Source organism: Lytechinus pictus, chromosome 13 (assembly GCF_037042905.1).
Source record: "Lytechinus pictus isolate F3 Inbred chromosome 13, Lp3.0, whole genome shotgun sequence".
Classification (NCBI taxonomy): domain Eukaryota; kingdom Metazoa; phylum Echinodermata; class Echinoidea; order Temnopleuroida; family Toxopneustidae; genus Lytechinus; species Lytechinus pictus.
Window position 1 is genome coordinate 28,891,550 of NC_087257.1, and position 288,358 is coordinate 29,179,907.

The 288,358-nt window shown below is 36.2% G+C and overlaps 9 protein-coding genes, 3 long non-coding RNA genes and 1 other non-coding gene across 17 annotated transcripts; 6 read left to right on the forward strand and 7 right to left on the reverse strand.

Moving 5' to 3' along the window:
* The first annotated feature begins 7,455 nt into the window (after positions 1–7,455).
* On the forward strand, positions 7,456–11,390 carry LOC135156350 (uncharacterized). Its single transcript, XR_010295463.1, has 2 exons — positions 7,456–8,867; positions 9,509–11,390. It is a non-coding gene; the product is annotated as an uncharacterized LOC135156350 (long non-coding RNA).
* A 955-nt stretch (positions 11,391–12,345) lies between these two features.
* On the reverse strand, positions 12,346–17,614 carry LOC129261516 (trichohyalin-like). Of its 2 annotated transcripts, XM_064108546.1 has the most exons (4): positions 17,301–17,614; positions 15,138–15,630; positions 14,702–14,770; positions 12,346–14,366 (listed from the first exon to the last, which is right to left on the reverse strand). In XM_064108546.1, exons 2-4 carry the CDS (start codon positions 15,622–15,624, stop codon positions 13,969–13,971), a joined length of 954 nt encoding a protein of 317 aa, XP_063964616.1. In that variant the 5' UTR covers positions 15,625–15,630; positions 17,301–17,614; the 3' UTR covers positions 12,346–13,968. The 2 variants fall into 2 exon arrangements, with proteins under 2 accessions (XP_063964616.1, XP_063964617.1); XM_064108547.1 differs by having other exon boundaries at positions 15,138–17,576.
* A 9,388-nt stretch (positions 17,615–27,002) lies between these two features.
* On the forward strand, positions 27,003–51,093 carry LOC129275168 (breast cancer type 1 susceptibility protein-like). The gene is made up of 13 exons (XM_054911958.2): positions 27,003–27,144; positions 27,784–27,837; positions 29,102–29,182; positions 29,808–29,896; positions 30,720–30,942; positions 32,257–37,580; positions 39,350–39,450; positions 40,013–41,071; positions 41,728–41,818; positions 42,681–42,758; positions 43,500–43,679; positions 45,339–45,470; positions 46,480–51,093. The coding sequence occupies exons 1-13, from the start codon at positions 27,071–27,073 to the stop codon at positions 46,638–46,640; spliced, it is 7,647 nt and encodes a 2,548-aa protein (XP_054767933.2). The 5' UTR covers positions 27,003–27,070; the 3' UTR covers positions 46,641–51,093.
* A 4,185-nt stretch (positions 51,094–55,278) lies between these two features.
* On the reverse strand, positions 55,279–70,437 carry LOC129275167 (protein white-like). Its single transcript, XM_064108589.1, has 18 exons — positions 70,369–70,437; positions 68,929–69,115; positions 67,838–67,909; positions 67,038–67,139; positions 66,595–66,761; positions 66,170–66,241; positions 65,421–65,523; positions 64,290–64,367; positions 63,262–63,296; positions 62,921–63,026; positions 62,339–62,470; positions 61,855–61,947; positions 61,152–61,212; positions 60,626–60,703; positions 59,836–59,941; positions 58,989–59,089; positions 58,221–58,294; positions 55,279–57,605 (listed from the first exon to the last, which is right to left on the reverse strand). The coding sequence occupies exons 1-18, from the start codon at positions 70,377–70,379 to the stop codon at positions 57,504–57,506; spliced, it is 1,680 nt and encodes a 559-aa protein (XP_063964659.1). The 5' UTR covers positions 70,380–70,437; the 3' UTR covers positions 55,279–57,503.
* Positions 70,438–71,928: 1,491 nt separating this feature from the next.
* On the reverse strand, positions 71,929–77,120 carry LOC129283847 (uncharacterized). Its single transcript, XR_010295535.1, has 3 exons — positions 76,670–77,120; positions 75,707–75,797; positions 71,929–75,127 (listed from the first exon to the last, which is right to left on the reverse strand). It is a non-coding gene; the product is annotated as an uncharacterized LOC129283847 (long non-coding RNA).
* Positions 77,121–78,564: 1,444 nt separating this feature from the next.
* Positions 78,565–84,864, forward strand: LOC129283846 (BEN domain-containing protein 5-like). Its single transcript, XM_064108812.1, has 5 exons — positions 78,565–78,719; positions 79,399–79,726; positions 80,058–80,182; positions 81,123–81,336; positions 81,750–84,864. The coding sequence occupies exons 1-5, from the start codon at positions 78,642–78,644 to the stop codon at positions 81,893–81,895; spliced, it is 891 nt and encodes a 296-aa protein (XP_063964882.1). The 5' UTR covers positions 78,565–78,641; the 3' UTR covers positions 81,896–84,864.
* Positions 84,865–87,800: 2,936 nt separating this feature from the next.
* LOC135156417 (uncharacterized) lies at positions 87,801–102,148 on the reverse strand. Its single transcript, XR_010295554.1, has 3 exons — positions 101,947–102,148; positions 93,339–93,432; positions 87,801–91,112 (listed from the first exon to the last, which is right to left on the reverse strand). It is a non-coding gene; the product is annotated as an uncharacterized LOC135156417 (long non-coding RNA).
* On the reverse strand, positions 92,265–92,338 carry TRNAN-GUU (transfer RNA asparagine (anticodon GUU)). Its single transcript has one exon. It is a non-coding gene; the product is annotated as a tRNA-Asn (tRNA).
* A 3,355-nt stretch (positions 102,149–105,503) lies between the features above and the next one.
* Positions 105,504–134,968, forward strand: LOC129274208 (transcriptional repressor NF-X1-like). Of its 2 annotated transcripts, none has more exons than XM_064108581.1 (19): positions 105,504–105,658; positions 107,341–108,568; positions 109,687–109,926; positions 110,293–110,442; positions 110,785–110,884; positions 111,408–111,616; positions 112,242–112,444; positions 113,062–113,170; positions 114,210–114,409; positions 116,046–116,150; positions 116,809–116,928; positions 120,543–120,631; positions 121,299–121,403; positions 122,105–122,146; positions 123,235–123,327; positions 123,619–123,685; positions 124,789–124,934; positions 125,700–125,807; positions 131,751–134,968. In XM_064108581.1, the coding sequence occupies exons 2-19, from the start codon at positions 107,347–107,349 to the stop codon at positions 131,845–131,847; spliced, it is 3,405 nt and encodes a 1,134-aa protein (XP_063964651.1). In that variant the 5' UTR covers positions 105,504–105,658; positions 107,341–107,346; the 3' UTR covers positions 131,848–134,968. The 2 variants fall into 2 exon arrangements, with proteins under 2 accessions (XP_063964651.1, XP_063964652.1); XM_064108582.1 differs by lacking the exon at positions 105,504–105,658 and adding an exon at positions 106,064–106,084.
* On the reverse strand, positions 133,403–155,394 carry LOC129275166 (cilia- and flagella-associated protein 69-like). Its single transcript, XM_064108583.1, has 23 exons — positions 154,495–155,394; positions 153,880–153,942; positions 153,280–153,345; positions 152,335–152,521; positions 151,181–151,353; positions 150,705–150,865; positions 150,214–150,309; positions 149,300–149,365; positions 148,756–148,816; positions 148,125–148,217; positions 146,418–146,495; positions 145,765–145,984; positions 144,020–144,184; positions 142,501–142,616; positions 141,698–141,898; positions 140,962–141,154; positions 140,208–140,345; positions 139,456–139,604; positions 138,828–138,953; positions 138,483–138,569; positions 138,004–138,065; positions 137,238–137,280; positions 133,403–135,449 (listed from the first exon to the last, which is right to left on the reverse strand). The coding sequence occupies exons 1-23, from the start codon at positions 154,585–154,587 to the stop codon at positions 135,315–135,317; spliced, it is 2,772 nt and encodes a 923-aa protein (XP_063964653.1). The 5' UTR covers positions 154,588–155,394; the 3' UTR covers positions 133,403–135,314.
* A 6,263-nt stretch (positions 155,395–161,657) lies between these two features.
* On the forward strand, positions 161,658–191,406 carry LOC129275165 (lysosomal cholesterol signaling protein-like). Its single transcript, XM_064108313.1, has 16 exons — positions 161,658–162,143; positions 167,959–168,071; positions 169,314–169,622; positions 172,642–172,807; positions 174,034–174,193; positions 175,211–175,447; positions 176,168–176,336; positions 177,051–177,206; positions 178,235–178,318; positions 178,749–178,957; positions 179,381–179,471; positions 180,010–180,199; positions 180,690–181,012; positions 181,873–182,033; positions 186,410–186,550; positions 186,786–191,406. Exons 3-16 carry the CDS (start codon positions 169,353–169,355, stop codon positions 187,069–187,071), a joined length of 2,643 nt encoding a protein of 880 aa, XP_063964383.1. The 5' UTR covers positions 161,658–162,143; positions 167,959–168,071; positions 169,314–169,352; the 3' UTR covers positions 187,072–191,406.
* A 249-nt stretch (positions 191,407–191,655) lies between these two features.
* Positions 191,656–206,782, reverse strand: LOC129275163 (little elongation complex subunit 2-like). 2 transcript variants are annotated; one of them, XM_064108310.1, is made up of 13 exons: positions 206,547–206,766; positions 204,418–204,648; positions 203,485–203,800; positions 202,317–202,436; positions 201,489–201,626; positions 200,678–200,779; positions 199,915–200,053; positions 197,485–199,454; positions 196,898–197,030; positions 196,190–196,274; positions 195,116–195,259; positions 194,352–194,518; positions 191,656–194,067 (listed from the first exon to the last, which is right to left on the reverse strand). In XM_064108310.1, exons 2-13 carry the CDS (start codon positions 204,540–204,542, stop codon positions 194,012–194,014), a joined length of 3,495 nt encoding a protein of 1,164 aa, XP_063964380.1. In that variant the 5' UTR covers positions 204,543–204,648; positions 206,547–206,766; the 3' UTR covers positions 191,656–194,011. The 2 variants fall into 2 exon arrangements, with proteins under 2 accessions (XP_063964380.1, XP_063964381.1); XM_064108311.1 differs by having other exon boundaries at positions 192,197–194,067; positions 206,683–206,782.
* A 3,326-nt stretch (positions 206,783–210,108) lies between these two features.
* On the forward strand, positions 210,109–229,929 carry LOC129275162 (transformer-2 protein homolog alpha-like). Of its 2 annotated transcripts, none has more exons than XM_054911951.2 (8): positions 210,109–210,366; positions 215,567–215,811; positions 216,088–216,157; positions 216,665–216,793; positions 220,685–220,744; positions 222,083–222,198; positions 223,157–223,374; positions 224,714–229,929. In XM_054911951.2, exons 1-8 carry the CDS (start codon positions 210,337–210,339, stop codon positions 224,722–224,724), a joined length of 879 nt encoding a protein of 292 aa, XP_054767926.2. In that variant the 5' UTR covers positions 210,109–210,336; the 3' UTR covers positions 224,725–229,929. The 2 variants fall into 2 exon arrangements, with proteins under 2 accessions (XP_054767926.2, XP_054767925.2); XM_054911950.2 differs by having other exon boundaries at positions 210,229–210,366; positions 225,735–229,929.
* The last annotated feature ends 58,429 nt before the right edge of the window (positions 229,930–288,358 follow it).

The following is a 288,358-nucleotide window of genomic DNA, read 5'->3' on the forward strand; positions in this document are numbered from 1 at the left end:
CGTTTAATCTTACAAAAAATGTAATGGCCTGGTAGGTATGCAATTATGAGGAAACGATGACGTCACCAACTCACCTTATCATTTTTAATGCGAAACAAGGTTTTTGACTCCTTGATTAAGTGGATAGCCAATGTTGCAACCTATTTGTCATTAAGAAGATGTTTCCTTCTCGTCAAATCTATAAAAAGTGGAATATGATATACATGTATTTCACATTAAACAAAATACAAACGAAATAGTGAGTGACATCATCGACTATAGTCATATCTCATATCACTGTGATGTTACACAAAAACTATTGTGAAAACATGAGTGAAATTTTTCTTAACTTTCTTAAACTTAATTTTATTTTACATCCGATTTTGATGAAATATTCAGTAATTATGCTGGTTCGATTTTTCTCTTTATATTCAAAAATACTTTTTAAAGGTTGACTTGTACTTCAATATTTGGTATTTAAACGCTGTGTACCTATCTGGTCCTCAAGAAATGTGATGCAGTTATTTTGAAATGTCGATATTTTTTTCACTCAATCAATAATTTCTGGGGGATCAATTCCCTTAACTTTGAGGATACTCTTGGGGGGGGGGCTCTCTTCCCCCCCTCCATCTCTCTCTCTCTCTCTTTCTCTCCCCCCTCTGGTGGATGTAACCGGGCTTACATTTTACTGGCTAAAAAAAAGTCGCAATTTTTGGAGGCATGTTCCCGTCAAAACTTTTCTGATAAGAAATAAAATTCATCTCCATCAGGGGCAGTGGCGTCGATCTCATTTTCAGATTGTGGGGGGATCATGAATTCACATTCCAAAGGCGCGTGATCACATAAAACAAACTCTCACACACACACACATATTATATATAGAACATTCTGAGCAATGTTTGTGATCCTGAACAAGATGCGTATACTGAGAGCGCGAAGCGCGAGCTGAAAATTTTTGTCATCCCGACCTAAGAATTGGACATTCTTTAGGCACTTTTTTGTCATCATGAACAGGATAGGTATATAACTAAACAATTGATGCGAGCGCGAAGCGCAAGTGGGGATAATTAGATTTAGACATAAAAAGGGGATACTCTCTTCATGTTTTGTAAATCATGAAAAGGATGGGTAATTGGGTATCTTTCTACATCAATAATGGGAGCGCGAAAGTGGATCATTCGAGTGCGTTTTAAATAAAGAACAAGATGTTAGTTGTGTATCTCAACCATGCGTGCGTGTGTTTTAGATTTAGACCTATAATCTGAATATTCTAAATACTTTTCTTTTAGCCTATTAATATGAAAATCAATAATGCGAGCGCGAGCTGAAAAAAAATATTTCAATCTGAATAAGAGTCACTATTTGTAGGGAAATTGTGAAGTGGATATGGATCGCACTTAATAAATGGTGCGAGTGCGAAGCGGCAGCTGATTTTTATTATTATCATTATTATCATTGACCTGGGACCGGGATATTTTGCCATTATATAAAAATGATGACTATCGTAAAGGGATACTCCGAGCTGAAAATATTTATATCTGAATAAATAGAGTAAAATCAACAGAGCAAAATGCTGAAAATATCATTATTCAGGTGAAACAGTTCTAGGCATGTCTTCATGAATATTCATTAGGTGGGCTGAAGATGTCCCATCCCCACTTTCCTTTTTCTTATGCATATGAAATCATAATTGTTTCATTTTTTTTCATAAATGTGTGAATGATGTCAAGGGCGTACTGTATAGGCTGGGGGTGCACTCGCGTGCACGTACCGCTGAGGCAGAGGAGTTAATTCCGACACTGGCAAGCAAAACGAAATTTGTACTCCTTCTGCTTTCAACAGATGTTCATTTTTTCCAAACTTTATAGTTCCACCTCCCCCAGTAAGATACCCGACCCCCCCCCCCACTTTAGTTCCAATTCAACTCGATCCCCATGCATACTCAAACCAGCATACGCCCTTGTACGTGAAAAAGTTCTATAGAGCTGCGATCGAGCGAATTAAGCGATTAGCAAGCAATTAAAAACAAATCTCTTTTGAAAATCTAAGTATGCGATAGATTTTGACAATAATAGTCAGAAATTGATTTCGACAATAACAGTCAGAAATTTAGATCATATTTCACCCTCTTCATTCAGGGCCGTAGCTAGAGGGGGGGTATGGGGGGGTGTGACACCCCCCCCCCCCAACATTCGTGGCAGTCGGTAAAATCATGTACCAGTTGGCAAAATGGAGGATAGGGGAGAAACAGAAAGAAAGAAAGAGAGAGAGAGGGGGAGAGAGAGAAAGAAAGAAAGAAAGAAAGAAAGAAAGAAAGAAAGAAAGAAAGAAAGAAAGAAAGAAAGAAAGAAAGAAAGAAAGAAAGAAAGAAAGAAAGAAAGAAAGAAAGAAAGAAAGAAAGAAAGAAAGAAAGAAAGAAAGAAAGAAAGAAAGAAAGAAAGAAAGAAAGAAAGAAAGAAAGAAAGAAAGAAAGAAAGAAAGAAAGAAAGAAAGAAAGAAAGAAAAAAAGAAAAAAAGAAAAAAAGACAGAAAAGACAGAAAAGGAAAGAAAAATAGGGGTACTAACTTCGAAGAAGGTTACGACTTTTAGAGTAAAGACAACCAATTGGCAAATCCAAGTCCATGTAGCCAGGCTTAGAGCCCTACTAGTCAGCGAAATACTAAGTACAAAACAGATGGAGCTATAATAACACACAAAGTAAGCCCCCAGTCCTCCCCCAATATGAACAAGCTTGTTAGTTTGCAAATTATACCACAATTATTGACGATTTAACAAACACATTAGTTTTGCAAAATTAGAGGCAAGAATAGGTACATAAATATTGGGTGGGATGAATTTCCAAGGTTTAAGTTGAATAATCAAAGCCAAAGTATAGTTGGCAAATTATAAAGTGGGCCTATTAAAGTGGCAGAACACTATACGCTCTACCAGTCAGCAAAGTGATGTACAAGTACTGCCCCGTTTCAGATTTGAAAAGAACAGAACACAAAACTGGTAACTCTGCAGTTGGCAAATTCATGAAGACAAGTCTACAACTTGTAGACTTGTCTACAAGTTTGCAGTTGGCAAAAAACACAAAAAATGTTCTAAGTTATTTTTACTAAACTTTTTTTTTATTATTTATGGTGTCGGAAGGTGCTTATTAGGGTGGGGATGGGGGCAGGTTGGGGTTGCATCATTCCTGGTGCTCGCATTGTCTGACTAATGAGATATATAGTCCTGTTGTATTTTAAGTCCACAAAGATTATGCACCAAACTATCTTCTCGCACTTCAAGTTATCATTGTTTTATGTAGTGACATATGCTTTTTTCATGACTATATACTTAAAGTGATTGCCCCCTTTTAAGGCCTTAATAAAACATTTCCAGTATGTGCTTACGTTCGCATTGGTGTGGACCGATATAGATACCAGGCTGGTGTTAAATCAACACCGGCGTTTTTGCAGTGCACGAATTCCTAAAGACAGTCCTTAAAATGTCCCTTTTTCTGATCTAATTATAACAAATTTTCAGCTCGCGCTTCGCGCTCGCATCACTTAATTAGTGAAATAGTAAATTCCTACAAACAAGCCATATAGAATGCCCCTCTTCAGGTCTGAATTTCAAAAATTGTCAGCTCGCGCTTCTCGCCCGCAATATTTCATTAGTGAAATACGTATCATGTTCATGATTACAATGACCACAAAAAGTGCTTCATGTGCCAGTGTAATTCTAACAAAATCTGCAAGCCCTTAGCGCTCGCATTAGATGACTATGATGAGATACGTACGCACTTCATAAATTCCAAAAGATAGTCCTGAAAATGTCCCTTTTTATACAAAAAATTTCAGCTCGCGCTTCGCGCTCGCATTGTTTGTTTTGTAAGACAGGTACGTATCATGATTACAAAACTTTGCTTATAATGTCCCTTTTTAGGACTGAATATCAAACATTTTCAGCTCGCGCTTCGCGCTCGCATTATTTGATCACTAAGATACATATCCGTTTAATGGCACAGTCCTTAAAATGTCTCTATCAGGTCAGTATACCTGGCAATTGAGCGCGCTTCGCGCGCCCACTTAATGACTCTAAATTTTTGCTGGTGCCCCCCCCCCCCCAATGCCGTGACCCACGGTACGCCACTGTCAGGGCCGTAGCCAGAAGCATTTTGTTGGGGGGGGTGTACCATCTAAATTTGCCAACTAAATTTGGCGTGACAGCGCCAACGTGAGCACAGGGGGAGTCTGATGGGGGATGTGCCCCCCTACAATAATCACATGCTAAAAGATTTTGAATTTTTAAAATTGAATTAGTGGCATTTGGTGAATACTTTAAGGTAAATTATACAAAGATATACAAAGATATTGCACTTTAAAAATAAACATTTTGGATCAAAATAGAAAGGCTAGTGTGCCGTAGTTGCTAACATGCAGTATAATGATATACCTAGCTATGCATTAATAATATCAAAATCAAAGATTTGTTAATTTTTAATTGACCTTCTGTGCAAGATGTCTCAACTAAAATTTCAAGTGCTACTGCTAACAGTGGCGTACCGTGGGTCACGGCATTGGGGGGGGGCACCAGCAAAAATTTAGAGTCATTAAGTGGGCGCGCGAAGCGCGCTCAATTGCCAGGTATACTGACCTGATAGAGACATTTTAAGGACTGTGCCATTAAACGGATATGTATCTTAGTGATCAAATAATGCGAGCGCGAAGCGCGAGCTGAAAATGTTTGATATTCAGTCCTAAAAAGGGACATTATAAGCAAAGTTTTGTAATCATGATACGTACCTGTCTTACAAAACAAACAATGCGAGCGCGAAGCGCGAGCTGAAATTTTTTGTATAAAAAGGGACATTTTCAGGACTATCTTTTGGAATTTATGAAGTGCGTACGTATCTCATCATAGTCATCTAATGCGAGCGCTAAGGGCTTGCTGATTTTGTTAGAATTACACTGGCACATGAAGCACTTTTTGTGGTCATTGTAATCATGAACATGATACGTATTTCACTAATGAAATATTGCGGGCGAGAAGCGCGAGCTGACAATTTTTGAAATTCAGACCTGAAGAGGGGCATTCTATATGGCTTGTTTGTAGGAATTTACTATTTCACTAATTAAGTGATGCGAGCGCGAAGCGCGAGCTGAAAATTTGTTATAATTAGATCAGAAAAAGGGACATTTTAAGGACTGTCTTTAGGAATTCGTGCACTGCAAAAACGCCGGTGTTGATTTAACACCAGCCTGGTATCTATATCGGTCCACACCAATGCGAACGTAAGCACATACTGGAAATGTTTTATTAAGGCCTTAAAAGGGGGCAATCACTTTAAGTATATAGTCATGAAAAAAGCATATGTCACTACATAAAACAATGATAACTTGAAGTGCGAGAAGATAGTTTGGTGCATAATCTTTGTGGACTTAAAATACAACAGGACTATATATCTCATTAGTCAGACAATGCGAGCACCAGGAATGATGCAACCCCAACCTGCCCCCATCCCCACCCTAATAAGCACCTTCTGACACCATAAATAAAAAAAAAAGTTTAGTAAAAATAACTTAGAACATTTTTTGTGTTTTTTGCCAACTGCAAACTTGTAGACAAGTCTACAAGTTGTAGACTTGTCTTCATGAATTTGCCAACTGCAGAGTTACCAGTTTTGTGTTCTGTTCTTTTCAAATCTGAAACGGGGCAGTACTTGTACATCACTTTGCTGACTGGTAGAGCGTATAGTGTTCTGCCACTTTAATAGGCCCACTTTATAATTTGCCAACTATACTTTGGCTTTGATTATTCAACTTAAACCTTGGAAATTCATCCCACCCAATATTTATGTACCTAGTCTTGCCTCTAATTTTGCAAAACTAATGTGTTTGTTAAATCGTCAATAATTGTGGTATAATTTGCAAACTAACAAGCTTGTTCATATTGGGGGAGGACTGGGGGCTTACTTTGTGTGTTATTATAGCTCCATCTGTTTTGTACTTAGTATTTCGCTGACTAGTAGGGCTCTAAGCCTGGCTACATGGACTTGGATTTGCCAATTGGTTGTCTTTACTCTAAAAGTCGTAACCTTCTTCGAAGTTAGTACCCCTATTTTTCTTTCCTTTTCTGTCTTTTTTTCTTTTTTTCTTTTTTTCTTTCTTTCTTTCTTTCTTTCTTTCTTTCTTTCTTTCTTTCTTTCTTTCTTTCTTTCTTTCTTTCTTTCTTTCTTTCTTTCTTTCTTTCTTTCTTTCTTTCTTTCTTTCTTTCTTTCTTTCTTTCTTTCTTTCTTTCTTTCTTTCTTTCTTTCTTTCTTTCTTTCTTTCTTTCTTTCTTTCTTTCTTTCTTTCTCTCTCTCCCTCTCTCTCTCTCTTTCTTTCTTTCTGTTTCTCCCCTATCCTCCATTTTGCCAACTGGTACATGATTTTGCCGACTGCCACGAATGTTGGGGGGGTGTCACACCCCCCCATACCCCCCCCCCCCCCCTCTAGCTACGGCCCTGGCCACTGTTAGCAGTAGCACTTGAAATTTTAGTTGAGACATCTTGCACAGAAGGTCAATTAAAAATTAACAAATCTTTGATTTTGATATTATTAATGCATAGCTAGGTATATCATTATACTGCATGTTAGCAACTACGGCACACTAGCCTTTCTATTTTGATCCAAAATGTTAATTTTTAAAGTGCAAATATCTTTGTATATCTTTGTATAATTTACCTTAAAGTATTCACCAAATGCCACTAATTCAATTTTAAAAATTCAAAATCTTTTAGCATGTGATTATTGTAGGGGGGCACATCCCCCATCAGACTCCCCCTGTGCTCACGTTGGCGCTGTCACGCCAAATTTAGTTGGCAAATTTAGATGTTACACCCCCCAACAAAATGCTTCTGGCTACGGCCCTGTCTTCATTTCCTTTCTTTTCGCCCCTTTATTCCTTGTTCTTTTTTTTTTTTGGGGGGGGGGTCGCGGGGGTCCATGGCCTCATCAAGCCCCCCCCCCCCTCCCACGCCAGTGGGAATAAATCAAACGGGTGGATAAAATAATTTATCTACCTCTATGGAATATACGCTATATACTTTGGGGAAAATAATCAACTTTGAAGTTTGAAAAAAAGTACAACAGTGTGCAATGTTCATTGAATGAGTGGATAGAGATAGATCGAGAGCCCAGAGCCGTATAGTGCAGTGCAGTGGAATTGGACGCAGAATTACAAAACAATTTGCCAGGAATTGAGTTCATCATTCTAAGGATGTCATTTCTTGAAATGATTATCTAATAATAATTTTGAATGTCTTTCTTTTTTGCTATAATTTCATCATTGAATAATAAAATAGTTATATTTTTGTATTAAAAGGTGTATTATAATATATATAGACAGAATTTGATGAGTTCATTGACAATTTATTTTCTTAAACCTTTGAATAATTGACAGTCGTTAAAACGGCCACGAAAATACCGCGGGAAGATTTGATATTATGAAACGTAACTCAATCTGCTGTGTTCCTGACCATGGAATCGAACTCGACGCAGAAAAGCCATTGCATATTTTCATCTTACAAATTAGCCATTACGGTAAGTAAAATCATTGTAAAATAATGAAGAGTGGAAGTACTTCGTGTTACCATATCTTTGGCCGAACTCTGTGTTGGTTTGTGAAATACAAGAACTGCGCTACGAGAGTAGTTTTTACTTGGTCTTCGCCTCGGCTTCCCGATTGTTCGTCCCGTCGGAGTCGATGACCAGGCACAGGCCCAGCGCAGCCCGCCAGGCCTGGCTAGGCCAGGCCGAACAGAGGGGAGTAAAAGTAACTTAGACCCCTGTTACACATGCGTCGGCTTTCAAAGCCGGCCCCGGAGGCGGCCTCACGCCTGCAATTTGAAGCCGCCTCAAAATCATCAAACCCCTGTTACACATAGTCTCGGGCCCGCAATTTTGCGTCTACACATAGGCCGGCCTCACGTCGCCTTTTCACGAGCTGACGTTGGGGCGCACTTCATGTAAACAAACGCTTAATATTTTCGCGCGGTTTGCAGGTCTTTTTAATTGCATTGGATCTCATCGACATCGCGACCGATCCGTACACATATCTTACCTCCATATTTTGTTTATATAATTGCATTATGAAGGTTAAGAATATCGTAACTATTATTTCTGATCGAAGGAGGGAATTTCGACGTGCTCAAAAAAGGCGATTCCGGGAGTTTGAAGCACGTCGTCGGCGAGTACGGTACTATTTTTTGTTATGTGCTATAACGTTTGCCTGCACCGTGGAAAGGAGTGTGTGGATGAAGGAGCGATCTGGACATTTCTGGGAGAGGATAGTGGAAGGGAGATTCACGGCAAGAGATTTTCGTGAAAATTTCCGTGTGAACAAGTCGACATTTGATTTTCTGTGTGGTGAGCTAGCACCGGCTATTCGTCGCCAAAACACACGATGGCGTAAAGCAGTTTGTGTCAGAAAGAGAGTTGCCATAACTCTGTGGCGTTTATCCACAAACTGCGAGTATCGAACAATCGGGCATCTTTTTGGGGTAGCGAGATGTACCGCCAATGTCATCGTCAACGACACCTGCCTTGTAATTGTACAAGAACTAATGAGAAGATATATTACCTTTCCTTCTGGAGATAGATTACGGGCAACTGTTCAGGGGTTCGAGGACATGGGGTTTCCCCAAGTTGCAGGTGCCATTGATGGAACCCATATCCCTATAATTGGACCTGTTAATTACCATGCTGATTATCATAATCGAAAGGGATGGTACTCTGTCATTCTCCAGGCAGTTTGTGACCATAAGTACATGTTCACAGATATCATGGTAGGATGGCCAGGACGCTGCCACGATGCCCGGGTGCTGGCAAACTCTTCTTTTCACCGAAGAGCGGAAAATGGAGAACTGCTTCCAAATGTACGTTTACTTTTAAATCTAATTTATAAAACTTGAATTAAATTTCATTTTATTATTAAAGATTTAAGCCACAAAAGATTATGATAGACTACAATCATTTAAAATCTCATAGATCTACAAGTCAATAGTAACATGCACATTTCATTTTTTTAAAGGGATAATATAAACAAAGGATTTAAAACAATAAATAAACCTAGAGAAATCAAGCCTAGAATAAGGGTAGATCTTCTTTTAAAATTTCATAAGTAATAATAGGCTACCATTAGTTTGCTCCACCTATTCATCTAAAAACACTGAGGTTTGTGTGATTTTGATATTTCATCAGCAGGGCCATAGCCAGTGTTTGATGTTTGGGGGGCACATACATGTAATTGATCAACGTCCTGGGGAGGGGTCTATAAGGATGGGTGTGTGATCTTGGGGGGGGGGGGGGGGCACGTGCCCCCCCCCCCCCCCCCTGGCTACGGGCCTGCATGTTCATCAGCATGATCAATGTGTATTTTAATGAATTAATTTTAATATATATTTTTCTAAACATCTTCATGATATTAAAATAGACCTCTACTTAGTATTGATGTTATTAATATTATTAAATGATTATATTTCATTATTATCATTTTCAATACATTGTTTTTGACCAGATGACAAGAAACATCAATGGCCAAGATGTTCCGCTGATGATACTTGGGGACCCTGCCTACCCACTGCTGCCATGGCTAATGAAAGGTTTTGCCGATAATGGTCGTCTGACTGAAGATCAGACTAACTTTAACTACAGGCTCAGCAGGGCGAGAATGGTCATCGAAGGTAGTTTTGGTAGACTGAAGGGGCGATGGAGATGCTTATTGAAGCGCAATGACAGCGCTCTTGAGAACGTAACTAATATTGTTGGAGCGTGTTGTACCTTGCATAACCTTTGTCAGATGCAGTCCGATGAGCCAGATGACGAGTGGCTTGATGTTGCTCATGAATTACGAGAGTTTCAGCCACCTTGTCCTTTGCCAAATCAAAGGCCTGCACCATCAGCATCTGTAGTGCGTGATGCTCTTGTTCAGTATGTTAGGTAACTTTTTTTATGCATTTCTTCAACCACTGTTAATGATATTCCACAGGTGTAAACAGAGCCTCAAATGAACTCATTCATTCGGTTAGTCAATGACCCCCCCCCCCCCCCCCAACCCCCGCCCTCATGATTGAAAATGTTATGTAGCCTCTGTTTTGTAATGTAAAACAGTTATCAAGAATAGAGTTTTCTCTCTTGGACATTTCTCTTTGTTTTTCCTTTTTAATTATTAATTTATGTTAATCATTCATAATAGACTATTGAGAAAATGCAAATCTGTTATTTTTTTATAATCCATTTTAAAGTAGATGGTTGGCCTTTTTGTAATGAATAATCTTTTTTTTTTTTAATAATATGCTTTTATTTCACCAAGTCATTTGTTTCATATTTTACTATACAGAGTGATGAAAAAGTAGTAAATTTAAGGTAGGCCTATGGCAGATAAGATTATCAGGGCCAGAAGATTGTCAATTAATTAGAATGATTTTTTTTTCTTCTTTGTATCAGTCTCTTTCCCAATCCATGGATACAGTAAGACTGGGTTTATGTTATTGTCAACCATAGCTGGGGGCTTTAGGTATGCATAGCAGAGGTTAATGTATGCACTGACATAGCAATGCATCTGACCAGTAGCATAGCACACTGCAATCTTCTTTTCATCTTGTGTTTCTTCCCTGTTATGACTGACATAAGTTTAAGTGTTTTAAAACCGAATATTCAAATTCAAATTCATTTGCCTATATGATCTACAAGTGATGAACACATTTTAACCATCTTATCCTGTGCCCATTCAAAAGCCAGTTTTGTGTTATGTTATTTCATTTGAGGTAAAATGCAGTTGTATTGTTATTTTTTCAAGCAAATATAGTGCCAGAAGCATTATTTTTTTTCTTGTTGTCCATGTGACTTTCTTGCTATTTCATCAATGCGATAATTTATATCAATCATTAATCTTAAAAGATGCACTTTAAACTTGACACCAGCATGCCTCATCATGGGAAGATGAATTAATTTTGTTTAGGGTTATGTAGGTCAAAGGACACAGAGGTTAATACACATGAAACATTACCTATTTGTAGTTCTTTTATCATAATATCTTGTACTATTTGCTTCTTGTATTCAATGTGCTAACAAGTATTCATTTGGAGAGGAATTTCAAACAAAGGTTACAGAGGTAAATGTATAATGTATATAAAACAATACCAGATAAACATGATTTATCTTCAAACCCATGTGGATAAGTAGTAATTGCTTGGGGGCAGGTGCAAGTGGTCATTATCTCTTTAGCTATGTGATTATATTGGATTGTATTCAACCACTATGAAATAGCTGTTTTGTACATATATGTCGTTTTTTCTTCTCTAACCACTTTTAGTTCAAAATTGTTAGGTATTTTCTGTGTATATGTTAAATACAACATGCCTCCGATAATGAATAAAAAGAAGAAAAAACATCAAGAATTCAGCTAAGGGTCTATCCTATTATTTCTGTATTATAACACTCTAAAAGCAAACCAATCTAAATTGGAATCAAATGGGGACATATTTGTTTCTATTCTTATTTAGAATAGATTCTATTCATCTTTTTCCTTCAGATTCTCTTCAATTCTGAGAATTTGAATAGAAACTAATATGTCCCCATTTGATTCCTATTCATATTTGATTAGTTTGTTTAGAAAACACATTAAGTACATGTCAGTGGCAGACACAGAAATCTTGGGGGGGGGGGGGTACCCCAGGTGTTATAGTTTGTCTTGTTGATGTCCATTTTTTTCTGGGGGGGGGGGGCTGGAACATGTATCATTGTCCATTTAACATTGTAGAATCAAAAGGTAATATTTTTTATTTAAAAAAAATTTAAACAAATTATGAAGTATAAAGATACAGAATTTAAACAAAAAGTTTCATAGTACATGTACCAAAAAGGCAATTTAGGTCACTATATTACAACATTATTTTGACTGACATGGGGTGTAATATAGAATTTTGTTGGGCCTGTAAATGCTTAAATATTCCAAGAGGGACTATTTTTCTGCAAAGCATGTAGTGTTTGGAAAATGTGATGTTTTCCAAAGAGGAGAAATTAATACCCGAGATGCCAAGATATGTTATCTTTCAACTCTTGCAAGATGACATATGGCACCTCTATTATTATATTCTCTTAGGATTAAATCACACTTTCCTTGACTCTATAAGCTTTGCAAATACATGTATATATAAGATAGTCTTTTTTGTTAAAGAGCCGATTTGCTTTGAACGATCAAAATAACATCCATATTTTGTTTGCATTGTTTCGCAAATCCCCATGAAAAGCATGCTCAGCCAATCATTTGACTGGATCTAGGTAGACAATGTATTAACAGAGGTAAAGGTATAGGGTTAGGTCACACATGCAATCAGGCAAGAAGACTGGAAATATACCAAACAAATTATTTATTATTCAGAGAATAATGAACACGTACATAAAAAGTAAAACATAAAAGTGCAATATTTGCATAATGCATTCACAAAGTGCAATTTTCTTTACATAGTAACTGAAAAGTTATAAAATATACCACAATTATGTCCTGAGTTTAAATTAGTTGGCACTATCGAAAGGCAGACTTTGGTAACGTTTTATTGCCAATATACAGTTTCTTTCTTAATAAATACAAAGAAAAGGGGGGAAAAGTTTTTGAAAAGTACTGCAAATGCAATGATGACAAACAAAAATGTAGACATGTGTGATAAAATAGCAAATAGACTTTGAAACTTTGTGTGAATGCATATGTATATAACCCATCTTATACATGTAATTGCAAGATAACAAGTACTGACAAAAACAAACAGTTAAAAAATATAATACTTTACACTTTCAAGTTGTGACTCAACTTTCTTTGGCAATATCACATTGGTACAAAATGAGGGTTGGCAGCGTTTGATATAGATCTTATTTAAGAACAATAAAACATAGTCATTTGAAAGGTATGTATATAATAGAAGATCAAAATAAAAATGGAATGTTTATATATATATACTGTATATGTACAAAAGTTCACATGTAGAAATGTGTGCTTAAATAGCAAACAGACTTTGTAACTTTGTGTGAATGCATATACCTGTTTTATACATGTACAGAAATTGCAAGATAACAAGTACTAACAAAAAGAGCAGTTAAAAAATATAATACTTTACACTTTCAAGTTGTGACTCAACTTTCTTTGGCAATATCAAATTGGTACAAAATGAGGGCTGGCAGCATTTGATATAGATCTTATTTAAGAACAATAAAACAGTCATTCGAAAAGGTATGTATATAATAGAAGACAAAATAAAAATGGAATGTTTATATATACTGTAGATGTACAAAAGTTCACATGTAGAAATGTGTGCTTAAATAGCAAATAGACTTTGTAACTTTGTGTGAATGCATATGTATATAACCTGTTTTATACATGTACAGTAATTGCAAGATAACAGGTACTGACAAAAATGAGCAGTAAAAAGATATAATACTTTACACTTTCAAGTTGTGACTCAACTTTCTTTGGCAATATCAAATTGGTACAAAATGAGGGTTGGCAGCGGTTGATATAGATCTTATTTAAGAACAACAATAAAACATAGTCCATTCAAAAGTTATGCATAGAATAGAAGAAAAAATAAAAATGAATGTTTATATACAGATGTACAAAAGTTCCAATAGCAAGTAAATGGTTACTTGATGTAAAAAAGAACTACATAAAAACAAAGTTATATGTTTATAAAAATCTATAAGTGCTAAGAACAAAAAGTACTAACATCTACAATTTACATGTAAATTCCCTTGCCCTTGGCAATGATTCTGGCAGCACTGAGATGGATGGCTAAGTAAAAACAAGGGTTTCAGCATGGCAAGAGTACAGGTGAATGATATGCAGCAACAAGTACTGAGGAAAGAAATTGTGATGAACAAAAATCCTGAAAAGTGTCATCTCATATGACAAATACATGTTTACCACCGTGGGAATTCCAAACACACACACTCCTCCACTTGAAGAATGCATTATGTTTGTAACAATTACAGTGGAGTGTAATCGTGATTGTAGGGCCAGGAATTTGGAGACCGCTCTGGACCGGACTGGGAGTTGTTTCCCTGTTGCTGCCACATTGAAGTTGACGACTGCCGCATACCAGCCATTAAGGCCTGAAGCATTTGGAGTTGATGCTGTCTATCACGTTCTTTTTCTTGCTCTCTATGCTCCCTCTCTTCTCTTCTCCTCCTCTCCTTCTCCTCTAGTTTTTTTTCTTCAGTACGCTGTGCCTTCATTAGGAGCTCACGCTCCCACTCCATTTGGCGCTGCATGAACCGATCCTCCCTAGCATTGAAGGCATTTGTACTGTCCTCCTCCAGTGTCTTTATCTCCTTGGCTATCAGTCCGAAGGACTCCTGCAGCTTTGATTTCTTCCGCTTTTCCCCTGTTATGAAGTAGGTAGTATAAAATACATCGTAAATAAAAAAAAATCAATCAAATGTGATAGCGGTAAGAAAGGTATACAATCATTTTATTTCTTTCAACTTGTTACACACATACTTTTCTGTATTTGACATAAGGCATGCAATATCACACTTCTAATAGCTAATACAACAAATCAAGTGAGAAAACCTTGAGTTGCAAAAAAAAATCATACTGCATGAAAGCAACATCAACGGGATGTAAAAGGCCCCTTTTCTTGAAAATTTGCTGAATCGAATTCAAATATCATATGAACTATAAATAAGCAAATGTATGGAAACAATCTGTTTATATTACCAGTTGCCTTACGTCCATTAGCAGATGATGTTGAAGGTCCCTCTAGATCCTCCGGTGGAAAATTGCCAACTAAAGAAAATGAGGGATAGAAAAGCGATTACAATAAGTGACTACAATAATAAACATTTCATTTTTATGCATAAAATGAAGGGGAACTAATTTTTATGTTGTTATGTGTCACTGAAGTAAAAACATTTTAAAACAAAGGCTAACTTTCAATACATTTTTATTTTATTAAATTCAAATCAGTTCCTTTCATATTACTCAGTATAAAATGATACATCAAGACAATATAATGATACCAATAATGTTTATTTTAAATGCTCACACTGAGAGGGTAAGAGCCAAAAAGGATTAGTCTTTATAATTACACATGTATATACAAATAAACATGTATATGTGATTACAAATGAAAAAAGGAAGAGGAATCCTTTACCCAATTCTGTTGGTGCTTCCACATCATTTTCCTCCAGTTCATCATCCGTTATACTTCTATCTTCTTCGGCTCCATCCTCCTCCTCCTCTCTCGGCAGTGAATCAGAGTCCACCGAGTCTAGCGACTCAGATTGATCCTCCTCCTCTGGTTGCGACGCCAGAATGGCAACTGGTGCAGTCTCTGGTCTGCCCCCAAAGATCTCCTGCAGTTCGCTATAGAATTTACATGTAATTCTCCCCCTGCCTGATCGATTGTTATTGTCCTCCGTCTTTCGGAAGGACGCTCTTAGTTGTTTAATTTTCCGCTTGATTTGGTCCTCTGCCCTTTCGAACCCCCTTTCTTTCATCAATTGGCATATCTTACGAAATACCGTTTTGTTCCTTACTGTGCCATCCATCTGTTCTTGAATGTTTTTCTCCCGCCAAATATTCAGGAGGCACAGCGTCTCCACATCTTCCCACAGACTCCCTCTCCCTGTTGGTGCCATTTTGATCTAAAATGAGAGAACAAATACAAATACAAATTAATAATGGTAACCACAAAGATTACGATGTGGTAAAATTATTATATAAAATTATGTGTAACATCTATTAATCACCTTTTAGGATTTTTGATCTTGTCAACAACTTCTCTTGTCAGGGGACAGTTGACATGAATATCATCAAAAATTCAAATTTAATGATTCAGATTGATCGACCACCTAGATATATGAAGGCCCTTCTCCCCCTGCTATGTAACATTTGATGATCGATGGACAAATTATTCCGCTAAAGTTCCATATGTACCCATCACTAAAATTGAATAAAACAATTGAAAAATATGGGTATGACTTAGAATGACATAACTAATATAAATAAAGTATACAAAATATGGGAAATCACTTTCTAAAATAACTATCTAGAAATCCATATAGTATACAAAATATGGGAAATAATATTCTAAAAATCTATCAAGTCCATCAAGATAAACTCCTACAGCTCGGCAACTAACACGTGGCCAGCCGCTGATCTCTGAATACCGGTGGAAGAAGAACTTATTCATACTTTATTTACAAGTTTCTTTTGTTATCATATCACGTGTTAATCTGTTAATGTATACAATTTTTAATACAATTTGCTTCTAGTGATAATTTTAGAGACGGTTTAATGATCATTTAGAGATGGTAGGCCTAGAGTGTTAATTATAGAGACAGTTAATACTATAATAGTAAGGTACGCAGAGTCTGTTACAGCTAGGGTTAGGGTTCGCAGACCCCGGCGTCCATCCTAGAGTACGCGGCCTCCTGATGACTTTGGTTGGTTAGGGATAGGACTTCGAAGTTAGAGTTGTGTATATTATTGTACTGTAATCTGTATTAACATTGTTTTATGCACTCACCGCTAGAATCTACTTATTTTAGTCTACTTCTTTTTTGTGGGGATTTTACAGGCAGACACTATTTTATATGTAGATCTAGACCCTACTCATTTGTTTCAATGTCTAGCGACATATTTCATGTCCAATTTCTGACTATGTGCGACTCCGACTGAGTGGATTATTGGCATTTGAAATAATTAATGGCAATTGTCTAGTTTCATGTCTCATGGCCTGGCCTGCCCCTGGCCATGCCTTCAAAATCAAAGTTAAATACTTCATCAAGTTCATGCCTCATGATCATGATGACTTTGTTTGAGGCATAAGATGATGTATTAACTCTGACAGTCTGACTCCGAGTCTGATGATGATGAGTCATAATTTCATAATCATATGAGAAAAATTATGACGGCTCATGATGTATGGCACTCCTGTCCAGGCTATTGTTTTTAGTCTGTCTATTAGTATTGATAAATTATCATCGCCAACAAAAAAATAATGATCATTCTTCAGATGGTGCAATCACAGTAGCGATGTATTTAAAAACATCGAAATAAACAGGAAATGATCAGACGATCGAAAATCATAATTCCCAAACCCACAGAAATATAGGGATGGGACTGAATTACAAGTCACCATCACTCATCAGTTCTGTTCGGAGAAAATACCAGGAATAAACGGTTTAAACTTTTAGCCCACCAGTACAGAATATGTCGTGTCTTAGTGCAGGCTGCTGGATATGAGGAAATTAAAATTTAAAGCAATAAATGATGAAAAACAATGTAATTTTACGCTCGGGGCGAGGCTTACCTATAATATATACTGCATGCCTGGTCCAAATGGCAAAAGCGCGCCCGGCCGATGCATTGTTGATGATGACAGGTCGCGTCACTTCCGCTTATAAGCCGGCGCCGAGTCCACTTTGGTGTTACACCTACCGATTGCGGGACTGAGTCCGGACTCGGGCCGGCCTCAAACCACATCCAGAGGTGGACTGAGTCCACCTGGCCTCAGTCCGGCCTCAGTCCGGCTTTTCAAAAAAAGTTGATGTTACACATACGTCGAGCCGCCTCCGGGGCCGGCCTCAGTCCACTTGCAAACGTATGTGTAACAGGGGTCTTAGAGTTTAGACGCGCGTGGACGTGGTACGCCGGTGATGATGCACGAGCGGATCGACTGAGCTGAGCCAGGTCTTAATAACAAAAATAACAAAGAAGGCTACACAATGTGAGACTTGTGAAAAAAAAATTATTAGAGAAAACTGAAAAGATAAATCGAGAGGAGAGAAAGAAAAAATGAAGGGGAAAATGAAGTAGATCTAGATATGAAGATCTACTTTAATAGGTCTAAGACTAAGTCTTAAAGGAAAATCAAAAGAAAGAAAGTTAGATTCGAAAAGATCTAATTCTACTTCTAGAGTAGATCTAGTTTAAAACGTAACTTTAATTGTGAAAGAATGAAAAAGTTAGGGTTTCCGTCATTCTTTGAAAATGAAATGAATAAAGAGATCTGAGAAAAAAAATAAATGTGTGAAACTAAGGAGAGAAGGGAAAAAGGGGGTATAAAGAATGAAGAAAGAAAACTGTTTCCTTCATTTTTTGAAAGAAAGAAGAAAAACAGGAAGGGAAAGAAACAATAAGGGGAAAAATTAGAAGAAAAAAGGAAAAGAATGAAAGAGAGGGGGGAAAGATTGAAGGGAGGAGAAAATAATGGAAGGAGATAAAGGGAGGAGGAAGCAAAGAAAAGTTTAAAGAAAGAATGAAGGAAATAAAACAGGAAATTAAAAAAGAAGGAAAATATTGAAAAGAAAGAGAGAAAGAATCGGGAAAGTATAAAGCTAGGAAAGATTGGAAATAAAGATACATGTAGATGGAACAAAGAAAGGGCAAACAGGAAGGATAGAAGGATGAAGAAAGAAGGATAGGAATAGGGTGTCTGAAGCCACACTGGAAAGTGTCAGCATAAAACAGGCTAATTTAGGGGAAAATATGGCACATTTTTTCAGGGAAGTTCAGGCTACTAGAAAAATGTGATCTGAATTGATTATTAACTTGTGTTTGGCATGTATGGAAAGAGAAAATTCAGGGGCATCTTTTGACAGTAAGGACAAGTTTATATGATCATTTTAAATAAGGATTTAGAGATAAATTGCAAACCCTTATTTTTGTGTGTGTTGAGATTGCCATTTCTCCATGAAATTTCTGTTTTGCACAATTTTTTTCACTTTGTCGCAATTTTTTTATTGTGATCTGGTTTCCAAATCTTTATGAAAATCATACCATCAGATAGAGCATAAAAAATCCTATTGGACTCTTTATGGACAAGTTTTTGGCATTAATAATAATTTTATAACAGCTCTCGGAAGCTAAAAATTTGGATTTGTGTGTGTCCATTTCTTAACTACACAGTCTATGGCAGAGAAATGCTGAAAATTTACCTAATTTCATTCTTCTTTTTTGCAGCCAATAATTGGATTTTTTTCAAAAATTTTACATTTCTGTCAGTCTGAAGATCATTTCTCTTCAAATTCACAAAGAAAATGTGATATTTTCTTGAAATAAGAAAAATCATTTTTTTCTCCAGACACCCTAATAGGAAAGCAAAGAAAAGTTGAAAGAAAGAATGAAGGAAATAAGAAATGAAATTAAAAAAGAAGGAAAATATTAAAAAGAAAAAAGGAAAGTGAGAGAAAGGATCGGGAAAGTATAAAGCTAGGAAAGATTGGAAATAAAGATAGATGGAACAAAAACAAGAAGGATAGAAAAGAAATAAAAATGAAAGAAAGGAAAAAACTTCAAACTTGAAGCAAACAAAAAAAATTCAATCATCTAACAAAAATCTTAATGATAGGCCTATATATTTTTTTTTAATTAAAAAAAAAATTAAAAACTAAAATGTTTTAGAAATAAATGAAATTTTAAAGTAAAATATTGTCAAACTTAAAAAGTAGATGAAACATAGCGGCATCACACACAGGCATCTCTCATCCCATTACAAGTTCGCACTGATCACAACAAGATTCAAAACGGAAGCTGAAACAACGAGATCTAGTTATGGAAACTCAATAACTTGCTCCTCCGATTACATCACCAAACCAGTAATCTGAGAATCCATAATAAATCATAAAAATTATTTTGTTGGAAAAACTGTTTATCATGTGAGATTGTTTGCACCATTGAGAATATACTCCGATCGGACATGCCTATCGCTAGTAGCCTGCTACACACAGGAGGCCAGTGCAGGCCATGTGCATGCGCAGCTAGTGTATGTATTTATGCTGACTTTGCATGGGTGTGTATTTGTGTGTAGATCAAAGAAAATATATAAGAACTAGATATTTGTTTGCAATGTATTGGGTAGCAAGAAAATCACTGCAGAACCTGCAAAAGTTTACAGTTATCGATTTTATTGTTTCTGCTTCGCCATCTGTTGATTTTTTGATGAAAATTCTTCACTTTTCTATTTATTAATTATATTTTGTTCAATATTCTGAAATACGGGACAAATAGGCATCTCGGGAAGGGTTTGTCGGGACAAAGGAGCAAAATACGGGACGATCCCGGGAAATACGAGACATCTGGTCACCCTGGTATAGACTATCTCAAGTGATGTTCGTGTAGGCTCCATTCCACTTCACTACCGCTACACTTACCTGAAATTTTTTTTATTTCCAATTCGTCTAATGCCGATTCGTCCAATTGCCAACTCATCTACTGTCATTTGGTCTACCATCATTTCGTCCACTCACCACATGGTCTCCTTTCATTTAGTATAATGCCATTCTGTCTGATAACCAGTTGGTCCAATAGCAATTTAGTCCATATACCATTTGGTCTAATTAAACTAAGTATTAAATTGTGCAAAATGAATGAAAATGAAATGGATATTAGACCAACTGGTCATTAGACAAAATGGTGATTAGACAAAGTGATAATTGGACCAAATGGTTGTGTGACGGAATGTTGATGGACGGAATGGCATTAGACTAAATGAAAGTGGACCATGTGGTGAGTGGACACTGGACAAGTTGGCAGTAAACGAATTGCAATTTACCTACTCAAACATAAAGCCTTAAAACTCACTCTGATACTAGTCCAGGAAAAATAACTGATTTTGGGGGTCAACCGCAAACAAATTGCAATAGAATTTTTTTAACCACAATGCATTTCCCTGAGGTCCCCCAAATGACATACTAAAAGTCCAGAAAAATCCTAGTAGTGGAAAGACATCTAATTTGCATAAATCCAAAATGGCCGCCAAATTTTCAGAAAATTTGAATTTTCGTACATAGATTTTGACATGAACATTTAATTGCCACAAAATTGGTGTCATATGAAAGAGAAATGAATTCCCTATAATTTGGTACTATTTATAGGGGATAAAGAGATAATTTGGCTGAGATTTCTTAATAGAAAACTGCATTTTTGTCATTTTTTCCCAAAAATTGAACATTTTGGAAATACATGATTTTACATAAATCTAAGAAAAATTCAGCAATTACCTTCAAATGTTTCAGAAAACTTTATGGATATACTATTATCATGTGGATGCAATTCTAAATTGGTGTCATTCTTTTTAACAAATTTATAAGGTATCAAAGTTGAATATTCAAATTTCACAAATGTCGCATTTTGTATGCATTTTCGTAGACTAATATGTATAACGTATCTAGTGTATACAGTACAGTAGTTAAAGACACTTTTTAACCACTTAGTTAAGATTAGGCTTTTCTTTATCAGCTACATATAAAGGGCTGGCACATTGACGCCACCCCTCTCAGGGGGCTGTCAAAGTCACGCCCTCTGGCTATATCATGTTGTACAGTGTGTATCAAAATTAACCCAACCGCATTTCATTCCAAATTTGTGAAAAGTTTGTTAGCTTTATAGTCCAGGAAAAATTACTGATTTAGGGGGTCAACCTCAAACAAATTGCACAAAAAATATATTGCTGCAATGCATTTCCTTGAAGTCCCCAAAATTTCATACTAAAAGTGTTTTTAAACTCCATGTATTGGAAAGACGTCTTATTTGCATAAATCCAAAATGGCGGCCATCGCAAGAATTTTCAGTAATGATTGGTTATATAGTAGTACAAACACTTGTCTGATCATAGCACTTTAAAAAAAATATGATTAAAGCATTTACCTTTCACCAGTGTTATATCTTACCATAGGCTTCGTCTTAAAATTAGGATGCAAGTCAGATTTGGCCTCTGCTGACCTCTAGAGGTCAATGACCTTAAGATCAATGACCTCAAATATCAGAAAATTGATGTTTTGCATCATTAGCTCATGATAATAATAATGCAAACAAAATTATTATTCAATATTGACTTTCAAGGTAACCTGATATTCTAGAAAGAATTTTGTTTATTATAAATGTTGACCTTTGTCCCTGGAGCACTAGAAAAGGTCAATAACCTTAACATATTATAATATTAATACTTAGCATAAGTGGTTTATGATAAACAGGCCTCTCGTGAAAAAATTGCAATACAATTTATTTCAGCACAATGCATTTCCATAAAGTCTCCAAAATGCCATACTAAAAGTCCAGAAAAATCCATGCAGTGGAAAGACATCTAGTTTGTATAAATCCAAAATGGAGGCCATCGTGAGAATTTTTCATTTTTACAAATAATAGTAAAAACACTGGTCTGATCATAGCACTTAAAAAAATAATGATAAAAGCATTTAACTTTTACCAGTGTTATATCTTACCATAGGCTTCATTTAAAAATTCCAATGCAATTCAGATTTGACCTCTCCTGACCTCTTGAGGACAATGACCTTAAGGCCAATGACTTAAAAATATTGATGTTTTGCATCCAGAGTTCTTGATTAGCATCATGTTATATCAACTTATGTTTGACATTTGAGGATCTCTAAAGAAATTTTATCTTAAAATGTAAAAATATTGGTACTCGGCATCACTGGTTGATTATGATGTTTTGAGGTAATTGATCTTTAACTTTCCTCAGCAGTCAAATGTTGAGATCTGCAAACTTTACTCAAATGATCAGTTAAAAATAACAAAACTATATAATCTGTATAGTTGTAAGTTTGTAACTCTAGGGGCACGTTTCATAAAGAGTAACTTTGCCATTATGGCAACTTGAACTACCATGGCATTAGGGTTCAGCAGCCAATCAAAATCAAGGTTATCATGGTAGTTGTCATAATGGCAACGTTACAACATTTTGTAACTCTTTATGAAACGGGTCCCAGGTCTTTTTTGGCTGGTACATTCCTGACTGAGGTTAGAGTATTGGTAGGTTTTGAAATGATATCTGAAATGCCTCAATTAATTTTTTTGCAAATATCATCTATGTATACTTCCCGAGAGACTTGCAAGTTTTCCCATCTAGATTGTAACCTGGTGTAGTTGTTCTTTAGAAGGGAGATGCAGCTTACCACGATGCTGGTTGGCACTGCACTTCTCTTCCCATAACTTGCATAATGGTGACTTTGTCAGAGGTTGGACAGAATTAAAAATATGTTTCCTAGATTTTAGGCTTTTTCAACTAGTTTGGCATCATAGATTTGATGGACGCTATATCTTCGCTGAGAGCCTCTGTGGTATAGCTACTGATCTACGTATATTAGATGGGCAATACCTGACAGGACATACAGACTCTTCACATTGTTTGGCTTTAGATAGTTTGTGATAGTCCCACAAGTGTTGTCTAGAGGTAGACGTGTCCAAGACAGCACATGCATACTCTGTAGCAGAGTATTGGTGGAGGAGTTTGTCAGTTCCGGAGAAGGTTATTATGTCAATATCTTAGATCTCGTCATGTCTACATCCTGTGTGAGAGATGATCAGATGACATGATCTGTGATCTCATCATGTCTACATCTTTTAGAAGAGATGATCAGATCTGTGATCTCGTCATGTCTACATCCTGTAAGAGAGATGATCGATGAAAAGATCTGGGATCTCGGCATGTCTACAACTCTTAGGGAAAAGGATAAGATGACAATATCTTAGATTGATCATCCTCCCACAGGATGTAGACATGACGAGATCTAAGATATTGACATCTTATCCTTTTCCCTTTGTAGACATGACGAGATGATTAAATGAACATCTGGGCGGCAGATCAAAATGTTTCATTTACTCAGAGTGGTGTAACCGAAGCGTACTGCCTTTCCCTTATTTGTTACTTCAATTTCAATATCCAGGTGAAGTCTCCATTGGACTGGTCCCATGGAAGATATCCACCTTGGTGTATCTTGTACTAGGTTGTTCTATTCAGTATAAGCTGGATAGACTAGTTAAGTTTAATATTCTAAATAAATTGAACTTTGAAAGTTTCAGGGTTAAAGGTCGCAACTTTTAATACTCGCAAATTTTCTCATGTGTCAAGGGACCTTATAAGTTAACGAATTATTATGATGCAAAACATAATTTTTTATGATATTCCGACGTCAATAATCCTTTAGGTCAGTGCCTCTAGAGTTCAGCACAGGTCAATACTAAATTGCATCTGATTTTTAAAATGAAACCTATGATAAAATATAACAGTGATGAAAGTTTAACGCTTTAATCATATTCTTAGTGTTATGATCAGACCAGTGTATATACTACTACGATTAATCATTTTGGATCATTTTTGATGCCAATAAGACGCTTTTCCACCTCTTGGATTTTTCTGGACTTTTGTTGTATCATTTTGGAGACTTCATGGAGATGCAATGTGTTGAAAGAAATAGTATTGCAATTTTTACACCTTGAGGCCTGTTTATCATGAAACAGTGATGTTTAGCGTCAATATTCCAAAATGTTAAGGTCATTGACCCTTTCTACATGTAGCTCTCCAGTGTTCAAAGGTCAAAGTTTATAACCCACCAAATTCTTTTTAAAATTCGAGAATACCTCGGAAGTCAATATTGAATAATTTTGTATTTACTATTACTATTTTTATCATGAGCTAATGATGCAAAACATCATTTTTTTGATATTTTGAGGTCATTGACCTTAAGGTATTTGACCTCTAGAGATCAGCGGAGGTCAAATCGGATTTGCATCCTAATTTTGAAATGAAGCATAAAATTAAGATATAACACTGATGAAAGTTCAATGCTTTAATAAAAATATTTTAAAGTGCTATGATCAGACCAGTGCTTGTACTAATAATCATGACTAGTTTTCATGATGGTCACCATTTTGGATTTATGCAAATTAGACGTCTTTCCACTACATGGATTTTTCTGGACTTTTAGTATGTCATTTTGGTGACTTCATGGAAATGCATCGTGCTCAAATTAATTGAATTGCAATTTTTACACTAGAAGCCTGTTCATAAATCAGAGATGCTACGGGTCAATATTCTAAAATGTTAAGGTCATTGACCTTTTCCAGCTCTCCAGAGTCAAAGGTCAAGACTTATAACCCACCAAATTCTTTCTAAAATGTCAAGATACATTGAAAGTCAATATTGAATCATTTTGTTTTCATTATAACCATAAATTTATTATGTACTAATTAATGCAAAACATCAATTTTCTGATATTTAGAGGTCATTGACCTTAAGGTCATTGACCTCTAGAGGTCAGCGGAGGTCAAATTTGACTTGTATCTTGCTTTCAAAATGAAGTCTATGGTAATTAAGATATATACCACTGGTTAAAGTTTCATGCTTTTATCATAGTTTTTGAAAGTGCTATGATCAGAACAATGTTTGTACTACTACATGTATCAATAATCATAAAAATTCTCACGATAGTCACCATTTTGGATTTATGCAAATTAGACGTCTTTCCACTACATGGATTTTTTTGGACTTTTAGTATGTCATTTTGGTGACTTCATGGAAATGCATCGTGCTAAAAATAATTGTATTGCAATTTTTACACTAGAAGCCTGTTCATAAATCAGAGATGCTACGTGTCAATATTCTAAAATGTTAAGGTCATTGACCTTTTCCAGCTCTCCAGGGTCAAAGGTCAAGACTTAAAACCCACCAAATTCTTTCTAAAATATCAAGATACCTTGAAAGTCAATATTGAATCATTTTGTTTTCATTATAACCATATTTATTATGTACCAATGATGCAAAGCATCAATTTTCTTATATTTAGAGGTCATTGACCTTAAGGTCATTGACCTCTAGAGGTCAGCGGAGGTCAAATTTGACTTGTATTCTGATTTTAAAATGAAGCCTATAGTAAGATATAACACTGGTGAAAGTTTCATGCTTTTATCATGATTTTTGAAAGTGCTATGATCAAAACAATGTGTGTACTACTATCAATAATCATCAAAAATTCTTATGGTAGCCGCCATTTTGGATTTATGCAAATTAGACATCTTTCCACTAAATGGATTTTTCTGGACTTTTAGTATGTCATTTTGGGGACTTCATGGAAATGCATTGCGTTGAAAAAAATTCTATTGCAATTTGTTTGCGGTCAAACCTTATTTTTCCTGGACTATACTCCTGAGTGACAAAGGTGTCACTTTATGTTATTAAACTTAAAACTCATGCAACAACATGACCTTAAAAACATTAAAAAACTAATCTTACATGTCATTCTAATTTCACTCCGTGTCCATCCTCCGATCAGTCTCAAAATTGGTGATTTACAGCCAGTGACAGTTTCCTCACATTTATTAATTCACTGCCGATTCCAAAACATCGCAAACACAAATTGTGCATGTACGGGGTTGCAGCTCAAGATCATGAATATTCATGAGTATTCCTATAGATCGGGATCGTTTTGCTATTCGCATATTCATTTATCAGATCTCGATCTCTAGGAATAGGAAATTTACTAATTTTTTAATGATCTATCCAGATCTGTCAGATTATGATAGATTGGGAAAAGCGTACAAAAGGTTGAGAAGCATTGTACCAACAGTATCCAACATCTTAATTTGCCATTCCTGATTATCGTTGTAAGAACACATTAAGCATGTGTTTGTCGTAAATACAGCGTTCTAACGTCGTATTGTGCCCAGATCAATTCATCTATCAAACGATCCTTCCCGATCTGAGAAAATCGCCATATCATAGCAAGAGAGGCATAGTAATAATAATATAATAATAATATAGGGTATTTATATTGCGCACATATCCACCTTGTTAGGTGCTCAAGGCGCTGCTATATTACCCGGCTAAGCTAGGCGTTCATAGCGCACACAGCTTTTTAAGGAATTACTTCCTACCGGTACCCATTTACCTCACCTGGGTTGAGTGCAGCACTTGTAGAACTTGGGCTTTATTCCATTGTGACGTCATAAAATTTAAGCCAAATAATGCGCAATGTACGTATCCATCTGGGCGCAGAATGTATGACTGTGCATATCATGACTTGTAAACTGCACGCAAGCCAGACTTAAGTTTGGTAGGCAGCTGACCTAGATTTTAGCAAAATACAATTGAATAGAATAAAAAACTATTTCACTTAAGCAAAAAACTGATTTAAGTATGGAATTGAATACTAGCCCTAGGCTACGAAATTGAAGGTATGGATTGAGAAGTGTTATGAATATTTTCTTCTCTACAGAATTGACCGATGACGGTATAAATGGAGATAAAAGGCGTGAAGGATAAAAGATTACAGAAGAACCAACATGGACGTCGTCAGACTAAAGAAAATCACGGATAGCATAGGGTTGATGCAGAAAAACTTGGAATGTTCAATTTGGTAAGTTATTTTGCTTCCCCCACGTAGGTAAAGTTGAGGTCTCAACTTCCCCTTTTTTGGGGGGGTGGAAGCAAACTCTTGAGTGCACAATAAATTTCTTAATTGGCAGCAGCAGAGGGATAACTTTTGGCTGGGTATATTCTAGAATCCATTATTATTATTGAATCTGCATTATTGAATACCTACAATAAGTAGAACAAAATGAAAGCATAACTTAATCCTAACAGACATAGGCTGTTTAGATTCTCCCCTCTCCCCGATGTGTGCTGCCTCTGGCAATTCACAACAAAAATTGGCAAGCACTTCATCCACAAATTTGTCCTGTCGATTTCTTCAGGGTTAATCTTTGAAATCATAATAAGACTTGTCAAAATTTATTTATCAACTTTATTAATCAAATGAATTAACTTTTTTTATGCAGTGTGAATAATTTCAGGGAGAAGTTCAAACATGGTTTGAACTGAAGTTTGATATTTATTCGAGTTGTGCATAGTTTGCAAGTCTTTTTGAATTTTTTGTATCACATGACTAGTATAAATTTCATTTCATTACATCATATTTTATAATAAATATACATATCATAACTCTTATTATCTAACCTAGATTTTTTTTCTTTGTTTTCATTTTTTCAATCTGTAGTTTGGATTTGCTCCAAGATCCTGTTTCAACCAAGTGTGATCACCAGTTCTGCAAGTAAGCTCCTATATATCCTGAACAGCCCAAATAAATTTGTTCTTTACCCACAATGCAACTATTATGTTTGTAGTCTTATAATTACACCCACTACAATGAAAACAAATGTACAGACTTTAATATTACAACTTTCATACTACAAATATGAAAATGAATTACCAAATGGCTTCAGACAATCCTATTTACCGATTATGCTCCAACGGCCATTGTAGTACATTGTACATTGTAATTACTGTTGTAATAGGAACAAACGTAACTGTATTTAGAGAGGCCGCACTGCCATTCATCCATGTGATGCAGCCTCCTGTTGGGTCTCTTATGATGTAAACCAAGAGGCATTTTTTTACTTGCAAGGTGCACACTCGCTTCAAAATTCCAAATTAACTTCACCATGGCACCTTGCACTGATACACAGATTTTTTTCATCCCGGGATAGCTCTGAAGCTGCTAAAAGAGATTATTCTTCAAGGTTCAAAAAGAAAATGTATAAAGATTATGAGTAGCATATGGTACATTCGTAATTCCTCTACCTCCTCTGTCCAATTAGCCTCTTTGAATTACAGTCTCCATCAAGATGTGTGTTTGTTTGCATGTAATGATAATTATATTCCGCTCTGCAGCTTCTTATATAGCTCTTAATACAGCAAAATGACATGACGTCTCTGAGGACTCTATGTCATACATATTTTTCTTTGTCTGTTTGTATTTGTTTCGTTTCGTTTTCAAATTGGAGCCATTGAAGATACTTGCCTATTTTTTTCTTAGGGAGATGTCAAATTTGGAAAGGAAAAGAACATTTTTTTTCATCGTCACATATATCAATATCAAAAGTGTGAAATCATTTTTTATCTATTAAACTAAGTCTCTGGGAATCACACAAAATCAGAGGATTTTCTTCAGCTGAGATAATTTTTCTTTTGTACTTTTGACCTTGAACGTCTAGCTGTTGAATACTCTGCAGAGTGGATCTGGGTCATATTGGGCCATTTCATAAAGACTTGCTATGCTATCAAATTGACAATTTCGATAATGAATCAACTATTACATCATGATCACTCACCCAATCAAGTTGAATTATTTCAGTAGCTTTAAAATGTTTTTGTGAATTTGTCATAACTTTTTTAAAGAAACTGTCCTCTGGTGCTTTATAAATCACATATTTTCTTATCAGCTGGCATCATAATTACATGTACCGTATACTATTTGCTTTAGAAGAATTGCAAGTATTTGTTTCATTTTTCTCTTTCTTTAATTCTCTCTGTAGTTTCTGTGTTCTAGCGTTGCTGCAAAGTTCAAGAAAGCCATCAGCACGCTGCCCTTTATGTAAAGTCGTCATCACGAAGAGGTAAGCTCCCCAAATTTCTAATATCTATCTCCCTTTTTTGCCAAGAAATTATATATGAATTTAAGAAAATACTATCCTTTTGTTTTTGTTGATATGGGGAGCGTTTCATGAAAGACTTGTCCGATGTTTTATCTGACAAGTCCTGTTATATCCTTCAGTTTTAGTATGGTAACAAGTGCTTGTCAGCCAATCAAAATCAAATAAAGTTGTTGGATCTGACAACTTGTCAGACGGAAATGTTGATGAAGTGCTCCCCAAATGCTAACAAAGTCAGGAATGTCCCACCAAGTTTGTCATGATATTAATTGTTGAGGTTAATTAATAGGTGAATGAGAAGTAGGGGAAGGAATGTAGTCTGCAGGCACAGACCCTTGATTTTCACAATTTGCATAGTGCATAATGCAAACTTGCGGAGTCTGAATTAGTGAGACTAGATTCACTGTGTTCTGGCTTGCCTCTTATTTGGCACAGAGAGTTTGGCATCTAGTCTTAACTCTAGACATGGTACAATTGGTTAAAGTGTCAACTACGAGTCTGTGCTTGAAGATATTATTGATAGACCATTATGAGGCTATTCAAATAAATGCTAAATCTGTTCTTGTTTTTTGTTTTGTTTTTCAATCAGGAGTCTGACCAAGAATGAACAGTTGGATAAGATTGTCAAAGCTGTACGTTCTGTTATTACTGCTGTGGAGGAAGACTCGGGATTACAATGTAAGTTATATATCAGGCAGCTTAATCCATCCTTATTACACTTGAGTGCTTCTTCTAGGTGTTGAAGATAATTGTATTTAGGACAACCGAACACAATTTATGGTTTTGGCACAATAACTTTTCAAGTATGAACCTTTGAAAAAAACAAAAACATAATACAAGTCTTAAGAAAGAGGGGAACAAATGTATATACTGAGCCAGTGAGCCTACTATTATTTTGTCAGTAATTTTGTTCTCAAAGCTTTAAAGTCGACAATAAATTGCACTTTAATTCTCAGTTGCACATGGTTTATAATGGATCTCCTCATTGATCAGATCATGCTCATGGGACAGATGCTACCAAGCAATCTTCAATATCATATTCCTGTTTGCACTTCAGCATGACTTTTGGCCAGACTTGATTCATTGTAAAACTTAGCGATTGATCATGGGGCTGATTTCTGCAATTGATTCCATTGATTTTTGTGTATGATCAATCATAGAAATCATCTCTACGATCGATTGCTAAGCTTTATGTTATGTGCCCCAGATGTATTTTGCACAATTCTTAGGATTCTGCTGATTTTGCTCTTGATATACTTTGAGATGGGCACTTGAGTTCAAGGTGGCTGGGGTGACCAAAAAAGATGGGAGAAGCAAGTGGTAGAGGAGAGTGGGAGGGTTGTGTTGAGGGAGGAGGATGCACTGAATAGAGTTACGCAGAAGGAGGGGGCGAGGGTGATTTCTTTGAATCGAGGGGAATCTGCCCCCCCCCCCCCCCCCCCCCGTCGGATTCAAAACCTGGATTATTACTACTTCTCTGTATCTTCCAATCACATCCTAGGTTCCCCACCTCGAGGTCCAGTTTTCATCTCCCAGCCTGATCCTAAGACCAGAGAGCCGACACCTAAGAAGAAGGCCAAGGTCAAAGGTCAAGTGAGATCAAGCAACATGCGGAAGACCAAACGCAAAGCTGCTGAGACCGTGAGCGTGTATCGAGATCATGATAGTGATTCCAGTGAAAGTGATGCCTTTGAGCTGCCTCTAGTTGGTCATACTAATATCAGGTTAGATACCGATTGTATCCATTTGGTATACTTACAGATGGTCTAATTCTCAAATCAAAAATCATCATGCTTAAACCCACTTTTGGTCCAAGCATCATATGGGCCCCGTCTTACAAAGAGTTGCGATTGATCCGATCAATCTCAACTATGGACGACCAGCAATGTCAACATCTATAATGCATGTTTGTTCAAAATATTTTCTAACTATGATGTATATTCCTATTCATGCATTCATTATTTTCTTGAATATTCACTGTTTTTTATGTTTACAAAGGACATTGTTTAAATTTCCTGTAGAAAAAAATATGACACTGATGGATTTCCATAGAGTTACGATTGATTGGATCAATCATAACTCTTTGTAAGACGGGGCCCAGGTCTAACTCGCATTTATTCTTATGCACAGATAGTTGAATTCCCATTTCGTCTGACTAATTATTTTGCACTTTGTCGTATGAAAATGTGGTTCATGATCAATTCATCACATCATATAATATGTGGGTTAAGACCAAGTAAATATTAGGCAAAATGGGTATAGCCTATAAACTGGAAATTAGACAAACTCATAAGAAGTCAAAAATGCAATTAGACCAAATGTTTAGGAGACTAACTGGTATAGACAAACAAGGATTAGATCATTGGGGATGAAACCAAACGGAAGTAGGCAGTTGTTGACCAAGTAAAGCAATTTACCCAGTGATGAGCCCCTAAGAAACAAAATTGTGCGTATCCCTGCTGCAACACCAAAACATTTTTTAAATGAACTGCTCCCTTTTGACAGGACACGGTGGCTTCATTTTGGGGTACAGAGAGCAGAATTGACGCAGCATAATACATTATCAATAGTAGTCATCGTAACAAAATGGGATTTTCCCCAAAATTTGTATGACTACAGGGCCCCAGTGATGATTGTGCTATGGATCTATATTATGGGCTACGTTCTACTATTTGAGAAAATATAATTACAGGTGGAGCTATCATGCACATTGTGTGCCATGAAACTGTACGATAATCATACACTTTAAAGTGAAAAAGCTTTCTTTTTTTATATTCAAGTTTTGTTAGTTTTAGGCTTTATTTTATTTATCTTTTGAATCAGTTTGTTTGTGGACATGGCCCTAAATGCACGGACTTTCTTTAAATATATCTAGTAAAATGGAACTGTAAGCAGTTGTCAATTTCAAGGGGTAGTAAATTGGTATTTCTTACATCACACCAGCATGCACACAAAGTACATGAAATGCTTTTTCCATAAATGTTCTGTATATTTCTACAATCTTTCATTGAACCCAATATTCTCTTTTCAAATCACAGTTCATCATTCCCGAGACTGAAGACCAGTGGGAAGAAGGGCTCCAAAGATGAGGATCGGAAAAATGAAGAAATGGAGAAAGAGGCTGAGGACTTTCTGACCTCCCTTAACGCTGCTCCCCTATCTAGCCATGGGGACATCATCTCCGGGCACAGCAATGAGTTGGAAAGAATCAATAATGAAATCAATCTTCTTCCCATCAATTCTGGACATCACAAGGAGAACAAGAATCCTGACCATGACAGTCTACCACATATACCCCAGGATCCGACTCCTACAGATTCAGAAATCTTTTCAGTCCCTGCTCCTAAAGGACCTAGCAAAGTGAACAATCTTAAAGAAGTGGATCAAGATCCCTATGAGTTTATACCGAGTCAGCGCACACCACGGAAGGTGAAACGGAAGGCTGGAAGAAAGAAAAATCAGAATGGGAAGAAGGAGTTCCCAATCCTGAAAGGCAGGTATCTAAAGCCAAAGAGAGACAACAAGAGTGCAAGTAGCTGTTCTGAAAGTGATCAAGAGAATTCCATGACTCAAAGCAAAGCTGCAGATAAGCTTGCTGCTTCAGTTCAAGAAAGCAATTCAACTGCCCACTCAAAAGGACAAATCAGAGATCCATTATGCAGCAATCGTAATGATGGTAGTAAAAAAGTATCGCCTTCTAATCACCCAAAGGAAGCTGGAACTGTCACAACCCTTGTTGAAGAAGGTGATCTAGTTGATAGCGCAAATGTTGTCATAGAAGATAATGTCAGCGGTCTTGACAATGAAGGTGGTGATGATCTCAATGAAGATGGTAATGCTCAGGAGGATAAAGCTCAGCCTGTGAAATTGAACTTGGTGAAACATCCTTTGCCTATTACTCCAGTTGTGGTTATCAGGGCAAAGAATGTTGGTGGCAATATCCAAGGAAGTCAGCAGTCATCAGAAGGAGGGGGGATCACTGACTCCCAGCCAGTAGTGATCAACAGGAATCATGGACGAAGGGTCTTTGCCACCACATACGGCAAGGCAAAGAATGGAGTTGACAAGAGTCCTCCCCTTGATCCTCAGGAGAGGATCTTGGACTGGCTGGTCAGTAAGAATGCTGGAAGTGATGAGTCTGACGATGATGATGATGCCGATGATGGAGATGCAGAGAAAAAAGAGGAGGTTGGAAAGACAGAGAATCTTCAAGGCACTGGAAATGATCAAGAAACTGATGATGTAATTGCTGGGATATTGCCCTTGGAAGAGGCCTTAGAATCTACACCTAAAGAAGTCATTATATGGGATCAACCAGAACCTTCAGAAGAATCAAAATCCCCCAAGACAATAATTACTCCCCCAAAGAAAGTTCAAGGAGAGGTTAAAAATGGCAGACGTCGTTCAGGTAGACATACAGAAACAAGAATAGAAAATATTACACTTGATCATGAAGAAAGTGAAAAGGGAATTAATGACAAAGATTCAACTTTGAATAAATCATTAGGGGATGTGGAAAAGGAATCTTTACCTAGCCGTAGGACCATGAAGCAGCGCATGAAAGAAAACCTGAAGGAACAAACAGAAGCTGCAAAGAAAGAATCAGAGGATGTGGAAAAGGAATCTTTACCTAGCCGTAGGACCATGAAGCAGCGCATGAAAGAAAGCCTGAAGGAACAAACAGAAGCTGCTGCTATCAAGAGTGACTGGGAACTTGCCTTAGAACTTGCTCGTCAGTTTGGCACTGAGCCAGAGCATCTGAAGGCTGAGCCAACTGAACTTGGTGGACGATCATCTCGAAGGAGGAAAGGCAAACTCACTATTGAAAAGGTACCAGAGAGTAGATCTGTCAGAAAAACTGGACGCCATGCCCAAGAAAATCAGGAGAAAGGGAAAAGAGAGTCTACTGAATCATTTGACATTGATTCATTTGAAACTCAATCTCCCAGTAATGTTGCAGTCAAAACAAATATGAAAGACAAAAGTAGGGCTGCATCAGAAAAGAGAAAATCTAACTCTGACAAAATGAAAGCTTCTCCAGAAAGTCAAACGAATATCCAGACTGGTAAAGTTCTACAAAATGACACCCCTGTGAATAATATTCTCAAAATTCTTGAGACTCCTTGTATTTCAGATCCACCCAAAGGAAAGAAGAGTCTTGAGAGAGAACTCCCTTCCAAACCAGACGTATTTGAACAACCCGAAACAAAGGCCTCAAGACAAAACAGGTCAAAGGATAGCAAGAGCTCATCAAATAAAAAAGGAGAATCCATTCCTGAAAGCAAATTATCCAGTCAGTTGACCCCACCTTTGAGGAGGTCTAAACGAGGCTCTCTTCCTGAAACTCTTAACAGCTGTCATGTTCCTGAGCAAGTGCTGTCTCTACCTGCAGAGAAGAAGGAGGTTGAAGGAATGGGAGAGGAGAAAAGCGATGGAAGAACGAGAGAAAGTAGGAAAATACTATCAGGGGCTAGTGATCTAGGCATTGAAGCAGAATCAAGTGTATCAGCCATTGAGGGAACAGAGTCAGAATCGAGAGAGAAGGTTATTGATGTTGCAGAACCTCCTATGTCATCACTGCCTCTTTATACTGAAGACATTCCCAAAGAAGACAAGGGCAGTGTCTGCAATTCTCAAAGGTGTAAAGGGTCAGATACCACAGAGTCCATTGACTTAGAGATTGATAGTGATGTGTATGAAGACCCGGATGAAGCTTTGAAGCCTGAACTGCCAGAATCCTTGGGATTAGAGAAGAATGATGTTTGCAGTTCCGTGAAACAGAAATCTTCTCTCGATGATGAGATGTCCATTATGGATTGTATTCTTCCATCATTATCCAGTCAACCACATCCTTCTGTGGGAATTTCTCCTGGCCCAAGTGGGAACAGCAGTGGCACAGCATCTGATATTGGTCAAGCAAAAGCAGACGTTTCCTTGCATAAGAAATCGGATGAGGTAATTACAGTACTGTCTGGTTCTAGTTGTTCAGTCCAGCAGATGAGTCAAGCAAGTGTAACAGTCATCTCACAGGCTAAAGCCTCGGGTTCATTTCCAATGTCTCTTGATGTGAACTCCCAGCCGAGTGAATCTCTGCTACAGCCTCTGAGGAAATCTAAGAGAAAAGTGTCCCAAGATGGACATCAAGGAAGCAAACTTCAGACATCAGAAAATGATGTCACCAAGAACTCTTCCATTATGACTTCATCCGGATATAAACAACAGGTTGATAGCCCAAAGGAATCCGGTGTTAGTAATGATTTGCAAGAGGTTCAGACTTCTTCAGGATCAGCTAATAGCAGACCAACAAGGAGGATATCCCGTAGGAAGAGAAAGACATTCACTATTGATGCAAGTCCAGCTGTAAAAGAAATGCTAACCCCACCAAGTCAGAAAGTGCAACAAGTTTCTGATAGTCTGGATCAACCGATTCCAGACAGAACAACTCCAACGAAAGATGCCAACCTATCTGAAATGGAACCAGAAGACTCTAGTCATAAAGAATTAAGCAAGGCATCTAAGTCGCCTCAGGATAGGGTCTCTTTGGAAGTAACAGATGAAAAGTTACAATGTCCACAGCCTGTCATTTCAGTGACCAGAAAGAAGAGTAAATCCTTACCTTTGTCTGACAGCCAGAAGAATATTAACATTAACCTTGAAGATTCTTTAAACCCATCCTTGTCTCCTGGTAATACCTCTCAGGTGTTAGATGTGAGTGGATCATCACTCAAATTGAAAAGGAAAAGTCGGAGTGGTAGACGGCACACTCAAAGTCCTGTTACCTGTAGGGATGTGGAAGAGCCAGTTAAGCTGCTTAGTCCATCCAGTGGAGGTAATACGTTTGATGAGAAATGCAACAAGGATGCAGGTGGTAGCAGTGGAAGACGTTCTTCTGGTAGAATAAGTAAAGTTTTATCAAAATCCGGTTCATTACCTGATGGCAGTGCCATCCCAACAACACCAGGTGCATCTGAAATGAATGAGATCTCATCAAATGTCATCATACCTGCCAGAACTCTCCAACAGTCAAGGGGCAGCTTGCATGAAGGGGCACAGCATCGTCAGCACACACCAGGGACGTCTCCTCTGGGGCTGCGAAGAAGCGCCAGGCAATCAAGAGATATTGCTCAAAATCAAAGTGAGGCTGCTCCGAGCAATACAGTAAAGGAGGATCAGAAAATTAGCAGCCAACCTGTAGAATGTGTCTCTGTTGTGGATGACCTTGGGTTGACCTTGGCTGAGAAGGAAGAGTCTCAGGAAACCAACGTGTCTTGCCATTCTGTTGAAGATATCTTTAATCTATATGAAGAATCAAGGGATATGTTTGAAGAAGAAGATGTGGCTAGTCATCAACAGGAAGAAGAATCTGAGAGTATGAATGCAGATATAGTGTTTATATCACAGGGAGATAATGCTCATGGCTCAAGTGGTCAAGTGAATGCAAAGAAGTCATCTGGTGATCCATCACAACTGAAGCATGAAATGAAGAAGGGAACACCAAGAACTCTCAAGAAACATCCTGATGAATCTCTTGACATTGAAGTAACAAAGGATGCAGTGGTATCACAAAGGAGCTGTCAATATGAAGACACCGAAGCACCTATACCTCCCACTCCGCCCTGTCCTGATATGTCAAAATCATGCACATTGTCCTTTATTCACACAAGTGGACTATCAAAAGCAATAGCGAAGAAAAAGAAGGTGCAACAAGAGATGGAACCTGATATTAGTTCTCTCCTGTGCCCTGAACAAGACCCCATCTCAAAGCAACAGGACATAGCTCAGTCTAAGAGTCTTGTCATGGAGACACCGAGAGTGGTGTCTAGGAAGCGAAAAAAGGTACCTGAGACCGAAGACAAAAGCATAGCTGACACGCCTATAAAACCCAAACGTCGGTCAGTGGATCAAAGAGAGAAAGTTGCTGTTGAGGATGCCTCTAATGATCAAGGCAGTGTCCAGGACAATGTCTTTGCACTTGATGAACCACAAAGAAAGACCTCAAGGAAGGTGACATCTCAGGTCATCGGAGACACACAGTCAGAACCTACAATCAAGTCCTCAAATGAGAGCGATGAAGTGATTAAAACTAGAACAAGGCGGAGAAAACAGGTGATCGCAGACGATGTCAGTGATGATGATGATGACGAGGAGGAAGGTACTATTGGGAGGCTGAGACAAAGGAAGGCTAAGAGAATGGTTCAAGTCGCAAGAGATGAAGAAGATGAAAGTGATGATGAATTGATACCATGTTCCTTCCTCCAACCCTTGGCAAATGACGATGATGAGGAGGAAGAGGAAGAAGAGGAGGTGAATGATCCCAAGATGCTCTTTAGTGACCACACAGATCCGCACCATGTGACAGATGGTAAATATTCTTTCTTTTTCTGTAAGACGTTTGAAAATTGTTTGTTTGCCATAACAAAGGAAAAAGATTAGGTCAGGATTTTTTTTTTTAATGATATGAAAGATCTTTTTAAACAAGGAGATCAACGCTATTCAGGACAATGTTCTATCGCAACATTTAGCAAATTTTACCAACTTTATTTGTTAAAGGATAAGTAGAAAATGCATGAAAATTTGGGTCAGTTGACCACCTTTTTTTTGGGGGGGAGGGCAGGTAAATTTTGAAGAAAAAAGTTGGCAGGTTTTCTAGGGTAGGTCAGGTTACTGCAAACAAAGGGGCAGGGGAAAAATTGCATAGGGGCCCGGACGATTTTGCCCTCTAAATGAATGCTAAAAAAGAGACCTGGAAGAAAATAAAATAGCCTTGGAAAATCCCCATTTATTGCTATGTTTATGTTTCTTTATACAAATTGGAATTTGGAAAAAGCAGCCCAAAACATTTTAAAGAAAAAATTTGCCTGCAAAGAGGGTTTTGCGTAATTCAAGCGCATCATAATATACAGGTATGCAGTTTGAAGCTTAAAAAATACATGAATGTGACTAACTTTTTTACATGCCTCTTTCAAAATTTGAGGAAAAAAAGCAATGGAGGATACTGATTGAAATTGCTTCAAACTGTCTGATTTGCATATTGAAATACATTTTTTTAAGGAAATTGATCCAGTATTCAGAAAAAAATATGCCAATTTTAATTTCCATTTGGTGATTGAAAGTGAAAAAAAAAATAGATTTTATAGATAAATTGGTATTATCAGCACAATTTAGAAAACAGCATTGTTTTGTAAAAAAAAAAAAAGATTCAGTTTTGGAAAATACATGACAGTGCACCAATGTGCGCAATTAACAGCCTCAATCTTAGATCATAGATCGTTAGGTCACAAGAGTGAGACGATAGGCGCCGCTTTTTCGACGGCGGCAGCGTCATCATCATTGACATCTTAACCAAGGTTAAGTTTTTGGAATGTCATCATAACTTAAAAAGTATATGGACATAGTTTATGAAACTTGGACGTAAGGGTAATCAAGTATTACTGAACGTTATGCATGAGTTTGAGGTCACATGACTAAGGTCAAAGGTCATTTAGGGTCAATGAACTTAGACCATGTTGAGGAATCAATATAGAAATCTTAACCAAGGTTAAGTTTTGGAAATGTCATCATAACTTGAAAGTATATGGATCAAGTTCATGAAACTTACACAAGAGCAATTAAGTATCCCTAAACATCCTGCCTGAGTTTCAGGTCACATGACCAATGTCAGAGGTCACTTCAGGTCAAAGAACTTTAACCATGTTGGGGGTATTTGTGGCATTGTCATCATAACTAAGAGTTAATGGATCTAGTTTATGAAACTTGGACATAAGAGTAACCATGTTCCCTGGGTATCAAATGTCATTTAAGGTCAATGAACTTTGGCTGTGTTAGGGGTCTTTGTTGAATTGGCATAACTTTAAGGATCTACACATGTAATTCATGAAACATAGACAAAGGGTTTGTTTTGCACATGTCTTTAGTCACATGATCATGGTCAAATGTCATGTCGGGTCAATGGACATAGTAATTTATTATGATATGAGTGTTTTCTTTTGTGAATAATTATTCAATAGCTGTTTTCAAAGTCGGCACTGCTGCTATATCGAAAAGTATAATGCAGGCAAGACTGCCAGAGGCGTTCCACTTTTTAAAAATACTGGCCATATGTTTTACCGTAACAATCATGCTTGATTTCAGGTGGATCAGCAAGTTCAGAAGATAGTTGTGCCAGTCATCATATGAATCTCACCAACGCTTCATCAATTCTCTCCAGTCAGAGTGAAATCATGAACACACAGGTATATTGAGTGATGTAGAACCCCCCCCCCCCCCCCCACCGTGCTAAAGAAAAGGAAATCATAGGGTAAAAAAAGAGGCAATTGCTGCAAAATGCTCTTTTTAAGTATCAAGATGACCCTCGGAAAATGGTGAACATCTCTATGAATGGCTTTGTAGTTTGACATAAAAGATAGTTTGGGGATGAATGGAAGTAGGAAATGGCCTCCATACTGAAAATCATATTTTGTCCCTGATACATTGGTTATCCCCCATACCAGTAATGAAAGGGGGGGTTGGGCAGTTTGCTTTGTACATAACTAGAAATAACAAAAGTAGCCACCATACAATTATTATGAATGTCATATTCTGTGGCCATTGCAGCGCAATTCAAGATGGAAAGGGACATAAACTTTTTTGAACTTTTAAGATTTTTTTTTTGGGGGGGTTTCAAAATTTTAAAGAAAAGTAGGATTTTAGGTTTGAGAATAGGATAAAAGGAAATTATGAAAAAGATTTTTCATAATTGAGGTTGGCAGCTCTGTGTAGTAGTCAAGGATCTGTTTGTTCTCCATTTTCTTTCAGCAACAAGAGAAGACTCGTGAAGACATGCAGGCCCTTGAGGCACAGATGGCTGAGCTTCAGGAAGCACTGGCCAAAGAGAGAGGGAGCAGGAGCAATGATGATACCAATGATGAAGAGGAGAATGGTTTACTTGTTGAAGATACAGAAGGTGCATCAATCCCAGATTCAAAGAAAAAAAAGCACTCTGGAAGAACTCAACACAGTAGTCCAAGGAGGACTGAGGATAGGAGAGTAGGTTCAGAATCTTCCTCTGATGAAGAAGATGAGATGGATAAAGTGGAAAAGATGATGGAACCGAGATCTCCATCTCCTCCTCCACCCTTGTCACCACGGTCCTTGAAGAAGGCATCATCGTCCTCGTCAATGACCGACAGCATGCGCTCTGTCAATAGTCTAGTGGAACAGTTCCGTAAGAGTAGCTCCAAGAAGGTGACCACAAAGAAGAGAAGGGTCGAGGATGAATCGAATAATAGCTCTGGAGTTGACAGTGATGATGGTGCTGTCATGGTTTCAGCCAAATCATCTAGGTGTTCTTTATCACCTAGGACAGGGTCGGCAAGAAGGAGATCCAAGAAGAGAAGAATAGGTAGTGTGGACAGTGAGGACGACCTGCTTCAAGATGAAGCAAACTCACCACGAAACTCAAGAAACATTTCTGTTGATAGGACAAACGAACATCATGACGCAGTACATCGTGTTACACCTCCTTCACGAACAACTCCAACAGTCAGTTCCAGCAGATTCTCAACAGTTGGAAGACCATCAAGGTCACCACATAGAGGGGGTCACAAAGCTCCAGAAAGCATCACTCCTCGAGGTCAACAAACTCCCAGAATCCACACCCCAGTGGATAGAGCAGCTAGAAGAACCCCTGAGACTTCCTCCATACCAAGCCCAGTAGATGCTTCCATGAGGACCCAGAGGACAGGCAGTATTCAGTCTGGTAGAAGGTCTGGAGAACAGTCTGTGAGAACTCCTGAAGCAGGTCTGGGTCCAAGTCCTAGACCTTCCTCCCGACCAATGTCATTAATTGCTACTGGCCTGAATAGATTAGAATTGGTGAGTGCTATAAGTAATAGGTTTCATTTGAAGTACAGATAGATTTTGGAGATCAGACTTCCTGGATCCCCTGTTGAATAATAAAAATCAATCAACGTAATTTAACAACCGTACATATGATTTTCTTTCTGCAAGACAGTAGAAACCAAGATTTACAAGTGATTTTTGGGCTCATTGAAACTGAATTGCCATCAAACTTAATTTAAAAAAAAATCACTATTTGATTTTCAACTAATCAGAAGTTTGCAGGTATGATCTGCATTTGATTTTTTTCTTCAGATATGTTTGAACATAATTCTTTCTGCAACAGGTAACCAATGAAGTAATTTCACTTTGATAGGTAATTGATGTATGGGCACTTAGGCAGTATGGTATATCTCTATCAAAGCTAGTTCATGTTTTTTGTACCATGTTGTCAAAATGCCCCCTTCAATCTTAAGTACTTATTTCAATTCTTTCATAAAACTGTGGCAAGCTGATATTGGATTTTGAAAATTTTAAATGGCTGAGAGTTAATTTGAATTGCTAACATTTGTAATCGAGAACCTCCTTTGGCATTTTGGGGGAAAATCATAAAATACTTAGTGTTCAGACATTTTGTAACTGCACTGAAATAAGATCTTTAATCATTTGTCCATTCATGTCCTCTTTTATAGCGTCAAGTTGAACAGCTGACAAGCCGACTGGCCAATTGTCGTTTTGCTAGTGCCTTCAATGCAAATACCACTCATGTCATTGTCAAGACAGGTTTGTACTGATTATTGTTATTGCTGATCTTCATCAACAACCATTCATCTCCAACATCATCATCATTATCATCATCATTATCTCCATCATCATTATTATCATCATCATCACCACCATCATCTCCATTATAATCATCATCTCCATTATCATCATTATCTTCAACATCATCATCTCCAATTTTGTTGTCATCATGAGTCATGACCCTCATCTGCATTATCATCATCTTCATCATCATTTTCCCTAAGTTTATGGATCTAGTTCATCAAATTTAGACATAAAAGCAATCAAGTATCACTGAAGATCCTGTTTGAGTTTCAGGTCTTACGACCAAGGTCAAAGCTCATTTAGGGTCAACAAACTTTAGCGATGTTATGGGTATTTGTTGCATTGCTGTCATAACTGAAATTTTATAGATCTAATTCATGAAACTTAGACATTAAGAGCAATTAAGTATCAGTGAACATCCTGCATGAGTTTCAGGTCACATGATCAAGTTCAAAGGTCATGGATATCAATGAACATAGTATTTTATTATCATAGAATGGTGTTTTATTTGTGAGCAATTATTCAATAGTTGTCTTTAAAGTCAACTCTGCTGTTATATTGAGCCGTGGAATGCAGGCGAGACTGCAGAGAAATTCAATTTGTTTGTAATGCTCTTGCTATCACTATATGTCTGTGTAGTTCATCTTGGATTTATCAATTTATCTTAATGATTGATTTAAACCCCTTTTGAAGATTACACAAAAGAAGAAAAACAAAAAAAATCATTCATAAAACCAAAGGCAAGAGCATAAATTGCATTAAAACCACACAGATCTTTTCACATTGTTTCCTAAACCATGCTTTTTTATCTTCACAGATTCATCGCTGGTTTGTGAACGAACTTTGAAATATTTCCAAGGCATCGCAGCAAGGGCATGGATCGTCAGCTTTCAATGTAATTCCACATTTATTTTTCTAATTCAGTTTTCTCTTCCTGTACACTGCACATAATTTATGTCAAATTAAAATTGGATTATATTAATTGTGATTAGTAAATCATTGCCTTCAAGAAGTGGAGCATATCTGGGTCCTGTTTCATAAAGACTTTTTATTATAACAAATGCAAGATTTCTATAACAAATTATTTATAAGCCAATCAGTTTGAAGGATTTCAGTAGCTTATAATTGTTATTGTAAATTTGTTATTGAAACTAGTTTTATGAAACGGACCCCTGTACACTGTCATACATGCTGCAATGGTAAATTTAGAGCGAGAAGCATTGAAAAGGTACAGGACAGTCTACATTTTAAGTTGACATTCCTTGTCTTGATTCTGGCATCGTCGGGCAAGGGAGAGTGAAGTAATGTCTTTACCAAGTGGCGGACCGTGACCCGGAGGAGACAATTGATTGGATGGGCACTGTATTGTTTGTCAACAATGCTGTGCCCCTCCAGTGTTTTGTGTCCTCCGGGTCACGGTCCGCCACTGTCTTTACCGATGAGCTGATAGTTGGATTATATAGTTATATGATTTCACTTTTATTTGTTATAAAACTGAAATCCAGTCTGAGTGATGGAACAACACCTGGGGGAATAATTACGTAAAGTGTCAAACCTCCCTTGTGCCAATAATCCCTGTTGGAAGTTGTACTACCTAGAAATCTGTAATCAATTGATTTTTTATTGTCTCAATCAGGGGTTCATGACAGCCTGAAAGCAAGAAAACTCCTGGCCGAGGAAGACTATGAGGTCAAAGGTGATGTCGTGAATGGCCTTGACCATCATGGACCAAAGAGAGCCAGGACAATAGATGGACCAGGTTTCATGGATAAGTTTGACCTATGCTGTATTGGACCTTTCACTGGTTTGAATAAAGGTAAGAGAAAGAGGGCTCTTACAGATGCTAACATCATAATAATTATCCTTGCTTGTATTGCGCTAAACACTCTTGCAGAAGTCTCTAAGCACTCTACATAAATGCAGCATATTTACCCTTACTTTTAATAGCAGAGCAGCTGTTACGTGCACTGTGTTTCAAGGTATAAATTCCATAGGGTTCCCAGCCCATCAGGGAAAATCATTTTACTTTTTTCCAGTCAGGGAAAAATCACTCGTATGAGGTAGAAATCAGGGAGTTTTGATCAGCCCAAAAGTCGAAAGCACAGTAGTCAGTCAGACTGTTATATTTTGTTGCGTATCAAAACAACATCCATTGAATGACTGGTTATGGTGGTACTAATTACTTTAACATTGTTTTTATACTGAAAATAAATGTAATTCACTGCAACAAATTAGACAACATGCAAAATTGGAATGGGATTAAATAATTATCAGGGAATTTTTAAACTTCATCAGGGAAAAATCAGGGAATTTTGTTGTCTTGAAAAGCTGGGAGCCCTGTACCAGCTAGGTGCCTTTTTACCTAACCTGGGTTGAGCACAGCACAATATGGATCAATTTCTTGCTTACGAGCTATCCAAGCAAATTTTATTTGTTTGAAAAGCTTGATCATATAATATAATGTGTCAGTTACGCAAAGCTTTATGATTTGTCTAACTTCATCGATTTAACACTAATTCAAAACTTCAGACATGCCTCACTGTATATATATCCTTCATGTTGTACAACGTTGCAGACCCACAGCATTATAATGCTTTCATTGTGATGCTCTTAATTATTCAAATTATGATTTTCATTCAATTGCTGATGCTTTTGAATTACATTTAATTACTGTATAGCCTTTAATCCACTGACATTTAGCCTGATTATTCAATATATATTTCTCCTTTTGTTAATAATTTTGAAAATAATGTTATAACTTTTATCACTCTACCGTCTGTAAATTCATTGACATTTAGCCTATTATTTTTTATATTTTTTTCATTTGTTTTGTTGATAATTTTAAATACAATGTCATAACTTTCATCACGGTACCGTCTGTAAATTCATCGACATTTAGCCTATTTATATTTTTTCCCATTTGTTTTGTTGATAATTTTAAATACAATGTCATAACTGTGCAGCCTGTGAATTGATGGCAATCCTGCCTTTGCTGCAATGTTTGATTTTTTATTTATAATCTAGCCATGTCAATGTGTGCATTTTTTTTTTTGGGGGGGTAATTAAGTTTCTATGTAAAGCCAGCTGGGGAAACAGTATATATTATAGACTAATGAATTTAAATTGGATTGAATTTTCTGTTTTCTGTTTATGGTAAACTCCCATAGGAACTCAGCAGGACAGCATTTTTGTTGGTAAACACCAAGCTGGTATATAACCAATTACCTAGGAAACATTTTATGTCGAGGCTAATCAGTCATAGCGGCTGACCTTATATGAATGATTGAATGATGATATAATTTTTATAAATAAGCCATTTATGTATCAATCTATCTCGCAGATCAACCGGTCTGGCTTTGTGAGATGTGTGGAGCCTCTACAGTCCAGCATCCGTCTCTCTTCCCATACAACCCTGGTAGGAAGGCATTCATCATCGTAGAACCTAACCATTTATCTATTTCTATCTATGTCACAGATCAACTGGTTGGGCTGTGTGAGATGTGTGGAGCCTCTACAGTCCAGCATCCGTCTCTCTTCCCATACAACCCTGGTAGGAAGGCATATATCATCGTAGAACCTAACCTAGATACAGATAGAGACTACCAAGGTAAAGTTGTTCTCCTGTAGTCATTCACACGCCCAAAAAAATTGTGATTGTGTAAGGTTTGTGTTTAACTGAGTGTGTACACATGTGTATCAGTGGACATATCCAACGGCGTATGGCAAACTTATGGCGGGCCGTCACCAATGTCCACATACACGCTATATATATATAACCTTCGCACTACCCTGAGTCTCCATCACTTGAAAAGGCTGAGCAGTAGCCAACAAAACGTTGTAACTTTTTCTCCAAGTTTCAACCACTTCACGAGAGAACCAAATAATCTGAATTGTTTACTCTATTAATTCAGATATGTTTTACATCTAGACAGATCTTGAATGTCACCATCCAAAAGATGTGACCAGGGCTCCAACTTGTGTATCAATTTTGTAACTTGGAGTACAGGCGCTCACCACAACAACGCCCAGTTATATTAGAATTGGATGAATGTTACATGATAATATATAAGAGAGACAAGCTCAAAGCCTGCAATAAGTCTGTAAAAAAGAAAATTTCTGTAATGCTTGAACAAGCAGATCCTAAGCTTTATGATATACAGCCAGTCCCAGAAAAAAAAGAGAGAATTGTTGGTGCCTTATAATAACTTATTCACATAGATGATTGACAAATGACATATTGTAAAGCTTAGAGTCTCTTATTTCTTCTGATTTAAATCATCCAGCTCTGAATAAAAACCTAACAAGGTTAAGTATCCTTAAATTATGAAAATCTGAGCCAATTTTCAAACACAATGCCAACTTTACCAATTGTCAATCCAATTTATCAGCTCTTTGGAATTTTCTCCCAAGGTAAGACAAATTTTTCACTGTTTGTAACAAATCCAATTAATTTCATTTATTTCGGGAGGAGGATTGTATCGGGTTTCGAATAATCTTCATGCAACCAATATATGAATATATATGTCATTTTCAATTATATGCACACAATATTCTGTTATGTATTCAAGTGTCTTTAATGTTTATTTTTCTTTATTCTCTTTGTTTCTCCATTTCAGGTCTGCAGAGAAAATTCAGAGTTCCTGTTATATCAAGAGAGTGGGTCTTAGACAGTATAGCCTTGTACAAGAGTCAACCAATCACAGATTACCTCTTATCAAATATAACTAGTGCCTCAACAGATCAGCCAATCATAGACATTGAGAGTGATGATGAGTGATGTTCAAGGAGTGGATCTTAAGAAAGTTTAGCCCTTCCCAATTATAGCTGACCAATCACAGATTACCTCTTATCAGATTTCACTAGCACTTCAACAGATCAGCCAATCATAGACATTGAGAGTGATGAGTGACTGTGATCTTCGAGGAGTGGATTTTGGACAATATAGCCTGTACAAGAGCAGACCAATGACAGATGACCTCTTATCAGATTCCACCAGTAGCTCAACAAATCAGCCAATCATAGACCTTGATTGTGATTATAATTAATGGTGGACAATATTTAGGGATCTTCATTTAAAGGACAAAAAAAATCCATCTTTTGAATAACCCAATCACAAGGTGCCTATTATCAACCTTTTCCCCTTTGATGACATTCCAGCCAATCATAAGTCAAGATAGTAAGGATATGGTCTTCAGGGATCTTCATTGAAGGACAGAAAGGCAGTCTTTTCAGAATTACCCAATCACAAAGCGTCTGTCATCAAACCTTTCCCAATTGATTATACTCAAGCCAATCATAATCTAATGTGTAGTCTTTTCCTGGGTTGTAATTCATTTGACTTGGTCTAGCTGCAATTCATTATGACAGTACATTATCATTTCGTTCATATCTGTTTTATATCATGTGTAAGAATATATCTGTGTCATTACTTTAACATATATATATCTTTTAACTCTCATATTTGTTATGCAGATAATTATCTCAGTAAAATATCAATTCAAAATGATATTTCTCTTTGTAAAATATCACATTAAAACATTTTATGAATTGCATTATTTTGGAAACCATTTTGCTTTTCTTTCTTATGGACACAAGAAATAAATTCAACTTGTTGCGTACTAGTACTGAAACTTGATGGTCTCTGTACTGAGCCTATGGGTAATACAAACTTCAGTAGTCAACTGAAACCAGGGATACCCAATGGTTGAAAAACAAATTGGTATGTGATCGAGAATGGAATTTACATGTTACTTGATGTAAGTACAGTGAAATTAAGATATTGATGATCTTCAGTTGAAATCAATCAGTATTTTGGCAATAGAAAAATGACAAATGTGGTTACCCAGCTATGTGGTTAATAATAATTTATAATATATGTGCCTACTAAATATACCATGCCAAGCGTTGTGCTAAATGTCAGCAACAAACTTACCACAATTATGTAACAATAAGCCAACAACTTTGGTGGGTGATCAGGTACCTCTTGTACCTGGGACACCTCAAAGGTGCTTAATAAGTAAGCTGAAATCTTACATCGTCGTTTCTCAGATTCCTGACTACACCGAAAAAAAACCTGGTGTTAATTTAACACCAGCCCGGAATCTATATATGTCCACACCAGAGAAGTGTTTAAACAACACCAGTTCGGTTTTGGTCTAACACCAGATATGTGTTTATACAACACCAATTAGTCTTAAAACAACATTGGTTTGATTCCAAACTTGGGTTAATTATTAATACTTCTCTGGTGTGGACATATATAGATTCCAAGCTGATGTTAAAGGGGAATCCAGCCTTGGCCATAAAATGTTGTGTTGGGAAGGAGGAAAATAAATTAAACAGAATGGTGAAAGTTTGAAAGAAATCGGACAAGCAATAAGAAAGTTATAGCTGCTTTAAAATTGAGATCACTGATAGTATATAGATTTCAAATTGGCAACTGGGTAAGTACATACCTGCCAACCATTCCGATTTTGGCGGAATTATACCGATTTTTGGACCTCCATTCCGAATTCCGAATTTTAAAACCAAAATTCCGATTTTTGGGTTACCCGGTAATCAATTTAGTGTTGAAATTATTGAAACGGCTGTATGATGCGACTAACGCATTCACGGCTGTAAGATGCGACTAACGCATAAACGACTGGAGCGCACGGCTACGCAAATACACAGTAAACGGCGCACAAACACTGCTAAGTGCCCAGTTCCATTGCAAATGCATGTGAAAATAACGAGCATACACGCTATTCTTCGATGTTATCGTTGACTTCCGGAAAAAAATGGCGGCTGATATCGGCTCGCGAAAGTGCCAGTTTTTAGTGAGGACATGTTTTCACAATCCACGAACATCGGAAAAACTGTGAAAATTTCACTTTTTTAGACCCCTTGTTTCCTAACTACGATGTTAAGAATCACCGATGGTGATATTTTTTATGCGAAATGTGGTGATTTAGGTAAGAAGAAATCACTTTATTTGAAGTATTGCCCATGTCGCCGGATGATTTTGTAGTGTGGGAGTGAGTTAGAGAATGTGTAGTGTACATGTCTAGAGTGTGTTGGTGATTTCAGTGGTATATTGCTTGTCTGCTGGGCTGCGCTGAAGTAATGGCCGCACACCGACGCATGTTACTCTAACTTTTAGATCCATCCCAACGCAATTTTAACATTGATCTGTACTTTATTTTCTCAAATAATTGTCAAATTTTCGAGGAAGAAAGGAGATTTTCAACTCTTGATCTCAATTTAGCCTTCGAAGTCAAACACCAAATCTACTTGCTTCGCTTGCCTAAACTCCCGGCGCCCGCCGAGTTGCTGCGCCTCAGCCTTCCCGTCTCGCCGGCGCACCGCAAGTGCTGTGGTGGGTGCGGGTCGGGCGCATGCAGCCGTTAGTTTCAGCTCCGTTTTTATCATGGTTGAAAATCTGCTTTCTTATACCAACAAACACTTATCCATTGTAGTTTATGATAGAACCTTGTCCTCGGTCAGTAACCCCTGTGTGGTGAAATAAGATTGTCAATGTTTGGCTTATTTCCTCTTGACTTGATGCATGATTGCATTGATGATGTAGGTTGGATAAATAGATGTTTGATTTTTTGGCACATCAATTTTTAATAAAGTAGGGCTAACTTAAATCTAAATTTATCATAAAAAATATGCCCTGGCCCAAAATTCAATTGAATTCTTGAAATAATTTTTTTTCTAATTGAAAAGAGAATCTGCATCAATCTTTTTCCACCAATAGAGGGCCTCACAAAAATATGCTTAAAATTAAAGTTTTTGAGAGATCTGGTGAACAAGAAAAATTATTCCTTACATATTTAGATGAAAACAAATCACACCTGAATGAAATTAGGTGGGTTTTTGTCACAAAAGTGATATTTTAAATACCTTTTCTAAATTTTTAATTGATAAATTAAGGTCGATTACATGTAGGTCATCCTCTGGTGTGGTAATGAGGGTAAATTTGCTTTAAAAGGTGTAGGGAAATGCTACTTTTACATGGTGTAAATGCAAAGAGTCCTTACCGTTGGAGCGGGCCGGACACCCGCTCGGTGCCGTCGTAGCTTTGATACTGATTTTTTATTATCAAAGGTTGGCAGGTATGTAAGTAAATTATGACAAGGGGCAAGGACAACTTTCCCATAGGCCATGTACTTTATTATCAGGGATTTGTGGTTTTCTCCTAAGTACCCAGTCCCCTGGGGCAGTAATCTAAATATAACCCAGGTAGTATATTGTTTTATGTCCTCATGATACAAAAATATAATTTGAAAGAAAACTTTTGGGAAAAATTACATTTTAGCCATAATATGTAGTGGAGTACATGAAAGAGTAGTCCTTGCCTTACATCACTATGACATCCCATATGCGGCCAATTTGAAGTCTCCATGAGTATAGTGATTACCAATATTTACAACTTTTAAAAATTCATAACTTTCTTGTTTTTTGTCCAATATTGTTCAAACTTTCACCTATCAACTTGTCTGATTTTTCTTTTTCTTATAAAAACAAGTTTTTATTTGGGTTGGATTCCCCTTTAAATCAACACCAGAGTTTTTGCAGTGTAGTCTTTATAGGCAATAGATTTTCTGCTTCTGTATCATGCTTTTTCAAATGAAGGTAGATTTGACTGCTTTATTTCATTGCAGATAAGTTTGCAAGCGTGTGTCAGATGTTTCTACTGCTTGCCTTGATGGCTAGCTAAGTGGCTACAACTTGCAAGTAATATTTGAATAGGTAGGATTCATAAAAGTATATAGCCTATGTGTATGTATGTGTCCTTTGTGACACATGACATAGAAATACAATATTGTAATGGGAATGTATCATGATTTGTGCACAAATCTATCAGATTCAAAGTGGTAGTTGATGAGTAGAAATATTTTTATTTCTCTTTCCTCATTTTTGAACAAAAAGTGATGTTTATAGAGTATGATGAATGGTGATATACCATATTAACTCATTTCTACATATTTTAGCCAACTTTTATATTCCCATTTTAATCTTCTTTTTTTGTCTTATATGACTTGCAAAATCTAATATGATTAATGAAATATCATTTCTTATTTCATCTTGTTTTATTTTCCTTTTATTGCCTGAAATGAAATGATTTCTTTGTATAAATTTTTTTGTAAAATGTAAATATATATAACATGAATTGAAGAAAAACAAAGCGCCAAGCATAAATGAAATTATGCAGTTCATTTTTTTACAATAAAAATTGATTTATCAAATTATTTTGTTTTGTTTGTTCTTTCTTAAATTTACATTTGTATTGAGTCCAAAATCTTGTGAAAAGGTATAGATTCAGAGCACTCAAGATTAACCAAGACCTTAAGTATAGAGGATCTAGTTAAATCAGGTAAATATATTATGGATTGTTCCAGGGGCGGATCCAGGATTTTCCAAAAGGGGGGGCAAATTTTTCATAGGAAAATTTTGACAAGCCAAAAAAAAAAAAAGGGGGGGCACACCTCGGTTTCAATTACATTTTTTCATTACAAATTTTAATTTTGCTTCTCAAAAGGGGGGGGGGCACGTGCCCCCTGGATCCGCGCCTGGAATGTTCATAATTTCTGGTAAGGCACTGGGAGAGTTCAATTGACGTGATGACTGATGAATATTGTCTGTAAATCCATCTTCAGAACTGGTGGAAGTTTTTTGCCTGGACTGCATAGCACTAAATTTGTGGGTTGTGATAAAAAAAAAAAAGGAGCAGAAAAGATCCAAGTATTTCTTCATCCATCATGAATGTAGAAATTCGTCCTGGTGGATGTTTCATAAAGCTGTTCGTAAGATAAGAGCGACTTTAAGAACGGCTGGTGATCCCGTTATGGTAAATTCATTGGCGATGGTTTAGCGCGTAAGAAAGGATACCAGTCGTTCTTAAAGTCGCTCTTAACTTACGAACAACTTTATGAAACGGCCCCCTGTTGAGACAATTAACAAATGATATATGAACATTTAAAATATAGCTACAAGATGAATAAAAGGCACAGGCAGGGTGGATTTTCAGGATATTTTTCTGGGGGGGGGGGGGTTGAGTTCGATATAATTTAAATGAAAAGGAGGTAGTAAAGAGTAACCAGAAAAAAGGGATATAAAATTGGACGGTGGATCTTGGAAGGAGGAAACAACGTTGTCATGTCACTATCCCTCTCTTTTTATTTGGGGGGGAAATGAATTTAACTCACTTTTTGAATATTGCCCCCGCCCTAACAAATTTCCTGGACCCATTCCTCTGTATGGATACGTGCGTTATACAAATCCTATATTATTTTTTATTGTTATGCCTTTTAATTGACAAATTGTAACAGCACTGACTTCACATAGTACAGATTAATTTTAGTCTAACGCAGCTTTTTTTAAATCTTTTTTTGGTTTGATTTCCCGAAGGCGCCGTTTTCTGTTGTTGGTTTAGTTTTATCTTGTTTGGCTGGCTGGCCTGGAAATCAAACACGGACGATTTTTGTTTCTGTTCATCAATGACGTAACTCCCTTAGAAACTCGGCAAAGCAGCCTTTTTTCCGCCTCGATTATCAACGCCAAGCTGGTATATGATCAATTAAATGGGAAACAATTTACGTCTGACGTTCATTAATCAGTGGCTGGCCTTCCACTTGGGGCTATTAGGTTAAAGTGTAAATAATGGCGGAGCGGGCATTCGAACTCACAACCTCACAATGATGAGTCAAATACTGTATCTTTGTGGTAACGGAGATGAGGAGGATTGGGATGGTGGTGATTGAGCTTTCTGCTGACCGCGATGCAGGTCAATGGTAGAATAAGGAATTCATAAAGGGGGTCAGAGGCGTCGATCCTGGGGGGCACGGGGGCGATCGCCCCACCAATGAAAATATTGGGGGGGGGGCAAACATATCGTTTTGCCCCCCAATAATTCCGCATGTGCAAAAATAAAATAAGATTGTAATGTTACACAGAAATCAGCAAGCGACATTGAGATACACAACTCGTTCTTCATTTAAAATCGCGTGCTCAAAAATGTCTGTTTTTCCAATTGGAATGTAAACATTTTCAGCTTCGCATGATTTCTTGAGCAAAAACCCATACTTTTCATGATTAAATAGGTGAATAGAATGTACCGTTTTCAGTTCTAAACCTCAAAAGAACTCCCGCTTCGATTTGCAATAATCTTTTGTTGGATATATATCTTGTTCTTTTATTAAAATCGTCCATTAAACTGTCATTTTTTAAGTACAATATCAAAATTTTCAGCTCGCGCTTCGCGCTCGCATCTATTGTTCGTTTAGATACCTGTCTTAATCATTGGTACCATAAATGCTTAAATTATCAAGCTTTCAGTTAAAAATCTATCGCTCTCAGCACTCGCATCATCTGTGTAGTGAGATACGTATTCTCCTCATGAGTTACTACAATCAGTCCTAAACAAGTACCTTTTTCCTGTTTTCAGGACAGTACACTAAAAAAATTCAGCTCGCGCTTTGCGCTCGCATTAATTTGTTGGTGAGATATGTGTCTCTTTCTCATGAGTCATATATATATATATAGAGAGAGAGAGAGAGAGAGAGAGAGCACGTTTGAAAGTGGCCTGAACAAAGATCTGTCTTGGCTCAACGCATTCACATTCTATAGATAATCATATCTTTTTCCTCTTTGCCTTAATTTCCTTAATTCAGCTATCTTGTTTATTATGATCTCTCTGTGCAATGTGCAGCGTGCGCGGTCTCAGTTAGACACTCTTATTATTACGAAATATTTTTATTGTTACGAAACCTAAATCATACTCTTTTATTATTACGTAACTTACGTCATTAATGGTCTATTACCCAAAAGCGCGCACTGCACTATACATTCATAACAGCATTTTGCGCAGCTAGCAGTGGTTACCCTAGTCCCGCTGAGATCGCGCACGCTTTAATAAAAACAACTGTCATTCAAACTTGTCACAATTCACGAATCTTCCCTGAAGAAGGTAGATGTCTACCGAAAATTTGGAGATTGAATAAAAGAACTTAACTGTTGGCACTTCAAAAACTGCATTACTCGTGAATTTGTTTCGCATTTCTGATGTCCTATATATATATATATAAAATACAAGGTGAATAAAACAACCGTTGAGAGAAAAGTTGATCAAATTTTCGCCCATAGGGCTTCCTTTTTCCTGATGAAGCCCTATGGGCGAAAATTTGATCAACTTTTCTTGATCAAATTTTCGCCCATAGGGCTTCCTTTTTCCTGATGAAGCCCTATGGGCGAAAATTTGATCAACTTTTCTCTCAACGGTTGTTTTATTCACCTTGTATTTTGCTATATACTACCACAACCGACGCAGGACCTTCATTTTTATTCTTATATATACATATATATATATATATATATATATATATATATATGTATGTATGTATATATATATATGTATGTATATATATATAGGCCTATGTGTGTGCGTGTTTTTTTTGTGTGATCGAGCGCCTTTGGAACGTTGATTCATGATTTTGCCCCCCCCCCCCCCCAATCTGAAAAATGGATCGACGCCCCTGACGGGGGTACTATTATACATCGGCCTATATTGATCAATTTTTGTTTGGCAAGGCATTGTTGACATGCCAAAAAGTAGGGGGTCATTACTGAAAGATCCATGTCAGTCAATTCTCATTACCAATAGATACAAGAGGATCGCGTTCACAACTTCTATTTTTTTAATAAAAATCTGATTTTGTGGTCGTGAAAATTGGGGGTCATTGCCCCCATTCCCTCCCCCTCCCCCTCATCTGTACGTCGGTGGTTGTTTTGACCTATCCTTGTAAAGAGTTCTCCCTTATCTAATTACCCAATCTAATATAACACAGAAATTAAGAAGGAAATATCAATATTTTATTTTACTTTCTCATGTTTAATTTCCCAAATTATATGATAATCAACTATATCAAATGAAAATGCCAGTAGTATAATATAAAATCTAAAATATTGCAAGACATGAAATAAGTGTTAATATTATAACTCAAAACTTAATTTTTTTTATAGGCCTTGATATCACTTCAAAGTAAGAAATGCGGAAAGTGACATCCATTATCAAAGGAATTTCCGAAAGGAATATATACAATTGAAGATAAATAAATGATGAGCAATTTTCAACAATACAAATATTATCGAAATAAATTACATACAAAGTTGTAGTACCAATAACCTAATGAGATACGAGAATTGCGGTTTCTTATACTAAAGAAATCGTTTACTTTCTTTGAAAGTAGAAGTTAACAACATATTAAATACGAATAAAACAAATGTCGTTCTATGAATATCAAGAAATCAATTCATGAAGATTGAGGTTGTATATATTGAATACAAACGTGTAAAGGGATACATGATTACATCATTATGCCGACGATACTCTTACTTGAAGGGAAGAAAGGGTAGATGAAGCCCGATGAGTGACATTGTTTTGTAACTTTTTAGATAAAACACCGTCACTTCTCAAGCCTTGTGATTTACCCCTTTTGTTTATCTTTTAAGTTATTTAAGGATGCATGCATTTATTTTACACCTTTGAGAAAATTTCAAATTCATTGCAATTTTCTTTTAGATTGATAAAAAAACACATCTTAATTCAATGAATTAAAGTAAAAGTATACATGTATAAATCTCATTCATTTTTATCCTCATTTAGGAAAATAAATAGATTCAATAGACCCACGTAAATTTGGTTTCATTGTTTAAACAATGTAATTTCTTTCTTTAAAATTCATCAGAACGATCAATCAAATCTTTAGGAATTCGATGTTCACTAAGAAAATATAAAATTTTGAAAATTATCTGTAACAATGGTGTATATTCATTCGACATTTGTAACAATAATTCTTCACTGTTCAGACTTGGGTTATTCGCTACATGCATGTATATGAAGGTAATTTTATTTGGTGTCACTCAAATAACAAGTGGAATGCCTCTGGCCGTCTCACCTGCATCACGCGATTCAATATAGCAGCAGTGCTGATTTTGAAAACTACTATAACTCGCACAAGATGTTCAGTGATACTTGGTTACTCTTATTTCCACGTTTTATGAACTAGACCAATACACTTATAGAGATATGATGGCAATTCAACAAATACCCCCCACGTGGCCAAAGTTCTTTGACCTTACATGACCTTTGACCTTGATCATGTGACCTGAAACTCGCACAGGATGTTCAGTGATACTTGATTACTATTATGTCGAAGTTTTATGAACTAGACCAACACACTTTCAAATTTATGGCTGTAATTCAACAAATACCCCAATTTGGCCAAAGTTCATTGACCCTAAATGACCTTTGACCCTGATCATGTGACCTGAAACTTGCACAGGATGTTCAGTAATACTTGATTACTATTATGTCCAAGTTTCATGAATCAGATCCATAAACTTTCAAAGTTATGATGGTAATTCAACAGATACCCCCAATTCGGCCAAAGTTCATTGACCCTAAATGACCTTTGACCTTGGTCATGTGACGTGAAACTCATGCAGGATGTTCAGTGATACTTGATTAAGCTTATGTATAAGTTTCATGAACTAGGTCCATATATTTTCTAAGTTATGATGACATTTCAAAAACTTAACCTTAGGTTAAGATTTTGATGTTGATTCCCCCAACATGGTCTAAGTTCATTGACCCTAAATGACCTTTGACCTTGGTCATGTGACATGAAACTCAGGCAGGATGTTCAGTAATACTTGATTAACCTTATGGCCAAGTTTCATGAACTAGGTCCATATAGTTTCTAAGTTATGCTGTCATTTCAAAAACTTAACCTCAGGTTAAGATTTGGTGTTGACGCCGCCGTCGCCGTCGGAAAAGCGGCGCCTATAGTCTCACTCTGCTATGCAGGTGAGACAAAAATTAGTACGATTGGCACCATGGTTTATAATAGTATACAATTTTCTTATCAATGATAAATTAGTAGCAATAGTTTCATCATATATAACTTTTATGTCCTATTTTACAGAGTTCGTGTCTATTGCAAATAACGGTGCATCGTGATTTAGAGCAATGTATAAATTCTAATTATTGCAAGCTTGGCAAGGGTGTTTCCTTATAATTCCTTATTCTATGCGTATTTATTCAAATCATCATAATAATTGATTACCGTTCTAATTTTTGTTCGACTTCTGTCAATATTGCGTCATCTTTATGTTATGTACACCATATTTTATTGAATAGTTCTGTTTGGTCAAACTTGAAGAGGGAAGTTGCAACCGCCCAAGAACTAATAACCTGAGATGATGTAGCCTCTGATATTAAAGTCAACCGCGGACGACCTCCTATAATAAAATAATAACTAGATTAGAAGTCAGACGGGTGCGACTGATAGTGTCACATTTCCCCCCGATATATCATTAGTCAGAAAGTAGTATATATATTATATTGAAATGTGATTAAAACTAGTCAAATATGTCTAAGACAACTACAGTTGCACCCATCTGACCCTTTAATCTGTTTATTTTTAAATAGTACTTAACTATTATGTAGATAGTATTTAATTAATTTTAACTAGTATTTAACCAGTACTTAACTGGTATTCAACTAGTATATAGTATATAGTATTTAACTTATACTAGTATATAACTAGTGTTTATCTTGCGTAGTGTTTAAAACGTGAAATTTGCCATGTTTTCTTCACTTCTTTCGTCGGCAGCGGAACAGAAGGATGATATAAGATGCCAGACGATAGCCGATGATCAGACCAAATAAACCAATGAAATCCGTTGCCAAATCGTTCTGGAAAAGATTATGAGATTGTTATCATTAGACATATGTCACTAGAATAATTATTTATTATAGTAGATGTACATTATTTGCAGCAAAGAATCCCTTCTTATCAATTATTTTGTTTTCATTTCTATAGGGTATAACGTTTCTGTAAACTGTTTTGATTTACAAAGGGACCTTGGTTTTTTTTTTTTTGCATAGATGTGTCAATACTAGATAGATATAACATCAATAAATGATAAACAAGCAAGTGAAAATGTACGAATACATTATTGATAATGAGAAAGAGAATTACATCGATAGCTGTGAGTACAGTCATGAAAAATTAACATCACTAATAAAAATAATGAATCACGATACTAATGATGATGATGATGATGATGATGATGACGACGACGATGATGATGAGGATGATGATGATTATGATGATGATGATGATGGTGATGATGATGATGGGTGATAATGATGATGATGTGATGATGATGATGACGACGACGATGATGATAGGGATGATGAGGATAATGATGATTATGATGATGATGATGATGACGATGATACTGATTTGGAATTAACTTTAAAAAAAAAGGAAATCTGCTATAAAAGTAACATCATCCGACTACATACCTTTGAAAAGGAATAAGATTCCAGAACTAAATCGCCATTTGATATACACGGGAGGGTTTCATTCAGTGGGCAGGCTACAAGAATAACAACAATAATAGTCATTTATTTGTAAGATTTTCTTCATTTTGTGTTATCAAAAACCATTGTACATTTCAGTCTGTGATATCAAAGTTTGTACCATCAGGGGAGCATTTCATCAACATTTTCGTCCGACAACTTGTCGGATCTTTCAACTTTCCTTGATTATGATTGGCTGAGAAGCAATGTTACTATGGTAACAAAGGACAATTCCTTTCACGAAATGCTCTCCTGGTTTCATGTTGACATAAACATCAAATTAAAAAGTTAACATTATATTTCACATAAACATCCTTTCCTAAAAGGTAGAACAATGTATAATTTCTCCCTTTAATTTCAATCAATGGATCTTTTCTCCCACGTTGTACAAGAATACAACAAATTATCTTAAATACTACTAAGAAAAAAAAACACTGTGCATCCAGCTTTGTGTGGTATGGTTATCTTTTTTTGGCAGATGATAATGTGAAAAGTAGAAGAGAGCGAATATATGGATAGAAATATCTCACATGATACAAAAAAAAACTTTATAATTGAAAGGATGGTCAAAGATAAAAGAGATCGATAAAAAATGGAGATCATAGAAAAGTGACAATTTCTTGGAGAAAAAGTAAAGGGGTATATCGAAAAATTCGAGAATAAAACAAACAAAATTTCTGTCATCCGGAAATATGTTTTATTATCTCTTACCAATATGGTCTATATCTTCCCATTGGTTGATGAGAAATGCCTCAAATGAATAACTGAACCAAGACAATCGTGACAACCAGCGAATGTATGGTGGAATATCTCTGAAATAAAAAAATGAATAGAAAAGAAGATATGAATTCATGAAAAAGAGCTAATATATCTCTATATGATTGTATCTTGTACATGCATAGTCCGTGGTAAATGAACAGTCCAACCTAGCTGTGAAGATTTTAAAAATAGAGTAAAACTAGACGAGTGAAACGGTAACAATTAAAACGAAATCAGAAGACTATAATTACAATAAAGTTGGATTTTGTAAGTTTACATCATCGTTTCATGAATTATATAGAGTGATTGAGGATGTAGGTTCCCATTAAAATCATTAGAGCCCACTTTTCCTATATGCCTACTTCATCTTGTGAAACTACAATTCTATTCTTTCGCATGTAAAGCGTGGTTTGGTTTCGTCATATATATGAAGTAAGCTTTAAACATGAGCTTTTGATGAATTCATGTAGCACACAAAATGAAAATTGGACTTACGATGTCAACTGCTCACTAATCATAATCATTGATAAATGTTTTGCAGGATTGTTTGTTTGTTTGTTTTTATTTCCGAATCAGATAAAAAATATACAATATACAAGAGAGATACATACAATAACGGAGGATCACCCAATTCAGCTGTATTTTCAAAGTACTGCTGTTCTTCCTTGGGATGACACTTATCACAAAAATAATGCACTTAAATCGGAAGACGGTAGATTGCTTTTTCATGCTCCCTTTCAAAAAATTGAAACAATTGTTATTTTGGTTGTCTGTTATTTAATAATAAAATGTTACTCACGCGAGATTTATGAAGAGACCACCGAACAGCATGAAGGGTAAAAGCAGCGGGGGAGTTATGGCCAAGGCGATGGCTACAGTCCCGCTCATAGCTGACAGTAAATAACCTGTAAAGAAAAGATTATTGGGATTAAGTTTGGATCATTTTTTAAATCGATGAATGAAGTCTGCCCTTTGATTTCTGCGTATTTTTTTTTAAAATCCATATAACTGATGCATATGCCTGGCCATTTCATGGTTGAGGTGGAGATCGATCCCTCAAAATTTCACAAAAGGGGTCGACAGTGTCAAAGTTATTAGTTTTTTTAATAAATGATTTATAAAACCTCCAGTTGAATTATATGATTTTTGTTGTTAGGACATGCATACGTTCTTTTTCTTTGATGGAAGAGGTTAAAGTACAAAAGAAACTACATCAAGTAACAGAATCGTTATAATGTTTATATTTTTTCGGACCTCTCAAGAATTTTCTGGAATCATATAACTTCTTAGTAGGTCCATGATCAGAATGATGATGATGGTTACGATGATAATTAAGAGGATCTTGATAATAATGGTATAGTGATGATGATTATTATGATGGCGTTGATTGATTTTTTGGTTGAATTTATATAGGATTATTGTGATTAGGCCTATATTATATAAGGTGGTAATCTTTGTGACCAGCCTGAATTTCGAGGCCAGCATTGTACTTGCAATAAAATATTGAAGCCAATTCAAAATCGATTAAACCAACATTTATTTAAACCAAATCATCAAATTATTATACTCATCAAAATTATCATACTCACCAAAAGAAACAGCTGAATTTGTTACTAGAATGGAAATTATACAGGCGATCACGAAATTCGATAGGTGAGGATACATACCTATGATAAAGATAGAAACATGATGCATTCTTAAAACAGCAAAAAAATCAAATTTATTCATACATCTCCCAGATGTTAACAATTATGTAATTATTTCAAATAGTGTAAAGGGATCATGAGTATATCAATCTTAAACAATCTTAAATAAACTTTATATAAAAAATGGGTAATGTATCTTTCGGAATTTAAACATATTATGATCATATAAATAAACAGAGTTCTAATTATTCGCAAGACTTCAATATTCATCTCGAGACCTGAAATTTCTCCATAAATATAGCAAGACGACCCACATCAGGTCAATGTCTTCACATAGCTAGTAATTGAGAATAACAAAGCTTTTCGATATTCACTGGTCGGGTAGGGAGCGAATCAAGACAATATATATTGTGAAGTAGAATAATATTCGCCACAAAAATAATGATTTCTGCGAATTTCACAAACTTACCAACAAGCCAGTATGGTATTGTGATGAAGATGACGGGTAGAAAGAGATATTGGAATGGTAACTGAAAGGAGAAATAAAGAAAATATATTTATATGAATAGATGATAAAGAAATATACTTCACATAATCTTTTGTCTAATGATGTAGATTGATTCTAATAACCTAACCATTAACACCCAAAGTAAGATTATATATTGAACTGAATTAAATTTATTGGAAGAAAATTGGCATCATGTCGCAACTGAGCCATAAATTCAGATACATGTGTCTTTAGATATGTGGGGTCGGTTGGTTGACCCTACAGGCGGTCTATAGTTTCCCGTTTTTATTTCTATAGATTCCTGAAATTACCAAGGTCCATGTACTACATCGGGTCGAATTAAACGTTTAATATTTGCATTATTATTAGCATCAGGTAAGGGCACTTTGTCCCCCTTCCCTTAATTCTTCAAAATAAAATACATTGTGCCCCTCAATCATGTCAATCCCTCTTCTATAAGAATTGCCCCTCCTCGTTTTGGAAGTGATATGTTTATATCTAATATGCCTAAAAGCATTTTTTGGATAGTTTTCAAAGATTTTTTATTCTAACAAAAAAAAATTAGTTCAAGGCTAAACCTTTGGGAGTTGGAGGTATGAGCACCGTTTATTCATGAAATCCTGGATTCGCCTTTGAAAATATAACCCGGACGTAATAGTATTACCTCTACAAGCACTTTGGATAAGAAGACCGCATCAACCCGATACATCCCATTGAAGTGCTCTCGTTTGATAAGCGCCATTTCCAAAGGAAAAATCTAGAAATAAAAGCGATATATATAAGGGAATATAAGATTAGATATCGCCTAAAATGAAAGATATAAAAAACAGAAAACTAAGGACATCGACTTGATAACATAACTTTTTTAAAAACAACTAATGAAAACTCTGTTCTAACCTCATTGGTATTTAACAGCCTCCTATGTAACTGAAAAATAACATTAGAAGTATACTTTTTTTACCCAACAAGACAGTGTCCAGAACTTTTGGTACATGCCCAACATAGCAGCAATCGATGTTACTGACTAAAAATGCAATCCTCATGAAAAATATCACATTTTATAAAATGAAAATTCTAAATTAAGACTTCATTTCCGCTTCAAATCAAATCAAAACCCGAACAATTATAACGAGTTGTGTGAGATTTACCTGAACAGCAGCGAAGGTGTTACTGAATGCTGCATTGGTGATGAGGATGAAGATACAGCCATTGATATTCTGAATTCCTTCCTGATTGATATGCTGTTTTAAAAAGACCAAGCCGAGGATGAGGGCGATGATCTGAAATAGAGAAACAAGACAGAGAGAGATCATGATACTGATGATGAAAATCACAGTAATAGCATCGATTGCAGCGTAGTTGTGATAATGATGAGAAAGAAAGTCAAGAGATAGAATAACAGGATGAACATATGCGAAGACGGAGGAAGAGGAGAAGGGGAAAGAAGATGGTGAAGGAAAAGGAGAAAACAAGAAGGAGAATGAGATGGGAAGGAAAAGGAGGAGGAGAAGAAGAAGAAGAAGAAGAAGGAGGAGGAGAAGAAGGAGAAGAAGGAGAAGAAGAAGAAGGAAAATAAAGGAGAAGAAGGAGGAGAAGAAGAAGGAGAAGAAGAAGAAAGAAGAAGAAGAAGAAGGAGAAGAAGAAGAACAAGAACAAGAACAAGAAAGAACAAGAACCAGAACAAGGAGAAGAAGAAGGAGAAGAAGGAGGAGAAGAAGAAGCATACTTACCACTGTTTGTGTAAATCTTACTGTGGTCATCAAAGGTTCTCTCTTATTATTCTGGTACGCTCTCCACATACACGCTTGGAATTGTTGCCACCAAGTCGCCTTGTACCTATTACACAATAAATGCATATGAATATAATTATCTGAATCATAATTACTAAACAGTCAACAATTTTAAATTTCCACGATTTGATAAGTAAGATGTGGAGACATTCTTATAATGTAGGCGATGGGTTTCATTAATGTGTATGAAAAGGTTTGTATTTGTTTATTTATTTTCTTTATTTGATGTTATATATATTCATTAACTTTCTTTAATAGATATTATCTTTGTTATTACTTACGGTGACTTTTCTACTTCGTCATCGAGAGCTTGAAGCTATAGCGAAAAAAGAAAGGAGACAATCATTTAAACCGACAAATGAAACCAGTTTGTATTTGAGGCAGTGTCATGATTTTTTTAATGTGACATTATATCTATTCTCGGGTGAATAATTTGGGTAAAAGTGCTCCATGAGGGTAATTGTGTGTCCAACCAACATTGGGCATTTCCTTTGGGTATTTTTATTTATCCAATGTGATGAAAATTTAGCCCATTCTAAAGTAATTGCTGCTTATTTTTTAACATTACTGGATAATATGCTTCCCGCCATTGGTACGTAAAATACTGCCCAAAATTGGTTGGACACATAATTACCCTCGTGCTGGTTATAATTTTACCCAATATATTTCACAGTGCATGGGTATAATGGAAAGTTATACACTCATTCGTATCTCTCAATTATAAACTCTTTCTCATTTTTTACTTTCTCCCTTTTAATTTCACTGCTTGAAAAATCACAGGGGTGGTCGCCCCCCCCCCCCGGTGGCACATACCCCTGATTGGGGGGATATTGTATATGTTGATGATGACGATGGTGATCTGTTTGGCTGATTCGGATGACTCCGACCCGACCAAGTATGATTAAGATGGGTGCCCTGCTAGTTTTTTTTTTCATTTCAGTTCGCTTACAAGTCAAATTCCTTTCCAGACCTGTCGTACATCTTGACATATTAAGTAATCAATAAACATACTAGAAAAATTATTTTTACAACATTATGTACAACAAGGACAACATAATTATGTAAGGGGTTAGTAATAGTGGAGACTGCTGAGAAGCAGAGCTTCTAGAGTTTATTAATGGTGCAAACAAAATATTTAAAAAAAAAGAACTTAAATAAATTAGAATTCGAGAATAATATCAGTGAAATGGAAAGTGTAAAAATGACAATGAAGATAAGATAAGAAAAAGGGAGATTGAAGATCTTGAGAACCTTGCTATACGGTACTCATGACGAAATATATATTTTAGAATGAATATAACATTCTTACCTCGTTAGTCATGGTAGGTGGAATCTTGGCGCGTATTTTCCTCGATTTTTCTGACACGTTGTACGCGTCGGTAATTGCCTGGAGAAAAATAAGAAATTCTTGAAATTTACACAAAATGGCTCGTACTCTGGTTTAAATTAAACTCTGATCGAAAGTTGTGGTTAAACAATATAAAACCAATATTGGCACATAGCTGTGAGACTCCAAGTTCAATTTTCAGCATATTTGGCACTGAATTCATTTATAACTGACTGTTAGGAACAATAGTGTCTTTACAATCAAAGCTTGAAGAAATCACCAATCAATCGTAAACATAATAAACGTACAATGTATCTAAAATCTTTGCATTTTCGGCTTTCTATAATAAATTTTAGCAAACCTCAGACCTTGACTTAAGTTTTCAGAATAAAGAAGTCATAATTATCGGCAATAAAGGAACAATACAAGGATATAACAAGGAGGAAATAACAAAAGCTCTTATCTTTCATTACAAATAATAAAAAAAGGTTCGGACAAAAATCCTAGGTACGCCACTAAGCTTACAGTGGCGTACCTAGGATTTTCCACAGGGGGGGCAAATTCGTCCGCCAAAAAATTTGACAAGCAAAAAAAACAAAACAAAAAAGGTCTTCAACCACAAATAAAGGATCTCGTCCGCCAAAAAAAAAAAAAAAAAATGGTCTTCAAGACTCGTCAGGGGGGCAGGGATATGTCCCTTGCATGGGTTGTGACTCGTCAGGGGGGGGGCAGTCTGCCCCCTCTGCCCCCCCCCCCGTAGGTATAGTGCATGCTCAAATATTGTCTATGGTATGGGGGCTCAAAGAAAATTGTTTGCAAAAAGTATTTTGATTTACAGATAACTAATATAAAATATTCAATTGAAAGGGGACATGATGAAAGCTGACAATAATAACGGAAAGTTGGAATGTTCTCTGAAAATAAAAATAGTGACATCAATAACATTTTTATTTAAAGGAATACAAGATATACTCTAGGGTAAAACGACTCAGGAAATAAGCATATAAAATTATTTGAAGATTGTCTTCGTGTGGAAAGTCATAAAACAACATGACATGATAATGATTAAAAAAAACATATCTGGAAAAAACAGCATTAAAGAAATGATATTACCTCAACTTTAAGTTTGCATTCGTTTTCTTCTCCCGGTACAATGGCTAGCGTTTGAATGAAGAAATCGGCTGGGTTGTAGTTCTTCGGACAAACATAACCCAATCTAGAGACAAAGAAACGAATAATAATCAGTGATGGTTCATATACATAAACTTTGTTAGGCTTCAGATTTGGGAGACAAAAAACTTTTTTTTACAAAGTCTTCACAAAAAAGGTATAAAAAATAGAGACCTTTTTCGTCATCACTGTCTTCTAAATGGGTGCCGCAAATTATGATTATGATGATAAAGGTGATGATGATGATGATGATGGTGATGATGATGATGATTATTATTATGATGATGATGATAATGATAATGCTGCTGATGATGACGACAATGATGATGATGATGATGATGATGATGAAGATGATGATGATGACGACGACGATGAGGATGATGATGATTATCATGATGATGATAATGATAATGCTGCTGATGATGACGACAATGATGATGATGATGATGAGGATGATGATGGTGATGGTAATGATGATGATGACGACGATGAGGATGATGATGACGACGATGAGGATGATGATGAGGAGGATGATGATGATGATGATGATAATGCTGATGATAATGACGACAATGATGATGATGATGATGATGATGATGATAACGATATTTAAATGAACGTCCACTGAAAGAAAGGTAAATTCTTGTTTTGTTCTCGTTATCATTATAAGACACTTTAATATTGTTACTTACTCGCTGAAAAAGTGCAATGCTTCCTTCGTTGTACCAATGAAAGCCGTACGCCCTTCAGCTATTAACAGTATTCTGGTGAAGGTAGCAAAGTGGAAAAATATACAGATTTATATTCTAGTTATTTTTTCATCAACAAGAATTTATTATCATAATCATCATCATAGGCATGTTACTAAAAAAGTATTCTTTTGAATGAGCCTGATGTCGAATGAATTCAGTGTAATTTCTAAATGCATAACGGTCAAATACTTTTTCATTATCATTATGAATTATATGAAACCTATATATGAAATATATCTTAAGAACAATAATACCATGTGCATTTTTTAATCGGAACATACATTTTACTGCCTCTCGGTGTGTTTCTCTCTTTGTCCCCCCCCCCCTTATCTCTCTCCCTCTCCCTCCCTCGTCCTTCTATCTACCTGTCGAACATGGCGAAGACCTCGGAAGACGGTTGATGGATGGTGGAGAGGATTGTTCGACCTTCGGAGGCGAGATCGCGCAGGGTCTCGACGACGTTTTGAGCCATGAACGAATCTAGGCCCGACGTCGGCTCGTCACAAAACATGAGGGAAGGATTCGTCAAAACCTAGCGGACAAAATTAAATGTTTTAAAAAAATTCAAGTTATCCTAAGGAGAAAAGTGGAAGTAAAAGTGCTTTGCAAACTGAAAATCTGCAATATATCCGACATTGATAAATGCTCCTTTCTGTTATTTTGTATTTTTTGTTAGGTGCTATATTACATCAATTTGGTATGAAACTACTTTTATTAATTATGATAATGATACTGATAATAGTAATAATAATGATAATGACAATAATAATAACAATTGATCTAGATGAGTTGTATCATTGTTACTTGCCTCTGAAGCGAATGAGAGTCGTTTTCTCTCTCCACCCGAGATTCCTTTGATTCCCCGATCAGGGTTTCCGATCACAGTTTCCGAACATTTACTCAAACCAAGCTGTAAACAAGAAAAAGGAAGGTGAAATTGAGAAAACAGAATTCACAATAACATTTCATTTCAAAGGGGGGGGGGTAGAAGTCAACATGCCCCTACCTCATCATGGGGTCCACGGTACCCGCAATTCAACATCAGCAATTCAACTTCATCCACAATACGTCAATATTTATTGTCTAACGAGTAATTTGTTAGATCTGACAACTTGGGGGGGGGGGGCTCATGGGACGGGAGAATGCTCATATACATTCATTCTTTAAATTTGCGTAGTTGTTACGTCTTTGTTTTATAATTTTCTTTATAGCTGCATACATAAGTTGTTGAAATGTTATTTTTGCATGAGTTCGGATTATGTCTCTGTTCTGATACAATTTGCCTGCTATGTTTATTACACTGTTATTTAATTTTTGTTTTGCACTGCTGCAATTGTCATTTTGTTCTATATTTTCTTGATTATGTATGTATGAAATTTATTTGAATGAATAATAAAGATCACTACAAAACAAAAAAAAATTGCATTTAATAATTTCGGTTAGTGAAGCTGAGAAGAACAAATGCATGGGAGTTAATATGGCAAATGTCGGATTAGAAAAGGAGTCTGTTGGAAAAAACATATCAGTAAAGTTATTTCATGATACGCATCCCTGGTGATATTAAAAATAGCGTTGGGTAAATGAAATGAATTAAAAGAAAATACTTACCGCGCGAATTACTTCATCCACTCGATATACTCTTGATGTCATCGGTATTTCACGATCCATTCTCACCCTCGCCTATATCATAGAAAAAAGTACACAGGGACAAAAAAATATATTGTTGAAAATCTTCTCTTTTTGTCTGAGCGTTTGTGTGATTGTTTGACTTTGTTTGGAAGATATCGATTATGTAAAGGCTTCGTGGTTTTCCTTTAATTTATGTGAGTTTTTGCAATATGTCTCATTCTTTTGATTACGTTCTAATCTTTTTCTTGATATCTTAGATAAAGCTAGAGTAAGTTGAAACATCATCGTCACATAAGTATATGTTACCTGGTCATCAATCATCAGCATCGATCACTTTCATCACCATCGATCACCATAAATATTGACATAGTTACCAGTACCATCATCACTATCTTTATCATATCAGCAGCAGCGGCAACATGATCATATTCATCATCATCATGCACCATTATCAACATCATCATCACCATTATCATCATCACCATCATCATTATCATCATCACCATTATCATCATCATTATCAGCATCACCATTATCACCATCATCATCATCATCATCATCACCATCACTATCATCATCATCATCACCATCATCATCATCACCATCACTATCATCATCATCATCATCACCATCATCATCACCACCATTACCACCACCACCACCATCATCATCACCATCATCATCATCATCATCGCCATCATCATCGTCATCACCATCATCATCATCATCATCGCCATCATCACCACCACCACCACCATCATCGTCACCATCATCATCACCATTATCATCATCATCATCACTACCATTATCATCATCATCATCATCACCACCACCATTATCATCATCATCATCACCACCACCATTATCATCATCAACATCATTACCGTCAACATCATGATGATCATCATCATCATGATCACCATTCATAAGTTCATCTCCTCCACCACCACCATCGTCAAAACCACCATCATCATCATCATCTTCATCATCACCGTTATCACCATCACCATCATCATAAATAACGTCAACTTTTTAATGGGGGCACGACCTTCTCCCAGACCTGAACATACTTGGAATAAAAGATGTTCTTTGACCGTCAGATTGCTCAGGAAGAGGTCATCTTGCTGGACATAGGCAGATAGACGGGCCATCTGATGACCAATAGGGCGACCATTCACCAAGATACTACCGGACACCTCCAGCCCTTCACGGCTACGTAGATTGAGGGTGTTCAGCAATGTTGTCTTACCTGCACCACTTCAAGGTTTAGATAAATTTAAAAATGAATTTAAATCTGAGTTTGAATTTTCATTCATTACTGGATATTATTGTAATAGTTATAATCTAATCATAAATCATAATCATATTAACATAAACATTATCATTCATATTCATCATGATAATAATCATAATAAATCATAATCACAATCATGAACTTAAACATTATCATTGTAACAAAAATCACATATATATCGAAAAAATCATAGATCATAGAATCATAATCGTAATCACAATCAAAATAACTAATATAAACATAAAAATAATCATTATAATAAATCATTATCACAATCACTTCTCATTTATATTCATATTCTTAATCATAAACCATATTCCTCGTAATCGAAATACTAAACATGACTATAAGAATATATAAGCATAATCACTATCATAGTAATCATAATATCAATCACCATGATGATAAAAAGCAATCTAATAATATTACGATCCCCTAATGTAGATGAGACAATATTTACATTCGACTAATATATTGAAATGATAAGCCTAATTTCCAGAATAATGTTAATTATTATACTGAAGAATGAGTGAAGATGATCTATTTAACACAAAAATATATCGAATTTCCATCTATGCCTCCATGCTACAACAAAACCTTCTTTATACAAGCAAGAATCTTATTCATTTTATTAATCCGTTTTAGCTGTCTTTTTACTGAAAAAAAACCTTCAAATAAATTTTATAACGAAGACCATGCCTCCTTGTTAGAAATGTAACTACTCTATCTTATTTAAAAAAACATCATAATTTGTACTTTTTCAAAGCACTCTAGTGTCTACTTTTAAAATAATATAGTAAAAACTCTTTCTAACTTAAAAAATAGTTTACCCAACATAATGTTCATCAAAGTTATAACTTGGTTCTGACCCTGGCAATTAAATTAATTGGCCCGCGGGAAAAAAAAACGCTGTTTAAGATTTTAAGCACATTAATTGGTTAAGCCTATCACTCTAACAACTATTGTTTTAAGTTTTAAACATTTTTTTTTTATTTAAACAATTACAAAAAATAGACAATTGTTAAAGCTTATATAATGTTCTGTAAGAGTGACTGACATAGACAACGTACTTAAAATCTTAAACAGCGTTTTCAGCATATGGATTTAGTACTACGTTGTAACTTAATTGGTCATCGTTATATAGATACACAAAGATAATACATAGATATTATTCATCCCTCTCTTGATGCAAGTATTTATATCGTGTATAATCTACCTTGCTCCCATGATGGCCGTTAGAGTACCCGGTTCAGCAATACCAGTAACTGTAAAGGAAGGATATAAAGTGACATTATCTTGCGGGTATTCGTGTACTTCAATGGATGCTTATTCAGGTCAAGCTAGATATTGTAGTATCAGATGGATGATGCTTAATCCAGTAGTGTGAAAACTAAGAAGATGAAAACAGTTTAAAGTGCCAAAACCTTGGCTTATTCGACCAAACAAATACAAAAACAAATAGAATGAAATTACAAATCAACTCACACCTCATGTCATCAGACTGAGTTCATCCACAGTTCGATGTATAGCCCTCTTCATGTTCAAGATAACCCAGGTCGAAAATCCGATAGAGGCCTATAGAAAACCTATAGGAAATTCCTATTGGTTTCTGATGGTTTTAATGGTTTTTATTGGTTTCCTATAGGTCCCTATAAGAAATATATCTGATGCTCGGAAAACATATAAAACCCATAGAAACCTATAAGAACCCATTGGTCCCATTCCTGTAGGTTTCTAATGGATTCCTATGGGACTCGGTCAACTCTATTGGTATCTAATGAATTGTTCAATTCCTATAGATTTTCTATTGGTCCTATAGATTTATAAAGGTCCGCAAATATAAAAATTTCCTATTGATTTCTGTAGGTCCTATAGGTTTCTTAAAGGTCTTATAGGTTTCTGATGGATCTTAAATGGTTCCTATTGGTCTCATCCCTATAGGATTCTAATGGATTTCTAAGGGACTCGGTCAATCTTTATGGGTATCTATATTCTACAAACCCTATAGATTTTCTATTGGTCCTATAGATTTATATAGGTTCGCAAATATCAAATTTCCCTATTGATTTCTATAGGTCCTCTAGGTTTCTTAAAGGTCTTATAGGTTTCTGATGGATCTTAAATGGTTCCTATTGGTCTCATTCCTATAGGATTCTAATGGATTTCTAAGGGACTCGGTCAATCTTTATGGGTATCTATATTCTACAAACCCTATAGAATTTCTATTGGTCCTATAGATTTATAAAGGTCCGCAAATATCAAATTTTCCTATTGATTTCTGTAGGTCCTATAGGTTTCTTAAAGGTCTTATAGGTTTCTGATGGATCTTAAATGGTTCCTATTGGTCTCATTCCTATAGGATTCTAATGGATTTCTAAGGGACTCGGTCAATCTTTATGGGTATCTATATTCTACAAACCCTATAGATTTTCTATTGGTCCTATAGATTTATATAGGTTCGCAAATATCAAATTTCCCTATTGATTTCTATAGGTCCTATAGGTTTCTTAAAGGTCTTATAGGTTTCTGATGGATCTTAAATGGTTCCTATTGGTCTCATTCCTATAGGATTCTAATGGATTTCTAAGGGACTTGGTCAATCTTTATGGGTATCTATATTCTACAAACCCTATAGTTTTCCTCTTGGTCCTATAGATTTATATACGTCCAGAAATATCACATTTTCCTATTGATTTCTATAGCTCTTGTAAGTTTCCTATAGGTCTCATACTCTCATACATGCCAAGTCTTACATATTAGGCGTGGAAAAACAGTTATGGTTATCTAATTTTATTTCTTAAATGATTATGGTTTATATCACCAGTTAGTATCTCGTTTTACATAGGCTCACTAAGGATAGTTTTTCTTAAAGAGAAAAGATTGAAATCTATTCAACCACAAATAATGTTGCAAGAGTACCAAGACTGATAACTAAACAAGGTTTCACCTGCTCGATACTTCAGTTGGATGCTCAAATAATGTCCGCAGACAAGCGCACCAGACGCTATCACATTGACACAAAGCACACCTTAATTGCCTATTTCAGTTCCATTGTTCATCAAGGTGTAAAACATGTAAAAGAAGAATCCCGTTGCTACTTGACCTAATGTAATTAAGCAACCAAACATCGAGATCAATTCTAGATTCAGGTGTATCAGATAATTTTAACATTCAAAGGACAATATTAAGTATTATAACATGTAGCCTCAATTCTTGCTTTTATTTTGAAAGAAATACAAATTGAAAATATAACACAAGTTATCTTTCTCTTAAAAATCCAATTTCAGACAGGTTTAGCAGCTTTAGCATTAATGTACACACGTGAGGCAGAGAAACATTTAATTGGCATGACAAAAATATGACTATCAAAGTGCCCAATTCAATCGATCAGTTAAGGGCTACATAATTAGGAAACTCAGCAATGTAATGTATCCCATCAGCATTCATTGATATACAATTACCAACAGCATCTTTTGCCTGAAAAGCAGTTAATGATTCGGCATAGTTAGTACAGATTTTCACATGACCAAGTTCAGATTCAGATTTACGATCAAAAAATGGTGGTTCGTCTTCTAAAATAAGCAACTTCACTATCATAAAACATTGATCATTTGATGACAAAATCTTTACCAATTTACCAACCCTGCCCTCTGAAAATGTGACTAGTCTGTTATTTCTTTTCATAGTCTCTGTCCTGTATTCAGATGTACAAAAGAGGAAGCCATTCATTTTAAGCCTGGTAAATGAAACAACTGACTGATTTTCATCGAGGAAATGACCAATGTCAGCAAGCGCCTCCCTTTCTGGATCCGAACACTGCACAGAACGACCAGAGCCTACAAGCTGGATATGATCTACATGTACATGTAAATCATTTAAGTTACTTTTTAGGTTTAGCATTTTTGATGTGAAAATTTTGACCCGGGGTGAAATAAAATGATGATCAATGAATAAGGGCAAAGTCTGCAATGTCAGAAATTTTCTCATTACCTGCATTATGAATCCTTTACTCCCCTGCAATTGACGTTTTATTTTCCAGTTAGCCGACTCAAATGGAAAACAAGAATGGGTCCACAATGGACCCCAGGAATAAACACTCTTGGCAAGGTGAGTTAATTGGTGTACATTAAATGTCATTGCGTTTGTCCCATAAAGCAATTGAAAGCGACATACGAATGAAAATAAAAGTACATCACTTTGCTTTATGTCTGCCAATGATATGGACTTTTGTAGAAGAAGGAAGGAAGCCTTTACAAGAACAATGAAATGCTGTAAGAATTCTTCTGGTAGGATTCCATTTAAACAAATCACACCATAGAAAAGCAACCAGGAGTACCATTCAGAAGCTTTCCAATATTTTCGTACAGAAATCGGTCTTGGAGCTCTTGCAACATTACTTGGTGGTTGAATAGACTTCAATCTTTTGTCTATAAGAGAGACCATCCTTGGTGAGCCTATGTAAAATGGGCTGCTAGCTGGTGATGCAAACCATAATTCTGAGAGTTGTCTTACAACACCCAACAACAAACAGTGCATGAAATCCGGAGGGAAGCCCCAACAAATTGGAAAATTGGACAGATTTATCAAAGCACTTGGGCCTTTGATACCCCTTATTGTTCTTCCTTCATTAATTGCCCTTGTCATATCTTCAAGTACTTCGCTATCTGTTCTATCATTGTAATCACAGACATCAAATGGGTACTTAATTACTCTGTCAACAATTTTACCAGGGTGATAGCAAAGACCACATCCAAAATACCCATTAAATTTCATAGTGTTTTGCATTGCAGCTCTTGCTGGTGCATCAGCGCAACAACACAGCCCAAAAAGTTTACTGTGGATACGTGATCCTTCATTCATCCAAAAGATTCCTTCTTCTGCTAGCTTGTTGGCTTCGGCTGCAAACTCCTGAAGAAATATTTCCATTTTTGGTTCCACATCTCCAAACCAAACACCAGCAAGGATTAAGTTTTTGAATCTCAATCGTGGTGGTAATTCATTTATCATAATGAATATTGGCCATATTGAGAACTTAGAGGATTTGAATACTGGCAACCCATCTGAGTTAAAACAATATGAGAAATTATGTTTATTGCTGAGGGGTTGCCCATCTTCCATCATAGTTTTAAAAACACTCCCATCGTAGATATCTTCGGTATTGTCCCTTTTCATCTTAGATCTACTATCACGATAAAATAAATGTGGATTTATATCTCTTCGCTGAAAGAGGGATTTTACTTGGGAGCATAGATTTGCTGTCACAAAAAAGTTTCCTTTACTAAGGTCAGACACGATACAGGCCTTGTTACAGTGTGGACATGATAAATTATCATCTGATACACCTGAATATGAGCGCACAAATGCATAGCAGTATAAACAATAAAAGTGGAAACGGAGTTGTATTACATTGTTACAAAAAATAAGTTTCATTATAGACTTGACTGATTTGAATACATGCTTGCCTATGAGAATGTTCATTAGTTCCAGTAGATCACCTACTGCCAACGCCGACAGGCAATGTTTCATAACAAACGACAATATAAGTATCAATGCTTCTGCCTTTGAAACTTTTGACCCTTCAAACAGAGAGTCATTCAAAGTATCATCAATCATGATGGATTCATCATTATTGTTACTATCGCTGTTCTCGTCACTGCTACCTTGATTAATTCCCATATCAACTTCCTCTTCTGCATCCCACCATTCCTCAATGTCAGTTTCATCATCACTGTTATTAAGAGATGCTGATCTATCAGGATAAATGTCGTCAACTGTATCCTCAACGTCAAAATTTCTATCATCTAGAAAGTCACTGAATACATCTTGATGGTCAATATCTTGTGAAATGGAAGTTACAGAGCCATTCAAATCACCAGCATCACCTTCATCTTGTATGTCATCTATAGCAACTAAGTTATCATGTCTGTTCTCTCCATTTAGAGTGCTTATCACACTTTTATCTTCTCCACAAACATCTGAAATTGAAAAAGATTTAACATGAACATATTCATAGAAATATTTCATTAATGCTGGTCTTGCTAGATGACACTGATATTGAAATACATGTACACATCCATTTTCATTTTCATCTTGGATTTGAATAAATATGCAATCAGCTTTCAATCCTTGTCTCTATTACAAAAGGGAAAATGAAGGAAACTGTAACACTGAATGGGGTCCAATCATAATGAAATTATTGTTTATTTTTTACTATGCAAACATGTAACTTCACCAATAAAATAAGATTTAATGCTTGAAATAAAAAAACAAATGTAAATTGCAAAACAATGTGCCACTTTCTTTCCTGGAAATCTAGAATGGCCTTCTGTAGGAGTACGACAAATTTATTCGTTGTGGGGATAAATCATAAATACAAAGAAGGCTTCTGCAAATAAATGGGGGAAAATTGGCCCCAAAATCAGGCAAATTTAGGAGTGGCTTAGAAAAATTGAAGCTCCTCCTTGGTCATGTCGGATGTCTGGAAAACATCAATGCAGGCCTACATGGTTTCCCTTCTTTGAGAATTATGAATTATGAAGTTTTATTTCACAAACCTGGATAGTCAACGTCAGAAGCAATCATTTCTGCCATAGAAGACAACAAATCAGAATCGGCAACAGACGCTTCTGTGTTTTGGCAGTCATCCTGTACAAAAGTAACAAGAAGACAAAGATGCATCTGCATTATTAACCAAAAATATTTCATTTGAAATAGGACATAGACTAAATAGAGAGTGGAGGGAGGGGGCATGTGCACACACACACACACCCAAGTGGCTGAACCACTGGCCATAATAGCATCCTAGGTAACAAATAAAACTAAGGAAAAAATTATTAAAGGATAATAATTTAGTTTTCAATTGATGCTCATACAAATTTCATTCAAATCTACATCAGAATTCATTTTGTTAATATTAAAGTTTTTCCTATTAGGCTAGGCCTAAAGGGGAAGTTCACCCTGAAGAAAAGTTTGTGGTAAAAATATAAGAAAAATAAAATATATATATATTGAAGGTTTGAGAAAAATGTGTTAAACCAAACACGAAAGGGATGGTCCAGCTAGACTGGAGATATTTATTTCTCAATAAATATAGTACAATTCACAGAGCAAAGTGCTGAAAATTTGATAAAAATTGAATAGTAAAGTCATTAAATTCTAAAGATTTGCATTATAGTATACCCAATTGTTGTGTGTCCGGACGATCAATTTTTAGGAAGTCATTTGAAAAAATTTACAGTCGAAGTTTCATCAATTTTTAGTACAAATTGTAGGAAATATTATAGAGAACAAAATAGAAGATGATTACAGCTATCAAATTAATATTTTTAGGGTAATCAACAAACAAGAAGGCTTCAAAAATATAAAGTGTCCGGACACCCGACCCCCCCCCCCCCCCATCATACCGAATACGTCTTAGGAAAAAACTATATGGCTAAAATAATGTGCCTGTAGATCTACTACTAGAGTCTACATAGACTAATATTTAGGGTTTAACGTGGGAGAAAGACTTTACTTACCGATTCTGAACTTGAAGTACAAATAATCGTCCTTGGTCTTGATCTTTTCCTCCTCACATGTCTCGTTTTGCTCCTGCCCGATATACGGTTGTCCATGTTAATCAACTCTTCACTGGAAGTGGAAGTAAATTCGCCATTTCTAGCGGGAGACCTAAGGCGCTCTTGCTGCTCCACGGAGACTTCTTCATCCTCAGAGTTTGCATGTTGGCTGCTGCCGCAAGTGAGGTCGGAAGGGGTTGATTTGTTAGCTCTTTTCTTTCTCCACAAAGTCATGGTTGGAACAGCAGCAGTGCTATTTGGTTCGAGGTATAACTTGAACCTCTTCTTAGATTGTTTACATTCCATTCCGGGATAGGCTGACCAGTGCGGAAGATATGCTAACGACAATATTAATACCGAAAGGCGAATGTTATCAATCAGTACACCTGTCTCCTCTCTCTCTCTCTCCCCCCTCTGGATTGTTTGTAGGGAGAGCACGTGCGGCGCGCTAGCTTAGCTCTGTATCATGCATTATATAACTATGCTCTGTACCTTTTTTTCGCGCGCGAAATAATTTCTGGCATAGACAATGTTTCACACGGCTCCCCTCACGTTTAGGCCTACACTTTTCTACAAATGTATAATTATTGATATAAAAAATATAGCCACAATATTTTTTTCCTAAAAAGTCAATTTATTTGTTTTATTTACATTATATTAAATCATAAAATGAATCTCAATTATACCAAACCGGCAATACCTCGATTCAATCCACCGTCATGTGTACCGCATCCATCTGCTGATGCATATTTTGCTGATGCAGCATGGAGCTACTAAATAAGCTAGCGCGGGCTTTTTTGCAAGCGCAGCAACGGACGGGTGTACATGTATAATTTTCCAACCGTTCGGCGGCCGGCTTTGTTATGTAACCCTGAACCAATCATGCACAATCGAATCTCACCCATTCACTTTTCAGTTGGTTTCACTCAAAGTGTTAAACGCCATATCGATCGTGTTCAGAGTTGGTCTATACTCTATTAGAGTTGGTAACTTTTGCAGTGATTTTGTTTTTCTTTTGCCTTTACTTATCATCTATACGCGACCGCTAAAGTTTCGCTAAACTTTAACTATATTTGCATTTGTCAAAAATATCGTGATCCTTGCCAAGATGGTTACATTCAACTTTGCCTACGTTCGTTATCGGGATGACCAAAAGACGGCGATTGTTAACGTGAAGGACATTAGCAAGTTTGACCAAGCAACTCATGAGCCCTCCCGTTGCTACTGGGTTTTATGGAGTAAAAAGAAGGAAAATGACACTGGCAGTGGTGATGACGAAAAAATGGAAATCGACGACGATGAAAACAGACCACGCTACTACAAAGCACAAATACTGCTGCTCGGAGGTGAGCTAAATTTATAATGTCCGATCCAACTGTTAAAGTTTAAAAATTCAAATGAGACTACTTGAGAAAGTTGAGATGGCTTATTGAACTGAAAATAAAATATTGAAAAAATATCAATATAGATCGGGATATAGATTGATATAGTGAGTTATAAGCTAGCTAACTACATTGACTACAATCACTGTTTTTTCATGATAATGTTAGTGTCGTTGATACTCTGAAGTTGCTGTCTAATAATTTGCAATTTATTTAATGTAATATTGCTAGCTCGTTTAATATTTGTCGCTTTTATACCAAATCCATTAAAACAATTATTTTGCACTAGATCTAGACCTACTTAATTTTTCTTGAGGAGAGGGTTATACATGTACGTTAAAGAGTTAAATTATGATTAACAAGTTACAAGACTAGTCCCCTATATTGGACTAAAATTTGATTTGTTTTACTAGGTCAACTATAATGTGGCATTTTAAATTCTAGAATGACATCATAAATTCATTTCAGAAACTGAAGAAGAGTTGACTGAAAGGATCGCAAATGGGCCTAGACTTAAAATTCCAAAAGTAATCGATTCTAGTATCGAATCTATGACAGAGTCAGAGGATGATGACTGTCCAGGTCCATCTCAACAGAAGAGGAAGCTGGAGGAAGAACAACATCTTAATGTAAAGTTATATATATGTTTTGTCTCTTTCCTTTATCTGTTTTCAATTGCTGCAGCATACATCATGCATCAGTATAATTAATTTATCGTTCAGTTTACTTGTTTCATAAATTTTGTTCAACTTGAAATTGATATTCATGTTATATAATTTAATTACATCTGTTAAGCCATGAAGGATTAGGGATGTACATAAAATTAATATTTTTATTCATGCTGTTCAAGTAAACGTCATGCTATTCTTAATAAATTGGAAAATATACACATAGAATTATATATATATATTTAGAGGATGTCTTACTTGAAGAAGATAGGGATCAACACAGAAAGGCAGTGATTTTGAATAGAGAAAGGTCTTAAGTTTGTGCTTGCTTTGGATGTTGACCTCAACCAGGAGAAGATAATCCGGACACAAAATATGCTATTAGCAGAGTATTGTTGTTGCTGCTCCTTTTGATAGGATTAACTTGAAGGCTTAAAACTCCTACAAGAGTTTACAAAGGAAAATAATTTCCTGAGGCTCTATTCTGAAACCTCAAAGGATATCTCTTATTACTGCTGAAAAGAAGTAATTTTAAGAGTGGGAAAGTATTTGAATTGAGGGAAGTTACTAAAAAGTTCTATACCTGAATACAGTGATATTTATGAGGGTCTATACTTTTATTCATTTTCTTTGCATACAGAAAGAAAAGACTATCACAGCAAAGAAAAGTAAAGATGCTGCCTTGAAAAATATCATGGCTAAAAAGATTAACGAGAGGAGCAACTCCTCGTCATTTGCCTCAAGTATGAGTACAAGTAAGACTACAAAAACGGCTGTAGTAAAAAAGACGAACACAACGACCACCACTCCTGTCATCCCTTCCAATTCTTCCTGTGCAAACTGTAAGATTCAGTCTTCAAAACTAAAAAAACTGACTGAAAAAAACGAATCCCTCGAGGAAGAGGTGGCCCGTCTATCTGAATTAAACAGGAGGCTCCAAGTTGAGGTCTTGGACAAGTTTAATACAGGTAACTATACTCATGTTCATATTATATTAATATTGTCCACAATGCAGGCCATAATTAAAGCAGGAAAAATGCTATAAAATTTCAATGCTCATTAAAAAAAACATATTCATAGACCCTTCATGAGTGCTGAAGATACATAATTGGTCATATTATTGGAGAAAACAAATGTTTCAAATTAAGATTTTTCAGTGTCTAAGCTCCATGTCCAGTCAATTCGGGTCACTAGTCTTAGCTTTATCTTCAATCGATTTTGTTTTGGTTCTTTTATTTCGGGTCACTATAGTTTTTCTCTTCAATTGATTTTTGTTTGTTCTTATTTTGTTAATATCAGTGACTGGAATAAGCACAGCTACGACTGGAAGAACTTCCCAGACGGGCCAGACCCCAGGCATTTCAGCTGCAGATGATCCAGCTAGGAAAGATTCAGAAGTCAAATATATGGCTCAAGACGGACAGGTAGGCCAATAAGCTTACTCTCTGAATTCTTCACATCATAATCGATTATATTGGGGGGGGGGTTCAAAATTATAATTTGAAAATAATATTGAGATTTTTTTGATTTACCCTCACTACTATCTTATGATTATTTTTTTTATCTGAACAATTTAGATTAATAATATTTAAATTTGTCTACTAGATCCAACTATGCTGTCTGATAACCTCATAACCATTTGACAAATCAAACTAATCAGCTCATGTTGATATTATAAATTGCTTCTGTGATTTGGACCCCCTTTTTTATTTATGAATTATTGTTAAGATTGTCACCTTGCATGTTTTCCAGGTTACAAATAAATGCTCTGCATGACTACACAACCTAGGCTGACCTGATAATGGAAATTCCCTCAGCAATTACTTGGCAATGTTTTACCAAGTATTCTTGATTGAAAATAATAATTTCCATGGATGATAGTAAAGTCGGGGAAACAAAAGACTGAAAATTGTATGAAAATCATAACAAAGTGGTACATGTTAATGTTTTTATTTAATTCATTAAGCAGTTTTGAATACGTCCTCATGAATATTCAATGCAAAGGCTGATTATAATGTCTTATCTCCACTAATAACTTTTTATTTCATCATATGAAATTAAATGAACATGAATTTAATGTTTGTCCCTCAAGAATTAAAAAAGAATATGAAATAAGTACAATGTATTAGAATATCTATTCTGCTACAAGGAATGTTCACATCTTAGGATAATTCTGATTTCGTATTAACATAATATATAAGGATTAAAAGAAAGTTGGGATATGAAATTATCATCCAATTTCTTACGGATATTCATGAGAGGGTTTTTTTTTAGTCTGGAGTACCCCTTTAATACATGTATATTAAGATGTGCAATGTAAATTGACATGCATAATCTATTTTAATACATATATCCCCCTTTCAGGTTTCCTTGGGGGAAGGAATAAAAATCCCGAAGGAAAAGTTCGATACAATTGCTAGTGAGACTCGCAATTCTTTAGTCGTCAAGAACATGGCCGTCGCCATATGGGGGACAGAGACTTTGAGGAATCGATCAGTCACTGGAAAGGCAAGCAATCGGTTCAAGGAAAGGCAGCCTCTTCCAGCTCTAGAACCTGCAAAGGTCAAGGCTCTGAAAGGTAGTCTTATAGTAATATACACGTACAATGCATTATTTTATCTCGATACTTACAACAGGAATGCCTAGACAAATTTTTCAAATTACAGTTTAGGTTTTGGTACATATGATTAAGAGCTTATATCGCCTGTACTTCTTGTACACGTAGCAAAAGCAACTTTTGTAATTGTCTATCAGTAATGTAGCATGTATGTCATAGCGTACCTTCATCCACTTCAAATTGCCATTTCTTAATTACATGCTTGTAGGCTTGTAGCTCAAATAGTAATATAATGTAAATGTACTTTTCAATGAAAATTAAAAATTTTTATGGTGTGCTTCCTTTTATAATATCTTCTTTTTTGCATCTCTGAATTTTATTTATTTGTATTTCTTATTTTTTGTTTGTTTGTTTCTATGAATCCTATATTTTAGATTTCTTCGAATATCATCTGGGGAAGCAGCCCCTTCAACCTGCAGAAAAACACAAAGAAATGAAGGAATTCTCAAGGTACCTAAGGGAAAAAATTCAAGACCTGAAACCGAAAAAATTGGCTCCGACGGTTGCTGAAGATCAGTAATAGTGGGTTTTCGCCCAGCGTCGTACGACGTAGAACGTACGTGTGCAAAAATCGCCAACTTTCATGGAAACAGAGGCCCGAGCGTTCTTGAGCTCAAATCACGGACGGTTCTTCCGCAAATTAGCGGGCGTCCGCATTAGAACGTAGGATTTGTCAACAGCCGTCAACAGCCAATCAGATCGCTTGTAGAGCGAGCAAGCTGAGCCGATCGATGTAAACACATTCGCCCATCGCGTGCATGCACATGTTGTACTCTACTCTGACTACACTGATAGCTGAAAGCTTCAAAACATGGACTCGAATGCGAGTTTTTCGGTGAGTACCATTTCAATTATACTAAAATCAAGCTAAGTATAATTTCAAAATGTTACAGTAGAAGTTTAAACGAGTATGATTATTGAAATATGATTGAAAAGCCGTTGCATGGCTCGGTCGACGACGCGACTGCAAGACACATGGCACTGCCAGTTGTGTGCACATAGTAGGAACATATACAATGCACATGTTGGCGTGTCAACATTACATGCCAACCATGCCAGCCGGTCGATCCGGCCGCGTTCAGCGATTTGCGAAACTGCTTACAAGCGAGAGTTGAGCGCGACGGACGCACGAACAAAGAGATCGTTCTACGTCGTAGATAGCGTCGTACGACGCTGGGCGAAAACCCACTAATGTTCTTTTTCCCCCTCTAACTTGAAATACCCCCACCCATCTAACACCCTGTTCATTTAATTGACATGACATATTAGAACCCATTTTTATATTATCAGCCAAATGGTCACTTAACTGTTATAATAATAATAATAATAATAACTAGATTTTAATTCGTCATGCGGACGAATTAGGTGGTCTGTCATGATTTTTCATTCATTGTCGGCTAATGTTGTATAAAATGAATCCCGGGAATGAATCATTCAGATATGATTGATAATCTTGATCATAGACATCAAAGGAATAAATTTTGACCATTGCTAAATGTGATTATAAATGTAGTGATGACAATCGTGATGATTATAATGATGGTGGTGATAATGCAATATGTTAAATACGAAATAAAGTTAAGAGCACGTAAAATGCCGGCTTAAAAACTCTCCAAAAATCTCAGACGATTTTACCGAAATTGGCTTTCCAAAATTGCGCAATGAAAGGCGCCTTAATTTTCACAGCAGCTAATTTTTAATCGACAGTTTGATGTTTTTTATGCAAAATCTTGTTAAAATTTCTTTTTACTTTGAGCATTTTTTTTTAAATTTCACCCACTGACATTTCACAATGTCAGTGGGTATTAATTTCACAGAATACTTGAAAATTCATAGGTGATACTTTTTAAAAGCTAAAATATCTTAAATATTTTTGTTCAAATTTTCTGCTACATTTCAATAGATTTTAATGAGAAGTTTCATAATGCTATAATTTCACAGCATTCACATCAAAACTCATCAGTGATGTATTTGATAAAAGAACCAGATTTTTTTGTAAATGTTTGCCAAATTTCTGAAAATTTTTAAACATTTCAAATAATATTTTCCGTCAAAAATTTTCAATATCCATTTAATTGTGTATGACTTTGACATTTACTTGAAAATTATTTCTTGATGATTTTTACTGAAAAAAGTCAGGTAAAAGATTCAAATACTGGCAATTTTCCCGCAAAATTTCGGGAACATGTGTAATTAACTAAATTGCACAATTTTTTCATTTCACAGAAGGTACCTGAAAATTTGTTATATGTTATATTAAGTAAAAATGAACAAACGGAAAAAAATCCAGGAATTTCCGCAAAATGTCCGGAATGAAAATTTTCAACCCAATAGCGTTTAAATATTGCAGCGTTTACTAAAAAATACATAAATGATGTTTTACAATGTTAAAATTGCCCCTTAAAAAGTTCCGGCAAAATTACAAAAATTGTCCTACATAAAAAAATGCAAGGCAAGTGGGCTTGAAATTTTCAGGAAGACTGTACAATTGGTTAATAAAACATTTCTCCAAAGAATTTCGCAAAAATTACGTCCAGAAAAAATTTGCCAAAAATTAAACACATCATAACACATTGATGCTGTGGTCAAAAGTCAAAATTATTCACACGTTATTTGTAGAGAATTATCTTCACTACATGATATCAAAATTTGAGAGAAAACTGACCAGTAATAAAGAAGATACAGTCAAGTACGTTGACGTATGTTGCGAAAATATGTAATTTTCACTGATAACTTAATATTAACGTAATTATGAAATCTTCAAATGAGATATTGATTATATCAAAGAGTGAGAAAAAATTTGGGGTCAACGGACTCCCTGAAGAGCTACAGTGAATTTTATATAGGCATATTTTTGCCCATTTACGCGCGAGTAATGCAAATTTGAATGGACGCGCATTCCCGTATTATTGGTCGTAAGAGGCTGAATGAGGTATCAAATTAATCAGAAGCTAATGGACAATGGACAGACATGAAATAAATGATGACTCGAAGATGCATACCGATGGTAGGTGCAAGAACGCGCACGCATACCTGTGCGCGCGCAAATTCTTGACATGCTCAAAATGACCCGAAACGTACCCAAACTTGACCACGGTTGATTTGGGGAATTTTTGAATTTTGACGCGCGCGTACGTGCGCGTCGTGACCTTTGCATGACCTCTGATGACATGTCCTGATGACCTGTCACCTGAACTTGATATGATGCAAATATGGATGATTTTTTATGATTAGTTGCGATGATATGATCAATCATATAATTTTACAAAATGGCGCCTAGATGACGTCATCATGATTTGATAACCTTGAAAAGTTTCGTTTCACGATTCCATAATAATTTCCATACATGACATGAAAATCAAGAAATTTGACAAGCCCGATTTTGAGATAAAGTGGGAACAAAATTTGGCAATAAAAATAAATAAAGTAAATTCTGACGAATATAATAGGTGATCTGTCATCTTAATGACAGACCACCTAAAAAGGACCAAAAAAAAAAAAAAAAAAAAAAAAAGGGGGTCCAGCGAGGTTTGAACCACCGAACCCTGGTATACCAGTCAGGTGTGTTATCCAGTCGGCCACAGTGTGTTCGACAAGCACAGAGAGCAAAATAGGAAACATATTGTCAACTTGACATTGAATGTAAATTCTTGCAATTCCAAATTGGCATGATGACAAAACTCTACAAATTCTAGTTTTGAGAATAGTACAAGCTTTAAAATGAAACAGTGGAGATATTGTCTAAAGGATACATTCTAAGCTAAAACATATTGAAAATTTGGCGAGAACAGACCAAGATTTACGGAATTAAAATCAATTTAAATGACTGTGGTGACATCATGAAACAGAAAACACTTGTTCTTAGTTCCGACGCCATTTTGATGACGTCACGATGTAATTAAGAGTCAAATGTGGCATGAAATCATATCTCCTTTTCATACTCTATTCGAATATGAAAAGAAAAATTGGGGTCAACGGACTCCCTGAAGAGCTACAGTGAATTTTATATAGGCATATTTTAGCCCATTTACGCGCGCGTAATGCAAATTTGAATGGACGCGCATTCCCGTATTATTGGTCGTAAGAGGCTGAATGAGGTATCAAATTAATCAGAAGATAATGGACAATGGAAAGACATGAAAGAAATGATGACTCGAAGATGCATAACGATGGTAGGTGCAAGAACGCGCACGCATACCTGTGCGCGCGCAAATTCTTGACATGCTCAAAATGACCAGAAACGTACCCAAACTTGACCACGGTCGATTTGTGGAAATTTAAAATTTTGACGCGCGCGTACGTGCGCGTCGTGACCTTTGCATGACCTCTGATGATATGTCCTGATGACCTGTCACCTGAACTTGATATGATGCAAATATGGATGATTTTTGATGATTAGTTGCGATGATATGATCAATCATTTAATTTTACAAAATGGCGCCTAGATGACGTCATCATGATTTGATAACCTTGAAAAGCTTCCATTCCCATGTCCATAATGATGCCCATACATGACATGAAAATCAAGGAAATTGACATGCCCGATTTTGAGATAGAGGTGGACAAAGATTTGGCAATAAAAATAAATAAAGTAAATTCTGACGAATATAATAGGTGATCTGTCATCTTAATGACAGACCACCTAATAATAATGTAACTTGTAAAGTGCCATCATCAGACACATCAATTTCTACCTCCTGTAAGAAAAGTATTTGTATTCATCATCTTGCCTAAAAAAAACTGGAATTAGTAGAATTTACATGATACATTGTGAAGGTGTTCGCATTTAATGCCGTAACTATACATTTTTAAGAACACAGTTGGTAACTCTTTTTTCGTTGACAAGCTTTAATCAAACCCACAACTGTATTTTAATTTCTTTGTTGTATTTTTTTCACTTTGTGCTGGAAGTCTGCCACATACACAGCGTTTGAGGGTGTGACACTATCACTTTGTGCTGGAAGTCTGCCACATACGCAGCGTTTGAAGGTGTGACACTATCACTTTGTGCTGGAAGTCTGCCACATACGCAGCGTTTGAAGGTGTGACACTATCACTTTGTGCTGGAAGTCTGCCACATACGCAGCGTTTGAAGGTGTGACACTATCACTTTGTGCTGGAAGTCTGCCACATACGCAGCGTTTGAAGGTGTGACACTATCACTTTGTGCTGGAAGTCTGCCACATACGCAGTGTTTGAAGGTGTGACACTATCACTTTGTGCTGGAAGTCTGCCACATACGCAGCGTTTGAAGGTGTGACACTATCACTTTATGCTGGAAGTCTGCCACATACGCAGTGTTTGATGAACAATTTGCATAATAATTCTATTGAAATAGGTGTTGAAATTAGTTGTTATTGCTGACCAGGACTCTAATAATATCGTAAATGTTTGAAATGTAAAGTGGAGTCCTGTTTTCGTACTCTCGAGAGTGCTCAAGGCGCTATTAGAAAGTTAAGAAGAAAATAGAAAGGTTTTTAGCTGACATTTAACAGAATCAACAGAGCTGCAGGTTTTTATGTTTTCAGGAAGGCTATTCCAAAAAGTGGGACATGCGTAAGCAAAGTTATCAGAAGTTTGTTTTGATATCATATATTTATGAAAATCAGAGAAACATATTGAAGAAGGTTAGATGAGAAATATGTCAAAGAAAAAAACAGTAATTTTAATTTTCATTTTGTGACAGATGGGCAGCTCCTTCATTATTTTTGGTGGATATAAATTACCAATATTTTCATTTTCTCAATAATTGGAAATTTATTATATATGTAGGTTGTGGACGGGGATGTGAATTTATCATCAGACACATCAATTTCTACCTTCTGTAAGAAAAGTATTTGTATTCATCATCTTTCCTCACAAAAACTGGAATGAGTAGAATTTACATAACATGATACATTGCGAAGGTGCTCGCATTTAATGCCGTAACTTTACCTTTTTAAGAAATCATACAGTTGGTAACTCTTTATTCTTTGACAAGCTTTAATCAAACCCACACCTGTATTTTAATTTCTTTGTTATATTTTTTTCTTCACCAAAACATACTTATCGTTAGAGTAGACATATATTTTAAAGCAGTAGATATGTAAACAAATTACTGAAAATGGTACCAAGTTATGATATATACATTAAAAACCTATACTTCTTCTGATAAGAAGGCTCTGCTAATTATAAAATGATTTGCTTACGTGAACTCATTTATTTATTTGTAAAAGATCTGTATTTTAATTATCCCAATTCAATGCCTCAAACTAAACTATTATTCCGTATGTATTTTGTGTTTAGTTTTAGTTTTTTAGTTTATTTTTTAATCTTATTGAGTATGAATATCATGGTCTGTATTTCAGTCGAAGTTCTTAAATCAATCGGACAAACTTACCAAAAAACTTGACTCCTGTATTCTAAAAAAACGTGTTTTGGGCAAATTTCTTTCAGCTCATATACCAAAGTTTTATGTGTGCTAAAAGTAAAAATATTTTTGTTGAACTACATTTTTTGTGCATTCATCATGATGAAGAGCACATCATATACATTGTATTAGGAGTAGGGATGAAAAGGTGATTTTTTAAAAATATTTTTGTATATTATAATGTATTTCATGAAATGGAATTCATGTGCACTATATACCAAGCATCAGCCTACATTATTGGTGAAATTCATATAAAACACTTGAAAATTTGTAAAGCTATACAACCATATTGAAGTTAGTATATTCATTTCAATGTGGTTGTATAGCTTGACAAATTCTCAAATGTTCTATATCAATTTCACCAATAATGTGCATGTATGCTGATGCTTGGTATAGTGCACAAAAATTCTTTATGTATTGTATGGATGCTGATGTTCTGAAATTATCATAAGTACTATGTTTGGCACTGTTCTTGTGATCAAAGCTTACTGTTACTGCCAATTGAAGTGTACTGTATGCCAATACTTAATTTTTATCTTTTCTATACCTAGCATATATTGTACTATGTCGTGTGCGATAAAACTTCATACCCTGGAAATGGTGTAAAGAATCGCAAGAGCAAATCTGACCAATCAAAAAACCTTGTTTGATATAACCTACATTATGCTATATAAAGAAGATAAAAATACGCTGCATTGAAATGCACCACATTCAAATGATATATGCAATAATTACTGACCTATTTGAATTCGTAATATTGAAACGTCGCTTTATATTTTATTTTTTTTTAACTTACTTAATGCATAATGCCTACATTAATCAACATGGACATAAACTTAAAAATGGAACGTTAATACTTACACTGTATGTAAGGATTTATTAATTTGTCAAACTTCTTATCATTTGCTAAACTTCCAAGTGGTAAAGACTTTCCTACTATATTTAAAATGTTTGAATTATATTGCTAACTTTTTGTGCTTGCAGCTTCATGTGATTTTCACTTTATGAAGGCAACCTGGGAAAACATGATATATTTTACAAATTGGAAATCTTTGTTAGCATTGCATTGCTGATTTGTGATTCAGTGAATAAAATCACCCATGAAATGAGCTCTAGAGACTTTCAGACATTGAATTATTTCATTTGAATATTTCCAAATTACCATTGACTATCTTTTCCAGAAAAGGTGTTTGCAACAAGGATATTCTTAATGCTGATCAGTACCATTAGCTGCAGGCATATCGTTATCACTTTCATGAACGTTCACATATATTTCTGATAAAAATGCATTAAGGCTATTTAAAAGTATGTGACTGAACCAACATACCATTATAGTACTGAATCTAGGAAACACAGTGATAGAGTTGAATTATGAGAAATTCTAGATATCTAAACATTTTTTATTCAGTTTTCATTGATTTCCGCCTCTTCAGACGCTTCATGAAGTCAGTTACGATATGAACTACATGCATCTACCCCATAGAGCCCGTTCCCTCCCCAGATATTTGTCCCATATAGATACCAATATGATTTCCCTTGGTCCTATAATGACACACACATCATTTCGTATTGGTCCTATAGACACCCATAGCATTTTCTATTGGTCCTACAGACACCCATAGCATTTTCTATTGGTCCTATAGACACCCATAGCATTTTCTATTCATCCTGTAGACACCCATAGCATTTTCAATTGGTCCTATAGACGCCCATATCATTTCCTATTGGTCCTATAGACACCCATAGCATTTTCTATTGGTCCTATAGACACCCATAGCATTTTCTATTGGGCCAATAGACACCCATAGCATTTTCTATTGGTCCTACAGACACCCATAGCATTTTCTATTGGTCCTATAGACACCCATAGCATTTTCTATTGGTCCTACAGACACCCATAGCATTTTCTATTGGTCCTACAGACACCCATAGCATTTTCTATTGGTCCTATAGACACCCATAGCATTTTCTATTGGTCCTACAGACACCCATAGCATTTTCTATTGGGCCAATAGACACCCATAGCATTTTCTATTGGTCCTACAGACACCCATAGCATTTTCTATTGGGCCAATAGACACCCATAGCATTTTCTATTGGTCCTACAGACACCCATAGCATTTTCTATTGGGCCAATAGACACCCATAGCCATAGGCATAGCATTTATAGTGGTCCTATAGGCACCCATAGCATTTCCTATTGGAACTATAAAGATCTATGGGATTTTCTATCAGTCCCATATAGACTTCCTTACGTCCTTTTGTATCATTTTTCCTATAGACATCATAGAAGTCAATGGGTTTCCTATATACCATTTCCATATAGAACCCCGTAGGCTTATAGGTGTCTATGGGTCCTATAGAAAACTCAGCCTATAGGAATTTCGACCTGGGAAATCATTAAAAAAATTGTACAATAGTACTGACAATAGGTAATAGTAACAGGTAGCTATGCCCTTCTACATATTTCTTTTCAATTGATTGATTTATTTTTTATTTTACTTGTCAGTGATCGGAATTTATGGTACAAACATTCTTTTGTAGAAGTTATAAGCAAAATGAATCGATAATTGCCCCTTCCCAGTGGCGGCACAAACACGCAGGATGTGTATTTCGCTAAAACAAATAATAAAAACTCGAATCACAAGAAGAATAATTTGTCCATATTAACTTGAACATGTTATCCTATTGAACATATCATTTATCTATCTCAATCAACAGCCACTGCAAGCGCGAAGCGCGAGCGAAATATTAAATTTTATATATAATGACTTGAAAGATTTGCGTTAGTTACTAACATTGTTCGAGAGCTAACAGTGACCGGATGTATGAGAAATTTTCAAAATTTGAAGAGTGAAAATGCTCTTATGGAGCACTTTACATTTTGAGTAGGTCGGATGCTTATGATAACATTTACTATAATATACTCAGTTTTTCAGAATTTCTGGGGGCAAGTAGGGGAGCAACAATCCTGAGTGGTGGACAAATCCCCCCCCCCCCCTTATCCCCGAAATGTATTATCATCATCATTATAATCATCTATTTCTGCATGAAAATAATGTTGGCAGAACTACGTATTAATGGAAAAATTATTATGTACAACAACAAAAGCCCACCTCTTCTGAGTATTTCTTTTGTCTCCATTACAGTTTTTCCGACTTCTGGGTCACCTTTCTTCTTCCGCTTCCCAAGCCAACCCTGTTTCTCTGCTTTCGCTGCTCCCTTCACCACCACATCTTCCCATGATAAGAGCACAGGGGGGAACTCGTAATACTTATCCCCTTTGCCGTTCGCTGCTCCGTATCCGTTTGTACCGTTGCCATGACGACTGATAAGTTTCATGAGGAAAGAAAAGAAATATAGAACTGTAACTCGTGTGAACACTATATCAAACCATAATAATAATCACCCCCGTCATGCCCGTGGACTTTTCTCTCTCATTCTCAGTTCAATATGTTGATATACCGGTTGATATAATTATAGAGTTTGGCTAGCTGCTAGCTGTACAATTTTTTGTAGACTTTTGTTTTGGTTTGCTTGTAGGTTGTTTGTTTGTGTCTTGGGGAAGGGGTAGGTCTAGTTTAAAAATATGAAGTAATGCATTGGTAAATGATAAAAGATATGGTCTCTATAAAATCGTGGGAAAATATTAGCGGGCCTACACAAAAATGTATGGATTCAACGCACTGGTCAGTGCCTGAGGACTTTTGAATATAATGTAGATAGAAAATATATAATCTGACAATATGATAGAATGAAAATAAATAAATGAATGAAGTCATGTGACATATTATGTAACTTTAAACGATTTCTTAACTGTCAATAACATTGTTCCGTTGCTCTCCTAGTACTAATGCATGTATTAGTTGTTTATGTTGATGGTATAAAATGAATGATATAGTATGAATAATTAATGAAAAGAGAAAAAACTACAAATTTGGATCGTACACGTCATCTTGTATTATTATGCTTCATTTGTAGGCTTAACTCTAACAATGGCATATATGCCCTCATATAGATAATAATTAAGTGATAATAAAGAGATAATGAAGAGATGATAAATACGCCAATGAATCACTCAATCAATACGATTATTAATCAATAGATGAATAGATGATGTTTAACACAAAATAATTAAAACAGATAAATGTAAAAATAAAATAGAATAAATAAGAAATTATCAATAAAAGTAAAAATGTTTTTTTATGTTGATAATGATAACGAAGTAAATGATAAAAAAATGCAACAGTGGGGAATAATAACATAAAATAATAATTATGACAATGTATCGTTATGATAATGATAATTGTATAATATCAACAGCTTTGATAAAACCCAACAGCAAGTATCAGTATGCAGCCTGCAGCACGGCCACGACAGGTGGGAAGGAAATATGTTTTCTCTTTTATCTTCCTAGTGGCATATTTCAAGAATAGGAGGTAAGTAATCAATTTCAATTAAAAAAAAAAAAATGGATAGTCGCTCCTGGGTGGGCTCGAACCACCAACCTTTCGGTTAACAGCCGAACGCGCTAGCCGATTGCGCCACAGAAGCGATGTTGAAAGCGCGGAAGAATAATCATACTATATACGTTACGTACGTGCTTAACGTGCGCTATTCCAAACAAAGACTGGCAAATATCGACGAAGAAAATTGACTTGTTTTGTGAATAAACGTATGAAAGATTGCCTCCGTCCACCAATATAATTCAAAACTACTCATTGCGTCCCTTAATAATTACTATAAACAATAATAGACCCTCTTGTATGCATATTATATGTGGATTATATCCGTATGAAAGGGTTGCAGACATCGCATGGGACAGTCCGTAGTCCCATTTGATCATATTCGTGTTATGCTTGCAGACAGTCGTTGTCTACTATACAAAATTAGAGATATAGATACTATATTTGCGTATTATATATATATATATATATAGGGCCTATATATATATATATATATTGGCCGATTCGAAGTTCAATAATATCTTATTGATAAAACAAAATTTAAAAAAAAATATTAAATAAACAAATAAACTTGATTAAATATCACAAAATAAAACTTGCAAAGACATTCATCGTCTGGCATGCATGTGCAATTTTCGGAAATGCCAATTCGTAATCATGTCGTCACTTTCCTGATCGGCACTATTAAATTAATATAGGCCTATTATTAAATACATGTATATATCTTGCTTCAGATCGACTCAGATACTTTTATCGCAATTAAATTCCTTTTGAATTCCGCCGGAAATTGACATAAGTTAAGAGTTTCATCTAGTTCCAATATAAAAATAATTTGAAATTCTAGCTTACATGGGCTCGGTGTGCACTCGTGCACATATTATATGGATCCCGATATGGATATGGTCCATGATTAGATCGATCGAGGCTTGATTCTTTATTAATTTAATGCCGAATTTAGACAAGTCGAGACAAATGGATAGATAGAGATGAGGGGTACGTGAATGGAGGGGAGTGGAGAGGGAAGAGTCAGGGGGAAGAGTGGTAGAAGTAAGAAAGTGGTAGAAAAAATATATATTCTGCATTCTCACCCGTTGATCTTGCTTCTGTTTTGCTGCTTTTCAAAGTTGCTAACAAGAGGTATATTATCTGGTTCCATTGCTGCAGACGCTCCAGAAATTGTCCCTGTATTGTTCAAGTAAAGAAAAGAGCATGAAAATGCATGCCGGGCCCTGTATGGTAGTGTGCCTACAATAGTCTTAGGCTAGTCATATAATGGTTGTAATATTTGTATTAACACAAAGTTTCTATAGGCCTATAACTCTCCCGACAGTCTCGGGACGCGGACTTTTGTTATATGATCATTATTATCATTTCTTTATTTAACCGAATCATAAAAAACATACAAACAAATTACTTTTACATGGTAAAAAAAAATACAGAATGGAGCATGCAGTGATACATGTAGAACTGCATAAATATCAGGCATATATACAAAATATATTAATGAGGAACCATGTACTGTATATCTGTATATAGAGAAGAATAAAATGCCACTTTTTATCAAAGAGTGACATAATATCGTTATTCAAACAAGAATATGACTCATGTTTAATATATGAGGCCTTTCAATTATATTTCCAGCAATTCCTACTCCCGTTTTGCACGAAATAGGCCCTATACCCATAGAGTTAAATACGTATATAGGTTTATATAACTCTATGGCCCTACCCTTTTCGGAGTTCGGATTCAAAGTATACATATTTTCAAGCATGCCCTTATTATGTCAACGACAAATACAAAAAATAAAAACTACAATGCCATATGGAAATATTCATGATAAACATGTTTACATTGTCAAATCGATGAGCTCATATGCAAGTTTAAGTTTTTAGGATAGGATAACAAAAATGAACATTTTATAGACCTACCTGTCAAGCTTAAAAAGAATTCACATCCAAATAACTCCAAATTGGCTAATCTTGACTAATAGGCCCTATACTTCAGTCAATTATTGCAATAATTTCCAATAACAGTGTGTTTAAAGCACACAATATTATTCACTCATGCATCACGCAGTGTAGCAAAGAATGGAAATATGCCACTATACATGTATATATATTTTTTGTTGTAGCCCCATTGCGGTTCTTGCGAGAAAGTATAATAACTTTTTTTCTCGAACAATAATATTTATTCTATTATTAACAAAAGCAACGTGCATCCCGAACACGTCAGGGAGTGAATGTAAGAAAAGCACCCAGGACCAACAACAAAGTCATATAATTTCGTCATTCTGAGAGATAGCCTGTCGTCGGGGAAGTCAAATGGGGTCAGTCGACATTTTTGGAAGTGCAGGACAAAGCAAATATAAAATAAAGGGGTAAAGGTTAAGAATGAATTAATGCATTTTTCATGGTGCCAGGTAAAAATGGCAGAGGTAAAAATGGCAGAAGTAAAAATGGCAGAGGTAATAATAGCAGAGGTAATAATGGCTGAGGTAAAAAGAGCAGAGGCATAAATGAAAAGAGGTAAAAATTGAAGATGTGATAATGGCAGGGGTAAAAGTGGCCGAGGTACACTATTGGAAAAACAGTAGATCTACAGAAGAAAACTTAAAAAACAGGTTTTACAAAAAAAACAAAAAATAATTTTGTAAATTATAATAACAGGAGGATTTTCCACAATTTTTCTACAATTTTACAGAACAGATGTTTAAAAAGGGGAAAACAGTTTTATTACAATGAATTTGTAAGGGTACACGCACAAAATACAAATTTTATGTAATTTTACACAAATGCATGTAAGATTACACAGTGCAGTAAGATTATAGGTGTTCTCCAGACTCTGTTGCAGGAATTTTTTATTTTTAAGTATAAATTTTCTAACAGTGTAAAAAATGGCGGAGTTGAAAATGGCAAATGTTAAGATGGCAGAGGCAAAAATGAAAGAGATATGGGGTGCTGGTTTGTTAAAAAGCCGAGAAAAAAAGTTTTCACTCCAAAATGAAAGGGGATTTGGTTAAGAGGGAAAATGATACAAAAATTATTTCAACTAAATGAAGTTCTTTTAGGTAAGAAAAAGAATTACAACAAAAATAATAACAATTAGATAATGAACAATGTTTTTTCTTCTGTTTGAAAAATAACAGAGATTTGTATCAAATCTCTACATTTCAGCATACCAAGCTAATTACCAAGAGGGTGCTGCTTATGGTGTACAAAATACCCAACAGCACTTCCGCTTCCAAGGGTTATGACCATCAAGCCGTTTATATCATATTGGATGCAGTGGTTAAGGTTCAGGGTCTTCTTTTATGCAAAGAATCTAAACCAGACGGTCCCCCCGGATCGACCCCAAATTGGTTTACCAGTCAAAACAAGATTATTATTGATTTTCATCATCAGTTACATATTCAGTGCCAAGCCTGGGAACACATGCTTATTGTCATTCAAATATTCAAAAGAAAAGTACAGACGACATTGCAAAATAAGGACATTCGTGACAATCTCAACGTCTAAGCTTTCCCCGCTATGTTCTCTATGTTTTTCCCCGCCCCCTAACCCTCTCTGTCTCTCCACCTCTATTATGTCTACTCTTCCTCATTTTTGCATCGGTAAACCTGGCAAAACTTTTGATATAAAACAACAGCCAGACAAAAGGGAATGTTATAAAATGATGAGTGAGAATAGTGCAGTTTCATTTTGCTCCTGATAAATTGAATGAAAAAATATCTGTCGTTTGATTTCTTTTTAAAAAGCGTTCACGGTATACACCTCCAACGAATTCGCAAATAGCATTGTTAGGCCGATGAAGAAATAATGTTATGATGAAATGCCTAACCGTGACATGCACTTCTATAATTTAATCTATGTACATGCGGGGGCTTTTTGACAATTCATTGCATGGGGGTTTAAGACTGCATATTTTACCTAGAGCTGTCATTTTTTACCTCTCCCATTATAACCCCTGCCATTTTTACCTCTGCCATTATAACCCCTGCCATTTTTACCTCTGCCATTATAACCCCTGCCATTTTCACCTCTGCCATTTTTACCTCTGTCATTTTACCTCTGCCATTATTACCTCTGCCATTTTTACATCTGCCATTTTTACCTCTGCCATTTTTACCTCTGCCATTTTTACCTCTGCCATTATAACCCTTGCCATTATTACCTCTGCCATTTTTACCTCTGCCATTTTTACCTCTGCAATTTTTACCTCTGCCATTATTACCTCTGCCATTTTTACACCGAGCCTTTGTCATATAGGGTAGCCTACATTTTATCTTCTCGTTTTTAATGATTATTGTAACACCTGCATGCCTTTGGGGAAGAAACCATTAGGTTTTTAATCGACATTAAATCGTGAATATTATTTTAGGAGCTATTTTGAGATAGAAATAAAATCATATTTCTCATATAAACATTCTTTTAGGCAAATTATACTTTCATACATTGCAATACGACACAGCGTTCAATAAATTAAGGTTTCACGGCCTCCGATTTTCATATAATATTACATTCTTCGTGCAACATAAAACTAAATATTGGGATCTTAAATCGCTTATAGCGAGCTAAGGGTTAATTACTTTATGTGAGGCTTGTAGTTGTTGTAATGCCTTAGTTGAAGGCCCTACACTTTAATTAAGATATTGTGATTGTATTTTTTTTTCAATAAAACCTTTCAAAAATAATTATATTCAAGGCTAAATACCGAATCATGAATTTTTACATTGTTCTGTCATCCTCGACTGAAAGTTTAACTTGTAGTTCATGACCTCGTTTTATATGTTTTTTTTTATGGTTTCTCATTCATTCAAAATTGACGCCATAGACCCCTGTATACATTTATGAATGGGGGTAATAAATTAGCAAGCACTGCAATACGTGTAATTGTGATCTATGAGTGAAGTATTGTCTGAAAACATGATTGCTACCGAAATATATCATTACCAATGTCATGCATGTGAAAAAAATTACTGTATTTTTATATTTCAAATGTCTGCCATGTACGTCCCTAACTATATGAGCAATTTATGTAGGGACAAATAGTTTTGACAGAATATGGATTTATTGACTTCAAAATGCATATACACTTGTGCTGTATGAGTGAAATAATGTATGAAAACACGATTCCTAATGAACAAATATTTTCTTCTGCCATAATGGATAAAATAATACGGTATATTTTGAAATTCAAATTGACCGCCAGTATAGGCCCTAACAATATAACTTTGGTAGAATTTGGTTTTGTTTGACTTAACGAAATCATATCTCGTATATTTAGGTGATAAATACTGCATTTCGAAATTCAAAATGGCAATCATAGACCCGGTTTACGGTATATGCATGGGGACAAATACTTTTCCCGCAGTTTGCTTTGCTTGACCATGAAATGTTATTTTATGTTGCCCACTTTTGTTAAAAAGTTATAGTTTCCCCGTTCGCATCGTACATGAAACTGTTAAGAATTTGTGGCTATATATTTCAAAATACAGCATTTATCCCGGGCATTTATCACTTATACACGGCAGAAGAAATAATGTTGTCAGATCGTATATTTCACACTTACATCACAATTATAGGCATTTTGTAGTCAAGGAAAGCCAAATATTTTCAAAATTATTTGTACTAACTCAACGTGTTCACTCGTTCATATAATAATTAGGGACATAAGGCAACCATTTGGAACATCAAAATACAACATTTTATCACCTACATGACATAAGTAATGATATATCTCATTAGCAATCAAGTGTTCAGTCAGTACTTGAAAATTTTTATTTTTTCATATTTCATTAGCAATCACGTTTTCAGACAATATTTGATTAATAGATCACTATATGCATTTTGGTACTCACTAATTTTATTTCCCCAATCAATTTGAACATAACAGTATGCAGGGTCTATGGCGGCCATTTTGAATATCAAGAAAATACATATTTTGTCAAAAATAATGTTTTCAGACATTATTTCATTCCTGTTTGGTCATTTTCTATGGTGCCTAGCCTGGACGATTTAATTGTATAATATTGGAATTGGAATGCAATCATAGTATGAAACTGATTCTTTTGAAAAAAGGGAAATATAAAAGTGAAATATTATGAAATTTGAATGAACTCGTAAAAAGAATTAAAAAGTTATCAACTTATGGCTAATTTGAAAATGAGATCGTATGAATATATGAAATGATTTGTTATAACCTAAAAAAAAGGAAACCACATGGACAACTTTCCTATTCGTAATTAAGTTACTACATTATCATGTTTACAAGTTCTAGAATTGTAACTTTCTTATATAGTGTTAATTTTTTCTTCAAATTTTCAGATATTTACTTTTCTGATTTTTCAATGTAGGTATCCCTCTCTATGGGTTAATGCATTTCCCTTAAAATGACGTTTTGTCATCACATCAGATTCTGTCCATCTATATACATGTATATCTGGGGTTGCCACGCAGTCAAGCTTAGCTTATAGTGGCAACCCCTGCAACCTTCTAAAAATTCATATGTATTAATAGAAAAAACAATTTTGTTCAATGTTTTGCTTGTCAGATATACGTATATTATTATAATTTTTTTCTTTGTAATGTGTTTATGAAAAAGTATTGCAAAAACCAATAAATGAAATGGTAATAAACAAGCTGACAAAACATGTGCATCCGGGATGATAAAATTAATGAGACAGAAATTAATAAACAGCAACACAAATAATCAAGAATGGAGATAGATGTGGGGAAAGAGATGGAAGAGATAGGATTTGAGGTATAGAGGCGTCATGCATAGTGAGAGATGGGGGGTGAAGGCGGAGAGAGAGAGAAGGGGGAATGAGAGATCAAAAGAGCGAGAGAGGGGGAGAGGGAGAGAGGTAGAAGAGAGAGAGAGGGTTGGGTCTGGAAGAGAAACCGTCGTGAGTAAGAAGAGGGCGTTCTCTTTCTTTTTGTTTTATTTCTTAATTTGCCATTCCTTCACCCATTGTACATGAGATGATCACTTAAAGGTCAAGTCTACCCACGTGACCAACCAAAATGTTTATTTTAATCATAGAGAAAAATCAAACAAGCATAACACTGATAGATTCATTGAAATCGGATGTAAAATAAAAAAGATATATTTTAAATTTTTGCTTTTTTTCACAAAACTCGGTGACATGCAAATGACGATAAGCAGTCTTAAGGATCAACTCGACTAAACCATAAAAAATAAATCAATGGTTTTACCCCATGTTCAGGGAGAAATAAACCTTTGTTTCACATGACAACTAGGAGAAAATAAGATATTTCATATTTCACGTTATAGAATACAAAAGAAATAGTGAGTGTGACGTCATCAGTCCCCTCATTTACATACCGATCAGGATGTGCATAATAACTGTTTCGTAAATGTCCGTAAGCGAAACTTTAAAATGTCATAACTTTCTTATTCTACACCAAATTTTGATGAAATTTTCATTGTTATGCGTGATGGATTTTTCTCTTTTGATTCAAATCAACTTTTTTGGGGGGTTGGATTTGTCCTTTAATTGATTTATCTATCTATTCTTCATGCGGAAGAAAGCGGAAAGTCGTTCCGAGGCGCGAGAAGTGTATTTTTGGCACAACAGCTAGCCTTGTCGGTATTTTTTTTTCATGTCTGGGAACTTGGGCGCCCCAAGCCCCCACACCCATGTACACCAATGCACTTTATTGATCATTATTGAATTTTATCCATCATCGAACCGAAAGACCCTCTCTACCCCCTCACCTTTACCACCACCACAATAAAGTAAAAATGCGGGTAATATATCAACAGACTCGTTGTCGGATAACTCAAAGGGTATAATCATGTGGATAAAGATAAGTTTCTAGTATGGTATCGGAACAATAAGACGGAAAGGAAACAGAACGATTCATCAAAAAAGGAACAGGGTATGATATATCGGACTCTGATAGCTTGGAATGTCACGGGGTTTCAAAAAAGTGGAGCCCTTGAAATCATGATATGAATACCCTAAAGTAACAGGACATTATTATTGACCCATTAAAAAAAAAATCACCGTTATATCAATTTTGTGTAATTGGAAATACGTCATCCAATCCCCCCCCCCCCACACACTTTTACTGAAAATTTTCAAAAAATTCACCAGTAATATGCATGAAATTCTATAATTTTACTTAAGAAAAATGACAAGCTCGGTCGCTTCTCGTCAATGAAAGTGCCCCCCGGAACAAAACATTAACAGCATGGTTACTTCAGTCAGATCACGATGAATCATGTTGTACATGATAACTTAATAATAAAGACTAAAAGTTTGCTTGAGGTCAGCTGGACATGGCAACAATGCTACATGGTATCCATAAACATAATTATTTAGTCGATGTTGGCCTGGGGTGACTATAAATCGGTGTCAATAATTTAGGTTTGGGCCTTTAAACCTTAAATGACTTGCATAAATCTTGCACTTTTCTAAAACTTTTGTTTTTGGGGGATAAAGAAGTGATAATGTCCATTTCCTGAATGGGGGGGGGGGGGTCAACGGCTTGCCTCGAAAAGCAACTTATATTCTATTAAAATGATAATGACATAGCATGAAACAATGCCTTTGTGTTGGTGGTGCAAAGAATTCTGATTTTGGCCCCTTTTAACTGACATAGATCTCTGCACTTTCTGAAACTTTGTTTTGGGGAATCCCGAAGTCATAATGTATTATGTCCTGAAGGGTATCGGCTAGCATTAAAAGCAACTTACTTTCTATTGAAAGTATATAGCCTAGCCCTATTTCTCTCATTAAACATATACTTTTAGGGTGTTTTACAAGATGGCCCGATCGATGTAGCCGCGATCAAAATGTTCAAAATATATTATACCTTTTACCCACTCATTCACATTGCCCATAATAGTCCCTTCAGGCCTACTGCGAAACTAATGCGAGTTGCGAAGTTATTCTATGATTTGTTTTCCTTAGAACTTAATCCTATGTTGGCAGTGGATTAGACTTCATGTTTGGAATCCCGTTAATGGATCACGTGTTGCAATGCCGGGCAAATCACTTGAAGGTTTCATTTTGTTATGATCTACCTTTGTTTAAAACGCATGCGGGGCCCATCTTCATTGACAGACACTCGCTGTTAAGCATGTTGATAAAACTGATTCAACGTCTAAAAGGACTTTTTTTCTCAGAGACGAAATGATGTCATAAAGAATGGTGATCCTTGATATACCGCTCAACAAAAAAGTGATGTAACAAAAAATTAAAGTCGTTAACTTGTAAATAAGTTACACGAATTCGACTTAATATTTTGTATGCGTGAAACATCGCCAAGAACAATATCTCATAAAATCAAATGATGTTATTAAACTGTCAAATAAAAAGGTTTGTTCTAGGTTCTCCTGACATATACGATCGGGATTATTAAATCGCGTAAATTAAAATAACCGATTCACAGGCCTGAATCCCGTGATTCTGACAGAAATGAAGTTAACTATCATTAATTCACCTATTCTAATCGATGATCATATAGGAATTCAAAATCTGAAATGAAACACTCAATCGCCATTATAACAGGTTTTAAAAATTATATTAGAAGTAGAGATGGTCGTCGATTTGCCATTTATTCAAAATAGGCCTGTAGCTTCATGTGAGTAAATTTATCTTGTAATTTTGATTTTGATTTTTTTTTTAATCGATGTTCTTTTAAAAGTACGATCAAAACATATACATACCAACGTTCCTCTGTCAAGCAGATGATATGAGTCCCAAAATTATTTCTCAAAAACAGTTTGATCTGATCCGATCGAGGTCTGGGGTCTGGTCAGGAAAAGAAGTACAAGTGATCAATCCGCAACACGTATAACATGAGTGACGAAACTCGTCCAAGAAAAAAAAAATTCCTGATCGTAGCCACTGAGGCATTAAGTTTTACTCATTGAGTGCGCATGCAGTTAGCTCTATGAGCCCTTTCAAATAACTGAACCCTTTAGCCTACCAGCAAAAACTTGATCATTTAAAATGAGCAGGGTGCTTTGGAATGACATGCAGTTTTATCTGAATAGCAATTTTACTATCATGGCAAACATAATTGTCTTCAAAGAAAAAAAAATGATATGCTATTTATTCTATTTTTACTTCCTGCTGTCGGGGTCCTTAAATTAAGTGGTTGATCTGCATTAATTGTGACGTCATCAGGGAGTTGACCAATCCACTGAGCTGAGTCGTTGTTTCTTTCGTTACAGATATATTGCAAAGTTTAAAAAGATGGTTTATTTATATAACAAAGTAGTTCAATTTATAAATGTTATCACCCACAGAAAGTGTTAAGTTATGAATTGTAATTCAAAAGAAAAACGTCTTTTTGAGCATTGTATTAGTAAACGTATTAACAGCTAGCAAAATGGGAAATTATTCAAGGGCCCTTGGGAACGATTTTTCAACTGGGGTGCTGATGTAAAATTGAAAAGCAAAAAAAAAAGAGAGAGAAAAGGTTTTCACAGCAAAACGAATGTAAATTTGGTCCAGAGAAAATTGACACGCAAAAAAAGGGTTTCATCACAAAATGAAGGTCGCTTTGGTCCAGAGAAAAAAAGTTTTCACTACAAAAAATACGCCATTTTTGGTCACATTTTTCAACACTCCCAGAATACCAGGAATGGGTGCAGCCTAGGGAAAATGATACACGCAGCACCCCCTGGGGAAATCTCATTCAAATTTAGTGAAGTTTATTTATCTAAAACCAAAAACATCACATCATAATCAAAATAGGTATACATACAATGGAAATTGTTTAAGGACCCCTTTAAAAGCAAGGCTTGTGAGCGGGGCCCTGCAATATTTGACATGACTAATCTATAAAAAATATATATATATAGTAAGGTTAAGATGCTATACTACAATGGACAACTATTACAAACACACATATATACACACACCCATAATTACATCGACCCACATATTCACATACTATACATTAATGAGAAGGTCGTCGAAAAAGTACTAAATACATATTAAAGGAAAATAATCTAAATCTGTAAAGAAAGCATGTTTTTGATAATCCTTTGAACATGAAAAGAGTTTTACTATTATTCTTGGGGTGCCATGGTTCCCCAGGGCCATGGATTATCTATTTCTTCACGTTATAAAGGTTGAGGGCAATCCAGCCATTCACACTAGGCATGTATTCATTTTTATATTTTATTTTGTAATTATATCTGAGGCATTTTATTTTGCATGTTTTTTATGAATGGAAAATAAATACAATACAAATACAACACAACACAATACAATAAAATACAATCCAATACAATGAAGGTTGAGGAAAATTTACCCCACCGTCCCTCAAGGTAAACTAGGTAATTAAAACGATTAAATTGTTGTTAATTGTTCATCGAAACAATTAAGCTAAAAGAAGGCATATATCCTCCTGGGATAATTAGTCTATTGACAATATTAAAAGCAAACAATATCGTTGCTGTGCACTGTAAAATAATTATTTGCAATTACTCAATAAAATTGAGATTTATAATTTGGCAGTTATGAGTAAAATTTACTTATTTTCTTTGCATCCATTTCACTCAAGTAATTAAGTAACACAACTTAATTCAATTAAATAAAACAATCACTGAAATACTTTTTTTTTAACACAAAAAACAAATGAGGTAGTGGACTTTCGTGATTCGAAAGTCTGCTCTCCCAACGTCCCACTTTCAGTTGCATCATTTTCATCTTAGACATCTTTTATCCAAATATTAGTCCTCATGCATTATCACTTACCTGTACATGATATAGGCCTACCGACATTTATATTTATAGGCGACCAGTTCATCCTAGCAAATAGAATGATATTAACATTGTCCAAAAACCTATGTATAAAGAAATCTGAAATTTTCTGATGAGTGACTTAATTACTGGCGGGTCAGGGGGGGGGGGGCACAGCCGGCCCGTGCCCTCCCCCCCCCCCCCTTGAGAGGCACAATTAAATTTTGTAATGTAAAAATACAGTTAAAACAGAAGTGGCCCCGCCCCCTTTTGAAAGTGAAGACCTTTTTTTTTTTTTTTGCTTGTCAATTTTTTCGTGGACGAAATACCCTTAATTTTTTGTTAAAAACCCTTTTTTTTTGCTTGTAAAATTTTCTTATGGAAAATTTGCCCCCCCCCCCCTTTCGAAAAATCCTGGATCCGCCCCTGATTGGATCATCTCTAATGGGAAAGCCCCCAGGCACATTGGCGGCCCCAACCTTTGGCCCCACCTCACCCCACCCCTCCCCCGCTTCGGATCCGTCATTGTTGTCCCTTTGCCCCCCCCCCCCTTTTTTTTTTTATTCACAGTCCTCTACCCATCATGATTATAGGCTGAATGAAATGATGAGTTCTAAGATACTGCCCGGTTTGGAAGCCTATTATATTGCATCGCGGTACGTGTCTCGTCGGAGAGAGAGATATACATGCAGTGCGTCCCACAAAAAACGAAACCGAGATTTAGCGATGATTTATTATAACTTAATCATAAATACAATAGACAAATGACCTACCAATGTAAAGCTTACTCCTCTTTCATCTGATATACTGAGATAATTGAGATTATTCCTCATTCACGCATGAGTGAGCAAAAACAATTTGAAGAAAAAAACTCATTTGGCAGGGGGTATCTGAATTTCAAAAGAAAATCACATGCCTAAAAAGTTCAATATCTGCTCTTTTATTTGATACCTTAATCACAGACAATGGTCAAGAAACAAAAAAAAGTTCTGTTCCCTAGAAACAATGCTTGTATTTCGATAATTTCATTAAATAAACGTGTTTTCACCGGTTTCCCACAGGTTAACAAATGGCTGATCGTCAACAAGACGTAGTGTCAAGTGAGTTTGAACGCTAGCTGTAAACCTCTTCATTTTATGAAATTATTGAAATTCAAGCCTTATTTCAAATAACCAGAACTTTGTTATTTCTTGATCATTTTCTGTAATTGAGGTATCAAATCAAAGAGCAGATATTGAACTTTTTAAAAATTTGAGTTTCCTATTGAAACCGAGATACAGCCCGCCAAGTGACTTTTTGGTATCCCCTCTTCAAATTGTTTTTGCCCACTCATGCGTGAATAAGAATTAATCTAAGTAATTTCAGATGAAAGAGGAGATTCTAAGCTTTACAATGGCAGGTCATTTGTATATTGTATTTGTGATATAGTTATGATAAATCATCGATAAATCTCGGTTTCGTTTTTTGTGGGACGCACTGTATATATATACCGTATATCTCATTTGTAATCATCACTCTTTGATATTGCACCGGAAACCCGTTTGTGTTGCAATAACGTGAAACCTTGTTGTAAGAAATAAGTTTGGTGTAAGCTAGTTCAAACATTCTAAATTTCGCCGCTCGATCGTGAACCACTGAAAGTGAGTCTATTCAGCTCAATATTAAAGAAAGACTGCATATGTGGTAAGATAATGTCTAATTTAGGGAAAGTGGGCAACTACCCGCGTTTCCTTTTTATTTTAGAGATAAAATACCGTCTGAAGTGTATTTCACTACCGTACCGTACCATTTTGTATGCGAATTTTATTCGCACAAATTTAATAGGGAAATCACAATTCTGTGATACAGTAGTTCATTTAGCGCATGGAGTAAATCTCTTTGTTATTGTGCAAGCTTGTGATCAGTGGTTTGTGACACTGACTCGGAATGGTCTGTAGATCTAAGTTACACGTGTATTGTTGTACTCAAGTTCAAGAAGCGAATCAACCATTTTTGAGAGAAGAAGAATCAATTCTTCAACTTCAAGAAACTAGTATTAAAATCAAAATCATTCAATAAATGTAAAAAAGGAGAGACAAAGTCAAAGAAAGGTCAGCAAAGCCAAACCAAGTAAGTTTTGTTCGGGTAAACTTTTGTAGCCCGGGCTCGGAGTCGATGCGTGAATATGTGAACTTGATTCATCAAAAGAACAATGCTCTTTGCCTTAAGATTAATTAGGAATGGATTGAATTTCAACTTTTTAAGCAGCTAGAGCGGTGAATAGAGACTAGCCTATCTAGACTAAATTAGCTTTTGTCAAAAAGGTTAAGTTTGTTGTTGGATTGGCATGCAAACTCGTCCAGTTGTTGAACAAGCTTTAAAGAGAACCACCACAAAAACATGCGTAAAATGGGGTTTCAGTTTCACCCATATTTTTTCATGTTCCTTAATTTATCAATATAAATTCTTAACATTCCCCCTTTCTTCACTAAGACATATTTGACTTTTTTTATCAATTTCTATGATTCAATATAAAATTAACCTATTCTTTAGAGGTCAATATATTTTTTACAGCATTTCGTGTTCACCAGCCCCCCCCCCCCCCCCCCTTTCAGACGATTCTTAGAAATACTCCCTTTAAGGATGGAGATTGATTAGGTTTCTAACCACCTATCACAGGTCTTTCCTTACAAAAAGAAGCAAAATTAGCCAAACAATTGACAGGGAAGATAGTTTAACCATCCCTAATCAAACATATTTCTTGAAAAATTCTAAAGGCCTCCTATTCAAATAATTGTGGGGGATGTTTCTCCTTGAACTGTGCCCCAAAATAATACCTCTGCCGACAACATTGACAAGATGAATATGTAAGGAAAGGTATATTACAGCCTGGTCACACCCACTTTGTCTTTTCATTTGGTCTAATCCTACACAGTGCAATCCTACTCCGATCAGTTTGTCTTTTGGTCTAATTGCTACTTGGCCTGTTTATCCCTTTGTCTAAGTTAGGGTAGATCTATACTTATTTTGCATAATATCTACATGTACTTAGTCTAACACCTCTTTGTTTAATGGCAAAAAGAAGCTGCTGAAAACTGCTTATCTAATAAAAGAGAGCCTATTGACTTTCTAACCTCTTTGTTTAAGTAGTTAGATAATTGTGTATTTCATATTTAATTTAAAATTTAAGTAAATGAAATAATAATTAGACAAATTAGACATTTTTAAATTTTGTTAAATGCTCATAAATGTACAAATTAATATTAGTTTTTTTTATTTTGTATTGTTTTGTTTTGCACAGTTTACACAAATCAAAGCATAGTACGTTTGCCTTCTAAATGATCACAAAATGTCTGACTTATGATTTCTATTCTGTTTCATTGAAGCCCAGGATGGCAGCCCAAGAAGGATCAGACTATGAAAAAGGAGGAAGACGTGGAGGAGACAGAAACCGCAATAGGGAAGAGGAAACGTCATCAAGCCAAATCAGGACAAATCAAAGAAGTCAGCAACGATCGTCCAGGAATCACGGGCCTGTGTATGATGATGGGTATTACCAACCAGGGCAAGAAAACCAAGGACAAGGGTATTATAGAAGAGATCAAGGTGGTTTTACTAATTATGATTATGGTGAGAGGAGGAACAGTGGAAGAAACCATGACCAGGATTATGGCAGTCAAGGACGAGGAGGGTATGGTGTAGATTACTTCAGTTACGTCCATTATCCAAATGAGCAACATTTCACAGGAGATTACAGGGACAATCAAAGATGGCAAGATGACAGGTACAGACCTGATGATAGACAGGGGGTAGCGACCAGTGGAGGCAATAGGCAGGAAGATTGGAGATGGGAGGACAGCCGACATCCTCCGAGAGGTGGCAGAGGGGGTGGTAGAGGAAGAGGGGGCAGAGGGGGTAGACAGCAGTATGGTTCAAAGGGATTGGACAGAGATGCTGCAGGAGAGTTTGATAATCGTGCAGAAGGAAGACGCTATTCAGACAGTCAAGAAGAGTGGGGTAGGGATGGGAATAGGGGCAGGGGGCGGGGAGGGAGACAAAGAGGTAGAGGGAAAGGAAACCGGGAATCGGGAAGGTCTTACCATGCAGACAGAGAAATGGATCAAGTACAATCCAGACCACAAGCAAGAAAGTCAAGAGACTACCCAGACAGAGACTCCTCCAATGCTGCCACACAAGATAGGAAAGACATTGACAAATATGTATCCCATATACAAGGTACCCGATGGCAAAATGACAGGGATATCGGACAACAGGATCAAATTCGAAGCAGAACTAACTCTAATGAGGATCCAAAAAACAGTGACAGAGACAACCCAAGGAACAGATCTGCTCCAAGTAACAGAGGAAAAAGAAACGGTCAAGCAAGTAAGCTACAGAAGGGGACCAGAAAACCAAAGATATCCAAGGCAGGCAATGCTGAAACTCAGACAGGATCGCTCATTGAACAACTCTCTACAGGGTCTTATGAATGTGCTATTTGTTGCGACCGAGTCAAGGCCCAAGACAGGGTATGGAGCTGTAAGACGTGCTATGTTGTCTTTCATCTAGGGTGTATCAAGAAATGGGCTAAAACTCCTGCTGCTTCTGCTGAAGGTAATTTAAACAACATTCTTTTTTCAAGAGAGGCAATGATGGGGAATCGTCAATGTGATATTGTACACTAAACTGTGGTAAATGCATTATGACATCTTTTTTATGAAGGAAAAGATTTCCTGAAATACAGCAACCCTGTGACTTAATTATGTTTGTGGACCAGTTTAAGTGTATCCTTTGGGGGGGGGGGGCCACTTACATTGACGAGTGGATACCATGCGCGACCAAAAAAACACGTAAAAAGGATGTCTTTTTCAACATAGGGCACGTTACGTACGTAACGTGATAAGGGTGTCAAAAACACAAAAATAATGAAAAAAGGGTATCTATTTCGCTAGGATTGCTACGTGTTTGGGGTCAAATTTGCGGGGATGATAAAACAAAATTAAATGTTTTATAAAGGATGTCCTTTTTGCCCCAACACTACGTTTTTAGAGTCTGATTTGCGCGAGGTGTGGAAGGTGGGGCCGTACTAAACCAAATGGTGTGTAAAGGTAAAACCGACGACCGACGGACCCGTGACATAACAATAAAATATCGCTGTACTTGTTTAGGGGTTCATTTCAATTGCCAAGAGTATCGTTTTGTTTCCAATACTTGTTAAGGGTAGGGTTTCAGACGTCAATACTTGTTAAGGGGTGCATTTTCAGAATATGGAAAATACGTGTTTAGGGTGCTTTTCGAGACCCCATGGTCGCGCATGGTATCCACTCGTCAATGGAAGTGGCCCCCCCGGGGTGTATCCCCATAATTTTTTCAGCTTCTCTGACAGTCTTGGTCTTGTAAGATTATTACAATTTAATAGGAAATGCAAGGTGTCATTGTAAGCAACATCCATTTTCCATTGTAGGTTTATACTGTGAGACATACTTGTCAGTCTGTCAACTAATGATTTTTCCTTCCAGGATATCCACACCTTGGGCCTGTAACACAAAGGTTAGCAATTAATCGTATGCTTGATATCAATGATTAATTGTACATTGTAGTCCATGCAATCAATCATTAAAAGAAATAATGTTGTGCAATGATTGCTGAGCTTTGTGTTACAGGCTTCAGATCATTCCTTCGATATATCCTGCAAAGACTCAAATATTCTTTGTTCCACGTGTCCCCGACAGGAACCGATGGTTGGCAGTGCCCAGCGTGCAGGGGTGTTGAGATCAAGATACCGCACGTCTATTACTGCTTCTGTGGAAAGACCAGGGACCCTGTGTGGGAACCGGGGGAAACCCCTCACAGCTGCGGAGAGGTGTGTCGTCGTAAACGCCCCACCTCCTGCCCCCATACCTGTAACATCCTCTGCCACCCTGGTCCGTGCCCGCCCTGTCCTTCCAACGTCCAGAAATACTGCAACTGTGGTAAGTGCACCTGAAAGGGCAGAACAGGTTTCAATCTGAAAAACAATTCCTGAAAAGCAAGTTGTTTGATTCCAAAATGGAACCAATTTCTATAATTACAATATTTGTAATTTTGTTCTGGTAAATGATTATTATTTTATCCCCCACCACATTTCATGTAAAGATATTATTTTATCCTCACCACATTGTACTTAAAATACATGTATGGCAAGAAGTGGTACTGCATTGAAGGAGGTGGTACATTATGATTACTAAATACTTTCATTATTTTGTGTGATTAGATATAAAGCCAATTTTGAGATGTACATTACTTTATTTTAATTTTTGCCATATTTGTGATAAACCTCATTTTTTCCATTGTTTTAGGTAAGACCCAGCAAACAGTACGATGTGGTACTCAAAACGAGATTCGATGCCAAAAGAAATGTGGTAAATTGTTGAACTGTGGTCGACATGCTTGTGAGGAGATCTGCCATAAGGGTCAGTGTAGTCCTTGCGAAGAAAAAATTGTTCAAGGTATGTACTTTTGTTATAGGATGATAATGATCGAGAGTATGTCCTATCTAATGTGATTAAGTCCAGTATTTATATAGGACCATTCAGATTTTTGTTTTGATAGTTCTAAAAAGCAAATACGAATCAGAAGCCATTACAGAACCACCACCCTTAGTCAGAAACGCTCAAATTTGAACAGGTTTCTTAACCCAACATTCTGAGCAGTGTAGTATTTTAATATATAGCCCACTTGCATGTTAACATGTTTATTATTCACTATTCAATACATTCATACCGCAATAATTTATGTAATCAAGTATCTAAACAAGTTTGGCATATTCTGTGTCTGTTGTTCGATTATAGAATGTTACTGTGGTGGATCTAGCAGGGAAGTTGATTGTCAACAAGAAGTGTCATCAACCTCTACCAGAGGAAGCTATTCTTGTTTGACAGTTTGCAATAAGTAAGTTAATAAAGTCACATGAATTCAACTATTCAAGAGAACAATATGCATTTGTTTTCATTTTACAATATGCATCTGTTTTCATTTCATTAAGGTTTTTATCTCAATAGTTAACACACCCCAATCAATGATATACTTTTAAATCTTTTTATACAAATAAAAGTGCAATAGTTTTAGTAATTGATTCGTCCTTTTGTAATGATAGTAATTGTCAGACCTTTCTGACTATACTTTCTCACAGCCTGGTATATCTATGTAAAATAAACAGGACATTTGACTTGTATATATTCATGATAACTTTTGTGATAGCTTTAGACAATGGTTTATATGTCAGTTTCCTCAAATGAAAGATGTAAGAATGAATTTCAATTAACATATCTTCTCCAAACCAATAATTGTTGGTTTTGTTTTTATCATGAGACTAAACACCTTATTTTTTTCTGTTCTAACCAATAATTGTTGGTTCTGTTTTTATCATGAGACTAAACGCCTTATTTTCTCGTGTTCTAAACACCTTTTCAAGACTATTAGACTGTGGTCATCACCACTGCGAAAGCGTGTGCCATACTGGGGAGTGTGAACCCTGTAGCCGTGACCCGGCCCGTGTTACCCACTGCCCCTGCGGGAAGACCTCTCTCGCGTCCCTGGGTGGGGTAGAGAGGACCTCCTGTACAGACCCCATCCATACCTGTCTTAATAAGTGTGAGAAAGTCTTCTCGTGTGGTGGAACAGGTATGTTTTCAAAATACATTCAAAGATCAAACGTTCATGCTCAGTGCACATGATTATTTAATGCTTAATCTTATTGATTAATATGCAGTAGTGCGAGTCCTCATAACATAATTTGTCCAATGTAGTGATGCCTTTTATACACCACGCAATTAGATTTTTAAGTGCGACACTAAGTCATACTTAACTTTTTGTGAAACACCCCCCCCCTGGTCTGGTTGCAGATAGAGTTGCAAATCTGTCAGTAAAAAAAGAAAATCATGACAAGATACGTGATGAAACACTCCCCTGGGCCCCCTCCTACAAAGAGTTACAATTGTTCCGTTCAATCGCAATTCAATGGAAATCCAGCATTGTCATAATATTTTCTACAATAAATTGAAAAATTGCTGGCTTTCCATAGTTGAGGTTGATTGAATCAATCGCAACTGTTTGTAAGATGGGGCCCACATCTACAGGTGATATTGCCAAAAATTTCTTTGTATGCTATAGTTTTTAATTTGATTTATCCCCAACACTCTAAATATATGGACTCTGTGATGTCATGCTGTTAGGACAAGATCTGCTGTTGGGTCCAGCAAATATTTGTTGCCATTTAACCTTTGACCTCTGTATCGCACTTCGACAGATAAGCACATCTGTGAGCAGACTTGCCACTCTGGCGCTTGTCCAGCATGTGAGAAGACCACGAACATGAAATGCCGCTGCGGACATCGCTTCGTTGACGTCCCTTGCAAGGATATACAGGAAAGGTCAGAGGTCATTTGCGACAGGAAGTGTACCAGGAAGAAGCATTGTGGGAGACATAAATGTGGTCAGATATGTTGTGTGGTGAGTTTTGCATTAATTCAAAGGATTCTATGACCACTGTAAAAACTTGATGATCTCTAGAAGATTAGATTGACAGAAGAAGGTTCATGACATCAAGTCATCCGTATTGACGAAAACATTAATGAAATTATCATGCCCATGAATTAATACAAAAGCATTGCTATTGTACGCTTTATACTTTTCTATTTGTTTTTACTTGATTTTCTTAATCGTCGCATACTTTATATTTTTCCTTATTTCTGCTTTACCTATCTTCTTAATTAATAGGAAAAATCATATAAACAAACATTACATATTTCCTTGTAAGGAATTTTGGCAAAGAGTTCTTTCCTTGTTATTTAGGAAGATTGTTATAGTAAAGGCTGTTGTGAGGCAATGCTCTTCAGATGTCAATGTATTCATTGATAGTATAACACAGGAAAGCTGAAATGTTCAGGCCTTGTGATAATCAGTAAAATAGAGTTAATATTTTATAATTCCAAAATGTAACAGCATATAATGATCTTAAAATGTATGCATTTTCATCAGCATTTCCATTATCAGTTTGTGTCAAGGAATATTTCATTTTTCTTATAGATTCAATCTCAAGACTAATTCTAATTCTTTTATCTTTGTAGGATACTGATCACCTGTGCTTACAGCAGTGTGGACGCAAGCTCAAGTGTGGCATTCACACTTGTGAGGAACCATGTCATATGGGAAACTGTCCGCCTTGTCTAAATGCAAGTAAGTTAGTCTGAACATGCTTTTCATTCTCATGGCATAGTGGTTCTGATTCTCACCTTGTAATCAGAGGGTTGTAATTTTCGAATCCCACCGCGAATTAGGATCCCTTGGCAAGGCATTCATACTTCCACCCAGGTGCTAAATGGGGTAGGATGCGAAAATTATTGTAGCTTGTCACGTACTGTGTGCGCCTCAATGGTGACTGCATGGAATACTCCCCTGGGAGTGGAGTATGTGCATATAGTGTGTTTGCGGGAATGACTGATTGAATCCGAAATCTGAGGTAATAATAAATGTGTAAGCGTTTAGATACGTATAATGCATGTCTTAAAGATAGATTCCAGTTTTGGTAACGGTCTCAAAATGACTTTTTACAGAATCTAATATAATGACCACACAAGTGTCTGTTTGTATGAATAAAAAATATGTGCCAAAGGATTCTGGAAGAAATTGTGTAATTGCTGAGAAATAAGCAAAATAAGCGCGGATCCGGTCACTTCCGTCGGGTCTTTATTCCAGCAATAATAATACACTGTCCCACTTGTGCCTATCTGTGTTGGCGATTTTCAGTGTGATTGTATTTTAGCTTAGATTTTATGATTTCACAAAGTTCAGTTTATGTAACTGTACCAGATCTAGATCCACGATGATATAGTCTTACTTAACCTTGGTTTTACAGACTTTCTCACAAAATTAGTGTTTTACTGCAACTACTATCATTTAGCTTTAAACGCATTACAAATATCAGGGTCCCGTAACACAAAGGTTAGCAATTAATCGTACACTTGATTTTCACGATTGATTGCACATGGAATCAATGGAATCGATCGTAGAAAAATGTTCTATGATCATTGCTAAGTTTTGTGTTACGGGCTCCTGATTATTATTATCATTGGTGTAAACAGTAAAAAGATAATTGAAAAAAGATAACTGAATGCATGAATAAATTTACAATGTAAAGTCAGTATATGAAAAAAAGCAAAAAAACATGTAGTATTCAGTAAAGTAAAATTGTAACCCATCGTCTTTTATGATACAGGTTTTGATGAACTCACCTGTCACTGTGGTCAGGAGATCCTCTACCCCCCTATCCCCTGCGGAACCCCACCCCCTGAATGCCATCAGCCATGTAACCGTAGGCATGCTTGCCAGCATCCCATACGTCATCACTGCCACAGCGAAGAGAAATGCCCACCGTGTGTTGAGCTTACCAGTAAGACCTGTATCGGAGGCCATGAGGTAAGTTTTCAAGAATGGTTTTGTGAACAAGGGCCCTGTAACTTAATAACAATAATAATAATAAATATTTATAAAGCGTTTAATACGTATTGTTTCTAAGCGCTGGATACATACAAAAATAAGTACATGTGAGTTGAAGAGTTGAATAGAATTAACGAAATACAAAATAATATCAAATTTAGACTACCGAAAATTAAGGGAAGATGCATGGAGGATGAATTAACAAATTACAAGGAATGATAACAATGAAAATTACTGATGTACTACCAGTTAAAAAGGTAGGTTTTCAATTTAGTCTTCAAAATTGGAAGTATTGGAGAGTCACGAATGTAAACCTGGAGAGCATTCCAAAGCCTAGGAGCGCATAAGGCCAAGGCATGATCACCATAGGGGGTGTGGGTTCGAGGACCATGAGATAGTTGAAGGAGGACAGATGAGGATGAGCAAAGTCTGATGACGGGATTGATTCCTATGATTGATTTCATTGATTATTGTGTTTGATTCATTATGGAAATTAGCCCCCACAATTTCATTAAACGGGCCCCATAAGTGTGTTTCATGAGGAATTTTGTCAGTGATTTTCACTGAAAGATTTCTCAAAGCTTCTGCAAATCCTTGCATTTGATTGGCTGAGAGAAAGTAGTTGTGAAGATATCTGACAGATGTCTTCAAGAAACATTCCCCATTGAGAGAACATTTCATAAACATTTTTCGTCTCACAACTTTCTTTGATTTAATTTGCTGAGGAGCAAAAGTGTCTGACTGTTACTATGGTAAATGTCAGTTAACCCGTTGCCTACTGGAACCAGGTGGTCCCTGTGTAAAGCCTATGGGCACTTCAAAATTCAGCAGTCTATGGGTTAAAATAGACTTTGTTGGATGACATATCCTTTCATGAAATTCTCCCCTAATGTTTATGCACCTTGGATTTATAACGACTGGATGATTTCAAGTCCGGTGTTGGCCTTGGTGTTAAAATTTGGATTGCTTCCCCTAGCTCCAAAACTTGTTCAGAGTTTGTAAAACTGGTCCAGATCACATTATTGATTAGTGACTTTTCGGGACCATCTTCATTTTATGTTTAGTGTTATATTCGTGTAAAAATTTACCTAACACCAACACCAGAAGGTCAACACTGAACTTGAAATCACCCATTGTTGATATGTTACACCCCTGAGCATCATTTCCTTTCATAACCTCTTATTAATGCAACTAACAAAGCAAAGGAGGATTGGAAAAAACACAGTTAAATCTTGTTTATTGAAAAATATGACATGAATTTAGACAAGGTTCCTTTAGTGGACAGAGTAAAAAAATGTTGCTAAAATTTGGCAAGAAATATTGACGTAAAAAATATTGAAATTTTTGTGATTAGTTTACAGGGATATATAAATTTTGACATCCTTAGCGTGCTAATTGGCATCCCCCTTAGAATTTTTAATGTGGTTACTTTTATAATTTGATATCTGGTTTTTATGAAGTTTGAGCTGTTCTGTTTGTTTTGTTTTTATTTGTCATTCAGTGTATTCAAATCAAATTGATATCGGGATGGATGTTACGCAATCCTCTTTGGGATTTTTGCTTTATTTTTACTGGTAGAGTTTTAGTTTAATAGTTGCTTTGATTTTTGTTGCAGGTCCGCTACAACATTCCGTGCCACTTGCAAGGGATCTCCTGTGGTCGGCCGTGTGGTAAGCCACTGCCATGTGGTTACCACAATTGCCTGAAAACTTGTCATACGGTAAGCATTTGATTTTAATCTTCAGACATCATATTATTATTGGTTGATTAGTACTGGGAATTAAATGGAAGTGGGTAAAACAACAGATTTATTGAAATTCTTGCCATTTTAGGGGAATATCGTATTACAAGATGTGCCAAGATAACAATCATGTGGCCAATTAATAAGTTCTGATCATTCTATCATGTTTTATCCAATGATTCTGTGTGAACATTTGAAAATGTCCGCTCTCTGTAATGTTATCATACATTTCATCTGTATATTTAGTTATCATATATCAAAATGTTGTATGCCAATATTTTTTATTTTGAATTTCTGTCCTATTCCATCCATGGTTTTACTTTTAAAAAAAAGAAGAATATTTAAAATGTTGGAAATCTGACTATTTTGATTTGTAAATTTTAATCATAAATATTATCTCTAATTATAAACTTGAGATTGCTTTTAACACTACGTGTGTTTTCTGTTATACCGTTCCATTATATTTCACAAGAATTCAAACTTTGAAAATGAATAACTTGTAAAATGGATAATCATTGGTTTTACCAAATAGTAATAATATGGTAGGAATAGGTCTCAGAAACCTAATTCTTTGTCTCCCAATAGCATGTTTTAAAGTGTATGATGGATTGGTTTTTATTAAATGTTTTGTTTATAGGGAGAATGTGATCCTGAATGCAAGCAACCTTGTAAAGTGATCCGTCCAGATTGCGGTCATCCATGTGGTGTGACCTGTCATGTTGGATGGCCTTGTCCACAAATTACATGTAAATCAAAGGTAAGACTGGTGAAGACCAATGAACACGTTGCAGTATTGCTTTTAGGAAGGTCCTCTCCGCTCATATTTTGTGACCGCTCTAAGCTCCGCCCCTCACTCAGAGAACATTATAGTAGATTGTAGAGTTGAATTTTGTTTGTTCAATTTTACTATTTCTTATGGATGATAAAAATCCAGGACATAATGTTAAATAGTAGTATCAGAATGTTACTGTATTTTGAAAAAAAGGTGAAACAAAAGGTAATCATGATTTTTGTAGTTTGCATATAAATAAAAAATATAGACTGATGACAATGTTTTTTGTTCTTCTGCTAAATTTCGCTGCCCCTACCAAGTCTACTCAAGCCAACACCAGAGCCAAGACCTTGATCTTCTGGCCTGACCGCGCCAAAACTTCTCCGGTCACATGTCGGTGTGCGCGTACTGCATGAATAACAGCGCTGGCCGCGCTGTACTGGCAAGATTATCTCAACGCGACTCTACCTAGTTAGATATGGACTTGAAGAAAATGGACTTGGTCTGTCATTGTTGTGGCACTAAGGCAGCTGAGCAACAATAAATGTTCAAGGTTAGAATATCAATTTTCACTTCCAGTGTATGTTGGAATCTGAAAATATGAATACAGTATTCAATATCCACAAATCCAACCCAGCTTTTTGCGATCCATTAGCCAGAGATCGACGGCCACTGCACTTTAGCCATGTCCTGGCCTAGTCTATCGTTAGACCCAAGCATTAGACCGAAATTATTTGGTCTGGTATCGCGTCATGATGGTTCTCGACTTATGAACTTTCAAGGGGCCAATGTCTATGTCACAGCTACTATTTTCATTCTATAATTTTACACAAATTTTTGTTAGCATGCATGCAGAATTTCAGATACCAGCCAACGGAGTACCTCCGGTCGCACCGGCCGACCTACCGGGACGCCGGCCGGGCCAGGCGTGGTCAAACCACCGGCGCTGGGTTGTGTAGATGCATTAATGTGGTGCAGCGAAATTTAGATGAAGAATCTATCAACCTCACATATCTTTGTTATCATAATTGATATGCAAAGTCATATAATCGTAATCATCACCATGTAATATTTTAGGAAAATACAGATCTAAATATATCATATTTTTAAGCATGATATTTGATGTAAACACTATTCAAGCAAAAATGTTGAAAAAGAGGAAATGAAAAAAAACTAGAATTTTAATTCGTCATGAGGACAAATTAGGTGATCTGTCTCTGATTTCATGATCACGAAGACAATCAGCATGTTTCTTGACATCAATACGATGATCATATTGAAAACTAAACTTCTATTACAAAAAGAACATGATGAATACTCATGAAAAGAGAGAAATGAGAAACTTTGGAAAATAGATGTAAATGATACACATGGTACATGTACATGTTATATTAAAAGGATTTTTTTAACTATTTTATTGTGCAATGTTTCAACTTATATACCTTGTAATGGTCATGAAGGACCATTTGTGAAATGTTGAAAAGAAAAAAAAAATCTCATGTTCACCCCTGGGTTCCAACCCTCGACTTTAGGTTTGCAAGTCTGATGCCTTACCCATTGAGCTACACTATTTCCCATAGACTAATATACATAAGCACTATTTCCCATAGACTTTACACATAGCAAATTGAGAGGATCTCAAATCCAATTTTGCAAGTGAAATACGGGCATGATCCCGGCATCTGATCGGAAAATGGAGACCACACTTGCGATAGCTTACAATCTCAGCTACAACATACTCCAAGCTCAGAGAAACCCAACAAAAAGAAATGGAGATATGGCTCGCGAAATAGAAGAATGTAAAATCCAGTTTTGAGAAAAAGTCATTTCCCATAGAGATTGCACACAAAATGAGCGAAAATGACATGCCTCTATAACTTGCCATTTTTCAGGATGATCCATTCCTTTAAAAGAAAATATAGCCATCAAATTAAAAAGAGTATGTCCTCAGCTACAATATATTGAAAACTGAGCGAAAATTGGCCAATATTTGAGAAGTTAGTGTCAAATTTGCATAACTATGATGACGTCATAGGTAGCAAAGTGGTAATTTTGAGTTTCGACGCCACTTTGATGACGTCATGATAAAATTAAGGGTCAAATGTGACATAAAATCATATCTCCCATCTATACACTATTGGAATATGAAAAAAAAATCGGGGGTCAACGGACTATCTAAAGAGCTATAATGAATTTTGTATAGGCATGTTTTTGCACATATATTGTCTATGGTTAGTGCGCGCTGTAAACTTTGATGGAGGCTTATTCCGTTATTACTTATCGTAAAAGGTTGATCAAGGTATCAAATTATTCAGAATTATATTATCAATGCATTGATATAAAGAAAATGGCGACCCTATGCTCTATAGTGCCGTTACGCGCGAGAACGCGCGCGTAACCGTGCGCGCGCGCAAATTTTTGAAATGCTTAAAATGACCTGATTCGTACTCTACTTTGGTCAAAAAGTGATTTTGAGCATTTTAAAATTTTTGACGCGCGAGTACGCGCGCATCGTGACCTTTACATGACCTTTAATGACATGGACAGTTGACCCTTGACCTGAAGTTAATGTGATGTAAATATTGTTAATTTTTTTAAATTGATAATGAAGATATGATTGATAACGTGATTTTACAAAATGGCGTCTAGATTACGTCATGATGACCTTTTGACCTTGAACTTGTTTTATACACATCACATGATACGTCCCCATATCTGATGATATTCTGAAGATAATTGATCATGTAGATTTGGAGATTTTGTGCTAACAAGAAAAGGGCGGAAAATAAAGAAAAATAATAAATAAATAAAAAAGAAAATTCGTACGAAATTAATAGTTGATCTGTCGATTGACAGATCACCTAATAAACTCTACAATCTAATATAATGGTTCTCTGAGTGAGTGGTGGAGCTTAAGAGCGGTCACAAAAGGAGGTTGGCTAAATCGGGATGAAATTAGCAGATTGGTGTATTTAATAACAGAATTCAATTCCGTGTACTGAAGATTAAAAAAAAAATCAATTCTATAATTTATTGATGATTTTATTTTCAAAATGTAGTACCTCATTATTCCATTGTTTATATATTTTTGTGTTTCTATCATTTGAATGTAGTATTGTCATAATCTGTTAATAAACCTCTATTTTGCTATTAATCCCCGAGTGTATTGTGTCAGTTCATGGTTTCGTTGGCATGCTTACCAAATTGTGCACGTATCAAGTGGACCTTCCTAATAGCAACACTGCTGTGTGTTGCTTCCCTCTACGTTCGTTGGTGAAGACCCTTTCACACAAATTTCTTATACCACCTAGCGTGTGTGAATTTGTGGCATGGAGATAAATTCTGAAGGAAAAAAAATGGTGCTTAACTCTAGCATCGTCATGGCATACTACATGGTTTTCGCTGTCAAACAATCGGTGTTACCTTCCAGCTCTAATGGAGAATTGGAGCATGAGCAAATTTAGTTCAAAGATAATAACAATATCAAGCCATGCGTTTCATGAATTATAAGGGAAATTTCTTGTTTGATTTTATGTCAAAGTTAAGGTGTACAAACATATGGATTGCCATCCTAATCATTTTGATATTTTGATTAATAGGTCACTGTGAAGTGTCCGTGTGGGAGAAGAGTTCAGATGATGGAATGCCAGGCTAGTGGTAGTGATGGGATCAACAAGGCTTTACAGAAGTAGGTATTCATATATTGTTTCGGAAAACGAAAAAAATAAATATTAGATTAAATTCACTATGAAGAGATGAATGAAGTTGTGTCATGAAGAGATATTGTTGCAAGCATTAAAGTGATAAAATGAATGATAGTGGTGGTGTTGGTGGTGGTGTTGATGATGGTGATGATGATGATGATGATGATGGTGATGGTGGTGGTGGTGGTGGTGATGGTGATGATGAGGATGGTGATGGTGATGATGATGATGATGATGGTGGTGGTGGTGGTGATGATGGTGATGATGGTGATGATGATGATGATGATGATGATGGTGGTGGTGGTGGTGGTGGTGGTGATGATGATGGTGATGGTGATGGTGATGATGATGGTGGTGGTGGTGGTGGTGGTGGTGATGATGATGATGGTGATGATGATGATGATGATGGGAGATGGTCGTGCCCCCATTAAAAAGTTGACGTTGTTGATGATGATGGTGGTGGTGGTGATGATGGTGATGATGATGATGATGGTGGTGGTGGTGGTGGTGGTGGTGATGATAATGACAACGATGGTGGTGGTGGTGGTGTTATTATCGATATCATAATCATCTTAGTGAAGAAAATTTTTTAAGGATGTTATTCATTATGATAATCATAGTTGATGATCTCCCAATTTCTCATACACACAGATTGACGGTATCTAAGCTAGCGGGTAAGATCCAGACATTACAGCGTAATGAAGATATTGATATCAGTGAGCTCACTGGTGCCAAGGGATCTAACAAGGCCAGCAGGTAGGTCTATCTCTTTAACATATCTTTCTGTCTAACAATATTATGCAGAGCTCCGATATTTAGGAATAAGTAGAGCCTTACAAAATATATGTTACAGGAAACATATATGGATTGATAAGTCAAGGTTTTGTTCTATTCTTATTTTGTTGATAAGAAAGCTGAAAGCTTGTTTTTTTTTCTTTTGTTTGTAGTAGGGATCTTTTGCATATTATCATGAAATGGAATTCAACTTTTTTGAAAGAAAATAATAAATATAAAAAATAATGAAAATTATTATTGGTTGGCCTTTATTTTTATTTTTTTATTCAATAAAAAAATAATAGTTGACAGGTTTTATGAAGGTTATTTTGGTTATGGCAAACAAAGGTTGTTTTTTTTTCTTTGGGGGGGGGGGGGTTGCCTAGCTTGAGTATTGTGTTTGATTGGTATATATTTGGGATAATATTTAGTTCTTGTCATGAGATTGAAATATGGATAAAACTTATCACCACAATAATGATATTGTCTTAAATGTGTGATTCCATCAATGAGTGAGCAGTAGAACGCATCTGATATTATCTGTCGCCTGTTGCAGAAAGAGTTGCGATCAAACGCAACTAAAAGAAAAATGAAAATATCTTTTTATTCAACAATCAGAAGACAAGGATGTGGACTTGATTTTCTTAGTTATCTCATTTTAAAATTTTCTTTCCATTTTTCAGGCTTTTGTGTGATGAAGAGTGTTCACTACAAGAAAGAAATAAGTAAGTATTCATGTCATGTCTTTATTTTCCCATAAATTATACCATGCTTGTATTTTCCTGTAAATGATTAGTATATTCATCATTCAAAAGGAATTCCAACCATATGGAATCAGAAAACACCTTGTCTTTATCTTATGCTTGACTTGCTCCTATTTCTATACCTTATCCAGTATTTATATAATGGTTTATTTTCAATTCGTCTAATGCCTATTCGTCCAATTGCCCAATTGTCTACTATCATTTGGTCTACCATCAGTTCGTCCAATATCCACATGGTCTACTTTCATTTAGTCTTATGCCATTCTCTCTAATAACCAGTTGGTCCAATAGCCATTTCCATATACCATTTGGTCTAATTTGACTAAGTGTTAAATTTTGCAAAATTAATAAAAATGAAATGGATATTAGACCAACTGGTTATGAGACCAAATGGTTATAGACAAAATGGTGTTTAGACAAAGTGATGATTGGACCAAATGGTTAATGGACCAAATGGTTGTTAGACAAAATGTTCATGGACAGAATAGCATTAGACTAAATGAAAGTAGACCATGTGGTGAGTGGACGAGTTGGCAGTAGACGAATTGGCAATTTACCTTGAAAAATATATAGATAAATAAATAGAATCATAATGTTGGAAGTCCTTTAATATGTTTCTTTGAAAGGGGCAATACTAAAGACAGTCAATATTATCTTTATTACCTGCAGCTGTATATCATATATAATTCATGACAAAAATACATCCTTTAAAGTTGGTGTATCTTGGGATTTTGTGGGAAATGGATTACACTTTGCTGATACCAGGCTTTGTTAGAGATAATAGAAATCCATGAGTATAGCTGTATGTTAGGGGCTCAGCCAATTAAATTGTAGCAGTGAATCAGATGGCAGATATTATTTTGCTTTGTTTGGTAAAGAATGGAGCAACGTGACAGAGATAATAATTGAATGTTATAAGGATAAGGATGATAATATGAATACAGTGTACATTGTAGTTAAATATAGAATAGTATAATAGTTTGTATAAATGTGTAATGATTAGATATTGGAATCTTATTGCAAAATTTTTATTTCTTTTCTTTATTCAGACGTCTTGCTGTCGCATTGCAGATCAAAAACCCTGAAATGAGTCCAAGCAATAATACAACTCAGTATGGTGAATTTCTAAAAGAACAAGCGAGGTAAATCATAATATATTCAATATTTCCAGAGATGCCTACTGTCCCCTTTTTGTAGTATTGTAAATACCAGTGCAAGTTTTGTGAAAAATGTATTTTTGACAAAATCATCTCATGCATGTCTAGATTGGAGAAAATTTTATGATATTTTTCTATCCAAAATACGCTTTTTTAGTCCCCTCAAATTTTCTGTACAGGAATTACATCCATCTATTATGAATTTCACTGATTAAGTACTTTGATATTTATTATTCTTGCTCTCTTACTGAAGAAGATTTATTTTCTCTTGAATAGGAAGCACCCAGGCTTTGTTGCTGCGATAGAGAAGGAGTTTGCTGCGTTGGTCGTGTCTGCTCAAAGTGTAAGAAAGTCTACCTTTTACTTACTTTAGATACTTGTCTTCATGCAAATGAATGTTTGGTGGTGACCTCAGGTCTATTACAGGGAGATATTTTTTAATACAACTACAACAAATCATTCAGGGAAGGGAGGCAGTGTATTTTGCAAAGATTATACTGGAACCAAATGTTGCTCTCAAAGTTTGTAAGTTAACCCTTTCTAAAAAAACAACCCTTCTCTCAAAAGGGGTACTGTATTAACATGCATTTTGTAATAGCTCTGTATATAGTAAAACATTTGACATGTCATGAGATGAAGTATAGATTTGATATCAAAAACTCCCTTTTGATCTTAGGGGGATTTAGCACCTTATTCTAATGAACTGATTAACCGGGCATGGTGGTTCAGTGGTAGAGTGTCCGCCTTATGAATGGGAGGTTCTGGGTTCAATCCTCGGCTGAGTCATACAAAAGACTTGTAAAAATGATATCTTCTGCCTTCTTGCTAGGTGCTCAGCATTTAGATTAGAGAAGGGTAATAATAACAAACATGTATTTATGTCATGCAGGGCCCGCTGGTAGAGCAGTATCCTAACTGAAGTGTCTACCATGGGTAAATAACACTAATAGTTGGATGATCTTTGTAGGTTTGCATGGTGGAGTTTATAACGTGGAGAAGGTTTACGGTTCACCATGTGTAATATGAAGGAGGGAAAGGAAATACGGGCAGAAAATTGAAATGGAAAGGAGAGAAAGGAGGAAATTCGAGGTATTCTTTTCTTGAAAGTTTTGGGCAGGTTGACTGTCCTGAAGATGGACAGTCAACCTGCCCGAAACATCAAGTAATCTCTCTTCACTTCATCCTGCTACTACTCAAATCATCGCTACTCAAGCCATATTCAGCTCATCTCATCTGGTTTACAGTCATTTCAGGACTTCACTCACTTTCAAGAAAAGAATACCTCTAATTTCCTCTTTTCATCCTTTCTCGTCTTTCCATTTCAATTTTCTGCCTGTATTTCCTTTCCCTTCTTCATATTACACATGGCGAACCGTAAACCTTCTCCACGTTAACGTTAATATTATTGTTATAAATTTCTATCATTCCTCTTTTTTATCTCTCCAGTCCAAGCAGGTAAGTAGAAGCCATGCCTTCCCATCCATGATCAAGAACCACCGTCGTATCATCCATGAGCTCTCTGAATTCTACGGCTGTGAATCAGAAAGCTACGATGAAGAACCTAAGAGGAATGTTGTTACTACAGCAAGAAAGTAAGTTATAATGTATTCTGTTATCATTCAGTTTGTGAAACAGAAAATTATTTTATTAAGTCCAACACCTTTTTTGTAAATTCTCCATTTTTTCTCATTCTTGGTCCATGATAGTAATGTGAACCAATGAAAATAATCATTTCAGGCAGATACCCAATGTAGGGGGTCAGATGTCCATACTTTATGAAATTGTTATGTCGCATTGTTAAAACCTACTAAATCTAGATAAAAAGCTGTTATTATTACAATTTATTGTGGTTTCAAAGACATTCTCTCAGAATCATTGCTCACTGCAACTTTTCGGGTTTGAACTAACTCCAACTTTGTATTCCTGGCTTGTTGATTACACCTTAAGAATGTTATTCTATTGTTAAGGTACCAAAGTTTCATGCTTTAGCTTTAAATCCTCCATAAGAAAACTAAATCCTGTATTCCTAGCTTGTTTTTCACACCCTAATAAGTAATTGTAAATCATTTAGTTTGAAGAAATCAATGTTTTAGTTTGAAGGAATCAGTGTTTTATGCCAAGCATGACATCAACAGCTACGATCTAGAGAGAGTTAAACCTGATACCAAGGCTTTAAACCCACATATAGGAAATACCTCCCTCATTTCCTTGCTTATAGATAAGAAGAGTTTTAAATATTACATTTTGAAGGAACCAGTCTTTCATTCTCTTGGTTTAAAACCCACACACATGAAAACTCCGCTGTCATATTCTTGCATATTGATTACACCATGATAACAATGTGTTTTTTTTTGTAGGAACCGATGTTTCATGCCTAACATGACATTAACAGCTATGATACAGAGAGAGCTAAATCCCAGGGCACCACTTCCTATACCTCATGGCAGTCAAGAAAATAAACTCAGGTAAAAAAAAAATTTTAATAACTCTCCTAACCTAGGAGCCCTGCTTCTCATATGTCACGGCATCAAAGAAGACATTTAAACACCTGAATTTTGTGAAATCAAAATGTTGCTTTAACATTCTCATTCCTACCAGGTCAGGATCTTTGTTTACTATGCTATGGGGGGGGGGGCTGGGCTATGTGCAAGTATGAAAATGTGTTACTTTTGAACCACTTTCTCCATTATTGCAAATTCAATCTTATATGATTTGTTGGATTTTATAAAGAAAAGTCTTGGACCATCATGGCAACAGCTTTTTGTGATTATGATACGTAGATATCATAAAGATTATCTAGGGGATTGATTCCGATACCTATATTCTCTTCCCCCCACCTAGTAGACTTGTTAACTGCAAAAAAAGGGGTGAACGCTGCATTTTTTAGTACAAATGTCCCACTTGGCACAAATGTTCCTTGAGTCAAAAGAAAAGGATTCATCCAAAGAGACACGCTGTATCTATGCAAATAAGCAAGTAATTTGCATAAATTTGCATATTAGGTCGACATAGTGAAAACAGGTATTTAAGAATATATATTTAACCAGAACTGCCCTAAAATTGGAAATAAACACTTAGGGTAAGAAAGGGAAGAAAATTGACATAAAATGATTGGGATATCCTTGTTTATTATTACCTAATTTACATAAATTATGCAAATTATAATTTAAAACAGAGTATTTTGTCATGAATCCTGAACTGTTTTATAAATAACAGCAATTAATACACAATGTCAACATTCTACATGAAAGAGAATATATTAGCGAAAACATCGATATGCTTCATGACAGTATTAGTGTCTTAATTTGCTTAGAAAGAGGGCAAATATGTCAAAATGTATGACGTGATATTGCGCTAAAACGAGACCAAAACAACCTCTAAGTCACAGTCACACTCACGAACGGGACAATAAAGCGATCAATGGTATGTCATTCGAGATAACACAATCTCAACACAATAGCTTCCATCGGCTTCTCGTATCGCTTTTGTTGGTGTGTCTGCCACACCGTAATCTATGGTATATACGGGCAAAATGCATTTCGGTATCGGTAAAATACTATTAATTTTGTTTTATTTGTTTCTAATTTGTTTTTCTTGGAAAATTTACAGGAGACATTGCTTTGCAGGTTACTGCTTTAATGAAGCTCTGGCACATGAATCATGACGAATGTACCCCCACCTTAATCCATATTTTAACTTTGTTAAAATATATATCTTTTGGAGACCCCGAAGTGGCAAAACTGCATTCCCCGCGGCATTCCCGCTACTTCACAAAACCAGTTTGATTTGTATTATCGACTTTGAAAAGACGGATTTATGAGACATCAGTTAACATGTTTCCTGAAGATAGTTTTTTTTATTTTTTTATTTAAGCCTACGTCCACGGGAGCCCTCCAAATTTACCCCATCCCCTCTCTGTATTTCGACACTAAATAAAAAAAAATATTGTGTTTTAAAGCCACCGGCAAGGCAAATTGCGTTTTTGGTATAATAGAGCAACTTTTATATATATATTTCATATTTATCTATATTAATATTTTTATCATTATTAATATTATTATTATCATTATTATTACTATTATTATTGTTATTATTATTATTATTATTGTTCTGCAGTTTGTAATAATGCACAGTAAAGGATATAACCCAACAGGAGCATGCCTAGGATACCCTTTCCCCTTTTTGTTTTATTTATTCAAAAATAGTTTATTGTCTTTAGAACTCTTAAACGATTACTTTTGTTTGTATTGATATCTTGGAATAGAAAATACGTTACAATTGACATGTAGAAGAGCTGTGGTACATAGAAGAAAAGCCACACGTAAGCTCTAAAATACTCAAACCCCTTTATTGATTCCACTCTATGTTAAATTTAAATATTTTTAGAGCCAATTCGGAAGAAAGATGCATTTCTACTACACACAGTAAAGCCTCTTTGCGTTCTCCTCTTGAAAAAAAAAACATAGAAGGCATTGTTTTATATCTCATAAAATAAGTTCGTGTACGTGACGGTGGCCTGTCGAAGTTGCCCAATCGTTTAATTTGTTTTGACAATATATATTTAGAATATCGTCTAAATGAAGCCCTCATCTGGAAAAGGGCACTTATTAAAGGCAGCATCTACATTATATAGAGGAGGCCCTGGTACTTGGAAGCGGGGGCTGAAGCACCTGCAAGATTTTCCGGAAGGGGGGGGGGGATGTGCTGCGTGTGTTATTCTCCATAGACAGCACCCCCTGGAATTCCGGCAGATGTGACAACACGAAAAAAAAGAAACGTTACCAAAAAAACTTCATTTTGTAGTGCAATCTTTTTTGTTCATCAGTGCTTGTTAAATTTCTTGATGTAAATTTGAAAAGCAAAAAAGGTTCAATGTAAAATTTTGGTCCCAAGAATTTTAACAAGCTTCAGCCCCCTCTTCCCATTGCCAGCAGAGGCGTCGATCCTGGGGGGGCAGGGGGGGCGATCGCCCCACCAATGAAAATATTGGGGAGGCAAACATATCATTTTGCCCCCCCCAATAATTCCGGATATGCATTAAAAAAAAACAAGATTGTAATGTTCAGCAAGCGAGATTGAGATACACAACTCGTTCTTTATTTAAAATCGTGCTCAAAATGTCCGCTTTTCAGATTGGAATATAAAAATTTTCAGCTCGCGCTTCGCGCTCGCATCATTTCTGTAGCAAAAACCCATACTTTTCATGATTAAATTGGTGAATGTAAATGTCCCATTTTCAGTTCTAAGCCTCAAAAGAACTGCTTCAATTTGCAATCATCTTTTCTTGGATATATAGCTTGTTCTTTATCAAAAACGTCCAGTAAACTGTCATTTTTTCAGATCGAAATATCAAAATTTTCAGCTCGCGCTTCGCGCTCGCATCTATTCTATTTTAGATACAAATCTTAATCATTGTTACCAAAAATGCTTAGAATATCAAGTTTTCAGCTCAGAATATAAAGAAATTTGAGCTCACTCTCGGCACTCGTACTATCTGTGTAGTGAGATACGTGTCTGTGTCTCATGAGTCATACATATATATAGATATATACATATATATATATATATATATATATATATGTGTGTGTGTGTGTGTGTGTATATATAATATACATATATATATATATATGTATGTATGTGTGTGTGTGTGTGTGGGTGGGTGTTTTGTACGATCGAGCGCCTTTGGAACGTTAATGATTTCGCCCCCCCCCCCCAATCTGAAAAATGGATCGACGCCCCTGATTGCCAGGGCCTCCTCTATATAATGTAGATGCTGCCTTTAATAAGTGCCCTTTTCCAGATGAGGGCTTAAATTAGACGATATTCTAAATATATATTGTCAAAACAAAATAAACGGTTGGGCAACTTCGACAGGCCACCGTCACGTACACGAACTTATTTTATGAGATATAAAACAATGCCTTCTAGGCTTTACTGTGTGTAGTAGAAATGCATCTTTCTTCCGATTGGGCTCTAAAAATATTTAAAGTTAACATAGAGTGGAATCAATAAAGGGCTGTTTGGCTGTTCTTCAATGTACCACAGCTCCTCTACATGTCAGTTGTAGAGTATTTTCTCCTCAATCTATTCCAAGATATCAATACAAACAAAAGTAATCTTTTAAAAGTTCTAAAGACAATAAACTATTTTTTAATACATAAAACCAAAAAGGGAAAGGGTATCCTAGGCATGATCCTGTTGGGTTATAGCCTTTACTGTGCTAGAGCACTATTACAAACGGCAGAACAATAATAATAATAATAATAATAATAATAATAATAATAATAGTAATAATAATAATAATATTAATAATAACTATAATAATATCAATAATGATGAATGTAAATATAAAGATATAGATATAAAAGTTGCTTTATTATACAAAAAACGCAATTTGCCTTGCCGATGGCTTTAAAACACGATATTTTTTATTTAAAGTCGAAATACGGAGATGGGATGGGGTAAATTCGGAAGGCTCCCGTGGGCGTAGGCTTAAATAAACAAAAAAAAAATTTCTTCAGGAAACATGTTAACTGATGTCTCATACATCTGTCTTTTCCAAGTCGATTAGACAAGTCAAACTGGTTTCGTAAAGTGGCGGGAATGCTGGGGGATGCAGTTTTGCCACTTCGGGGTCTCCAAAAGATATATATTTTAATAAAGTTAAAATATGGATTGAGTTATGATACATTCGTCATGATTCATGTGCCAGAGTTTCATTAAAGCAGTAACCTGCAAAGCAATGTCTCCTGTAAATTTTCCAAGAGAAACAAATTAGAAACAAATAAAACAAAATTAACAGTGTTTTACCGATACCGAAATGCATTTTGTCCGTATGTATCATAGATTACGGTGTGGCAGACACACCAACAAAAGCGATACGAGAAGCCGATGGAAGCTATTGTGTTGGGGTTGCTTTATCTCGAACGACATACCATTGATCGCTTTATTGTCTCATTCGTGAGTGTGACTGTGACATAGAGGTTGTTTTGGTCTCGTTTTTGCGAAATATCACGTCATACATTTTGACATATTTGCCCTCTTTCTAAGCAAATTAAGACACTAATACTGTCATGAAGCATATCGATGTTTTCGCTAATATATTCTCTTTCATGTAGAATGTTGACATTGTGTATTAATTGCTGTTATTTATAAAACAGTTCAGGATTCATGAAAAAATACTCTGTTTTAAATTATAATTTGCATAATTTATGTAAATTAGGTAATAATAAACAAGGATATCCCAATTATTTTATGACAATTTTCTTCCCTTTCTTACCTTAAGTGTTTATTTCCAATTTTAGGGCAGTTCTGGTTAAATATATATTATCAAATACTTGTTTTCACTATATCGACATTATATGCAAATTTATGCAAATTACTTGCTTATTTGCATAGATACAGCGTGTCTCTTTGGATGAATCTTTTTCTTTTGACTCAAGGAACATTTGTGCCAAGTGGGACATTTGTACTCAAAAATGCAGCGTTCAACCTCTTAACAAGTCTACTAACCCCCCAAAAATGAATAAATACAAATTAATAAGATGAATTTGGTAATTTTACTTTTCATCATGCAATATTCATCCAGAAGAACCTGTTTAATTCCTCATACAGTTCTGTGGAAATATTCAATGTAGTCCATTCTCATTTTAGATATTGTAGATATTAATAGGAAGAAAGAAATGGAATATATCAGGGTGCTACATAAGCACTTGCCCGGGGCAAGTAAAAGTTGGAGTTGGGCAAGTGTTCTGAAGTAAAGACCAAAACTACTTGCCCGAATTGGGCAAGCAGAATTCTCACAGTAAAATTACCAAAATTAGGGTCGATGATATGATTGACCCTAATTTTGGTCATGGCAGGCAAGATAAAATCACTTTGGAAAAAGAAATGCAATAACAAGGTAGATCAGTTCATGTCAAAAGAGAGAAAAAGGTCAATGGTTTATAAAACTGCAAAACTTTCTTTTGAAGAGGTAAAAGTTTTTTTACAAGGATTTTTTCGGGCAAGTGAAATAGAGACCAAAACTACTTGCCCGAATTGGGCAAGCAGAATTCTCACAGTAAAATTACCAAAATTAGGGTCAATGATATGATTGAACCTAATTTTGGTCATGGCAGGCAAGATAAAATCACTTTGGAAAAAGAAATGCAATAACAAGGTAGATCAGTTCATGTCAAAAGAGAGAAAAAGGTCAATGGTTTATAAAACTGCAAAACTTTCTTTTGAAGAGGTAAAAGTTTTTTTTCAAGGATTTTTTCGGGCAAGTGAAATAGATTATTGGGCAAGTATATTCCAACTATTTAAAAATTTACTTGCCCGACTGGGCAAGTGCTTCTAAAAAGTTATGTAGCACCCTGAATATATGATTCGTAACTCTCCTTCCCTATCTCTCTTCTTTTTTCCAGATCTGCTGCGAAGGCAATCAAACTTTCCACTGACGTCGTCTCATCTAGTAAGACTAAGAAGGAAAAGGTTATAGACTACTTTGACATGACCAGTTAGCTTTTAACCAGCTTTTGAGAGAATGAGATCCAGATAATCAATACTGCCACAAGTTGTCATTCATCAAGTAAAAGGGCAAATGGCATTAAAAAAAAAAAAAATACTACAAAAAAGTATATTTTTCCATAATATCGGCCATGTTTCCCCCTTTACTTTCCAAACTAGGAAGTGTGAAAATTTGTTGAGATATCTGCATGTATTTTGCAGATTTCATTGATATATTTTGTTATAGTTATCACTGAAAAGGTTATCAAATTTCAGTTTTTCGTCAAATGCAGTCTCTTGTTTCAAAACTGATATTATTTATTTTTTGGCTGTTCACAAGTTTCTTAATATTTGTTGTGATATTGGACAAAAGGCATGTCTTTGTCGTAGGGGATATTGCACAAAATCATACATAACAGTATACCAGCTTGGTGCTATAAACTTATTGTTAAGTATAAAAAAGGCCCATATTTTATTAAGGGTGTTATCAATGACAGAATATAGTCCTTGCCTTTGATTAATTCGTTTTTGGGGGCTATGGTTACTGCCATTTGCATTTTAATCGATAATGAAAATTGACGACAGTGCCCCGGTCAACACGACCAATTACCCATTCCCAATCTTTGAAGAAGTTTGTTTGTCCGACATATTTGGCATTCAGATAACCTTTATTTTTTCTGTAGCTTTTATTCTTCCCGACTATCCCATGTTGACCATCTTAGTTTTATAATTTAAGATGTGCTGTAAGTTTTCTGCCTATTTATGAACTGTCATGTTAGCTCCCTAAAAGAGAAGGGACTCCTGCCAATTCTTAGTATAATTTTCTTAGGTTATTTCATGTTTTGGTTCCATATTCTGCAAAGTTGAATTCGAAGTAGTTAATGGTATATTTAAATCTAGTACCTTACAAAATCATTTTGTCTTGTGTTTCTTCAGTGCAAAACCCTTCCAAAGTCAAGAAAATATGTCTCATAGACTTTTTTTAGGATACTATAAATTTATTTCTTTGAACTTTAACATTTCTAAAGTAAGAATATTTTTGTGTGTTCAAGAATATTAAGTGTCAACATTTTATTTGAGGAAAAGAATTAAGTCAGTATATTATTCTTTAAGATTTTGTTGACACTGAATTGTGAACAAAAATAGAAAACAGAAGATTTATGTCAAGTTTGATAATTGCAACTTTGGGATTGTTTCTTGAAATCATCTCTTGGCAAAGTGATTAAGTGTATGATCTGCATGTATTCATTTGAGCAATTATGTCTGCCCCCTAAAAAATTGTTCTCCAATGTTTGAATGAGGTTCAAAATCAAATTTACCTGGCCACAATATTTGTCCCAAAACAACTTTTCCCCAAATTTGAATAATGATTTTGTCTCTTTCCCCCTCAGTTTTATCAAGAAAGGGCCCCTGTTTTTGCTGAACTCGATATGTAGCGACTTGTGATTTACAGTTCCATTTTTGTTTACAAAAGGCAATAAATGTGAATTGTCTACTCCCTACAAACTTGTTGATATGCAGTCAATATAAGAAGCTTATGAAAATAAAACAAGGAAAAGAAAAAAGCAAATTATTTCTCTCTTCATAGAATTTATTTACATTTTTTCCATCCATTCCTCAATATAGAAAATATGATATAGTTTATATTACACATAATTACAAATGAAAGTGTGTTTGGACGGAAACATCGAAAATTCAATCAAAGTCAATCAAAACGTGAATAGATGTGCATAGAATTATAAGTCTGATGCATTACAGATAGTGTGTTGTAAAATTCATGCAGTTTTGATAATAGCAATATTGGACATCAATGCTTGATTTCTTGTATAGAAACAATCTCACATTCCACTGTAAGCTTCAAGTCTAAAATGAAAGGTATTTCATGTAAAGTAGGATTTGAAGAGCAGGGCAATTCTATAGATTATCTGGATCAAATTATAGAACCTTGTGAAATGATTTATCTCTGTTCTCTATTTCACATGACAAGTTCTAATGCCCTAAAAATTACCATGGCTTGAGGAGTTTGTGAAGTGAATTTAGAATGCAGAACAAATGGAGGTCTGACATACAAAAATGTGATTATCTTATGAAATTGCCCATCAGTAATTTTCAGTTCTTGTTGCATATTTTATTGTATTTAAATGCAATCACTGTTGAATACAAACGATTATATCTGCCCTTTGATACCTATATACTCTATTCAAACTTGGAGTTCCCAAATCTTCCAGAAGTTACAAATATTCAAAAGGATGTATAACATGGTGAAACCTGCTAAGGAGACTAGATGTGCTGGATGGAATGCAAGCTAGTTCTGAACCTATGTGTAAAGGAAAGTCATCACCTCTGTATGTTACTAATATAGAAATAGGGAGAACATGTGCAGTGGTCCACCTGCAACCCTCCAATCAGTTATATTGAGAGGAGAGACCTGCGGGTCATATTGATTCAGTTCGCTTTTTGCCTCCCAGGCACATGTTGATGCCAAACAAAATAATCAGGTACATATAAACTGTACTTCAGTAACAGTTGGTATGTATGGGTCAAGGTGCTGCAGTGCTTGTCATCCATGTTTGTAGTCTTCTCTGCAGACATCACCATGACGCATCCAAAGATGAAAGATGTAGCTTATTAGTTAAATTACTTTTAATATATATATATCTCTATTCAAATCGTAGCAGTTTATACAGTATATACACACAATTATATTTACAATATAGTACAGGAGAATGTACAAAGGAATCAAATTCAACGTCCCTAATTCTGCCCTACATACGGTTTGCTAGCAGTTTTTTATTCGAAGATCTCATTACTGAACAGTAGAGAAGCCAAAGGAGCACAATACATGTGTGTATTAACATGATCATGTTTTGTTTTCCCATTCATTAGTTGTATTGAGTAAACTAAGTTCAAGTATTGGTAGTAGATGCAAGATACTTTCTCATATAATCACAATAATTCATGACATGTATTATTCAAAGGTGCCTTTAATGTGATCAAATACCTTGTCAATGTGAGATTCCAAAACATACAAATGAATACAATTTATTTTTTTTCCCTTGCAAGTCTTTGATTTTGCTCATGGAGAAAGTATATTAAAAGTTGCAAAATGCATTTGGTTGTCTTTTGCCTAAATCTATTATGACGTGGTACTGAGTTCTTATTTTTTTCACTTCGAAATCGCAAGTAGATCAACTTTCCATTTTCAACTTTCCAGCAAGTTTCAGAAAGCGTATCATCTATATGAAATGGTTAGTGAAACAACTGATATAATTGCAAATTTTTCTACAAATTACAACTTGGGCTTACTGACAGACTGGGTATATTTGTATTGTTTTGTTTTTGGGGAAGGTATGTCTAAAAGATACTTTAAATGTAACTTGAAACAAAGTAATTCTTTTTGGTGGGGGGATGTTGAATAAGCCCATCAGTAAATCAATACAGTAGTTTCACAAGGTTTGTGACGAGTATTATAGAATAGTGATTCACGAGACGGCAATGGAAGCATGTTTGTTGATTGTTAGATTCTTCTCTCCCTCCGTGTGGCTGGTGATGAGTGTAGATCCATCTAGGATATCTCTTGGTGTGCTATCAACCATGATCGTACGACCCTGGAAAGTCTGTAAGAATAAAAGCGACAGAAATTGAGAAATCATTGGTGTTCCTTTCATCTTGAAATTAATTTCACCCCCTGAATGCTCAAGAGAGCCCTGGTAAATGACCCCTCACTCAAATGTTAAAGGGGAATCCTACCCAAATAAAAACTTGTTTTTATAAGAAAAAGAAAAATCATACAAATTGATAGGTGAAAGTTTGAACAATATTGGACAAGCAACAAGAAAGTTGTGAATTTTTAAAAGTTGTAAATATTGGTAATCACTATACTCATGGAGACTTCAAATTGTCCGCATATGGGATGTCATAGTGATGTAGGCAAGGACTGCTCTTCCATGTACTCCAATACATATGGCTAAAATGTCATTTTCCCAAAAGTTTTACTTCAAATTATATTTTTCTTTCATGAGGACATTAAACAATATACTACCTGGGTTATATTTAGATTACTGCCCCAGGGGAATGGGTACTTAGGAGAAAACCACAAATCCCTGATAATAAAGTACATGGCCTATGGGAAAGTTGTCATTGCCCATTGTCATAATTTACTTACCCAGTTGCCAATTTGAAATGTACATACTATTAGTGATCTCAATTTTAAAGCAGCTATAACTTTCTTATTGCTTGTCCGATTTCTTTCAAACTATCACCATTCTGTTCAATTCATTTTTCTCCTTCCCAACAAAACATTTTATGGCCAAGGCTGGATTCCCCTTTAAAGCTTACCCAATGTTGTGGATTTAGGCAGTAGTTGTGAAAAATACCCCGAGAAAATGAAACATTATTTTTCCCCTAAGTCACACTTTACCAATGCTTGTTTCGCTTGTATAGCAAAATCAAGACGTAGGCGTCACTTTTCCGATGCTCTTACAAAGGAGAAGGTAGTGAGGAATAGTGCACACTATTTCATATTTTTTTAGGGTTTTGCATTTTATTCTTGGACCAATTTCACTAGCATCATGAATATCAAAAGGTTAGACTATAAGAGAGCCTCGTCACAATTTTGTACGTCTGGCCATATTTTTTTTCCAAAGCTAACTTCATTTCATAAGCTGCTCAGGCCATTATAATTTGGGAGCGATTACAATGTTTCATATGATCTAGACAACAGAGGCAAATCAATGCAAGGTCTCATGTATAGGGGTCTATACTTTATATGGCGCAACAGTGTCACCAAAAATTACAGATGCAGAGGACTTTCAGTCATGCTTACAAAACGGTAAAACAGCCATCTGTGGTTTGTTCCCTATTAAAAGCCTTCTGGAGTTAATCACACCTAACTGGAACACGTTCTTGCACGAAAATGAGATACCACAAATTTCCCAGGTGTTTCAGTAAAGTGGAAGTGAAATTCCTTTATAAACGTGATCAAATTGCAATCAGGAGCCCGTCTTACAAAGAGTTGCGATTGATCCGATCAATCATAACTATGGACGGCCAGCAACGTCACCATTTATTATGCATGTTTGTTCAAAATATTTTCTACTATAATGTAAATTAATTCATTCAATTTTTTTCACTGTGCTTATCTTTGTTTACAACAGACATTGTGCAAATTTCCTATAGAAAAAATTATGACATTGATGGATTTCTATACAGTTGAGGTCGATCGGATCAAATCGCAACTCTTTGTAAGATGGGGCCCTGATTTCAATTTTAGATGATAGGAATTATATCTGAGAGTCTGATTTAGCATCCAAAAACATGTCACAAAACAACTATATAAAACACCCAAGCTACTATACACCTACTCTACAAATACTTCAACAGTTTCAAAATGTTCTTCTACTTACTGTTGTTTGAAGAGAAGGAAGATCAATGTCATGGAATGTATGCCTGGAAGCAAAAAGAAAAGGGAAAAAAAAGTCAATATATTTATTTGAAATGGTGGACTCATAAAATTCACTTTAATGAAGAATAACCAAAATTACAATTCATATATCATTTGAAAATTTGGCTTGCAAAATACACAGATAAGACATATAGGAAACACAAAACAGACATTGTTTATCACCAGAGCTGCAAACCTGATCAAGGACATTTCAGTATTTTGAAGGATGAAAATCAGTATTTTGGTGAGGAAATCAGTATTTTGTAAAGAAATATCATAGGATAACACATAAAACTGTAACTTTAGGAAACATTATTTTGCATGAAACAATCAGTATTTTGCTTATTTTTCAGTATTTAATACAGAAAATCGGTACTAGTCGGAAGCTCTGTATCACCACTTGTGAAAACACATATCCAAAGCCCTTTTCAAGTGCCCCCCCCCCATTATGTATATCTCAGAAGAAGAAAAAGTCTTGCAGGTAAACATGACTGTATGACCTCAAATTACCTGTAACCTTACAGTGAGATGTACAGCACCACACTGTTCCCATAGTACATCGATATATCATGCTTGCAGTCAGAATCACAGATACAAAGTTACTGGTTCCAAAAAAACCTTGCAGGTGTCCTTGAATGAATGTATGACCTCAAATGACCTTTAACCTTGGCATGTGACCTCCAACATAACCATCAAACTAAACATGACTGAATTTCAAGATTACTTACTCATTATCAATGTTCTTGTCTCTAGACTCTTCAATGGATCTCTCTTGTCTTCCTTTAGCAGTCTGGAAATAAAAAAGAAGAGAAAAAAGGAATCACTGGAAGGTTCATCTGAGTGGTGTGATGGCATTAAGAAAACATTCTTTTTTATGATTATGAAATTTTACCTGCTTTTGATATCAAGAAAATGTCTTGTGTTCTTAACAGTAATAATAATAATAATCCGCTTTTATATAGCACATAATACATCGAAACGACGTGTCTAAGCGCTTTACAGATATATTATTAAAATCTGGTATGCTGCACTTGACCCAGGAGCAGTAAATGTGTACCCAGTAGGATTACTTCCCCGAGTGCTGCTGGTTAAGTGGTAGCTTGAGCTAGAGCCAGGGTAACAATAGTTGCACTTAGTATTCTCTGTCAAAAGAAGCGCTATATAAATCTAGCTATTATTATTATCATGACAGATAGGTGTACATTACCTTGAGGATAGCATAGTTGGATGTTCTTGCCACATAGTCACCCCACTTCTTGATAGATTTCTCTCGCTGTCTGTGATTCTCTTTGATCTGCAGGAAAAAGTTATACAAATAAGATGAAATGATGAATGGCGACATGCTGAAAGAGTTCCACAGACACTACCTACATGATTGCCATATTTTTCAATATGACATTTCCCAGTTGATTGAGTGAGAAATTATTCATCCCTTCCATTGACTTCAATAAATATAAAAAAGTCTTATTGTTCATACAGTGTCTGGATAATACGACAAAGGTGCCCCTACCCCTGATCCATCCTGGATCTGCCCTTGCTGGTAGGTACATACCTCTGAATAAAGCTCCTGTTCTTCAAGTAATGCATGTTGTCTTTGTGATTCTAGAAGCTCATTCTGTTCTTCAGTGATTGACTCAGCCATCTCCTTGTTGGATCTACTCAACATCTCAAGCAATTCCTGAAGAAAAAAGAAATTGATAAATGAACATAACAATGAAGAGGGTTAATACTAATATTTAATGTTTCCCTCCTTGAGGCCCTATGAGCTTTGTCACCAACGTGTGGTTCAGGGTTGGTTTACGTTTACAAATATGCAAAATGGGTGCAACATTTTTTTTATTCATTAATTTAATTTATTTTGTTCAAGTTTTCTTTTTTTAGGGAAGGAGCTATGTTGTAATTTGAGGGCTATTTATCACATCTGGGCAGAAATTCGCCCTTTTGCCCCTCTGCACATTTCTGCTGTCACAGCTTGGCAACACATGATGGATAGGTAAACTATCTGATAAGTAGACCAACTGTTTGTAGAAGGGACATAGTTGAGGCCACATTTTGCTAAGCTTTGCCTCGGCCTCAGGTCGAGTCACATGTACAAAGTCTATTGGAAAAGGTTTTCTTCAACGGACTCGTGACTTGGAAGTACCGGCTTTGACTACATCCCTGGTTTGTAGACAATATACCTGATCTGGAGTGATTGGTCTGAGGTTCTCCTGCTCTAGCTCTGACGTGATCTCAACCCAGATCTCACCCTCTTTGAAATCCAGAAACCGTTTGATGATCACCAGTGTGACCTGCTCCTCTGTGGACAATCCCTTTGGCTCATGATAACCTGCACAAGATCAAAGAGTTCCCAAGTGAGCAATAAGCACGAAAGAAACTTCATCAGGGTTCGAAACTTTCAAGAAAACTATTGAAATTCCCTGATTTTCCTTGATGAAGTCTCAAAATATTCCATTATAATTATTATTTCTACCCATTATATGTTTTCCTGAACTGTCACTTAAGCAGCCACATCAGTTCTCAGAATTCCCTCATTGTCTCATAGATTCCACTTACTGTCTACAAGCTTGTTCAGGACTGGTTTGAAGCCAATCAAAATTCCCTGACATTTCCCTAACTTGAGCCATTTTTATCAAATTCTTTGGATTTTCACAGACTGGAAGATAGTAAAATAATTCACTGATTGGCCTGGGAACCCTATTCTTACAATTAGGGTCAGTCTTTCATCGTATCACCAAAGATCTGGTAAGTTCTTACATAATTCAAGTAAATATATGAAACCAGATGAAAAGACCAAATTTCCTGAAACCAACCAAGATAAGCACACACTGGCACCTATGTATATCTTGGAGAACTACTCATCTTTATGACAGAATGCCTTGCTTATCTTACTAATTCAGAGAAAAAGTTCATGAAAGGTTTTTTAACTTACCAATTTTACAGAAGAGTGCGTAGATCTTGGCTCTCATATTCTCTGAGACGTCGGTGATGGCATGGCTTGGCTGGTTTGCTGGTAATGGTTTGATGCCGGCTTCCTCCTGGAAGCTACCCATTAATGGTACAGCTGGGTCTACATAGAAAGAACAATCAATCAATCATACATCAAGGAACTGCCTGCGCAGGAACATTGTCGGACTTTGTCAACTAAACGGTTTAGTCAGACATGGTGTTATAAAAATCTGCAACATTGTGTATAAAGGCAATCTGTTTGGAGGTGTCAAAATAGGCCCTAACAATTTCCCAAGGGTTAAGAAATATCTCGCCAGTGTTTAAATTCCATTCAAGTCTCTTTTAAAACAAACATGTCAAACTCAGAGAATAACAGAAACATTATACGTTAAGTAATGGAATCACTCAGGAATGCAATAAATTCTGCAGAATACAATGGCCACTACAATGAATATGTGACGATACCAATCATATCCGCACTTGGAACTTAGCACAGTGAGTAAGCTTGAATGTGTGTATAAGGCAGAGTAAGGGTTATTAAACCTGAAGTCAACTTAATTTAATAGAACCGGGGGGTTGAAGAAGGAGTTAAAATCAATTGACTTCAAAACTCAAACACAAATGAACTTTAAACAAATCAGAGGCAAACATTCAGGAACTGTGATTGATATTCTTGGTTGTGTTAAAACATAGCTCTTTCCTCCACATAGCCATTCATTATTCTTATGTGTTCTCACCTGTAAGGATACCATTATCGTCCCTCTTGACACCCATATGGGTCTCCTCCTGTCTCCAGATATCTACCAGGAGACTAGCGATGGTCCGTTCCTTCTTACCCTTCCAGGCCAGTAGGTGAGGTACAGTCTTAGGGTTCTCACAGAGATCCGTCAAGCAGCCAAGGCTCAGGTTATGGGTATTCCTGGATGAGGACTATGGACGGAAAGCACAAGTGAGAATCATGTTGGAGGTATTGTCTCTAAGGGAAGATAGTCTTAGCGGTCTCTCCTGCACCTCAGGGTGAGGTTGTAAGAATCTGACAATCTTAGATTAGGGACAGGGGGAGGGGGGTTGGAAGTAAGGGTAAGGTTGGTGATATTGCCTTGAAGGGAAGATAGTCTTAGAGGTCTCTCAAGCACCTCTGAGTGAGGTGATGGGGGCTTTCATTGAGGTCTGCCAAGCAGCCCAATGCTTCAGTTGTAGATACTCCTAGATGAGAATTATTGAGGGGAAAGCGGATCAAGACCACAATATTTCAATGCATGCAATGTCCTATTTCACCTTTGGCCTTTATCCCCTAAAACTAATCGCATTGTCACTCATACATACTTCAACCAAGTTTGAAATTGATCCCGTAAAAACTTAGTTATCGCAAGAATGAAATCGGGACGTACAGACGAACGGCCAACCTGAAACAAACAAACCACCCACTGTATGCAGAGGCATAATAAACAGAATTCTATGAACAGAAAGTACCTCTAGTAGGTCCAGAAGTAGAAAGACTCCCTGGCCTTCTAGGAACTGATCCTCATTGATGTAGGCTCCAATGACACAGCACCATATATTATCTACAGCAGCCAACATGAGACGATGGTGTCCCAAGCCTCGGTTGAGCTTCTTAGCATCGGTCCTTAGGTACCGTAGCACCACCTCTACACCCTTCTCTCCATACAACTCCTGCAGAAGATTAGGAAACAGTGTAGCCGATAATAATGGAAACATCTTTACTGTATTTTTCTTATCAGGTAGAAATGTGTAGTTATGTATTTTTACATTTTTTTTAATCAATCTATTGAATGTGAATTTAATCAATGATGAAAATGTTGATGGTTATAAAGACAAGAACAATATTGATGACAGGGATAATGATGACCATGATGATGATCATGATAATGATGACATGAGAATGATGATATGATGATGATGATGGTGGAGATGATGGTGATGATGATGATGATGATAGTGAAGAAGATGATGATGATGATGATGATGATGGTGATGGTGAAGAAGATGATGATGATGATGATGATGATGATGATGATGATGATGGTGATGGTGATGGTGATGGTGACGACGATGATGATGGTGATGATGGTTAAGATGATGATGATGAAGTTGATAGAGATGATAGTAATCAAGATGACAATGTTGATGATAATATTCTCAATGTAAAGAATTCTGATGCAGACGGTAGTGATAGTACTTCTCATGAATAGCAGTCACACATTTTCCCTTCATACTTAAAAATTAATTCAAGAAATCTTTCAGATTGGACTCACCTTTCTATGCATATTTCCTTCACATAATACCGAGAGAATAAAGAGCATATCGCATTGCATCTCAACATCTATAGCATCATCTTCTATGCTGGATCTTGTAGCACTCAACAGGATATCTAAAAGAAATATCAAAATATGTGGGTAAGTTATCAGTTTCTAACCATTTTGGTCCAATACCACTTGATCTTATTTACAGATAAACAAGTGGAATGCCTCTGGCGGTCTCACCTGCATCACACGATTCAATATAGCAGCAGTGCTGACTTTGAAAACTACTATAACTCGCACAAGATGTTCAGTGATACTTGGTTACTCTTATGTCCACGTTTTAAGAACTAGACCAATACACTTACAGAGATATGGTGGTAATTCAACAAATACCCCCAACATGGCCAAAGTTCATTGACCTTACATGACCTTTGACCTTGATCATGTGACCTGAAACTCGCACAGGATGTTCAGTGATACTTGATTACTCTTATGTCCAAGTTTCATGAATCAGATCCATAAACTTTTAAAGTTATGATGGTAATTCAACAAATACCCCCAATTTGGCCAAAGTTCATTGACCTTTGACCTTGGTCATGTGACCTGAAATGCGCACAGGATGTTCAGTGATACTTGATTACTATTATGTCCAAGTTTCATGAATCAGATCCATAAACTTTCAAAGTTATGATAGTAATTCAACAGATACCCCCAATTCGGCCAAAGTTCATTGACCCTAAATGACCTTTGACCTTGGTCATGTTCAGTGAAACTCATGCAGGATGTTCAGTGATACTTGATTAACCTTATGTCCAAGTTTCATGAACTAGGTCCATATATTTTCTAAGTTATGATAGTAATTCAACAGATACCCCCATTCGGCCAAAGTTCATTGACCCTAAATGACCTTTGACCTTGGTCATGTTCAGTGAAACTCATGCAGGATGTTCAGTGATACTTGATTAACCTTATGTTCAAGTTTCATGAACTAGGTCCATATATTTTCTAAGTTATGATGACATTTCAAAACTTAACCTTCGGTTAAGATTTGGTGTCGACGCCGACGCCGCCGTCGGAAAAGCGGCGCCTATAGTCTCACACTGCTATGCAGGTGAGACAAAAACCACTATGCCACAAAGCCTGCATCTACATGTAGATTCATGACAAGGTTGTTGAAAGGGCTGTGTTTTGTACAGTAGATATAATTCAAGATAGCAAAACTAAATACAAATTAAAATATCACATAGAATCCTGCACTTCTTAAAGTAATTCAGGCAGCATGAATCTAAAAACCAGCAAATATGTTCTCAGGCCACTAAACTAACATTTAATTATATGGAAAACAATTCCCTCTTGTAAGCCATGTTGTTATTTCCTTCCGCAATGGGGGCCTGGCAGGAATTTATTCCTTGAATAACAGTTCGTTGAAGCTGTTCTGCTAATAAAAATCTAGTGATGCATTATCTTAGAACATTTACAGATTTCTGATAAAGTAAGTGATAATCGCTATATAAGCAAGTATGATTCTCACCAAGTAATTGGTTGATGGAACCCTGGTCTACGAGATCCTGATTAACCTCGCTGTCGTTGAGAGAAACCACGCTCCTCATGAGATGAAGACAATATCTCATCTGAGCTCGCTTGTTTCCTCGTCCACCTTTACCATGGAACGCATTCCCATGACCAGCAAAATCATCTAGAAGATAGAAAAAGAAAATTTTTTAAACAAAAGGGACCATTCAGGCATTAAATTTTACTAGTGTTGGGGGTGTTGCAAAACTATATTCTGTTGCAATTTTACAACTGATAGACAAACATTATGAGTAGCAAATCAGATTACACTCCTTGAGCAGATTATCAATCAAAAATAGACTTGCAATTGATCAAAAGGGTGTTGCAACATACCAATAGAGTTAGGCCACATTTTTTACAGTATGTGTGACAGAAACCAAAAATTTCCAAGGCCAATAACAGCTAGAGCCACTGTGAGGCCAGTAAATATGCTTTCCATGGACATTTATAATAGTAGCCTTGGACTGATCCAAGCACTGCAATTACTTTGCAAAACCTGTAACAAGATTTGGTAAATTGAAAGATAATTTCCAAAGTTGAATACATGGTCATATAAAAGAAACAAATATTACATCACAAAACACAAAATAAATTAGAATGTATAGCAAAGATATTTTACTGATACTTTTAAATTCTATTCCATCAACATCCTTTGCTCATAATGCTAAAAAATGTTGCAAGGAAAATGATCCCTACAATCACTAAATTGGTAATTTGATAGAAATGTAAACATTGCAGTTTCTAAGCTAAATGGCAAATGAACATTTCTAAAGACATTCTCTATCAATCTGGGGCCGTATTCTGAAAATTGTCTTAAGAGAAATATTCTTGTATCTTTAGAGTTACAATAAAATCTGTATTCCGAAAATTCTTGTATCTTTTCTTGTAAATTTTCTTGTAACTTTCGCTGAGCGCGTATGATGTCAGAGCTAGAATTATGCGTAAAGTTAAAAATGGCGCATAAATGTCCCTTTGCGCAAGATAAAATATCGATATAAAAGATATTCTGAAAATTCTCTTATCTTTGCATTCTGTTAACTTCCTTGCAAAATACAAGAAAATTTACAAGAGGTAGGGGGCTATTGTAACTCATTGTCGCATGCGATATTTGTCCGTCTGCAATAATTATTTCTTGCTGCATCCATGTTTTACAAAAGGAGACATTCCAAAGACATTATAACGACGGATTGGTAGACTTTTCAGCAATTAAAAATTGGTGTTCGAGACGAATCTTTTCAGAGAAAATTCATTTTATAGAAGAGCCACGTGTATTTTTAGCACAGACGCGCAAAAGCATAAGCGTCGGGGGGCGCAAGGAAATTACGCCCCATATCAACAATGCGCTTCATTAATTTTTTTCAGAAGAGACGCTTCTATTGGTTGACCTAAGCATATAACTAGCTTAATGATAGGTTGATGATGAAATATTGGGCGTGTCAGAGATAAAATAGAGGACGTCCTTACAGAGATAAGACAACTTTCAGAATACCAATTTAAGAGAATTTTAGCGAGCTGTTATCTTGCTGACTTACAAGAAAAGTTAAGACAATTTTCAGAATACCACCCCTGTATATATTTCTAATACATAAACTTTACAAGGGAAAACAGAGCAGTGAAAGTAAAAAATATATTACTGTTGCCAATTTGAAGATAAACAATGATCAAAAAGGGAAAGAATAATTCACTGCCTCATAATTATCTTACCTTTACCCACACACCATTCTAGCAGTAGTAGTAACCTTGTATTCCCTTGACAGGTCATATAATCCTGTATACAGAGCGGCGCTAAGGTGCATAATGCTGACATTGCTTGGAGTTGAATCTCTTCAAACTGGGCGGGGGTCCACTCCTGCGGCTGGCTGGAGTTCTCGTTGTTCCTGATGAATGATAGGAGGGCTAAGATCACATGACCTTCCCCTAAGAGCTGAAGAAAAGAAAGAAATACAGATAGCAAAGATTTAAATTGCTTTGATAGCATTTTACAATTTCCCTGCCTCTGGCTAAACCTTGGGGCCTGTTTCACACAGTACTTTGAAAGGGTAGCTTTATGAAACAGGCCCAACCACCCATGGAAAATGCAGAAATCCATGTTTCACCATTTAAATGTGATGCAAAAACCTTCATGAAGTCTTCACTGAAGAACAGGATTACAAAAGTGAGTTAATACAATTTATGCAAGGGATGGAAAATTGATGATATTCCATGATTCTCCAGAAAAGAAATTTATCAATGTGGAACCTAGATTTGTTACAAGAGATAATGCATTAAAGCCTTGACTCTCACTATACTATACTACAGTAGCTGAAAAATAATCAGTGTTCAAGGTGCTTATTACTAACATCCAAAAAACAACTTACCGGAATAACGGCAGGTTCTTGGCTGAGGACCACTAAGACGTTAATCAACATCTTCTTCAGCTCAAAATCTTCAGGACTCTGCACCACACAATGTACACAGAAAAAAGAAACAGTATTAATGCCAATTCCAATAATCAGTAAACAATTATTGACAGAAAGACCCTGATCTGATTTTAATGTAATTTTAGTGTTGTGCTTGTTTGATTTTCCTCTATTCATTCACTTTAACTTGTTGTTGAGGTGGACTTGACCTTGAAGATGCATGTGCATTTTATTAAACTCCACAGAAAATATACCTTGTTCTGCATGATAATACTAGCAGGATTTATAAAGCGCTTTTTGTGAGAGGATACAACATGCAATCATTACCCGAGAAGTAACTTGAGCTACTACTTTATCGACAGCGTTCTTCCAAGGAATTAATCCTACCGGGTACCCATTCACCTCACCTGGGTCGAGTGCAGCGCAATGTGGATAAATCTATTGCTGAAGGAAAGCACGCCATGACTGGCATTCACACCCACAACCCTATGTTTCGGAGATGAGTCAGAACCACTACACCACAATACCCCCCCCCCCCCCCCGATGTAACATTTAAATACCGTAAGTAACGGTCTATTAACCGCACCTTTTTCTCGGCGGGATAGAAGCAAAAGTCGGGGGTGCGGTTTATCCACGGTGACGGGTATGAGCCAGCCCGTCGTAACCCCTCCCGAACATGTAAGACGTCTGCCAGTTCACAACACATCGAGTGGCCGGGCGTAGCCGCCCAGGGCAATGTCGTTTAGAGGGGTATGAGCCGCGGGTAATGAGAAGCGATTATTACGATCTTATCAAATATTGTCCATAACAAACGAACCCACCTTCATGACACTAATTTCGACTTTATTCTCGGTTCAAAGCAGCGAAGTTCCCTTTCAAAGAGACGCCAAGCATACTCGGTAATATTTTGTCACAGCTGAGCGAGCGCTAGAGTTGAGTGAGCTGAGCTAGCTTGCGTTGTATTTGTGATTATAGTGCGACTTAAACTGGCGCTATTCATTTTAACCCTCGATCCCCTCGAAAGTCCCGTTTCGCGCCGGTTTATTTTATCTTTCCCGTTTGCTTTTCATAAGATACCATGTACACCACGCAACGAGAGAGACGGCACGAAGCCTTAAAAACAACTGTAAAAAATGCCAATTTCTTTGTTTCTTGAACCTTCCTGTAATCCCGTATCCAAAATTCATGCTAAGACATCGAATGCTAGACAAATTCTGAAAGTGATTGTGAGTTTGTGATGCAAGAAATGTGAATGTTTCTTCCTCCTACGCTGGGAAAGACACAGATCATTATTTGATAAGATGTACTGGTACTGGTAGTGGAACCGTATCGTAGTTTGCAATGTACAAGAACGGCAGTGCTGTGTGTGTGTACACTGTGACTGTGAGGAGAGTGAGTGTGTAAGTGGCCAATATTGTCGGGACCTTTCTTTCTTGCTAACATTTGTAGATGAATTGATCAAGAACAGCAGATTTCCGCATACCGGTAATCTCTTTGGATACTTTGACATCTTTAACTTAGTTTTTGTTTCTTCGTACCTCAACTATAAATGTGAGGATTTTTTTATTATTATTATTTTTTTTAGTCCAAAGTTGGGGGTGCGGTTAATCCACGGGTGCGGTTTATAGTCCGTTACTTACGGTATCTATCAAGGATTCTACTTACCGTTCCTAATTTAAGGTATTTAACCAATGCATTGTGGCTTCTCACTTCCTGGAATGTGGCAAAGAGGATCAAAACTTTGGCATAACCAGTTTCCTAAGGGAAAATGAGAAAAAATGAAATTACAATAATTAACTTTACATACATAGCACTCAATAAACCAGTCTATGAAATAGATTATTACTGAAGTTATCAGATTTAGATTTTGATTAGTCCATGCATTTCCCATTCAAGGGGGGGGGGGGTGGTATATAATAATGATGGCATTACTGTGCATCATTTATTTTCCATAATTCTGCAATTTCTCCAACACAAACTAGAACAAACAAGGTAAACTGGGTAACATATAAAACTAAACCTAAGTTATTTCATTCATCATATTATTTCATCACCCAAGGAGAAAAATCTCCAGGATAATTTATACATTGGCCAATTTTGACCAGTAATTGCATATAAAGGCAATTTGGAAACAAGAAGTGTTTCCTGCACACCTGAAAGGCATATATAATATCAAATACTGCTTGTTCTGCTGTTCCTGCTACTACTACTGCGTATCATACTTCTTCACTATAACCATCATTACTACTACAGCTATCAAAGAAAAGAAAGGGAATAAGAAAAAAAAAATACTTACTATGAACGGCGCCTCGGGATTGTTGGCTACTGCCAGCGTTGTCAGAACTAGAAGGTCATTCCTATTAAGATTTGAAAATGCATATACAGTATATTATCATACATATAACATTTCTTTTCCTCAAATGAACCTTAATTTGTATATATATTTTGCAACTACTTCATATTTTTGTTTCGAAAAGAATATTGGCAGATGCCAATGATGTTCTCATAATTCAATTCAATTCATATATTACATTATATTACATGTATATAGATATTATCATTCTGTGTCCAAACATTGAAGTGCATATATCATACTGAAGATGCATAGTCAAACAGTTAACCAAAATTTAGTCAATTTTTTAAAGAGTATAATTCAATGATTCATGTGATATACAATTTAATGAAATGGACTGGAAACTCTTTGTCCACTTTAATGAGGATTCAGAAGGTATACAAAACCATTTTTTTTTTTTCCATAAATCCGTTTTTTTTTTATCTTTTTTTTTTTTTTTTTTGGGGGGGGGTAGTATTAATCTTCTTTGTAGTGGTACATATCTCACCTTAACTGCCTATCATAATGACTGTAGCCATTTGTCATCTGTTGAGTAAAAGCATCTTTTAGTGCCCTGCAAATCGATAAACATGAAGGAAATATACCAAATATCAAGACAAACAAAAGATTTTAACTAATTTTTTCTAAGTAGAACTTTCTGTATTTTCATAGGTTAATGAGAGTTCAATTTCAAGGGAGCCAATAATAAATATTGCTGTTATAAATTACAACTCAAAATTTGGTATATGAAAGAATGTGACTACATTTTTGTTGTTTTCTATCAAAGAACCATACATGTAATTTGCATATGCAGCAAGGCTCTGCAATATTAACGACAAAAACAATGCACCATTTAAAAAAGTTGATTTGTTTGCTTGTTGTTGTTTCAACCCAGGCACGGATCAAGCCTGATTAGGCACAATAGTTTTGAGAGGCAGACTATTGTGCAAAAGCAATATGTCCCCTCAAATGGTATTGGGTTTCATCCAGCTGGATCTGTGCCTATTCTAACCAACTCAGGAAATTTTGTAGTTTGGTCCCATTACTTTTTATTCAGAACCTTAAAAAATATCATCCAAAATACATAAGAGAAAGTCAATAATTCTACACACCTTGTGTCCAACTCAATTGCTCAAGTCTTCTCACTCAATGCAAAGCAACAAGAATAGTGAAGAAAAATACTCACTAAAATCCTTGAATATTGGAAATGAAATGACAATATTCAAAATCCCTGAATTGTCTATGCAACAAAATAGTTTCTAACTTCCTACATATTCATTAATGATCACAACTGACTTCTGGTACACAAAGGAAAATGCAGGAATGAAATGGAAAGTACCCATGTTGCCAATTTGAAGAAATAAATCTGATCAAATAAGGCTACAAATACTTAAATGCACTTAATGGGATATTTCTACTCACTCTATGCAGATAAATGAGTTGAGCTGACGGGCCATCTCCTCTCTATCACCATTCTCCATTAGGTTCCACAGAATCTCAATGGAATGGAATAATAACCTAATAAACAAGAGAATAATAAGAGAAAAAAATCATTTTAAAACCTTGAAGGCATTGCCAAAAGATTGCAATGAAGAGTGATTACAAACAGGACATACACCATCGGATCAGCGTCCTGCACTTGACTTGTGAGTTGGTCCAAGGGTGCAGTTTCACAAAGAATAATCAATGATATGAACCTTTGAAATGTGTTACAATTACTATTTTCAGAATCCCAGGCATGCATCCAGTTGCACAGAAATAACTATAGTATTATGGTGATTTTGCCACCAATTGGTAAATACCATGGTAACAATACTGAACAGCCAATCTGAATCAAGGATTATCTCCATGGGGATGCCACAGGATGTCAAAGATGTAGTAGCTAGGCAACAGGGCATTGGAAGTTCACTTACTTTCCACTGGTGTCTGGGTCATTCATTCGGCTGCATATACGACTTGCAGCATCAGCTGACAGCATGGAATTACAATTGATAGGAGAGAAGGAGGAGAAATGCTGCAGGATGATCATCAGCCGCAGTTTGACCTCCAGGTCATTCTCAAGTAACGTCAGACTCTGAAAAAAATCAAGGAGCAAATTAGGTGGTGATAGTATGACATTTGTGTAAAAGATAAAAATAAACTCTACATACAGCAAATACAGACATTGCATCACTTCATCATTGCTGCTTTAAATTCTTAAGCTTGTACAATTTTTTTTTTCAAGTCAAGAAAGGAAGCTCCAAGGCATTGAATAAATTCACATTTTGTCCACCTTTATAGTTGTAATCATTAAGGCCTATTCATTTCATAATTTATTCCATAATTTGTACAAAGGAGAAATAAAGAAAAATTTGTAAAAAGTGGGATTTTTCATACACCATGTAGATACCTTAACTAGCGTCTCTGCTATGTCACTTCTTTCTACCATGGCTGCATTGTAAGCTCTGGTTGTAGGCTGGTGGTCTTGAACAAGCAGACCCTTTGTGTCATTTGTATAGATGGCCTCCAATGTATTGGCAAGCTGGATACGCACTTCTCTGTTTGGTACTCTCATTAAATAGCCTGGAGAAAAAAAAGACAACCATGTGAGTTACAACGCACCAAATCCACTCTTACACAGTGCTAATGAGCATAAAGAATAAGAAACTCCACTCTTACACAGTGCTAATGAGTATAAAGAAGAAACTAACAAGATTGGGAAGATTTTAGAAGGACTTACATATATATATAAACATTTTCTATGTCCCTAGGAAGGGTATCCACAATGTGCAGGCGCGGATCCAGGAAGGACACAGGAGACACGTGCCCCCCCCCCCCTTTGAGAAGCAAAATTAAACATTTGTAATGTAAAAATGCCATTAAAACATAGGTGTGCCCCCTCTTTTGAAACTGAAGCTCTTTTTTTTTTCTTGTCAAATTTTTTCGGGTACGAAATATCTTTTTTTTAGGCTTGTCAAAATTTTTCTTCAAAAAAACTGCCCCCCTTTTGGCAAATCCTGGATCCGCCCCTGACAATGTGGGCATGCATGAGCAAATGATCACCCCCCCCCCCCCCAAAAAAAAAAAAAGAACATGCACAGGGTCCTGTTTTATAAAGACTTAGAACTATTGTAACTTTGCCATTATTGTAACTTCTATATAAACCTTGATTGTGACTGGCTGTTGAGCCCTGTTACCATGGTAGTTACCATAATGGCAAAGTTACAACAGCAGTGGAGCCTGTGAGTGCTGCTGACCAGTGCTTTTGAGTTGATTTTTACATTTATACTAGTACGTTATATAATTTTTCATTTTCTTAATTGACAATTTTTATCAAATTTATTTATTACTTGTAGGGAGCCCTATCGGCAATCTCTTGCTTTTGGGGGGCTCTCTATCCAATTTTACTTTGTATAATGTTCTGTTGTATCATACCTTCCAATATTGTTGTAAATTGTGTCTGTTTGTTATAATAGTTGAAACAATAGATGAAATGAAATGTAATCTCTACTAATTTTCTACTTATCAATCTGATACTACACATTTGACTACAGATAAACTTACCTAATTGAGAGAATGACTCTATGACGATCTGTGAGTAAGTAGTTTCATCTGAAGATTTTTCCCTAAGGAAAGGAAGGCTACATAGCTTTAACATCTCAATCATAGGCTTGATGTACATGGGTTGCTCATGACTTCGGTCAGCACACACATTCAAGATTTTAAATACTTGCACTAAATCTTTGAGAAGCTGAAATTAGGATTTTCTGGTCAAGGAAAATAAGAGTACGCAGTGAAACAAAATACAGGAAAGGGGTAATGTACTGTTTTGTACTATTGGTTGTGCCAAAATATTTATATATATATATTGCAAAGAAGCAATCAAAAAAGCATGGTCAAGTCAACTATTGTGTAACTACAGTGTAATATTAAATCATGCCCCATCCACCCTTGTCTACATAACACAAATAACAGCTGATTCAATTCATATTTGGCCTAACATTTACAGAGATTAACAAATTATTGTTAGAGACATTCCTGTATATCAGCCATATTGACAGGAGGCAGATTTTCAAAACAGATATATTCTAATACTTCTGTCAAGAATTTGTGAGTGCAGACTGGGTGCGAACTATTTCTATTCATGAAAAGTCAAGGGGGAAAAAAGACAATTTGAGTGCTGCTGTTAGGAGGACTTGGTCTGCACTATAACTATAGACAGATCTCACCTTGGAATTCACAGGATTCTTAAATAATACAGACTCTGTACTTCGGCAGTCAATTACCCGCACACAGAAGGCACTGCACTACTGACCTATTTGCAAACAATTCGATCAAACATCTAATTTTACCACTTGCTGTTACCATGATGACAATCCAGACTATTTCTAAATCAATTAACACAACTTTTATTGCAATGTCTGCCCTATTCTGATTCAGACTGTTTGAAGGTGAATTCATAAAAGTGGTAAAACAGGTTAATAACAGGCAGCAGTTTAGAAAGGATACAAATCCAGCACTGTAGTGTCTAATGAGTCTCTGAAGAGCATGGTTGTGTCTTTCATAGAGAGCAACCTATAAACAAAAATATGAAGATATAGATCATAACATGTATTTATGAAACATTAAACTTCTCTCTGGGAATTCAAAATACATGTATGTTCCAAGGTTTTTCATGACTGGACATTATTGAGGGACAAAATGAGATGGGTCCAAGCTAAATCTACAATATCTCTGGTATATGCCATGCAGTAAAATTTCTCTATCCACCTGGGCGTATGTTAATGTGTCCCTTTTTGTTTAAGAATAGATTTATCATTAAGAGGACAAGAGGAAGCAATAAAGTATAATGCATTTATCATTAACAGAGACAAGTCCCAATTGTTAAAGCTATTCGACGGAGCGTACAAGCATGATACAATTCTATGACCTCTCATTCAGTGTCATTATGAGCACCCTGTGATTCTGATGATTTATTTTTATTCTTCCTAATTTTTGAAAAGTTTATTAAAAATGAAAAAACTACAAACATTTTTATAAACACCAAATATTTCACATGTATCCTCCAATTCTTTCAAACCTAAACTTATCTTTTAAAAGAACACTTACTGAATGTGGATCTGTAAGAAGCTTGATGACCTTTACAAAGTTAACCTGCTGGATCTTCATTCCCTGTGGTTTAGAGTAAGACAGTGAAAAGGAAAAAGGAAAAGGAAATAAATTTTAGGACACACAAAATCAATCAAATCAACTTCTCTATGAAAAACAAAATTAATCTAATTCGGTAATGCATGCATTAGCACACATTAAAGGCAAAAAAAATGTGTTTTTCGTCATGTTCAAAATTAAAATTAAAAAAAAATCTGAAAAATGTTAAAGAATATAAAACCAAATGTTCATTGTACATTGCTTACATTTACTATGTTCAACAGAAACACACCAAGGTTGATACAAATTTTCAAGTTAAACTCACAATTGCTACCGTACATGTATATCCATCCTGATTATTGAAAAATAACAGATTTTGCAACCAATATTTTTTTAATTCCTGCTATGCTAATTCAATATCATGGCTTGAATGAGCACACAATGGAATAGCAAGATTTTAATTCAGAATTTATCGTCTTTTAAAAAACTGACTAAAATAAACTTTTTGAGTTTTGGACTCGATATAAATGTTCATCTCTCTCCCTCTCTCTTTCTATCCCGCTTTCGTACACTTACCTTTTTCAATCCCATCTCCTCATCTGTAATAATGTGCCCGACAACTGGCACAGGTGGTTTGGGTTGAAGTTGTGTTGCCATTTTTGTTGTCATCCTCACGACGTTACCGAGGCCAAGGTTCCCAAGTTACTCTATTTTTAATTGCTTTATCAACTCGATTAAAATGATTTCATCATCATGGCTCATGCCAATTATTTTATTAGATTTCAACACCTTGCACGTGCACTGCAGTTTCCAAGGAAAAGAATATGGGCCTACGTGTAGATCTAGTCTAAGTTAGACAAAGCTGGATCTACAGTACGAGTACGAGTGTCAAAAGACGAAACTCGAAAGTCTGAAAATTGAAATGGAAATAACTTTTGATCATGAGTTGAAGAGTCAACTTCACTTTTTATTCTAAAATTTAAGTTCGAGGAGAGAATAAGTCAATATCTTGTTTCACATGCATCTACGATGAATTTTTCCTATATAATAAAACAAATCAAAAGTTTGCTGGTGTTTGATGATGGTCCGTGTGTAACTGTAAGCGTCGCTCAGTGAATCTGATAGTGTCGCACTTCCCGCTCCATTTGCCGGGGCGCTGTCGGCCCAGATAATCGTTACTTCTCGATGGTCGAACTAAAACTGCACTGCGCGCTGCGCGATCCTCGAAGACAGATTTTTCGTTGACTACCCGACCTTCAAACCACGAATACTGCCGTTCTAAACACACACTCCTTTAAGCAGTCAATATTCTAGGAAATTCAACACATAGAGTACAAGAAAAATATAGAAAATTACACGCCAGTCCAATGTTTGAAATATCCCCACTCCTTAATAAATATCTTTCGACAGAAATTCTTGGCGACACATCGCCATATTTACAGTTGCCACGATACCCAAAGGATGCTGGGATGAACTAGTCTTTTTGAAAATCTATAGTAATAATTTTTAAGTTAAATTGTACCTTTCATTAAAAAAACTGTGCTAATTGATGCATTTCAAATTTTTTTGTACAATGAATATTTTTAAAAAGATCATTAAGACATTTGTACTATCTGAAACGTTCCAAAATTTGAACAAAAAGTAAAATGACATTTTCAAACACATTGAACCATATCTAAGATAGGAGAAATTCCGTAGGCTAGGATTTCAGACTTTAGTACGTTCAAGCTTCAAGTCAGATCGTGATGATAATTCTACGTTTTGCATTTCTAAATGAGCGTCAGTGGCGTACGCAGGGGGTGGTTACAGGAGTTAACCCCCCCCCCCCTTATTTTTTTAATACCTAACCCCCCCCCCCTATAATTTTTTTTAAGACCTTTTTTTTAAGGTACGAAATGACGTAAAATTTTGGCTTGTCAAAAAAAAAATTGGGGGGGTATAGGAAACGACCTAAAATTTATGCTGAAGACCTTCTTTTGGGGGGTTGTAAACCAACATTTCATTCAGCTTCAAAACCCCCGCCCCCTTTGAAAAAATCCTGCGCACGCTACTGATGAGCGTTATATAATCCAAATTTCCTTCTACTTTATTCTTTCTCTTTTTCACTTTATTTTGCTTGTCAAAGGCATGCAAGCTAGGTTGTCCCTTTAGGCTTTATACCCCCCCCCCCCCGGTTTTGGCACTTCAAGGAGTCAATAGGGGAAAACGTTGATTATTGCTATGTCCAGTCCACCCTTTTTATATTTCATGTCTTCTTTATTACCCTTCCTTTTGATTGAATGCACCACTGGCGTAAATCCGTGTTGAGGGGTGGGGGGGATGACTGAAATATTTTGGCATTTTTTTTGCAATCATGTTTTTAGATATGCAAGGAATTGTAATTGATATGTCCACAGTGGCGTACCGTGGGTCACGGCATTGTGGGGGCACCAGCAAAATCTTTGAATCACTGAGTGAGCGCGCGAAGCGCGCTCAGTTGCTAGTTATTCTGACCTAATAGAGACATTTTAAGGACAATGTCATTGAACGGATATGTATCTCACTGATCAAATTATGCGAGCGCGAAGCGCGAGCTGAATTTTTTTAATATTCACACCTAAAAAGGGACATTATAATCAAATTTGCGTAATCATGATAGTTACCTGTCTCGCTAAACAATGCGAGCGCGAAGCGCGAGCTGAAATTTTCGTATATTTTGACCCCAAACAGCGAGATTTTAAGGAATATATTTCAGGAATCCATTAAGAGTATGCATATCTCACCATAGTCATCTAATGCGAGTGCCAAGCGCTTGCTGATTTTAGTAGAATTACATCTGAACACATGAAACACTTTTTGTAGTCATTGCAATCATGATTATCATACGCATCTCACTAATCAAATATTGCGAGCGTGAGGCGCGAGCAGAAAATTTAGATAAGTTAGATAATTCAGACCTGAAGTGGGGCATTCTAAGGTTTCTTTGTAGGAATTAACTTGGACCATACGTATTTCATTAACCAAATGATGCGAGTGCGAAGCGCGAGCTGAAAATTTTTGATATTCATATCAGAAAAAGGGACATTTTAAGGACTGATTTTAGGAATTCATGAAGAGCAGACATATCACACCAATCCACTAATGCGAACGTAATCACGGACAGGAAATGTTTTTATATATACGAAGACCTTAACATGGGGCAATCACTTTTTGAGTCATGTAAAAGAAGCATAGGCCTATGTCACTACATAAAACAATGATAACTCAAGTGCTAGGAAATATATTTGGTTTATATTGACTTGAAAACGGGATGTTTTAGTACAACAGGATTATCGTTGAACAGACAATGCGAGCACCAGGAACAATGAAGACGTAGGCCCTGGGCAAATTATGTTTCATAAAGTTATGATAAAAATGTTTCTTATGTAATGTAACATAACATAATTATAATATAATATAACATTATAATGAATAATACTTTCTTCTTTCCCACTACGTTTCTTTTCCTTTCTCCCTCTTTTCTCTTTTTCCCCATTTCCCCGGGGGTTTTTTGTCAGCCGATGGGGGGAGCATGTGCCTCCCACGGCCCCCCCCCCCCCGTAGTTACGCCACTGTATGTCCATATGGCAAATACCCCTCCAATATTATTATTTTTTACCCCATGATGGTTTAATGGTTTTATTAGAGATTACATTCAAAAATTTTTGACATTCCATCTTAATCCCTTCCCAAAGACCCCAACATTGATGAATTGGAAGAAACGGGGGTTTCTCTTCAATGTTATAATAAGGACATAAGTATTTCGTTTGGAAATGGTGAACTGGCTCTTTATTTGCATTTTATGATTCAATAATATTGTTTTATTTGTTAAGCGGTATTTTAGGAAGAATTTTCACCAATAAAACAATTATCTCTTGTGATTTTTTTTTATTTCTTTCGTAAAAAGTGGGGGGGGGATGATTGTACAGGCCATCCCCCCCTCCTCGAAAAGTGGGGGGGGGGGATATATCCCCCCCATCCCCCCCGGGATTTACGCCAGTGGAATGCACGTATTGCAGAGAGGGTCCCGAGGGGAAGAGCCCTTAATCTCGGGGAACACTTAATTTTCCTTTTCTCTTTGTCAAACAGTAGGGTGGTTGCCAGTGGTTCCCGTCAGGGGCGGCGATTCTGGGGGCCGGAGGCCACAGTGCCCCCCCCCCCTACTTTTTGAAGCACTGAAAAAGTGCCCTTTTTACGCAAGAAAAATACCCATCGCAAACGTGTACTGTGCCCCTTTCATCGGAAGAAGATCCGTTTCAGGTATTACCAGTTGCCCTTTCACATATAAATGCCATTTTTCCCCAAAAAAAATGCCCCTTACGGACGTGTTCTGTGCCCTTTTCACCTGAGAAGAATCCATTTTATAATAGCAATTAAGTGCTTGTTTTCTTATTAGTGCCCTTTCTCGAATCAGTGCCCCTTTTTACCCATGAAAAATGCCCCTCATGAACATGTCCTATATGCCCCTTTCACCCGAGAAGGATCCGTTTATGCAGTTAGCATGTGCCCTTTTTCCATCATCGGTACCCTTTCTCGTATCAGTGCCCCTTTTTAGCCAAGAAAAGTGCCCATCACGAACGTGTTCTGTGCCTCTTTCACCTGAGAATGTCCCGTTTTATATCTGAGCAAGTGCTCCCTTGCATAATTGTAAGTGCCCTAGCTTTCTCGAATCAGTGCATGCCCCTTTTTCCCCCAAGAAAAGTGCCCCTCACGAGCATGTCCTGTGCCACTTTTACCTGAGAAGAATCTGTTTTATGGGTTAACTAGTGCAGTGCCCCTTTTCCTTTTCATATAGATGCCTGTCATTGGGGACTGGAAAAAAATCCGGAAAAAATATTTTCACCCGTATTTTCTGTTGGCTGCTAGTATGCTAAAAGCTGTTGTTTATATTTTTTGAAGGGGTAGTCTACACTAAAGTCTGTAGTTTTAAGTACATCTTAGTTTTTCTTACAAACATGATGAAATCTAACAAGGCAGGCGCATTTACAGGATTTTGCTCCCCGTGGTCCCTACCTGATTTTGGTGCCATTGTGTACTTTTCGAAAAATGGCGCCCCATGAACATGAATGATGAACAGGATATAGTATCTATAAATAAGCCTTTATTTAGATACTTTTTTGAACATTTTTGATAACCTGACCTAAAATTTTGACATTCTAAGCACTTTTGATAATCATGAACAGAATCTAAACTGAACATTTTATGCGAGCGCGTAGCGCGAGCTGAAAATTTTTGATATAGATCCGACCCACTATAATTGATATTCTAAAGCACTTTTTGTTACCATGAACGGGATGGGTATCTATCTTAACAATAATTGATGAAAGCGCGAAGCCCGAGCTAAAAAAACATTGATTTCTGACCTAAAATTTTGACATTCTAAGCACTTTTGGTCATCATGAGTAGGATGGGCATCTAACTTAACAGTTTATGCGAGAGCGAAGCGCGAGCTGAACTTTTTTGATATTTCGACCCAAACCTTAAAATGCTAATACACTTTTTGTTACCAGGAACGGGATGGGTATCTCTCTTAACAATAATTGATGAAAGCGCGAAGCCCAAGCTAAAAAAATATTGATTTTCTGACCTAAGATTTTGACATTCTAAGCAATTTTTGAAACGATGAATAGGATGGTAATGTTACTAAATAATTGATGCGAGGAGCGAGATGAAAATAAGTGATTATACTGACTGTTTTCTGTAATACATGAAGAGAATACGTATCTCACTGCACTATATTTGCCTGTCAAATAATGCCAGCGCGTAGCGCGGCTGATTTTTTTTCTGATATTCCGTACTTTTTTGTAAGCATGAACAGATTGCAATGGAAACTCAAATCGCAGGCAAAATAATTTGTGCATATTGACTTTAAAATTAGATAGGCCTATTCTAAGCCCCATTGTATCCTAATGAGCAGATTACTGTATCTCACTTAACAGGGAATGCAAGCGAGAAGGTTGAGCAAAATTTTCTTTTTATGCAATGACCCGACATTTTTTTTTCATTTTCCAATTATCCCCTCCCCTTATTTTATTCACATTTCTTTTTTTTTTCTTATCTTGCTCTCTTCTCCCTTTTTTTTCATTTTTTTAATTATTTTTTTTACATAATTATTTTATTCTTCGTGATGCGAATTTTTTGTTTGTTGGTTGTCAAGTTTTTTCTAAACAAAATCGCATTGGGAGCGAGTTTAAAATTTGTGTATTTTCCATATTTACGTTTTAATATTTTTTTGTTTCAGCTCTTCATTTTACGTGTTATCTTTTCCTCTTTCTTTCTTTCTTTCTTTCTTCCTCATTCTTTTCTCCCTTCCTTCCTTTGTCTTCTTTCTCTTTTTTAGGGGGGACGTGGGTCCCCCCTAGCTGCATGCCCCCCCCCCCGCTTCCGCCGCCTACGGGTGCCTGTTCTTGATATCAGATAGTTGTCCTAAAAAAAACATTCTTTTCGTGCCCAATATGTGGCTTCCTTCTGCTGTTCTGCAAGTGCATATACAGTGCGTCCCAGAAAAAACGAAACCGAGATTTAGCGATGATTTATCATAACTTAATCACAAATAAAATAGACAAATGACCTACCAATGTAAAGCTTAGAATCTCCTCTTTCATCTGGTATTACTTATATCATTTCTCCTTCACGCATGAGTGAGCAAAAACAATTTGAAGAAAGGATACCAACAACTCATTTGGCGGGGGGTATCTGAATTTCAACAAGAAAATCACATGTCTTAAAAGTTCAATATCTGCTCTTCAATTTGATACCTCAATTACAGAAAATGGTCAAGAAATAACAAAGTTCTGGTTATTTAAAATAAGGCTTGAATTTCCATAATTTCATTAAATAAACTGTTTTCACCGGTTTCCCACAGAAGCTATCGCATCGTTAACAAAAGACTTGATGCATGGCTGATCGTAGACAAAACGGAGTGTCGACTGAGTTTGAACGCTAGCCTGTAAAACCTCTTCATTTTATGAAATTATTGAAATTCAAGCCTTATTTCAAATAACCAGAACTTTGTTATTTCTTGACCATTTTCTGTAATTGAGGTATCAAATTAAAGAGCAGATATTGAACTTTTTAAAAATGTGGTTTTCCTTTTGAAATTCAGATACCCCCCCGCCAAATGAGTTTTTGGTATCCTTTCTTAAAATTGTTTTTAATCACTCATGCGTGAACGAGGAATAATCTAAGTAATATCAGATGAAAGAGGAGATTCTAAGCTTTACATTGGAAGGTCATTTGTCTATTGTGTTTGTGATTAAGTTATGATAATTAATCATCGCTTAATCTCGGTTTCGTTTTTTCTGGGACGCACTGTATAATGAATGAAAAAAATTGTAAAAATAATCCTACGTACGTGCCTGAGTCATGTGAGTGGGGGTAGATAAGTCAGTTATTATTATTTTTTAAGATCATGGTCGTACGCAGCGGCCAGCGGGGGGGGGGGTGTTTTAAACAAATAATTTTCTAAAACTTGTTCTTGGAATTCTGTTGGAAGGGGGTAAATTTTAAAACTTTTTCTTGTTTAAAAATTGTTTTTACCTTTACCTTTACCCAAGATTCTGGAAGAGTGCTGGATCCCAGCAACACAGGTTCCACAGATAACTTAAACTCGATTCAGATTTAAAAGATGGCCATCATCCCACAATTGTCCAAAAATAGGCCTACCTTTTAAGATCCATCTGGAATGATCAACATTTTCGTGAAGTTAAAATAGGGTCTTTGAACAAAACTAGCTTGCGGGAAGGTAACGAAAACGCGTTGCATATTATTTAGTTCATTCACGTCACAGTCATCACAGAGCAAATCCAGGTACCGGACTCAAAATTACGCTCTCTGGCATTTTATTTTGACTTCCGCAAATATTGAGAATTTAACAGATTAATTTCCAGTTGAAGTCTGCCTTGCTTGACATCTGAAGTTGAATTGCCTGTAGGTTGCAACGGGTAGTCTCTTCGCCTCGGATAAGCAGCTGCTCCCGATCCTCCAGTATTTTCTGCCCTGCGAGTGCGACCTTGTCCACGGGACTTCTGCCGGGCTAGCGAACCGGTTATGAATGTGATTGGTCTCGCGAAAGCGACTAGCCACTCTCGTGAACAGCAGTCAGCTCTGCACAGCTCAGAAGCTTCACCGCGCCGCCGTCGACTCTCATCATACCGGTAGTGACATAGGCTTAGACTCAGTCCACTCACCACATGTACTGGCTGCATGTAAGTAAGACGAAAGAAAGAAAGAAAGAATGAAAGAAAGAAAGGAAGGAAAGAAAGAAAGAAAGCTATCTGGAAAGAAAGAAAGAGAGAAGGAAAGGAAGAACGATTTCTTTCGTATTTTATTATATGAAAATTGAAATATTCTATTTTCTCCTCACTGTCAACTCAAGTGAACAATAATTAATTCCTCCATGAACATGCGGAATTAGCATAGTATATGATATACTATAGCATATCATATACTATGCTAATTCCACATGTTCATGGAGGAATTAATTATTGTTCACTTGAGTTGACAGTGAGGAGAAAATTAGAATATTTCATATAATAAAATACAAAAGAAATCATTCTTTCCTTCTCTCTTTCTTTCTTCCTTCTTTCTTTCTTTCTATATGATTCAGTCAAGTTGGTCCTTATTGTCAAATCTGTAAATAAATGAAATCTTGTATAATTCAAACAATAGAAAACAAAAGAAATAGTGAGTGAGGGACATCATCGAAAGTCTCATTTGCATTATACAAATTATTTTGTTTGCGATTCGAGTTTCCATTGCATTCTCTTCATGCTAACAAAAAGTACTGAATATAAAAATTCAAGTGTTACCGTTTCAAGTAAGTATATCACTTATTTTCATCTCCCTCCTGGCATCAATTGTGAAGTATAACATGACCATGGATCCTGTTCATCGTTTCAAAAAGTGCTTAGAATCTGAGGTTTTGGGTCAGAATATCATTTTTGTCTCACCTGCAATGCAGAGTGAGACTATAGGCGCCGCTTTTCCAACGGCCAAATTGGGGGTATCTGTTGAATTACCATCATAACTTTGAAAGTTTATGGATCTTAATCATGAAACTTGGACATAATAGTAATCAAGTATCACTGAATATCCTGTGCAAGTTTCAGGTCACATGATTAAGGTCAAAGGTCATTTAGGGTCAATGTACTTTGGCCAAATTGGGGGTATTTGTTGAATTACCATCATAACTTTGAAAGTTTAATGGTCTAGTTCATAAAACTGGTACATAAGAGTAATCAAGTATCACTGAACATCTGTGCGAATTTCAGGTCACATGACCAATGTCAAAGGTCAATGAACTTTGGCCATAATGGGGTATCTGTTGTTACCATCATAACTCTGTGTATTGGTCTAGTTCATAACACTTGGATATAAGAGTCATCAAGTATCACTGAACATCTCATGCGAGTTTCAGATCACATGATCAAAGGTCATTTAAGGTCATTGAACTTTGGCCATTTTAGAGGTAATTATTAGATTGCTGTCTTAACTTTCAAAGTTTATAGATATAGTGTATAAAATGTGGATATAGGGGTAATCAAGTATCACTGACAAGTTTTAGGTCACATGATCAAGGTCAAATGTTAATGAACGTAGTATTGTTATATATTGGATTTTATTGCAATAAAATCTATCAAAATACAATCACAAGCAGTCAAAGACTGAAATGAGTGAATGTTTACAGTACATGTACAAATAGAATATAGCAAAATATAAAGTAAACATTATAAATAAATATTAAATACAATACAAATTCATACAGATGAAAAATAAATTTATCATAAGTCAATACCAAAGGCCATAACATAATTACTACAAGGTGTCACCAATGAAGAATAGGGGGAATGAAAGATTAGGAAGAAAGAGGAGAGAGGAGAGGAAAAACATGAGAAAAGGGAAAGAAATAGGGATAAGACAAAAGAGAAGGGAAAGCAAGAGGTGGAAATTGGAAAGAGAATAAGAGGCAACCTTAATAAAAAACTCATTATACAATAAAAGACATTTAACAATGGTCACTAACATGTAAATAAAGTAGTAATTGAATCGAATCGAGCACAAAAAAAAAATCAATTGTTTAGATAATACCCATCATGTGCATGGTCAGAATAAGTGTACTAGAATTATTGTTACATATCATTATATGAATGGTGTTTTTTGTGAATAATTATTTTATAGTAGTTTTCAAAGTCAGCACTGCTGCTATATTGAATCGCGTGATGCAGGTGAGACAGCCAGAGGCATTCCACTTGTTTTTAACTCGCGCTTCGCGCTCGCATCAATTGTTTATGGTCAATAAGTGTACTAGAATTTTATGGTTTGGGTCAGAATATAAAAATTGTTCAGCTCGCGTTTCTCTCTCGCATAAAATGTTTAGTTAGATAGCCATTCTGTTCACTTTAAAAATATTTACCAAAAGTGCTCAAAATGTCCAAATTTTAGGTCAGATAACCAAAAAATTTCAGCTCGCGCTCCGCGCTCACATCAATTGTTTAGATAGATACCAATCCTATTCATGGTCACAAAAATGTGCTTTACAATATAAAAATTTGATGACGGTAAAGGTCGGTCTCAGACGTAAATAATCATATCTGATTGATACATGTCTGACAAAACTCAAATGCACACACATAAAAAATACGGGTGAAAATATTTTTTCCGTCCCCCTAAATTTCGATTTGCAATGCCTCATGGGAAAAACCGACATCTGTCGCACACGCTAGTACTAAAGTGCATGCATGCATGGGATTATTCAGCGCTGGTTGATGCGGCTCGACCGGATATACTGTTTACTAACTAGGGTCCAGGAGATGGGAGAGAAATTTGCCTGCATATTTCTGTGTGAAATTTAGACCATTTTTGGTGAATACCTATATGGTTTTAATTTTTGTAGCATTACAGTCACATTACAGGACACTAGCACTGTGCGCTGCCTGCGAAGTTAGACAATTGGCCTGTTCGCTGCAAGCGAACGGTTGTGTCCTCACTTATGCTAAAACCAAATTAACAAGACAAAGCGATCTTCAAAACTACATCGCGATGTGGTTTTCTGAACCAGTTTGGAAGTTCGCTTCCAAGACCGCTTCGAGTTCGACCTTTCTCATTACATGTTAAACTAGTTTCCACTAAACTAGTTTTAGGACGGTAGTGAGAACGGTGTCTTAGCCAACCAAATCACTCCAAATTATATTCAGTGTACATGGAGCTGTAACTTGTAGCTTGCCAATGATAATACATTTCAAGAAACAAGTTCTAGAATTTATTTCAGATAACAATTGTTCAGCAATCAATCACAATAGAATTGAATGTGTGAGATTGTAAAGAACAAGTGACCTGTAAAACAGATTACCCAGATGGGGAATGAGCCAATCAGTGTTTATAATAAACATAAAACTCAAAGTACATGTAGGTACCTGGATGGAAGCAAGAAAACTCTGACCTGTGATAACCTTGGATTAAAGCGCTTTATTGAAGTGCTTGAAAAACAGTTTGCAATACTGCATTGATTGAAATTTAACCTCTTTTGTCAAAGGCATGGATAAATTCTTGTTTTGTCAACTTGTATGTCTGTTTACACACTCAAGCCATGGAGATACAAACATTTCCAGACTCAATCTCAAGTAGCTTTTACTTTTCCATGACTGGTGAATCTTTGAAGTTGAGTTTAGGCAATAAAATATATATATATTTCATTTTCAGGGGCTACTTTTCACAACTTGCTGCCAATCTGCAACATTATAAGCTTTAACATTGCAATGAATAAGAATTTTCCAGTGTTCCTTTTTTAGCTCATCTGGTAGAGCTGCATGAGGTTCACCAAACTTCTACACAGAATTTTGAAATTTTGAGTAGGAAATTATTTATGCTAATTTATGCTAAATTTATTCATAAATCAGAGAAAATGCCTTCTCTTCTTTGTTGACCGATTTTGATTTTTTTCTTCCATCTGGTAGAGCTGCATGAGATTCTCCAAAATTTCACACAGAATTTTGAAATTTTGACTAGAAAATCATGCTACATGTAATTTGTGCGAAATTTATTCAGAAATTACAAAAAATGCTTTTTCTCCTGCATTTGTTGATCAATTTCAATTTTGTTTGCTTTATATGATAAGAGTAGCTCTAGGTGAGGATACAAAATTTCTACACAGAATTTTGAAACTCATTAAATATGCTTATTTATGCATATTTTTCAAAACTCACAAAAAATGCTTATTTATTTATTTGTTGACCGATTTTGAATTTTTTATTCATCTTAGAGCTACATGAGGTTCACAAAGATTATACACAGAATTCAGAACTTTTGACTAGAAAATTATGCTTATTTATATGAAATTTATCTATAAATCACACAAAATGCTTCTTCTCTGTAATTGCTTCATCAATTTCAATTCTGTTTTCTCAATTTATGTCACCAATATAATTCACCACAGTGTCAACTGGGCTGAAATTAAAAATTGTTTTAAATTTCTTTGTGAGATGCCGGATGCGCTCCACATCATTAATGTGCTTGTTTAGTTTTCGGGGCTCTTTTAGTATTTCGGGAGAAAAATTGCCCCCAGCCCCATGTAATTTTTCCCCCTGAGTTGAATACATGGGGAGAGATCAGAAAGTCCTCTTTAAAATATTTTGGGTTTTCGTTACAAAGCAAGGTCTTATAAAAAAATAAAATCCGAAAATGTGATATGTGATTGTATAAACAATTTTGCTATAAAGAAAACACTCCGGAAGAAGAAAAATCCATAGGGTCCAAATGATCCATTGCCAAAATCTCTAGCAACCATCCCAGGGGTACCGTAACAGGTTCCAGTTGCATAAAAGTTACTATTAATATGGTAATTTTGCCATCCAATGGTAACTATCATGGTAATGATGCTCAACAGCCAAGGACAATCAGGGTTTTCCAGGGAAGTTACCATTGGATGGCAGAGTTAATAGAAACTTTTACATGACACCTAGATAGATCCTTGTGATTTGATTGGTTGTTTGATATCGTTCATTCAACCCATTTTGCGCGCAATTTTGGATCCATACGACTTTGTCCATTGCATGCGCACACCGAGACTGCAGCTAAGAACTGCAGGCACCAGCAGTGCAATTTTTAGGTGTCATATAATGAATGTTTTTTCATTCGTGCAATGGACAGAATACTTCATTCGGTGAAAGATGAAATAATGATCCATTCAACTTGGCTACGCCACTTTGAATGGATCATTTTCATCTTTCACCTCATGAAGTATTCTGTCGATTGCACGAATGAAAAAACATTCATTATTTGTATATTATGCAATGGGTCCCAGAAGAATGGTAAGTTTTTTTGTTTTTTTTAACTACCACTCCTGCTAACAGAGAGGATAGTGTGAATGTGGAGTTTGTTTTCTTTGTTTACAAAGCACAGTGACATTTTGTAATCTTTTGACCAACTCTGATTTCATAAGGTTACTCCTCTCTGCCTGTGCGTGGTCTAACATGTGAGGAGGAACCTATTGCATAACAACTATCCTGTTCCAATAGTGGAACTTAACAAAAGATTGCATGCATGAATGGAATTGTTTACCTTGAGGTAGTTTGGTATTCAGGCTGAATCAATTTTTCCTGTCTTAGCTTACAGCAAATAATCAGCAAATCTTGGCTAAAAGCCTACTCATTTTTCCTTTCAGAATGCAGAACGAAAAGGAAATTGGTGTATGAAAAAAATCTTAGATATATGTATTAATGAGAAGCTACATACACCTGGCAACCATTTGGAAGAAATGGTTAACACTGTATGAGTTTGCCAAGTAATCCTTGAAGCCAGACCAAATTTAATAGAAGAGTTTGTATCTCTCTGATCTACAGTATTTACCTTGTTCTTCAGCCAAGTTGTGGAAAGATTATTCTAGTTGCATAAAAAGAATCTCTCTGTTCCTGTTTGTTGATCTGAGAGAACTTCAAAATTATATTCTTGGGAAGTATATCGTGATTGGTTTCAGAATTTGGATTGATATAATTTGCTCCTCTCTTCGATCTATTGAATTTGCAGATTTTGCAGCAAATTTTTTCAACCTGCATGATAAGTGTCCTCAAATTACTGTGTGACTACAAGCAGACAAGAATAGAGTAGTTGTACGATTTTCCTGGAAAAGACATGAACATGTAAGTTTCACTATTTTGTCAACATTTTTATCCTTTAGCTACATGTGTGACAATAATGTTCGAAGTGCTGAGGCCAAATATCTTAATGATTTTTGTGACATTTTTAAACGATAGAACTTAGAAGGATTTATAGACTATGAAATAAACTCTTTTCCTGAACTTTATACAGGTTTTGAATTTGAACTATTATCCCCAAATGTTAATGTAAAGAACAACAATAACATAACAATTTATTTTGAAATATGAATTGGAATGTTATTTGACATGAATATTCAAGTTGTTCACATCTGCCACTTTAAAGATTTATACCTTGTTTCCAGTTTCCTCTTTCTAATTTGTGATCTTGTTTCAATTTCTAGTTTTGAGTAGTCAAGTTCTTATCAATAAAATGTGTCAGAAACGATTTCCTTCCTGTTTTCCTCACCTTCATTTCATATTTCCAACTCTGGATGAGATTCCATTTCTTTCTTTTTATGGCTATTGGCCAAATACATACATGTCTAATATAACCCACCCACTACATGTGGTGGGTGGGCTATAAAAGATGGTAAAAATACCTGTTTGGTACCATATGCGTTTTGATACATGTAAATTCTGTTGATAATTCTAGAATTCATAAGAAGTTTGATATGCATTGAATGCACCCTTTTTGTAGTATTAAACATACTATAGATCATATGCATGGTTGTACGCAGCAAGGGGTGGGGGTGGGGGCTATTGCCTTCAGACATTTTGAAAACTTACATTTTTTGTGTACTGAAAATTTGTGCAACATTCTCCTATAGTATGCACAAAATCCTTCAATTTCATTTTACGAAATGTAAAAGTGACCCAATAAAAACTCAGTCACTTTACTCCCTCAAAAAAAGTTTACATGTCCTCCCCCCCCCCCATAGCAAACAAAATTCTGCATACGGCCATGATCCTAACGATTTCCAATTGATGTGGCTGAATTATTGGAATTATCAGTTACATGTATTTGTTTAATATGTTTACAGGCATGTGTAGGCCTACTGTGTGTACAATCATAATCATCTTTGATCTCAGTACTGTTGGTTTTTTCACTGAACTACATGCATGTTGGTTTCACCTTGTTAGGGATGGGGGGGGTATGTATGAATGAATCCCTAGAACATACTTTTATCCCCCTGTTTTATACATTAATTGCCTTAATTCTTCATCAGCTCACTGTGAAAAATTTGACAAAGAAAGCATTTCTTACTTTTCTTTCTGAATAAACAGTTACAATTGCAAGCTCTGATGAATTTCAAGTAATCCACCATGGCGGAAACATTGACAATCACACCAGTACTCCATGACAATCCCAACACAACTACAGGACCTCCATCGACACCCAATGCAACAGTACTTGCCTTCCAGAATCTTATCCCCGCTCTTGTCCAATGCTTTACGATCATCTTATTCGGCTACTTTGCGGGACGGACGCGTATCGTTTGTCCGTCACAGGCAAAGGGTCTGGGGCAATATGTCTCATACTTTGCTCTACCTGCAATGCTGTTTAAATCACTGGTAGAACTGGATTTCAGTCAGGTAAGAACTGCTAGCAAAAACATGTATCATTGTAAGAGTATCTCTGGGAGTGCAATTTTTCCTATCTAATTTTAATCATAAAAAAGTTTCTCATCCAATATTTGCTTCTCATCGAATATTTGCTTCTCATCGGCAAGCATGTCCCATGATGTGCCAAATCCCAGTGATTTAATGATTTTTTAGTGTTAATCAGTTATTTTGTGCAATATAGACCTTTGGTATTCTTACATGTGCAAACTTTTCAGTAAATAAAGTTTGCCTGAGATTTGCCAGATAAAGCAATTAGTAGGCCTACTGACATGCAAACTGGAAAACTGGATCTCAACTCAAGCATTGAGGCTCCTTTCTGAAGATGAGCAACAATAGAATTAATTTCATATACATACATAAGTTCAGTCCTGGGAACTGCCCTGTACATATATCATAAAGCACAGTAAACAAGACAGTGTTCATCTCAGTAGATGTGTGTTATAACTCAGTCACATTTGCTCTACGGCGGATGTACTGTGATTCGAAAACGGCCGTTTATTCACTTTTATTCAAACCAGTGAACCCACTTATATGTAGGTGGTACAAAAAAAATATTAAAACGGCCGTTTTCGATTCGCCGTATGGCCGCCCTAGAGTAAATGTGACCCAGGTATTATGCCTGGGTAAAATGCTGTATCAGTGGAAATATTAAATTCTGCAGAACATCAAGTTACATGTCCAGTGCTTTCTTTGTTTGTTTCTGGTAATAGGTCTTTAGATGTGCATTTGGATACACATAATTTCTTGGCACAAACAAAATCAAATACTGTACATATGTACATGTAGATTTGTACAGCCGCATTGTAGCAGTGTTTATACTATAAACCTTTATATATAAATATGATGTATTCATAAAGACATAAACCATATGGTACTATAAAAGATGAGTACGGTACTCTTATAGAAGAAGTTATCATGCCATGTGCCATATGGTTTCGAGGTCAGAACGCAGAGTAAGACCAAGGAGATATCACCTCTATCTCCTTGGTAAGACTGATTTACATAGTAAATCTACCAGTATATTCAGGCATCCAAAAATTGTTATTCTACAGACTACATGTATCAATCAAAACAGTTCTGTTTACCGGTATCTCACGTCTGTGTGGAATGGATATTGTATCTGAATGATTAATTGAAAAAAAAAACAGCAAATGAAAATAAGGGTCTAGGCAGGGATCATTTCAAATGAGATTTGTTAACCAAATCATAGTTATGTGGTCATACATGTATGCCTGGATATACACTATAGGTGGTTTCAGACCGCCTCGAAGTTTGCCAGTTCCAGGTATTCTCTGATCGGGAAATTTACCCCGATCAGAAAATACCAGGTATTTTGGCGGTGTGAAAGCAAACTACGCGTAATATCCCCGAAAGAAAATACCCGATAAATAGTAGGTACTTGGCGAAATTACGAGAACTTTCGCGGGGATTTTTCCAAGGTCGTGGGTATTTTGGCGGTCTGAAAGCAAATTACGGGAACTTTTAGCCCAGCGTGTCGTTGGGTGCGGCGCCATGCATGGGTTGCTGCTGGGCTAGTGATTTTGAATTTCGCGCCTTGCTGCTTATCAGACCATACTGCGCATGCTCGTAACTTCAGGAACTTATCCCGAAGGGTATGTTTCAGGGCGGTGTGAATGCAGGAATAATTATGGGTATTTTTCAGCCTAAAAAAGTTCTCGTAATTTAACGGGGATTCTTGTGATCGAGGCGGTTTGAAACCACCTTATATGTATGGCATAAATGGGGGTAAATCAGTAGCCTTAAAAGGGCCCCATTGCATAAAAGTTACTATTATGGTAACTATCAGTGGTAACTACCATGGTAACACTGATCAACAGCCTATCAAAATCAAATAAAGTCAGTGTCATACGGCAAAGTTACCATGATAGTATTAGTAACTTTTATGCAACAGGGACCAGGGGCCCGTTTCATAAAGAGTTACAACTGTTGTAACTTTGCCATAATGACAACTACCATGGTAACCTTGAATTTGATTGGCTGCTGAGCCCTGTTACCATGGTAGTTGCTATAATGGCACAGTTACAACAGTTGTAACTCTTTTTGAAACAGGTCAATGTTAGGGTGATCTATGTGACACTCCTCACTTTATTTCCATTACAGCCAGAATAGCTTTTTTCATAATTTCTGTTCTGATACAAGGTTTATTATAGATACATATAGATGTATCTGAACAGTCCACATGTACAGTATACTGTATATGTACAAGTTTGAAATTAAAATTATGTTTCTTTATGATTTGGCATGGACATATTTGCATGTGAACGGGGTACAGTCTGTTAGAGAATTCATTTCCAATTATGCAGGTGGGCGGGAAAATTGATGTGCCAGCTACTACATATGGCAAGGCGATAACAATTTAAGTGTGATATTCGTTGAGTAAATTGAACACATAAGTTTGCATGTGTACATGATGTATAAGTGTAAGAATTGAATTGTTTATATTATGACAAAAATATTTAAACATCTATGGTCTACCAGGATCTAAATGAAGGAATGCTGGCTAGATAGAAAAACTCCTCCATATGGTGTTTGTTTCAATTGGCATTGTAATTCCTATACTATGCAGACTATAAGCCCTGCTATATATTATTTTCCTTTATTGTCAGACAATATTTGGGAAGTGGTTAGAAGTCTTTTCTAGTCACTATAAGACCCAGAAATGGCTACTTTATGGTAGATCAATGTATGTACACTTCAGAAGAACTACATGTACATTGTAACTATGGAAATTATCTGTTTGTGATTGCAATTGTGTGTTCAATGAAAATATGTAGACTACATACCATATTTTTGAAGTGGCCATTGATATCATGACCTTGATTAATACTGAAATCTTGAACATATGCATAGTTTGTGACAACTTTCTTTGACATTGATGTAGCAATTATTTCTTTGACAGAATTTGTGTAAAATATTTGTCACTCAATCAATTTAAGTTAACCCTTTATGTTTACTTATATTTATGCAGGTGAACTGGCTATTTTTTGCCAGTGTGTTGATTGCCAAAGCAATTATCTTCACTGTGGTCTACATTGGAACCCTGTTGCTAGGTGGGGATGGATCCTTAGGCAAGGCGGGTCTGTACAGCATGTTTGCTACACAGAGTAATGACTTTGCTCTTGGATACCCAATTGGTAAGTTTTATTTTTTCACAGAGTGTAGTGTTGAACGTTAGAAATATAAGGCAATTGGAAATGAAAAATTCCTTATTGTGTTGGTTTTTAATTTGATAATAATGCATTTGATTAGACCTTGTTTTGGTAAATGAATTGCAGCCATGAATGTACTCTATTCCAAGTCATCTCAAAAGGCATGGGTGAGACATTTAATTTTATGAAATGTACAGTACAATACCATTTTTGTTTCACAATTTCACACAACAAATTTATCTCTTTCTTGTTTCATTTTTGAAACTGAAGAAAACCTTTTGATAAAGAATACATAAAATGTGAGAATATATTTGTCAACATTTACAAATCCTGCTTGATAGAAATCCAGGGAAGCAGTTCCTGAAGCATTTCTTTTAGTGGTTTCCTCTGACAACAATGATTAAATCCTTGCATCTGTTTGTATGAAAGGATCCTTATTAGTGGCGTACCTAGGATTTTTCACAGGGGGGCAAAACCGTCCGCCAAAAAATTTGACAAGCAAAAAAAAAAAAAAAAAAAAAAAAAAAAAAAAAAATCGTCAGGGGGGGGGGGCAATAAAAGGTCTTCAAGGTCGTCAGGGGGGGCAAAAAAGGTCTTTCAAGCTCGTCAGAGGGGGGCAGGGTTATGTCCTTTGCATGGGTTGTGGCTCGTCAGGGGGGGCAGACTGCCCCCCCCCCCCCCCCCCCCCCCCGTAGGTACGCTAGTGATCCTTATCAGGGAAAATCATTGACAATGCATTCAATAGTACACTCCCCTATTACAGATGACTGTGTCATAAAGCTGTTTGTTTTAAGTTACATGTATGACTTAATGCACGACTGATGACAATTCTATTAATGATCAAGCAAAAAAAATGTGTTTATTTTCGGGGGCTACTTTTCACAACTTACTGCCTAAATCTGCAACATTGGATAATCTTTAACTGACATTGCAATGAATGGGGATTTCTAGGGCTCTTTGTTCAGTTTCCATGGCTCTTTTGAGCATTTAGGGGGCTAAATTGCCCCCAGCCCCCGGACAATTTTTTTCCTGTAAATGATCCCTATGCTGACTCAGTACCTAAGAATATGTATTCAATTTTACAACAGCTTTATAAAACACCCACTGGATATCTTTGCCTGATTGAATCTGCTTGCTCCTGAACCTGTTGGTACCCTTTATCATCAATCTCTGTTCAATATAATTTGTAAAATCTTTCATTTCATCAACAGTGGAAGCTCTATACGGCACCAGTAACCCTGATATGATTCAGTACATCTATATCTTTGCACCCATCAATCTCCTGTTCCTCAATCCTTGGGCATTCCTGTCCTTAGAAGTTCAGAAGACCTCCAGGGCAAACGAACGAAGGAGCAAAGCCTTGGTTGCTTGGTGAGTACTGCTAGACCAACACAGGTGCTGTTCCAGAAAGAGTTGAAATTAAATGCAACCCAAAAAATCAAACGCAATTTGATTTTCAACCAGTCAGAAGCATCTATTAATTCCTATTTTTCAAGCAACATAACACTGTAATAATTGTTCTTCTTTTGACTTGTTAATATATGCATTACTTATTCTGTATGTATTTGAAATGCTGTAGAAAATAGTAATAATGACTTGCGTTTGATTTGTTGAGTTATGTTCAAATGCAACTCTTTCTACGACGGTTCCATGGGAACAATTGATTCCAGTTTAATAAGCTTTCCAACCTCTCTTGTTTCAAAGAGGTTTGGTAACTGGTACATTAAGAAACATTATTTTTCTCTTATGAAATGACCAAAGACCCTCACTCACTATCTTGGTTAATAACCCATCCTGACACCCATGGACCTGAGGGGTATTTCAGAAAAGTTTAGAGCGACATTAAGTCTACTGGTGAACCTTTCTTATACACTAAACAATCGCCAATGAACATTTTGGTGTATACCATTTACCACAAGAAGGATCACCAGTCGTTCTTAAAGTCGCTCTTAACTTTATACAAACAGCTTTATGGAACACCCACCTGGTCACAGAAGATTATCTTCATGTATTGTTACTGGGAGTACTGTGACAATGCTCAGCATCCCAAGTAACAATACAATAGTCCTCCGTGGCCAGGTCCCTATTCACAATGTTACATGTACTATGTGTCTTTAAATTCACCCTTCTCTGACCTTTGTTAACCTGCTGTGTAATGTATAGGCAGCAATACTTCTTCCTATCAAATAACCTTTGACCTTTAACTCTTTTCCAGGTCATTCTCTAAAAGCATCTTTACTAAAATACATCTTCACAATGTTATATATCTTTAATCTTTCATATCTTTGATTTTGCCCTCCTCTGACCCCTTGATTACTTGGTGTGTAACGTTCAGGCAGCAATAATTTCTTCCTATCAAATGACATTTGACCTTTAACCCCATTCCAGGTCAGTCTGTAAAGGCCTCATCACCAACCCAATCTTCACAACCGTCTTCATTGGGATCATCTTCAACTTTGCCCTCTCCCAGGGGTTACCAAAGATCCTAGACGACATCCTAACCTCCTTGGCTAACTCCTTCGGAGCAACAGCTCTCTTTCTCCTGGGTATCAACATGGTAGGGAAGGTCAAACAACAGAGTGGCCTGGCCCTGGTCTCACCGGCACTACTTATTGCTTTCAAATTGTGAGTCTGTGCTTTTATGATTTATCATACTTTTACACTGTATAGTACAAAAAGTAATTTTGTGAACCAGCAAAAAATGATTATAGCGCTACTAGGGTGACAATTCTTCATACTTGAATTGAATGAAAGTAGAATGAAAAGAAATTGACAGATATAAGACTGTATACAGTTTGAAAACCCCCCTAGTACATGGCAATTGAAAATTGAAAATTGAATGAAAGTAGAATGAAAAGAAATTGACAGATATAAGACTGTATACAGTTTGAAAACCCCCCAGTACATGGCAAAGTGACTTCATTTTCTTTTAGATAGATAGCATGGTTTTTTATTGGACATTGCTTGATATCTTATTTTTTAATGAAAAGGTAATATTCTCAAAAGTTTAAGATACTTTTGAGAATATTAGTTTTTCATTGAAAAATACCCAATCAACAAAATCTATAATTAAAAAATTGCAAATAAGGTCATTGTCTCTTTATAATTATAGAAAATCTGCTTTGATTTGATTTTTTATAAATGACAGAATACAGTCTCTGATGTCGATTCAAAAGTAAGAAAGGTCTGCATTTTCTAAATATTGAATTTATCAAACAACTTGAGATCTCTGAGCTAAATGTTATCTTGTTGGTTCTCCATATAATAACCTCTTGATAAATGTATGAAACCTAATCTTTTCTTTTCGTGTCACTTAAATTATGTGAAATCTTGTTTAAATCCCAGGTTGGTGCTTCCTCTTGTTACCAATCAGCTGGTGTATGCTCTTAACCCTGGTGGAAGCAATGAGACCTTGACAGACTCCTATGCATCGTTTGGTTTCCTCTACGGTTCTCTTCCCACTGCTCCTACTGTCTTTCTCTATGCAACTCATTATCAACAGTCTATGGATATGGTAAGATTGATAATGGTGGTGGTCATGATGCAATGATGATGATGATGGTGATGATGGTGATGATGATGATGATGGTGGTGGCAGTGGTAGTGGTGGTGATGGTTAGGTGGTGATGGTGATGATAATGATGCTGGTGATGGTTATGAAGCTATGATAATACTGGTGATGATGATGATGATGGTGATGATGGTGGCGGTGGTGGCGGCAGCAGTGTTGGTGTTGGTGGTGGTGATGATGATATTGACAGTTATAAGAATGATGATGATGATGGTGGCGGCGGCAGCGGCGATGGTGGTGGTGGTGATGATGATGATGATGATGCTGCTTATGAAGCTAAAATGATACTGGTGATGAAGATGATGATTTGAATTTTTCTATGGTCCCTTTCCATAGCTCCTACAGTTTTCTCTATCTTAGGTTCTCACAATGATTAAATGAGGGTGCATCAGTGATACCTTGAAATAACTTATTACATTATTTAGATACTGGAGATAGATACCTTTTTATCCTATCGTCTGTATTCTTAAAAAAACATGATTGGATTTGTACAAAGATTATGGAAAGATTAATAATCCTAATGTCACTTTCTAGTGGTTGTAAAGTACAAAATGCATCTCTTAGATTTGAGTGCTTTCATCAAAGACAAATGTATTCAGAGAATCTTTAAACTTCAAATATCGCCTTAAATTTTCATTATATTATTTTTCATCTTAGATTGCCCCTACCATGGTCTATTGCACATTTGTCTCCGCCCCCTTCATGTTTATTACGGCTACCATGGTGATGATTCCCATGGCAACAGAAGGTCAATACCACAATGCCCTTTCTGATGGTGCCTTTGATGTGAGCTGCATTGGCCTTGCATCAGCAGTAAGTTTGATATTGTAATCATCTTTTAAATTCACAAAATATAGTTTTGAACCCAATATTAGATATTAAACTCTAAATCTAATGCAGATTTCATGCATTTATTACATATGAGTTTGCTTGTAAATTGTGAAACCGTCCAAGTATGAATGTGCTACATGTATGTCATCACAGGGCGCCACAGTTTGGAGTTAACTACTTATTTTGATTAATTCAGATACAAAGTGGACTTATCAAAGAAATACTGAGTGTATGTGAGAGTCATTTTCATTCTTGTATTGAAAATGTCAAATATTTTCATTTTATAGTTTAAGTTTGCATTGTTGTTTGAAGTTAAAGGAGAATGAAACCCTTGAAACCAGCTGAATCCATATCAAAGAGAAAAATCAAAGAAACATATTGTTGAAAGTTTGAGGAAGATTGAATGAATAATAAGAAAGTTATGAGCATTTGAATATTGAGATCACTAATGCCATGTAGATCCTCCCATTGGCAATGCGACCAATATCTGTGATGTCACACACGTACAACTCCCTCATTGCTTTAGTACTTATTTTACTTATATTCTCACTTATATAGAATCTATCACAATGTGAGGTGTTCTCTTTATGAGAGGACAAGTACAGAGGTTTCACAACATTATATCATTGATAAATCGTTTGTCATATGATTAGAATGAGCAAAAGAGATGTTTTGGGGTATATTTTCAGTGTCCAAAAGGGGAGAGTTGTTCATCTGTGATATCATAGATCTTAGTTGCGTTGCCAATAGGAGGATCTCCATAGCATTAGTGATCTCGACATTCAAATGCTCATAACTCTTCTATTGCTAGTCCTATTTTACTCAAACTTTTGTTGATCTTATTCTTTGATTTTTCTGCTTTCACAAAAGCTAACTTGCTCCAAGAGTTTCATTCTCCTTTAAATTAGCTTCTTTATGAGTAACAATTTGATTTAATGTGGTAATTTTCTTTTTCAAAATTATTTTCCATTAAAGCTACCTTACCTGTGTATATTCTCTTGTTTTATTAGATCTGGGTTTTTATCATATTTCTCCTGAGAAGAAAAACATCTCATTTCCCTCATCAATTCACAGCCAATCTTATTGTAGCTCAGGTGAGTATCGACAAATATATTTCCTTATTTTTTTTTTAACTTATGCTACATATTTTGCTGTTTTAGATCATTAACATATTTACTGAATGTTACTTCAAATGTGTATTTTACATTTTCAATGTTTTTTTTGGGGGGGATATCATTCCAGATATGACTATCTGAAATTAAATCAGATATTGAATGAAGTTTTGCACAATTTTGCAGACTATGTAACATACTCACTTTCTTGTTTGATACTTGTCAATGTTTAAATTTTTGCGCCATTGATGTTAAACCTTGTAAGGTCAAGTCGACCCTGACAATAAAGTATGTTGAATATCACTGACAGTAGGAGATTTCGTATGTCACAGTGAAGTCCTGCATGTCATAACGCACCAGACCAGAATTTGTTTGAATTACCAAACAATGTATTTTTTTATTCTTGTACCAGGCTCTTGCTGCATTTGGAGTGATCCTCTGTCACACGATTACCTTCAATACTTACTGGGCTAAAGTCCTTCACTTCATCATCATGTTGACCGGCGTGTTCGGTGCCCGCTGCTGGACAGCAATGGTGGCGCTATCACTTTTCCTTCTACGTTACCGAAGCACCTGCTACGTCATCAAACATCGCTTCTGGTTTTATTTCTATGGATGGGGGTGAGTCAGGTTGATAGATAGACCAACAGATTATTTAACTACATGTATTTTACCCATAAGGGCTTTTGTGTAAACAAGCATGTATTAGGCCTACCCATATCATTCCTTTGTTTGATTATCCATTTACCTTTCAGATAATATTTACACCATAAATACTATTTCCAGTGTTTTTTAGTGATTAAAAAAAGTCTGATTTGCACCTGCATTTATAGTTTAATTAATCACCTAATGAAACATTTTGTAAAAAGTAAGTACAGATATTGGTAGATGATGTTGCAGGTGATTTGCACATTGTTTTTCGGCGTAGTCACGCAGATGGTGGAGTATTTATGAATATTGTGTGCAAGATATCAGTGTTTAGCACGGTGTGATGCATGATATTGTTTTTATCACTATTAGTTTGTGTTTTTCTTGTTATTTCAGGATTCCAGTGATGACAGTAGGGATTCTTGTTGCTTTGCTGCCATTAGATAATGATGATGTAGATGTCCTCTATGAGATAGAAAAACCACAGGTAAAGATCTTTCTTAGTGATGTTATGTGCTTTGTGGTCCAGTGGATATGTCTCTGGACTCTGAACCACAAGATACCTAGTTCAAATCCATTAACGTCTTTTGGATAGACATTTATCTACATTTTCCATACTCAACACAGGCAAGTTTAATACCAGGTAAATGGCAGGGATTTAAGGCTTGAAATGCTTGGGTGCTGTATAATGACTTGCCATGCTAAATCCAGGCTGGTAAAATCCAAAGTCCATTTGGAAGCCCGTACAGACCTCAGATGATAGTGTGATATGTGCTCTTCAAGTCTTAAATACCTGTATAATTAGCTTTTTGTTTAATTAAGAAACTCCCATTGCAAGAAATTTGTATTTGATTGTAAGCTGATATGAAGTCACAATGTGCATCATAGTTCTTGCAGTTAATTTGAAATTTACAATATATTATAAAGAGTTGAGGAAGAAAGGAGGTGTCACAAGAAATATGCAATTGAGTGCAAGTCAATCTAGTTCCAAAATCAATCATAAGTTTTTGGCTCTCTGTCTCCAGCTCATAGCCAGTATCATCATCCTCATCCTCAACCTGGTGTTGATATTGGTATCCCTGATTGGATTGCATCGATGGGACCGTTTCCGTCGTCAAGGTTACCAACCAATCATGGGCAATGACTCTGAGGAGAGTGAGAATGAAACCAGGACCAATGGTCATTTAGGCACCAAGCAAGCTCTTCTTAAAGAAGGTATTGTGTTTGTGGTTCCCCCAAGGAATTCCGCAACCAACTTACAACAATGAAATGTTTAAATTGGTTAAGATAGTTATTTGTTTTTCTGACTTATCAGATTGATCAATGTGATCTTACTTACTGGGTTGAAAGCCATAAATTGTATTTACAATATAGTCAACTTAATCAAATTTATGTTCATGAAACATTAATGAATCAAATCAAGATATAAAGTATTAGAAATTATGAAATGTAATACAATGATTTGCAATAATCGTGATAAAATTTGCATATTGCAGGAGGTGTATTTTCATTATTGGTTTAGATCATCTTAAAGATTAATGAGACATCCCTGCTACTTTGCAAGTTTTAGAGTTTTTTTTTAAGCATGCAATTAATTGATTAATATGGTGATCTTTAATATAACTGATGTGTGCACTCTTTTATCACTGAATATAAAGTGAATGTAAATTGAATATAAACATGTTTACAAAATCTTCACTCCCAGGCAAGAGTTCTCACGACTCACCCACACTCCTCTGTGACGATTCTCTGTCTTCCTCCTCTACATCGTCATCATCACCAATCCACCTCGCCGACATCGAGGACCTCACCAGTCTCAACGCTGCCATCAGTCGTCAGATGTGCAGCCGCCATTTTGGCTGTTCCCGTTACCAGAGCGGCGAGTGCCGTCGTCTGCTACTGAGGAGGAGCATGGTGGAGATAAGTCGGCAGGAAGAGGAGGATGCGGTGCTCTTGAATGAAGCCGAGAGGCATCAGCTTGGCCGTCATATCTTGCTGCTGTACTTCCTCATGTTATCGATGGTTGTGGTAAGTTTTTTTCCAAGTAAGTGATTTACAACTTGAACTCACAAGAAGGACTTAGGCCTTGTTGCATGAAAAAAATTATGACGATAGCTTTGCCATCAATGGTAACTTGCATGGAATTCTTGATATTGATTGGCTGTCAGGCTACATCACCATGGTTACCATTAGAATTTGAAAATAATGCAGGCATAACGACTCGGGTTTAATGGGAGTAGTTGTTGCATGAACAGGTGTCATGGAATACTGGACCTTCTCTGTCATTGCAACAGTATTTTGAGGTTTTTTCTTGAAGCTGATTGGATCTAGTCAGTTAAGGGTCATCTTGGAGTTGTTCCTTCTCATCAGCATCTTGAATAAGCCTGTGCACGGTTGTAAACTGCGCACGAGCAGAAAAAGGTCATTTGAGATAAACCATGAAGGTGGCTTTGAAATTCACTGACATAGGCATTTGTGATTTGATGATTATTCATGTATTCCTTTCAAAATATTCATTTTATCACATCCAAGCTGAAGAGTAATAAATAGAGCCTTCATAATCACTGGTATTTGACAGTAGCCTAAACAATAGTCAAATGTGCCAAAGGCAGACAATAAAACAGATGTCCAATCTTTATCCTTGATGTACTATTCTAGTCACCTGGTCTATACAATGCCTTTTGTTCTTAGAATTTGAATACTCTACGGTAAAGCTTACGCAACATCTGCATTTGAAAATGATAGTGCTTATCCTAATGAAAAATCACAAAGGTCATTTGAGAAAAGTTCATCATGAGCTAACCGTGAACTGGCTTATTATACAGTGTATTTGGCTATCTTTGCCCTTATTACAGTAATATTTTCATTCTCTTTTTTTTTTCCTGCAGGCTGTATCCCTTTGTTTCTGGAAGCTGATTGGTTCAAGTCAATCAGGGATCTTCTTGGAATTGTCCTTCCTTGATTGCATCCTTAATTATGGCCAAGGATTCATTGTTTTGGCTATCTTTGGCTTTGACACAGAGAATGTCATCATGCCAGTAATTAGATTGTAAGTATACCCTGATAAAATAAATGCTCTTTCGTCTCAAGTTATTCAATTTCTTTTCTTTCCTTGTATCTTGTTGATATTTGTGTATTCATCTTGTTCACTCTCTCTCACTTTTAATTCTGAATCTTCAAATTTGACATTTTTAACATTTTCTGAACAATGTTAACAAACATATCCCTATTTCATTTTTGTCAGCAATTTTTTAATTTTCATTGATTATGATCATAACACTTGCACAAGCTTTGATATAGTTATGATTTTTACATATCTTGCTGACTTGTTTTCAAAGTTTTTTTACTTGGTATTGTAAGTTAATCCTTTCAAAACAGATTTTTAGTTTGTCTCATTTTACGTAACACGATTAAGAATCTTAATAAATTTCTTTTTAAAATCATGCTTAATTTCAGAATGATGGAAAAATTGATTTGGCAACTAATCAGAGAATCCGTTTGAAGCAATTTGATATTTGGCAATATTATTTTTTAAAGTTGCAGATTTACTCCCATAGAATGCTTAGTCTGAAAACCAAAACTGAAAAGTGTGTAAGGAGTGCATGCATTATCTACTTTTTTTTATTATGCATCTGGCATTGCGTTATCTTGGAGTTCATGATCAAATTTCGCTTAAAGAAAAAAAAGTTGAATGAAAACCAATCATGTTAGCATAACACATATAAAACTGTGTATGTTCTAATTATGTTGGATATACTTACTGTCCTATCAATCTAGTTTACAAGTTCACTATGTTGCATAACTATTAACACACTTTGGTTGATAGTTATAGCTATAAACTCAAAAGAAGGTCATATTTAATATCTTAGATTCTTTTATCCATGCATGATTCGTTAATTATTTTACCCCCCTCTTTGTCAGACTTCAATCATAATTCAGACATGACTTGAAATTTTCCTGTTCAGTTATCAGAGCTTTAATATTCAATTTTTATGTTGTACTTACATTTGTAACAATTGGTAATATCTAACATTTCTTCTGTATTTGCACTACTTTTCTATTTTTTCTGCATCTTTTGAAAACTAATTCATAAAATCTTTGATCACCAGGACAAGGAGGTGCCGTAAACCTTTAAAGAAGAGGTATTTGAAAGCAATGCTATGTGTATGGTTATATAATTCATGTCATGCTTGGCTTTAATAGTTTAAATTTATTATCATTATGGTATAATAATATGTCCCAGGGTAAAACTTTAAATTTTGGTGCAGGGGCCTTTTTTCCTATTTTCATTGAATGCAACAACATTTTATGGGGGCTCCTTTGCAATTTTTATGAGCACATTTGTACCAAAGAGACAAATCATCACTTTTAGCCACTGTTCTGTTCCCCTGATCAAACCTTTAACTATAAAGTACTATCTTTTTACAGTCATGGGAAAGATATTGAACTTTGAAACAGGAAAAGATTTCAATTTTACCAATTAGAGAACGTGGATCACACATCAATACAGAATAAAATTCTTCTAGAAAATGTGTGGGCCCAAATGTTTGAATGACAAGAATGACAAGATATATGACTAGAAGAATAAGTAAGAGAAGGTGACCAAGATATCATATTTGTAACTTGGGTGTTTTCATGTTGCTAATGTGCAAATTTGGCAGTTTCATTAAAACAGGTTCAAACATATTGTTTCTTCTAAAGGGTAGTTGAAAACATGTAGTTGCTTCATATGAATATATACATGTATTCTGTGTATGTGTAAATACGCAATATTACCTACAAGTACAAGTTTGCTTTTGTTAGTACACCATAGTGACCAGTTGTATTTGTATGTAAAACTTGGGCTCAAGTTGCACTTTTTATTTTGTTTTGAATTCTAGCTTTATTTGAAAGATTTTTTTTGCCTTCATATTCACCAAATAGTTTAGTTGTGTTTTATCAGTGTTATTATCTTTTTTATATATATTCTTTTATTGATTTTCTGCTCCTGCTTGCCATAAAAGTAGTTCTCACTGGTAGAAATTCACCATTTGATTCAAGTGATTTTGTTATTTTGTTAAATATGTCCCCAAAGCTGTTAATAGTATACTTCTTATTAGAATAACATGGCAAAAGTATTATAGCTTGTTTCAAAATATCGAAACGATAGTAAGTGATCGCAAACGTTGCATGCTATTTCCCCTTTGTTCCATGCAGTATTATTCAAAGGATACCATAAAATCATTTCATGATTGGCAATATTTAGTCGTAAATATCTGATCATACACTATATCATTCATTTAGAAATGATCATATTCCCAGACCTTAACTTTATCATGAGAATTATTTCATGCCATGAACATGAACAAGTTAACAAAGCTTCCAACATCCCAATATAATTTTATAGGCTGATTATTTGATGTAGATACAATTGTCAAGATCATTTTCTGAAGAGTATACTTTCTTTGAAAAATTTATATTCCAACTTGGGTTCCTTGGGTTATTTGTCAACACATAACAATTTTCTGGACTTTGATTGTTCATTTATATCAATTTCAAAGGTTTTTATTAATGTTTTTCTTGGAGATTGTATTCAACTGAATAGGTGTTCAGCAAATTTCATTTAGTTTGCAGGAAATTTGAAGAAAATCATGCAAAATTTCATTGAACAATTCTGTTTATAACAAACGTACATTTAGAAGGAAAAAAAATACCATGTGATCAATTATTTGGCTTTCAAAACATCAGATTTATAAAAGACCTTAATTCAAAGTCCATCAACACTCTTTTTTAGATGACTTATCAGTATTTGTTAACGACCTTCATAACTTTGCTGCAGCTGCTTCCAAGAAAATAGATACTTTTTACTAGCAAATCAACTATTCTCTATAATGAGAAAAAAGACAGAAGTAAATGTTTTATTTAAGGGATGAAGTTGAAAAGCCACATCAATAGTCTCAATTATGGACATGTATTTTTAAAAGCTACTGAATTATTTAAAATGATCTCATCCAGCTTATCCAAAAGTTTAATTTAAAAGAACTGAAACTATTTGAACACACATCTGGGTCCCGTAACACAAAGGTTAGTGACTAATCATACGCTTGGTTTTCACGATCAATTGTACATTGCAGTCAGTGCAATCAATCTTTAAAAAAAAGTTGTATGATCATTGCTAAGCTTTGTGTTACGGACACCTGGTCAGTTGAACATCAAGTTGCATTTAATTTTTGGCTTTGGATTACAAATCTTTAATAATAATAATGATAATCCGCTTTTATATAGCGCTTAATACAATCGGAACGACGTGTCTAAGCGCTTTACAGATATATTATTACCCCGGTCATCGGATTCAATCAGTCATTCCCGCACACAATGTATGCACATCCACCACTCCCTGGGGAGTATTCCAGTCAGTCGCCAGTGAGGCGCACACAGTACTGGACAAGCTACAATGACTTTAGCACCTGGGTCGAGAGTGGCAAAGTGTGGATTAACGCCTTGCCAAAGGACGCCAGACCGCGGTGGGATTCGAACACACGACCCTCTGTTTACAAGGCGAGAGTCAGAACCACTACACCACGGCTCCTCCTTTATTCTTCAATGGACCCTAGAACTGACAATGGTGATAGCTAGAATGAATGTTAAATGAATGTCTAGAATGTTAAAGGAAGCAGGGGCGGATCCAGGATTTTCTAAAAGGGAGGGCACATTTTCCCCGAGAAAATTTTGAAAAGCAAAAATAAAAAGGGTTCCACCCAAAATTTCATTTCAGGTAATTTCGCCCATAGAAAAATTGACAAGCAAAAAAAGGTTTCATCCAAAATATGAGGTCATTTCATCCACGCAAAATTTGACCAAATAAAAAGGTCCTAGCTCTCAAAAGGTGGCGCACTTGTGTTAGAATGGCAAATTTACATTACAAATTTTGATAATGCTTTTCAAAAGGGGCGGGGCACGGATCCGGATGTGCCCCCCCCCCCCCCTTGATCCGCCAGTGAAAGGAAGTTACATTGTAAAACAATCCCTATTGGAGTGTGCTTTAAATTGTGTAGATGCTTTTTTTATCAGCAAAAAAAAATGTATATAACTGCTTCATTTCATTATAAAAAAAAAAACAGGTACAAATGTATATCCATGTAAATTGTTAGTGAAAAAATACATTGTAGCATGTCAAGAATGTTGCTTGATTCATGATGTATTTTGATGTCCAACTGTGTTCTTTGGAAGATCAATATACATAGTATATTCTTATTTCTGGATTTAACCATCATTTTTTTCATTTTTCACCTCCTCCCTCCCCCCCCCCCCCCTTTCCTGATCTCTCTCTCTCTCTGCCTTATATCTCCCTTTTTTCTGCCCCTCCCTCCCCCTTTCTTCAATCTTTCTCTCTCACCCCCTTTCTCTTTCTTCCTCTCACTCTCTCTCAAATCTTTATTCGAGTAGGATAAGGAAATGTATCTATGGTACTGAGAAAGTTCGTCTACCCCGCAAAAACTCCCTCAGTCCAGAAGTTATGCAAACTTGTGAACAGTTTACGACTCACCACCTTGCGCGATGTCGGGATGTCATTGTTGCAGATAGAAAGTAAGTCTTAGGGCTATTTAAATAAGAGTACCTAGCAGGATATCTCAACTTTCGTAGTCTTTGATTGCACTAAATTTCTTATGTACCGGTATTTCTTTAGTTTAGTTGTCCACTGGTCTCCACTAAAAGAAAAAAAAAACATGACTTGGCTAAATTTTCTTGACTCATACCATGAACAACCCTGGATTGTGTGTTTACTTGACAAGGTCACGTTTTTCTTTCATTCTTCTTTTAGGTACCATTTGCGGACGTACAAGAATGTTTTCCGTGGGTCAGACCTTGTTGATTGGCTCTTAGAGGTTGGTCTTGCCGAGGGTCGCATTGAGGCTTCCAACTATGCAACGCGCCTTCTGCTTGGACGCATCCTAGAACACACCCACCAGGAACATCATTTCCATGACAACGGACTATTCTTTAGATTCATTGAGGATGAAGAAGAGGGTGGAGGGATCAGAGATGAGATGGAGGAGAATGGCAATGATAATGGTATGGAAGGCCAGCAAAGAACAGAATCGTCATGACATTGGAAGCATTCCTTAGAAGATGAATAAATCAGACATTTTTCTTGATAGACATTGTGAAGCACAATGCAATTCTAGTTAAGTAGAGATTGCTGGTTCAAGCTTTTGTGTGTAAAACTTCCAGATTGTTGAAAGAGCTCAGCCTTTCTAAGGAGGTTGTAGAATTTAGATGTCGACAAGAGAGTAGAGACCTGGTCTCCCGCTAAACTGTTTGGGGATGACTTAGTAGATCAACCCCTGAACAATAATTTATATACTTGAAACTCTATAGAGTGGACAAGAGCAGGACAGAAAGAGGTGGAAAGGGGTGAAGTGTAGCAGAATAACAATTAGTGTGATCTTCTACGAGATACTTCAAGCTTATCATGATCTCAGCATGTGGAAAGACTGTAGAATAGTGAAGAATAATGCTTATTCTGAATCTGATGACCGGGGTAATAATATATCTGTAAAGTGCTTAGACATGTGTTTTTGCTCCTGAAGAGGACCATGGTAAGTCAATGTTTCGTCAAGTCCATGTGCGGTCTTACCTTCTTCGGGAGAAATTAGAAAGAAGGTGTACCTTGACACCTCTTATTGGATGCCGTCATTGAAATTCATACACATTTGTATAGTAACTTGAAATATTTGGGATTGAAAGTGGACAACCATGTTTCATGGTTTTTCTCTGTATGACCATTTTATAATGATACATTACACCAAATTCCTATGGTGATGAGAAAATTACAGGAGTAAGAAATTAGAGTGATATGTTATCACAAAAGAGGAGTCCATGTGTGTGATTCGTAGATTTGTGCAATTAGTCAGTGATTTTAAATATCTCAGACTGCTCGTCTTTAATTTGTATTTTGAGTAGTAGGCAGGTATTCTGAAGTCAGGTTTAACTTAGACCTTGGTCCAACTTTGTGCTAAGATTATGGAAAGCCAAACATGTCAAAATTTTCCTTACATCGAATGTTTCTTATGCTTACTGTGCTCTTTCCTAACTCGTAAATGGTGAAGAAAGTTATCTTATTTATCTTTCTGAAATAGTTAAGAATGATTTTAGCGAAAAATGAGCTGAAACATTTATATTATATTGTTAGAGATTTATGCAACTATTGGCAGTCCATAGTTTAACCACAACTTTAAACCAGAGTTTAAATTAAACCGATTTCAGAATACGGGCCATAGTGTCTGAAAGATTAAAAGTCCTAAATACTAGAAGGAAAGATTGTAAATGTGAAATGTATAATTTCTGTCCATATTCTCCATAGTGCTAAAATGTTTATTGCAATTAAATAAGAAAAATATGCTAATTTTCTTTGTGATTGTCCAGTCAAGATAATGGTCTTTTAAGGCATCAATTACTTGATAAAGGGTCTATAGGGGCAAGCTTTGATCACTACATTCTTCAAATTGGCAATAAATGTAATGAACTACGTAATTTGAAAATGCAAATTGAGCAAAAAAAATTGATGAATTTTACATTAGTAATTCATTCTAAAATTAAATGCATTTTTTGTATAATATTCAGATAATGCAAAATGGGATATCAAACCATTGTCAATTTGAAGAATTTAAGCTGACCTTTGTGAAATCTTGTCAGAAGGCTTTTGTCACAATGGATAGAAAATACCTGTTGAAATGCATGTAACATCTTCAATGTAGTAGAAACTGACATGGCGATTTTTTTTTTCTATATGCAAATTATTATTTGTTACTTGTTATTTAGATAATATATCTTTCTTTTTTTTCTAAAAGGAATAGAATACCTTTCTTAATCACTTGTGAAATGGAAAAATATTTTGTCAGTATTCAACAAAGAAGTTCAATCCAATACATGTGATGTGTGCTCTTTATGAAATAAAGCTCAAACTACACACTTGTAGGACTTGCAACGTACAATGGAATGAGCCCAATGCAATATTTATTTTCTTGCAATTATGATAGGTCCGGAGACCTCTGATACATATTTATTTGTATTTCTTGTAAAAAAACAAAATAACATTTAAACCAAAGAGTTGTTAATTATTGTATATGGTATCTTTAAAGTAAGTTTGGTGATAGTTTGGTGATAGTAGAAATTTTGTATAAAGTTCCTGAGCAGCTTGTTCATGCATTTGTTACTTCTCGCATTGATTGCTGTAACTCTTTGTTGTACGGCATTCCCTTGTCTCAAGTAAAGAGGCTCCAACTTGTTCAGAATGCCGCTGCACGTCTAGTTACCTATACGCGGAGGTCTTCCCATATCACACCAGTCCTTAAGTCCCTTCATTGGCTTCCTGTTCAACATCGTATCACCTATAAAATTCTTCTGATAGCATGTCGTGCGCTGACCTTCTCTTCACCAGAATACATCTCATCTCTTCTTGATTTTCGCAAACCTGGTCGCTCTGGTCTTCGCTCTTCTAAGACTTCTTCTCTTGATCTCTCTATTCCCAAAACCAGACGGTCATGGGGAGATCGTGCATTTGCATCAGCAGCTCCCCGTCTATGGAACAATCTTCCAACTAAACTAAAAGACTGTAGATCAGTAGAACATTTCAAGGCCAGTTTGAAAACTTATCTAATGGCCAAATTGTAAGTTGTACCAGTAGTGAGTTAAGTTTATTGTAAGCGCCTTGAGCACCCCTAATAGGGTGGATATGTTTTGCGCATTATAAATGTCTTATTATTATTATTATTATTATGTGATATTTGAGCAGACACGTGTTCCATTTTCTTTTTCCTTTTCAAAGAACTGTCATGTATTGTAATGCACTATGGTTCTTCTTGTTCTTTATGTTATTTATTATGGGTTTTGTTTAACCTGGATAATCTTTGAACAAAGATTCAAAATTTGGTTGTCAACAGGTGAAAATATTATATTGCTGTATTTTACAACATATAATACCATGATGCCTTTCTTGTTATTTATTCTGGAACCATGGCCATGTAACATGTAGTTTAGCCATTGATCATTTGTCTGATTTCATTGATTGATTGCATTGGTTATTGTGTACCGCAGAGTTGAACAAATTTATTCTTTAATCTTTGGTGTGCAACATTTAAGGTATAGTGCTAAGTTGATCTGGACAGTGGCTGCCAGGCCCATGATCAATATGAATTTTCAGAATATTTCTATACTGAAGATTTCTTTTTCGAATAATAAAATAAAGATTTTCATTTTCATTTTTTTTCAACAGGAAGTGAGCTTCCAGGAAAACTATACTTTGAATCAAGGTTTTAATCAGTTTAAACCATGATCAATATGAATTTTCAGAATATTTCTATACTGAAGATTTCTTTTTCGAACAATAAAATAAAGATTTTCATTTTCATTTTTTTTCAACAGGAAGTGAGCTTCCAGGAAAACTATACTTTGAATCAAGGTTTTAATCAGTTTAAAAGAGAAACACTGATTAATGAATTGCGTTTAGGTCGACCAACCATTCAGGATTAACAAGCAGCAGCTACATCACAATGAAGGCATAATTTACGTGCATATATTATGAAATGCACATATTGATATGTTAATTTGTCGTGATCAAGAATCTGCTGACCACTGAATCCTCCGAATTCATGTAGGTCTTTTATGGTGATGATGAGGAGAAGGAACATTTATATTAAAAGAATTTATCAGTAACAAAATTTATATACAGACCAATGTGCTTAATACTGTGTTAAAGTTATGATAGAGTTAATCTACATTCACTGTTACCAAGGTCATGTTCTGATTTTTATGCCCTGGCCAGAAGCATTATGTGTATGATTTCAGCTTTTCCGTCCCTTTTTATTGTAGCTATAGAATAAAAAAAAATTGCTTGAACGTCAATATAAAACTTGGGTCATGCATGCAAATTAGAAATAATATGATCAGATTTTTGACTGATGAACTCGAAGTTATAACAGAATATCTAAACTTGGTAATGACTGAAATGGGTCAGAAAATTTTGCAAGCAGGGCCCCATTGCATTAAAAAGTTACTATTATGGTTACTTCGCTATCCAATGTTAACTACCATGGTAACGATGATTAACAGCCAATCAAAATCAAGGCTTCCATGGAAGTTACCATTGCATGGCAAAGTTTACCATAATGCTAACTTTTATGCAGCGGGGCCCAGATGCTATAAAAATGCCTATTTTTGATGCAGATTTGAATCGACCAGATGTGATTTTTGCACATTCTTTTGACATTTTTAACTCTTTATGTTTGTCAATGAGCACAGAATTCTAAAATTGTGATGCCTATGAGCTACTTAAGTTCTATGTACAGCGATGTCTTAGTCTAGGTTCTTGCCATTTGGTAGTATTGAATTTCATTAATTTTTGACAAAATACAAAGGTATTTTGATTAAATATTTCCACCATATTTAATTTTGAAATGTGTGTGATATATGGACACCCCATCATACAGTTTGAAATGTGGCTCCACCTTATTCCAGGCCACCAATTCATCTCAATGCATGTATCATGTCTTTGCCCTATATTGGGCTTCCAGTTGTTTTATATGAATGATACATTGAAGAGATGTGTAAATTTATTATGAGTGCTATCAGTAAATATCAAGTTTATCAACTATGAGGAAAAAGAAAATAAATGGACAATGTCATGCAATTCCTGTGTATTATGTAAATTTATTTTTGTGCAAGACTTCTTATGCATTATTGACAACTTAAAATGAAAAAAAATTTGAATATTTAAAGGGGAATGAAACCTTTGGAACAAGTAGGCGTGTGTCAAAACAGAAAAATCTAAGAATAAGAACAAAGAAAGTTTGAGAAAAATCGGACAAATAATGAGAAAGTTATGAGCATTTGAATATTGCAATCACTAATGCTACTGAGATCCTCCTATTGGCAATGCGACAAGGATGTGTGATGTCACATGTGAACAACTTTCCCTTTGATGGACTATAAAATACCCCAAAAATGTCTCTCTGCTTTTTCTTATGGTGATACAAACTCTTTATCCTTAATGTATTCTTTAAAATCTGTATTACATGCCCTCCTAAAGAAAGAATACATGATCTACTGAAAGATGTGATAAGAGGCAGTTTAAGGAAAATGTATACTAAAGAAATGGGGAAAGTTGTTCACAAGTGACATCACGCATCTTTGTCGCATTGCCAATGTGAGGATCTCCATAGCATTAGTGATCGCAATATTCAAATGCTCATAACTTTCTCGTTATTTGTCCGATTTTTCTCAAACTTTCGTTGATGTGTTTCTTTGATTTTTCTGTTTTCACACAAGCTATCTTGTTCCAAAGGTTTAATTTTTTTAAATAAATAAAAAATTGAATATTCAATATGACATGATAAAGAGTACTAGTTCATATAAAAGACATAGGAACCCTATGTCAAAAAGTGTAGCAAATTATGTTTATAATTTGAAAGTTTTGTCTCTTTGTAATCTCGTCCAATCAAAATATTGACAGAACTATCCAGAATGTCAGAACTAAAGTCAAATTATTTTACTACATTCACAATCAGATTCAAAACCCCAACCTCGTGCTTGAGATGGAATCACGTTACTAAATAAATATTGTGGTTTTAAGTATGGGAAAGGTGGACACAATTATCAGATTTCAAGTCCTTTTCATGTTATTTAGGTTATCTAGCCCAAATCTTAGCAACTTGTCATATAACTGAATTCCATGACTGATCATAAATTGAGGTCAAGGAATCATTGTCCTACGATCCATTGCTACGTTTCATGTTAATAAGAGACCCAGGGTCCCATTTCACAAAGACTTGTGATTCTAACAAATGCACAATTTCTATGACAAATGTACCATCAACCAATCAGATTAAAGGATTTCAGTAGCTTTTAACTGTTATTGTAAATTTTTTACTGTAAAAAGTTAATGAAACGGAGCCCAGATGTCTTAATATTTCATTCCACAATAAAATCTCATAACCAAGGACTGACTATACAGTGCGTCCCATAAAAAAGGAAACCCATGTTCAGAGATAGATTTCACAATTATTAAATATGTTTTTTTACTATAATACCTAGAATCTCATCTCGAATTCGAAACCAACAGCTTAGCAAATCGTTCATGCATGGAATATTACAAACAAATATTGAGGCATATCAGAAACGATTTGCGCAGAAATTTGTGTGTGAATCTGAATCCACTCTCATTTCAGAGATCAGTGAGAGAATCTTAACAAACAATACAAAAGAAATGCAAATGAGCCAATCGTCGAACAAGCACGGTCAACGTATCTCGAACCAATCTTGTGCCATTTTTCTGCGCAACCTGGTTTTGAAATTAAAATTTCAAACTCGTCTCGCTCATTAATGCGTGAAGTGTTCGTCTCGTGTTAGGTATCAAAATAGAGAGGAATAATTTAATTGTATGATTATGTAAATGAAATATAACTTATTTGCCTTTTAAGAAGAAAAGACATGGGAATCCCAGTTTCCTATTTTCTGGGATGCACTGTACAGTTGATTTGCATGATTGATTAAAAACAAATCACAAATTGTAATTGTCAACATTGGTCAACCCCAAGCTTTGTGTAATGAGACCAAAAAACTATTTTCATCTCTGAAGATACAGTTTAGTTCTAGTCATAAAATAACCAATGTTTACACTGAAATTGGCAAAGAGTAAAAAATTATTAAGTCTTTGCATTTGAGGCATTCCTTCAATATTGATAATCTGGCTTCACAGATGTTACCATATCGTTTGTACCACATGGCATGCTCAAACCATGTGTACACATGTCAATAAACATTATTTAACTTCTTTAACTTTTCAGTAAAACTTACATTGTTAGCTAATATACATAAAACATCTTTTAAACTTTTTGAGCTCATACTTTGGCACTTCATATTCTGATGACCACTCAGTAAAATTATTCCCTACTTTCCAAATTGCTTTATGAAACCTCCCCAAATATCCAACGGCACATCATATTGACAATCATCGAAGACAACAGTTCAGTATTGATGTTAGGCCTCTGGTTACCTTTTCTTCTTATTCTTTTTCTTTCTGTGTTTGCCACCATGCTGCATTGATGCTGCAAACAAACAAACAAATATATCAAAGAAAATTCAATGATGATAAAATGATGTGATTAAATGATAGAATCATTTGATTGTGACAATTGGTAGTGAGAAAATAAAATTGTACTTTAAATTACATATTGAATTTAAAATGCAATTTGGTCAAATATTGTGTTTCAGTCAGATTGTGTACAGATTGATTTAATTATTCTCTTTCATTTCTAAGTGGGTGTCTGGCGATTTCTTGAGATCTTTTCTAACAAGAAATTTGTGTTAAAAGGTATGTAATACGACTTACGATGTTTGAAGCTTGGTGGACATGGCGGGAAGGTAAGAGGAACACATCCCCTCCACCTGTTGCTACGATACGGGGCACTTGGGTCTAGAGGCACCCATGGAATTGTGGGAGGAAGTGATGTCATCAGCTGACTGGCTTTATGAGCTGCGTGGAGGTCATATGGTGCCCTGGTAAAGAGTGTGAGAAAATCAAATGAATTTTTAAACAAGTACTACTACAAGATGGATTAAAACAGATTTAATATTTTTGGTAGGTTTCATAAGATTTTGAGGCTGACTAAAAATTACTTCCATATTCCCAGATGCATGCAGTGTATAACACATCACCGCATTGGTCAGCTGATGCTCAGGAGATATTGTGCTTCAGTGTACTCATCAGCAAGATTGTGTGTAAAATATCTTTTTGGCGCTTAACCATTACTTTCAGTTGGTCATCTTTGTGAAACAGCCCCTGGTGTGCAAGAGGAAGGTGCATACAGGCTAGACACCTAGCGGCTCATGCCCACTTGCAGTGTCATAGATAGAAACCTACATGTACACTCACCACCCAGGGTGGTGTTTCATAAAGCTGTTCCTAAAGTTACGCACAACTTTACGCATGACTGAAACCTGTTCTTAGGCACTAAATCAGTTTCATAGGGAGATCATTTAGCACAAGAAAGGTTCACCAGTCGTGCGTAAAGTCATTCTAGAGTTGTCATAGATCGGATCGATCTCAACTCTTCGTGAGACGGGGCCCACTTGGAGAATGATTGGTGTACTTACCTCACATTTTTGGCTGTAGGATCAACACACTGGTATATACAGATATGAGCATCTCCTGGTCTGTGTCGTAACAGGTATCTACCCTCTGATAAACCTGATAATTTCCCAAGGATTAGATATAGTACCTTCATGCACATAGCTGGGCTAAAGAAATAAAATACAAATTAGCAAGTAAAAAAATGACCTTTGATTTTGACTATATGCTGGTCAACATGTGATTAAATTCAACCCAAATTCTACTAACAATACAAACACATACCTATCATACATTCACTGACACACAGGGTAACTCTTTTTGGACCACAGAATGATCTGGCCCAATAAACTGTTTCAAATTGGGCCAATAGTCAATATATGAAATGATGACTTTGAAAAGTTAACCTGTATTATATTTCACATGTTGAGGGGTCAAAAAGCATAAAGCATAAAGTTTATATAGCTATGGCTCTGTAATCAACAACTCAATATCTAAGTATATACAAATCAAAGGAACATGCAAAAGTATCAATAACATTTATTGCAAAAATAACAATCTCACTTCAGGCATTATTTCATTTTACACTGATTACACTACATCTGGGTAATTTCATATTTTTTGTACTTCTCCATTTTTAGTTCACAAACTACTTAAGCTATATTAATATGAGACCTATGCACCTTTACATACATGACTGTATGAAGCATAATACAGAGACAAATTTCAGAAAGGTCTGCATAGAGGGTTTGTATATCTTTTATGGAATTGTCTTTCTGAAATCAAAGTAATCAATGACCCAATGTTAAAATTCATCATTGTGCTTTGGTTTCGATGTACGCTTTAAAGTGCCATCGACTTGACAAGATATTTTATCTTGACATGTCAACCTAATAGCCTCATTATGTGACATGGCAAGAAAAGTTATCTTGCAACATCGACTTCTACAAATTAAATGTTGACATGCCAAGATACGTTCGCCACATATCTCGTTACGTAGCCGTATTAAGGCTATCAAGTCGACTTGGCAAGATACAGTATCTCAACATTTCGTCAAGTCGAATGCAGTTTAAAGCTTCCTTTGGTTTTTGTGTTCTTACTTGAATGTCTGTGTTGGTTGTACCATAGCTAACCCATCCACATACTCCCAGCTAAGGACCTCTGATGTCAGGCAATCTATTCTTCCTGTCGATGACATGGGAGATCATAAGAAAAGGAAAAGTGAAATGAAATCTTGAAAAATCTACCTCAAAAATACTTAATTGGATTTGGGACAATATTGAAGTATTATCTTCAAATGGCAGTGCCATAAAATATATTCATCCGAAAGAGTTGGGGGTTGAACTACTGCTATAGTTCGGCCATTCCAGCTTCATGGCTCAATACCAAGGCCTAATGGAAAGAAATGACCTTCTCCTAAAAATTAAAACTAGTTATCTTCTCTTTACTAAAACATCCCCACTCCCTGACCTCTAATAAACTTTGACCCGGGGTTTATGTAAATTTTAAGCCACATCATAGTAAGATCAGTTTCTGTTTGCATCCCAAGCCCATCAAAATTACACATATATGTACCCCCCCCTTCTTCTCTCTCTATATTTTGTATAATCCACTATGGCATTGGAGCCCAGCCTATGAAGCCTTATATGTCTTCTATTGTATATTGATTGTATTTAAATATTTTTATGAGAATTGAAAATAAATGAAATGAATGACCAAGGCTGAATTGATAATCTATATTTTCAAAACACTAATGACCCCCCCCCCCATCATCATCATAACATTCCCATTCTAGCGGTAATACTGACCTCTGATGAACTTCGACCCGGGGTTAAGGTAAAGATTGAGCCACATCCTAGTCAGGTCACTGGCCGTTTGCATCTCAAGACCAAGGTCCGTCTGATGCTCCATCTTCTCGCAAACACTGACGACTTCCCCCTGCTACAAACCAACATCAAACAAGAAGAAGCTGAATCAAGATTTGATGTCATTTGCAATGGCATCTTGGCCACCTAATATATCACCATGATCATTTGTACTGGGTTACAAACTCTGTTACATCATTACTTTAATTTCAATCCCTTGTGTTTCCTGTTTGAAATATCTTCATTCAGAGCAACACACATTTTCTTCATACACATTTTCATTGTAAACAACCCCCCCCCCCCCATTAAATAAAAAATGTGCCAGATATAGTAGTGCACAAAAACCTCTTGTGTTCAAATCAAGAATTTAAATTTCATTTTTAATATATAGATGGTAGAACCTGGATTTTCAGTCATAAATCAGGGCATCAAGCTATTTCTATATTTCTCAATTTTTTAAATAACATATTTTTTTATCATAGTTAAAGGATCATTGCAGTATATCATTTCATTTTACATCCTCTACCAACCTGTAATATGCCAAGGCATTTGCTTTGTGTCAGCAGTCGTAATCTGCCCAACTTCCAGAGGCCATACGCCCAACATCCTTTTGCAGGAGGCTCCAAGTTCACACCTTGGGGCAAGGAACCTGCTGCAGGTTGCATCTCTTCTGCACCAATAGCTTCAGAACTTCCTTGATGACCTTGTACTTGTCCTTGAGTACTATGACTTTCAGGTTGTTCTTGAGAATGCTGTTGACCATTGGACTTCTGTCTGGTGAGCATCTTCTCCTGGAGCCGCATGATTTCATCTATGGTTGACTCCGCTTTGTTCTTCTCACTAGGGTCTTTAGTTCCTGGTTTCCTCTGTGGTCCTGTCTTTCCAGGTGAAACTTCCTTTGGTGTCCCTTTCCTCTGAGGAGCTCCCTTTGGATTAGCACCCTCTACTTTACATTTTGCAGACTCTTGCTTCTTTGATGGTGTAGCAATATCTTTAGCTTGGTCTAAACGTTTCCCACTTTCTGCAGAATTGTCTTTTCTATTCCTACTTCTAGTTCTTAGAGTCATTGCAGCCTCTTTGTCCTTTCCCTTTTCACCCTCTTCACAAGTCACACTCTCGGTGGGTGGCTTGGGTTCTGTGGTTGGTTTCTCATCCTTGTCTTTCTTCCCTTTGGTCACTTCAGTTGTATCCATCTGCTCCTCAATTTTCACTTTCCGTGGCCTTCCCCTCTTCCGTTTCACTGGCACTTCTTCCGTTTGTCCGGCACTGGTGTTCCCGTCACTGGAACTTTGCTTTCTAATACGAGAACTTCTTCTTGTAGCCATTCTTCCATCAGGCACTTCTTCATTAAGTTTTTTAGTCTGTTCAACCTTAACAATGCCTTCTACAGTTGCCTTGTCTGCTTCATCCGCCTCTGGTTTAACATCCTCCTCTCTTTGATCACCCCTGACAGTCACCTTTTCCTTTACCGTATCTTCTTGTTCTTTGTTTCGTATCAGTAAACTATTTTCATTTGAAGAGTCCCCTGGTCTGTCAGGTGCTTTCAAGGATGGCCTGTTCCTTCTTGCCGATGGGCTGCTTCCTGCATCAGAGTCCATCATAATCACTAAGTTGTGACCATCATCACTGGTGTCACTCATCAACCTTGCATCAGGATCTTCCTGGCTTTTCCAAAAAGTACTTCCATTTCCTGCCTCCTCCATATCTATGTCACCTTTCGCCTCTCCAACACCCTCTATCTCTTGCAATGAAGAAGCACCACAAAGCTCATCTGCCGACTGAGAAGCAACATCATCAACACTTGTTGATCTCCGGCGGACAACAACCTTGACCACTTTCCTGTTCGATGCTGCTTCTAATATCAGCGCTGCTTCATCATTTTTCTCATTTTGTGCTGAAGATTCAACCAATTCCTGACATGTAGGTTTGTCCTCAGATGGAAGATTTTCATCCAATCTAACATCTCCACTATTATCTGCTTGGGCATTTTCTTGACACTCCATCTTAACATCATCATCCTCTAAGGAGTCTCTGTTATCTGTTACATCTTTATCATCTGTTAGAATCTGTTTAGACACAATTCCTAAATTGCTTTCATCCTTTACAACTTTAGACATCTCCATGCCTTCACAATCAACTTCACGTTCCACTTTAACTTCCTCCACTGCCTCCTCCTTCTCTGGCGTCTTAGCCCGTGGACTTCGAATCTCACTTCCAAACGTCTCCAGATCCGTCAAAGACACAGAGCCAAACTCATCAGCATCTTCTTCCACTTCCGGCTCCACCTCCACTGGAAGTGCGGTGTCCACCCTTTCATGTGTCATACCCTCAAGTTCATCTTCTTCAGTCCTGCCCATCATCTTGCAGTACTTCTCATTGCCTCCCGTTGACAGCATCTGCTTCAGCACCAGGTTGTGGTAAAGACCACTAGCATCATGAGGATAATACAGGTGACTCATCAAGGGTTCTTCAATAAATGCTACCTTCCCTGTAGGTCTCTCTAAAGTAGATACACAAAAAATACAAAGACAAATAGGGTTAACTAGACAGCAAAGGCATACATGCATTGAATTTCAACAAAGAACTGTCCTTTTCATGACCAAAGAAACCTACTAGACCACCGACATAAAAAATATTTCAAACAAAAGATTCAGTACAGACAAGTTCTCCCCTTTACTTAACTATGGGACCAACTACACCTACTGCACCACTACACACTTAGGTTTCAGAAAATAAACATGCATTCTTAAAGCATCAATACTGAAACCGAGTCCACATGTTGATCTCATGTAAAACAAAATATTATAATTATTCAAAATATAAATTGTCCATGGTTTTGACTTTGAGGAAATATTTTTTAAATGCCTGATTTTTAAGAAATTTTCTAACCCAAGTATCAACCCCTGAATTCTACAGGCAATAAAAGAAAGAGATTTAAGAATCTATGATGTCAAGCTGACCTTTGACCTCAATAGGAATCTCCCATTGATGTTCATAGAGGGGCGCATGGTTGTTCACGAGTGTGAAAAAACTGTTAGCGGAGAGGACTATGTCTGCGTTGTATACCTCGGAAAGTTTTCGACAGTTCTGGTTGGTCACCTGCATTATTAAAGAGAAAAGAAAAAAAAAGGACAGCACTTTTATTTACTCTGTGGGTGTGGTTTATGTCTTGAAAAGAAAGGCATAGATGTATAAAGGATTCAATGCAAAGCCATATACAATGACAGAAAATCTCATTTTTCTCTGATCTTGTTGATCATGCACTTGCACTAACTACACAATTATTGATACAATGCAGTGTATTTTTATTGAAAGGTCTCTCTTAAATGATGTTGGTATATGTGCATTTCATCTTTTTATATACTATAATTCTAATTTCTCATGTTTGTATGTGATATACTATACTGTTCTACATGTACATTTAATTGTGGTTGAGCTGCTGACATAAGAAGATATATACAAATCAGCCTCAGTCAAAACATTGAGACCACAGGAAAATTGTCTGCTGTTCACAAGATTTGAATAAATCACCTTCTTCTAACAGCCACCAGTTTGTCTCCATTTAAAGCAACGACAGGTGTCATGGATTCCATTCTACAAATATCTAATATTGTTTGTCTTCATTATCATTGCTGCTCCCATCATCATTTTAGTTCATATATCAATACAGAGTATAGCATATGGGTAGGGTATGCTGCTTTGTAAACTCGACATTGTACTTACAGTTTCTTGGACATCTGAAAGACCTTCATCTTCATTTGCAGAAGTTTTTAAGATGACCTTCTGACATTCCAGTGGCGGGATAACCAATTCTGTGTGTTTTCCCTGAAGAAAAACAGAACAAGACGATTGTAATTGGACAATGTTCATCTAATTTTAATTCATCATTTCATTATTCTTTTAACGTTCATTTGATTATTTTTTTATTGAATTTTATTTGAGTTTTTAAATCTGTTTTTCAATGTTATTGTTTTATGATGCTGACATTCTGATAAGAAATGGGTGGCCTTTCACTGATTTTAATATCAGCCCATTTGTTTCTTTCAGTAAAGAGAGAAGGTCTGCTCAAAAAACACATTTTCTTTTAAAACTTGTTCAATATTCTGGAATATCTCTGCTAGAACAATTGAGCTTGCTGCCTTAAATAATGTTTGCCTTCCTCACCATTTCCACTCTCCTTCCTAATTTTGGCAACAACTTTTTCTGCTGATGCCCCCTGTCTACCATACATCATCTACCCTTTAAAATATAGATTTCACAGGCTTTTTTATGGAGCCCTGGGGAGTGTTTCATAAGGAGATGTCAGACGTTTTATCCGACAGTTACCATAGTAACAGTGCTTCTTAGCCAATCAACATCAAGGAAAGTTTTCAGATCTGACATCTTGTCGCACAAAAATGTTGATGAAATGCTCCCCTGGTAAACGCATTGGAAATTTGAATTTTTTCATGATCCATCAAATTGATATTCAGTCATCCCCATATATTGATACATACATGCAATGTTCATCTCATTGAACCCTTGTCATACATACCACAAAGACTGGTGATCCTATTCTCTGAAGTGTAGGGTCTGATGGCAATGGTACACCTGGGTTGAGAGTGACAGTCTGTAGAACAGCATAGTGCTGAGGAAGGGATTCCACTCTCTCTACATTTCTCTTCAAGGAATCCTTTCAATGTGACACAGAAGAGAATTTTCATCCAGATATTGAATAATGGGTAGCTTTAGATTTGTGATGCAAAACAACGCGAGTCAAGTTTTTTTTTTTAACAATCTAGGAAAATAACTGAAATACAGTAGTGCTGGAAAGGTAGTGAACCCCACCACAAAATTCACTCCTTCATGCTGAATGTTGACTGTAGACAACAACACTACAATTGTTGGCGAGCCCAGAGAAACAAACTTTATTAAATGTAATATTTAAATTCTATCACCTGACCTCACAATTAAATATCTATTACATGGCAGAACTTGAACACTTTTAAATTTGTTCATTTTCTGGTTCACTAGACTTGTAGCACCACTGTACATGATATGCAATTGAATTTTCTTTCATTAAAAACAATTTTGAGAGTTCATATTTTGACAAATATTGAAGAATGGATTAACGTTGATGTACCTATCCAACGAGTTAAAAACCTATGAAAAAAGAAGAAATCCACAAAGTTAAATGTTAGGCAGCCAAGTGGCTGTTTACGTGTCAGAAAGTTTATCAGGGACAAAAATATTTTTGAAAACAATGTAAGTCAAGTTACATTATTTTGCTAACTTATTTAAAATGATTTGGAGAATTTGTGAATTGAATTGCAACTTTCTTACACTTGAAATGCAAATACAAATATTTTTTTAATGCAATTACCTTGAGGTATTTCCCTGCTCCTGTTGGCAAAGAAGCATATCTTTCTGGTTGATTTTTGGCTATGTACTCTGCAAACGCATTGAAGTCTTGTTGATCTTGGTATATCAGGCCTCCAAGTTGCTAGGAAAGAAATATCAACACCAAGTCAAATTCTATTTGAGAAGAGATATGTTGTATTAAGGGTTCCATTTAAAACCAAAGTACATCCACGTACTCAATGATATTTAAAGAAGGACAATTATTTTCAGTGCCAAGTTGGTTTTCTTACACAAGAGCTTCTTCTTCTTCTTTAGGTATGCTGCCCAACGCCCCACAATGGGGGCCAACCGGGCAGGAAGTGCGCAGATGTTGATGGCACGTAGAGAGAAGATGCTTTTTTAGTCTTTGCTTTGCTTAAAGCTTACAAATAATATTATTACTCTTATTGTTAGCAGTACTCCTTATCAGGAGAACCAAAGCATTGGAAAGGGTGTTAAATTATATTTATCTAAGCATCCTTACAAAATACAAATCTGTGGAAATCATCACATCTGGTGGGTGTTTCATAAAGCTGTTCGTAAGTTAAGAGCGACTTTAAGAACGACTGGTGATCCTTTCTTGTGGTAAATGGTATATTCATTGGCAATGGTTTAGCGCATAAGAAATGATCACCAGTCGTTCTTAAAGTCGTTCTTAAAGTCGCTCTTAACTTAAACAGCTTTATGAAACGGCCCCCTGGTGTGTATGGGTTTCTCACTGAATTAAGGAGAGGGGGGGGATCTCCAGATACTAAGGTTCTACTAAAGGCTGTCTACCCTACATGTATTATATTTCAGATAATACACTCTTCCTCTTTTTAATCATACAATTCTGATTGTTATGGAATTCATTTTGGCTTAACTAACAATACCACCATTCTGGTGTGCTCATTCTGCAACAACACTATCTTTCCCATTTGGGCAAAATGTCATACTGCCTAGTCATAGCAGGGGCGTATTAGGAAGGGTAGGAAACTCAGACACAATGCATTTGAAAATCTATCGGAATACAAAGGTATTCCAATCACTGACAAAGCACTCCACGTGGGTTTGATATCCAATGTGGCGTGCCGATGTCACATGGGGTTAAAGCAGGCTGGTACATTCCTATCCTTTCTAACACATCCCTGGTCATAGCGAAGGATTCTCACCCTCCAATGCTGAAGTTCAGCTGACTGCTTGGACGTAGTGACCCTGGTACCCTTTGAGCCATACTGGGCCTGGAGCTGTAGGAACTTCTTATGCTGTACCAGGGTCAATCGAGAGAACGTAGGGTATCTGATCTTAGGGTTAGATGAGACGAGACTGTAAAGGTTTCCTGGAAGCTTGGGTTTGGGTTTCTCAGAGGGGGGCTTGGGAACAGCTTGCAGTCTCTTGTCGGCCTCTTTCGAAGGGTTGGTGACCTTAACCTGCTTGGATTGCTTCTTGGCCTCCTTCTTCTCCTTTTCTTTTGCAACCACATCCCGCCTAAACAAGATCAATTATAAGAATGTTAATTCTATAAAGAATACATCTCCGCTCATGCCCTTCTAATATGTAATTCAATATTTTTACAGAATAAAGCTTTTTTTTATGATTGCATGGTCAGAGTGATAATATAGGGCCTGAATTAGACTCTATATTGGGACAATATTTCAAAACAATGCTAGGGTAAATAAAGAATTGGAAGTCTTTACTAGAGCTTTAACTCTACAACTGGCACCACTGCATGCCATTCAAATTTAGGCAAAACATGGGACAAAAGCCTCAAAATATCCTAAATATATGTAGGCCTCATAAGTTGTAAACAGGTATGGTGCAATCACTGTTGGTATTAAGCAAAATAGTGCTCATTCCAGAAAATTATTCTCTGCTAGATGAGTTTTTACCCTACCTGAGACTATCCAACATTACGTGGGGCCAATAAGCTTGACATCTCTACATTCAAGTTAATCCCAGTATATTTTTTAATTTCTCCGAGCACGAACCAATTTCGTCTGATTATCTAAAAACAAGGTAGGAAATTACAGGATTTTTTTTCATATGTTTTGCCCCGCCGATGCACAAGTTGGGGAGGGGTCTAATTAAAAATTTAAGTGACTTACCAGTTTTTCAAAGCTTTGATTTGCTCAGCATTACGAGCGCGGATGTTGTGAGTTCGGCTCAATGAGAACATCTCATAATCTTCTTCAGTAAAGAAGATGGCATCATCATCATCATCCTCTCCCATTTTCTTGATTCTAGGCTCGTACTCGTCAACAAACTGGACCTGCCACCTGGTCTATGCCTATGTACTTCTTTAGAGAGGAATCTCCACTCTAGCTTGTTCCTCAAAACTGTAATAAAAACAAATTGCCAAAATTTAAAAAAGCTATTTAAAAATTTATGTTGCATTAATGAATATGCTGCAATTAAATTGAATTGAATAACTTTATTGTCCATAAAGGAAATTCCTTCTTTTTTCACTGATTTACACACATGTCGATACGGTACAATGTATACACAAAGTACAAAACAAAAGATTATGAAAACATATGTCAACATGAGAAAATAATTCCAACTCATGTATACCTACATGGTTCACTCAAAAATTTACAATACACAAGTATTTGAATACAAGTCAAGGTTAAAGTCGGGTTTAGGAATAAATTCATATTCTAGAAAAATCATGTTCAGTTACAAGTACTGTAGTTATCGGCAAGAAATAATGGATCAAGCTGATGCAAGTGCAATTGCAATAGAGATTATAAAGGGAAGTGCAATAGTGCAAGAGAGGTGAGTCTGATTCTAAGAAAAAAATATCAGTGAAAAGTCAGTTATCTATCGTGATTAATAACGATCACTAGAGGCTCACGGCCAAGTTGGGAGACTGTCTCCCATGTGGGGAGACTATCTGATTTTTATCTCCAATATCAGAGACTTTTGTAAAGGATTTGGGTTTGAATTTCAGAGAGTCTCCAGTTTGGGAGACCAATTTCCTTTGTTTACATTTGCTGCAAAAGGATTACCTGGGCAGCAAATGGAAATTTGATAAGCAGATTCCTCATGAAAAATTACCCCTTTTCACTTTTCTATAAAGAATTTTGTTGTCATCCATACACAAAACAAATCGGCTTCTGACCTATGCAAGACAAAATTGTGGATAGAAAAAATTGTTTGTGTTGGTGTTGTTTTTTTTTTTTTTTTTTTCTTTTGTCCTTCTGCAAAGCAAGTCTCCGATCACTCACACTAGTGCGAGGTTAATAGTATACTAACCTCGCACCATGAACCGCGTTTGGCAGTGGATTTCTAACTAGTGGGTCGCGCGTGCTCGTGCTGCGACCCCACTTCTGGTGTCCACAACACACGACTTCTATGGCTTGATTTTTCTGTGCGTGGCGGCATGTAATGGACCCTTGAGTGGTCTCCAATATGGGAGATTGTTTCCCATATTGGAATCTCACATATTGGCCGTGCGTCTCTTTTGACGATCAATCAAGAGTATAGGGCATTAATCAATTACGGGCGAGACACAGAATTCGGACCTGATCGTTAAATGCAGAATATCAAAAGCAAAATAAAGTGGACCCCCTCTGCCTCTAGACTGAAGTTCAAGAACACTGAACAGAAGTCAACAGACTTGATTATTATTACTAGACCCTAAATTTGTATTGTTAATTGTACAATATGTAGCCTGTTGTTAGTACTGAGTGTTACTGACTTACTGTCAACTGTCGTGACTGGGAGTGGGAGTCTATACTAGTTACTAAACCGTCCCCCTCAGGCTCATGCCCCTGCCCTGGGCGATTCCAAACGTGTCGTACGGGACATTTTGACAACAATTTCTAGTTTCCTAGCAGAACGCTTGAGCAATAAAATATTCTATTTTTTCAATGATAAAGCTATATAGTGGGTAGTCATGTTAAAAAAACTAATAGTAATAACCAACACAAAAAATTGATTATTTATGGGTAAATTATAGGTGAAAATGTTGTGTCGTACGGGACGCAGAAATGTCCCGTACGACACACAACATTTTAAGCTCTAAATCTAATTCACCTACAACATATTTTTGTTGGTTGTCAGTTTTTTTCATTTCTTCCCGGTAGTACTTTAATATTACCACAAAGCAAATTGAAGTTCTTTGTTCGTTTGGACAGCAGGCTGAAAAATTGCTGATTTTTCTAGCATGGAATCGCCCCCCTCTTTCTCTCATCTCAGTCTCTCTCTCTATAAATATATTAATCATACAGACCAGAGAAATTCTACAGAGTACAGGATCGATGTCAATTCTTATTGGGCATGCTTCAATGACACAAAGAATAAAATCTCAGTTAAGCCGGTCTAGCACTGAGCAAATTCTACAACAGTACAAAACAGTGCACACGTACAATATACAGCCAGGCCAGATATACCGCGCCGCCGGCCTGGGCGTCGCGGCCCGTATAGTCCACGTACGTGAATCCCTCCAACTCAGTGTAAAAAGTGGGCGGAGCTTAATCGGATTTTCGGGCCTAGCAACCCTGTTAGCAACGCCTGTTAGCATCGTTTGGCTCAATCTCCATAATGTCTGCGATATTAAAATCCTACGAACTGATGGAATTATTCAAATTTAGTAAGGCTATGAATGTTTATCATTTACACTGACTATCGGTGTACAAACTCATACCGAATTTAAAGGCAATTGCCGGTTATATTACGAATTATCAGTCATTTTGATGAGTGATACAAAGTGCCAAAATTTATGAAAATATAGCGTAAATTTTATATAGCATTTCAAAATCCTTATTTTCAATATCCCCATAATTTTTTTTTGTTTTAAAAAACATCTTATTACATTAACCAGAATTTTCCCGACCTGATAACGTTAATAAATTACTGTTTCTCGGCTTTATGAGGAAATGCCAGACCTTCAAAATCAGGTTAATTTTTGTTATATTTCTAACAGAAAATTGTTAGATTCGAACTACTATACCAACTGTACGCCCGAAGGAGGGTTATCATCTCGTATTGTTGTGTAAATGATACATAACAATTCATTTCAGGAGTGTAGTAATCCATGTTAGATAATCTTTTTCACGATGAGTTTTGTAATGAAGAGAAAAAATCAAGTTCATTCTTGGCACGCGAGCCGCAGAATGATAAATTTTAGCGTGCGCAGACGGGGCTGATCCTTAGTGTGTCGGACGGGATTATCTAGTCCCATACTGGTCATGCTGGTTTCGGGTGGTATATTCCACGTACCTTTTCCCCTTGCGATGACCACTGTCCAGTTTTATAGTGCTTAATGTAATCTGTGAAATGAATAGTTTACCGAAATCTAAAAATGCTCTAATATACCTGACACATGAATGATTTCATTTTCGAGAATCATTATTTCTTTCGACCTGCATGAATCACAAAAAGTCAATCTTATAGGTAAAGAATGTGTACATTGACTGTATATACTCTAGTTAAAAATGAAAGAATTGTCAAGGCTTGGGAAATATTGTGTTAAGTTTGCCCAATGTCATGAGTATCTCACTGTATGTTAAACAGATCACAGAATGACTGTAAACGTTGTAAATTCCACGGCTGCCTCCACGAACTGGGACATGAAGTCGACATGGCGGCTCCTGATTTGTTTAAAAAAAAATGATGGCAATATTTACAACAATTTTGAATCATACAACTGCGATAAACCAGGCTCTCGTGATTCGGCGGATAGTCCCTATAACCATTGCAAGAAAGCAAAACATAATTTCGTAATGACCTGGGCTGATTGGCACTTTGCGAGAAATGTCTCGTTTTTAGACTTTCGGCCATGCAATCTAAAGCACTTTAAAAAAAATCTTTCTAACAGTATATTATAGTTTATTAATTTTAAGAATTAAAAAAATGTAGTTTCTGTGTTGAAAACGGAGGGAAGATTGGAGAAGCCTTTCGGCTCTCAATCCAGTTCCTCTTCCTCCTCCTCCTTTTGTATATACCATCCCTTTATCTTTCTTATTTCTAATAGTAATTCCTGTTTTTATCGTGTAAATATTAAGATTTTACCTTTTATCATAATGGGGATCCTACTATAAGCTTTCCAGCTGTCCGAGATTACTGATTTTAATGCTTCTGTATTTTATTTTGGTGACTGTATTCAATACAGTCAATAAATTGATTTTATTAGCCAATCTGGCTAAACACAATCAATTCATCAACCAATCAGTCAATTTTCTGCTGGTCCCATTGGCCCCCATTCTCTGCTACTGAGACTGACTAGGTGGTAGAGGGAGGGGGGGGGGGAATAATCATCATCTCACCGTGCTCACTGCCGCCCCAGAAAAGTGCCTGTTTGATATATTTTAATTGCAAGGGCTTTTCTTTTCCTCCTATATCTCCCTGTTCTCTCTTTCTTTGTTTTTGCGTTCGTGCCATTATATATCTCAAAGATCAGCTCTCCCTATTTAAATTTCCACTGTCTTGTATTATTCCTTCTCTCCTGTTATGGTCAAGCTCTCCTCAAATAAAGCTTGCCCTATTAATATTTGCCCCTCTGTCATTATACCGGCCTGCAATCTCCTTTTGGCCCCTTAATTCCTTTTTTCTCTCGGCCTCGACCCCTCCCCAATCTATTTCATCCAACCCTTTTTACTCCCCCAACTCACCATGATTATAATTTATAATCACAAGAGCCTGGTAATAGGCATATTGAAGGTCCTTATAAATATTGCTATTACTTTCATTTTAACAAATAACTTGAGTGCCCCCCCCCCCCTGGCGGTCATGCAGGTCGGCTTCATATGTTCCATAATGGTGTAGGCGGTCGTGGAATTTACAAAACATATAGTTGTTTTATATTTTCTGTTTAACATATACCGAGATGCTGATGACATTGGGTAAACTTAACACGAGATTTCCCAAACCTATATTTTTTAACTATACAGTCAATGTTACACATTCTTGACATCAGTTTGACTTTTTGTAATTAAGGAAAGAAATAATAATCACCGAAAATGAAATAATTTATGTGTCAGGTATATTCCGAGCATTTTTAGACATCGGTAAAGTATGAATTTCATAGACTGAGTATCAAAATAAAACACTAAAACTGCACAGTGGTCATCGCGAGGGGAAAAGGTACGTGAAATATACCACCTGACTCCAGTATCGGACTGGATAATCTGAACGGACAGCCAGGGCGATCAGCCCCGTCTGCACACGCTAAAATTTAGCATTCTGCGGCTCGCGTGCTAAGAATGAACTTGATTTGTCTGTTCATTACGTAACTCATCGTGAAAAATGTTATCCAACATTGATTGCTACACTCGTAATATTTAATGTTATGTATGATATACACAGAATTATGAGATGATAACCCTTCTTCGGGAGAACAATGGTATAGTAGTTCGAATCTAACTATTTTCTTTTAGAAATATAACAAAAAATAACCTGATTTTGAAGGCCTGAAATTTTCTTATGAATGATGGAGAAAATAAGCTACCAACGTTATCAGGTTGGAAAAATTCTAGTTAATGTAATAAGATATTTTTTTAAACAACAAAAAATTATGGGGATATTGAAAATAAGGATTTTGAAATGCTATATAAAATTTACGCTATATTTTCATAAATTTTGGCATATTGTATCACTCATCAAAATGACTGGTAATTCGCCTTCTTACACACACTTGCTTATAGTTTCGATATAGGTTGATACACCGATAGTCAATATAAATGATAAACATTCATAGTCTTACTAAATTTAAACGATTTAATTAGTTTTTAGGATTTTAATATCGCAGACATTTTGGAGAGTGAGCAAGAAGATGCTCGTAAGTGTCGCTAACAAGATTGCTAGGGGACCTACCGCGAGAGGGCTTTTATAATGGCGGGCTCCGCTGAGTTGATGCATAGCCTATAGGCGGTTCACGTACGTGAGTCCGGTACGGGTACCTACCGGTATACCATATCGTATACCGTACGTATGGCCCCGGCCCCACGTGTGATTAATTACGCGCGGACGTGTTTGGATAAGAAGAGGATCATACGGTATAGGAAAGAGAAATATCTACGAAAATGAGTGCAAATGCAGAGCAAGAGGATTTTGTAAGTATTTGCTTTGTCTGTTTGTGCATGCAGTAATTTAGCTATATTTCGGTGTAGAATATCATTTACGGTACCGGTAGTTGATGATCATCATATCGTTCATTTCATGTTCACTTGCGTTTGAAACATCATTCGCCCTCACACATGCACATGTAACTTATCCGGAAATTGGACCCTGTGCAATTTCAATGACTCTATCACAGATTCGTGATTTCTTGGTTGGATATGTGTGCTTAAAAATTGCATGTGCTGCTAATCGCAATGGCCTGGAAATGTGAAACATCACTGACACCGACATTATGATTAGTGTATACCCAGTTGTTGTGTGTCCGGACGATCAATTTTAGAAAGTCATTTGGAAAAAATTTCAAGCGAAGTTTCATAAATTTTTAGTACAAAATGTTAGGAAATATTATAAAGAACAAAATAGAAGATGATTACAATACAAGTAATAAAAGTTCAAGTATTGAATTCATATTTATACTAGTGTAGGCTAATCCAAAGACAAAAAAGAAGGCTTCAATTTTCAAAAATATAAAGTGTCCGGACACCCGACCCCCCATCCTACAATTATAAATATGAAAATTTAATGGAACAAATATAATGCGGCTATAATGCCTTTACAAAGAAAATATATCTATATTCTAATCAAGATAGAAAATCGTTATGGTCCCCAGGCCCAAGACAAGTCTGCAGACGTCTGCACGCCTAACAACAACATCAACAATTTGAGTTAAGATTTCTTTTTATTTCACAAAATCTTACTACGACTACGGCTACGTAGTTTCAACTTTCAGTAAATAATGTTCCTTATTATGTACCAAATATTCTCATAAAAATTTGAAAGGAATATACACTTCTGGAAAAAACCTCGGGCAGTCATTATTTTAGATTGAAAACAAAAATGGTAAATTGGTATCCCATGGCCATGTCTGCACACCCATTCACTTTGCACACGATTCAGGGATTTTGATGAGAAACTTAAAAAGGCTGCATTTTGTGGCCGTCACATGGAATGCCCAAAATTCATTATTTTCCAGCATTTTGAGTTGGATTTTTTAATGAATATCTGTCTAAGTATTGCATGTGTAAAGTTTGTGTTCGCTGCGTATCTTCTTCAGTAGCACTCACACGTATTGCAAGGTTAGTATTAGTATACTAACCTCGCACCACGAACCGCGTTTGGCAGTGGATTTCTAACTAGTGGGTCGCGCGTGCTGGGATCTCACTTCTTGGGTCCACTACACACGACTTCTAGTTCTATGGCTTGATTTTTCTGTGCGCGGCGGGATGTTATGAACCCTTGGGTGCTTCAGTAGAGGCGCACGGCCAATATGGGAGACTCTCCAATATGGGAGACAATCTCCCATATTGGAGACTTGCTTTGCAAAAGAACAAAAGAAACGACACCAACAAAAGTGGAATTTTTCCACCCAAAATTTTGCCTCACTGAGGTCAGAAGCCCATTTGTTTTGTGTGTGGATGACAACAAAAATCCTTATCAAAACAAAAGTAGACTGAATTTGTAAAGTAGATGGTGAAAAAGGGTAATTTTTCATGAGGAATCTGCTCCACATTTTTATTTGCCGCCAAGTTAATCCTTTTGCAACAAATGTAAACAAAGGAAATTGGTCTCCCAAACTGGAGACTGTCTCTGAAATTGGATATCCAAATTCTTTACAAAAGTCTCTGATATTGGAGATAATCTCTCTCATGGAAGACAGTTTCCCATATTGGCCATGCGCCTCTACTGTTCTTTTACTAGACAAGGGGGACCGCGCAGACGTGGGGGAACTTGCCATAATTAAAGTTAGCCTAGGCCCTAGCTAGATCTATAACTACAGTATAGTAGTCTATCTTTAGACTATACATTTTTTTATAGACAGGATCGGAATAACCGTTGTTTTCTGGGGATTTATTTAAAGGTCAAGTCCATCCCAGATAAATGTTGATTTGAATAAATGGAGAAAAATAAAACAATCATTATGCTGAAAATTTATCAAAATCGGATGTAAAATAAGAAAGTTATGGCATTTTAAAGTTTCGCTTATTTTTCACAAAACAGTGATATGCACAGCTCAGTGACATGCAAATTGGACAGTCGATGATGTCCATCACTCACTATTTCTTTTGTGTTTTATTGTTTGAATTATACAATATTTCATTTTTTACAGATTTGACAATAAGGACCAACTTGATTGAATCATATAGCATTAAACAATACTATTGCACATGTTCAGGGAGGAATTAATCGTTGTTTCACACGACAACAGGGAGAAAATTTAAATATTTCATATAATAAAATATAAAAGAAATAGTGAGTGAGTGATGTCATCAGTCTCCTCATTTGCATACCAACAAGGCTGTGAATATAACTGTTTTGTGAAATTAAGCGCAACTTTAAAATGTCATAACTTTCTTATTATACATCCGATTTTGATGAAATTTTCAGTGTTATGCTTGTTGGATTTTTCTCTTATTATTCAAATCAACTTTTTGTTGGGGTGGACTTGTCCTTTAACAATTTTTGACATTGTTTATTTTACTAATCGATCTCATCCCCATTCACCGACGGCGACAGTACTATGTTAGTGCGAGCCCGAACGTGTAATCATGTCGCGCAATGTGGGCCTTAACTTTAGTGTTTTGTCTAGATTTCCAATTTGTTTTAATTAAGGTCTAAATGACATATTTTCTTGAACGATGGCCCACTATTTTTCGTTAGACTCTAATCTTTCTTTTGATACTGCGCATATTCCAAGGACCAAGAAAATATCGAAAATATATGTTACCGATGATTTATTCCTTATTTTTTTATTTTTTCTGCCGGAGAGGAAAAAATTGCAGCCGTGTGTTTCTGCCCTCAATGTTCATTGAGTTATACTTTTATCAAGGCTTTCCAATTAGAAGTTTCGATATCCTGGCCAATCAATGCGAGTGACAAGTTCCGAACGCACATAGACAAGCGCCAAGCAGCGGCACGAATCGCGATATATAGCGACTGGTAAATACGTCTGTAAGGATGATGACGTCATCCAAGATGGCAACTTACCATGACCAACGAAAGGATCGAGGCCGAGGATGACTATGTTTTGATCATCATTTGAAAAGAATACGATCTAGAGGTAAGTGCGTTTAAAGGTACGATATTTCTGAATTTTATGTATTTTCTCTTAAATTTGGATGTAATTTCTTTTTTATAATGTGACATTTTATGTACAAAAAAATGATCCGAAAATCCGGGTTTCCGCCGAATGTTAGATCTAACGTTACTGCTAATACGTTGTCTTTACGTCCGGGCCAACAACTCTTTAGTCTAGTCTATGTATTGGTGAGTGGAGCTAACGCAGTTCAGTGGAACAACCAAAATACATAGAGACTGATTGGTCTAGGCTAGGTACATGTAGGACCAAAAAAACAAAAGTCTAACAGCATGTCTACTAAGCATTACTTAACTAAAACTAGACCTATTCTTTATTAGCATTATTATCACAGACATTGCTCAAAACTTACCTTAAAATTTCCTAAATAGTGAAAAATAATGAATGCATGTCGCGTATTGGCCCATCTCCATAGGCTATACTGTGTTGGCTAGTGGCTAAAAATAAGCATTTTAAAGTCTTTATGCTGACCTAGACTGTTTGAGCCTCTGTGAGGAGCCGTGAAACATGTCACATTAATAGATATTCAACTTGGCTGCCAGAAAATGTGAAGATGTTGCTACATTTGACTACATTGTTCACTCAAAATATAGAAAGAAAATTTGAGGCCAATTCACCTATTGACTTTTTGGACACATGTCTACAGCACAAATCTACATGTAGTGCCATTCAATGCCTACCCTAACATTATTCACTCAAAATATAAAAAGAAAAGTTGAAGCCAACTAACCTATTGACTTTTTGGACACGTGTCTACAGCACAAATCTAGTGCCACTGCCTACCCTACTCAAGCCAACTCGGGCGTAGTGCACAGAAAAGTACAACTAACGTTAAAGGGGAATCCAGCCTTGGCCATAACATGTTGTGTTGGGAAGGAGAAAAATAAATTGAACAGAATGGTGAAAGTTTGAAAGAAATCGGACAAGCAATAAGAAAGTTATAGCTGCTTTAAAATTGAGATCACTAATACTATGTAGATTTCAAATTGGCAACTGAGTAAGTAAATTATGACAAGGGGCAAGGACAACTTTCCCATAGGCCATGTACTTTATTATCAGGGATTTGTGGTTTTCTCCAAAATACCCATTCCCCTGGGGCAGTAATCTAAATAAAACCTAGGTAGTATATTGTTTTATGTCCTCATGAAAGAAAAAAATAATTTTAAATAAAACTTTTGGGAAAAATGACATTTTAGCCATAATATGTATTGGAGTACATGGAAGAGTAGTCCTTGCCTTACATCACTATGACATCCCATATGCGGCCAATTTGAAGTCTCCATGGGTATAGTGATTACTAATATTTACAACTTTTAAAAATTCATAACTTTCTTGTTGTTTGTCCAATATTGTTCAAACTTTCGCCTATCAACTTGTCTGATTTATCTTTTCCTTTTAAAAACAAGTTTTTATTTGGGTTGGATTCCCCTTTAAGGCACAGTACCAACAAAACTTCCATGGAATTTTTTATTATATAGACACTAGCTCATAAATTGGTAATTACATCACTTTTTTTCTATATATAAGACTTACCAAGACATAAGACTGGAGACAGACAGTCAACCTGCCCGAAACGTCGAGCAACCTCTCTTCACTTCATCCTGCTACTACTCAAATCATCGCTACTCAAGCCACATTCAGCTCGTCTCATCTGGTTTACAGTCCTTTTTCAGGACTTCACTCACTTTCAAGAAAAGAATACCTCTAATTTCCTCTTTTTATCCTCCCTCGTCTTTCCATTTCAACTTTCTGCCTGTTTTTCCTTTCCCTTCTTCATATTACACATGGTGAACTGTAAACCTTCTCCATGTTAATCTACTTTATGTTTCTTAAAGTATGAAAAAGGGCGCCTTATATACCCCACTCTCCCCTACTTGTTGAGTCATATGTGTTCTAATGATTATTTTGCTTACATCTTTGATTATTGAAAGCACAGAAAGCCCTTGGCCCTTCAAGTCAGTTATATTCAAGTGTGTTTAAAATTAAAATGAATTAATGAAATAAACATCTTTTGATTGAACAACTTTTAACATTTGTAGGAGGCACAAGTGACTGACTCTATCCTTGATGAAGAAGACGACAACAAGGTCCAGAAAACAGCTGACAAAGCAATAGGCAGGTCCAGGTCTCGATCCACCAGCAAGCATAAAAGTAAATCCTATCGTTCGAGGTCAAGATCCAGGTCTAGGTCCAGGTCTAGGTCCTATTCAAGGTCAAGGCGTAGGAGGCATCGTTCTCGCAGTCATGATCGACATGACCGTGATGGAGGTCGACATAGATCCTCGTAAGTTCTTTGTCATATTTTATCATTTTCAAGACAATGCATGGAGTTCAAAGCATTTTATAACTTTCTATGTGTGATTTTCTCTTTTTGGGGGGTAGGGGAAGGGGGGGGGGTAGGGGAAGGCTACTTGACATCAGGGCCCAGTTGCAGTAGTGGTAAACAAAAGCAAAAGCTAACATTAAACAAAAAATATGATTGAAATTGTAATTTCTGAGAAATCTTGGAGATTTTCTTGTAGAAGAATTTTGTGACTGTTTTTTTTTTTTTTTTCTTTAGTCGCTATAGAGAAGGTAGAAGCCATAGTCGCTCCCCAATGTCCAACAGACGTCGTCACCATGGAGACAGGGTGAGTAGATGTATCATACAAAAATTCATTTTGTTATAAAGCCAAACTCTAATCGGACATGAGTGTTCAGGTACAGTAGTATATCACGAGATCTGATGGCAAGTAATTAGCAATTTCCTTGCAATTGAAACAACCTCTTCACCTAAAATTCATTGTTAAAAAAAAAATCATATTGATACCAAAATGATGATAAATTGTAATGAAATAAGCATGGCATTCCAGTTGGATGTAGGGACCTTAATCATGATTGTAATCTTCAGTGCGATTGTTTGAAATTCAGCTTGGATTTCTTCGGTCATGTACCTGTACCAGATCTTGATCAACAATGTTATAGTGTACATTAAACTTGATTTTTCAGACTTTCTCATGAAATCATTGTTTCCTGCAACACTTCAGTTAAGATTAAGCTTATTGACTTGTCTCTGAGTGTATACTCTGTCAAATTTGATACACCAAAGACAACATGATCATTTTCCTTTAATGTGACATGAACACGTTTCATTGCAGGAAAATCCCAAAGAATCGTCCTCCCTTGGTGTGTTTGGACTCAGCCTGTACACGACAGAACGTGACCTGAGGGACGTGTATGAACACTACGGAACTCTGACCAATGTCAATGTTGTCTATGATCATCAGGTATGGAGTATAGAATTTTTATATTCACTTTAATGGCCCATACAAAGGATGCGGGTGATTAAGAGGTTCCATGACATTTGCTCTGGCGACAATTGCTCCGATGGAAATCTGCATGTTTAGCCAAGCATAAAATCTAATCTACAACACAAAACGAAATAAACCCTAATCCTTGTCTTTACATTATTCTGAACCAATGACCTTATTACAATCCTAACTCTAACCCTAATTCTAATGCTGAGATATTAAGACCGGAGCAGATGTCGCTGGAGCAAATGTGTCGATGTTTCCGAAAGCTGTTTGTAAGTTACAAATGATTTTAGGCATGACTGGTTATCCTTGGGCTTAATGATACTTAGCTCCTAAGAACATGTTTAGGTTATGCATAAAGTCATTTACCGCACAACCATCAGGGCCCGTCTTACAAAGGATTACGATTGATCCAGCTGTAACTGTATCCAACTGTTCTACAGGAAATTTGCACAATCTCCTTAGTAAACAAAGAGAAAAACACTTAATTTTCAAGAGAATGGTGAATGTATGCAATACTATGCCAGGGCTCGACATTAGCGGTGGCCCGGGGCCACCAGAAATTCACGTCGGGCAACCATTATTGAAAAAATGTTAGGTTTTGGTGGCCCGAATCGGGCAACCAATAATTTTCAAAGTTGCGCAATTTTTCTCCCAATTTTGCATGCATTTATCAACTTTCTACAGTTCAAATTGCAAGCCAATTCGTCATGCGCCCTTTTTGTTAATCTACACACAAATACACACACATAAAGATTGCATAGTCATGGAGGAAAGGAACATGGCAAAGCAGAGGAGAATATCCAGCCGGCCGTCTGGCGTTAGCTTTGATTGCATGAAACCACTGCAGCTAGCTGTGCGCTAGCAGACTATTCAGACTCAGGGAGCTGCGATACGAAATGTTGCTGCTAAGAAATCTTCCACAGAACTTTGAAAATCTACGTCAGAGTCACATTTTACACCAATGAAATGCCCTTCTACAGTCCATATTACTAAAATCTGGTGTAACCTGATTATTTGCAAGCATTAAAAAGAAGAATTATGACCTCTCTTTTGACTCGAAAAGACCGATTTCCAAATAATTAATACACATAAAACACATAGGTGAGTACACCACAGTCCCACGTGTGCATTTGTATGTATGTTGATACTTGGTTTCTTTCGAAGCTGTGTATTTTCTAGCCAAAAATAAACAGACAGTTTCTTTATTTCTTGTTTATAAATGACTTCTTAAACCAATCTTGGGGAAGTTAATACTTTTGTAAGGCATTTCATTGATATGAAATGTGAATTTTTCTAGCATTTTGGCAAATATGGGGAAGGACTTTTCTCACACTGTTTTTTCCAGATATAACTTTTGCCGTTATCTTATTTTTTTTCTTTCATTTTTTTTATAGTGGTTAAACCATTTATACCCCTTCCCATTGAATATGCCTGATTAAAGAATATGTTTCTACTGAAAAATTTCCCCATTCTTAATTAATTTTGATTTATTCACTTTTCTTTCTATTTCTTTTTTTTCTCTAAATTTTTTCTTTCCTTTTTTTTCTTTTCCTGTTCTTTTTTTTTATTTTCTTTCTTTTGTTTTATTTCACTTATTTATTCTATTATTTTTATTTTCTTTTTTTAATATACTATTTCAAAAATTATTTTTGTTTGTTTCCCCCTTTTATGCATTGTTCTAATTTTGCAGCATATTTTTCTGTGATTTTCTCCTGCTATAATATGCTGGAAAAGAAAAAAATAAACTGGATTTGGGGCCTGCATAATCTCGGTTTTAGGATTCAAGAAGAAAGAAAGGAAAAATCATTGTTTTGTACATCTATCTGAGTTTGTTGTGCACTATTTATTTACTTTACCATTATGAGTGTGTGTCTATACAGAGATTTTTTTAAAAGTCCACACAACCTGGGAACAATACAATTCTTTTATTCTCTTTCAATCATTTCATATTTACAATGATAGAACAATTTATATATTACCACAAATCAATTAGCAAAGTAAAATAACAGCAAACAAGATTTACATACAAGATGTACAAAGTGAAAGTAACTTAGTGGTAGTGGCTGCAGAATCAATATTTCAAAAGTTTGTTTTATTCATTTTTGTCTCACCTGCATAGCAGAGTGAGACTATAGGCGCCGCTTTTCCGACGGCGACGGCGGCGGCGGCGTCAACACCAAATCTTAACCTGAGGTTAAGTTTTTGAAATGACAGCATAACTTAGAAAGTATATGGACCTAGTTCATGAAACTTGGCCATAAGGTTAATCAAGTATTACTGAACATCCTGCCTGAGTTTCATGTCTCATGACCAAGGTCAAAGGTCATTTAGGGTCAATGAACTTAGACCATGTTGGGGGAATCAACATCAAAATCTTAACCTAAGGTTAAGTTTTTGAAATGTCATCATAACTTAGAAAATATATGGACCTAGTTCATGAAACTTATACATAAGGTTAATCAAGTATCACTGAACATCCTGTATGAGTTTCACGTCACATGACCAAGGTCAAAGGTCATTTAGGGTCAATGAACTTTGGCCGAATTGGGGGTATCTGTTGAATTACCATCATAACTTTGAAAGTTTATGGATCTGATTCATGAAACTTAGACATAATAGTAATCAAGTATTACTGAACATCCTATGCAAGTTTCAGGTCACATGATCAAGGTCAAAGGTCATTTAGGGTCAATGAACTTTGGCCAAATTGGGGTATTTGTTGAATTACAGCCATAAATTTGAAAGTGTGTTGGTCTAGTTCATAAAACTTGGACATAATAGTAATCAAGTATCACTGAACATCCTGTGCGAGTTTCAGGTCACATGATCAAGGTCAAAGGTCATGTAAGGTCAAAGAACTTTGGCCACGTTGGGGGTATTTGTTGAATTGCCATCATATCTCTATAAGTGTATTGGTCTAGTTCATAAAACGTGGAAATAAGAGTAACCAAGTATCACTGAACATCTTGTGCGAGTTATAGTAGTTTTCAAAATCAGCACTGCTGCTATATTGAATCGCGTGATGCAGGTGAGACGGCCAGAGGCATTCCACTTGTTAATTAATGTTTTTAAAGTCGCTCTTAACTTACGAACAGCTTTATGAAACATCCACCAGGTCTACTTCTCAGATAGTCTTATGTCACATTTAGGCAATGTCTTATCAGGAAGATTGAGATAATAATGACCTTTCCATGTTGTGATGTGAGGTTCATGCACTTTCATTCACACAAACATAAGAAATAAAGTGAGAGCTGTAACTCAAATTCACTAAAGCCTGATTCTGACAAGGTGTAACAAAGCTGGGTATTTTTGTTTAATGTTCAGAGGTGGCCTGTTATGGTAGCACACAGGAATCCAAGCAACACTATCCTAATCGTTGTATACATTGGCAGTTCCATGTCAGGCATATGTGTGACCTTCTTGAAATGCTTTGTCTGTGTAAAAAGTCACAATGCTCTCAAATGATCATAGCTTGAGTGTTACTTGAGGTGAAGAATGGAGAAAAATTGGGGGATAGATGAAAAAGGTTTGTTATGATTTTATAGGATTGCCCTCGTGTATATATCAGGAATATAATTTTTGAAGTTGTTTTTGTCTGTATTGTATATATAATTTCAAATTTCAATTCAATTTCAATTTATTTACCATATTTAAAAATTAGCATACATGTACATAAAAATATGACATGAAATGAACATTGTACATATTATTTTAAAATGGAGGGATACCCTTAATAAGCAAATTGCTTGTAGGCAGGGTCCCAACATACAGTATACATGTGAAGTTAACATTATAAAATACTTTATAAACATTTCTTCTTCTTTTTTCGTTCTCTCCATTATTATTTTTTTTTTCATACAGACTGGAAGATCAAGAGGTTTTGCATTTGTGATGTTCACAAGCACTTCCGATGCAAGGGAGGTAAGACCGATTTTCATTATTCAACTTTTTATTCAGTAGAGTTTTGTGTTCAATGCGTTTGTATATCAGTAGACCATGTACGGAAGGTCTAATGGGCATTGATGTGATAGGCAAGTTGAGAGAAGGGGATGCAGGTTAAGATGGATTGTAAGCAAATAGCGAATAGGCATGAGTGTGATAGTATAACATTTCACATTCGGTGAAAGATGCTGTATTAAATGAGGCATAGCCGAGTTGAATAGAGTGTCTCTCATTCACTATAAAATGAGAAATGTTGTACCATTGCAAGAATAAGAACACATGAATTTGTGTTGTACAATGGCTCAGAAGTTAGCGAAAACGCAGACAACAATAAATTTTTCTGTTTATCCATGAAAATTAGGAAAAAATTATCAAAAGCAAAAGTGAATTCCCTTCAGGATTCATTTGTGTATCATATCTGCAGCAGCAGTGCTAGTATTTAGCCAGTAGGACCTATTACATACATTCATTGATGAGAGAGTTCCCAGTGTATACTTCTTTTAGACAAGCAAGTACTGTACTATACCTTCTGATAAAATAAATGTCTAGCAAAAAAAAAACACAGTAACATATTGCCATATATCAAATATTATACAAATAATGAATTTTCATACTTCATGAGGTGATAGTTGAAATGACCCATTCAACTAGGTGTAGCGTAGTTGAATGGATCATTCATTTCATCTTTCACCGAATGAAGAATTCTTTCCATTGCACGAATGAAAAGAACATTCATTTATTTGGTTTATATGACACCTAAAATAGATTCTTTTTCATATGAAATTTATCAGTTTCGATGCAAGATATGATCATGCAGTGCGAGCTCGGGTCTGTTTATTGTTGCGTACATACAACATACACGCTGCATGCAAACACAAGTGGTTTTACTTGTGGTGCCTGTGGTCTCGATGCGTGCGTGCAATGGACAAAATCATATGGATCCCAAATTGCACGATGAATGGATCAAAAATTCCACGGTTGATGACGTCATTGTAAAATGGGCTGAATGATCGATATCAAACAACCAATCAAATGACAAGGATCTATCTACATGTAGGTGTCATATAAATCGAATTCAAATCATAAAGTACAGGTAACTTTGCCCTAGTAAAATCTTTTGGGACCAAAGAAATATATTCTTTAGAAAGTTTTTTTACTTAAAAAAGATATATAACACATTCTGCAGCTTCTGGTCTAAATGACTTCAAATACTTAGGTGAGTATTCGACTTACTGAAGGTAGACTCATTCAAGTTTACCTGTCATTCAGTTACCTGAGCAAACTCCAGTTGAACATGGTATCCTGATCTTATTACAGGCTCGTGAGAGTACCAACGGAATTGAAGTAGACGGTCGTCGCATCCGTGTAGATTTCTCCATCACTGAGAGGGCTCATACTCCAACACCAGGGGTCTACATGGGAAGGCCGACAGGGTAATTAATATATTCTTTCAATTATCTCTGGGTCTAGCTGTTCTTGATTAGTTTTTAGCAGAGTTGCCAAGCAGTACGGATTTTCTTTATTTAGTATTGAAAAATGTGAAGAATACTGATGGTTTCATGCAAAAATACTTGTCAAGCTATCGTCAATAAAGAGTCCTGTACTAGGCCTATATGTTCCAACATCATAATATAAGGTTTACTGATATAGTTTGATTGCAACACTGGCAACAAGGTTGGCTGGGCCGGGACCTCCATATCGTAACCAAGCAATGAGCACCGCTTATAACAAGTGACGTCAGTTACATCATCGAGCATCAGATATGCAAATGAGACATTACTACAATTCTGATTTCTAAAGTTTCAGTTTTATGTGTTGTCCTATGGTATTTCTTTGAAAATTCTGATATTCTCACGAAAATACTGATTTTCAGCTTTAAAAATACAGAAATGTTATTGTTCAGGTTGGCAGCTCTGGTTTAGACAAAAGAAAAACTTTGTTTGCTGTAACCCGACTGACCCTAGTAAAACATGCCAACTTCTGGGGTGTTTTATTCAATTTGACCCATAAATAATGTGCTGACTAACCTGAATGTTCATGCATTTTTCTTCATATTTATTTTCCTTTTTGAAATAGACTAATGAGTGATGTTGATAAAACTGTGAAATCCATTTTTTTTTTTAAATGAAAAGATAATCATCCACGGTGATATCTTATCTAATGCTATATCTATAAAAAAAAAAGGAACTCATTACACCATATCAAATGGGAGATAATCCTAATGGATACAATTTTGGTCAGCAATGGTTAGTTTATTTTGGGGAAGGGGGAGGGGTGTTGCTTCTTGGATATTTTTATCTTTTTTGCAGTACAAGGTTGAGTTTTATGATCTCGTTCATTTTTAACATTTTCATTACTGTATCCTACATTTCTTTTGTCACTGTTTTGTAGAAACAAGCGAGAAAGGGACCGGAGTTACCACCAGAGGGGGTACCATCGCTCCCCGTCACCACACTACTACCGACGGTCCCCATCCCCGTACTACAGACGTAGCCCTTCACCGCACTACTATCGCCGCTCACCGTCCCCTTATTACCGTCATCACCACCACAGCAGCAGCAGTAGCAGGAGACACAGCTATTACCCCAGGGATCGCTCTTTCTCGCCAAGTAAGTGTTAAGACCACGCCCCCCTTTACATGAAAGTTTGGTAACTTTTTATCTAGCGGTAATTACCACGGTAACGGGCCTCCACAGCCAATCACAATCAAGGATTCCATGGAAGTTAGAATTGGATGGCAAAGATGTTATAATAATTACTTGTGGGCAACAGAGTCCTGAACAAATGTTTTCAAAAGATCTGATTTTCATCATGAATATTGTTTTTTATTAGTTTTTTTATCATCATTTTTATTTCATATCCAACAAAGGGACGTATGTGTGTACATAAGAGAGAACAAATAGTTCAGCTCGTGATGTAAATTTCATGCAGGGCTACAAAATAAAATCCCAGGAATAAAAAAAAAAAAACAGTAATAATGAATACAAAACATCAAGTTTTTGGTTTTGCAACATATTTGTAAACATTGAATTTTCTATTTCTATAGATGATTTATTCTATATTGGTCGGTTATAGATTTCTTGCAGAAATTATCTTTAGTGTTTTTCTTCACATATTATGGTGCTGGCTGTATTGTTTCATTTAAAATAAATATGGTAAAACAAGTAAATGTAATTGTTATGTACAATAAACCAGATTTTTTATTGAGAAATATATGTTTAAATCCAATTCCATTTCAGAGATGAGAATCAGGAAGTTATAAATTTCTTGCAGAAATTATTTTTAGTGTTTTTTTTCATGTATTGTGTTGTTGGCTGTATTGTTTCACAATGGATTATGATGGTCAAACAAATAAATGTTAATGTTATTCACAATTATTAAACCAGATTTTATATTGATGAAAATATGTTTAAATCCAATTTCCATTCAGAGATGAGAAATAAGATTATCTTGTAATTTCAGCCATTTGACTCCACTCAATTGTATTGAAAACAAGGTATCTTAGCATTGCTAAAGTTAGAGTAAGATAGATATGTAAGAGTTTCAGAATGAAAAACAACAAGAAAGCTGTGAAGAAACTCTCAAATTTATTTTGAAAACCGTTAAAACCGGCAAGAAACTGATCCACAATGTGCTGCACTCAACCCAGGTGAGGTAAATGGGTACCGGTAGGAAGTAATTCCTTAAAAAGCTGTGTGCGCTATGAACGCCTAGCTTAGCCGGGTAATATAGGAGCGCCTTGAGCACCTAACAAGGTGGATATGTGCGCAATATAAATACCCTATATTATTATTATTATTATTATTATTAATGAAGAAAGATAAGATTGCTGCAAAAGTGACACACTATTATTTGAATAACATCCATTAGTAGTGAAATCAATATATGATTATTAACAATGTTTAATTGTTTATCTACACCTTTCTCTTTCTCTTCCCCATGTTTTAGGTCGATACTAACAACTAAGAGCACTTTCTGCATTCTGCAATGACCAAGCTTTATCATCTTGTGTTTTGTAAACTTATTCATTTTTAGTAATGTCTTATGATTTTGTATCCATTGTTCTTAATCCCTCATCCTCCAATTATATTAAGGGATCATCTTAAAATATCAAGTAATTCATATCCATATTAAGTGATCATCTCAGATTACAAACTCAAGTTTCAGTTATACATTTTACAGTCATAATGGCCCTTATTCAGAACTCTGGTGTAACTCAAATCATGGTGTTATATTATGGTTTATCTATGGGTAGCCAGATGGGATGCAAATGTCCATTATTGGATGACATTATATTTTCCACTCAAAGCATTACAAACCAGTTGAAATGGTAAGGAAGAATATTTTTCTTCACCATAAAAAGATTGGAAAGTTCCCAGTAAACTCACAAAAAGCTCTGATAGCTTCTCATACCGTGGTTTAAGTTAATCTGGAGTACTCAATATGGGCCTATTGATTTAAATTTTAGTTTAATATACAGACCTGGGCTCCGTAACACAAAGGTTTGCGATGAATCGCAAATATGAAAGAACCGCACTGATTGGTCCCTGGTCAGTATTTTAAACCTAATGCACTTGTAACATTGATATTGATTGGTCAGTTCATTTAGCTATTGATCGCTAATGTTTGTGTTACAGAGCCCTGTATATATTTTTTTTTCACCTCAGAGGCATTAATATTTTTATCTATTTTACACAAATCCTAAAACCTTCCCAGACTTCTCAGTTAGCTGATTTTGTAATAACAATAATTGATCTCATTCTCTTTATCTTCATATTGTGTGCCAATTTGTTTGATGACAATTTAGTCTGTCCCATGTTATGCAGTTACATGGACTAAATGTAGACCAAATTGGGATTAAGTAGATTGGCAAAGCCTATGTGGGAATCATGGAAGATGCTGAAGGGGCTTTGTGGTGATCCATTTCTAATCAATTTCTCTGTTTTATTTCTCCATCTATTGAATTCAGATTGGGAGAACAGGATGTGATCTCAAGTCAGAATAAGAAGATTAACAATATTTAGAAGAATTGAAGAACAATCAAGAAAAGTTTTAAAGAAGACAAAGAAAGTCATTCAACCGAAGAATTTTGGCATTTTCTTAGAAGAGGAGATTTTACTGTTGAAGAAAGCAGGATATGGTATCAATTTTTAAAAAAAGATTGACAAAAAGTTTAGAAGATTTGAAGAACAATCAAGAAAAAATGTTTGAAGAAGATAAAAAAGAAATCATAAAAGCTGAAGAATTTTGGCATTTTTTCAGAAGAGAAGATATATTATTTTTGAAGAACAGGATGTGATATAAATACAGAAAAAGAAGATTTCGAAAATAGAGAAGATTTGGAGAAGAACAAAGAAAATGATTTAAGAAGATGAAGAAAGGAGGCATTAAACCTGAAGAATTTTTGCATTGTTTTCAGAAGAGAAGATATTTACTGATGGAAGAAATGAACAAGAAATGTGCTGCAATCAAGATCTATGAAAAGAAGATTTTTAAACTTCGACCTAAATCTGCCATAGCTTAGAAGATTCTTGAATGCACATATGAAAATTGAAATCTGAAGAAAATGAAGGTCGGTCATGTCAAGAAGACGTTTTCAGAAATTTTCAAGATGATTTTCATTGTTACGAAGAGTAGAAGATGGAGATAACCAAACAAATTTGAAGATGAAGATTACCAATAAAAAAGGGAAGATTACCTGACATGAGATTGATATGATTGTTCGAAAGCATCACTCATTACAGCTGCGAAGTAAGAAGTTATCAAAAGAAGTTAAGATGATAATATACAAGGTGAAGAATAAGAAGATGTTTGAGATCATCTGATTCAAGATGAATTTATGAAGTTTGGAGATCACAAGGTCCAAGTTAACATTAATAGGTTGAAGGTTATATGGTGCTAGATGAAGTTATGGGATTGAAGATTTACTGGTAGAAGATGAAAGCACAATGTTAAAGATTATCTGACGCATGATGATCTCATGCAAGATGTAATTAAGAAGTTGAAGATCATAAGATTGACGATGATGTTAAGCCTTACAATGTTGAGAAGTCGAAGATTATCTTGTAGAAGACTAGCTTAAGAAGTCAAAACCCACCTTGCACAAGGTGAAGTTAAGAAGTTGGAAGGTTTACTAGCTAGAGGTGAAATCTCAAGGCTGAAGAATGTCTGTCAAAAGATGAAGTTAAGAGGTTGTGATGCAAGATGTAATTAAGAAGTTGAAGATCACAAGATCAAGAAACATGTTGGAAGATTCAAGATGAAGTTAAGATAAGATGTTGGAGATTGTGAGGTACGGGATGGAGTATAGAAGTTGAAGATCTTTTGGTTGAAGACATTTTTGAAGAAGGTTGAAAATGTTTGAGGATGCAAGAAGAAGTTAGGTTAAAAGAAGATTATATGGTTCAAGAATGGCTTAAAGTGTCAATTAAGAAGTTAAGAAGTTCAAGTTTATCTGGTGCAAGACTAAGTTAAGAAGTTGAAGACATGATGAGATGCAAGATCACTGGTAAGTAAGTCTTTAAACACAGATATTTGCAATTTGCTGATTAAAGCTTGGATTTTTTTTCCATTTGAGCCATTTGCTCATACAGACAAAGACAGACTTTAACAGGAAGTAATATTTTTGGATTGTGTTAGAGAAAAAAATAAAATAGTAAATGAGAATTTAAAGAACGTGTATATGTCCTTGGTAGGGTCATCTATCATTTCTTTGCATGCCTAGCATAGATATTAGAAAATAAGATTTGGACAAATTCATATCGTAATTTTTTATGAATATTCTCTGCACAACAAAATGATACTGAAGCATTGATTGTAAATTCAGCAATTGAGGTTTAGTATTTGACTAAAGATACAATTTCATTTGTGGCACTCTGCAACCCAAGTTGGGTTTATATGATGATTATTTCTGGAAATGTAGATGAATTATAATTGAGTTCTATTGTTACGTCCATGGTAAGTACATTGATGTCATAAAAAGAGTTATTTTAGGTAGTGTGATGCTTTGAATCATATGGACAAAACTACACGTGATAGATTGAAAGTTGGGCTATTTTTTAAACCAATCACTTTGGCCCTGTTTCATAAAGACTTGTTATAGTAACAAATGCACAATGTCTATAACAAATTTACTATTAGCCAATCAGATAAAAGGATTTCAGTAACTTTTAACTGTTATTGTAGATTTGTTTTTGTAGCAAGTTTTTGTAAACAGATCCCTGAACTCTATATGTACAGTACAGTCAAGACTGCACAAGTCAAATTGCAAAGTCAGATCTCAAAGGCCCGAATTCACAAAGGTGGTTTTTAAAACCTTGGGTTAAACCCATGGTTTATGGCGATTTCTTGTATAAATTACGGCTGATGTGCACTTTGGTCACAGTGCGCCAAATTGACGCCTGTTGCTGTGGTTATCCACGCTATTTTATTCAGGAGTCGACTGTTAAAGTGCGCACTGAATTAAAGACTGAATTAAAGCGCGCATCAGCATTGGACATTTTCTAATATGCGCTATAAATAAGTGTAATTTATACTGGAACTCTGTGTAAACCATGGGTTTAACCGATGGTTTTAAAAACTACCTTTGTGAATTCGGGTCAAAGAGTTATGACTTGTTCAGATTCACCTGCTTCTTGTTAGCTGGTATATTCATGCCAAACCTTGAACCTGTCCGGTGTACCAGCCCATGATCAGCCTAACCTTGAGCCCGTTTCATTGTTATTGTTATGATAACTAATTTGTAATAACAGTTAAAAGCTACTGAAATCGTTCAACCTGATTGGCTGATAGTAAAATTGTTACAGAAAATCTGCATTTGTTATGATAACAAGTCTGTATGAAATGAGACCCTTGTCCGCAGGTTTCATCGTGTCACATTTCCTTTGTAGCACAGTCGCACCAACGAAACTGACTCCAAACCGAGCAAATATGTCATTGGAAATAATGTAATATCTTTGATTGGTCTGGAGTTGATTTGGTTGATGTGACTGTGCCATATGTTGGAAACTTCAATTCTTTGATGAGCATGCGGACGGCTGTGCTTCACTGAGACTCCCAAGTCAAGATGACCTACAGCATTTGTCGGAACTGCTGGACGATCAGAATCTTCAACGACCGGGCTAGTCACCAGGCAAGCAGCGCATGTCCAAGACTCACCTGCTTAATCTTGTAATGTCAGTCAGACTGTGGGAAGAGCCAAGATGAAAACTCGTACTCTGTTCTTGTAGCAATGTTGACCATGATGTAAAGTATGCTGAATTTAAAGCAACATTTTCTAGAGCTGTTGGATTTTGATTAAACAAATTGATTGCAAGTCTATAATGAGCCTTTCTGATTGGTTGAAAAACAAGTTTTGCTTGATATTCAAAATGCGTTTAGTTGCGACTCTATCAGAAACAAGCCCATGGATGAAAAAATGCCTGAAGTGTTTTCACCTGAGCATGTTTGGGGTTTTTTGACAATCCGTTTGCTGCAAAATTTTCCCAAAAGCCTCAAAAGTATTGAGAGAGACGTGTTTTTAGCACAGCATGGCATTAGATAATTGCAATTTTTCTTTTTTTTAAGATATAAAATGTTACTATAATTGACCTATGGTAATTAAGACATTTCTTTTTTATTTGATGGCATTTTTTTAATTTTCTTTTGTAGATGGTTTGTGACAGGTCAATAGTGTATATACATGTATCTCTTTTACTTAAGACTTCAATGAATTCTCATTGATGAATTGAATGTTCTAACATAAATGAATTTAATCTCTCTTAGATTTTCCTTGTCTCTCTCTCTCTCTCCCTCCCTCTCTTACTCTCCCTCCCTCATCCTTTCCTCTTTCTCCCTTTACTTGTATCTTTGATCCATGATTAATTTACCCTTTTTTTACTTGTTTTTAATCTGCCAATGAACTGCAAGCAGTATGCTGCAATTCATGTGGATATTTTAATTTATGTGTGTGTTTTTTTCTCTCTCTCTCTCACTCTTACTTTCTCACTTGCTGTAAACCTTTTCTGTTATTAATCGTCACTATCGCTTATCAATCCGTGTGCCTTTTATACTGTATTGTAGGCCATATTTTGATGTAGTAAGTTAACTTTGCATACATGTTGCTTTTTCTTCTTTTTTGTATGAGCAGTAGAAGAAATAAATATATCCATCCAAATAAATACACAGTCCTTAGTGTCTGTTAGTTGTGTATTTTCATGATTACCTGTACATTATTTGTACCACTTTGGTTGTCTGATAAGTGACTCAACAATTGCTCCGGGCTTTATTTCATCTTAGTTGTAGATTGCAATGGGGTATTATGTTAAGTTTGGGGTAAGCTATCGTGTTAAATCCAGGGTTGAAATAGTCATTCGATTAGCATTTGGAATATATAGCGGAGCAATTGTCGCAGGAGCGAATGTCATGGAATCGTCTGGCATGTTCCACATTGCTGTTTGTAAATTTCCACATAACGTGAACAATCAAACATGCTGCGACAAAGCTGAGCAAAATTTGTGTACAAAGTCGATGGGATATAAAGTATTAAGAAATGATTAGAGGAAAGTGACAATTTTGTCACAAGGATAAAAACAAAATGGTGAGCAATCAAATTCTTTGAATTCAATTCAATCCAATTTATTTGGCAAAATAAAACAAGTTACAAAGTAAACAAATACATATGAATATATGCCAGGACCTCTGAAAAAGCAACCAGTGCTTATATTTGAGCAATTTCTTTGAAAAGGCGCAAATTAAAGCAAGTCGGTGCAAACAAAATTGTCAAGAGTTGACAGGACAAACCAATGATATTCAACATGACTCTTCATGGGTTATAATGCATTTAGCACAGAAAGTGGTGTGATTTTCTCGCTGTATCTCTCAGATAATCCGAGTGCTATGAAAAATGTTGAGCTTTGTTTAATCAAATACATGGAGGTAGTAGAGTGGAGATGTTTAATGTATATAGCTGCAGACTAAACAAATGATTGGTTGAGTGTATGTGTAATCATTGGACACAGCTGTCAAGTTGGACTGATTTAGTACTGAAAAAAAATGAGAAGAATGTTGATGGTTTCATGCAAAATACTGGTTTCTAAAGTTTCAGTTTTGTGTTGACGTATGGTATTTCTTTGAAAGTACTGATTTTCAGCTTTTAAAATAAAATGTTCTTGTCCAGGTTGGCAGCTCTGATCAGAGTGAATGAATGGGTTGGTTGGTTGGTTGGTTGATTGATTGATTGATTAATTGATTGGTTGGTTGGTTGATTGATTGATTGATTGGTTGGTTGATTAATTGGTTGGTTGGTTGATTGATTGATTAATTGGTTGGTTGGTTGATTGATTGGTTGGTTGGTTGGTTGGTTGGTTGGTTGATTGGTTGGTTGGTTGGTTGGTTGGTTGGTTGGTTGGTTGGTTGGTTGGTTGGTTGGTTGATTGATTGATTAATTGATTGGTTGGTTGGTTGATTGATTTATTAATTGGTTGGTTGGTTGGTTGGTTGGTTGGTTGGTTGGTTGGTTGATTGATTAATTGATTGATTGATTGATTAATTGATTGATTGATGAATAATTGATTGAATTAATGACCAATTGATTGATCGATTGATTGATTAATTAATTAATTAATTGTTAGATTGTGTTCCTTTAATGGGTGATTGGTTTACTCAATAATGTTTCAGCAAAGAAAATTCCATAAAAATAACCTATTTAGTCCAATCCCCATTTTTATTCACTTACTTTTTGAGTCCATTAACAGTCCAAGTTACGATCATTTGAGATTATTGCAAATTCAAACGAAGTAAAAACAAATAATAATTTCAATGTAGTACCTATATGGGATTGAACATAATATGTTATGGAATTGCATTGTGGATAAATAATTGTGTTTGATTGTTTTATGTTTTACTACCTGATTTATCAAAAGTTTGGTGAAGAGATTATCTTACATTACCCTCTTTCCTTCCTTTGATCTCTGGCTTTCTTTTTGCTTCTCTTTTCCTCCTTTTTCTTTACTCTCTCCCTTCCCTTCTGTTCCTTACTTTTAATTTATGCTCTTCCTTTCTTTCATCTCTCCCTTCCCCTTTTGCCACTTTCTTTTTTTATTCCCTCTCACTTTGCCCTAATTTCCTTCTCTTCTCTCTTCTTCCTTTTTCTTTTCCCTCCTCTGTTTCACTTTTCTTCCCCCTGTCCTTTCCTTCTTAAAAAAAAACAGTTTCCATTGATGACTTGAAAATGCTTAGCCTGTCTAAGTCTAGCTTCATCATGCAATTTCACAGTTCTTAATTTGTTGGAATAAAATACCCAAGCAATAACTTCAGGAGATTTTGATCATTTGGGGATTACAAAGACAATGCTACAATATAGGGAATCTAAATTTAATTTAATAAAATTCAGGCCTACAGTTAATTAACTCTTCCTATTGTACAGCCCCCATCTCCCACATGCATTAAATTTAAATTAAAAAAAAAGACTGGATTTAATTTTTTTTGTAATGATAATAATAAAAAGGGGGTTAGACAAATAGGATATAAATTATAGTGTATTAAAGAAAGTAATCATGGTTATTGCGAGTGGCAATTTCACATAGTAAACAGGACAAAAAATAATATTTCTCATGTTTCACAATAAATTACAAATACACCGTTTGCCTCCTCCCTTGTATAATTCTCGTGTTGTGTACATTCCTTATTTTTGAAAATTAAGCAAAACTTTGAAATATCACATTTTACCCATCTCATTTTAATGAAATTCCAGTGTTGTAATCAGAAGAGTGTTTGGACTTGACCATTACTAAATAGACCAATTAATTTGAGGGTAATGTACTTGTTTAGTTTTGTTTGCCTCTTTTTGACTTTTTATTTCTTTGTTTCTTCATCTATCTATCAGAGATTGTAATTTTTATTTCTTTCTTTTCAATTTGAGTTTACTTCATACCCAGACTTCAAGTTATCGTGAAGAACACAGTTGGTAGAGATGCTCACGCCCTCTTTCGTTCGTTGTGGCACAACTAATCCTGAATTCGAAGGGTGGCCGAAATTATGATTCAGTGTTATACGATAAACATGATAAAGCCATTGTTTGAGCATGAAAATCATGACACATTGGCAATGTGCTCTTTTTAATATTTTCAGGTGTTTTAATCTCCTCTACTACTATAAATTGGATACTTTAATATTTGACTACCTCGAGCTTACTGGATTTGATATTAAAACAAATGAATACAAGCAGCATAAAATATGGATCACTAATCTTACGGAAATGGGGTCCTATTCCCGGGTCCCATTAAAATAATATTTGTGCGCCCATGCCAGACTAGCATATTTCTGGTCACTTTTAATATAGTGTATTTCGTGTTTGTAACTTTTCTACGATCGGTGTCATTATAAAATGTATTCAATGTGAATATTTAAATAAATATATCAAACAAATCCAGAGTTTGTAAGGATGAACATTGAGATGTAACACCCGTCAATAGTGATGGGGCCATATTGTAATGGAAAAGAGCACTACGAAGTTGAGACGATCTCGACTCATAAAGATCGAACACTCTGTATGTGAAAGTGTGTATAATCAACACGATACCGTGCCTTTACTCAATCAAGGGTGTCATTTTCATAAATTAGAAAACAATGAGTACAATGTCTGATACAATCAACTCTCATTTGCATTTCACTAGCGTGGTGCTAACAACAACATATCTTACATATGACAAAACTCTTTCTTTACTAAATTTGCGTTCAAGCTTCGCGCTGTGGCATTTTGTGTTCGATGAGATACATATCATGCATAATTATCTTGCTCAAAAGGCTGCAATGGAACTTAAAGTATCCAGTTTTGAAGTAAATATTTAAAAAAAAAATATTTCAGCTCGGACATCGGGCTTTCATTATTTTTCTTTTTTAATTTCCAAATTGAATTTTGAAAATTTATCTGCCAAATGTCTCATTTTATGGTCTGAGGGTCTGAGTATCAATATTGCTCATGCAGCTTGCCCTCCGCGCTCGCATCATTTTGATTTGTGAAGTACCCATTCTATTTGGGTATTCCACAAAGTTTTCAAAATGTCCCTTTTCATGTCTGATTGCCCAAACTTATCATCTAGCGCTCCGCGCTCGCATTTTGACTAGTGAAATATGTATACTTCTATATGGATTCTAACACACTATACATAAAATCCCCTTTTTCATGACAGTATGTCAAAAATTTAGATTCGCGCTCTGCGCTCGCATTAATTGTTATAACTATATATAACTCATGTAACTTATTTATAATTACAAAAGTGCTTGAAACTTTTACTTTTCCGGCCTTAATATTAACAAGTTTCGCCTACTAGATTGTTTAATGAGATAATATTTTCATGAATTCCTCATTCTTAACTTGTCCCTTTTCAGATCGGAATATCAAACAATTTTCAGCTCGCGTTTAGGAAGATGAATAGGAAGATAGTTATCCTTTTGATATGATGACAAAATGTGCTTTGAATGTCCCGTTCCTTGGTTAAAATGGAAAAAAAAAAGCTCGCGCTTCCCTTGCATCATTAGTACGATCCATATCCTCTTCACAATTTGTCCTACATAGTGCTAAAATTTACCCTTTTTCAGATCGGAATATCACAAAATTTCAGATCATGCTTAGCGCTGGCATTATTTTATTTAGGAAGATACCGTTCCTTTTCATAATGGAAAACATTAGTTACCTATCCTTTTCATGATTACAAATATGAATAGTGTCCCGTTTTGAGCTCTAAATCTTTTCCGCTCGGGCTATACGCGCTCGTATCAATTGTTTAGATACATACCTATTCTGGTCATGATTTTAAAAAAAATGGTTAGAATGTCCAGTTTCATGTCGCAATAATTATAATAAGGGCTTAAGAGATACAATTATTTTGTTTATAAGAATAAGGCTAAGAAGTAAATGTTAGGACTATCCCTTCAAAGAAAGCAACAAAAATAACTTTGAGCAGCTGATCGGGGAAAATGTGGATGAAAATATTGGACTTGGCCTTTACTCATGTTTGCCGCCCGGTAGAAGTACATTCTTCAATTTATTGTTTACCATTGTCTACATGAGTGTTCAAAATAAGCATCAAGTCATTATATGACAGCCCCAGAAGTTATTTGTTCGTTATCATATTGCATCCTCTGCCACATCAATGTCATGCAATAATCCAATCGAGGCGGGTGGTCTTGAACTTCAAGATAACAATCAAGAAGACCCGTAAACAGTCTGATAAATAAACCGTTTATGTGGGCACACTGCATATTCACTCCATCAGTAGGCCTGTGTCCCGTAGGTAAACACGATATAATATAAACGATCGGTTTCACCTCTTGATTATTCACATAAATCCATGAAATCCTTTGATTAATGTTACACATTACTTGAATACTCTAATGATTTATTTTTGGGATAGATTTATCGGATAGTTATATAAAAATTGTTACTCCGGAGCTCGTAGAATTGTGATTTCACAGATTTTTATTTACTTTTTTTTTATTATTTATTCATTTATATGTATATATATATATATTCATTTATATATTTATTCATGTATATATTCATTGATTGATTGATTTATTTCTTTATCTTTTTTTGGGGGGTATCATTATGATGGAGGCATAAGGATGAATCTTAATTATTAATATATACGGGAATATGGTTAAGGGGCAATTTTATGAGCCATACACTGCCTTTAACATGGTGATTCCACTTACCTATTAGGTTATGGTGGCAGCACGCAGTAGGATACAATCAAGAATTAAAAATAAAAGCATTATTTAGGCCATTTTGAAACGATAAAGGGACGGTTTTCACTGGTTATGAACTTATTTGATATATGGACCATTTTATACTCTCCCCTTGCTTAAAATGATTTCCCTTACATATAAGATTAGGGTGGCAGCAGAGGGATACAATTAAAAAGACTTATGTAGGCCAATTTGAAAACAGAAAGGGACAGTTTTCGCTGGTTTTATGAACAATATTAGCAGTGGCGTACCTAGGATTTTCCACTGGGGGGCAAATTCGTTCGCCAAAAAATTTGACAAGCAAAAAAATAAATAAAAAGGTCTTCAAGACTCGTCAGGGGGGCAGGGATATGTCCCTTGCATGGGTTGTGACTCGTCAGGGGGGCAGTCTGCCCCCCGTAGGTACGCTAGTGCATATTAGTATTTATCATCAAATCATCCTTAGCCATGTTCAGCCTAATACAGGGCGAAGGCCTCCCCAAGTTGGGGCCAAAGGTGCATTTTCTGTGCTGTTGAATTCCACTTTGTGCCAAATGGATTGCATCCCCGCCCTTAACATGATGATTACACTTGCATATTTAGATTTTAGTGGCAGCGGTGGGATATTAAAGGAAACCAAAATACAAGGAGATAATCAATCTTATCAGAAAGAATAAAGTGAGAGGAGCAATCTAAAAGTTGTTTAATCAAAATCGGTTATAGAATAGGCGAGTTATGGAAGTTTGAAAAAGTGTCGTTGTACTTTCTATGGGGATCCTCAAATTGGAAAATATGCTTCAAAATGGCTGATTTTGTGGACAACTATCTATTTGTTTTGTACACAAAATTCCAGATTTCCCCCTCTATTTCACATTTTATTTCACATTATCTCCTCTTGACCTTGACATTTTTCATGTAAATTATATTTTCACATGACATATGTTATGCTCAGAAGGAGGCAAGATGCAATTTGAAAGATAACAAATAAAACCTCAAAATTTCCCGGAAAATTTATGTACAAAACAAATGGAGAGTTGTCCACAAAATCTGCCATTCTGAAGCATGTTGGCCAATTTGAGGCGGTAACATTCGTAATTCCGAAGATTCGTCATTCCGAAGGTTCGATAATCCAAAACAAAATAAGGTTCGTTATTCCGAAGGTTCGTTAGTCCGAAAACGCAATAAGATTCGTAATTCCGAAGGTTCGTTAGTCCAAAACGAAATTTACGGTTCGTTAATCCGAAGGTTCGTTAGTCCGAAAACGAAATAAGGTTCGTTAATCCGAAGGTGCGTTAGTCTGATAATGAGATTATGTTCGTTTTTCCGAAAATTAAATAAATCTATTTTTGTAACAAAAATGGTTTTGTAAATAAAAAAAAAATAACAGGATATTTGTGCAGTAATAGAATCAACGAAGGATTGTACTTGTGCATGTGGTCAAAGCATGTATTGCATCGAGAGTTGGCGTTTGGATCAAACATCTTAATTTTGATCATCTCTGAGCAATATCGAGCGAATTGATTAAGAATGTCGGGGACTGTGTGTTGGTCACATGCCAATAACCTCAAGATAATTTTTTCGGAGGGGGTGTCATTTTTAACAGCTTCTGTCGGTTATGATAAAACAAAATCCCCGTTAAAAAAGTGGGAAATGGGAAGTACTTTTTTTTCAAAATGAAATGCCCTTTTTCGAAATTAAATACTCTTTTTGAAATAAAACATAATACATTTCAGGTAAGAAAATCACATTTTTTTTTTGCTCGCACTTCGCGCTCGCATCAATTATTAGGTAGTATGGTTATAAAAATGCTTATAATGTCCTATTTTCTGGTTATCAGAAATATCAGAAATTTTCAGCTCGCGCTTCGTGCTCGCGATAATTCTTTGGTTAGATACACATCTCTCATGGTTATGAGAACTGCTCGGAATGTTTAATTTTCATTTCTTTTTGAAATGCCCGAAAGTTTGAGTTGACGATCAGCGCTCGCAACACCTCGCGTGGGATGCCCTTTTTACAGTATGGCTTAATTAGACCCATAATTGACCAAAAAATCGAGTTTTTGAACTTCAGATTTAAAGAAGTTTCCAAAACCGCGTAAAAGAGCCTAAATATATAATAATAATCAGTATCACTTAAAAAAGGCATGCTCAGCTAAATTACTACAAAACACATAACGACATCACACAGATGATATTTCCATGGTGAAAATATCACCAAAAGACCCATTTTGACATAATAAGTACTCCTTTCTGGCTTTGCCCCCCCCCCAGGTAAATACGTTCGGCCGCACCCTGCCTGCCCATCCTCATAACAATTGAAAATGAAAAAGTGTTTCTACCCCCCCCCCCCCCTCCACCACGCTTGCCCTTCCGGTTTTCCCGGATTCGCCACAGATTATTTCATTTTTCGGATTAACGAACCTTCGGAATAAAGAACCTTATTTTGTTTTGAGTAACGCAGGGGCCGCGGAAGCGGGGGGGGGGGGGGGCTTCAGCCCCCCACTTTTTTCCAAAACCGTGTACAGAAACGTAAAAATTACCATATGATTGTGATTTTTTGCATGGTCAGCCCCCCCCCACTTTGAAAAACGTTCCGCGGCCCCTGTAACGAACCTTCGGAATAATGAACCTTCTTTCGTTTTCGGATTAACGAACCTTCGGGATAACAAAGCTTCGGAATAACGCCACGAATGTTCGGATTAACGAACCTCGAGTTATAGGCAATTTGCGTGTTTCGGAATAATGAACCTTCGGATTTACGAACCTTCGGAATTACGAAGTGTAACCATTTGAGGATCTCCATAGAAAGTACAACAAGACTTTTTAAACATCTATAACTTGCTTATTTCAAAACCAATTTTGATGAAACTTGCTTTAAACTGTTCCTCTCATTACTCTTTCCAATAAGATTGCTTCCCTTCTTGGGTTTTGGTTTCCATACAGTAAAGGGACAGTTTTCACTTGTTATTAGAACCAGTTTATACACTGTCCTTGCTCAAAATGATGATTTCACATGCATATTTAGATCTTGTTGGCAGCCATGGCCAGGGCCGCGGAACGGTTTTCAAAGTGGGGGGGGGGGGGGGGGCTGACCATGCTAAAAATCACAATCATATGGTCCTTTTTACGTTTTTGTACACGGTTTTGGAAAAAAGTGGGGGGCTGAAGCCCCCCCCCCCCCAGCCCCCCGGTTCCGCGGCCCTGATATGTTGGCCAACTTGAATACAGTAAAGGGACAGTTTTCACTGGTTATTAGGACCATTTTATACACTACCCTTGCTCAAGATGATGATTTCACTTAAACATTTAGATTTTGGTGGCAGCGGTGGGATATATTGGCCAACTTGAATACAGTAAAGGGACACTTTTCACTGGTTATTAGGACCAATTTATACACTACCCTTTCTCAAGATGATTATTTCACTTACACATTTAGATTCTGGTGGCAATGGTGGGATATGTAGGCCAGCTATACAATAAAGGGACGGTTTTCACTGGTTATCAGGACCATTTTATACACTACCCTTGCTCAAGATGATGATTTTACTTACACATTTATATTTTGGTGGCAGCGGTGGGATAGTAGGTCAGCTATACAATAAAGGGGCAGTTTTCACCGATTATTAGGACATTTTATACACTACCCTTGCTCAAGATGATGATTTCACTTAAACATTTAGATTTTGGTGGCAGCGGTGGGATATATTGGCCAACTTGAATACAGTAAAGGGACACTTTTCACTGGTTATTAGGACCAATTTATACACTACCCTTTCTCAAGATGATGATTTCACTTACACATTTAGATTCTGGTGGCAATGGTGGGATATGTAGGCCAGCTATACAATAAAGGGACAGTTTTCACTGGTTATCAGGACCATTTTATACACTACCCTTGCTCAAGATGATGATTTTACTTACACATTTATATTTTGGTGGCAGCGGTGGGATATATAGGCCAGCTATACAATAAAGGGACAGTTCTCACTGGTTATCAGGACCATTCTATACACTACCCTTCCTCAAGGTGATGATTTTACTTACACATTTATATTTTGGTGGCAGCGGTGGGATATAGGCCAAATCGAATAAGGTATAGGGACGGCTTGATACCTGTCCTTATGGTGACAATGGTGGCATGCAACTTAAAAATAATATTTATTATGTCTTATTATACGGTAAAAAGGGACAGATTTATAAAGCATTTTATATTTGCACCTTGAATGATGATTATTGTGTTTTTAACATGGTAAAGAGACAATTCCATTTAAGAACATCTATTTGTATACAAGGGACAGTTAAAGGGAACAACTGGTTTTTCGAAGATGTAATTCATCTTCCAAATGTTGATTTCACTTATTTTTTATATTCTGGTGGCAGCGGTGGGATGAAGTTATGACTTTAATGCAGTTTATCAAATCTTTTTAATCAAGGTTTTAAATTCACTGCCTTTTGAGTGCTCAGAGTTTATGGTGACAGCGGTGGGATAAAATATTCTGAATATTATGATGTACATGTAGAGAACGAAATCATTCCCTCGACCACTCAGATGTGAAAGCTGGGAGACAGCTCAGCTCAGCCTAGTTTGCAGCAGACGAGGAAGGAATAAACTGACTAATGAACGATCAGACAAGAAAGAAGATCGATAGAAAAAAGATAAGACGATTTCAAGGACATGGCGTTCCTTTCACCCACTGTCCATCAAAGCTCACCTCAACAATAGGTGGAATACAATAGAGGTGACAGGGGAACGGAAAGGGTCCTGCAATTAGTACCACGGTACTTTAAATCAGGTAGGAGGGGCTAAAGGGCTTATGGCGAATAATGATGGGCAAAACAGATAGGAGAAGAGTGACCGTTAGCTGACCAGCTTTATTTGTTCCCTTTCTCTTGTCAAACTAAAGCGATCAAAATTGAATAGCAGACAGAGGGTGTATAGTCGATCGCTATTGTTGAGGGCTCTCTGTCCAAGCTGTAGTTATGTACACATCATCATCATTGATGTCCCATGGTAAAAAAAAGAAAGCTAAAGAAGAGATAAGAAAGGAAGAAAATATATTACCTATATGCCTGTGAGAGGAACAAATGGAACTGTACATAGCGCACGCGTTGAGTTCCTCCATAAAAACAGTACCGTTAACTTTACTATCAATAGAGAGCTAATAAAACACCATAAGTTTAGGCCTATACGGCTATATCAAACCTATTCTTTTGAATTAGATATTGTATTATATGAACCAGGTATGTTCTACTCAAAATTTCTGAGCATAGCAAAGAGATGCATCCGATATTACTAAGTATCCATTTTTTTAACGAATAAACACATACAAAAAATCACCCTGTAGACCCGAGTGAAAAACAAAAGTGACAAGTTATTCAGACATCTAACATACACATTACCTGACATAACTTAGTTTCAAATCCTTTTCAAACAATTATGAATTGGGCGCATATTCCTTTCCCCTCACATCTCTTTACTTAGGCTACCAAACCATTTCCGAATCCCCTTCTAGCCATCAATCAATTGAAATCAATTTTCATTTGAGAGTTGGGAAATAATGAATAGTGGCCTGTCAATCATACAATATTATACCCTCAGAAACACGCACGGTAAAGAGGTCATAAAAGGTGTTATTGGCAAATGTTGAAATTTTTATGGTTTCCCAAAGAGATTTAATCGGCGTATTAATTGGCTAGCGATAACAGAGGGTAACCGTGTGTACCTCCAATTGCATTTCGAGGGCGGAGTTTATCTTTCACACGCTCGGGTTATCCAGTGGACTCCGCCAGCAGCAGCGAGAACCTGCCCCCGTTCAACATCACCCACATCACACCGTAATACGGTAGCTATAGCGGTAACGAGTACATGCCTACTGCATGAACGCACATTATCAATATTTCATTCGGGTATGATACCGTGTATTGTGCATATGCGGAGACTACTTATGTGATCACTACGAGCAGACGTCGTATGTTGTGAGAATTTCGCTTTCCTTTTCTCGGATAACTAACAATGTGAAGTTTCTTTTGACTTATCAACGATCAACAGGAACAGTTGAAATGATTTTGTGGATAACTTTGCTGTTGCTCCCCTTCGTCGCATCCCAGGGTAAGTTAATTTTGATGAGAAAGTGGAGAAGTTGGAAACTTTGTTGTGAGGCGGGAGCGAGCTACTTTTGGAGCGGGCTGGTCGCGGCGCTCATAGCTCGGTCTACTACCAGTTACTCGAACGTTTGGCGGGAAGTATTCTGACATTGATTAATAGTGTTTATTTTTCTTGTGTGTAATTATGCACCTCGTTAACAGCTTTTATTTTGATCAAATCAATTACCTTAGTGCCCCGGGTATACTTTTCCTAATCAAACACTATTTTATCATCAAGTTCCTGTTAAATAATGTTCTTTTTTATTTTGTTTCAATTGAGATTATAGTATAAATTATATAATTCATGAATTGATGAGACTTTTTTAACCTATAATATTTGTTGATATTTTTCTGATCTGTTACCATGTTTTAAATGAAATTCAACAAATATTTTTGATCAGATATCCCTTCTGTAGAATTATCTGTTGTACAAATTTACAAACCAGAGACTGCATAAAGTATATGATTTCAGAGCCAAGTAAGAGGAATGATATTAATTTGTTTGCAAACTGTGTAGGGCATATAGCTTAGAATTAAAAATCAGGGAAGTTTTCACCTCCCCCGTTGGAGTATGTTTTTAGCTGAATGGACATTCTTCTCATTGCAAATTGCAAGAAAAACCTAATCTACATTGCCTTTGGTTAATCAAATACTTGGCAATTCAAGAATTTCACCTCCAAGTTCAGCCAATTCCGAAAAAAAGGTCAGATATATCTCGAAAAGTAGTTGCATGGAAGTCCTCAGCAGCTCCAGTGATCACTAGTAGTCCAGCCATTTTGTAAACCGAGCCCTTTATGTTTGGTATCATGCAATCCAGCTGTGACTAAATGGCCTGCAGTCTTTAGGGTGAATTGGAAAGAAATTACAGAACTGGTAGGGGGTCTTAACAAGTCTGTCTGCCAGGTCTGCTCAACTTTCAAAATAAATGCTTTGCCCAGGAATAAAACGGTGGAGAAAATGATGATAACATGGTGGGCTGTGAACTTGTAGGGTGTGAAAGTTTGTTTTAGAGCATTCTGAGGGGTTATCCTTGAGCAGAGAGAATGAAGCAAGGATGCAAAGAAAAGGGTGAAACGGAAGAAGGAAGATTGAATGGAGAAATAGAGGTGGTGATGTGGTGTAGAGCAAAGAGAGAGGGAGAGAGATGCACACTCTGTAGTTGTTTATGATTTGATAAAAAAATGGTAACTTTAATGATATATCCTTAATTGTGAGCATGATTACCATGGCAACCATTAGTAACTATTGATGGGTAGTTGGTGATAGTAAGTTTTATTTATTCATCTGATCTATAGAGAGATACAGCGTGCTTCAAATTTTGACAATATTCTAACTTTTCCAAATCTTGTCTAAGCCCTGAATTTGAGATTTGATAACTGAGAGATATACATATTTCAAGTTTTTTTTAATATGATGCAGATGAAATAATAAATGAATTTCCAATTTATGCAAAGAAAGATTTATTTGGAATTAAAAGCAATGCAGTGCTACAATAGTCAGAACACTATAATGCAACATATTGCATTGAATTATTTTGTAAACAATGATTTAAAAAAAATCCACCTTCATTAAACAATTAACATTTTGATCTACATGTAGAATGATCTTTGTTTTGAAAGTTAATCCAGAATAAATAGAATGTATGTATATGTAAAATATGTAAATGAATGATAGAGGATTATGAATTTGAAATATGAGACTGAAAACACATGTGTATTGACACTCACGAATCAAATGTAGACCTGTACAAAATGATCATGATATTCTCAATGATTTTATTTTTAATTTAATGGACAATCCATGATTTTTTTTTGCAACCCAAGATTGGACTTGAGATCTATCCTGCTTTGTTAATGTTATCATTTCTTTCATAAGTTACTTGCAGTTATCATCAATACAAACATTTGGCTACACAGAATATAGGCCTATTGTTGAAAAGTTAAAATTTGCAATTAGGTATTAAACAGTAGCAGGATATTCAGTTGCCAATTCATATCACTACATAACTCGGGACAGTGGTTCAGTGGCAATGTCTACTCTAGTGTCAATCTAACATGTACCAGGGACATGTACTATGTAGGCCTAACGTATTCCCAAAAGCTCATGTTTTAGAACTCCCTGGTCAGATCTTGAAAGAATATCCCAGGTCGCGTGAGTATCACACCACGCTCGTACATGACATCTATAGGGCGCACATCCCATGTCTTTATCACCAGTGCTTGCAGCATTGTACAGCCAGTTAGAGGTGAGTTGTTACCTGGCCAGCACAGTTTGCACAGGGGGAAAGTGCAGGGATGCTGAGGCTAACACAGGCTTTTAGCTCTAGGCTGGGGGGCTGCAGCAGCCAACGAAAAGCTAACAATGGTTCTGTAGTGAAGGCAGTTGGTTCTATCCATGAATGTTTATCCTAAAGATTAGTGCTCTAGCACATGGAGGTTAAAGCATGCATAATTAGATTGATTAACACCAGAGTCCAGATTGACAAAAACTCTCCCTCTGGATGCTTTACACCCGCCCAGTTAAACAAATCAACCCTGGTATTCCTTAATCAGGAATTCTATCATGAGAAACCAAAAATTAACCAGGTACTATTTGAGTGTGAACGCTAAGTACTTATTTACAATATCCCCATCAGAAAATAGCTGCAAATTGGAATTACAATGACTGACTTTTTCACAGGGATTCATTCAAGGTTGTTGGGATGATTTTGCGGTGTGAAATCAAATGAAAAGTAACGTTGATATGTCAGGCAAGATGAATGAGCATCCACTGTAGAGGTAAGGTGAGTCTAGTTGCAGGCACCTACAGTACCTCATTGTATTGCACTCAACCCAGGTGTGGTGAATAGGCAGGATTATATACTTGAATGCACATAGCCCTGGAATTTAGGCAGCATATTGAGCTAAAACTCTGGGCAATAAATGGTTATGGTTGTTCATTGTACTTTCTGCAAAAAGGCACTATAAATTTCTAAATCAAATGATCACCATTTTTATTGTTCTAAACATGTAATTATTATTATGTACATGAAAACATTTACTGGTTTAGGCAGGTGTAAAATTGAAAAACAAATATTTTGAGGTCTGAGGAAACTTTCATATTTTGGGGGTATTTCAATAATTTGAGAGGTGTAAAAGCACTTACTGGGCAATAGCTAAACTTTCCTTTGATAAAATAATGCAAGCCTTTGTTGATGTATTTGATGTGTGTGTTCTGATGAAATCCGTAGTGTGTTATATTGATAAGCAACAGTAGTGCTACAGACCTAATATGTAGGCCCATGGAACTCCTGTACAGTAGGCTTGAAGTTCTGTGCCATAGGCCTATTCTGCAGTGTTACAGCTATGTGGATGGAATTTTAAATCTGCCCAGGTGCAGATTTATGAAATGTTTCAGGCATAAGGCTTTATGCCTAAAACATTTTAAAGTAACCTACCTGCAACTTCAAAATTAATTATATTATGGAATGAAATTCACTATTTGGCAGCCTTTTTGCTTATGTTCGTGCAGCCCATTGAAGAAATGTATTTCATAAATCTGCACCTGGGCAGATTTTGATAAGCAATAAGACTTCACCCCCACAACATAAAAAAATCAGTTATAAAGTATGAACTCCTTCTTCACTAGATGTAATATTCTTTGAAGTTCCTAGCTTAAATGGGTAAACGTCATTAGGGCCAACAAGTATTTTTATTTCATTAGCCGTAAAATCTGTAAATGAAAACAGTGCAGAGGGGAAAAATAACATATGATGTACTTGTAGTGGAAACTGAAAAGACAACATCAACAGTTTGGCCGGTTATGAATATTTATTGGATTTCCATAGGGTTATTCTTCAGGTTTAATGAAGCTGAGGTCTTGTGGTAGGGGTAATACCACAATGGTTTGTGGGGGAGATGGATGGAGGCAGTGCTAAGCATGTAACCAGACAATATCGGGAGTCCGATAGATTTGAACTTTTTGAGATGGAAACCATTTAAACATAAGCATTGTATCAATGTTCTCTTGACCCATGGCTATTGGAATAGAATGAGTTTTATTTTTGAAAAATGCAAAAAGATATGGAGCAGGGGAAACAGAAATGTTGTGGAAAGAGGGGGGATAGGGAGGAGAAATAAAGGGGAAAGAAGGGGGGAAAGAGGGAGAGGTAAGGGGAATGAGGAATGGGAAAGAGAGCTTGAAGGAGAGAGGAAAGGGAGTGGGGAGGGGGGGGGGTAAGGGAAAGAGAAAGGATGGATAAGAGATAGGGGAAGGGGTATACTGGAAGTAGAGAGGGTGATGCATAAAAAGTTAGAAAAGGGGAGGGGAGAGGAAGTGAGAGGAGATGAGGGGGAGGGAAAAGAGAAGAGAAGAGGAGGGGGAAGAGAAGAGGAGTGGGAAAGGGAGGGCAAAAAGGAGGGGGAAGGCCAAGTAATTGTTAGGAGAGTATTATGGGGTATTAATAGAAGGTGAGGTCACTGAACTTCGACCTGATGAGAAAAGGAAGTGGGGAATTATTTCATTTTTCAAATTCTGTCAGCACAAACCACAAAAAAATGATATATTGATGAAGAGAGGGGGCAGAAAGAATAATGGATTGTTAATGGGCCTACAAGCAGAGCGTTTCCATGCAAAAGTGACGGAGAAACTGAATAGGCCTACTGTAGTTAACATTCATGTACTGTACACCGTTTATTGTTCTCTTTTTCTTGTGAATAAAAATGGGTGATAAAATTGCTTTGTACCTTTGAACAGGTTTATGTTCATTTTATATTTTGAACTGATGGTGGATGGACTGTGTGCAATGGCCTCATTTAAAGATACATGTACATCTAGCTAGCTGTTCACATTTGTCAAATATTTTTCTAACTTATTGGTACTTTCCAGTAGAATATATAGATCAAGATTTATTTTTCTCAGAAATCAAGAGCACTTTGTAAACTTTGCTTAAATTTCTCAGGGTATTTGAATTTCACCAACTTCAATATTCCCATTGCTTTTACAGTATACCTGCAGATGAATGTTGTTTTAATGTAATTTCCAATCTTACAAGGTTTCCATCCATTTACCGGTATATAATTTTTTTCTTTCCATTTTCAAGGTGTAGAACCTTCAATTCACTACTTAATTTGCCCTATCATGTGTATTGAGCTTAATACATGACCTGTGTCATGAAAAAAATCTGTTAATGAGAAAAAATATTCTACATTAGCCAAACCTCACCAAATTCACCGATATCTCAAAAGTTAGAACACATTTTACTTGTGAAATTTCACGTTTGACTGACAGTTAATACGAGGTAGATGTTAATCTTCACAAACATCAATTTTGTCGCTGTTTTATCGACAGTTATTTCATTTGCCTTTGAACTTTATTCTAGGGGGTCAAGTTTATTCTGTGAAAACAGCAAATGTTTTCTGATCAACAGACAAAATTCAATGTGCATTGACTGTGTTTATATGCGTGCTTGGTCTCAGACCTCTTGGCGTAATTCAATACCAGCTGTGCTTTAATTATTCCACCATTCATCTTGATTTTATTAGGCCAAACTATATTCTGTTGGTCCATTTTTCTTGGTCTAATTGCAAAGAAGTTAAACAACCAGTTGGGATTTTTCACTTGGTTTAATTACAATTTTACCTTAATTAGCTTAAGTACAGCCCTATTATGTTTGACTCAGTGGGATGGGATTAGCGATTACTATATACATAGACAAGGCTCCACACTGACTTTTTTTCTTGGTGGCCCGATCGGTCCACCAAAGTCATCAATTTCATATTTTTGGGTGGCCCACAAAGCAAATTTGGTGGCCCTAAACCAATGGAAAACATAACAATTTATCAAAACTTTGGTAGCCCAATTGGGCCACCAAGAGTGGGCTTTTACAGAATTTTGGTGGCCCGACTCTCATTTTTGGTTGCCCCGGGCCACTGCTAATGTCGAGCCCTGCATAGTATTATAAGTGTGATTGATGGAACTGGTTTATCAGGCTAAATAAATGGAAATTAGACAAAATGTTGAACATGACGAACTGGTAGTAGACTCAATCAAGATGGACCATGTAGAGTTTGAGTACATCTTTAGTCCAAATGCTAATCATCAATGTAGCCTACCCTCTGACTATGAAGCTTGCAATTATACTGCTAATTGCAAGAGTTACTACAAGGAGGCCTATTACTGTTTACTATTCTGTTTTGTGGACACCCTTTCATTTCTCTCTACCACTCCCCCCATGAGCCCATTGTCCATCAAGGATCTCCAAATCAAAAGGAGTAATGGGGCAAGAGAAAATAAAAGCCCAAGCACACACTCATGCTGCGAAGAGAGGAAGTTTGAGCCATTTTTAATATCAATATCATATTCCATCCATATTTGGCATCATATCACACCTGTGTAAGTTGGCTTGAACTCTGATTATTTACTTTGTCAAATAGGTGATTGGTGTAAGAAATGGAGAGAATTGGACCTGTTAGAACTGGAGATGGTGGCCCTTTTCTAAAACAGTTTCAAGGTTTTAAGTTTTAGCCTGTTGCTCTGTCTGTAGAAGTGAGTTATGACTGACAAGTTTTGATTCATCGTGATCGCGACTGAGAGAAGTTTTAAAAAGTTATCAAAAACTATACATTTGAAGAGGGCATGATAATTCGATGCTGTATTTGTTTTTAATGCACCGGTAAACTGGGCTCAATAACTCAGAAGGTTTGTGATCTATTGCGAGTATGAAAGAACAAGCCCAATTTGTTTATTGTGCAGTGTTTTAAACAATCTGCCAATGTCAGAGCAAATTTGATTGGCCTTTGGCATTCATTGCAAACCATTTTGTTACAATATTATAAATACATGTACTGTAATCTACCGTTGTATGAAGATATTGCGGAGTGGACAAATGTCCTAATTATGAACCATGTGTGTTCCGGCATTTGATTCCCACCGCAACACTTGTATCCTAATTGCATTTATCTACATTTGCCATACTCCACCCAGGTGTAGTAAATGGGTACTCAGGAGAAATTCCTCAAATGTTAAAGCACCTGATCAGGGTGGATGTGCTAAAGCCGGAGTAATAATAACAATATCATGTTGAGCAGGGCGCTGGGAGAACAAATTTCGGAACTGAAGTGGCTACCCTGGGTAAAAATGAGGTTTTAAAAACTGTTATTATTATTATTATCTTGATTTGAATTTTGGGCCAAGGTTGGATGTTATGTTAGAGGATTGTATTTATAGTATCTAGCTAGTGTTCATGTTGTAAAGCCATTGCTGGAATGATAAGTTGTTCATGTAGAACCTCCATGTGATGTGAATAAATAAGCAATTGATAGTTAGCTTTCTCTGAATCAGAAGTTCTTGTTTGCCATCAGGCGAGAGGAGCTTCTCCCACACTCACTTGGTAAACGGAGACAATGTTTGAGCAACTGGTGCTTGGGAGACCGGGTTAACGTGACAAGATGCTGTTTCCAAGGTGATCTCTTTGGATGAGGGGAAGAAGATGGGAGGTCTTCGGTTCGCTTGTGGAGGGAGGGGATGAAGGGGGTACTAGGTGTACACGCCTTCATCATTGATTGAGGGGGGGGGGTGGTTGGAAATGAAGAGTGAGATCAGTGAAATGTCACAAGATGCTGTTTCCAACATGATTCCTGTGGATGGAGGGGGGGGGGGGGAAGGGAGTATATGGGTTATGTTTTTTTTTTTGGGGGGGGATACATACCCCTCTTCTGCATTGATGCATTGATTGATAAAAGGGTGAGTTTGGTGATCGAGGAGATCATGATAATATGGCAAGATGCTGTTTCCATGCCAACTTATTTGGATGATAGGATGATGTGGCACTCTTCTGTCCAGTGTACATAGTGTACATAGTACATGTATAGAGTAAGTTTTGTTTATCCTCGTGAAGGAAATAATAGAAACTGTAAAGACTAGCAGTAATGAAATGAATGATATCTACATGTACTTTCAAGCTTGAACTATGCTTCTTAAAATTTTTTTTTACTTGTGTGGATCACAGGAAGAAATGCTTCTATACATTTATGCATATTCATTAACAAAGAAATTGGCTTGACTACCAGCAATAGTCCCATGAATGGCATTTAATTTGTTACGCTGGAAATGAGCATTTTATGATGTAATGAATTCCTGAAGCGACGCCATCCCGTAGCATGGATACCCATTCTTTTTATTTAATGTATTCAAAACAATTTCTAGCTGGTATTTAGAATGTAAATCAATTAAGAACTGAGCGAACAGTCACTGCAAATGCTATGGTTATTAGTGTGGTATAAATGAAACAGTCAAGTCTTCCGAAACAAAAAGTCAAGAGAAAATTCAAACAAGAATAACGCAAAAAAATATGATCTAAATCAGGTGTTAAATAAAATAAGAATGTAACATTGACATTTTCAAATTTTTGCTTATGATTTTCATATTTGAAATTTAAAAAATATGTTTTTGTTTGAGCAATTGTAATTTTGTGTTGTTATTCACCAGTCACCAGTTGCCCTCCTAGTTGCATTAGTATGTATCATCTCACTGAGAGACTTCCCTACTGGTACAGTACTACACTTGTGAATGTGAATACCATTGCGTCGCCCATTGACTAACATGTCTGCTCGGCAGGAAAACATGGTAGCTTTATCTAGTCCGAGGCGTAGCTGACATTCCGTTGGGGTATTAAGAGATAGTGTGACATTTGTTCTGTATGAACTTGAATCGCATCTCGGCCTGACATGCTGCTGATAACATAAGGAATATTGAATTACCCTGCAAATTAGACACACAGACAGACACACAAACAGACAGACAGACATAGATACATGCAAAGACAGATGGACAGACAGACAGATGGACACATTTACCAATCAATTTTCATTTAGAAGGAAACTTCTTGCTATTTGGCAGTTATTCTGGAACCATTAAGGATTACTCTAACCTATCATTTCCATGGAATCTCTCCTTGTATTGAAAAAATATGTTCAAATTCTCCATGCATATATACATGTATGGCACACTTTTACAAATGAAATTTCATCTTAATCTAAAAAAGTTACTTGGGGCTTATAGGCTTAAAGACAGTGATAATCATCACAAGCTAATAACTATATTTGGAAGAAAAAAAAATTCTTTGATATCTTTCTGTTTACCATTCTAGGTCATCCAGGTATTTTATTAAACTATTATATAAAACTAATTTAAAATGTAAGTCTTGAGATTCTGAACATTGTTGACCACCCTGTCAGATCCAGAAAGCCATTAAGATTTGCTATAAACTTCTTGAGTTACATGTATCTGATCGTTCTTGCTCTCAGCACAGCGTCTTGAGCAGTACCTATAGGTTTGCTAGGTGCCTATTGAAACTGGCAAGTGTCGGCATTGATTTGGGAGTTTTTAATCAACAGACACCTTCTCCCCCCCATCATGCGGTCTTCACGACACGCTCCGATTGCCCACGTCCCACCCGATCAATTTCATATCCTAATAGCTGTCCAACCTCATATCTGCCGCCGTGGCTGCCACGGTTGCCGACGGTCCCTGCTGAAGCGGGAGATCCCTTGGAGAGAATGGGATGCACCCCAAAGTGCAGATGAATCAATAGCTTCAAGTTCAAGGACTGTGGCCATGTGCAATCTATCTTTGGTGGGAGGGAGGAGTCAGGGGATGATTATTTTCTTCCCCTTTCATTTATTGAAATCAGTAAGAAACGGGGATGGTATCTGTCAAGATGATTAGTGTTATAGTGATTTCCACCACAATGTAAAGAGTGGACGATATTTTAAAATGAAGGAGTCATTAAAATGAAGGAGTCATTGATGTGCACTTGTCTGATATTTTTAGCGAAGAATGCCTTTCAGAGATGGCTACTATTGGAAAAGATTTTTTATCGCTAATCATGGAGTAATTAATATCATCAGTAATAGTACTCTCATCCATTTCTCTTTCTTGTCCTATACATTCATCATCATCATCATCATCATCACCATCATCATCACCATCATCATCACCACCATCATCATCATCATCACCATCATCATCACCATCCTCATCCTCCTCATCATCACCATCCTCATCATCATCACCATTATCACCATCATCGTCCTCCTCCTCATCATCATCACCATTATCACCATCATCGTCCTCCTCCTCCTCATCATCATCACCACCGTTACCACCACCACCATCATAATCATCACCATTATCACCATCTTCATCATCGTCATCATCATCATCATCACCATCATTCTCCTCATCCTCCTGATCATCATCATCATCATCATCATCACCATCATCACCACCACCACCACCACCACCACCAACATCATCATTGTCGTCATCATCACCATTCATATTTCTAAACCGGCATACCCTGCCCCCCCCCCCCCATTTATATTGATAATAGATTTGGCATGTATGAATGGGCTTACAAAAAACTCATGTTTCACTCATCTGTTTGGCTGGGATATGAACAAGCATTATTCTGGCCTGGCATGTATCACTTTCAGTAGTAACCGTTGGGCAGCATTTACGTGTATGCTCTATATTTCATTATTATTTCTCCTTTGTTCTTTTAACCAGATCCTCAGTGTTGTCATCGGGTTCGGAGCCATCCATCATGCCAGCAGACATGTGATCAGGTGAGAACCATCAAAGTATGATGATGATGACAATGAAAATGAGGATGATGATGGTGATGATGAATATGGTGATGATGATGATGATGATGGTGATGATGATGATGGTGGTGATGATGAATATGGTGATGATGATGGTGCTGATGATGATGGTGCTGATGATGGTGGTGATGATGATGATGGTGATGATGATGGTGGTGATGATGATGATGATTATGATGGTTGTGATGATAATAATGATGATGGTGGTGATGATGATGATGATTAAGAAGAAGATTGTGATGATGTTGATGCTGATGATGCTGATGATGATGATGGCGATGATGTTGGTGATTATGTTGATGTTGGTGGTGATTATGATGATGATAATGAATGATGATAATGAATGATGGTGGTGAGGATGATAATAATGATGATGATGATGATGGTGATGATGATGATGATGATGATATTACTTACAATAATGATATTGATAATCCCCAGTTTTTTCTCTGAATTTTCAGCAAACTTGATCAAACAATCAAGTGCTACTTCGAGGCTTTATTTGTTCATCAACAAAGTAACTCCTTTGAATTTCTGCTCAAAAGTACAATTTTTTTGTCACCAGTTACAAGTGTTTCAGTTTCTCAACCAACCAAATATGAACTGAACTGGCATGTCTGACATGTTTGACAGTGCCATAAAAGCAATAGTTTTATAGACACTCAAAACCCAATTCATGACCTGATAGGGACATCATGGCTAGTTTTATGGCCGAAAATGAATCAACTCTGGTAGTTTGGCAATAGTTTATGAACCCAGAGTCAACTGAGAATATTTGTGTAAGCTGCACTACAATTCACTTGGGCAATACAACTATAGTGCTTCACAACCTCATACATGTCTGCCCTAGACAGGGAAATATAAAGAAATATCCACCAAAGATGGGACATATATTTTTTTCTCTGTAATAGACTTCAGCCATGTATTTCTTTAAATAGATGTGCTGTTTTGATATGATCATTGTGAGCTATCACAAAATGATGAAAATAATGGGCATTTTCTGATCATCATTTGCTCTTTGCCCTTTAATTGAAATAATTATACATTTTCTTGGAAAAAAAACATCTGGCAAATATCCTTTATTTTTTGTATAATTTAGTGTAATTTTTGTTAATTCTGCGAACATTCAGCTATTATTTTCAGTTGTTACAAGTACCAGAACATGGGTCACTCCACAAATTTCTCAAACATATTCTCGTTTTCTGCAATTCAACTAGTCTCTTCCCTGAAACTTTTCTCTGAGTATGATCTGATCCAGGTGTTTAAATGGGTACCCGGTAGGATGCAAAAGCCTATGTTGTATGCCTACATGTAGCAATTGAGTCTTGGAACTCTTGTTGGAATGCTCCCCAGGGAGTGGAGAAAGTGCATACATTGTGTGCTGGCATGTCAGGATCCGATGACCAGGGCAATAATAATTGCAATGTAAAGCGCTCAGAAACAAAGTGTAATAAGCGCTATATAAATGTAACTATTATTATTATTATCCTAGTTCTTGACTAATATGAAGTGCAACATCACATGACAACTTACATTTTTGAATGATCCTAGAGAGAAGTAACCTCTGCTATGGGACCCTGGGACTCGGGTTCCGATGGGATACCGAAAGATTTTTTTTTGTTGTTCTCCCGTTGTCGTCAAGTGAAATGGTAGTTGAATGCCTCCGTCTGACAATTGCTTATTGATTGGCCACAGTGCAGGGAATGTGCTCGTCATAAATCATGATCAAGTAGTTCCCCTGTCATGTCTGCCAGCGAGCAGTAGTAACCCTGTTCAGACACAAAAAAATATTAACTTGAAAGAAATTTTGCATTTAATTTATAATTGTGGCCTGTGGCCCTTTCAGATAGTTATCGGTACAAATGTCTTACAGATATGCAGATTCCTATGACCTATAGTATTATCTTATTGAAGATCACAGTCCTGTAACAGAAAAGAGATAAACTATGAACAAAAAGTTACAATTAGATGTGAATATCAATCTCCCCCCAATAATCATCTTTATTTGGGTTTTTGTATTTTTGAGTTTGGAAAGAGTATACAATGTATGTGGTGGGGGCTGGAGCTACATGTACCATTTTGGTGAATTGTCATATACATGTAACCCTGCTACAGTGTAAAGTATTAGTTTTTGTAATAAAACAAGGACTTAAAATTAATGAAGGAATAACAATTGAAAAGGTTTTGTGTCATGAGGCCAGCTGTGTGAGAGGCCAGCTTCAGAGGCTTTTATCTTAATCAAAAGAATTTATATTTGGATCTATCATATATACAAACATTTTCAGACCTATATGCGCAATTTGTATTATATGTATGAGACATTTATAAACCTATTGAATAGTTTTTGATGTGCATTATGCTACATGTACTGTATATGATCACTAATGCTTAAATAGGCTTGAAAATAGTTGTACAATATAAAATTGCTATGTCTGCTTACACTGTCTTAATTCCAACCCCAAATATTTGACATTATCTGGCATGAATGAACAGCCTCACAAAGTCCACATCCACACTGGCAGAATGTGCTGTCGTGAAAATCGGAAAGTGCATATGACCTTAACCGTTCCGAGGCGTTCAAACTTCCTTCTGTGTTTATGCCGCAGCGCGATGAATTCTTTACCCATCCATAATGGCAGAGCATGAGAGAAGAACATTCCTATCATGAGTCGGAAGAAAGAAAAGACATTATTTGTTGGGATGGAATCTCATTAATCATCCATAAATCTATTGATTTATTTTTAACGCACCGATGTGGATAATTGGTGAGGAGATGCTTGTCGCTTGTTTGTTTGTTTAAAATTTTTTTTTTTTAAATGAGATTTCTATCACTATGCTGCTCCATCTCTCATTCTTTTGTTTCTCACTATATATTGTTTGGTTTAAAATGAGAATTCTCAGTCAACTGAAGGCAGCATTTCAGGTATAGATATAAAGCAAATGTTCCACTGATTTTGATGAATAATTGATTAGTGAATTTGTATTAAAACACCAATTTCACCCCAGCAACTTGTTGATATTAATAAATTTGTGAAAATCAAGTAAGCATAGTGCTGAAAATCAATTAAAATTGAATTCAAATTATGATATTTTACAGTTTGCATATTTTCATAAAAACATGCATTCACATCCTTAGCAATAGGTCTATGCAATTTAGGAAGCCAATGATGCCACACACTTAGTATTTATTTTTATTTATTATAAATTCATTTTATATCATATTCTGAACTATGGTGTAAAAGCCTTGGTCTATCTGCTGGTGCTAAAGCTATTGGTAGCAAACAGTATTGCAATTTAATTTACACTATAATATATATCATGTTGATTTGACTCTTGTCATTTAATGATAAGAGAAACTATTAATATTATGATTCTCAGACATTAAAAAAAGGTGTGGGTCATCTGCAGATAAATTCAACAACTTCTGTTAGGCATTTGTGTCACATTTGGTTAATCTAAACTTTAGATTTAAATTAGTTTAAGAATATTGGCTATGAAAGATGATAATCTGAAAATTAGACCAAGTGGCTATACCAACTGACTTCAACCTTTATCAAACAGTACAGGTTCTTGTTCTAAGTATATTAAAGACAATAGAAGTGAATTGATGCTTTCAAAAATATGTAAAGATTTGAAGGTGAGAGCGGGTATTGTGTTACCATGGTGATCAAGTGGAGATGTCTGCTGAGATAAATGGATGTCCATTATGTGAATTCATGTTCTCTGGTAGAATGAACATACAATACTAGTACGGTGTAGTGTAATTTTCATCCATACAGAGGATTTATTTGCCTTTTATTGCAAACGAGAAGTTAAAGGAAAAAAATGGAGAAAGGATACATGTATATGGGGGGGGGGGAGGAAAGTTTAAGGATAGAATAATGAAGAGAGTTTAGAGAGACAAAAGTGTGTGTATTCAACCTAAAAACATATGCAAGAATTCTTTCTGACTCATTAGGGATTGGGTTCTAAACACCATTACCTGTACTGTAATTTTTAAAACAGTTCCAAACTATGCAAAACAACATACTCCCGAAAACAAACTCAAAATAAGTTTCTATACTTCATTTGCGAAGGCTCCTTTTGACAGGAACCATCACTTCATCTGACACGTTTCAGACCTACCCCGTGAATAATCCAAAATCAACCAATCAAGCAACAACAAAAAATTGAGGGGAAACGCTCAGATCTCTGCATCTTGGAGGCAAGAATTCAAAGAATTCTTTTTTGGTCCAAACAGTGGTAGGTTGTTGGTTCCCTGCGATGGGGCAAACGGTGGGGTCATTGCTCCGACCGACAAAGTACACAAATCGGAGGCATTCAATGCTCAAACGGGTCAAGTTTAATTTTGAGGCGGGGAATTTCAAAGAAGGGCCTGACAAATCATCGCTGCAAGGGGCAGAAGGGGTCCTGAGTAATTGGAAGCGGCGTACGTTAACGGGGGTGTTTATGGGGTCCATTTTGTATGTTCCAAACATCTTTTAGAAGAAAAAAAATTGGCATGTTTGCCTAAGCAGGGTTACATCTAAAGTTTGTCATATTTTGTGAGGGATTTTTGTAAAGATCAAAAGTTAAAGAGACGGAACTTACCATAAACCATAAAACTTTTACCAGACATTACATTTGGGGGTAGGAACAGAATGGTTGATAGGAAAGTCCTTGCCTGTATTTGATTTTGAAATATTATGAAAATTAATTTCTAGATTCTTAAATTTTGTAGCTGGTATTATTTCATTTGAGAAATTACCTTTTAATATAGACTGCAATTCACATTGCTAGCCAAATCACCTTAATATGTTTCCAAGATTCCACTTTTATTGTCAAAATGTCAAATTGCTTTTTCATAATTCATGCGATAGAAGGAATTTGTTATTTTGAAATGGATTTTTTTTATTTTACCAAGTTCATTATCACAATACTCTTTTCCTTGGAAAGTAGATGGGAAAGTAAACTCTTGAGAGATTCTCAAACGATACCATTTAAAATTCTCAGGGCTTAGTTTTGCTGAGAAATTTGCCACAGTCAAACTAACCACTATGTAGCTATTCATAGAACTGATTGAGAGTGAGAGAGCGTTTGCCGCTAATTTAACAACCATTACAGCTAAGTTTGTCTAGTTTCCCAAGAGGAAGCGGGCATGCAAGCTCTACCAACCCAAAACCAGGGGGAGCTGCTTTTACCACCAGTCCATGCCAAAACTTGGTAATGGTGAGAGCCGGGTCTAAAGGAAAGGGAACACCATGTCTCTGGAATTTCTGATATCCAATTTCTGAAGCCAGTCCAAGTTATGAATTAATTTTCCACTATTATTGATAACAGAGAGAGAGAGAGAGGGGTAAAGGGGGGGGGGGGGTAGCTGAAAGAAAGGAATGAAAAAAATCAAAGAAACGAGCGGTATAAAAAGAGGTCTCAAAATGTTGCACTATCCGTGAACTCATACACAGTGAATGGCTTGTTTATTCTACTTTTCAAGATACTAAGCAAGATTGAAGGGGAGAAGAAATCCAAAGAATACCGGAGAGGAAAAATAGCCAAGAACCATGGAAAGGGACGGTTTGGTTTGGTGCGTTCTGGTGGCACAAAAGCAGAGAGAAAATAGAAACTTAGTGCATTGAGTCCTCCAAGGAGTATGGTTCAGTCTTGTACCCTCCGGCTGCTAAATACTTAAAGGATTTTAATTGACACCTATGCAGTTTGTATTTCATTGTTAGCAATCCTTTCTTTACCTCTTTCTCTGCCATAACTGATGTTACAATCGCACCATGGAGCTATATTATGGTTATGCATATGAGCATATGTTTGACTAAAGTTAGACTTTATTGAACGTGATTTTTTCAAATTATTGTTCAAAACTCACATTGTTTTTAGTCAGGACAACCCTATAAGCTTGTATGGGTCATATTTTGGTTTGGATACAAGTAACTGACATGAAATTATAGTTTTGATGAATGTATGAATTGGGTACACCTGCAAAAAGTTGGTCTGTAGGCGCAGACCCATTACTGAAACTTTAATAAAAGGGGTCTCAAGACAAGTCTACCACAAATGTAACTTGATTGTCAGGCTACAGTACACAGCTGAAATAAGACCGAGTAGGCTTCAAATTAAAAAAAAGTGTGTCTCTAAACAAACTGAGGGGCTTGAATGAATCATTTTAAAAAATGTCAAAATGTCATGTTTTTGATGAATTTTATTGAGCCGTGATGCTTTACATGGAAACGGCCCAAATCTTATTAATTTCTGTCTTAATAAGACATAAGACTTTTCATAATGAGTGTTAGTACCGTTGACTGACTTGTTATTCCAAACTAGTGGGTTGGCTGGCAAGCACCCACATCAATATTTGTTATTCTCTCAAGAAATCATTGGAATGTTATATACACCTGTACTTGTTCCTGATCTTGTTGGGCTTCACAAATAAATTTTTGAAAGGGACGGCCCTTTCTGGCATTTCGTAGTGCTATTTGATCAGCTTTCATTCTTTTTACTTTCTATATCGTTTCTGCAATTTTCTTTAATGTATATAATGTTAGCCTCCAAACAAATAAGCATATAGAATATTATATTTGTAGAAGTTAAACATTTGTGAATTAGCTTTAAATTAGCTAATTTAATAATTTGGTGATTATTTTCTTTTGAACACATCTGAATTTAAAGGAATATACATGTACTGTACTGACTGCAACAACAATGACCACAGTATGAGAGTTGTAACTACTATACCATGACACCCCACCTAAATATATAACTTTAATAAGATTGGTTAGTTTCATAGATGTTGAAAGTTCTCACTTCTATTTCGAAGGTGAGAACATAAAAAAAAATCAATATTCACCTATAGATATTCTTTGAAGTTTAAGAATTTTTTCTCTTGTTTGACATCAAAAGGACAACTTGAAGTGAGTAGGAGGAGATAAAGGAGGAAGAGAAGGCAGAATTTCTGTGTTTAAAGAGGAAGAAATTTCAAAGCAACGTTTGGCGGAATATTAGAGAGCAATTTTGGGAGGGTGTGTTTTGGTGATTATGAGCAGCCAGGCATTGTGCGATAAATCAATAAAAATTTGACGTAAAGTACAAGTGAACTGTCCAGATCGTATGCACCTAGGGTGTCTTGTATATCACGACTACTATTCCTGCCTTGTCGAATTAAAGAAAAAGAGGGGAAACGAAAGCGGTGAAAATGAGACGGTCACGTCAAGGACGTTGTCTTTGCAAGAGATAGGATGATTTTTAGGCCTGACGATGACGACGATTCGTTGGCGAAACTTGTGGCATGTTTGAGGGATGCCCGTAGGCTATGTAACATAGGATATTTCTGAGGTAGGATGGACTGTATGCATGCCTTGTTAGTTCGTCATTAGGATCTCTCCAGAATTGGATGAGGAGAAGACATCAAGATCGGCGATCTGATAGGAAATAGTTTGAGCTTGAAGGTATCTATGCGTTATATGTACCTCCATTGCTGAAGGGGTCGAACATGGATGGCCTCCCTCTTTCCTTCGGTCTGATGCAAAGTATATTGAGGGGCTCTGTCTTCTGCTTGCGATCACCTTGATCATTATGCAAGTTATGAAGGTTCAACCAATTCTGGAATCAAAGTACACTATCGATCAATTAGTTACATTTATGTCTCAAATGGATTGGAAGGTATGAGCATAATTTGCTGTGTCATAACATAATTTATTGACGTGGCTGGTCTGTTCTGTTGGTTCTGTAGCCTGTGTTGGTTAACTTATCAGCCCTTCAATCTCCATATTTGGCTCGATATTTAAGTCAGGCTACTTTTCAAAAGGGCATATTTTTATATTACGGTACAAATAGGAAAAATTAAAAAGGGCACAGGAAGTATCTGAAGGTCAGTGAAAGGGGCCTTGAAGCCAGTCAGTAGGGCATCCATAGACAAGCTCTTGCATTCGTTAACACTCTGGATTATCAAGCATAGCAGTAGGTCATAGCGACAAGACTATTCAGAAAACATTGTGGGTTTAGCAACTCAGGATAGCAGCCTTATGTTAGGGTTCTCTGAAGATTTTTATTAAATTTTTTTACAGCATTATTTATAGGATTTAAAATGCTTGCGACATCAAATATAGGGATCCATAGCCTGATTTTTGAATAGTCACTATACAGACTGAATCTGAGGGTTATATGGACCCCATGGAAGAACAGTATAGTCATGTCGACTAAACTGATAATGGGCTATCCATCCGTTTTGCTTTTTTGTGTTTTTATACGGAAAATAAATACTATACTATACTATACTATACATTTTCAATGGATATATCATCCTCTGGGATGAGAACATACAAAGAATGTTGTTACGAAACCGGTCTGTTGTGTCAACTAATTAGAGTCTGCATCCATGCTGTACAGACTGCGCTAAAGTGCTCTCCCTTGTCAACAAAACCTCCACCCACATTAGCGAGTTCTGCTCAATTAACTTGAATCAGTAGTAAACAATAACACTGATGGTTTCACTTAATTAATATCCTGTATGTTTGATGGGAGAGATCTCCTCGCTGGATGAAGAGAGTATGATTGGGTGCCATCTGGTTCGTGTCAAATTGAGAGAATTGAATTGATTTCTTTCAGGTGATGCTGTATTAGGTTTGATGGAGGAAGGCCATAGTAAGCATAATTGGTGCTGGACAGTGGACACACACTCCCGAAAAATATAAGTTGTTAACCCTTTGCATGCTAATGTTGCAATTTAGTACATTCGCACAATTAAAGTCAACGTTCATGAAAATTAGATTTCTCCCTTTATACTGGAGGAGCTATTAATTGGCTATAGTTGTACGGTAACACCTACATGTATATCGATGGGGGAAATTGAGATTCCAATATTAAGTCATAAGATAAGAAGAAAAATATTGTTCCTTCAGAATTAATTAAGTTTGCAAAGACTTAAAAGAGCAAGTACACCCCAATAAATAGATGGTTAGATGAAAAAAATATAAATTTAAAGAAATGGAATGCAAAATTTACAAAATATTCCTCAAGAATATTCTGGTAAACACTGATTAAGCGTTCATGAACTGACCTACATTTACATTTTAAGCTAGTACATTCTCCATTGATCGACCTTTCAGAGCACTTACATGTAATTACACCTAGATTTTGTTTGTCATCTCATATTTTGATTTGGTTTCACCCCTTGATCACCACTTTTTCTTTTTCACTTTTTAATAGCATGTCCTATTTCTTCTGTCAGATTGAATGCAGATATCCCTGAAAGAAATACCTGCGCGTCAGTATTTTTCAACATTATGAGAACTTTAGCAGTGAATTTGTAGTGGGAAAGCAAAGAACTCTGGAGGCACAAAGCACCCTCCTTATTGGAATGCAAGAGCCTTGTTGCATCAAAACTAAAACAGAACCTTACCTGGTTCAGGTGGATGTGAACATGCAATATGAATAACTATAACTGTATTTCGATGTTTGAATGACTTCTATTAATTTATAAGGTAGTTTTAGTGTTCGGATGGGTGCGGAAGCACCAATGTACTTCAGTGTGGAATGGATTCACAATGTCAATCACTATAAATTCAGCCAATTTAGCTGCATACCCAGCCAGAACATTATTTTCACTCCCATGTTCTGAAAGCAAAACAAGAAAAAAGAACAAGGAGTGGTGTGGAAACTTCTATTATGAGGCTTGCTTTTGTAGAGAATTTGTTGTAACGCCTTGTGCAAGATCAAAATTATGACATGAATAGTTTTTCACGTGACTGCCTCTCTAACACGGGAGAGGAGGTGCAACGGAGACAATGGCGGTGAAAAGACGAACAATCGGGAGGCACGGAGGCGTTAACATCGAGGAGTTTTGTCGGAACGCAGCCCCGAGGAGAGACTTGCTCACGAAGCCGTCGCGGGACCCTTTGTGCCACTCAGCCGCGATTGATCAGCGTTCGGCTTGGAATAACATTGGCCTGTGCGAAGGCTTGTTTTCCGATGGTTTCATCGTTTTGTCACAAGGTGTGAGAAGAGTTTACTCCGCTGCCGAGGTATTGCTATACATCTAATGTGATGTTTCCCAAGCAACCTAAAGACCAATGTCCATGGACCTTGGCTCAAAGAAAAGAAACTGTGGTTTTGATTTCTTTCTCTTCGAAATGAATGGCATTCTGGAGGAAAGAAGAAAAAAAAAAGAAAACAAGGTTACTCACAGGATGTGCATTGGAGATGAAATAACAATAATATTTCAATGAAAGTTTTAACAATTCAAATTCTTGTTGACTTAAGTTGCTTGTAATTTGTCTTGGCCTCATACAGAGAGTGAAATGGTGTATGCTTTTTGGTATTGATCAAAGTTTGAAAAGAAATGTACTCACATGTATTTTTGACAAAGGTCATATGAGGCTGTAATAAACCAGATTCTTTCTTTCTTTAATACTTGATAATTGCTTCTATTTTGCATAATGGTATTCATGGAATTTGCATATTTTTCAGAGGCTAAGACTAGAGTCTGTGTCCACAGGTGCTAGCAGTTCACTGTAAAAATTATAGTCTTTTTCCTTGCCCTTCTCATTGGATAATGTGAATATAGAGAATTGGACATTCACAGGGTGTTTGAGAGATAAATCTATATACAGTTATACATATTTTTAGGAAGGACCCTAGCAAACAATTTCAACCCTGAACATTAGGGGCTTAATATGTTATCAAGGTTGCATTTTATCCACTATTCTCAGACTTATTTTGTTGCCAATTTTTACGCCGCAAAGCTTGATAAAATGCAAGATTATCATTCATTTCTTCTGAAAGTCAATAGAAACCAAGGGCATTCAGATAGAATGAAAACCTTGTGGAGATTTAGGGTCCATTGAATCATATTACTTTTAGGATAGAATCCTGAACAAGCATCACAAATCAAAGTGTTAGTAAAAACACAGTTATTTCAGGAGAGTGTTCAGTCTCACTATTTCCCCTTCATTTATACCTACCTGTCTACGCATTGGAAAACGTTGAGTTTGACCTAGGAAGTAAACATGGTAAAGGTCAATCTTAGATGGTATACAAGCAATACATGACGACCAAATGAGAAGAAGGCTCATATCTATCTTGTGTTAATTGACTTTTAACATCCGTGATTCTGCAGAATCATCTTTCAAACTCCATTAAATGGCAACCATCAGAAAATTCATTTTTGCATGCAATTTTCCATAGGTGTCTGCCAAGAAAATACATGGGTACAGGGGCAATTTGCCCCCCCCCCAAAATTGCAGTTCTCGTCTAGTGCATATCTCGTGATATGCCGTCCATAAGTGCTTCTAAAGGAATTGGATATTAATACCTTTGTTTAGCCAAACAGCCTTTTACAGCGCGGTGGCATTTCCAGGAATAAATTCATGCCAGGTAAAACCTCACCTGGGTTGAGCACAGCACAATGTGGATCAATGTCTTTCCAAAGGAAATTACACCATGGCTGGGATTTGAACCCAAGACCCTCTCTTTCAAAGTTAGGAGACTAAACCACTTGGCCACAAAGCTCCAAAATGACTTGGACAGAAACAGGGGGGGGGGATATTCTATTTGACTGAAAATATTTATCGTTACCTAATAGATTACCTTACAAAAATTTGCAAGTGTTAATTTCTTTGAAATATAATTTTGAGATTTTAACTCTACAATAACGATGATCCATTAAACGGTAGGCAATGGTGTGAAATTCTAAATTTTATTTTTTGGGGTAAACAACTGCTTACTTTTACTTTCACAGGTACGGATTACCTGATATCAATTTATTAGAGACATGACAGAGCCACAGACAGACTAGGTTTCTTCTATGGAATTATAACCCAATCAGTATAAGATTATCCAAATATAATGCATTGGGATTAGTGACTATACATCATCGCTGGTGTGTGTACTTGTACTTTTAATCTTCTTTATTCCTTAGGGATGATGTATATCTTGACACATTAATGTTCCATGTGGCCTCCAAGATTCTGAAGGGAACATTCCTGTATACCAGAGTGTATTGTATCCTAGGTCTTCCTCTGGATAATAGCGATTGTAGGAGCGGAGAAAAGAAGTTAGGTTGCAGAACGAAACAAGGATTAGAAAAAGTCATGGGAGATTGGTCAGGGCCCTTTTATCAGAAAGCTTAGCAATTGATCTTAGGTCAAAGTTTTAAGTTTAATTGCATGGACTACAATACATAATCAATCATAAATATCAATTATATGATCAATGACAATCACTGAGCTTCGTTTTTCACAGGGCCTAGGATCTCATTATCTTTGGGTGGAGGTGGGGATGAGGACACAAATATATCAATAATAAAAGAAAGTAAAATTTACATGATATTATTACATAATAATCAGAATAACATGATCTTTGTGTAGAATCGTTTAGGTCCACTATAATCAACATACAGACCTATCATAAAATAAAATGGAACATTATCTTGAATGGAGGGTTTTCCTTAATTTTTCTCTAGGAATGATACCACACCCCCAATCTCTTTTAAAGATAAACGCCAGTTATGGTGACGATCTCAAAATGAGTTTGAACAGAATTCAATGAAATTACCACCAAAGCCTTTATACGTATAAATAAAAAATATGTGCCAAATAGCTCTGGAAGAAAATGCGTGATTACTGAGAAGTGAGCAAAATAAGCACTCAATTCTATCAAAAGTTGGGTATTTTTTGAAGCAATATTAATACACTGTCCCATTATACGCTTTTCTGTGTTAGTGATCATCAAAAGTATTAATTTTGAGCTAAGATTTCATGATTTTACAAAAGATAAGTTTACATTAATGTACCAGATCTAGATGTATGATATGTTGACAATTAACCTTGATTTAAAAGACTTTCTCATGAATTAATTTCACGCAAAATTCGAAACCGCAGCGTAGGAATTCTACACACAGTGTGGGGAGTAGCGCGCTCAAAATGTGCGAAGAATGGTTGTGTCCTCACTTATGCTTATACCAGTTTAACGAGGCAAAGCGATCTTGAAAACTACATCGCGAGGTGGTTTTATGAACCGGTTCGGAAGATCACTTCCAAGATCGCTTTGACCGTTCTCATTACACGTTAAACTAGTGTCCATTTTTCTGTTTGGTAGTAGGTCATTTATGCTGTTTTATTACACTGTATTTGAAGGGTCTTCTGGGACATGAAGAACATAGATCTACCTAGAATGTAGACCTACACCTTCAACGGCCCTGGGATACATTAATGTATTAATCTTATTCAACCTCAAGTAGCATTCCCAGGAACTGATCAATACAGCAGTTGATTTAGTGCTTTGTATCCACTTGCTTATCTATTATACAGGTTAGAGTCCCTAGACCCAGCTTACCACAAATAAATCACGTTTATTGCCCACCGCCAATTTGTCAGAAGAAGGGTCTACTTTTCAATGAGGGGAAGTGGGGGAGAGGATTTGGATAGAAGACGAAAATGTATGGAAAGAAAGAAAGTGTGGGTCCATTAAGGCACCATCATTGTCCACCTTTCCCCCCTGGTTCAATCTTTTCCCCCCTTATGAAAGGACCAGGGGTACTTTTGTGTACCCCTCTGACCAGACTCAATTGTTCAAAGGAGCTTGTCAATATTCAATAATGTAGAGGTACTCCATGGACTGATGTTAAAGGTCCCTAGATGAATCCTCTCCTGTTATTCTCACCATGTTCTCTCTATTTTCACCTACACTTTTATTCATTTGTCCCCTTCTGTGAATGTCCACTCCACTTCTTCCTTTGAAAATCTGCGAGCAAGGAAGCCCACTTGAGCTTTTCATTGAGGGATTGACTCTTCTGAAGCACATCATGGTTTGCATTCGTTGACCAGGGTTAGGGTATGGAGAGTGGACGTTATTGCGTAACACACCTCCAACAATAAAGCCCCATGTTGTTTTAGCGTGCTATTTTCCATTAAGCATCCATTAGTACCCAAACTCCAATGTGTACTTATCTCTCAGAGGCGACCAAGCTGTTATGTTTTTTCCTCTCACCCTTCTCTCCCTATCTCTCTCTCACTCTCCAGCTTCTTTAATCTTGTAAAATCCTTTCAGGAAGGCCATTCCATTCTTCTCAGAGTGCTTTGTGTTGTCTGGTCATCTCGATGATTGTCTCTCCGCCCAAACTTTTTCATTTGTCTCGATTCGTCATGCCAGCTTTCTTTCTCCCATGCCTTTTTAAGCTGGTGAGAGTTGGACTTATTATTGTCTGTATGCGTGACTGCACACATCAAATGTCCTCTCCTGTCAGCCACTCGTCAATATGGAGATAGGACGAGACAGGAAGAGAAATAGATAGAATCAAGGAGGAAGCTCCTTGATAGAATTTATGTGAAGATGACTTCATTACAGAAGCAGATACAAGTATGATTAGAGAGAGAGAGAGAGAGAGAGAGGGGGGGGGGTTGGAAGAAAAACGGGCACTTATCTACTTGTAAAAAATATTATTTGATGGTAGAAGATAAGGTTTAGTGTGGAAAGAAATTGAAAAAGTACAAAGAGAAAGAAGAAAAACTTGAGAGAGAATTGTATAGTCAGGGGATGTGTGGGTGTGAGTGTGTGGAATTGGAAAATTGTGAGTTAAGATGACTTCATTACACAGCTTTATGTGAATGGATTCGTCCTATCTATTTGAATGGTGAGCTAAAGTGTGTCTTTTCATTATGCAGATGAGAAATAATTAGTCCCCCATTTAACTTCATTAAAGGCTCTCTCTCTCTTCCTTTCCCAAGGAAATATATTAGCAATAAGCATAAACACTGCTGTGATAGGTTGGGGCATTTGAAGTATAATCAACATAAACAGTAATGATGTTGTCATTTTATTGCTGAGTCTTACCTACCAGTTAGTCCAGACAATGTTTTCGCTACTCTGTAATTTACTCTTTTGGGTACAATAAAGTTTATTTGTGAATGAATGTGAATGTGAATGAATGAAAAATTGCCTTAAATCTTACATATGTCTCAGACAAATGCAGATGCAGGACCACTTTCATATTGAAGATTGTAGCAGTTTCTTTATCTGAAGTATGCGTAGTCATTTATTTACTGTAAATTGTCATTTTATTTTGTTGTTTTGTCTCAGTTTATATACTTTGTTCATATGATGTATTTTATCTTGTCATTTATTTACAATCTACATAATGTTTTGGGAGCTGCGCATTTACAAGGCCTCTTGGCTATTTTTCGCAGTTCCCTGTTTCATTTTTACTTTTGCTTGTTAATAATTTTGAATATTTTGTATTATGTATATTTTTTTTTACCAAAAATGAAATAAATGTGGATTGAATTAAAGTGAATATCTCCTATGTTTATTTTAAGTTGAATGTTAGAGTAGCACTTCAAGTTAAAACTATTTCTTGGTAAATCTTACAACGGGTGACAGAAAGAGAAATGAACAGAGCTTCTTAAGCTCCCTTTGTGGGGTCATGTCCTGGGTCATGTTACAAATATCATTTTGATCATAGTTTCTCAGTACATGTATTTTGTTGGAATCTTCATCTGTCATTTTGGCTGCAAGGTTAGGAGGAGAGTAGGGGAAGCTTCCCCCATCTGGTCGCCATGCTTGTCGCAAGGAGAAAACACTCCTCAACAGATAGTACAAAATGAGGAGTTGCTTTGATCAAAGAAATCATTCTGTTTTGATGGACAAATGACATATGTTGAAACCCCTTCCCTTTTAGACTACCATTAAACATTGTATAAGAATTTTGTTGTTTGAATATAAGTTTCATGGTTATTACAAAAGTCAAGTTTGATGAATTTTGAGCAAGTTATTGACATGTACATGTCATCATACTTTTGGTGGTTAATCTAATTTCAGCTGTTTCATGACAACACTTTATAATATTATTATAATATCATATTATTATTCCCTGATATAAAATAGCAGGATTTTGTATTAGCTGTATTATGTTAATAAGTTCTATATTTGCCTGACATAGCAATGTTTGTCATTTTTGCATTCACTTCAAGAATCCCTTTCCTGTGCATAATGCTGGGGATGATATATAACCCCCTCCTTACTTCATTTTGGAGTGGGATAAGGAACACTTGATGGAAGGGAAAATTTTGATTTTTCTGATTGATTTTTTAAAACTCTTTTCATTAATTTTTACTCTAAATTGAGTGACAATGAGAGTCACTCACTTTTCCTATTATAGTAGGGCTGTTGTGACTGGTTAACTGTCCAGTACACCAAAATTCTAGATGAGAAGTGTAAGTTATGACTTGTCTTAAGATAGAGTTTATGCCTGGGTTTTGCTGTAGTGTGAAGGGGATCTCTTCTGTCTCTTTCTCTCTCTTACTATGTTGGTGTTCTTGTCCTTCCTAATCCTCATAATGGGATCCAGACCTAATCCCAAGGATTGCCAGACTTCAGGTAGCTAGAACCTGTGACCTCATTGTCAAGGTCGGACCGTGTTCATTACTTCTCTGCTGTGTTAGGTGGGTTAGTCTACCTGTAAGAAACCTTGATGGGCCTACCAATCCATAGAGATATTAACACAGATCTCTGGTCCAACCATGGCTGTACGCCTAGTTCTCAAACCTGTGAAAAAGCATGGAGAGATCTTTCTCCAAGAATAGACCCTAGCAGGCTCAGCAGCCAATCAAAATCAAGGTTTCCTCATTATTTGATTGGTATAATTGCAAAGTTACCATAATTGTAGGTTAAAGTGGAACCTCCTGCGTGGAAGTCTGCAGATTTTTTTCTGAGGGGGGGGGGGGGTGCACAATCAAAGAAACTTGAAAGCGAGGGAGCAAAGCTACCAAACTTATCTTAAGGTCGCAACATGCAAGGTATACTATGGAGGAGGAGAAAAAAAGTCCTCCAACACAGAGCTCTTCAGTATCCAGCATTTCGAGAAAGAAGTCTGCAACTGTGTTTGTGTTCGAATCCTCCAAGACCACATATTCCATCAAGAGCGGTGTTTCTTGTGTGTGTGAGTTCAATGTCTTGGTGCTTGCACCGGCAATCAAACAACATTACAAATCTCTGGAGACAAGACCTGGGCTTAACCATGCCCCAGATACGGTCCTGATTGACAAATATTTGTTGCATCCTAAATCTAGCCCAACTTGGCCTATATATACCACCACTTCTCCTACTGTATGTACACCTCCAATCCCATCTTGTAGTCTTCATTTTCAGACTAATAGTCTGCTCTTTGATTTCTCAACAGAGAGTGTATAAGCCTTCAGTAATTCCATACAGACTGGGTAGAAGAAAGTAGACTAAACATTGAAATTGACTGGAAAGGAAAGCTTCTATGTAACACCAAGCATGAACCCCTTACCAATTGAATCTTCTTGTTTGTTCAATAAAAATTAGTGATAGATGTACTAATAGGCCTGCGGATTAACCGAATGACTATTGCCCACATAATTTTTTAATGGAATAATGTCATATATTTTAATGAAAATGCATGTGGGATTGAGTCGCAGCCATTTCTACTACATTACTTTGCAAGCTCATATAGGCCTAATTGCAAACTTAATACAAATCTTGGTATTATTGAGAGAGTTTAGAAAACACTATGAAGTCTTGGAGCCAGGCTAGAGGTTTCTCCCATCTGCCCATTGAAACTGGGTCGAGCATGGCGGTATTGGACATCTCAGGTTGAGTGGTAGATCAACGGATGTTTCTTTTCTTATTTACTTCTTAAAGTATGGCTGGGACACACTGCCTGTTTGAAGCATGGATCTAATGTTTGAAGTATTTATATATTTTGGTAGAATTGTAAAAGGTTGATTAGGAAATAAGGATTGTGGTCTTAGTTGGGAATGGGGGCAGTAGATCTAGACTTGATACCCGGTTGGAATTAAGGTAGATCTGCAAGAGACATTTCAACAGATATTAAGTCCAAGTTCGAATGAAACTGTATTAGATGTTTTTGGCAGTGCTGAGTCAGAGATAAAATTGATGTTTACAAAGTGACATTACAGATGGTTAAAGTGAAATATTTACAGATTATTATTGAGATGGTATCAGGGTGCGAAACAAGGCAGTTTGTATTAGGTGATTTCAAGTATGGTGTTAACCAGTGGCATATCTAGAAAAAAAAGCCAGCTATTGTGGCATAGATGCTGCAATAATGCTTGATCCATCTGTTGATGCATCTCTGTTATACATCAAATTAATATTCCGCTTTCATTTAGCTTTTTATCAATTAACACTTCTAAGTATTTGCTTTTCCTATTTATGAAAAAAAATAATAAAGGATAAAGCACAGAAGACATAGAAAATTAGCAGAAAAGAGAAGTCTGCAGAAAATATAACTTTAGAGACACAAGAACTCATTATCAACCAAAGGTTTTTTGGGGGAACATGGGTTGTTTGTCCAAATGAAGGGTCATTTTCAAATGCAATAATGAAACAAGGTCAAATTAATATAATATCAAATATTTCAATCATTGTAAGAAATGAGAAATAAGTGTAATATATGAGTGGTATGTTGCTTGATCATCATTCTGACTAATTGAAAATATTGCATGGTTTGACAATGTTTGGCCATGTTTGCTGAAACAATCAATATCTAATTATGAAATTCTATTACTTTCTTTTTGGCCAGACCAATGCAATTATTTCAGTTATTAGTACATTTCAATTGTTATTGAAAACAAGCTTTGTGAAATGGCCCTGATGTATAGTCTGTTTGCTGCATTAGATCAATGATAATAATAGAATGACCCTGAATCTTGATCAGTTCCTTATTCTCTGCGTTCAGACTGTTGTTACAGGTGAACGGACAGTCTCTCCCAAGATCTTATCCTTCCACTGAAAACTGTTCACACTTGTCTTCACATTTCAGAAACAGACTTCATGCTGTAGAGAAAATGTATTTTTTATTGCAATTTTTTGTGGGGGGGGGGGGTTAACAAAGCAATGAATAGGTCAAACCTGCCATCACTTTTTCACAACTTTAATGACAACAGCTGTATCTTATCAAATTGCACTCAAAGCCACTCTCTCCTCCAAATTTTGTCCCTGAACCTCTACATCATGAAGGGAGAGCATTCTCCGAGATTGTTCAGACTAAGATTTGGAGGGAAATTCTCCTCATTGCTGGGTAGTCCCCCTTCCCCTGGACAATAGTGTGAACCCGGGAACGCCACCCCCAGACCGGTCTGGTGTGTCAGTCGGTTATCACAGCCCTTGATTGGCTACGACAGATGGAGGTGGCTCGTCAGCGGGCATGTCAGCCTCATTCATAGAATCCATCCTGAATTTTACTGGGGTTGTCCAGATGATGAAATGAAGGACTAGCTCACCCCATCTTGTTACGCCTGCAGCAACGCAGGCGTGACTGATGAGCAATGATCATGGTATAGAACATGAACTTTTGTTGCACGTTCCCATCATGTGGAGCTACATTACATGGTTTATAGCTGCCGTTTGGTCTCAATTCTTATACTATTTGGTCAGAATCCCAGATTGACAAAGTTTAATGGTCTTTTATGCAGTTTTAAGCTATTTCTTTCTCTTTGGTTGATTCATAAGTTTGATTCAAATGGTTTCTAGGTTTGTCCTATGGCTGTTTGGTCCATTGATTCCATCGATTGGTCTAATTTAAAAATGTTAACACCAGTACGCCTGAGGCTCTGCCTTTTGATCTTTTTATAGATAAACTTCATTTTAGTTAAATTATCACTTGGACTAGTTAATTGAGGTACCTGTCGGTTATTGTGTGTTTATTATGACATCACTATAATTGTAATTATCATTGTAACAAAAACAAATATTTTCTATTTTTGTTTGTATTCTTATTAGATGGTGCTCGAATCTACCACAGCCGGCAGGAGAAAACATATGATAACCTTACAGAATGCTTGCCCATCAACACTGGTAAGAAAACTATTCCATCTTTTTAAAAGTATTGTCTATAATTTGTAAATCATATTGGAGTAACATCTAAAACTTCCAATCTTAAAAAAGTGCAGTGAACGTTATATGTTTTTTTCATATATTGATTCTCAAGTCAATGTAGTATTGTGCAAACACTGGCTTTTCCTTCTTACCTGATTTTTTTAGTTGAAACATACCGGTACTTTTGCCACAATTAAAATGGGGACGTAATTTGTTTGGGTAGTCTGGAAGAATTGTGGGAGGCCTTGATCAAACTTTATATTCGGATTATTTGGTAGTTATTACAATGAAGGATTGATCATGTTAGAGAATAATGGTAACAAAAAAATACCATGTTTCAATAGGTGGTTTCAAACCGCCTCGATCACAAGAATCCCCGTTAAATTACGAGAACTTTTTTAGGCTGAAAAATACCCATTAATTATTCCTGCATTCACACCGCCCTGAAACATACCCTTCGGGATAAGTTCCTGAAGTTACGAGCATGCGCAGTATGGTCTGATAAGCAGCAAGGCGCGAAATTCAAAATCACTAGCCCAGCAGCAACCCATGCACGGCGCCGCACCCAACGACACGCTGGGCTAAAAAATCCCGTAATTTGCTTTCAGACCGCCAAAATACCCACGACCTTGGAAAAATCCCCGCGAAAGTTCTCGTAATTTCGCCAAGTACCTACTATTTATCGGGTATTTTCTTTCGGGGATATTACGCGTAGTTTGCTTTCACACCGCCAAAATACCTGGTATTTTCTGATCGGGGTAAATTTCCCGATCAGAGAATACCTGGAACTGGCGAACTTCGAGGCGGTCTGAAACCACCTATTTATGGTGAATACATGTATTGAAATAAGCAATGGAATACTTTCGATGACTAAGTAAGAGAGGATCTAGTGAAGACAGTAACACAACATTTGCTCTGGGCTTAATTTCATAAGATGTAGGGTTAGGGCTAGTGTTGCAATAGGGTTTTATGCTGATCTTAGTGTGTGGACTTTAGGGTGCGTTTATCCGCCACTTTTTCACCCTAGAATCATGATCTGAATCATGATCTGAATCATGATTCAAATCATGATTCTGCAGAATCACGATTGCGTTTAGTCGAAATTGAATATAATCATGATTAGAATCACAAACATGAAACACGAAAAAAGGGGCGTTTGGAAAGACGTTTCTGCAGAATCATGTACGAAAATGTTCGAATAAACGATATCGTGATTTGAATCATGATTATATGACCTCACTGTGTCGGGCTACTTTCGGTTTGACTCTTGCCAAGCTCAAGGCTCTCTACATGCTCATTGTATGTACATGATTACTGCATTTCTTGTCATGTTCAAGTTCTGTGTTGGTCATCGCATCGTCCACTACTTTTCATTTTTTGGTCATGTCTTCAACTTCAAGTTCTAGTAAATGAATTAACTGGACAGACAATGATCTCAGTTGTTGTTGAGTATAGAGTGTAGTACTAATAGAGTGTCAATATTAAATTGGATCTACGCTGAAATTCACTTCCGAACACCATTTTGGATAAACTAACAAGATGAATAGAATCATATGGACCCTATATGATAGAAGTAAACAAAATTAGGTATAGACTGAATTCTGGAAGCAAAAGATTTTTCGAGAGCCGAAACACGTGCGAAAAACTTCCTCTGTCAAACTGCGCACTAGTGATGCGCACTGGATTGGCCGGAATCTGAGGAGAAACAGCATTGGAATGAAGGTCGTCTAAACGCTGATTCTGTGATATCGTGATTCATGATTGTGTTTTGAATCATGATTCAAATCATGATTCTGGCTTGAGGTCGCATAAACGCAGCCTTAGAGCGGAGCAATTGTCACCGGAGCAAATGTCATGGAAGCAGTGCTTTCAAGCATTGCTTCATGTTTCATAAGATAGCTGAAATAATGTGCCGAGGTGAGAGTATTATCACTTGAGCACCTGAGATATCACCTTTTCACTCAAAGGTTGGATCAGTTATACACCAATCTATTATCTGGCTGCATTCTGTCCTAACTTTATGTCTAATAGTAGGCTATAGATCTGTCTCTACTAGACTGTTGTTTTTCATTCCATGCCATATCTCTCTCTTTCTCCCGCTCTTTGTGTCTTTGTTTTTCATGTTCTCTTCTTCTCTCTCTCTCTCTATGTACATATTCTATTCTTCATTTTAATTGGATGTCCTAAGTCAATATCTTATTCAATTATCCAGTCAGCTTGTTGCTCTATTGATTGATTTCATGCTGAATAACAACATTCATGTTTCAATGTCATATAACAATAGCTCCTTGATGTCCTTTGTTATGTTTTGTTCTGTGTGGTGATGTCCCAATTCTTTTCTTCTTTTTATTTCATTCTGTGTTTGATGTAGATGTTCTTGGGCTGGTCATTGCCCCTATTTATTTTCAGTTCTTCATTTCACGCCCTCTCTTTCATTTTCCTCATGCTCTCTCATTGTTTTTTTTTTTTTCTCTCTTTTCCATATTTCCTTCCCCTCTCATCTCCCTTTTCCTTTCCCCGTACCCCTCATTTCCTGCTTTTCTTTTCCTCCCCACTATCCTCTTCCCCTCTTTCCCTTCTATATATCCTCACTCTCTCCCTCCAACCTCCTCCATTGCTTGCTCTTCTTCTTTTCCTTTCGCTCTTTCTCTCCCTAATTACACACCTCCTCTATCTCTTCCCCTTCTTTCCTCATCCCAATCTCTTTTCTTTACCCCTCTTTCCTCTCCTTTATCTCTCTCTCATATTTTCTCTTCCATTCTCTTCCCCTCTCTCCTCTCTTCCTCTCTCTTACATTCTCCCCCTCTTCCCCCTCCTTTCCTTCTATCCCATCTTTCTTCAGCAGTTATCCCATCCAGGTATTGTCTTTCATTCCGATCCAGTCTGATCCTATACACGTATAGTAGTCCATTCATGAGATCATGTTTTCAGACATACACTGTGTTCAAGCAATTATGCAATCAAACTTTTCAAAGACATTGGAATTGATGAAAGACCCAACTCTGTCAAGCTTTTTTTCATATGATGCATTGTAAAACATTGTGGAAAAAAGGATGTGTTGGAAAATCTTATTCTACTGAAAGGGGCAATCCTTTACTCTTTCTTTCCCCTTGACTATTTATTTTCACTTTCACTCACTTTAAAGTACATAGAGAATATTGTGGTAGGTGCTATATTAAGAATAAACAAAATTTATTCACAGTTTAAGAAAATTGCGTTGACCCATTGTCACCATGGGAAAACAGTTAGATGGTTGATCATGTGTTGGAGAAGGATTGTGGATTAACAAATAAGGGATTATCAGAATATAACTGTCAACTGTTAATCCTGGGTCCTTGGTGAAGGGGGGGGGGGGTAGGTTCCAAATAAGAGGACATGCTCTCTATCATCCTTTGATAGATTATTGCAAATTATCAAAAGTTTAAATACAATCACATACTTTTCTTAACCACAAACAAAAGATGAATCATCAAATCTGTTTATTTAGAAATTGTTTTCTTGTGCTGATATCCGGATAATTATTTGTCTTCCTTCTATTGCCAGCTGAAAGGAAATACTCCAGCAAACAGGAATGTAGGGTCTATAAAACCATATTTGGCCTTTAAATCTAAAACTTTTACCATGAATTCAATGTCATATCACGGGATTTTTCCCTTAATGCAAATTGATAATAAATTGATTATATGATCCGTTTTCTCTGCCTTTTATTTTAAGGGGGTGTAGGACGGAGATAGTTGGTTGATGTAATGTTAAAATAAATTAAAGTATTCAAATTAAGTAGAGCGAAAGAAAAAACAAAATTTAACATTAGTTGTTGAGCATTGTTTTGGACAAAAGTTATATTTGCTATTAGAAAGTGATGAGATTTCAGAAATGCAAAACAGTTTCAAATCAATAGAAGAGGGCATGTGTAATATATCTCTGGCTGAAATTGATAGAGATATAGGCCTACCCACAGCAAAGAACACAGTATAGTTTATGCTTTAAATGAAAAGGATCCTCCTTATTGACTTTCTCTCCCCCATGATGTCTAAATTCTGGGAAGAAGAAGAAGAGGGGGTAGCTCCACTAGTCACATGATACATAATAATGACAGTATTGCCTGTTAGTAAGAATAATGACAAGATTTATAAGGATTATGTGGAATGTGATTTAGAATAACGCTACAGCAGCCATATAAAGAAACCAAAGCCCGGTCGGTCGGAGGGATCAATATGGTACTAGAGCATTAGTTACATTTCAAACAATCTCTGCAAGTTAAGGCACAGTATCATGGTCTGACTTGCTGTCAAACAAGTTTCATAAGAATGTGTGTAAGACGGTTGTGAACTCTATTTGAAAATGTCCAGAACTTTGAAGCACACAACAACATTTGTTGACATGTAGATGTGTCTTTAAAATAGCCAATGAAAGTTTGAATAAAATCAAGTGAACACATTTAATCATTTCTAAGATGGTTATGTTAGACAGTGTTCTCACTACCGTCTTAACACTAGTTTACTGGAAACTTGTTTAATGGAAACTAGTTTAACGCGTAATGAGAACGGGGTCTTAGACAGCAGTATGGTACATGAAAGAAAATAGGGGAAGTATGGAAAGTGATTGTGGGAGTGGGGTCATGGTGGTATGGGTGACTATTATCGAGAGTTAGAAGTTGATTCTTTTCTTACTAATATACTTTAAAGCTATAGATTTAAATAAGCAAAATAAATGATTACTTTGGGACTTAGGGGATCATACATTGTATGCCCATTTATGGTAGTGGGTGTATTTTTTTAGGAATAATTTATAAACCCTCCAGGAGTTGGTTAGGGATGTAGACGAAGCAAAGGGATACAGAATCAGAAGTCACTTGACAGTAAGCCTGTGATTTCATCTTAAGTAGGAATAAATGAGGACATTTATAAGGATTATGTCAATCTGATCTCAGCTTGATACATAAGCTGGGTTTGAAGTCAGCGAAGGTGTCGATAATCTTAAGGTGTTATAATGCAAGGGTGTAAGGTAGGAACTGGGATAATGTTTAATATCCCCAGGCCATAGGAACAATCTACAATAATTACAGATCTATGCTGGTGTATGTCATCATGAATTTGAAATTATATTTTAAACTTTAGTGGGAAAGAGAACATATCTTTATTGTAGCAGGTGTTTCAGACAAATTAAATGGTTTTGCTAAAATTGCTTTTTAGGCTGTTCAATTTACACATTTTACCCTTGAGATCTATGTTTTAAAGATGTTAGATTGAGTGTCAAAATACACGTCTCATGAAATGCTGTTAGATGTACATTTTGAAGGCAATCTTTTTTTAGAGAAAAACAGATTTTAAAGTGAATTGAATTTATCAAAAATCTCATTTTAATTCTAGCATTAGTCCTCTTCCGGTTCAGACACTAATCTGCAGGAACAGACCCTGATTGAAACTTTGATCAACAAGTGGGTCTCTATACATAGACTAGCACATTTGATACCTGCTGTTTCAATTCAGGGCCTTCTGTACACAGGGCATTATAGACTCGCATTCAGACCCTTAACTGGAATGAAGGGTAGCACAGCAGACTATTCAGACACTTTCAATGCATGGTAGGTTTGGCATAAAGGGATGGGGGGGGGGGGTATCAGTGCCATTGAACGCCCTTCTAAAATATCCGAACCACGCTTGCGTTGTATTTAGATTTGCAATCTTATTTGTGAATTTTCTAACATTCAAAATTGATTGAGTGCACCTTATATTCAATCCGGAAGCCCTAGTCACTGATTCCATCTTTTTTACAGATAAGGTGTTAGGAAAGTCATTGCATCATCACCTACAGATAACAACCCTTAAAATACCCTTTATTTACTATGTAAACCAAAGGCAATTAGCACTTCAGTGAGTGTACCTACAAGGAGTTTACAAACATATTTGCCATGCCAGAATGTATTTTCTTCCCTCTTACGGTTGCATTCAATTTGAAAGTGCATGGGAATATTTTCAAGAGAATGTATATTTGATCTAACATGGCATCATTGACTTGCATAGCATTCAATGTAGGTTTATAAATTGGTAAAAATTGTAGTAGGCCCTTTTATACTCACCGGGGTACAAGAATATCTGTTACTTTCTTATTAGGTATCTTTCCAAGATAAAAATTCAAGTTTTTTGCTATTCTGTAAGCAGAGTAACAAAATACTTGCATTATACTAAAAAATTCAATTGTGTAAACTTTTACAATATTTCTCCATCCAAGTTTTTGAGATATTTTCCAAGTGAGTGCAAATTATCACATGAGGCAAGCATGTGCATCCATTGCCCTATAATAGTGGAAGAGCCGTGGTGTAGTGGTTCTGACTCTCGCCTTGTAAACAGAGGGTCGTGTGTTTGAATCCCACCGCGGTCTAGCGTCCTTTGGCAAGGCGTTAATCCACACTTTGCCACTCTCGACCCAGGTGCTAAATGGGTACCCGGTAGGATGCGAAAGATATTGTATGTTTGAATTTGCCAGCGCCATAATGAGGCTGCGATGAATGCAAGGAATGATCCCCAGGGAGTGGAAATTGTGCACTTTTCGTGCGGGATTGAAATGAATCCAATGACCGGGGTAATAATATGCTGTAACGCGCTTTGGGCCATTCTGGGAAAAGCGCTTTATAAAAATTGGCTATTATTATTATTATAATACAAGAGTCTAATCGCATACTTATACACAACTTTTATCCAGTTCAGACTGTATTTAAATCAAGTAAATCAGAATTATCAATTGTCATACAGTTTCTAATCAATTTGCTCTTCTGAAGCAGAAGCTAATACTTTGATCATTATAGTAGACCGGCCAAAACGATTTTTTATACTTTGGACGGCAAAATTTGTTAATGCTTGCTAATGCTTGGCATCCCAGCTAATAGTCTTGCAAAAATACCCAGGAATAGCGTACGGCCGGATGCCAAGCGCAATTTTGCGTGAAACTGTCTTTTTTAGCGTAAAATCTGAAAGAATGTCGAAAATCACGCATTTTGATATTTTGACGGATTATTTTAATATTTTTGATTATCTTTGATATGCAATTATTTTTATTCAGAGTTTCAAATTATAAGTCTCATAAATATGCATTTCAAATTTGAATATTACACACACACATATGGCACAGGGAAACATAAAACCGCGATTTCCTCAAAATAAAAGTTTGTGAAAACTATCAATAGTTTAAAGTTTTTTACGCAACTTAAATTCTTCGATTTAAAAGCGTTTCTCAATCGAATGTATAGTAAATGCCCTAATGCCACAAAAATTAAAAGAATTTTCAAGTAAGATGGAATATATCTCATTTTATGTTATCCGAAAGGAGACAATGTGCATTTTACCAGGCGCGCATTTTGAAAGAAAAATTGAAAATATTATGTACATAATTACATGTATCAGTACATACTAAAGCGGGTTTTTAATTACATGTATAAGTACATACTAAAGCGAGTTTTTAATTGAATAGCACAATTTGTCAATTCTTTGCATCCCAGCTCAAATTCTTGCGGAAATACTGAGGAATAACGTACGGGCGGATGCCAAGTGCACTTTTGCGTGATAGTATCATTTTTTGCGTGAAATCTGAAAGAATGTCGAAAATCACGCATTTTGATATTTTGACGGATTATCATCATATTTTTGATTATCTTTGATATGGAATTATTTTTATTCAGAGTTTTAAATTATAAGTCTAGTAAATATGCATTTCAATTTGGAATATTACACACACATATATGGCAATATGAAATATAAAATCGTGATTTACTAAAAATAATAGTTTGTGAAAACTATCAATAGTATAATGTTTGTGTTCTGCATCTCAATTTCGTCAATTTTAGCGCTAACCGAATAAATACATAATAATTGTTGTCATGGCACATATAGTGAAAACAAATGTTGAAATAAGATGCAAGATATATCATTTTATGTTATATGCGAAAGATAACAATGTACATTTATCGGATGCGCATTTCTGATAAAATACAAACAGCGCACAATATTACATCTATATTGCACATATGTTTACTTTTGTAGAGTTCGATCTTCTTGCTATTTCCGCGAATTAATTGGTGCTGAACGTAAAATCTACCTGTGGCGATATTCATAAATAGGTCTGATAATTAATTTGCCGTTACCGTGGTAATATTAATTTTGTAGGAATATCTATATCCAAAATCATAGAAACAGTAGCGTACCTAGGATTTTCCACAGGGGGGGGTGCAAAACCGTCGGCCAAAAAAATTGACGAGCAAAAAAAAGTCTTCAAGCTCGTCAGGGGGGGGGGGGCAAAAAAGGTCTTCAAGCTCGTCGGGGGGGGGGGGGGCATGGATACGTCTTTTGCATGGGTTGGGACTCGTCAGGGGGGGGCAGACTGCCCCCTCTGCCCCCCCCCGTAGGTACGCTAGTGCATAGAAAATAAACATGTATGAATAAAACGATCGAATTAGCATTTTTAAACTACTCTGTCAATCTACATTTTACTTCAATTATTGGATTATCAAAGTCTAAAAAAATATGGCCGTTGCCATGGCAATACCTATTTTATGTCTCGCCTGCATGCATATCAGAGCAGGACTAAAGGAGCCAGGGGGGGGGCAGGGGTACATCTCCTGCATGAGTTGTGACTCGTCGGGGGGCAGTCTGCCCCCCCCCTTTACGCTAGTGGTATATTGTCTTGAAAACGGGACACTTTCAGCTCCATGTAATCCTTTCGGACACTATACATGACCTTAGGCAGCGGGGGGAGGGGGGGGGGGGAAGAGGCAGTTGCGGCCAGAAATTTTGTAACTCGTTTTAAGTATGTACTTATTCATGTAATTATGTTGATAATTTACAGTATCTTCAATTTTACATTCGAAATTCCCCCCCCCCTCCCCGCTAAATTTTGCATGCCCCCTTTCGCAAAATATTTCTTCCATCTTACTTGAAAGTTCTTTTAATATTTGTGACATTAGAAACGATCGATATTCAATAGATGAACCAATTTCAATCGAAGAAAATAACTTGTAAAAAAACTTTGAACTATTGATAATGTTCACAAACTTCTATTTTGAGTAAATCACGATTTTTGTATGTCATATTGCCATATATGTGTGTGTAATATTCCAAATTGAAATGCATATTTAGTAGCTTTATAATTTGAAATTATGAATAAAAATAATCCCATATCAAAGATAATAAAAAATATGATGATAATCCGTCAAAATATCAAAATGCGTGATTTTCGACATTCTTGCAGATTTTACGCTAAAAATGACAGTTTCACGCAAAATTGCGCTTGGCATCCGCCCGTACGTTATTCCTCAGGACTTCCGCAAGACTTTTAGCTGGGATGCAAAGAATTGACAAATTGTGCTATCCAATTAAAAACTCGCTTTAGAATGCACTTATACATGTAATTAAAAACTCGCTTTAGTATGTACTTATACATGTAATTATGTACATAATGTACGGTATTTTCAATTTTTCTTTCAAAATGCGCACCTGGTAAAATGCACATTGTCTCCTTTCGGATAACATAAAGTGAGATATCTTCCATCTTACTTGAAAATTCTTTTAATATTTGTGACATTAGGACATTTACTATACATTTGATGGATAAACGCAGTTAAATCGAAGAATTTAAGCTGCGTAAATAAACTTTAAACTATTGATAGTTTTCACAAACTTTTATTTGGAGGAAATCGCGGTTTTATGTTTCCCTGTGCTATATGTGTGTGTGTAATATTCAAATTTAAAATGCATATTTATGAGACTTATAATTTGAAACTCTGAATAAAAATAATTTCATATCAAAGATAATTAAAAATATGATGATAATCCGTCAAAATATCAAAATGCGTGATTTTCGACATTCTTTCAGTTTTTACGCTAAAAATGACACTTTCACGCAAAATTGCGCTTGGCATCCGGCCGTACGCTATTCCTGGGTATTTTTGCAAGACTTTTAGCTGGGATGCCAAGCATTAACAAATTTTGCCGTCGAATCCTTATCTAGAGCACTTTTTGACTTTTGGCCGGTCTACTATTAGCTTTCAAGAAGAAATTGAGATATTTAGCCCAAACTTCATATCAATATGATGGTAACAGATTTCATATCTTGGTCACTCAATTTAGACCGTTTGGTAGTCAAGATGTGTCCGAGACGGAAGCAGAAATATGTCTCTGCTCCTCGACGAAGGGCTACCAAATATTTGATAAGAGCTTCACATGAATTCCTTTGATATTTACAGACAGAAATGCCATATTTGCAGTCCCAGATGAATTTCTGTAATATGAATAGGTAGAAAGGTAGAAAAAACATGGCATTGGAGCACATTCCAAGATGTTTAGAACCATGCTATGCATTTTATGCAGTACATTTACAGCAGTATATATCTCAAAATGCCCTTTTTACAATGTATGAAAACATGCTGGTTTTTTTATTTGGAATATCATAGGTGTGAGAAAAAATAGAGAATTTCAGCATGTTTTTGTCTTTTCATTTATAAAACTGTATATTCTTATTTTCCTAACTGTTTAATGTTAAGAGTCATATAAATTGGATGGGAGATGCTAGATGGGGGGGGGGGGGGGGGTTAGGGGTAGCAGATTAAATTAAAAATGGTATAAGCTTGATAATACTAATGACATGATTTATACACTTTGAGTTTCATTGATCTAAAAGGGAATTATTTGCTTTGTTGATTCTGATAGTAAAAAAATGCTCATTTTTGGCATTATGAGAGTTCGTATATTTGATATTGTGAAATCAAAAGCACCTGCAAGACTTGTTGGCAAAAAGAAAATCATGTCTAACAAAGTGAAAAATTGTACATACAAAGTACTTTGAAATCAATGATTGAATTTATTACAGCTCTTCAGAATTTTTTTTGCATGCACACTTATTGCATATAGGTCCACTTATTGCATAGGTCCATCAGAGAGCGGGTCAGTTGAAGATGGAGGTCATTCGGAATCTCGTCCAGCTAATGAAAGCGGAGAAGCCCTCTGGAGGGTGTAATGACATTTGTAGGCTAATTATCACAGTGGATAGTGTGTTGATTTTAACAGTTAGTGTTTGTTTGTTGTAAGGAGTAACAGCTAGACTATATGCAGCTGGGATTCATTGGGCTCCGTTTCATTAGGCTGGGTTTTCAAACATCACTTTTTTTGATCTGTCAAACTTTCATGCTTAGAACTAGATCAAGATTTAGGCTGTAACCTCAGACAAAGATCTTTAAATTATCCAAGTTTTTCTAATCTTTATGAGCACCTGACAAGGTGGATACGTGCGCTGTATAAATCCTACATTATGTTACTTATTTCGTTTATTAATCTTGCAAATAATGGGTCGGCCTAATTATACGGATTGTTTTCCTTTTTGGCTGCTACCCCTCAGTATGATTCTGAACCATAATGCAATTTTTAGACTGTCTTTTACACCGATTTGTAATACATGTATGTTAACTTTGTATTATATTTGTTTTTATGTAAGGTTTTACTGAGAGAATAAAACAATTTGAATTTGAATTTGAAATTGTTTGCACACAGTTTATGATCATGATATAGTAGGATCCATGATATGATCAAGTATATTTGTCTCGTTTGAATCAAGATAGAATGATTTGGCTACATTAATGGTCGTTTCATCTTGAGGTTGAAGCCCGAGTCTACTCAGTAGGCATTGCTTGTTTGTTTTTAATATATTGAACTCAAAGTGTGTCTGTCTTGTAGGCCAAAGACATTCATTTTCATGGGAGAATTGTCCTGCTTGGGCTAATGAAAACATGGTTTCTGCAGGCTGATATTGAGATTGAGTAGACCTAGGCTAATGGAGAACTATTTTTTTGGGTTTATTTTAGTGTTCAGTGTTCATACTCATTTTTGTTTCTTCTTCTCTTTACAGGTTTATATCTTCTTTTTTTTTTTGGGGGGGGGGGTTGGACCCCTTTGCCCCTGCCCCTAGATCACTTATACCTTGGTCACATTTGTTCTACGGCGGCCGTACGGCGAGTCGAAAACAGCCGTTATATTAATTTTAATTCAAACCACCTATATAGTTGGACAAAAAATGTTAAAACGGCTGTTTTCGACTCGCCATACGGCCGCCGTAGAACAAATGTGACCAAGGTATAACTGTGACATTGAGTAGAGTGTGTTTAATGTTGTTTGTCTTGGCCTTCCTATCTTGTGTTGAACAGGCAGTATATTAAGGCCTAACCACTTCACATTAAGGTCATCATGTAGAATAACAGATTTCTTGTCTGAAGTACCTTCAGAGGGTCACTGTTATCCCATGCTCTATCCCCTGGCCCTGTTCTCACTGCTGCTTGGGCAGTGCGCTTTTGTTATCTAGTCTGCAGGCACAGACCTTTGGTTTTCGCAATTTGCAAAGTGCATTATTCAGAGTCTGAATTAGTGAGACTAGATTCTCTATTGTACTGTGACTGCTTCTACGAAATTATTGTTTGACACCAATAGAGCGTTAATAGTAATAATATTCCGCATTAATATAGCGCTTAATACATCGGAACGACGTCTCTAAGCGCTTTACAGACATATTATTACCCCGTTCATCGGATCCTTGTGTGCTCGCATACAATGTATGCACCTTCTCCACTCCCTGGGGAGCATTCCAACAAGAGTTCCAAGACTCAATTGCTAGGCATACTACATATAAGCTTTCACATCCTATCGGGTTAACACCTGGGTGGAGAGTGGCAAAGTGTGGATTAACGCCTTGCGAAAGGACGCTAGGCCATGGTGGGATTCGAACACACGACCCTCTGATTACAAGTCGAGAGTCAGAACCGCTACACCACAACGCTTCCGTTTGGAGACTAGTCTTCACTCCAGACATGGTATAATTTGTTGAAGAGTCAAATTTGAGTTTGTGCTTGCAGACTATTTGTTACCTGTCTTGAAGTGAGGTACAACAAATAGTTCAATCAGACAGGTAGCTCCACGGTTCAGTCTTGAAAAAAAATGAACGATGATAGCACTCAGGAATCACAGCCTGACTATCACTTTTAATGTCTTAAGGTTTGTTCTCATTAAAGTTTTTTTCTGTTTGTAATGGATTTTCCCCCTCAGGTTGGGAGGTACGGCAAAATGACTGCCCACCAAGATATGGTATAATATTGTGATACATCTCCCTTTAGTAAAAACATGGATGTGTAGTAGGTCCATGGTAAAAATATAACTGGCAACAGTTGCTCTCCTTGGAGGACACCATTGTTTTAGTTTGACATCACAATGGAACTTTCCAATGCTGTGAGAAGGGGGGGTTTCTGATCTTTGCCTCATCTCTCACTTACCCAGGAATTCTACCGCCCAACTCCCTGCTACCTTATTTCATCAGTCTCTCTGTCTGTCTGTCTCTCTCTCTTTCTATCTATTCCTATCTCCCATTAACCTCCCCTCTCCCTATCTTTCGCACCATCTTCCTAGTTTTATTAAGGTCACAGGTTTGACCATGTTCAGCAATTGTAAAATCACTTGAAAATAGACAGATTTGTCAGTATCTGATTAATTTAAAGGGGGATCGCGCCACAGGGTCAGACATTTTGAGATGAATGATAAAGTGACCTACACAATATACTTGTGATGATAAATGAGAGGCTATCTTAAGATTTTTTAAAAATGAGATAAATTCAAAGAACTTGTCTGTACATATTGTAAACTGAGAATGCTCAGAGAGTGATGAAGGGGGGGGGGGGTTGAGCAATAAATAGCTTTTGATGTGAATATATTAATGCGAGGATGTAACTCATTTATTTATCATTAAGGGGCGACTATAAACTAGCTTTGGAGAAACTGATAATGCCCTGTAGGCTCCCTATCCTGATATTATGATTGTTTCAAGATATCCATTAAAAATTCACAAACTTGTATGTGCATAACCAAACACCTTCTGCACTTGGGGTGGGGGTGGGGTGCCATAGCATGGTGAATAGCTTCAGGAATCATACATAGTGTGATACTCATGCGCTTTTGATGTATTTGTCTCCATGGAGCCAGACAACATCAATCTTTTCATTGCAGGATTGATGCCCTCCCTGTTCTCAGCTAATTTTCATGAAAGTTTGATAAATAGAAAGTCATTAGCATTCATCATAACTGTAATCTCTGTCCCATTCTCTTGGATGTGAGCTGCATATAGATTTTGAGATGTGGAAAGACTGGGGGATGGGATAGCGTGGAAGAATGAGATAAGGGATGGAGGTGGAGGGCAGAGAACTAGAGAGGGAAGAAGGGTGCAGGGGTTGTAGGCTAAATGTAAGTACATTATTTGAGGAGAGAGGAGAAAATATGCACTATAAATTGGGAAAGAAGGATAAAGAATGAGGAGCAGAGAAAGTAGTGGGAGGAGAGGGGGCTTGGGGTCGTCATGGTCGAGTGGTTATGACTCTCGTCTTTCAATGTGAGGGACGTGGGTTCAGTTCCCATGGCGTGTCTTCTTTCATCAAGAAATTTATCCACATTGTGCTGCACTCAACCCAGGTGAGGTAAATGGGTACCGGAAGGAAGTAATTCTTCAAAGAGCTGTGAGCACTGGAGTGCCTTGAGCACCTCACAAGATGGATACATGTGCCAAATGAATCCTATATTCTTATTATTATTATTTTAAAAAGCCAAGGAGAGAAAACAGTGATAACTTATTTAGAATTAAAAAAATCAAGTTTGATTTAAAATAAAACACAATGAAAATATAGGCATAACAATGCAAAACGGTATTAAGAACCCTCCAAAGCGTGATAGGGGGAAAGCATAACAAATATAGCCAAAAAATACAAATTCACAAGGAGTGTCAATAAGTTATAATAGAAATTGAATGGATAGGAAGAAGAACAAAAGAAGAGAAAGAGAGGGAGATGGAGAGGGCTCCCATGGTCCATAGTAGGATCCATGGTACAAGGAAACAAAGAGGATAGTATGGATAATTGTCTGGTATAGGAGAGATAGTATGAGGGGGAGGCCATTAACTTTATCCCAATGATTAATGTCTATCCAGAGCAATTATTACTAATGTAAAGTCAGTGCCATAACAAGGCTAGTTGACAAATGGCTCACTCATTATTGATTTATGCCTACATGCAGCAGTCCTGTCTCCCTTCCATCTCTATAGCCTACTACTGAATGCGCTGGAATCAAGCATGAAACTTGATTTTTGGAAGAAAAAAAATTTGGTTTCTTTTTTTGGGGGGTGTCTAAAATTCATATTTTCCAATATCCAGAAATGTAGGCCATCGATATTTCTTGCCTGCTTATAACAATTACAATTTTTTTCAATGTAAGAAAAAAAAAGCCAAACACTATTGTGGTCTTCCATCGTTTTATCTCATTTACTTGTTCAAGTTAAAAATTTGACAGCTTTGATGAATGGTAAATTTCATAGCAAACTTGATGCAGGTGTTTTCTTTTTCAGAAACACATAAATTTGATATTTCTATTATCTTCAATACTGAATCATTTTTTAGATTTTCCATCCACCGGCCTGAGTCTTGGTTCTTGTGAAATATTCTTTGTCCCAGTATCCCTTTTCTTGTCAGAACCAACCTCCTGATTCTCTCTGTATTTGCATAAAAATCCCCATGGGTGATCATGTACTCCCATGTGCACATTTTTATGTTCCTTATATTGTACTTTTTTGTCTAAGGAGCTCCATGATACTTTTCTTTGTCCTCAATATCTCCATCTCTTGTTATTTTTTCTCAACCTTTTGAAGCTCTCATTTCCCCCCAGTAAATTCAGTAGCTTGTCAGCTCTTTCTGGTGGAGCCCCCCCCCCCCAATGCTTCCACCCCTCTCTCTCTTTCTCTTTTTTTGTATCTTTCTTTTTATCTGTCTTTCTGTCTGCCTGTTGCTCTCTGTCTCCCTTTCTATGTATCTATCTGTCCGTGTCACTCTCTATTATATCCAATCAGTCTCTATTCTTTGCTTGACTCTCTTCATATTTCGTTGTGTCAGTGCAGGAACGCCCTTCCACCACACTTCCCCGCACCTCACCGGTGCAGAAACGTCTTTACGCAATGCCCTTATGCGTGCTACTAAGGGCGTTTCTGCGCGCATTGCGGTGCTAATGGTGTTCCTGCACCGACACAACTATTTTTCCCATCTGCCTTTCCCTTCTTAGTTTCTGCGTGTCTTCCTCTCTCTTTGATTGTCTGTCTCTCTGTCTCTCCTACTCTCCTCATTGGCCCGAATTCACAAAGGTGGTTTTGAAAACCCACGGTTGAGTCCATGGTTTATGCAGATTTCCTGTATACATTAC

Bases quoted from the DNA above. Each gene is read 5' to 3' on its own strand.
- LOC129275167 (XM_064108589.1), bottom strand. The intron at 63,297-64,289 runs GTAAGAATGTTA...TTTTCGCTATAG, and splicing joins CACCTACCATGACTAACGAG to CTTCAAGCTCTCGATGACGA. The intron at 59,090-59,835 runs GTGAGTAACATT...TTTTTATTTCAG, and splicing joins GGTCTCTTCATAAATCTCGC to AGATATTCCACCATACATTC.
- LOC129275163 (XM_064108310.1), bottom strand. From the start codon at position 204,542: ATGGGAGAGGATGATGATGATGATGCCATCTTCTTTACTGAAGAAGAT. The intron at 202,437-203,484 runs GTGAGAATCCTT...TTTCTTTCCTAG, and splicing joins CTGAACTTCAGCATTGGAGG to CAACTTGGAGGCCTGATATA. The intron at 197,031-197,484 runs GTTGGTAGAGGA...GTTGGTTTGTAG, and splicing joins AATGCCTTGGCATATTACAG to CAGGGGGAAGTCGTCAGTGT.
- LOC129275165 (XM_064108313.1), top strand. From the start codon at position 169,353: ATGGCGGAAACATTGACAATCACACCAGTACTCCATGACAATCCCAAC. The intron at 169,623-172,641 runs GTAAGAACTGCT...ATATTTATGCAG, and splicing joins TAGAACTGGATTTCAGTCAG to GTGAACTGGCTATTTTTTGC. The intron at 180,200-180,689 runs GTATTGTGTTTG...CTTCACTCCCAG, and splicing joins GCAAGCTCTTCTTAAAGAAG to GCAAGAGTTCTCACGACTCA.
- LOC129275166 (XM_064108583.1), bottom strand. From the start codon at position 154,587: ATGACAACAAAAATGGCAACACAACTTCAACCCAAACCACCTGTGCCA. The intron at 148,817-149,299 runs GTGAGATATGTA...AAATCTTAATAG, and splicing joins CATTATGATAGGCAGTTAAG to GAATGACCTTCTAGTTCTGA. The intron at 138,066-138,482 runs GTAATGTACACC...TTTTATTTCCAG, and splicing joins CCAACTATGCTATCCTCAAG to ACTGCTAAAGGAAGACAAGA.
- LOC129283846 (XM_064108812.1), top strand. From the start codon at position 78,642: ATGACAGAGTCAGAGGATGATGACTGTCCAGGTCCATCTCAACAGAAG. The intron at 78,720-79,398 runs GTAAAGTTATAT...CTTTGCATACAG, and splicing joins AGGAAGAACAACATCTTAAT to AAAGAAAAGACTATCACAGC. The intron at 81,337-81,749 runs GTAGTCTTATAG...CCTATATTTTAG, and splicing joins AAAGGTCAAGGCTCTGAAAG to ATTTCTTCGAATATCATCTG.
- LOC129274208 (XM_064108581.1), top strand. From the start codon at position 107,347: ATGGCAGCCCAAGAAGGATCAGACTATGAAAAAGGAGGAAGACGTGGA. The intron at 111,617-112,241 runs GTATGTTTTCAA...GCACTTCGACAG, and splicing joins CTTCTCGTGTGGTGGAACAG to ATAAGCACATCTGTGAGCAG. The intron at 121,404-122,104 runs GTAGGTCTATCT...TCCATTTTTCAG, and splicing joins GGATCTAACAAGGCCAGCAG to GCTTTTGTGTGATGAAGAGT.
- LOC129261516 (XM_064108546.1), bottom strand. From the start codon at position 15,624: ATGGCACCAACAGGGAGAGGGAGTCTGTGGGAAGATGTGGAGACGCTG. The intron at 14,771-15,137 runs GTAAAGGATTCC...CATTTTCTTTAG, and splicing joins GGAAGCACCAACAGAATTGG to TTGGCAATTTTCCACCGGAG. The intron at 14,367-14,701 runs GTAATATAAACA...ACTTCATAACAG, and splicing joins TAATGGACGTAAGGCAACTG to GGGAAAAGCGGAAGAAATCA.
- LOC129275162 (XM_054911950.2), top strand. From the start codon at position 210,337: ATGAGTGCAAATGCAGAGCAAGAGGATTTT. The intron at 216,794-220,684 runs GTATGGAGTATA...TTTTTCATACAG, and splicing joins ATGTTGTCTATGATCATCAG to ACTGGAAGATCAAGAGGTTT. The intron at 223,375-225,734 runs GTAAGTGTTAAG...TATTGAATTCAG, and splicing joins GGATCGCTCTTTCTCGCCAA to ATTGGGAGAACAGGATGTGA.
- LOC129275168 (XM_054911958.2), top strand. From the start codon at position 27,071: ATGGACGTCGTCAGACTAAAGAAAATCACGGATAGCATAGGGTTGATG. The intron at 30,943-32,256 runs GTTAGATACCGA...TTCAAATCACAG, and splicing joins GTTGGTCATACTAATATCAG to TTCATCATTCCCGAGACTGA. The intron at 39,451-40,012 runs GTATATTGAGTG...ATTTTCTTTCAG, and splicing joins GTGAAATCATGAACACACAG to CAACAAGAGAAGACTCGTGA.